Source organism: Muntiacus reevesi, chromosome 11, assembly GCF_963930625.1.
Source record: "Muntiacus reevesi chromosome 11, mMunRee1.1, whole genome shotgun sequence".
In the NCBI taxonomy this organism is placed as follows: Eukaryota; Metazoa; Chordata; class Mammalia; order Artiodactyla; family Cervidae; genus Muntiacus; species Muntiacus reevesi.
The window spans coordinates 17,535,698-17,824,055 of NC_089259.1; the positions used below are offsets into that span (position 1 = coordinate 17,535,698).

The 288,358-nt window shown below is 40.6% G+C and overlaps 5 protein-coding genes, 2 non-coding genes and 1 pseudogene across 27 annotated transcripts; 5 read left to right on the plus strand and 3 right to left on the minus strand.

Moving 5' to 3' along the window:
• The first annotated feature begins 702 nt into the window (after positions 1-702).
• CDADC1 (cytidine and dCMP deaminase domain containing 1) lies at positions 703-32,780 on the plus strand. Of its 4 annotated transcripts, XM_065901717.1 has the most exons (11): positions 886-901; positions 1,655-1,752; positions 2,744-2,823; positions 6,266-6,340; positions 9,403-9,580; positions 12,307-12,876; positions 16,974-17,023; positions 20,721-20,890; positions 22,524-22,713; positions 25,073-25,133; positions 29,113-32,780. In XM_065901717.1, the coding sequence occupies exons 4-11, from the start codon at positions 6,311-6,313 to the stop codon at positions 29,184-29,186; spliced, it is 1,323 nt and encodes a 440-aa protein (XP_065757789.1). In that variant the 5' UTR covers positions 886-901; positions 1,655-1,752; positions 2,744-2,823; positions 6,266-6,310; the 3' UTR covers positions 29,187-32,780. The 4 variants fall into 4 exon arrangements, with proteins under 4 accessions (XP_065757787.1, XP_065757788.1, XP_065757789.1 ...); XM_065901715.1 differs by lacking the exon at positions 2,744-2,823 and having other exon boundaries at positions 703-901; XM_065901719.1 differs by lacking the exon at positions 6,266-6,340.
• Positions 18,737-19,487, plus strand: LOC136144448 (glycine cleavage system H protein, mitochondrial-like). The gene has a single exon (XM_065902306.1). The coding sequence runs from the start codon at positions 18,887-18,889 to the stop codon at positions 19,427-19,429; it is 543 nt and encodes a 180-aa protein (XP_065758378.1). The 5' UTR covers positions 18,737-18,886; the 3' UTR covers positions 19,430-19,487.
• A 19,543-nt stretch (positions 32,781-52,323) lies between the features above and the next one.
• On the minus strand, positions 52,324-142,204 carry CAB39L (calcium binding protein 39 like). 4 transcript variants are annotated; one of them, XM_065901979.1, is made up of 10 exons: positions 142,050-142,093; positions 114,826-114,963; positions 101,321-101,461; positions 98,073-98,237; positions 92,398-92,516; positions 83,126-83,294; positions 78,148-78,207; positions 72,175-72,240; positions 62,407-62,550; positions 52,324-53,719 (listed from the first exon to the last, which is right to left on the minus strand). In XM_065901979.1, the coding sequence occupies exons 3-10, from the start codon at positions 101,420-101,422 to the stop codon at positions 53,540-53,542; spliced, it is 1,005 nt and encodes a 334-aa protein (XP_065758051.1). In that variant the 5' UTR covers positions 101,423-101,461; positions 114,826-114,963; positions 142,050-142,093; the 3' UTR covers positions 52,324-53,539. The 4 variants fall into 4 exon arrangements, with proteins under 4 accessions (XP_065758051.1, XP_065758050.1, XP_065758048.1 ...); XM_065901978.1 differs by having other exon boundaries at positions 114,826-115,019; positions 142,050-142,076; XM_065901976.1 differs by lacking the exon at positions 114,826-114,963 and having other exon boundaries at positions 142,050-142,204.
• On the plus strand, positions 61,343-61,414 carry TRNAC-ACA (transfer RNA cysteine (anticodon ACA)). Its single transcript has one exon. It is a non-coding gene; the product is annotated as a tRNA-Cys (tRNA).
• Positions 128,623-128,694, minus strand: TRNAC-GCA (transfer RNA cysteine (anticodon GCA)). Its single transcript has one exon. It is a non-coding gene; the product is annotated as a tRNA-Cys (tRNA).
• Positions 129,028-129,304, plus strand: LOC136144449 (large ribosomal subunit protein eL37 pseudogene; annotated as a pseudogene).
• Positions 142,205-142,252: 48 nt separating the features above from the next.
• SETDB2 (SET domain bifurcated histone lysine methyltransferase 2) lies at positions 142,253-222,712 on the plus strand. Of its 8 annotated transcripts, XM_065901975.1 has the most exons (21): positions 142,450-142,864; positions 145,471-145,827; positions 152,141-152,266; positions 153,265-153,330; positions 156,383-156,479; positions 161,402-161,965; positions 166,313-166,429; positions 168,563-168,732; positions 170,229-170,442; positions 170,968-171,067; positions 172,445-172,538; positions 195,230-195,351; positions 204,360-204,467; positions 209,964-210,097; positions 214,733-214,767; positions 216,360-216,427; positions 217,148-217,375; positions 217,753-217,801; positions 218,602-218,733; positions 219,943-220,014; positions 221,956-222,712. In XM_065901975.1, the coding sequence occupies exons 2-21, from the start codon at positions 145,812-145,814 to the stop codon at positions 222,093-222,095; spliced, it is 2,652 nt and encodes an 883-aa protein (XP_065758047.1). In that variant the 5' UTR covers positions 142,450-142,864; positions 145,471-145,811; the 3' UTR covers positions 222,096-222,712. The 8 variants fall into 8 exon arrangements, with proteins under 8 accessions (XP_065758039.1, XP_065758041.1, XP_065758042.1 ...); XM_065901967.1 differs by lacking the exons at positions 195,230-195,351; positions 204,360-204,467; positions 209,964-210,097; ... (5 more) ...; positions 219,943-220,014; positions 221,956-222,712 and adding exons at positions 174,679-174,989; positions 178,681-178,769; positions 180,646-182,800 and having other exon boundaries at positions 142,253-142,864; XM_065901968.1 differs by lacking the exons at positions 195,230-195,351; positions 204,360-204,467; positions 209,964-210,097; ... (5 more) ...; positions 219,943-220,014; positions 221,956-222,712 and adding exons at positions 174,679-174,989; positions 178,681-178,769; positions 179,345-182,800 and having other exon boundaries at positions 142,275-142,864.
• A 7,861-nt stretch (positions 222,713-230,573) lies between these two features.
• RCBTB1 (RCC1 and BTB domain containing protein 1) lies at positions 230,574-282,033 on the minus strand. Of its 8 annotated transcripts, none has more exons than XM_065902064.1 (14): positions 281,925-282,033; positions 264,496-264,571; positions 264,215-264,384; positions 263,545-263,695; positions 256,172-256,338; positions 252,766-252,924; positions 249,798-249,905; positions 249,173-249,315; positions 248,005-248,195; positions 244,271-244,397; positions 242,065-242,216; positions 240,091-240,221; positions 232,704-232,867; positions 230,574-231,468 (listed from the first exon to the last, which is right to left on the minus strand). In XM_065902064.1, the coding sequence occupies exons 3-13, from the start codon at positions 264,338-264,340 to the stop codon at positions 232,727-232,729; spliced, it is 1,596 nt and encodes a 531-aa protein (XP_065758136.1). In that variant the 5' UTR covers positions 264,341-264,384; positions 264,496-264,571; positions 281,925-282,033; the 3' UTR covers positions 230,574-231,468; positions 232,704-232,726. The 8 variants fall into 8 exon arrangements, with proteins under 8 accessions (XP_065758136.1, XP_065758135.1, XP_065758131.1 ...); XM_065902063.1 differs by having other exon boundaries at positions 230,574-231,471; XM_065902059.1 differs by having other exon boundaries at positions 230,574-232,867; positions 264,215-264,381.
• Between the last annotated feature and the right edge of the window lie 6,325 nt (positions 282,034-288,358).

A 288,358-nucleotide genomic window follows, 5' to 3' on the forward strand; every position in this document is an offset into this window, starting at 1 on the left:
AATTTCCTGAGGACAGTTCTACCTTCAATGTCTTCATGTGTTTAAGAAGCAGCAGGATGTTCTTGTGGCGGTCCCTGATACTAAGTTGCCCAGCACTGGCCAACCTTAGAGGATAACCACCTGGGACCGCCTAGTTCCCACATCATTCGCCTCTCAAACTCCCTGAGACCCTGACCGCTAACTGTATGGGGGTTAGTTTCCATCTTGGTGGCTCAGGCAGTAAAGAATCTGCCTGTAATGCAGGAGACCTGGGTTTGGTCCCTGGGTCGGGAAAATCTCCTGGAGGAGGAAGTGGCAACCCACTCTAGTATTCCTGCCTGGAGAATCCCACGGACAGAGCAACCAGGGGGGCTACAGTCCATGGGGTCGCAAAGAGTGGGAGAGACTGAGTGATTAACACTGACTTCCATTTCAATTCTCCTTCACTCCCGGGCCAACTCTCACGTATGCGAAGCCTAATCGCCCTCGCCAAGTGTGCGCAACTTGGGACTTCGAGCCAAGACATCGTCAAGCGACCAGACTTCATTCAGCAAACCCTATGAACGCAAACACGAGCGTCAAATGATTCACGGCCCCGTGTCCCCTACTACTCGCCGGGTCGCCATGGGAGGAGTAGCCCCTGTGCCTCCGCGGCCGCCCCTCGCCGTGACGTCACACAGGGCGCCCGGAAATGGCCGCCGAGCTCATGCGTCATCTGACTGCGCCGAGTTGGCCGTCGCAGTACTGTTTCTGGGTGGAGACGAGAGGTGGGGTTGCTGGGGCAAAGATCATGCAGGACAGCGAGAGGTTTCCTGGGCAGCAGAGGCCGCTAGGCTGGGGATGAGAGAAGTGGGGCAGATGCAAAATCTGGAGAGCGCGGGGGCCGGACGGTCAGTCAGCACCCAGACGGGCAGCATGACCGGTGAGTGCCCCGAATCCTGCTCCCGCCGTCAGCTCTGCTCTGCGCGTCTCCCGCCGTTTCACTCCGGGTTTCCTGCTTGCTCTTCTTCGCCTGCTTTTCTGCTCCTGGGTGTCCCATCTCTGCCCCGGGCGCGTCCCCGCCTCCGTCACCGGGATCTCCTGGCCCGGCTGCACTGGCTTCTGAAGTTGCGCTCACACCTCACTCCCCTTTACTTTTTCCTCCCAGGTCCTGGAGCTGGGATCTCTGGGGATCGGCGAGCCTGAAAATTCCCTAAACCGTGTTTTGTGTTGTTTTTTAAACTTCATTCCAAAATTAACCGCACGCGGCGCTTTCCTGTATTTCAGCTGCTTTACCTTCTAAGGTCACCGTATTTTTAGTTTATGTTCTAATCCCTGCCCTTGTTGCAGCGCCTCATTACTTCAGAGTAAAGCTTGCTTCACCGTGATCTCCGATGCAAGGACTTGTCATAACTTTTAAAAAATATAATTCCCATAGCTACATGCGTCACTTGTACTTTTTTTTCCCTGCTGGGTGAAAGAGGGCCCAACTTCGGAAGATGCTGGAAGAGGTTGCCCTTATGGAGGCTGAAACTTTCTGATAAGAAAGTGCTTTGATTCTTTTGCACACGAATCCTTTTTCTATGCCTGTTGCTAAAACAGCGGAGCCAAGGCTGCAGCACCCAAGTGGCAGTGAGCTTAGTTCTGATTTTCATCATCAGTAAAAGTTTTAAGTGTTTGCCCTCTCTTTTTGTAGGTGAAATACCAAGGCTTTCTAAAGTCAACCTTTTCACTCTGCTCAGTCTCTGGATGGAACTCTTCCCAGCGGTGAAAACCCAAAGACAGAAATCTCAGGTATAATTTGTTTCGTAGATAGTTTTTCAATCTTTAGGCAAGCGGTGGTCTAAAATCTGATTTTATTGCTCTAGTTTCGGTCACACTTAAAAACAAACTCAGTAAGCCTTCAAATTTGCAAAACACTCGCGTGGTTTAGTGTGATGCTTGTAGTTCATAGCTGTGATGGTTTCGCTTTCCAGACTAAAAATAGAATATTAGCAGTTACCCTCTCAGACTGCCATCTGTATTTTCTTTGGTCAGCTGGCTGTTAAGGTCTTTGGCCCACGTTTTAATCAGGTTGTCTGTTTTCTTATTGTTGAGTTTTAAGAGTTCTTTGTATATTTTGGAGAGCAGTCTTTTATCAGATGTGTCTATTATAAATATTTTCTCCTAGTCTGTGACTTGTCTTCTCGTTCTCTTGAGACTTTGTCTTTTACAGAGCGGTTTTTAATTTTAATGAAGTCCGACTTACCATTTATTTCCTTCATGCATCATGCCTTTGGTGTTGTATTTTAAAAGTCATTGCCATACTCAAGATCATCTAGGTTTTCTCCTATGCTTATTTTCTAGGAGTGTTATAGTTTTGGCCTGTGACTCATATTGAGTTAACTTTTGTGAAGAGTGTTAGGTCCATGTGTAGATAGGGAATTTACTTCATGATAAAATGATAGTTCTTGGAGTGGTTTTCTCCCAATACCTATGTGAAATGTTTTATAAATAAAACATTATTTAAGATGTTGTGCATTTTTATTTCCTATTTTTCAACCACTTTCTATTATTGGCTTTGAGAAAGTTCTTCATTTTCTTCATGGATTTTGAAGTCCTTTATTCTTCCTAGTTGTTAATAGCTTAGTATTGTTTTATGAAAATAGAAGATTGCCAAGCCGTTGGTTTTTTTGGTTTGGGGTTTTTTTTTTTTGCTGATAGAATTTGTCTTAAAGAGACAGAAGCAAATGTTTAAGATTTAAGCCTTTTAAAGTGTATTTAAAAGTTGGACTTTACATTGCAGTGTTATTCAGCTGTGAGACGGAAGGACATCCTCCTATTTGTGGCATAATAAATGGACCTTGAGCACATTATGCAAAATGAGTAAGTCAGACAGAAAGACAAGTACTGTATGGCCAAACTCGTAGAGAGTAAAATGGTGGTTACTGGGGGCTGAGGGGACAAGATAGATGTTGTTTAAGGGTACAGACTTATGAGTAGTAAATAAGCCCTGGAGATCTAGTGCACAGTCGCAGGGAATGCGGAAAACAATACTGTTTTATAATCATCAAACATGCTAAGAGACTAGGATTTAACTATTCCAACTGCTAGAAAGAAGTGAATAGTTGTGTAACATGATTGAGTTGCTAATTATTGCTATAGTGGCAATCATAATATACAAATGTATCAAATTAATATACACCTTAATATTTTACAATGTTATATGTCAAATGTATTTCAATTAAACATTAATTAAAAGTGGGGCTTTTTACAAATTGACTAATAATTTTGAAGAACCTTTTTTAATATCAAGATTTGGTATCATTTTAATTCATTCATATACACCACACACACACACACACACACACACACACACAAAATATATCTTGTTCTTTTCCATCAGACAGGCACATTAATTTATATAAATAATTCCACTATTAATTGCACATGATGTTCACAAAGTTAAGATCTTTTTCCTATTAAGAAAAATGTTCTCTAAGCTAAAGTAATAAATTCGTTTCACTTAAATTCTTTATCCTGCTTTTGCTATAGAAAGTAAGCCACAGAAACTTAAGATGCCATTTCGCGTGTACTTGTATTGGAAACACTGCTTTTGACACTCTAAAAGTCTTTGTCTTTTTAAAAATAAAATATTTTTATCTGTTAGGAAAATAATACATGTTTATTATTTACAAAATAGAAGAAAAAAAATCCCTCATAATTGCACCACTTGGAGACTACTCATGTTTTGGTGCTGTTTCACAATCTTTTTGCTCTATTTCCTTTATTCATTGGATATCATTTAATTCTGTATCCTGCCCTTTTGACTTAACAACATTGAAAATGTTCATGTTGTAATACTGTTATAAACACTGGAGTGGCAACTTAGTCTAATGCTTTCGGAGTAGCCAGTGGTTCAGCAATTTCTCCCACCCTCACCCCTCTCTTTGTCAGCCATCATTCTGTTCTCTGGGTCTATGAACTTAGGGATTTTTGATTGTTTCTTTTGAGAATCCCATATAAGAGAGATCATATGGTCTTTTTCTCTGTCTGACTTACTTCAGTTAGCATGATGCCCTTTAGACCCCTTTATGTTGTTGTCGATGACAAGATTTCATTCTGTTCATTCACAGTATTCAATTCTGTGAGTATTGAATACTCACACAATGTTTCTTCTCCATTCATCTGTTGGTGGATGCTGAGGTTGTCTTCATATTTGGGCTATTGAAGTAAATAATGCTGCAGTGAACATTGGGAGTGCATATCTCTCTTCAAGTTAGTGTTTTCATCTTCTTTCAATAAATACCCAGAAGTGAAATGGCTGGTTCATGTTATAGTTCTGTTTTTAATTTTTAGAAGAACCGCCATACTGTTTTCCATAGTGCCTGAACCAATTTGCAGTCTCAGCAACTGTGCCTGAGGGTTCCCTTTCCCACACCGTCCCTAACACTGGGCAGTTCTCACTTTTTTGATGACAGCCATTCGAACAGGGGTGAGGTGATATCTCATTGTGGCTTTGATTTGCACTTCCCTGTTAATTCACGATGTACAGTATCTTTTTGTTTACCTGTTGACCATCTGTATATCTTTGGGAAAATGTCTATTCAGATCTTCTGCCCATTTTTTAATTGGATTTGTTGGACTTTTTTTTTTTGCTGCTGAGTTGTGTGAGTTCTTTATATATTGTGAATATTAGCCTTCTGTCAGATATGTGATTTGCAAATATTTTCTCCAGCTCAACAAGCTTTTTAGTTTGTTATATTTCCAGTTGTTTATTTTTGCTTTTGCTCTTTTGCTTTTGGTGTCAGATTCAAAAAATTGCCAAAGCCTATGTCAAGAAGCTTACCACTTGTTTTCTTCTAGGTTTTTATTATTTTATTGTCATCTTAATGATTGCATAACAATCCATCCTGTCAATGTAATATGTCTATTCTCTTATTACTGCACATTTAAATTATAATTTTTGCCAACCTTAGGGAATTATTAACTACAACCATTTCTGAATATAACTGCTATCTGAGTTTTCTGTGTTGTCAAATATTTACACTGTATGAATGTGTCTTGAGGATTGTTCAGCAAAGTATACATAATATAAAGAATAAGAATTTTTAATTATCCAATCTAAAACTAGATAAATGAGTGGGACTTCTGAGGGGGAAAAAAAACACCATAAGTACTTAAAAATTTTGGAATAATACACAATGGAATATTACTCAGCCATTAAAAAGAATACATTTGAATCAGTTCTAATGAGGTGGATGAAACTGGAGCCTATTATACAGAGTGAAGTAAGCCAGAAAGAAAAACACCAATACAGTATACTAACGCATATATATGGAATTTAGAAAGATGGTAACGATAACCCTATATGGGAAACAGAAAAAGAGACACAGATGTATAGAACAGTCTTTTGAACTCTGTGGGAGAAGGCGAGGGTGGGATGATTTGAGAGAATAGCATTGAAACATGTGTATTATCATATGTGAAACAGATCGCCAGTCCAAGTTAGATGCATGAGACAGGGCGCTCAGGGCTGGTGCACTGTGATGACCCTGAGGGATGGGATGGGGAGGGAGGTGGGAAGGGGGTTCAAGATGGGGAACACAGGTACACCCATGGCTGATTCATGTCAATGTATGGCAAAAACCACTACAATATTGTAAAGTAATCAGCCTCCAATTAAAATAAATAAATTTGAAAAAAATATTTTGGACTAGAAATCGATTATTCTTGAACATGGCTGTCATTTAAAAACAGTTATCTCTCCTACTGGTTCATAGTTTTAAATTTCAGTTAAGTAAGACTTATCTAAAATTTCCTGAATATTACTTCAGTAAGACTTTAGAATAACTGCATTGTTCCCTCATATTTCTCTATAGATCATGTACTGTCTTTCTCTCCCAGCTCTTCCCATGGTGTCCTCTGGGACCTTATCTTTATGGTGAAAGACCTCACACACTTTTCCAGGACAGTGAAGACAGTGGATTAGGGGCTCAGATCCCTGCTTACCCATTTATTAGCTCTGTGACCATGGTTGAGATATTTAATCTCTATCCACAGTTTCTTCATCTGGAAAATGAGAATAATTATAGCTACTTTGTAAAGCTGGGATAATTAAAGAAAGTGATTTAGGACCAGATACATGGTAACTGTTAGGTACTATTATTATCGTCATACATATAGTCAGCACTACCAGCATCCACACCCCCATCATTTCATTACCAACATCATTACTTCCTCCACTTCCTATTTTTTACATAGGAAATATTGAATTAATCACATTTTAGGTACTAATCCTTCCCCCCACCAATCTGCTTTTAATTAGGAAAAGGAGGAAGGAAAGCATGGACCCTTAGGAGACAGTGAAGAGATGGCCAGAGTACCTGCTGACAAAAAACAGGTGCATTTTTATGATTTTAAAAAAAGGCATGTTCATAATAACAAAGCAAAAGGGATGATACAAAGTAGAATAAAAGTTTCTTTTATATTCAAGTTCCCCTTTCCCATTTCCAGGAGAGTTTTTGTGTACCTTTCTAAAAATCATACATTTACAAGTCTATGTATGTCTCTCCAAAGGCTGGGGGTGGGGAGGTGAGACCAGATAGGATTATTTAGTCTGTAATCTGTTCCTACATCTTGCTTTTTTTTTTTAAACATTTTCAAATTTCACCCTAGTCACCCTCCCATATGAGTTCATATAGAATGTGTTGAGAAACACTGTTCCATATTCTCTCAAACTCCAGCACATCCTGCTGGTCTTGCCAAGAATGTGCTTTGCCCGGGCCATTTCTCAGGAGTTGAGTTTGCAGCAGGTAACCTTGAGGGTTGAAGTAATGTCTCTGTCTGGGACATAGAACAGGTTTGCTCACTATTCTCAATAAAACACAGCAGAATTCCCGAGCGCAGTGTTCCTCTCCTATAACGAAGCTAGCTCACTTTGTGTCTAGACATCTATATAGGCCCGTCCGCATGACCCCGTGTGGGCCAGGGAACCATCGCAGACATAGGCTCGCACTGCTTGCTGTACTGTGGACCATAGTTGTTTCTGACTTAGGATGCCTTCTGCTAGCATCTATGAAACAGCGCCAGGCCAATTTACTAGCTTATAAGTAGAGTAACATCAAAGCCCAAACCTGACCAGATGAGCCTCATTCTTTTTAATATGCATAGTATTTCCTTGCTATCTTAATCTCTGAGTTTTCCAGAGAGACTCTGATTCATTGGGTGTGCAGTGGAGACAAAACATTCATATTTGGAAAAAAGTTACCTTGTACATTTTTGTTGTACAAAAAAGTTACCTCGATGTACGTTCCTGGAGACTTCTGGTTATTTCTGAGAGTGAGTCTCGAAAATGCCCAACAAGAATATAGAAATAATTGGTTTGAGGATATTTAGATGTTTTTAATTATAAGAAAGGCAAAAGGAAAAAAATAATGAATGTATACAAAACAGACTGTCCTCTTTCACTTCTGTTCTGTTTTACTGTAAAACTGTGATTAGGATTACGTAGGCGACTTGCCAAGATGCTAGTGAAGTGAAGCAAAATCAGGATCCAGAACAGTGACTCACTGCAAAGATTTGGTCTTCTGGGAGTTGAAGTAAGCAGAGGTCCCAGAATGGAATGCAACAGAGGCTTTTATTGGCTTTAAGTTTGGGATGGGAGGATCCTGGTCTCAAACTTGAGGTTTTGGCTCTAGCTAGAAACAAAATGGGAAGGAAAAAAAGATATTTTCGAAAGTAAAAAGTACTCTCAACAACAAAAAAAGTGATAAATGTGGCCTAAAAGATTGTTCCAATAAAAAAAATTAATTGATGAGTAATGCTTCATTTTTTAAGAATGATTTTTAGATATTACCTTGAGTCTCATTTTCCACTGTTACAGAAATTTATACTCAACTGAAACCGAAACTTGGCTCTTTTAGTTTGGCCTCTTCTTGAAAGTGATTTCAAACGTGTCCTCTTGGGAATAACTTTAGAGTAAAATCTTTTTGAAAGGGAATAGGGAATAATGGACACTGTTCTCAGCCCAAGTCCCCCTCGTATTGTAAAATCCCTTATGAACCCAAGGATTAGTTTTATGTCCCTTCCTTCAGAATCTTTTGCTGTGAAAACGGCTATTTTGTGGCACACGCAGAACTGATTTTTAACCCTAATGTGTTTTATCTGACGTAATATTGTTGCAGCTGCCTTTTTGATTAGTATCTGTATAAATTAGGTCACCTTAAGTTTAAAGGAACCACTCTTTAGCCCTTCAGCCCATGCCCAGCTTCTGGGACTGAAAAATAAAAGTCAGCCCAGCCCCTCACTGTGGGTGAGAGACCGCTGAGACGGCTGTGACTTACTGCTCTTGCTTTGAGTTCTCTCTTCCTTTCTAACACCTGAGGTTATGTCTTCCTTTCCTCGAGCTTGACGATATGTTTTAAAACATTTAAAAAATTATAAATAGTCTATATATTTGTGGGAGGTGGATCCTAACCATGTTAGTCTAGACTGCCATAGTTTTAAAAATTAGTAGAATCGTTTGTTAGAAGGAAGTTGAGAATTATCTTTATTTTAGTCAGCATTTAAAATATTTTAGGGACTGCCCTCATGGTCCAGTGGTTAAGACACTGTGCTCCCAATGCAGAGGGCACAGGTTCAATTGCCAGTCAGGGAACTAAAATCCCACATGCCAAAGCCAAATAAGTAAATAAATACGAATAAAAAGCAAAATATGATCAATTAAAAAATTTTTAGTTAGTAGATGTAAACTTTTATCTATATAGAATGGATAAATGGCAAGGTCCTATTATATGGCATAGAAAACTATTTTCAATATCCTATGGTTAACCATAACGGAAAAGCATGTATATAAAAAAAGAACGTATATATGTATAACTGAGTCACTTTGCTTTATATCAGTAACTAATACAGCATTATAAATCAACTATACTTCAATTAAAAAAAATTTTTTTTTTAATTTAAGATGATCTCTGATTTAGTTCTGGCTTTTACCATCTGTGAGTCTTTCAGAAAGTCATGTAAATTTTCTGGGCTTCACTTACCCATGTGTAAAATCACAGGGTTTGCGAAATTTTTCCTTCTTACTATCTAGAGCCTTAGTACTAAGTAGTCTTAGGCTATATGCTATAAGAAACAAGTCAAATCAACTTCATTATTGCCCTTTACTAGGGTAAAAAGTAATTCATTTTTTACTAGGATAAATTTGTGATAATTAAATGCTTGTTTGGTTAAGAAAGCCTAGATTTAGAAAATTTCTGTTATAAAGTCAACACTTTAAACCTTCAGAAAATTTTTTGGACCTAATGAGAAATGTACATTTGTTCAAACTATGTTCAGATGAAGAATTAAACTTTCCAAAAAAAAAAAGAATTAAACTTTCATTTTCTTCATAAATCAAGTATAATCCATGATATGATCATTAGATATTATAAAATAAATTACTTTTATATTTTAATACAGGTGAAGAAAACTGGTCTTGTGGTGGTGAAAAATATGAAAATTGTTGGTCTCCACTGTTCAAGTGAAGATTTACATGCTGGGAAAATTGCTCTGATAAAACATGGGTCAAAGCTGAAAAACTGTGATCTCTATTTTTCCAGAAAGCCATGTTCTGCTTGTTTGAAAATGATTGTAAATGGTAAGTGCAGATAAGGCTTTGTTGGGGATTAATCACATTTATCTGAGAACAAATCAAATTGCCTAATATAATTTAAAAATATACATATGTATCTGAAGACAGTTTAATAAACTGTAAGAAGAATCGGAAAACATGTATTCTGGTCTCGGCTGTGTCACTTACTAGTTAGGTGACCCTCAGTGTATTGGCAGACTAATACTAGCTGCTTTAACAAACACCAACAACATTCCCGTGGCTGAATATATTAGACACTCATCACGCATGTAGTAGTTCAATGCAGGTGTTAGCGAACAGCAGCCAGCTCTTACGTGGTTGATCTGTGGGCCTTGGCATCTTCTCTTGTATTGCCACTGGAATCCCTGCTGGCCTCTCCTGTGTCTGGAGACAGGGTAGAGAAGTCATGTTGTTGTTTAGGCACTAAGTCGTGTCCGACTCTTTGAATGTTCAAAAAATGTTGCTTTGTTATTGTTGTTTAGCCTCTAAGTCTTGTCTGCTTCTTTTGCGACCTCGTGAACTGTAGCCCACCAGGCTCCTCTGTCCATGGGATTTCCCAGGCATGAATACTGTAGTGGGTTGTCATTTACTTCTCCAGGGGATCGTCCAACCTCAGGGATCAAACCCAAGTCTCCTGTGTTGGCAGGCGGATTCTGTACCACTGAGCCACTAGGGAAAGCAAGAGAAAACATACCTGTTTCTTAAAAACCCTGGCCTGGGGAAGTCACAGACACCATTTCTGTTTGTGTCCATTGTGGGAACTGTAATTCCTGGCTGGGTGGCTGCCTCCCAATGACTACTCTACCCTTTGGAAGGAGGAGCATAAAGAATTAATGTATAGCTATCTATACACACTGGGCTAGTCTCTAATCTTTGTGTTTATGATTCTGTTTTGCACCTAGGTATGTATCCAGACCATTTTCCTATTTAAAAAATGGTATGTCTTTTACATGAGCTTCCCAGGTGGCTAGTGGTAAGGAATCTGCCTGCCAATGCAGGAGAGTAAAGATCAGATTGGTGATAAGGGGAGTTCCCTGGAGCTGTAGGCACTTCCCGAAGAAGTGGTTTTGTGGCTGGAGCCTCCTTCAGAGGAGGCCTTCAGAGGAGTTACCTTGCAGCCCCAGCCACAGTAAGTCTATAGTAGCAAGGAGTAGATAGAAATGTGCGTTTGTTCAACTCAGATGTTTATTATTTTGAATATAGAAAACCTGTGGGTCATCTGTCTATTCACCTCTGGGCACAATGATAAAAAAACATAAATGCCTTTTCTAATGGAAATTATATGAGACATGAGCAGAGGGGTTTCTTTGTTGTAAATACTAGTTAATTGATGAACATTTATGTGTTTAATTCTGTATTAGGCGTCTTGTTGTTCAGTTCCAAACACAAATTTAAGACTGTTTTCATGTTTGTTATTCAGTTTTGCTTTCTCTTTTGTAAATTTACTTTCTCTCTTGTCAATTCACATGTGCTCTCAAGAATTTCGATCTCTGTACGTTAAAGTTGGGACTCCTCGGTGGCTCAGCGGTAAAGAATCCACCTGCAGTATTGCTGGGTTTGATCCAGCTTCTGGGTTTGATGCGGGTCAGAAAGATCCCCCTGGAGGAGGGCCTGGCACCCCCCTCCAGTACTCTTGCCTGGAGGGTCCCAGGGACAGAGGAGCCTGGCGGGCTACAGTCCATGGGGTCACAAAGCGTCGGACACGACTGAGCCGCTGAGGACAGCAGCCCATATTAAAATGACTCACTTTTCCTCTGCTACGTTGACTGAAAAATGTTCCGTCCAGTTTGTTGTTTTGTCCTTAATTTTGCATTCTTAAAAGCAGTTCACACTTCTTCCTCTCCCCCTGCTTCCCTGCTCCCATCACGTTATAAATTCTTTGTGGATGTTTTGGATAACTTTATATTTTATTATGAGGAGGACTGTAATGTGTTAAACTGTGCCCCCGTTTTGGCCATTTAGATTTTTTTCTATTTTTACTGTTTTAAACAATGCTGCACGAAACATATATGTACTTGAATTTTTATTTTTTGTCTTTACTTCAAATATTTTCTTAGACGAGCTTCCCAGAGAAAGAGTTTAAAGTACCAGTACATTTTCCACGCGTGGATGAATTGTTTATTTTAGGTTCAAAACTCTAGTCAATATCAGTTATGCTGTACTATTTCTAGAAGCAGCCATTTCATTACTTAGAGGACCTTGGTACATCTTCCTAGCTCACACTTAGCAAAACCATTGATTCCATAGATACTTCTCATGGGCTTTTTTGTCAGCAAACATATCCTATAAAGGGCCTCATAATAAGTATTTTAGTCTTTGCAGGCTGTATCGTATTCATACATCTATTCAGCTCTCAGCTCAGCTAATCCATCATAGTACAGAAACAATGAGACTATGTCAATGATTTGTGTTCCCACAAATCTTTACAGGCACTGAAATTTGAATTTTATGTAATTTTCATTGTGTTACAAGTATTTTCCTTTTGATTTTCTCAACTATTTAAAGCTGTGAAAGCACTCTTGACCCGCAAGCTGTACAAAAGTAGGCAACGGGACAGATTTGGCTTGTGGCCACAGTTTGCCAACACTCGGGCTATGTTACTGGTGATTTGGTAGTAGACATTTATTACATTGGGACCTCAGGATCTACCGCAATGGTATAATGGATTTATCAAGAAAACCCTTAATTTCAGCAGGCATCTGCTAACTACCTTTCATATTTTTGTTTTTCAGCTGGAGTTAATCGAATTTCATATTGGCCTGCTGACCCAGAAATAAGTTTGCTCACTGAGGCTTCTGGTTTCGAAGATGCAAAGTTAGATGCCAAAGCAGTGGAAAGACTGAAGTCCAACAGTCGGGCCCACGTGTGTGTCTTACTTCAGCCTGTGGTGTGTTACATGGTGCAGTTTGTAGAGGAGACCTCTTACAAATGTGACTTTATTCAAAAAATTTCCAAAACACTGCCAGACACTAACTTTGATTTTTATTCTGAATGTAAACAAGAGAGAATAAAAGAGTATGAAATGATATTTTTGGTTTCCAATGAAGAAATGCATAAGCAAATACTGATGACTATAGGTTTGGAGAACTTGTGTGAGAATCCGTACTTTAGCAATCTAAGGCAGAACATGAAAGATCTTGTCCTTCTCCTGGCCGCAGTAGCTTCCAGCGTGCCCAACTTTAAACACTACGGATTTTATTGTGGCAACACCGAACACAGTAATGAAATTCACAACCAAAGTTTGCCACAAGAAATTGCAAGGCACTGCATGATTCAGGCCAGGTTACTGGCATATCGAACTGGTGAGTTACACGCTTAGTTCCTAAATCGGGGTTGATGGGGTTGTATTTGTGTCAGACATAAAGTGGTGTTCATTTCACTTCTGGTAGCCTTTATTGACTCTTAGATACTAAAGTGTTGCTGCTCGTGCCAATATAGAGAAGTCAGTGAGACCCTTGAGTAGACAACTCTTTCTTAGAGCAGTTTTAGGATTTCTTGTGGCCTGTATTGGATGTTGCATTTGTAAATCAGGATCTAATTCAGCCCTTTCTGCTTCTTGCTTTTATCATTTCCGAGTTGAATGAGCCCTCCACTAGAGAAAGGACAAAAAGAGAGAACCAGAATTAGTCCTCTTTTTTAACTGCTCAATATTCTATATGTATTCAGTATTTAGTAAAAACTTTAAAAAAATCTTTAAACTAAAAATATGAATTTCTAATAACCAGTAGGAACAAAGTAAAGAAAATTTGGCAGATTCTTCCAATTTCTGGTATGTTTTCAAACTGCAAGGGGAGAAATCAAACAATTTTTACTTTATTAAATTGTACATGAATATGTATGTGAAGAAGGAAAATATTACTTGGGAATTTTACCTTATCATGATAAAGGGTGGTATCTATATTTCCATTTACAGAATAGTGTTTTTATATCTTACCAGACATAACATTTTTGAAAGTAGAATGATGATCACTTTTTAAAATGCGGCTTTGAAATAGGGAAAAGAAAATGTCGGCAGGAGGAACAGTAGAGGAATATCTGGTGAGTGGGCTATATAGTAGGAATTTTAAAACTTATCCCAAGAAGAGAAGGAGGACAGAGAAAATCTTCAGAGAAAATCCATACAGATGCACTGGGTCTGCAGTACACGCTCAACAAAGACCTCGGGTTGAAGTAATTTCAGTAAAATGGAGTTTTTAAAGGCAGCTTGTCAGGATCACCATAGAAACCTTTATTAAAAAGTGAAAGTTTAGTTACTCAGTCGTGTCCGACTCTTTGCAACCCCGTGGACTGTAGCCCACCAGGTTCCTCTGCCCATGGGATTTTCCAGGCAAGAGTACTGGAGTGGGTTCCCATTTCCTTCTCCAGAGGATCTTCCTGACACAGGAATTGAACCCAGGTCTCCCACATTATAGGCAGATGCTTTACCATCTGAGCCACCAGGGAAGTCCTAAGTACAAATGCTCAAATTCTAACCCAGACCTACTAAGCCTGGTCCCTGTGGGTATGTCCTAGGCCTGTGAATTTTTAAAATTCTGCAAGGGATTCCAACATTCAACAGGGTTAATCATCACACGATTCTTAAAAGAATTTGATTCTACTACAGGCACAAACTGTATGATGCCAAACAACTGTAGGGCATCGCACCTTATCTATCTTGTTTAAGTGTGAGTTTTGATTTCTTTTTATGTCCTGTTTTCCATTAGACTAGGTGTTTTCCAAAGCTGACAATTATGCCTTCCTCCTGAACTACACAATGTTGATGATGAAAGTAGAGTGATATAGCCAAAAAGCTTAATTAACTGTTTCAAATCATAACTCAGCGGTTCTCAAATTTCAGTTGAGGCAATGCTCATGAGAAATCTAGGTTTCCAAGTCTGCCGCCTCCCTTGGAGAGGTTAATTCAGGGAGTTTCCACGGGGGTCAGGAGTCTGCCTTTTGAACAAGCGTCCAGTGATTCTGATGCAGTTGGTCTGTGGACCACACTTGGACAAACCCTGGTGTGACCACAGTATTGGGAGTGAAAATAACCATGCCTGTGTTCCAGAACAATAGCAAAGAGTCCTCTGGCTTTCAGTGAACAAAGGGTCCTAGGAGTTTGGCTTAGTGATTATAAGTTGACCTTTCCTTCCAGGGTATACAGAGAAAACCCTGTGAATGAGCAGATCCTGGGTAGCAATTTATAGACATAAAAGATTTTTTTTTTAAGAAGTTTTACAAAAATTACAGATGTGAAAAGATTTTTGAGAAATTACCTCATCTGTCATCCAACCTTGAGAGCTGAGTGAAACCTACTCCATTGTATATGGATGAAATTTTATTCCGATTTCAAAAGACATGTAGTAAAGAATATTCTTTTGGTGAAACTAACCTTAGCTGAACAGTGGAGCTTAGTTTAAAAATCACGTTTTGTGGGGCTTCCCTGGTGGCTCAGTGGAAAGAACCTGCCTGCCAATGCAGGAGACACGACTTCAATCCCTGATCCTGGAAGATCCACATGCTGTGAGACAGCTAAGCCCAGATGCTATTGAACCTGTGCTGGAGAGCCCCCGGGAGCTGCAGCTGCTGGGCGCATGTGCCCCGGCTCCTGAAGCCTGGGCGACCTAGATAAGTGCCCACGCTCTGCAACGAGAAGCCACCTCAGTGGGAAGCTCTCACGCGGCAACTAGAGAATAACCCCCACTCACCGCAATTAGAGAGAAGCTTGCGCAGCAATGAAGACCCAGCACAGCCATAAACAAAATTCTAAAAAAAAGAAGAAAATTTTTTAAAAATCCACATTTTTTCCCTCTCTTGACAAGATTTAGTCTGTCCTTAGACTGAAACAGAAAAAGTGGCTTCTGGACTGAAAAATAATAATATGAAGAATACTTAGTGTCTTCTAGGAAAGACAGGAAGTGGTAGGAAAAGTAGACTTGATATGAAGAATTTCTCTCCCCCCCCCCCCCAGCAAATAGATATTCTTATTTCATTAAAATCGTATTACTCTGTTTTTTTTTCATTCAGCAAACGGTTTTTGAGCTTTTACCATATGTTAGTCACTGCCCTGAGCTCTCTAGATAAAGTTAATATTTTTAACTTTTAAAATTAAAAACTTGGGATTTGAAGAATTTCTATGAGTTTTTCATTTTTTGTTCCAGATTTATGCATGTATTAAGTACAATTTTACTTAAAGGTTTTGGTTTTTAGCTTCTGCTACTTGCCTTAGAAAAGAGCATAAAGCCATTATTATGTTCTTTTCTCACCATGTTATATTCTGAAGATCTTGGAAGGCACAAGACTTTGTTTATCCCAAAATCCCTTTGCTGACAGTCTCCACCTCTAAAGTACATTCCTGCCACACTGTTCCTCGTATCATGCTCCTTTTCTTTATAGCCCAGCACACTGCCTCTGCTTTTAGACTCTCGTTACCACCTTCCTCCAATGCCAGACCATGAGCTTCATGAGTGTATGGACTCAGGTATCAATAAAGGGAAGTATTGGTTATGAAATTCTTCATGTCAGAGGAAGGCAAGCAGGTTGGGTAAAGAGACCTAAAATCTTAATCACTTAATTTGAATATGTAGTATTTCTATTTTGGTTTTGTATTTTCTGTTTAAGGTTAATAGTTTAAAGAAATAGAGCTTTGCTTGTTGCAAAGTAATTGGTTCTGCAGGGAATTTTAATCTAATATTTATAACTTCTACCACTTGATTTAGAAACGAGCATCATGTCACCAACTTGGCATTCTTCTCCCCACAAGGTAAACTCTGAAAGTCAGGGAAAGGACATCATTCTGTGTAAATTAAACTCCTTTCATGTATATTCCAGCAGTATATATATGTGTGTGTGTGTGTGTGTGTGTGTGTGTGTGTGTGTGTGTATGGATATATGTTTATAAGTTTGAACTTTTTTCATAGCAAGAACACATCCATGAAATGTATTTTCCTTGATGAGAGTGCAAAAATTGCTAGGAAAAGACACATTTGATTGTTGTGAATGGTTATTCTATTACACCAAATCCATTAGTTCAGAAACTTCTGTCTTACTTTCATCATCTATTAGAAACAGATATTTAAAAACTGACTTGGTGGAAATTCAGTAAAGTTACCCTAAAGTCTGGTTACAGCTTTGAAGTCACCAAAGTGTGGACACTGCTACTGCAGTGATCTCTGCACACGCATCATCAATGACTGGGTTGGTAGTGACACTGTCTATAATTATTTCATACCTAGCTCCCATATTCTATGTTTGACAGTATTTATTCTCATACTTTTCCATAATTAGTGAGGTTGTCAAGGATTGCTGCTACATTTATGCAGTATATTTCAATAAATACATTTATTATTTTTGGAAAAACAATCTATTTCTGAAACTAACAGATCATTGGTTTTCACTGAGTCACATGCCATGTATCTTTCAGAGGATCATAAAACAGGAGTCGGGGCAGTCATCTGGGCAGAAGGAAAATCTGTAAGTATGAAATTAATTCTTTATAATCATTTAAATGATTTTATTTAACATATTTTGATCTTAAGTGCATGACATTTTATTGACCCATGGAGATTAGTATTTCTTATTAGGGTATTTATTAAGTTCTAAAAACACTTTGTGCTTTCAGCAGTTTTCTGGATTGATACATTCATTTAGTAAACCTTCATTCAACACCTTCCACAGGACAGGGTAGACTCTGTACCCCCGTGAACAGTGGGAAGTTAAAGGCCACATATTCCACCCTTCATGGCCTTATACAGTCTAGTGATGGAGACAGAGGTGAAAAAGAGACGGGCATATAACTGTAATCATAACATGACATTGTGAGAGCATAGAGGAGGCCTCTTTCTCTGCTCGGAGAAATAAGTAAAGCATTCTTAGAGGAGGTCAGGTGCTATTAGTCTTGAAGAATGAGGAGGAGTTCATCAGCAGAGCAAGTTAGTGGGACTCGGAGGGTAACACCCAAAGGTAGTGCGTAAGAATATGGGGAAATGCAAGCGATTTGGCACATTGGAGTCCAGAGTGCTATGTCTAGTAGAGTAGCAAAAAAATTAGGCTGCACCATGAAGAATTTTGTATACCATGGAGAGTTTAGACTTTATCTTTTCGACAGTGGGGATACCCTAGCATAGCACTAACCAGCAGAAATAAAAAGCAAGCCACATATGTGATTTAAAAGTTCTTAAGAGCCTCATTAAAAAAATAAGAAACAGGTGAATTAATTTTAGGAATATACTTAATCACCTGTTGAGAAATATTACCATTTCAGCATGTAATCAATATAAAAATATTGGTTAATATTTTTAATAAAATATTTTGCATTTGAGGGGAGTATTGAGTCTTCATAATTCTGTGTGTATTCTATACTTATTTGTTGTTGTTTAGTCACTTCATTCATGTCAGACTCTTCTGCAACCCCCTTGCCTGTAGCCCACTAGGCTCCTCTGTCCATGAGACCTTCCAGGCAGGAACCCTGGAGTGGGTTGCCAGTTCCTTCTCCAGGGCATCTCCTGGCACCTCTCGGGTTGCGCTGACCACGTGTGCCTAATGGCTCCTGTACTGGACAGTGCAATCCAAGAATATCTTAAGTGGAAAAATGATCAGATTTGCATTTTAAGAATAAAGTGGGGCTAGACAGGAGGTAGGGAGATTAAGAAAAGAGATGATGAGGACTTGAAATTACAGGGATGTGTTGAGAAGGAATGGAACTAGGAGACAGTAAGTATGATACTGTTGATACTATCACATGAGTAATTATAATATTAATATATTGAAATTTTGTGAGGTTTATAGCATTTTCCAAACTATTATGAACAGGTTTGGTTTATTAAATACTTCACTCTTAGAGTTGATAAAGCATTCATATTAATACCTAATATGCCACTGACAAGGAGAAAGAAAAATGCCACTTATGTAGGAAGTTCTATTTTATATATATATACACACACACATACACATAATAGAGGCTCACTAAACATAAAGATGAAAGGAAAATACATTATTTATTTTCCAACTATATATATAAATAGCACGTTTAACTCCAAACAGAAATTGTTCACAATATTTTTAGAATTTCTGACTTGCTAACCAGTAGCACAGCACAGAGCGTATAATAAATTAACAATAATTTATAATAATATAGAGTACCCGCTCTGTATGGACCACTATAATAGGTGTGCTTTAAGGGCCAGAAAGAAGGTATAAAACATGGTTTCTGTTCTCCAGGATTTTATAACCTATCATCAGGGTGGGATGTCTGAGTCAAGTGAAACAGCTTGTGAATTAAGCGAGTGTTTAACTACCTGCTAAAATGAAGGACTGTCTTGACATTACATACTAGAGATGGGCACCCGTGCGAACGTGGCACTGCAAGCGGCGCGGAGCGTGCGGGCGCGGCCGGCAGCCTGCGCGCCATCTGGGCCCCCAGCGCCCTGCTCGCCGCGGCCCTGGGGACTGCGGGCGGGCGCCGTCCGGGCGCTGCGCGGCGGCCCTGCGCTGCTGTCGGTGCGGAAATTCACAGAAAAACACGAATGGGTAACAACAGAAAACGGTGTTGGAACAGTAACAGTGGGAATCAGCAATTTTGCACAGGAAGCTTTGGGAGATGTTATGTACTGTAGTCTGCCTGAAGTTGGGACAAAGTTGAACAAACAAGAGGAGTTTGATGCTTTGGAAAGTGTGAAAGCTGCTAGTGAACTCTATTCTCCTCAATCAGGAGAAGTAACTGAAATTAATAAAGCTCTAGCAGAAAATCCAGGACTTGTCAACAAGTCTTGTTATGAAGATGGCTGGCTGATCAAGATGACATTCAGTAACCCTTCAGAACTAGATGAACTAATGAGTGAAGAAGCATATGAGAAATACATAAAATCTATTGAGGAATGAAAATGGAACCCCTAAATAAACTACTTTGAAACAACTTAATCTAGCATAGTTGCCTTAAATTAGTGGTGGATAGATACTTAAAAAGAACTTTTAGCAAAAGAAACTACTTGCAACAATGTTTCCTGAAGAAAATACCTCTTAACTTTCTAATGCCTTCAGATAAACACTGTGCATCTTTTCCACAGCATCCTGTGATTTTTATGCTAGGCTCCAGTTATAATATTCAGAATTCCTGAAAATTATCTCTGGTAAAACTAATTACAAAAATTATGTAATTCAAGGATAACATGGTTATCTTATACCTTATATGACATTGTAACTTGCTTACAGCTATCCTTGGATTTGGGTCAAAATGATCTTCCCACTAGAAATGACTGCCAGTGGAGAAAAGTTTGTTAGTTGTATAGTGTCCAGTGAAGAATATTACTGTCTTAATTTTGCAATACACTGTGTTTGCTGGTGCTATTTTTATACAGTGAAGCAACAGCCTTGCAGGAGAATAAACAATTTAATAAAATATTCAACTTCTTAATCATGGGGAAAAAATATATACATATATATTAGAGATGATCAGCCTGCTTGAAATTTAACTTTGACAAGATCACCCTGCTGAAGGAAAATCTAATACTGTATTTTTCTGATGGCTCAGTTTATCACTGTTGTTCATTGTTGAGTCACTAAGTTGTGTCCGACTCTTTGCGACCCCATGGACTATAGCAGTCCAGGCTTCCCTGCCCTTCCCTATCTCCCAGAGCTTGCTCAAACTCATGTTCATCGAGTCGGTGATGCCATCCAGCCATCTCATCCTCTTGTCATCCCCTTCTCCTCCTGCCCTCAGTTCTTGCCAGCATCAGGGTCTTTCCAATGAGGCGGCTCTTTGCATCAGGTGGTCACGGTATTGGCACTTCAGCTTCAGTCCTTGCAATGAATATTCAAGATTGATTTTCTGTGGGATTGACTGGTTTGATCTCCTTGCCGTCCATGGGACTCCTGAGAGTCTTCTCCAGCACCACAATTTGAAAGCATCAGTTCTTCAGCACTCAGCCTTCTTTATGGTCCAACTCTCACATCCATACATGACTACTGGAAAAACCATAGCTTTGACTATACAGACCTTTGTCAGCCAAGTCTCTGCTTTTTAATATGCTGTCTAGGTTTGCCATAGCTTTATAGTGTATTATGGAAAAGTGAATCCGTTATACAAAGTGTGATACTAGGCTTTAAAGATACAATGTAAGATGTCTTTTCAGAATGTTGAACACAGCTTTGTTGGTTCACTCACTTTCCATAGAGAAGTTGTGATGGGACAGGCGCCATGTACTTCATAGGATGCGGTTATAATGCTTTTCCTGTTGGATCCGAGTATGCTGACTTCCCGCACATGGATGACAAGCAGAAAGACAGAGAAATAAGGAAATTCAGATACATCGTGCATGCGGAACAGAATGCCTTAACATTTAGGTATGAAATCTGGTTATGTATATTTTGTATAAAATGTAGTAAGGGTTAGTTGAAATTAGCTTTCATTTTGCTGTAACTTATTGCCTTTTTAAAAATTCCAAGAAATATCCTTTTCAGAAGTATAGCTCCGGTCATACTTGGTTTTTGCTACATGACCAGAGGCTATTGTCAGGGATCCTCCAGGCCTTCAAATTTATCGAGCAAATCTTTTTTTTCCTTTCTTCCTTCTCTCTCCAGAATAAAACTGCTTAAAGTTTGTCCTTAGGGTCTTGCATATTTCTGCATTATAAGATCACCTTTGTTTTCTAAATTCTGAGCATGTATTTATGAATATATAGATATTATTATGAACCAAATTGCTTTAACATAGTTTTTGTTAGAGATTATCACTGGCATTACCTCCTTTCAATGTTAATTTAGATAATTTCCACAAATCTTTCTCAGCATTTACCGTTTAGTGGGTGCTCTTGGGAGATTCAAATCTGTATGAGTCATGGTTTCTGTCCTGAGGAGTTTATAGTCCAGTGTGGGATATAAGACTGTACTCAACCTAACATGATCAGTTGTGTGGAAAGGGCCAAACAAAGTGGGTGGAAATTCAGGGGCTGCAGTAGATGGAGGGGGAGTGTGAGGGAAAACCTTTATGGAGAAACTGGCATTTGAGCTGAGCTTTAAAGGTTTGGTAGGACTATGGCAATTGAAGATGCTTACTTGAAGGGAAACCATTCTTGCCTGAGGCATAGCAGTGGGCTAGAAGTCGGAAAATGCTTGTGTGTTTAGGAACATAGATGTTCCAGTTAGGCTGGACCACGGGCTAGCTTGGGACTGACAAGGGAGGACCTCAAGTTTAGACCTCGTTTGGTAGTAGTGGAAAGACATTGACAGAGCTACAGTAATGATTACTTCGGTTGCAGGTATATGGTTTGAACAGGCTAGATGCATACAATTCTGCTTCCCTGGTCCAGGGGAACAGAATGAGACTCTAAACTGAGGACATGGATGTGGAAGGCTAGTGATGGGGAGCATAAGACCGAGAGCTTTGTAAACCACAAAACCCAGAAGTACAACTCCTCTATCCTCAGTCCTAAACTACCCTGGTGTGCAGAATTTCACTACACAGGCTTTTTTCCTTGAACTCTTCATTAGATTTTCTTGCTTCATTTTGTCAAATCCAGGTGTTTGTTAAATTATCCTATGTGAGGTAAAAGCAGTAAGGGAAGTATAACTCAAAACAGAACTCTAACATTAATCAATTTAGTAAGCATTTATTAAATATCTGTGAAGCACCAGATGAGAGCTAGACCTTCTGGCTACCAGGATGACTTAATGTCTAATCACACATGGTACATTCTCAGGGAAGGCGTTAGTTCTGGCCCATAATTCTGGCTTTATAAAGAGTTTCCTACTTAGAAAGCATTATTCTGTCTGTTTTCTTTTCTTTTGTAGTCTAAATAGTGAAAATCTTGGCATTGACTAATTCAGCAAGAATAAGGTTTGATCATTATTGTGTATAATATTGTAAATCTGTTTCCAACGTGGCTCAGTTTTAATGTTTCAAGATTTTTCTAAAACATAACTTACCCTTTTAGAAGCTACCTTCCTAATTTTTTCATATGTATATATATTTTTGTAGGTGTCAAGAAATAAAACCAGAAGAAAGAAGTATGATTTTTGTGACCAAGTGCCCTTGTGATGAATGTGTACCCTTAATTAAAGGTGCAGGCATAAAACAAATCTATGCAGGGGATGTAGATGTTGGAAAAAAGAAGGCAGACATCTCTTACATGAGATTTGGGGAACTTGAAGGTGTCAGCAAATTTACAGTAAGTAGATGCACATTTTTTTTTTCAAATATACTTCATATCATGTTGATAGCTGTTGTTTAGTCGCTAAGTCATGTCCGACTGTTTTGTGACCCCATGGGCTGTAGCCCGCCAGGCTCCCCTGTCCATGGGATTTTCCAGGCAAGAATACTGGAGTAGGTTGTCATTTCCTCCTTCGGGGAATCTTCTCGACCAAGGGATCGAACCCATGTCTCCTGCATTGGCAGGCAAACTCTTTACCACTGAGCCACCTGGGAAGCCCATGTTGTTAAGTTACTCTGCTGCATATTTTAAACTAGTGATTCTTACCCTTTTAAAGAGTTTCAACAAAATTTTATCATTGAGTTTATTTTTATGTGCAAGCACTTGCCTAGTCACAAATGTTCAGCTTAGGATCTGCCTTCTGAATATATGTCTCTAGAGAGAGAATTTTACCTTGACCTGGTGCTGTGCTGTACCTGGGCTCTCGTGTCGTCCTCTGCGACCCCGTGGACTGTGGCCCGTCAGGCTCCTCTGTCCATGGGGATTCTCCAGGCAAGAATACTGGAGTGGGTTGCCATGCCCTCCTCCAGGAGATCTTCCCAATCCAGGGATCCAACCCAAGTCTCACATTACAGGTGGATTCTTTACCAGCTGAGCTACCAGGGAAGCCCTTGACCTTACAGACCTTGAATTAGTTGGTTCTATAGTGCCATCTTGTGGCTAACAAAAGAAAGTCCCTGACCCACCTCTTCCTGCAGCCTTTTTTTAAAAATTCAGTAGTTCAGTTCAGTTCAGTCATTCAGTTGTGTCCGACTCTTTACAGCCCCATGAACCGCAGCATGCCAGGCCTCCCTGTCCATCACCAACTCCCAGAGTCCACCCAAACCCATGTCCATTGAGTCGGTGATGCCATCCAGCCATCTCATCCTCTGTCGTCCCCTTCTCCTCCTGCCCCCAATCCCTCCCAGCATCAGGGTCTTTTCAAATGAGTCAACTGTTCGCGTCAGGTGGCCAAAGTATTGGAGTTTCAGCTTCAACATCAGTCCTTCCAATGAACACCCAGGACTGATCTCCTTTAGGATGGACTGGTTGGATCTCCTTGCAGTCCAAGGGACTCTCAAGAGTCTTCTCCAACACCACAGTTCAAAAGCATCCATTCTTTGGTGCTCAGCTTTCTTTATAGTCCAACTCTCACATCCGTACATGACTACTGGAACAACCATAGCCTTGACTAGACGGACCCTTGTTGGCAAAGTAATGTCTCTGCTTTTTAATATGCTGTCTAGGTTGATCATAACTTTTCTTCCAAGGAGTAAGCATCTTTTAGTTTCATGGCTGCAGCCACCATCTGCAGTGATTTTGGAGCCCCCCAATATAAAGCCTTCCACTGTTTCCCCATCTATTTGCCATGAAGTGATGGGACCAGCTGCCATGATCTTCGTTTTCTGAATGTTGAACTTTAAGCCAACTTAAATTCAGTAGTAGAGAGTAGTAGATAGAGGTGAACATAGTTTAAAGTTTAAGATTACACAAAAGAAGGGAACACACACACACATGCATTTCTCATGAGAAAAATCAGGAAAAAATTAGAAGCAATTAGTATTTGATATTTCCAAAGAACTGCTGACGTGGTAACTGTTTTGTGGGAAACTCAGAACTTTAATTCCTCATGGTTTTTTTTAACTACTCTGGTTTCTAAAAACCTTTCTCTTTTTAGAAATAATCTCAAGCATGCAGAAAAGTTACAAAAACACTACGAAGAAATTTTTTCCAGAAACACTTGAGAGTTAAGTTGTTGCCATGATGCCAAGTCATTCTTAAATACTTTCTTTTGTATTTCCTCAAACAGTAGATTATCCTACATAACCACAATACAACCACAAAACTCAGGAAATTTTCATTGATACATTGCTACTATTTAATCCACAGAGTTCAGTGGGTTTACCAGTTGTCCCAATAAAGTTCTTTATAGCAAAAGGATCCTGTCCAGAATCATGTGTTGCTTTTTAATGATAATTCTGGCACTTAATGTAACTTTTATATGCTATAGTTTTCTGTTAAGTACAAAAAGCATATAATAGTACTGTTTATAGATTTCAACTTGACTTTTCTGTTTGAGTCCAGGGTGCATGGAACATATAAAGCACCTAAAAATACTTACTAAACCATGCATATAAGATTCTCTAAGAATTTTGATCCTTAATCCATCAGTCGTATCTTCAGGGTCATCCAAAATTGTTATTAGGGCTTGGTTGGTATGACACACTAACTTTTCTTACTGTTTTAAGCTGTTTTGATATTTGAAAGCACAATGCTGAAATGATATTTATTAAAACCTTCTTAAACATATACATAAAATGTTTGTGTCCTTTTATAGTGGCAACTGAATCCATCAAGAACTGGTGTTCTTGAGCAAAATGAGCCTGAAGGCAGAGAGAGTAAGTATCTACGAGTCCTTTATTGAGGTTGATTTTGTTGCTAAGAAAAGAAAAATAGTGACTTATAATGATCAGGTGTTGGAAATTGCTGTGGTTGGAGGTGGAGCATATTCTTTTTGCAGATTAGATTTTTGCCATTCAGTTTGTGCACAGACACTTGTGTATCGACTATATGCTCGATGTCATGGGAAGTGCTGATTAATGACTAGTCCTACGGACTCTGCAGTTTAATACAAATGATCATGCACAAATTGAATTTATAAATTAAATTTATATGAGACTAGGCAACAGTGCTCTTCTATACCAAAACAGAAACCTCTTGGGCAGTTAGAAAGGAAAAATACATATAATTAATACAGATGGGTCTAGAGCCAAATTATGAGGCTATGTAGATTCTTGTTAGAGTAAAGCTACATTAGCTCAGATTGGTCAGAGAACGGAAATGTCCTGGTTATTTTAATACTCTAATTAAGAGTCATCACAGATACCATAAATGAATTTTTAGTCTTCAGAGTTTTACTGTGTATATATTAACACATATTTTTAATGTAATAAAGTCTTTAGGAGACCTTGCAATTCCTCATGCGTATTATTTTGAATATGAATTATTACTGTACAATATTACTTAAAATATTAGTTATGTTATCTTTATGTTTGGATTCAAGGTAAGTAGAAGTTCAATATAATAAGTAAAATTTTCTTGATAATAACAATGATTTGATTACTCTGAAAAATCAGTAACTATGAAAGTCTTTATGAAAATAATGTCTATGTGAACATCCTGATTTTCTGTGTTCTAACTTAGCTTTATTTTATTCAGGTAGTGAAATTTTAATTTGCAGTCTGGAAAAAAATACATATCCACTCGATCTTTCTTTTTAAAAATTTATCAGGGGGGAAAAAAGTAGTTAAAGATGAAAGGAAAAAATATGGATCTGATTAAAGAATATGTATTCAATAATAGTGTTTGAGGGGGGTGAGTTAATATTCCCTGTTGTTAGGGAGAAGACACAAAAAAGCATTAAACATAAAATATGAATTCATTTATCTGTGTTAAAATAAAGACCATCTGTTTGTCAAAAGATAGCATTAAAAGAGTACAAAGCAAGCCATGAAAGGGGAGATTTTTGCCACTTACAATCAAGAGTCTGGTAGCCAGGATTCCCTGTCCCTAGATCACTAAGGTAAGGGTGACGTGCTCTGGGGGGGTGTCCTGAGGTGGGAAGGAGGGGTCGTGAGGCCGAGGGGATGAGTGGATTCCGCTTTCATTTTGCTGGTAATGCTTTATTTCTTGACCTGGGTGATGGTTAAATATGTTTGCTTTATGACTGTCCACTGAACTGCAGGTTTATGTTTTATATGTAGTTTTTAATAAGTGTTTTATATCAGTAAATAATATCCTTATCTCTTTTTCAATTTTATAAGAGCTTGATTGAGGTATAATCCCTATACCATAAATTTGCCCTTTTAAAGTACAGAATTGGGTGGGTTTTGGTAGATTCAGAGTTGTGTAACCATCACCACAGCCTGATTTCACAATTTTCCTTCAGCTCAAAAGGAATCCCCTCACCCATTTACTAGTTATCCCTGTTTCCTCCTGCCTCCAGCCCCAGGCCACCACGAATCTACTTTGGTTTTTGGGTTCATATATTCTGGTCATTGATTTTAGATCGTTCCTCTTTTCTCATATATACAATTCACTTTCTCTCTAGCATTTCTCTAGCGTTTCTTCCACTGAATGGAAGGAATTTGGATAAGTTGCATTTTTATTTAGTTCAAAATATTAAAAAAAATTTTTTCCATTTATTTTTATTAGTTGGAGGCTAATTACTTTACAGTATTGTAGTGGTTTTTGTCATACATTGACATGAATCAGGCATGGATTTACATGTATTCCCCATCCGGATCCCCACTCCCACCTCCCTCTCCACCCGATTCCTCTGGGTCCAAAATATTTTAAAATTTATCTTGAGGGTTTTTTTTGTTGTTTATTTTTTTACTCATTTGTTATTTAGCAATGTATTATTTAACTTCCACATATATTTTGAGATTTCCCAGTTATGTTTCTATTAGTCTTTTCTAGTTTAATTATATTGTGGTCTGAGAGCAGACATTGTATGATTTCTGTCCTTTTAAATTTATTAGGGTGTGTTTTATGGCCCAGAATGTGGTCTCTCTTGGTGAACATTCCATGTGAGGTTAAGAACAATGTGTATTTTGCTATTGTTGGATGAAGTAGTCCATGGTTGTCAATTATATACAGTTGATTAATGGTTGAGTTCATGTGAGAATGGGTAAAAGATAGTTAAAGGTATTTCACAACAGAAGAAACACAGACATCTAATAAACACGTGAAAAAATGCTCAGGCTCATTAGCAGTCATGGAAATGCAAATTAAAATCACTGCAATAGTGTTCACACCATTTGCTGTACCTACTAGAGTTGCAGAATTAAAGTTTGACGACAGCAAGTGCTGGTGAAGAGGTGGGTCGTTAAAACTTTTGTGTATTGCTGGCTGGACTGAAAATGTGCACAGCCACCTTGGGAAAGCAGTTTAATGTTATCTTTGTAAAACTGAAGATGTGTATGCTCCATGACCCAGCAATTTGACCTCTAAGCATATGCCCTAGGAAAACTCTTACATGTTTTGTAGGAAAGGCAGAGATAGATAATACATTGCAACATTGCTCTTAAAAGCAAAAACTGGAAATAGCACAAAAATTTATCTCTGGAAATTAAAATATTACAGTGGAGTATTATAAAGCAGTGAAAGTAAAATGAATTACATCTACATTCTTGAACATTGATGGATCTTAGAAATATAATGCTAAATGAAAAAACCAAGTTTCAGAAGACTAAATACATTATAATGCAACTTCTATATAAAGTTGAACAAGAAGGCAAATAGTGTACTGGTTAGTACATGTGGCAAAATTATTTCTAAGAAGCAATGGAATGATAAATGATTCAGCACAGTGGTTACTTCTGTATAAGGGAGAAAGAGGGATGGGATTAGACTGGGGGGCACATGGGAAGTGGTAACATTCTAGTTTTGCGGGTTGGGTAGTAGGTTCTTGAGCAAACTCTGGGAAAGAGTGGAGGACAGAGGAGCCTGGGGTGAAAGAGTCGAACACAGCTTAGCAAGTGAACAACAACAAAGTAGGTTCTTGAGTGTTAATTTATTATTAGGCTTTAGGACTCCCATCTGTATCACACACAGTCTTTTTTTAATGTTTCCAATATTACATAATAAGAGAGAAGGCTTTCCAGATCTATTCTCCCTGCACCCTGATCCAGGTGTCCTTAAAACTAGGAAGAGTGAGGCGAGCACAGAGGCTTGGAGGGCAGGCAGACCCCTGGAGAGACAGAAAGCAGCAGGATAAAAGGAGACTTTCAGAGGTGATGGGTATACTTACCATCTTAACCATGGTGGTGGATTCTTCGATGTGTGCTTGTGTTGAAACCCATCACATTGTGCACTTTGCACACTCACAGTGTGTGTCCCAGGAAAGCCAGGGAAATCAGGTCATGGGGTGAAGTGGAAGCCAGGCCCATTTCCCACCTGACCAAGCTGATGAGTCTGCTTGCCTTCTGGTGGGGGAGCGTGGGGATGGCGGGGTATCCCCTCACACCTCCCTGCCCCGCAGACGGCTCCCTTCTCTCCCTGGACAACAACATGTTGTCTCCTCCAGCCTAACAGTAATAGCTTTTCCCCCAAAAAAGTTTTGTGAATTGTCTATACACTGTTGATGAATCCAGTTTGGAAAAGGTCAGATACATTGCGAGTGACTTATCTAGAGTCTGTTCTTTAACAGTTGAAAATTTTAAAGATAAAATCAATATGCCCTTTTTCATTTTTATTTTTTAAATAATCCTCTTTAGCTTAAGCATTATTTTGATCTTACAGCCTCTGACTTTAACAAATGCTCATTTCTTTGAAGTGACGTTTTCCTGACGTTAAGTTGTTCTTGACCGCCAGATGGCGTGTTGGGACCCGTACCCCTGGAGGAAGAACCGCACCAGAACAAGAAGCTGCGTCTTTCAAACCACTAAAAAGTCTTGTCTGAACAAGGGCTGAAGGCCTCAAGAATTTTTATTGCACTTTTAAGATCCAGTCTTGTTAACTCAGAAAATAAGAATGGATTTTGTAAATAGTTGAAAAAATTTTTTAAAGGAAGCTAATTTATTATTAGCATACAAATGATACTAATATTTTTATTTAGATTTATTTGTATGTTTTCCAGAGTACAGTGGTGTGTTCTTTTCTTACACTGAAGGAAGTGTCATTTCATGAGACCAGTTCATTTGGCTACAGTCAATCATTTCATGAGACCAGTTCAGTTGGCTACAGGGATTGATTTCTCCTGGTCTTAGCTTTAGGGGATCCAGTCTGAAAGGGGCCGGTTCATTGGAGGTTCTCATCTCAGCCGAGAAGTACACACCTTTTCAGAAATATTAATCCCTTTGGATTATGAAGGTGATAATTAGTAATCTACTCCAGGGAAATGAACAGCAACCTGACCATTTTTAAGTCAATGTGTGACTTATCAAAAGGCCCCATTTATACCCAAAGCTTTCTGGTAATCAGAATTTACTTAATTAGCATGGAGTCATAAAAATGAATTTGGTGGACCTGGGCTCCATCATGAAAATGTGTTCCTAACAAGGTTATTCATTTTTTTCATTCTTTCAGTATGTAAAAATCATCATCACTTGTTGGACTCTGGTATTACATCACTGGTTCGGGGTAGCAATAGGAAGATAGCTTTATTCTCAGACAATATTATTCTCTGATCTCACTGACTCTTGAAACCACTAACAAGAGAAGAAATATTTGAGTCTGGAATTCCATTCATAAATGCTGCCCATTATCCCCTCCATATAATTAGCAGAGAGCGTTTCAGGGCTTTGAATGGAAGTCCTTACAAAAACATTTGCAAACCATAAGAATACTGAAAGTCTTGCTGGTAAACATGATAGTCAGTTCAGTTGTTTTCCAAATTGCTCTTCATGAGTCCTCTCATTTTTTATTTGTTGAGGAAACTTTCAGAAGATTAGCCCAAAGATGAAGGCACAGGCTTTGTACTTCCCTGGAGATAGGGAGGCAGCCGCATGGCCGATGGTTCGCAGGCAGGCCTGGGGTGTGACATGCTTTGTGCGGGGAGTCAGCTCCAGCTCTGCTGTCGCCCACTTTCTTCCCAGGGCGTCTCGGATCCTCACAGGGCCTCCTGCCAGCCTCAGGAGGGTGCCCAGGACAACCCGCACGTGGACCGGTGCCCCTGTTTGGACAGCAGCCCGCTCAGCCTGTGTGTGTGTGTGTGTGTGTGTGTGTGTGTGTGTGTGTAAATTTTTTTTTTTAACTGCTGAATCTAGTGCCTGCAACAGTGTCTAGCACGTAACAGGCATTCAATAAATATTTGTTGACTGAATGACTGCTGGATACTGGCTAGACCCTGGAGATGAGACGTGTAAGAAATGCTCCCTGACCTCAAGAAGCTTGCAGTCTAGTGACAGGTGTAAGCGCAAAGTCACGTATTAATGATAGTGCTTCTCAGACCGGGGTCCCTGGACCAACAGCGTTAGCCTCGTCTGGGGACTTGTTAGAAGTGCACATTGTTAAGCCCTCACCCAGACCTGTTGAATCAAACTCCGGGGCTGGGGCCAGCATTTCCTCAAGGTGACTCTGAGGACCTTCAAGGTTGAGAACTGCCCTGTGGATGTAACTGAAGGAACAGTGGTGGAAGGAACACCCAAGAGGACAGGCAGACACTCGGGTGAGTCACAGAAGAAGGGCCTATAGAAGTGGAGGCCCTGAAGGGGCTGCAGGGAGCAGTCAGGGGAACAGTGAGGGTGAGATGAACATCTGAGAAAGTAACGGAGATGGGTGGTCACCCTGGGAAGCAGGAAAGGGAAGGGAAGTAGGAAAGGGAAGCGACTGGGAACTCACACACATATTGCTAACCTGTGCCAGGAGCCCCCTGGGGCAGCTGCTGCCGCTGCTAAGTCGCTTCAGTCATGTCCGACTCTGTGCGACCCATAGACGGCAGCCCACCAGGCTCCCCCGTCCCCGGGATTCTCCAGGCAAGAACACTGGAGTGGGTTGCCATTTCCTTCTCCAGTGCATGAAAGTGAGAAGTGAAAGTGAAGTTGCTCAGTCCTGCTCCTAGAGACCTCATGGACTGCAGCCTACCAGGCTCCTCCGTCCATGGGATGTTTCAGGCAAGAGTACTGGAGTGGGGTGCCATTGCCTTCTCTGCCTGGGACAGCAGTACTGCCTAAAACCTAGTCACCCACAGTCAAGAGGGCTCACCCCTCAGGCTGAGAAATCAGAACTTGCCCTTAAAAATACATCATCATTAATTTCAAAGACTGGGAAGACGATAGTAAATGCATACTTTGAAAAAGAGCTCTGCATTTGTTTACTGCCAAGGACAACAGCTGTGCCGACTGGAGGTGGGGTGAGTGCGGGCCTGGCTCGGCCCTCGACTGTCCGTGGGGTGTATGAAGGTTTACCTGTATCAGATCACTGCCAACGCTTTTTCTTTTATTCTGCTTTTCCATGGGTTTCTCTTCCTCAGTTACTTAATGAGTTTGAGAATACACCTTCTCGTAAATCTTTCTCGGTTTATGCATGAACAGTTGAGCTTTCAGATCTACCACAGCAGTCTGCTTTTCACCCACTTTAAAGCTATGTTTTGAAGTTCTGGTATTGCCAAGAGTGGCCACTTAGCATTGAGCTGTGACTATTACTTCTGCTTCTTAAGGTCAAGGAGCAGTTTAGAACCTTCATTTCATGTGTCATATTAAAGGGTTTTTCTGCGATCATTTAGAATTATTACATACTTTTTACATATAAGAAGAGTAAAAAGCCCTATTAATCAGTATCAGTTGAAAACAAGGCCTGTTTAAAATGGAATACCCTTTAGAAATGCGTCCATAAAATGTGTTTACCCTATTCAATTACTGCACTTAAAGAGACTCAGATTTCAAAGGAACTTAGATCTCATCTATTTAGAATACTCCTCTGCAGAACTGGAAACACAAGTGTCCAGAAGGCGAATGATTTCTTAAAGTCTAGCTCAGGATGTCACAAGGGCCTAAATCAGTATCGGCTTTGGTTTTTTCTCTCTACATCTTCAGTTTTGTTTTTAATGTCAGTGCTCATTTGTCCTGTACCTGTTGACGTATTAGCTGATTTTAACTTGTGTGTGACAGTAATAAAAGACTTCTGTCATTGTAAATTAAGTCATTTTTTAAGTAAAATTACACCTACACATTCTAAATGAGCAAAATAGATCTATAAACCTTTCTTTGAAACAGTAAAACCCACTCTGTCTTCTGTATCACCCTTCCCCAGAGGCCACCAGGCTCAAGGCTTTTAGCTGATTTACTTTGTATTTGTCTCCAAATCACATGCTCCTTAATAGTGTTTCAGTTTTAGGTATTTTCTTTTGAATTTCCATCATGGAAGGACTTTCTTTCACCTCCCTCTCCTCTGCACACACTACCATCTCTCCATCCTCCCAATATTCTTTCAATTTGGTTGCATCAGTATTCATTGTTTGGTATTATGACTGTAAGTGCTACTCACAGCTTTATCACGTTGTGTACTGTGATGACTTTCTGTATAAAATGTATTTTCATGCATTTCAAATTTGTCTTTTCTGCGCAGGGCTGTGGGGACATTGATTTTGTATATTTTATTGCTAACCTGTAACCAAACCCTTCTCCCAGCTGTGTAACCTCTCGGTATTCAAGCAGATTGCTGCTGCTGCTGCTGCTGCTGCTAAGTCGCTTCAGTCGTATCCAACTGTGCGACCCCATAGACGGCAGCCCACCAGACTCCGTCGTCCCTGGGATTCTCCAGGCAAGAACACTGGAGTGGGTTGCCATTTCCTTCTCCAATGCATGAAAGTGAAAAGTGAAAGTAAAGTCGCTCAGTCGTGTCTGACTCTTAGCGACCCCATGGATTGCAGCCTACCAGGCTCCTCTGTCCATGGGATTTTCCAGGCAAGAACACTGGAGTGGGTTGCCATTTCCTCCAATGCATGAAAGTGAAAAGTGAAAGTGAAGTCGCTCAGTCGTGTCTGACTCTTAGCGACCCCATGGATTGCAGCCTACCAGGCTCCTCTGTCCATGGGATTTTCCAGGCAAGAGTACTGGAGTGGGCTGCCACTGCCTTCTCCGATTCAAGCACATTGGGTGTCCTAAAAAGGTTTTCTTATTGAAGTCCCTCCCGGAGCTTCTGACCACCTCCAGCCTGGACTGATCAGTCACTGGACCTTCTCTGCACTGCTGTCTTCCTGGGTTCGCCCTCCTCAGCGTTCCTGGGATGGGGGAGGGCGGGGACAGAGGCATCCTCCACCTTCTTGAACTGGAACCCCCAGAATCCAGACTTTTTCTCAATTGGGCGGGCATATCTTTGAGAAGGTCCCTGAGAAAAGGTACATGGTGGTGAGATGACTGTCAGAACAGACGGTTGCTGGGAACAGTTTCAATACTGTGAGTACCTGTGAATGTCTTTATTCTGCCCTCAATTTAGATAGTTTGTTGGGTGTAGAATTCTAGGTTGGGAATAACCGCCTCCCCCCACCCCGCTTCAGAATTCTGAAGGCCTTGTTTCATGATCCTGGTTACACTGCTTGAATGAGTTTCAAGGTTTGGGCTGTCAATCAGACTCACCAGATTCAAAGAGGGCTGCCAGGCAACATATTTCAGGACAGTATGGAGCAGAGCACAGCCTCATGCACCACCGCACGTTCCCAGGCAGAGCGTCCGCCTGTCATCACTGAGTCCTCTCTTCTGTCTGTCCTGTGCTTATGTTTAAAACAAAGAAAGCCAAAACTTCACTCTCTTTTTATGATTTCAGGGGCATAAACAGAGGTAAATTAATGTTTGTTCACTTCTCCATTTTCATATTTCCTGTAATGTTTTGGCTTTAAGCACGAAATTCCTTTCCTGCAATCATTTTGTTTATTTTTTAAATTTTTTTCCTGCAGTCATTTTAAAGTAATGTATTTAGTATAAATGGGCTCAGTTGCTTCAGTCGTGTCTAACTCTTTGCAACCCTACGGACTGTAGCCCACGAGGCCCCTCAGTCCATGGGATTCTTCAGGCTCCTCTCTCCATGGGAGTGGGTTGCCATGCCCTCATCCAGGGGACCTTCCCAACCCAGGGATCGAACCCACGTCTCCTGCATTGCAGGCAGATTCTTTACCGCTGAACCACCAGGGAAGTCCATTTAGTACAAATAGCCACCCCCTAATATTATGTATCTTTCCCCTGGGGATAAGCCCCAGAGATATTGTCAGAGGAGTATGTGTTCTTCTGATGAGGGCTATTTTTAGACGATGAAGGTGAGGAAGGAATACCTGAAAAATAACAAATTTTCTAAAATACAATCTTTGGGGATAAAAAATTAAAATCTATTCAACACCACTATAGCATTTGGGTGTCTTATTTGTTATTTCTGATTGTATATTTTTAAAGCCTTGAAAATAGAAACCATTTGACCAGGCTAACCATGTATTTTGGTTCATATTAAACATCTGCTGGAATTGGTCCTCTAGGTGGCTTCAAGCTCAAGTTTACTTGCACAATATATCTGATAGTTAATGCCTCAAATATACAAAGAACTCATAAAAGTCAACATTAATAGAACAAAGCACCCAGTTTAAAAAAATGAGCAGGGGATCTGAAGAGACAAATTTTCCAAAGAAATTATACAGATGACCAACAGGCAAATGAAAAGATGCCCAGCATCACTCACCAGAGAAATGCAAATCAAAATCACAAGAAGATACCATCTCACAGCTGTCAGAATATTCTGTTATCAAAAACACAATAACAGATGACAAGAGAGAAAAGGTAACCATCATTCACTCTTGGTGGGAAGGAAATTGGTATAGTCACTGTGGAAAAAATTGGGAAAAAAAGTATGGCTATTGCTCAAAAAAAATTAAAAATAGATCTACCGTATATTTTAGGAACTCCAATTCTGGTTATTTATCTGAAAAAAATCAAAGCAATTATCAGAAAATATATGCACCACTACAGTCACGGCAGCATTATTTTCAGTAGCCAACCCAAGAGCCCATTCATGGATAAAGAAGATTATACATACATACATATGCACAACAGGATATTACTCAGCCATAGAGAAGAATGAAATCTTGCTAGTTGAGACAACATGGATAGATCTAGAGGGTACTATGCTAAGTGAAAATAAGACTTAGAAAAACAATTATTGTATGACTTCAATTATTGGTGTAATCTAAAAATCAAAGCAAATGAACAGATAACAAAACAGAAACAGATTTGTAAATACTGAGGAAAAAGCAGGTAGTCACCATGGAGGGGAGTGGGAAGAGGGAAGAAACAGCTGAGGGAGATCAAGAGGTACAGACTTCCAGAGGCATGTTTGGGTCTTGGGTATGAGATTTGAGAAATGTAGTTAATAGTTATGTAATACTTAACTATGTATGATTGACACAACAGACTTACTGTATTGATCATTTTGAAATGTCCAGAAATATCTAATCACGATGTTGGGCAACCAGAACTACCAGTGTCGTAGGTCAATTATAGTTCAACAAACGAACTCAGAATAAAAGAGATTTGTGGTTACCAGATGCAGGGTACTCCAGGTTACAGGCAAACTTGGCCTTGGAGTACAGAATGAAGCAGGGAAAAGGCTAACAGAATTTTGACAAGAGAATGCGGTGGTCACAGCAAACACCCTCTTCCAACAACACAAGAGAAGACTGTACGCAAGGACATCACCAGATGGTCAATACCAAAGTCAGACTGATTATATTCTTTGCAGCCAAAGATGGAGAAGTGCTACACAGTCAGCAAAAACAAGACCGGGAGCTGACTGTGGCTCAGATCATGAACTCCTTATCGCCAAATTCAGACTTAAATTGAAGAAAGTAGGGAAACCACTAGACCATTCAGGTATGAGCTAAATCAAATCCCTTATGATTATACATAAATGAGAAATCGATTCAAGGGATTTGATCTGATAGAGTGCCTGATGAACTATGGATGGAGGTTCGTGACATTGTAGAGGAGACAGGAATCAAGACCATCCCCAAGAAAAAGAAATGCAAAAAAACAAAAATGGCTGTCTAAGGAGGCCTTACAAATAGCTGTGAAAAGAAGAGAAGTGAAAAGCAAAGAAGAAAAGGAAAGATATACCCATTTGAATGCAGAGTTCCAAACAATAGCAAGGAGAGATAAAGGCTTCCTCCCTAATCAGTGCAGAGAAATAGAGGAAAACAATAGAATGGGAAAGACTAGAGATCTCTTCAAGAAAATTAGAGATACCAAGGGAACATTTCATGCAAAGATGGGCTCAATAAAGGACTGAAATAATATGGACCTAACAGAAGCAGAAGATATAAAGAAGAGGTGGCAAGAATACACAGAACTGTAGAAAAAAGATCTTCATGACACAAATAATCATGATGGTGTGATCACTCACCTAGAACCAGACATCCTGGAATGTGAAGTCAAGTGGGCCTTAGGAAGCATCACTACAAACAAAGCTAGTGGACATGATGGAATTCCAGTTGAGCTATTTCAAATCCTGAAAGATGATGCTGTGAAAGTGCTGCAGTCAATATGCCAGCAAATTTGGAAAACTCAGCAGTGGCCACAGGACTGGAAAATGTTAGTTTTCATGCCAATCCCAAAGAAAGGCAATGCCAAAGAATGTTCAAACTACTGGAATCAAGATTGCTGGGAGAAATATCAATAACCTCAGATATGCAGATGACACCACCCTTATGGCAGAAAGTGAAGAACTAAAGAGCCTCTTGATGAAAGTGAAAGAGGAGAGTGAAGAAGTTGGCTTAAAACTCAACAGTCAGAAAACTAAGATCATGGCATCTGGTCCCATCACTTCATGGCAATTAGATGAGGAAACAGTAGAAACAGTGTCAGACTTTATTTTGGGGGGCTCCAAAATCACTGCAGATGGTGACTGCAGCCATGATATTAAAAGACGCTTACTCCTTGGAAGAAAAGGAGTATGACCAACCTAGACAGCATATTAAAAAGCAGAGACATTATTTTACCAACAAAGGTCTGTCTAGTCAAAGCTTTGGTTTTTCCAGTAGTTATGTATGGATATTACAGTTGGACTATTAAAGAAAGCTCAGAGCCAAAGAACTGATGCTTTTGAACTGTGGTGTTGGAGAAGACTCTTGAGAGTCCCTTGGACAGCAAGGAGATCCAACCAGTCCATCCTAAAGGAAATCAGTCCTGAATATTCATTGGAAGGGCTGATGCTGAAGCTGATACTTATACCTTGGCCACCTGATGCAAAGAACTGACTCATTGGAAAAGACCCTGAAGTTGGAAAAGACTGAAGGCAGGAGGAGAAGGGGACGACAGAGGATGAGATGGTTGGATGGCATCACTGACTCAATGGACATGAGTTTGAGTAAACTCTGGGAGTTGTTGATGGACAGGGAGGCCTGGCATACTGTGGTCCATGGAGTCACAAAGAGTCAGACACAGCTGAGCAACTGAACTGACTGACTGACTGACTTGACGCAGTGTATGGGTGGAGAAGGAACTGGATGAAGGCAGCCAGAGTTACAAACTTCCAGTTATAAAATTAATAAGTGCTAGGGATTTAAGGTACAACATGACCAATATAATTAACACCACTTTATGTTATATATGAAAGTTGTTAAGAGAGTACATCATAAGAATTACCTCAAAATTTTTTGCTATTGAATTTTATACCTATATGAGGTGTTGAATGTTCACTAAACTGATTGGGATAATCCTGATATATATATGTTCATCAAGTCATTATGCTGTAGACCTTAAACTTACACAATGCTGTATGTTGATTATATCTCAATAAGGCTTGAAGAAAGGAATAATACCTTAATAAAGCTAACTTGGGCTTCCCGGGTGGCTCAAGTGGTAAAGCATCTGCCTGCACTAAAGGAGACCCAGGTTCGATCCCTGGGTCGGGAAGATTACCCAGAGGAGGGCATGGCAACCCACTCCAGTATTCTTGCCTGGAGAATCCCATGGACAGAGGAGCCTGGTGGGCTACAGTCCATGGGGTCACAAAGAGTCGGACACTAGTGAGTGACTTTCACATTCACTTTCAAAGCTAACTTAGGAAAAAACTTTATAGCAAGATTAAGTGAGTCCAACACCAAAGAATCCAATGTTTTGGTTGTTAGGAAATATATTAATATAACTAATTGACTTATAAATTTAGGAAATGCATGTGATCAACTTGATAGACACAAAGTAGTATGGTAGAATATTACAGGGAAAAATTATAAAAATGAAGATATTAATACTTATGTACCCAAAGAAATGTCCAATACCCACAATACTAGTTCACCTACAGAGAAATAATACATTAATTTCCTGTAATTGTCAGAAAGATCACTAGTAGACATGAATGCCTAACAACACTTTAGTGAAAATTTACTACTAGAAAAGAAGGATTAAAGTCATCTCCATTTGTAGAGCATGTGGATCTATATCTAATAAGTCTGAAGAACCGATGGAAATTCATTACAGAAAATAAGACAAAATATTTTAAAGACTGCAAGTATGTAGCACACAGTTCACATAGACACATTAGTTAAAAGGTATATTAAAAGGGAGGCTGCGATTTTAAAAGTAGAAAAGAAAATAAAGTGGAAAGTGCTCATATGAATAAGATTATCATGAACTCCTCATATAGATAATACAGGAGAAAATGACTGAAGAAAAGGAAAAAATGACTTCCTTAAATACAATAAGAAATCTTACATGTAAAGAAAAATATCCCAATATCCAAATGTATAATGGATATTTGTGTATGTCTGTTATATATATGTGTGTGTGTATATATATATATATGTGTGTGTGTGTGTGTGTGTATATGCAAACAAATATACAAGTTATTTTTCAGAGGATAATTTATGGTTTACATGAAATAGTTATTTTATGAAATTAAAGGTTATTAACTTAAATATATTTTACATACAAGATACTTTACCTACATTTCATGGAAACTACAAAGGAAAAATCTACTGTAGTTACACAAAAGATAAAGAATTAATTCATACCATATCAAAAAAAAAAAAAACAAAAAACCTCAAAGGAACTGTTGTAGCCACGTGTTCTGGGAAACAAACTCACTCAGAAGGACAACACAGATAGTGGAGTGCAATTTATTACACCGGCGGGCCCAAGGCAGAGTCTCCTCTTAGCCAAGGACCCCGACCAGTTTTTGTGACAATCTTATATACCCTAAGTGTAGGTGCATAAACTCGCCTCCCCAAATTCCCTGAAACTAGTCAGAACAAAGGAAAAAGAAAGATACAATCAAAGTTAACCTGTGATTCATATGCCTTAAGCCTAGGTAGTTAACAGTGGACAATTATCAATAGGCCTGTGGTCATACCCCAATAAGCATAACAGAATGTATGATTCTATTCGGTTACACAGATAATTAGGGTATTCTTTTAGGCGACAGAGAGCCCTGGGGCGCTTCCTTCCGGGGGCCTGGTTTTCCAGTTGGTATGTAGTTTCCATAGATACTGGGCATATAGCTCAAAGTCCACAGTCCGGCCCAAGATGGAATCCTGCTTTCAAGATAGATAGAGCCTGTTCTGTTTCCTCCTTCAGAACAACAATGATAACAAATAGAAAACAATGAAAATCCTTATCAACAACTTAAACATTAATGGATGAAATTCTCCAACTAAATGACACAAAGTGACTGAATTAATTTAAGAAAGGAACCTACAGGGAATTCCCTGGAGATCTAGAGGTTAGGTTCCTGTCCTTTCACTGCTGGAAACCTGGGTGCAATCCCTGGTTGGGGAACAAGGATCATGCAGGCCAAGCAGCATGTCCAAAATAAAACAATAATTTTAAAAAGAACCTGCCATATGCTATTTACAAGTGACTTAATTCAACATAAAGACATATATAGATTAAAGTGAGAGGATGTGAAAATCTATCCCATGCCAATAGCAACCCAAAAGACAGCAGGAGTAACTACAGTAGTACATGTTTTCCATCCAAGTCAGTCACAAGAGGCAAAGAATGTTACCCTACAGTGATAAAGGGGTCGAATTATCAAGAGACTATTACAAGTATAAATATATGTGCACCCAGCACTGGAACATGTAGATACTTAAAGCAAATATGAACAAAACTACATACAGAAGGAGCAGTAATGAATAGTAAGGTACTTCAATATCCCATCTGTAAACACGGATGGATCTCCAGGCAGAAAATTAATGAAAAACACTGACTTGCATAACGCTTTAGAAAAGTAAAAAGTGTTAGTCACTCAGTCGTGTCCAACTCTTTGTGACCCCTCTGTCCATGGAATTCTCCAGGCAAGAATACTGGAGTGGGTTAGCCATTTCCTTCTTCCATGGATCTTCCCCAACCAGGGATCGAACCGGGGTCCCCCACCTTGCAGGCAGACTCCTTACCAACTGAACCACCAGGGAAGCCTTGGAAAAGTAAACCTAACAGATATATGGGCTTCCCAGGTGGTGTGGTGGTAAAGAATCTGCCTGCCAAATGCAGGAGATGCGAGAGACCCGGGTTCCATCCCAAACGAAAAATTCAGAGCTTTTCCTGTAAAATTAGGAAGAAGATAAGGCTATCCACACTCACCACATTATTACAGAGAGTACTGAAGTCCTAAGCAGAGGAATCTGACAGAAAAATAAGAAATAAAAAGGCATCCAAAATGGTGAGGAAAAAGTAAAGCTTCCTCTGTCTTCACAAAACCTGACCTTATATGTGGTTCCCCACCCCAAATGGTATTAATAGTAGTAGTAAGTACAATAAGGTTGTAGGATACAGAATCAACATACAAGGGTCAGCTGCATTACATATTAATACAATCTGCTGTTCTCTTATCGTTCAGTCGCTAAGTCGTGTCTGACTCTCTGCGACCCCATGGACTGCAGCACGCCAGGCTTCCCTGTCCTTCTCCATCTCCTGGAGTTTGCTCAAACTCCGGTCCATTGGGTGGATGATGCCATCCAACCATCTCATCCTCTGTCGCCCCCTTCTCCTCCTGCCTTCAATTTTGCCCATTATCAGAGTACAATAGTGACCAAATATTAGAAAGAAATAAAATAATTCCATTTACAATTAACTATCATCCTCGACCACCCGGAGGCCGTCTGTGTCCGCGCGGCTCCGACCTGTTTAGTCTGCTGAGCCCAGGGCTTCGGGGGCCCCTCCGTCGCATCCGCTGTCCCCTCCCCGCTGGTACTTGATCTAACAGCGGAAGGAGCGCAGAGGCACTTGGCTAAATCAAGGGACTTGCGAATCTATGGATGAATTTTAAGCCCGAGAACTCGAGAAGCAATTAAGTACTACTGAAAATTCCACTGTAAGGTGGGGGTGGAGGCAGGTTAGGGGGCTGAGAGGCTGAATCCCGCCCCTGGGGGTGCAGACCCAGGACCCCCGCACCCCCCGCATACACTCGCGGCCCACAGGAGGAGGGGCTCTGCGACTCCAGCCCGGACTCGGTCCCTCCCCTCCCCGATTCCACGCGGGTGGCCCCCTCCCGTCCCCCGCAGGGCCGAGCCAGCCGGGCAGAGGGCAAAGGGGCGAAAAGAGGGACCCAAGTTCCCCCGGACTAAGGTGCTGAAGGAGAAGGGGACGACAGAGGATGAGATGGTTGGATGGCATCACAGATTCAATGGACACGAGTTTGAGTAAACTCAGGGAGTTGGTGATGGACAGGGAGGCTTGGCGTGCTGCAGTCCATGGGGTCGCAAGGAGTCGGACACGACTGAGCGACTGGACTGAACGGAAGGTGCTGTGGGGCCGCTCTTCCGAAGGAGCGGCCGCAGCTCGGAGGGAGCCCCCTGTGCCTCAAAAGTCGGCCTTGCGCCCCCCACCCCCACCCCGACCCATGCGGTGGAGGGTCGGTGGTCCAGTGGTTAAGAATCCGCTTTGCAATGCAAGAGATGAAGGTTTGCTCTCTGGTCGGGAATTTAAGATCCTTCATGCCACAGGACTACTGAGCGTGCAAGCCACGATTAGAGAGTTCTGGGCAGTTATGAGAGATTCCCACATTACCCAGTGAAGAGGCCCCGTGCTGCAACCCTATAGAGCCAAATAAATACGTAGTTAAAAATACAAAGTTATAATGTATTTTTTATTTTCTGAGCCAGGACTGTAAAATTAACACTTCAGAAAGTTTGTTCTTTTTGAATGGACCTTTCACTGAAAATAGAATAAAAGATTCCCCTGTAGATCCTTTGAAATGTAAATATATGAAATTTATTTGTGGACTTCGTTGATTCAGCTGTGACATTTGAAAGAGAAAGCTAAAACTGCATGAGCAATTTTTCTTCACAAAATTCGTTGGATCAATCAGCCCCCTTAAATCAAAGTGAAGCTTTTGATTAAATCAGCCATCTTAAATCCCATGACCCCCATTAGCTCAATCAGCAAGATAACAGTTTTCATTTCACAGGAAAGTACCAGGAAGTGTTCCCAAGAACACAGTTCTATTTAGGCAAGTTCACACGTACACAGACACACACAAAGTTTTTGAGTTCTGTGCACATATCCTACTATTTAAGACTTGCAGATAATTTATTCTCTTTTTCCTCAGTTTTAGAATTTTCATTCTAAAAGGGTAGATGTGTACTTTGTACTTTGAAAACTAATATCTAGAATCTGTAGTACATTCATATGGTGCAAAACTAAAATATATACATGCGTTCATATTTTACACATATACATATGTAATATATACATACATATATGTAATAAAATATATTACATATATATATGTAAAGGAACCCAGTGGAAAGTTTCACATGATCCACAGGTAACTGTGGCAGTATTTTCTCATGCAGTCTAGCAGCTGCCTTACAGGCATGTAAACAAGTGTGAATATGCTCTGGTGATTTCCCCTTGTCTTGGTACACAGAAGTGGTTAATACCCACAGGGTATGTCTTGGAATTATTTCTATATCTGTAAATAGTTCACTCATCCTTTTTTTTTTAACGGCTGTGTATTTGAATTTATGAACCTGTCCTAATTTACTGAATCAGTCTCTGTTGCTGGAAATGTGAGTCATTTCCAGTCCTGTACTTTCGCCATCTGCACAAATATCTTGTGCGTCGAAATAATTTCATAGGAATTATGAATAATAACTGTGGAATAATATCCAGAAGTTAAATTGAGGAAATTGAATATTGAGGAAATTTGAATATTATCAAGTACCCTCAAAGAGGTGACCCCGACCCCAGTTTCTCCTCGCATCGTCAATGCATAAGAATGCTGGTCTCATGCTTTAATGTTCACATCTCCCAACCCCAAAAGCCATGGGGCAATTTGTAAAGCGGGGACCTTGCAGCTAAAACACCGGGCAGGCGCTCTTGTTCCCTGTGGGAATGACCTGGAAACCGGGTTGTGTGGAGCAGGTCACAGCAGCGCAGTTCAGACATCCCGGGACGCTGGGGCTGGCTCTGAGTCGCTGTCCCCGAAGAGGGAACGCGGGGTCCCTCGGGGAGGGCCGGGGCGGAGTGCTGGATTGCCCCCGGCTTGTCGCACATCAGAGCGCGGCGTGTGGCACCTGTGCGTGGCTTGGGGGCGTGGGAGAAGAGGTTCTTTCTGGGAGACTGATTCTCCCCTCTGGTTCAGGGCCTCCTCTGTGTCCTGGTTGGAAAGCCAGGCACCGAGTGGTCAGGAAATGGCTCCAGGTCACAGAGCTGATGCAGGCCGGCTGCCCAGCCCTCACTCTCTCCACCTTCCCAGGCGCCATGGTGATCCCACACGTCAGGGTCCCTCGAAGAGGCCCAGGCCTAGTGGCTGGGAGCCTCCTTGCCGAACAAGCCAGGGCGCTGCCGTGAGACGGGGGACGGGGCCTTTCCTGGGCCCCTGATGTCCAGAGGCGGCTCTCAGCGAGAGGCCAGCAAGCACGGTGCACTCTGGGCGGTTTCTCCTTGGAAACACCGGGAGGAAAATACAGTATTTCAGGTTCATTCTAGAAACCCACCTTCTCAGGGTTAAAGCGTATTGACTAAAAGAGCTTCCTTCTCCAAGAGAGCCTAAACCTCCGCAGGACACTAGTGTGCACTTAGAGGGAGAGGAGGAACGGTATCAGGATGGCAGATGCTCAAGGCCCCTCGCGGGCCCGGGGCTGAGGACCGGGGCAGGAGGAAGGGCGGAGAGCTGACCTCACAGCGATGGGTCGCTAGAGGGCGCCAGAGCGCCGGCGGTTTCAGACCTCTAGGTTCAGGGATGGGGTTGGTGGAAACTCTTCCCAAAGCGGTGGAGTTGGTTACCAGACACTTCTGGCCTGGAGAATTCCATGGATTGTGTAAGTCCATGGGGTCGCAAAGAGTCGGACACGATTGAGCGACTTTCACTTCACTTCACTTCTGACTCTCCCGCCCCAACTGCCTCGCCTTACTGTATTAGAAATGAGGACCACTGCACTAAACCAGGCTGCAAATAGTAACATCTTAATCTAAAGAACTTTGACCCCCACGTCTTAGGAGATGGGAGAGGCGAGGCTCTGTGGGGTCCCGGAGCCTGCTGCAGGGGGACTCCACCTCTTAGCCGCCTAACCACCTTCCTCCCTTACAATACTTTCCAATAATATTTAATGTAGACCCATGGGCCCCACCTCCAGGGTTTCTGACCCGGTGAGTCTAGTGTTAAGAGTCAAGTAATTTGTATCTCTGACAATTTCTCAGGTGATACTGATGTTGCTGGTTTAGGAACCACACTTTGAGACCCAATGCTTTATATTTCACTTTATTTAGGCGAACTGTGCATTATGGAGGACAGCCTTGTGGTGAGGAAAGAGATCTGACTTTACTGAGTGCCTATGACACTTGCTTTGTGCCAAGTACCTTGGGGCTTCCCTGGTGGCTCAGACAGTAAAGAATCTGCCTGCAATGCAGGAGACCTGGGTTCGATCCCTGGCTGGAGAAGATTCCCTGGAGGAGGAAATGGCAACCCACTCCAGTAATCTTGCCTGGAGAATCCCATGGACAGAGGAACCTGATGGACTATGGTCCATGGGGTCACAGAGAGTCAGACACAACTTAGCGTGCCTGCATGCGGGTACCTCAGCAGCACTGTGTACATATTGCCCCATGTAATCCTCATATCTGCCCCACCGATCAACCGATCCATTCCTAGTTATTTATTGGGGCCCTGTCCTGTATCATGCAACCTGCTGTGCTAGGTTCTGGGGTTATGGAACCAACCCTACAGACATAATCAGGGAAACATGCTTGAGCAGAGAATTACAAGGGCACTTAGTCTGACCCATAGAAAGTGGAAGGCCACAGAGGTTAAATAACTCGACTAAGGTTACCTAGCCAGTGGGAGATAACATAAACTTAAAAATCATTTTACTCCAAAATGTACCATTTTTCCGCCAGACCAGAGGTTCTCAAATTTTTGGTCTCAAGACCTCTTTACACTCTCAAAAATTATTAAAGACTCGGGCTTCCATGGTGACTCAGTGGTAAAGAATCTGCCTGCCAGTGCAGGAGACATAGGTTCAATCCCTGATCCAGGAAGATCCCACACGCCACAGAGCAACTAAGTCCGTGCGCCTCAGCTATTGAGCCCGTGCTCTGCAACAATGGAAGCCTCCGCAATGAGAAACCTGAGCACTGCAACTAGAGAATAGCGCCCCTCTGTGAAACTAAACAGCCCAGGCAGGAACAAAGACCAGAATGCAGCCAATAAATAAATAAAACCATTTTAAAAATTATTAAAGACCCAAATGATTCATTTATTTGGGTTAAATCTATTAATGTTTGCTGCTTAGTTGCTCAGTCATGTCCGACTCTTTGCGACCCCATGAACTATAGCCCGACAGGCTCCTCTGTCCATGGGATTTTCCAGGCAGGAATACTGGAGTGGGTTGCCACGCCCTCCTCCAAGGAATCTTCCCAACCCAGGAATCAAACCCAGGTCTCCTGCATTGAAGGCGGATTCTTTTACTATCTGAACCACCTATCAACATTTACTGTATTAGAAATAAAAATGCTTACTGTATTAGAAATGAGGACCACTGCACTAAACCAGGCTGCAAATAGTAACATCTTTCTTAGATTCTGAGCCCTGATCTGTTTTAATGACTTCTGTAGTCATCAAAAATGAAGAAACTTCTATTTTTTTTTTTAAATATGAGGGTTTCTTTTAAGCCTTGGTCTGTATTTCTAGTGATGACGGCTTTCTAAAGATAAGCCTGACCTGCTCTGGAATCCCCCTTTTTACATGTGTGTGCATGTGTGTGTGTTTATGATAAGAAAAAGCAACAGGTAAGCAGGACAAACTAAGATGTGGTGGCTTTATTAGTCACCAAAGGGTCTTTATCCCAGCTGAGAGCATTTAAAAGTTACAGTTCATGGGGCTTCCCTGGCGATTCCGTGGTTAAGAATTTGCCTTCCAATGCAGGAGGTGTAGATTTGACCCCGGTCGCCGAGCTAATATCCCACATGCCTGGAAGCCCAAAAACCAAAACACAGAACAGAAGCAATCTTGTAATAAACTGAATAAATGCCCCCCACATCAAAAAGATCTTTTAAAACGATACAGTTCCTGAAAGTTTGTGACTGTGCTTTGCTTTCGGGCTTCCTGGGGGCAAACACCACCCCCAGGTAAACGCAAGGAAGGGCCGAAGGATCCCTTCTGCTGCCCCATTCCAGTAACAGAGTGAAAGAAAGTGGAATTCTCCAGGCCAGAATACTGCAGTCGGTATCCTATCCCTTCTCCAGGGGATCTTCCCGACCCAAGAATCAAACCAGGGTCTCCTGCATTAGGAGGCAGATTCTTTACAGTTGAACTATCAGGCAAACTGAGCTATCAGGGAAAGAGTAACAGAAGCAAATGGATAATTGAACTCAAGTGCTGGCAGCTTTTCTGTAATGTTAGCAGCAGAACCGTGTTTAATGGTGGGCTAATGAATTCTCCCCTTTCCCATCATTTATATTGTCTAATGGGCCTGAGAAGGCCTGGTAGATACATTCCTTTGGTATGAAATGGTCCGCCATTGTTCAGACAGAGGCACTTGCTGACTCTGAATGCTTTATGGCCTTTGTTAAGTTTTACTGAGTCAAGTCATCAAATCAGAGCTGATGTAACTTGATGTGATTCTCAGCAGATGATCAATGAGTCCAGATCGCCTTTTATTTTTACAGAAACCAGTGAACTGGGGCGTGGGGGCACTGCAGCAAGGTAAGTTTGGTTTAGATACAGCAGGTCCTTGGATGAGAAGCAGATGAGATAGTTGGATGGCATCACGGACTCAAAGGACATGAGCTTGAGCAAGCTCCGGGAGTTGGTGATGGACAGGGAGGCCTGGCATGCTGCAGTCCACAGGGTCACAAAGAGTCGGACACGACTGAGAGACTGAACTGAACTGACTGGATGAGAAGCAGGAAGAAAGAGAAGCTGCCAGTCATCTGACCGTGTAGTCTTCTTGACATTGAACACCTGCGTTTCTGGCTCACAGGGAGATTTTTTTTATATGTTTATCCAAGTGTTCTGTGTCACGCGGGCACATCCCAAAGCCCAAATCAACCAACCTAAAGACATATGATGCTAGATGGTCATTTGTCATCTTCCATAAAAGCTGCAGTTTGCCACCGAGCATCTCTGTCGGCTGACCTGGGCATCATGGGGCCTTTCACACGGCATCTCTATGCACAGGGCACATTGTACCAGGTGACTGACTTTTTAGAGGAGATATTTTTCTGGAAAGAAGCACCTGGAGGAAGGTTGACAGTCCAAGGAGTGGTACTAGCAAGTTGAACCTCCTCTTCACTGTCACCTGAAACAGCAGTCTCTTATTTGTCCCCTGAGGGGCCATCTCCCAGGAGTCCTTTTAGCCAAGTTTCGCGTGCTCTTAACGCCCTTATCTTTGAGAAGGGATTTGAAACTAAGCCCAGTCAATGTCAAGACCTAAGTTATCTCACAGGTTCCAAGGCTCCTGCCTCTGGCCCCTGGCTTTGAACCTTGCCCCACCATGTACTTACCGGACAATCCCCAGCCAGTGACCCACGCTCTCTGAGCCTCGGTTCCCACGTTTGTAAAGTCAGGATCATAAGAGCACTTGCCTCACAGGAGGTTCTAAGGTTTGAGTTTAGTATCTGTGAAGCACCTGGAATCAGGTCAACCCAGAGAAGGCTCAGATCGGCCATAGTTGCTCTTAGAGGCTCCTTCTTGTCTTGCAGGCCAGGCCACTGCCCTTCAGACTGACATCACTGTGACAGGCAGGATGCAGGTCACTTCCTGCTGAAAAGCCAGTTGCCTCCACGATGGCCCTAAACCCTTGAGGGGCCACTGAAGGTTCCCCTCTGAGATCCCTCCCCGTGTCCACACACTCAGTACTCAGGGCACACATCTGTCATCTCTGGCCCCTTCCACCCAGACTCCACACTGGAGTGGGATTCCCTCTCCCACTGGCTGTGAACCCCAAGGGGCAGCTGGGGGAGTCAACACAGGAGTGACCCTGGGTTGGCACATCGCAGATTGTATCCCGTTGATTCTCTGTGAAGCAGCTTCTCTTTCCCCGTCGTGTTATGGGTAGGAAAATGAAGGTGAGTGATTCTCAAGACCAAACCCTTGTCGTGCCGCTGGGATGAAGTTCAGGTATGGTTGTCCCCACCGCCTGTGTAGTTCCATCAACTCCACACAACCCTTTTGTGTCGTTTAAGAGGGAAAACCAGCCAGAGGTCTTCAAGGGGGTAAGATGCTAAGAGGATGTGAGAACACAGCCCCCGATACAGCACCTACACGGTGAGTTTGGAACATGTCCATTTAGCTGAGCTGCAGCAGGCTTCCAGGGTCTCCTCTCCTGCCTGGTTGGGCTCAAAAGAACGTTGGCAGCGTTGCAAATGGAAGTGAGGCGGCAGCCACACTTTCACTGGGCAGGTGGAGCCATGACAGCTCAGGCCTCCTGGCTGGGCCTGGCGTCGGGGCCCAGCCCCCCTGCACCCTCTCCTTCAGCTGCTCCAAATCTGGGCTCATCCTGGGGAGCTCTACAGTCAACTGTGCCATCCTGCAGAAAACCACAGGCTTCCCAGGTGGCGCTAGTGGTAAAGAACCCACCTCCCAATGCAGGAGACACAGGACACGCGGATTTGATCCCTGGGTCGGAAGATCCCCTGGAGGAGGGCATGACAACCCACTCCAGTATTCTTGCCTGGAGAATCCCATGGACAGAGGAGCCTGGCGGGCTACAGTCCATGGGGTCGCAAAGAGTTGGACACAACTGAGCAACTGACACTTTCACTTTCTTTTTTCAGAGTCAAGAGATTGCTCGAAAGGATCCAGAAATTCGAGGTGGAATTTCTTGTCCCACACGTAGGTCTAAATAGGTCTAATGTCTTCTTCCAACATCAGACAGCCACATGGAGCAAAGCTATTTCTGAAGTGATGCTAGCTTTTGAAATCTTCCTGCTGAGTTCTCCTTCAGCAGGATTTCCTCTTTTCCCTGGGGGCCCTGATGAAGGATGTGTCTGTCCTGGGGGGGTGGAGCTGTGTGGCTTGGAGGGAGGCGGCCCAGGCGTGCAGCCTGGACTCTGGGGTCAGCCCTGGCCTCAGTCCTGGCTCTGCTGCCAGCTGTTTGATCGGGTGAAGTTACTCACCCTTTCTGTCGGTGCTTTCCTCCGTCAGCCCTGGGACTGATACAAAGGGGTGTCTGAAGAGGCTCAGCGCCGGCTAGGCTGCTCATTTTGCTGCACTTTGCTTTCATTAGGTAGTTGTATAACAGCACTTTCTTTTTAAAATTTTTTTTTTTTGTATTTTCATTTTGTAATTTTTTGGCCACCCCAAATGGCATATGGGATCTTAGTTCCAAAACCAGGGGTCAAACCCACGCCCCCTGCACGGGAAGCACAGTCTTAACCACAACAGCACTTTTTGTACGTCAAAAATAAAATCATGAGCTTCCCTGGTGGCTCAGGGTGGTAAAGAATCAGCCTGCCAATGCAGTTGATCCCTGGTCTGGGAAGATCCCACATGCCATAGGGCACCTAAGCCCGAGTGCCCCAACTATTGAGCCTGTGGTCCACAAGAGAGGCCACCGCAGTGAGAAGCCCATGCACTGCAGCTAGAGTAGCCCCCACTTGCTGCAACTAGAGAAAGCCTGCTTGCAGCGATGAAGACCCAGCACAGCCAAAAATAAATAAATTACTTAAAAAAAACACCCAAATACAAAATCACATCCATGTTCACAGCCATCGTCTGTCTTTTCAATCTTCTTAGGGAGACGAAGTCTAGCTTTTCCAGGTCTCTTTTTGTTTCGGGCTTTATCTAACTATGGGCCCTCATGAAAATATCCAAAACCTTCCTGAAAGAACAGGCAGGAAAAGATGGTGGGGATTCATCCATACGTACAATATTCTTTTGGATAAGACAGAAAAAAAAAAAAAAAAAAAAACTAGTAAAAGATGTAAATCTTAGGTGCCTTTTAAGACTAAACAGACCCGTCAAGTTATTTTAAAACAACTATCATTTCATGTTTAAAAAATCCTTGTGAGTTTTGAATTTCATTTTCCTTCACGTGATTCCAGTCGCTTTCAGGTGGCATGTCGTTTCCAGATCGCGCCGTGGCTCAGAGCAGCTGCGTGTCACGCGGACCAGCAAGCGCGGCTGCTGACAGAGGCACTGGGAAGCTCGCTGCCCACCCCACTCCGGTGGGTACTGCTCCCCAGAGCCCTCCAAAGACAGCCACAGAGGCTGGCAGTCGGAAAGGTTGTTCAAGGACCGCGTGCCTCTTGGCCCTTCCTCCCACGATAATAATCTTAACATTTGGGCAAACGCCTGGCTTGAGCCAGAGCCCCATCCAAAAACAATATGATCTCAATCCATCCTGGCTTCCTTCTAGAAACCTTCATCCCCGGGAGCCTGCCAGGCAGCAGTGGGGGAGGGCACAGCATGAGTCCAGACCCCCGGGACCGCCCCCTGGTTCGCAGCCCTGGGGATGAACAGGAGAGTAAGGGCAGGAGTTAGGCCTCTGGCCACCGAGGCTTTGTTCCCCAGCTCTGGTCCACGCTGTCTGGGATAAACTCCTTAGCGCCCTGGTCTCCTCAAATATAAAAGCGGAATGACTCTGGCTGTAGGGAAGCACCCATGAAATGTCTACTGCCTGACAGGCAGCCCTTGGTCAAGGGCAGTGAGCCTCACGGGGCCGGGGAGCGGGGAGCAGACAGCTGGGGACGTGGGGCCTCCGGGCAGCCCGGGGCTTCCCCTGTTTGGAGCGGTGACGAGAACACAGGGGCGGGACACGCGGAGAGAAACGAAACCGACCAGGGAGTGTGTGGCACCTTTTCATTTAGTCAGTCTTTATTTAAATGTGTGCTTTTGAAATGGCTTATTAAATATGACCTTTTCGAAACTCAAATCACAATATTTACAGTGACTTTTATGCAAACGTGCTTCAGCTGTGAGCTTTTGGCTCCCTCTTTCTCACGCTAATAATTTACAAATTTGTATCACAGCAAAATCCCAGCTACTTCATTTATTACGGGGGTTTGCTAGGAAAGAGCTAATTCAAGCTCAGAGGAAATAAAATATGTTTTACTTATCAGAAAAAGAATTCTAACAAGGTTTTGCTTTCCACTTGAAAGCACGTGTCTCATGATATGTGGGACAGTATTTAAGCAACGAAATAAATTTCCAATAGTCATTGCTGCGCCTTCTTTCTTTCTTTAAAATATTTACACTCATCTCTTTTAAACAAACAAAACCAGAAAAGTCAGATTCGAAGAGACTCTGGACTGTCAGGGAATGTTATAAAAATAATCTGACCTCAGTGATGCAAGACTGAAGGCCACCAGATGGTCCAGCACTGGTCAGTGCCGCTACAAGAAGCTCCCGCGTCTGCCTCAGAATTCAACCCTGGGGCTGGGGGCAGGAGTAAACGTAGCCAAGGAGGATGAAGCCACGCCAGGCGATGCTTCAGATGCTCAATCTACAAGAGCATGGATCCTGGAGAGAGATCTTCCCCTCTCCGGTTGGAGAAATATCTGGTTCAAAAACACAGTACCCTACATTATAAAAAGTGAAGATTCCTCTGGAAGGTACCAATTCATGATCTGGAAACAGAGTCATTAAAGAAAAATACAGAACTAACAATTGTACCTTTAATGTCTTGTAAATATAGCTTTAAAATTCCATTTTGTACACTTGATGTCTGAAAACAAACCGTGACCTTTATTTAAAAGAAACACAAATTAATTCCTAAATCATCCTAGTATGCAAGAGAGTATTTGAGACCAACATTTTTACAGAAACCTTTTCAGTGAAGAATCTGATGTGAAATTACAATGACAGATTAGAAATTAGAGTGAAAATTTTTTCAGTCCTTTGAGGATGTTTCACACATGTAATCATTTGTCCATCCAACTGCAGTGTTGCCTTATGTATAAGTGGTCTAAAGCCCTGTGTGACCCTCTGGACCTGTGGTTTTGTACACACTAGGCATCTCAATGCAATGATTCTTACCCTGAAAAACACTTTCACCACAAAACTTCTTTCCCAAATTAAGAAGTATGAATGAAATATTCCAAATAGTCACTAGCCCTATAGAAGTCTGTGAAACAGCAATTACTTCTGCTAGAGCTGTGTTCTTAACTATCTGTTACAAGTTTTCAAATGAGCAGGTCCTACCCTCAGTGGGTCCTCCATGCCTGTGATCCTTGTTAGACCATCCTGTTTATACCTAGTTGGTTCCATGCTAACCCGGTCAGAGTAGGGTGTGTGTGTGTGTGCGTGCATTTGTGCCATGAGTCAGGTGTACAGAGAAGAGTCATTGAGATGGAATGTGGGGTCATAAGCAGAAAGGAGGGTATCGGTTTCCTAGGAAGTTAAGAATGAATGATTACGGTTAAAAGATGTGGGCAGGGAATAGAATATGTAATGGCTGAAAATATGGATCTTATGTTCTTAGTGTCTTAAGAAATATGTGGGTCCAACTGCAGATGGGAAAAACAGTTTTGTGCATCTTGCCCCAACTCCCAATTCTCCTCTGAGAATTTAACCCTCTTTGAGGACTGGGTGACATCCACCCTTCGAGTTCCCACTACTGGGTGGCTCGTGGTGACTGAGGGCTCATCTGCAAGCCCACAGCCTTGCTGCCTTTCATTAAGAAAGGGTTAAAGTTGCTTTTATCAATTTTCCAATACAATGGCTCTGATTTCATATAAATAATCACAGATTAGAATGAATATATTATTCTAAATTAATTTTTTTTCATTCAAAAGATTATATTTCATCTACCCTGAATGACAGATTGAGAAAAAACAGGCACGTCCACAGCCTTCCCAGGAATAGCTACTTTTTGAAATGACACTTCTCATACGAACTGAATAAATGAAATGGTGATGGTGGCAGGAAACTCGGTGGGACTTCAAGGGGCCAATTTCTTCAAGTCACGAATCTGTTTAATCAGGTAGTTCTTCTCATCGGTGAACTGCTCATCGTCGGTCCTTTCTTTTTGAAAGTTGCTCAGAAACTCGATGAGTTTGGGTTGGTTTTTCAGAAGAATCTCCACAATAGGCTGTGTTTTGTGAGGACTGGCCACAAACACCTGAAACACGAGAAACAAACGCCTAGGACAAGGAATGCACACCTGGAAAACATGGGTCCCGCCTGGGTCTCATCTGTTACTTGAGTTATTAAACACAGAAAGCCCGAGGTTTTACTCCCTTTTGGAAGAAAATCATGGTGTGAGTGACATGAGAGTCCATGAATCAGATTTTCTCTTTCTTCTTTAGTGGATTTAGTGGATTTAGTTCCTTGGAATTTGTCCATTTCATCTAGGTTACCTAATTTATTGATGTACAATTATTTGTAGTATTCTCTTATGATCTTTTATTTCTATAAGGAGGTTGAATCAGGAACCAAAAACCTCTCAACAAAAGCCCAGACAGAACCAGATGATTTCACAGTAAATTCTACACATTTTGAAAGAAAAGTCAACACCAATCTACTTCAAATTCTTCCAGAAAATAAAAGGGAATAATTCCTAACTCGTTATATGAGGTTAGCATTACCCTGTTACCAAAGCCAGACAAGACTATCACAAGAAAACTACAGACCAATATCCTTTATGAATGAAGATACAAAAATCCTCAACAAAAGACAAGCAAATGAAGTCCAGAATAATATTAAAAGGATTACACACTATGACCAAGTGGGATTTATCCCAGAAATACAAGCATGGCTCAACATAATGAAATCAATCAATGTACACCACATGTACTGGACTGAACTGCATCCTCTTAAAAGATGAATGTTCAAGCCCTAACCCTTGGTACCTGTGAATATGACCTTATTTGGAAGCAGAGATGTAATCAAATTAAGAGAGTTCATACTGGGCTAGGCTGGGCCTGAATCCCACTATTAATACCAGTATCCTTAGAGGAAGAGGAAATTTTGGACACAGAAACACACAGACATATGCAGAGGAAAATGCCATGTGAAGATGGAGACAGACAGGAATGCTGCAAAATCAGTTTTACTTCAGACACAATGAATAAACTTCAATTAAAAAGAAAAGCAAAAAAGACGGAGACAGAGACTGGGGTTATGCATCTATAAGGCAAGGAGTGCCAAGGACTGTTGGCAACCACCAGAAACTAGGAGAGAGGCACAGATTTTCCCTGAAAGCTCCAAAAGGAAACAAGCTTGCTGACACCTTGATTTTGGACTTTCAGTTGACAGAATGCAGAGACAATGACTTTCTGTTGTTTTAGAACACTTAGCCTATGGTACTTTGTTAAAGCAGCTCTAGGAAGTCAATATGACACATGAGTACATTGAAAGAAAACCATAAGATCATTTTAACTCATGCAGAAAAAGTATTTGACAAACTCCAATACCTTTTCATAATAATTTTAAAAAAGCAAACACTCAACAGCTGAAAATCCATATGCAAAAAAAAAAAAATTAAACCAAAAAAAAATTAAGTTGGATCCTTATTTCACACCATAAACAGAAATTAACTCAAAATTGATCAAAGACCTAAATATAAGAGCTAATAAAACTTTTAGAGGATAATATATGGGTACATCTTCATGACCTTGGATTTAACAGTGGTTTCATAGCTACATCAAAAGCATGAGCAAGAAAAGAAAAAAATGGGTAAAGCGAACTTCATCAAAATTTAAAACATTTGTGCATCAAAGGATACTATCAAGAGAGTGAAAAGACAACACAAAGAATGTTAGAAAATATTTACAAATCGTATATATGACCAGTGTCTATTATCCAGACTATATAAAGAATTCTTCCAATGCAACAACAAAAATACACACAACCCTTTTTAAAAAGGGGCAAAGGACTTGAGTGGACATTTCCCCAAAGATAATACATAAATTTTCAATATGCATGTGAAAAAAAGTTCGACATCATTAGGTCACTAGGAAACACAAATGAAGACTGCAACCAGACTAGTGCTTGCTGCATGCTCAGTTGCTCAGTCGTGTCCAACTCTTCATGGACTGCAGCCCACCAGGCTCTTCTGTCCATGGGATTCTCCAAGCAAGGATACTGGAGTGGGTTGCCACTTATTCCTCCAGAGTATGCCCCCAACCCAGGGATCGAACCCATGTCCCCTGTACTGACAGGCAGATTCTCTACTGCAGAGCCCCCCGGGAAGCCCATTTTTTTCTGTGCATATGGCTAAATGTAATAATTGAGACAAAACTGGGCTTCCCGGGTGGTGCTAGTGGCAAGGAACCCATCTGCCAAGGCAGGAAAGCAGGAGACAGGGGTTCAATCCCTGGGTCCACAAGATCCCCTGGAGGAGGGCATGGCAACTCACACCTGTATTCTTGCCCAGAGAACCCCATGGACAGAGGAGCCCGGGACTACAGTCCATAGCGTCGCAAAGAGTCGGACACGGCTGAAGCGACTTCTCACTCACACACCACATATGCTCAAGTTCCAGCAGCTCTCAGAGTGGTGAGCTGAAAGGCACTGACCACCCCCATCCTCCACATGGTTTAGTAGAAAGTGGCAGTCTGGTCCTCTGCCATCAAGGAGGCTAACGGGGAAAGGAAGGAGATACCAGCTCATAGTGGATTCCTAAATTCACATTGGGCGCATCTCTGGAAGAGGGAGGCTCATAGAGACAAAGGTCTCCTGAACCTAGTATCCTGGAATTACACTTAAAAAAAAAAATCCTGCATGTTTATTTATTTATTTTTTCTTGGAGTATAATTGCTTTACAATGTTTTGTTATTTCTACTGCACAGTATGATGAATCAGCTCTGTGTATAAATACACCCATCCATCCACACCCTCTTGAGCCTCCCTTCCACCTTGTCCAGATTTTTTTCATTTTAATCTAACTGTAACTTTTAAACATAATTTTTTTTCATTTATTTGGCTGTGCTGGGTCTTTGTGGTATCTTTGATTTTTGCTGTGGCATGCGGGACCTTTAGTTCTTTAGTTGTGGCATGTGAACTCTTAGTTGCTGCATATGGGATCTAGTTCCCCGACTAGGGATCAAACCTGGGCCCAGGGCACTGGGAGCATGCAGTCTTAGCCACTGGACCACCAGGCAAGTCCCTAACTTTAACTTTTTTAATTTAACATTTTGCAAGTGAAGAAACAGATCCGAATGGATTTGCCCAAAGTCACTGATGGCAACTGAGACACAACAGACACCCAGGTCTCCTGAGTTCCGGCCAGTCCTTTCCCATCACACAATCTTGTTTGTCAATAGCAGAGAAAACATGAAACGGCATCTCATTCAAGTCCTTGAACGATTCAAGCAAGCTAATGAAAACTGGCCATTAATAATCTGGTGAAGACATTCTTAGACCACATTTGATGTATCTTATGGAAGGTATTTGGGGAACGAGACTATTAATGAAGAACTGTGAAAAAACTGAAAAAAAATAACCTGTGAAAAATAACTTTATTTTTCTAAATAACAAAATACTATTTTTGGCAAGTAAACAATTCAGTGGGCACTTCAGTGGAAGGAACAAAGTCAGGGCCCAGGGTACATCCAGTTTATACACATGCAAGTAAACAAGCTGCCAGCTGTTTTGAAACGTACCTACTCTGTCCAATACTGAGACGATCCAAATTCTGACCTCAGAGGATGGAAGTAGGTTATTTCTATTTTGCCACCCACTGAATACTTCTGTAATACTACATTTTGGAACAAAATTATATGAACCATGTTTTCATCTAGGATGGCATAGTAAAACTCTGTGGGAGCTGGGATGACAAAACAATGGCAAGCCTTCTGTAATTTCCTCAGTCAAAAAGGAAGGATCTTAAGAGGGTCTGTCATTTTATACTGTGCAGGCACTTTCCTGTCCTACAAGAGCCTATTTTTATTCCACCCACTTTGTGCTTCTTCCTTGTGAAATAAGGAAGACGAGCACAACAGTAACACTGCAGATTTCAAGTTCCCACCATCAGCTCTATCATTTTTGTCACATGTGCCTTCAGAATCTGAATAAAATACAACATTACAGATAAAATTAAAGACCATTAGACACTTGTTGATGTCATTCTCTTTCCTGATGTCATTCTTCCTCCTGTGAGGTGACTGCTATCCTGAATTTGGTATTTATCATTTCCATGCAGGTTTTTAGACCCTAACTACAGACATATGAATCTATACACAGTATAGTTTTTCATGTTTTTAAACTTTAAATAAATAAAATCCTTTTAATATTTGCTTAATCCCACTCAATGTTTCTGAGATTTGCCTATATTGATCCCATATAACTCTATTAATTTTAACCCATTACTATATGCTATTCTATGAATATATCATAATTCATTGTCCTAGATTTCTACAGATACCCTTTTATTTTTTTCATTTTGCAACATGCTAAAAATGTGCAATAAACATTTTGGTACATAATTCCTTATGCCAGTGAGCAAGATGTCCCAGGAAATGAGATTTAGGAATGAAGAGTACAGATACTTTCAGTACTTTATTTTGCTAAACTGCTCTCCCAAGTGCTTGTATTAGTACTAATTGACAGTGTAAAAACCAACTGCCCCCTAACCTTACCACAATTTGATATTGTCAGACCTAAACGTTTTTGGCAATATGAAAAATGTTATGCGACATCTCATTGATATTTTAATGGCCATTTCCATGATTGCCACTGTGATGAGCATCTTTACTTATTTGTTGGCCAATCAGGTTTCCCCTGGAGAAGGAAAGGGAAACCAACTCCAGTATTCTTGCCTGGGAAATCCCACAAACAGAGGAGCCTGGCGGGCTGCAGCCCGTGGGGTCACAGTGTCGAACACAACTAAGTGACTAAACAACAAACAACAACAAAAACAGGTTTCCTCATTTGTAAGTTACCAACTTGCATCCTTTGCCCATTTTTCTATTTAATTGTTTGCCTTTTTCTCAATGATTTGTTAACTCTATGTATCACATTCTGTCCTGTTCTCTCACTTTGTTTATGATGTCTTTTCAAATAGGTGTCAAATTTATATGTCAAACATTATTTCCTTTTATGCTTTGTGATTTCAAATTCTTTTTAAAAATTCTTCCTTCCCCAACATCATAAAAAGTTTATTTTCTCTTTTAAAAGTTAAAAGATGTTATGTTTTTCAAGTGTAGATCTGTACTGGTAATTTATTTCTGAAAATAGTAGATGGGAGTTTTCTATATTAATAATCCCTTATCCTAAAACCATACACAGAAGAACTACACAAAAAAGATTTTCATGACCCAGATAACCACAATAGTGTGATCAGTTGCCTAAAGCCAGACATCCTGGAATATGAAGCCAAGTGGGCCTTAGGAAGCATCACTACGAACAAAGCTAGTGGACATGATGGAATTCCAGTTGAACTGTTTCAAATCCTAAAAGATGATGCTGTTAAAGTGCTGCACTCAATATGCCAGCAAATTTGGAAAACTCAGCAGTGGCCACAGGACTGGAAAAGGTCAGTTTTCATTCCAATCCCAAAGAAAGGCAATGCCAAAGAATGCTCAAACTATAGCACAGTTGTACTCATCTTACACGCTAGTAAAGTAATGCTCAATTCTCCAAGCCAGGCTTCAACAGTATGTGAACTGTGAACTTCCAAATGTTCAAGCCAGATTTAGAAAAGGCAGAGGAACCAGAGACAAAATTGCCAACATCTGTTGGATCATCAAGAAAGCAGGAGAGTTCCAGAAAAACATCTATTTCTGCTTTATTGACTACACCAAAGACTTTGTGTGGATCACAACAAACTGTGGAAGATTCTTAAAGAGATGGGAATATCAGACCACCTGACCTGCCTCCTAAGAAATCTGTATGCAGGTCAGGAAGCAACAGTTAGAACTGGACATGGAACAACAGACTGGTTCCAAATAGGGAAAGGAGTACGTCAAGGCTATATATTGTCAGCCTGCTTATTTAACTTATATGCAGAGTACATCATGCGAAATGCCGGACTGGATGAAGTACAAGTTGCAGATGACACCACCCTTATGGCAGAAAGCAAAGAAGAACTAAAGAGTCTCTTGATGAAAGTTAAAGAGGAAAGTGAAAAAGTTGGCTTAAAACTCAACATTCAGAAAACTAAGACTGTGGCATCTGGTCCCATCACTTCATGGCAAATAGATGGGGAAACAATGGAATCAGTGACAGACTTTATTTTGGGGGGCTCCAAAATCACTGCAGATGGCGGCTGCAGCCATGAAATTAAAAGACACTTTTTCCTTGGAAGAAAAGATATGACCAACCTAGACAGCATACTAAAAAGCAGAGACATTACTTTGCCAACAAAGGTCCATCTAGTCAAAACTATGGCTTTTCCAGTAGTCATGTATGGATGTGAGAGTTGGACCATAAAGAAAGCTAAGCACAGAAGAATTGATGCTTTTGAACTTGGTGTTGGAGAAGACTCTTGAGAGTTCCTTGGACTGAAAAAAATCAACCCAGTCAATCATAAAGGAAATCCGTCCTGAATATTCATTGGAAGGACTGATGCTGAAGCTGAAACTCCAACACTTTGGCCACCTGATGCGAAGAACTGATTTGTCTGAAAAAACCCTGATGCTGGGAAAGATTGAAGGCAGGAAAAGGGGACGACAGAGGATAAGATGGTTTGATTGCGTCACCAACTCAATGGACAAGAGTTTGAGTAAGTTCTAGGAGTTGGTGATGGACAGGGAAGCCTGGCGTGCTGCAGCCCGTGGGGTCACAAGAGTCAGACATGACTGAGGGACTGAACTGAACTTAGAAACATTTATTAACAGTAACCCTTTCTTTACTGATTTATAATTTCTCCACCACCAAACATCAAATTTTCATATTTGCACAGGCTCACTTCTGGGCCTTACTCTGTTTTGTTGCTCTCTTTATCTATCTCCATGCCAATACAGTATTATTTCCATTTATGATAAATCCAGAGGAAATCTTAATATATAGTAGGGTGGATTTCTCTACCTTGTTTTCTTTGAAAATTGTCACAGATAATCCCAGGCCATTGCTCTATCATACAAATTTTAGAATCAGCTAGTCAAGTTCCAGAAAAAGCACTGCTAGGATTCTGAATGCAATTAAGTAGAAGTAGAATTTATAAATTAATATGGGATTTGAATGGCTCTAGTGGTTTTTTGCACAATAAAGATCTGGTGGCCGGAAAGATGGACTAAATTTTTTTTTTACCTTTCAAAGCAACAATTACATACATTAAAAACTGCTGTGTCTCTGACTTATAAATTCAATCACAGAATATACCTTACAAAAATTAAAAAAAAAAAGAGGTTGGAACTCTCTCAACCCTTAATTCTATTCTAGATACTGATCCTAAGAAAATAATCCTAGGAATGGAAACAAATTAGCTTGATACATAAAATGCTCATTGTAGCTACAAATTGAAAACAGCCTAACTATAAACAACATGGGGATATTTAAGTAAACTAGAGTAAATATACTCAGTGAAAAACTATGATACCAATAAAACTATTGACTCTTTTAAAAAACTATATATAACAACAATGAATTAGTGTTCACATATGGTATAGCATTAAGTGATAAAATTAGTGTATCAATACTGTGTACAATGTGAATTCAGCTGCAGAAAAAAACCTTTACATATGTGCACAGGAAAATAAAATTTACTAAAATCTTTACAAGAGTTAAGTCAGAGTTAGTGGATTATAGATTAGATTTCTCTCACCCACCCTACTTTAAAAAAAAAAAAAAAAAAGATTTTACTTCCCTGGTGGCTCAGATGGTAAAGCGTCTGCCTACAATGCAGGAGAGCCAGGTTCGATCCCTGGGTTGGGAAGATCCTCTGGAGAAGGAAATGGCAATCCACTCCAGTACTCTCGCCTGGAAAATCCCATGGATGGAGAAGCTTGGTAGGCTACAGTCCATGGGGTCACAAAGAGTTGGACACGACTGAGGGACGTCACTTTCTTTTCACTCTTTTAAAAAGATTTCTTTCTTTATTTATTTTGGGGTGTGCTGTGTCTTCATTGCTGCGCACAGGCTTCTGCAAGTTGCAGCGAGCTGGGGCTACTCTCTAGTTGCGGTACTCGGACTTCTCAAACACACTGCAGTGGCTTCTCCTCTTGTGGAGCACGAGCTCTAGGGCCTCCTGGCTTCAGCAGTTCTGGCGCACAGGCTTAGCGGCTCCACGGCATGTGAGATCTTCCCGACCTGGGATCAAACCCACGTCCCCTGCATTGGCAGCTGGATTCTGACCCACTGGACCAGCAGGGAAGCCCCTACTCTACTTTTAAACAAATCTACTGCTTAAAGTGTCTAGGAGATGGTTTTATTACTCTTACATCACAGAAAAAATATTCGAACAAGCAGGTATTATATAGACTAGTTTTTTTTTTTTTTTTAGTTTTCTTTTAAAATACATTAAAATATTTCTAAGCAAGGAATAAGAGTTCGTACACTGTGTTTCTTTCAGTTTCATTTAAAGTTCAAAGGAACATTTAAGGCAGAAGTGAAACTTTCAAATTCTGACACTCAGGGTTTGGGTTTTAGCTCAATCACTGATTATCTTAGTAACTTCTGGAAAACAGTATCCACCTATTTTCTTACTGAAAAAGATGCAAATATTTCGAGATATAGATTCATCAGCAAATCTTTTTGAAATAAATGGGCATCCATTCAAATAACTCTAGAATTTCAACGAAGTCATGCAAAACCGAGAGACTGCCTAGTTCATGTTCTCTGGAGTCAAAAGGAAGGTCCAAAATAGGGATTTTGCCATTTGAAACTGGAAAAGGAATGCCCACATTATTTCTGGAGGGTGCTGTTTACCTTAAAGACGTGAAAGGCTTCAAACTGGATGTTGGGGCTTTTATCCCGGAGGAGATTCATCGTCAGTTTGAGGTTCTCTGGCTTGCTGATGTACTTGGTCATGATGGCAAAGTTGTGCCGGTCCAGGATCAGTTCACCTAGCAGCTACAGAAAAACACAAAATCAAAGTAGAATCTGAGAGTCCTCTTATTCAAAATATATCCCACTCCCTTCTCACCAGAAAACAAAATGTAAGTTACGAATGTTGACATGCAAAAAAAAAAAAAAAAATCAGAGCCCTTAAGTGCATCTTAAAGCACAGGCATGGAAGCTGTAGTTATCCTTGTTATTTTTAAACTTTTCATACAGTCTTGCTAAAGTCAGTGCTTAATGCATTTGAGTCTTTTGTTTGCTTTTTTTAATGCCAGTCATTGTTGCAGCTTTAAAAAAAGCTCTTTCAGGCTTCCCTGGTGGTCCAGTGGCTAAGGATCCACCTTGCAAAGCAGGGGACACGGGGTCCATCCTTGGTGCGGGAGGATCCCACGTGTGCCGGGGTAACTATGTCCTCACACCTTAGAGCCTGTGCTCTGCAACGAGAGAAGCCACCACATTGAGAAGGCCGCCTACCGCAACTAGAGAGCCGCCCCCACTCACCACAACTAGAGAAAGCTCACGCAGCAACAAAGACCCAGTGCAGACAAAACAAAGCTCTCTCTGCAGCTCTCATCGAGAGTTAGCCAGAAATTAATTTATAATTTTTATCCCTTGCTTTAATGTGATTCTCACTAATGCATTTATTGCTCCTTAGGCACTGAGATAGGATAAGAATAATAAAACTGACCCAACAATGATACCTCCCTTATCTGAATAAATACACTTTGGTAGTTTACTGGAAAAACAGACTATATTAAGTGACTCTTACCTTCTCCCTAAATTTTATGACAAAACCTGATACAGAGCTAGAAAAAAGAAAAATTCACTGACCCTGAATCCATATGAAATTTAATACGTACAGCAAGTTTTTATCAAAAAGTAAAACAGAACGTTTTCTGGGGACAATAATTCCTAAAATGCAGCATTGCTCCATGTTATGAACTGCAGGCTTTTGTCCCTGTAAATCTATATGTTGAAATCATAATCCCCAGTGCCGTGGTATGAGGAGGTGGGGCCTTTGGCAGGTCAACAGGACGTGAGGGTGGAGCCCCCACACATGGGTTTGGTGCTCCTACACAGGAGACCCCAGGGAGCTTTCCTGCTGCTGGCCCCTTGGTCTCAGACTTCCTAGCATCCACACTGTGAGAAATAAATGTGTGTTCCTTAACCCACCCAGTCTACTGTATTTTTGTTACAGCAGCCCAAACAGACTAAGACACTTCAAAACAAAATAAAAATGCCAAAAGTGAGAATAGTTGAAGACCCTCTGGCAGGAAATAGCTGAACTTTTATTTTCACCAGAGTGGCAGCAAAACCAAGACTCAGTGCAGCCAAATAAAAAAATTAAAAAAGTTTTTTTAAACCCAAAACAAAACCCACTGTGACTGGACTCATTGCTACTGCATCCCTCCCTCCACTACCTCACTTATTTTTTCTTATTCTTCTGCTTCTGTGGCTTCACTCCCCTTGCTCAAATTTCCCCCCAGCTTTAGCGAGGTATAACTGACAAAACTGTATACATTTAAAGTGTACATCATGAAGACTTGATACGAATACATAGTGTGAAATATTTACCACAGTCAATTTAATTAACACATCCATCACTTCATGTAGTTACCCTTTCCTCTTTTTGTGGTGAGGCTAGTTAACATCTACTCTCAGCAACCTTCAAGCATACACTACAATATTACTATTAATTTTTTTTTTTTGGCTGCAGAGTGTAGCATGTGAGATCACAGTTCCTCGCCAGGGATGGAACCTGCACCCCTTGCATTGAAAACTTGGGGTCCTGACCACTGGACCATCAGAGAAGCCCTACAATACAGTATTAATAACTATAGCCATCATGCTGTACATTAGATCTTCAGAATTCATTCATCTTATAACCAGAAGCTTGTGCCCTGTGACCCACAACTCCCATCCCCCTGCCCCTCACCCTATAACCAACATTCTACCTTCTGTTTCTATAGCTCAACCTCAACTTTTCTCCTCAGCTGAGTCTCCTCTCCTGCCTTTGGGCTCTTTCCTTTTTCCTAGTTGTACTTATTCTGCTTTGCAGAACAGAGTTACTGGTAAACCTATTTAGAATACAAGCTTCACAAGGGCATATGTCAAATCCTGCTCACGTCAGTAGCCTTGACAACCTGTGTGAGGTGTGTGGATACTGTGGGGGAAATAAAGTCCAAACAACACAGAGTCCTCTCCACAAAGTGTAGAAAAGAAAGACAGCAGTTTTATTACTGAATACATGTATCCAGAGCATGACGCTATAGGTACTCTACACAGAAGATATTACAAAGACATACAATCCTGCCTCATTAATACAGGCAAACAGTTATAATCCAGCACATACTTATAGTCTCAAGATGAAAGATAACTGGTCACTCCCCTATAAGAGACCTCCCCTGGTGGCTCAGACAGTAAAGAGTCTGCCTGCAATTCAGGAGACCTGAGTTCAATCCCTGGGTCGGGAAGATTCCCCTGGAGAAGGAAACGGCAACCCACTCCAGTATTCTTGCCTGGAAAATCCCATGGACAGAGGAGCCTGGCAGGCTACATAGCGTCCATGGGGTCACAAAGAGTCAGACACGATTGAGTGACTTCACCTTCTTTTCCTTCCCCTATAAGAGGACTTGACAGCACGCTTTCATAGCCCACTCTGAATTCACTCAACCATGGAAGCAGCCATTTGTTTTACCTAGCTGCTTTTATCCAACTAATGAAGAGGATAATAAATCTTTTCTTATCGCTCTGACAAGCAAATGGTTACAGCTTGCAGAGCAGGCCCAAGGTTAAATTCTCCTGTGATGGAGAGGCAGGAGTGCTATCTTCCTAGATGTTCACATTCCAGCGGGACAGCTCCAAGACTCTCAAAAAATTATTCTAGGTTGTTAAACTGACAAGAAGCTTCTAAAGATATATATACAGATATACATACATATATATTTATCTGCATATATGCCCACACATATGGGCTTCCCCAGGGTCTCGGTGATGAAGAATCTGCCTGCAGTGCAGGAGATACAGGTTCCATCCCTGGGTCGGGAAGATCCTCTGCAGAGGGAATGGCAACCCACTCTAGTATTCTTGCTGGAGAATTCCATGGACAGAGGAGCCTGGCGGGCCAGTCTATGGGGTCACAAAGAGTCAGACACAACTGAAGCCATTGAGAACACACATACTCACACACATACACATACATGTATATATAGCTTCTGTGTAACTATAGAGTCTATGTAGATACATATTTATTTAAATATAATATGTATATTATACGTATAATATACATATGTATATATGCATACGTATGTATAATATGTATATTATGTATACATAATATGTATAATATGTATTATGTATAATATATACACATATATCATATACTCCTACACATATCAAAACATCTTTTGACCACAGAGAAATTTCATTTAAAAAATTTAAAATTTGTGCACATACACATTCAATAAATATTTATTGCAGTGACATTTATGAGTTAAGTTCAGATAAAGTCACTTCAATTTTTATTACATGGGGATGCCTACATATAAATTCTATCAATCTATCCTCCTTATATAATTTCACTACTTTTCAGAAGCAAGCAATTGTGTTAAACCACTTGGCCAAAAACACTGAATCTTTTAGTCATTAGATATTAGTCTATTCATTTATACTGACAATAAAAAAGTGTTGCCTTTCATAATAATACAAAGCATTATAAAGAAATACTGTACTAAGTAAGTGACAAAAAATTCATATTTCTGCTTCTTTAAATTTCACGTTACAGGCTTAATAGCACACAGTGAAACCAAGTACCATATGCAGAAATAATGACAGCTTTAAAAAAAATAACTTTATATTTTAATGAAATTGACCAGAACCATCCCCAAATCCAAAATTCCACCAAGCTTCTTCTGAATTATAATCTTTCCTGCTAGTAATTAAATACCAGGCTTCTGAAGAAGAAATAAATTCCTAAGTTGTGTCACATGAGTGAAAGGAATTTCTCTGTTAATTACTTCTTATTGACACCAGGAATCTAAGCACCTCAAGATAGTTCAAAAAATTTAGAATATGATTAACAATAAGCAGCAGGCAGCAAATACTTTGGTATCAGAAAATAGCCTAGTTTTCAGTCTATTACTTACAGAGTACTGTGAATAAACACACTCTTACAATAATTTAACCACTCTTGTTTTCTAAAATTATGAAACATCTATGTGCAAAATATTACAGAATCCAGAGATATAAACATTGTTACATCAAAACAGGACACCTGCTACCACAGATCTAATTTCCCAAAGGAAAACCCACTAGCGCATGGGGGAGTTCCCCAGAAACATGTTCTTTGGTTGAAGAAAAGAGCAAACAATATTTAAGGAGCCCATTCCATGAATGGAGTGATACAAGACCATCTAAGCAATACCTCTGCCTAGTATCTAGCATTCAAAAAGGACATCTTCAATAACGATTTAAACAATTTTTGCATTCTTGATATGCCTTATCTGCATTTTACTAATGCTTTTTAATGTCTAACCAGTGCTCGGTTTTACCACGTTGTAAGTCAAATATTTGTGAGAAAGTCAACTGTAAAGGATTTTAGGCAGGAATAGCGGCTCATGTAGTATGTGTGGGTAGACTAATAATGAACAAGAAAGAGGCCTTATGAGTGGACCAGGGCATCTGTAAATAAGTAGGTAATAGTTTGAAAGGAAAGAGCTTTTTTTTTTTAATGCATTTGTTTGTTGTGCCAGGTCTTTTCATGCAGCATGCAGGATATTTAGTTGCAGCATGTGGGATCTAGTTCTCCGACCCAGGGATCGAAACTGCACCACCTGCATTGCAAGGCAAAGTCTTAACCATTGGACAGCAAGGGAAGTCCCGAAAAGGGGAGAGTTTAAAGGAGACTTTCCATACCAGACACTGTACAAAGTCAGATTCTCTTTGCCAGGGTCACTGGGAACAGTGATACATCTCCAGCAGCAAAACCATGCAAAAATAGGAAGAGAAGCTGGATGGTGGAGAGCTGGGTGGTGAAAAATGTGTCTTTCTCATCTTTGCTACCCACCAAATATGTATTACGGGTTGTACTAAACATACATCTACTGGGTGAAGAGGCTTGGATTTTTAAATGCAATGCATCCTGGTAGGAAAACACGCATGTGTGTATGATCAGTCACTCAGTCGTGTCCAGCTCTTTGCGGCCCCACGGAGTATATCCCACCAGGCTCCTCTGTCCATGGGATTTCCCAGGCAAGAACACTGGAGTGGGTTGCCATTTCCTTCTCCAGGGGATCTTACTGACCCAGGGATCAAACCCAGTTCAGTTCAGTCACTCAGTCACGTCCGGCTCTGCATCCTCATGGACTGCAGTACACCAGGCCTCCCTGTCCCTCACCAACTCCCGAAGATAGCTCAAACTTATGTCCGTTGAGTCGGTGACACTATCCAACCAGCTCATCCTCCATCATCCCCTTCGCCTCCTGCCTTTAATCTTTTCCAGCATCAGAGTCTTTTCCAAGGAGTCAGTTCTTCGCATCAGGTGGCCAAAGTATGGGAGTTTCAGCTTCAGCAACAGTCCTTCCAGTGAATATTCAGGACTGATTTCCTTTAGGATTGACTGGTTTGATCTCCTTGCAGTCCAAAGGGCTCTCAAGAGTCTTCAACACCACAGTTCAAAAGCATCAATTCTTTGGCACTCAGCTTTCTTTATAGTCCAACTCTCACATCCATACACAACTACTGGAAAAACCATAGCTTTGACTCGATGGACCTTTGTTGGCAAAGTAATGTTTCTGCTTTTTAATATGTTGTCTAGGTTGGTCATAGCTTTTCTCCCAAGGAGTATGCTTCTTTCAATTTCATCTGCAATGATTTTGGAGCCCCTCCAAAAATAAAGTCTCTCACTGTTTCCATTGTTTCCCCCATCTATTTGCCATGAAATGATGGGACTGGATGCCATGATCTTAGTTTTCTGAATGCTGAGTTTTAAGCCTACTTTTTCACTCTCCTCTTTCACTTTCATCAAGAGACTCTTTAGTTCTTTGCTTTCTGCCATAAGAGTGGTGTCATCTGTACATCTGAGGTTATTGATATTTCTCCCGGCAATCTTGATCCCAACTTGTGCTTCATCCAGCCCGGCATTTTGCATGATGTACTCTTCATAAGCAGGGTGACAATATACAGCCTTGACACACTCCTTTCCCTATTTGGAACCAGTCTGTTGTGACATTTCCAGTTCTAACTGTTGCTTCTTGACCTGAATACAGATTTCTCAGGAGGGAGGTAAGTGATCTGGTATTCCCATCTCTTTATGAATTTTCCACAGTTTGTTGTAATCCACACAGTCAAAGGCTTTGGCATAGTCAATAAAACAGAAGTAGATGTTTTTCTGGAACTCTCTTGCTTTTTCAATGATCTAACGGATATTGGCAATTTGGTCTCTGGTTCCTCTGCCTTTTCTAAATCTGGCTTGAACACCTGGAAGTTCATGGTTCACATACTGTTGAAGCCTGGCTTGGAGAATTTTGAGCATTACTTTACTAGCTTGTGAGACGAGTGCAATTGTGCGGTAGTTTGAACATTCTTTGGCATTGCCCTTCTTTGGAGTTGGAATGAAAACTGACCTTTTCCAGTCCTGTGGCCAATGCTGAGTTTTCCAAATTAGCTGGCATATGGTCATGTATGGATATGGTTGGACTATAAAGAAAGCTGAGCACCGAAGAATTGATGCTTTTGAGCTGTGGTGTTGGAGAAGACTCTTGAGAGTCCCTTGGACTGTAAGGAGATCCAACCAGTCCATCCCTAAAGCAAATCAGTCCTGAATATTCATTGGAAGGACTAATGCTGAAGCTGAAACTCCAATACTTTGGCCACCTGATGGGAAGTACTGACTCATTTGAAAAGACCCTGATGCTGGGAAAGATTGAGGGCAGGAGGAGAAGGGGACGACAGAGGATGAGATGGTTGGATGGCATCACCGACTCAATGGACATGGGTTTGGGTGGACTCCGGGAGTGGTGATGGACAGGGAGGCCTGGCGTGCTATGGTTCACGGGGTCGCAAAGAGTTGGACAGGACTGAGCGACTGAACTGAACTGAGTGCAGCACTTTCACAGCAACATCTTTTAGGAGTTTGAAACAGCTCAACTGAAATTCCATCACCTCCATTAGCTTTGTTCGTGCATATCCTGCTGTGGCAGGCAGAGTCGTTACCACTGAGCCACTTGGTAAGCCCTCTAACTCATACCCTAGTCCCAATTATTTATTTAGAATAGATCAGTGCCTTCCAGATACTGAACTCTGGGGACAATGATGAAGAATATTTATTAATGAAATTTACTTCAATTTTCTTTAGCAAATATATCCAGTCCTTACCATGTGATGGGTTCTGCTCTAACCGTTTTACAAATCTTAACAAGGGAACAGGACCAGGTGGGGTTGAAAACATCCTGAGAAAAGAATGAGGGCACATGTGTAGGACGGAATGACAAGACAGTGGGAAAGAAAAGCAGGAAGAAGTCCAAGAAGGCAGATATCTGGGTAAAAAAAAATGTCAGCTTTGTAATTTTGCCTAAGGCCCTAGAGACTGTCAATCTCAGAAAAATCTGCCGCAAGTTCTCATCATTGTGGGAAATGGTATGAGGATCAACTCTAAGCCCATGACCCCAGCTTTCTTGATCCAAATTTGTTCAATCATCTTAGTTCACATCAGCCTCTCTACTTTGGTCCAGTATCTGACAGATTCCCACTGAAAAGAGGAAGGACTTGGAAAATTCATGAGCGATTAGCTATACATTGGCCCTTTAGAGCGTTGTCACCTCTGTTTCCTGTTTTCTAAAGTCCTCTACCTCTGTAACACAGAGTTTTCTTTGAGTACACGGCTGTCCCAACAGGAGGTACCCTCATCTTTGACTGCTTCTTTTTTAAAAATATTTTTAATTAATTAATGTATTTGCTGCATAGGCTCTTAGTTATGTCACGCAAGATCGTTCGCTGTGGCACAGTGAGTCTAGGTATGGAGTGTGGGCCCTGTACTTGGGGTGGGTGGGTTCAGTTGCTCCACAGCATGTGGGATCTTAGTTCCCTGACCAGGAATCGAACCCACATCCCCTGAACTGCGAGCTGGATTCTTAACCACTGGACCTGCCAGGGAAGCCCCTTCAACTGCCTTGAAGCCCCTTCAAGCTTTCTGAACACGGGAGAACACAGCATAGATGGCCTTTACCTGGAGTTTCGTCTCATTACTTCACCTCCAGTACAGAGAGCAGCGCACCCATGGTATTTTTTTTCAACGTGGATCACGCTGTATGGGTTTCTCCACAAGGAGAAACTGAATGACTGGCTGGAAATAGTCCACTGACCCCCCCCTCAATGGGCAAAGCTGGAGCAGCAAGGGTACAGGTACAGGGGAGCGCGGTCAAGGCCAACACAGTCACGGGCAGAGCGAACTGACAAATATGTGGTACAAGACAGATTTAATTTATTGCTTTAGCTTAAAACTGCATCCTATATTTAGAAACAAGTGTACTGTTCTATAATGTCACTATGTAAAAATAATATATTCAAAAAATAATATATAGACTATTAATATGTAATAATATATAGATTTATCTGTTGAGCTTAAAACTGTATCCAACATTTGGAAACAAATGCACTGTTCTATAACGTCAACAGGTAAAAATAATATATTTTAGAAATAATAAATAATAACATAAGATAATATTTAGTAAGCTCAAGCATCATATAAATGGCTTGACAAAACACATCAAATTATTATCTGCCAAAAACGTTCTTTTGAAGCTCTGAGTAGGATCTAAAGGGCAGAGATGCAGCTCCAGCCAATGCCCACTCCCCCAGGAGCTGTCCCTCCCCATGTGGGCAAAATGGATGCCTCCAGGCACCTCTTCACTGAGGAAGGGGAGGTCCCTCATGGACGGATGCGGCTCTACTCTGCCGGGTCCCTGTCTGATGAGGGACAGGCATTTCTACAGGCATTTCATCAGAGACAGAATCTCATATCACAAATGCTGTTTGGTCACACAGCACAGACTCCTCATCCTATGCTTACCGTGTACTTAATACTTTTACTGTTACTTCCAAGAAGTATTTGAAGCAGGGCACTTAGCTTGTTTTGCTACAAAATACTGTCATAACATGGGCTTCCCTGGTGGCTCAGATGGTAAAGAATCCACCTGCAATACAGGAGATCTGGGTTCCATCTCTGAGTGAAGATCCCATGGAGAAAGCAATGGCAACCCACTCCAGTATTCTTGCCTGGAGAATTCCATGGACAGAGGAGCCTGGCGGGCTACATGGGGTCACAAACAGTCGGACACGACTGAGTGACTAACACACACGGTCATAACATAGAAAATACTTCTCAAGTTACAAAAAAGGAGAATAATTGTTCTGTATTTACTTGCCCACTACTTTTTGGTTTGTTTTTTGGTGGTGCTGAATGGCTTGAGGGATCTTAGTTCCCTGACCAGAGATCAAACACAGAACTCCTGCAGTGGAAGCTCAGAGTCCTAACCACTGGACCACCAGAGAAGTTCTTACTTGTCCCTATTAAACCAGTCATTTACGAACAAGAATGTCAACTTCTGGAGACTCTAACTTAAAGAAATTTGACATTACCTTCAAAGATTGTCTCTTAGTCACATAATTCTCAGACTGAAGCAGTTTCTCATAGTCTTCAAAAATCTAATGAAAAGCAAAGAAAAGAAATATTAAGAATGTAAACCCAGCAGTGATTTCTCTGTTAATTAAGTGATTAAGTCTGTTTGCTTCAGAAGTAAATCCCCAGTCCTTCAGCCCAGCCCAGCGGTCGTACTGTGTATCTCTGGGCGGACTGCCTTTGTCCATGGGGAGGCTTCCCCGCTTCTCCATCCTCACTCACAGAGATAACTGGGAGACAAGGAGGGCGGTGATACCACAGACATGCTTCCCTCTGTTTTATTTTAGTTCTGCAAATTGGAAATCGAATAGAAAAATGGAGTAATTGAGTCCTCCCAATAAATCACGTTGACTAAAACACCTATTTCATCTATTTTGGCTGTGCTGGGTCTCTGTTGCTGTGCATGGGCTCAGAAGTGTTGGCACACGGGCTTGACTGCCCCTCAGCATGTGGGATCTTCCCGGACCAGAGATGGAACCCACATTGCCTGCATGGGCAGGCGGATTCTTAACTCTAGACCACCAGGCAAGTCCTGAAGAAAGCATCTATTAACTCATCTAATGAGCTGCAGGATAACTCATTTTATGCCATTTTAAAGAAATGTGCTTACACGGGCTTGCTGGCAGCTATTAGTCTTTGGATAATTTGACAAAGTGAAGAAGAACTAAAGAGCCTCTTGATGAAAGTGAAAGAGGAGAGTTAAAAAATTGACTTAAAGCTCAACACTCAGAAAACTAAGATCATGGCATCTGGTCTCATCAATTCCTGGCAAATAGATGGGGGGAAAGTGGAAACAGTGGCTAACTTTATTTTTGGGGGCTCCAAAATCACTGCAGATGGTGATTGCAGCTATGAAATTAAAAGATGCTTACTCCTTGGAAGGAGTGTTACGACCAACCTGGATAGCATATTGAAAAGCAGAGACATTATTTTGTCAACAAAGGTCCATCTAGTCAAGGCTATGGTTTTTTCCAGTGGTCATGTATGGATGTAAGAGTTGGACTATAAAGAAAGCTGAGCGCCGAAGAATTGATGCTTTTGAACTGTGGTGTTGGAGAAGACTCTTGAGAGTCCCTTGAATTGCAAGGAGATCCCACCAGTCCATCCTAAAGGAAATCAGTCCTGAATATTCATTGGAAGGACTGATGCTGAAGCTGAAACTCCAATACTTTGGCCACCTGATGCGAAGAGCTGACTCATTTGAAAAGACCCTGATGCTGGGAAAGATTGAGGGCAGGAGAAGGGGATGACAGAGGTTGAGATGGTTGGATTGCATCACCGACTCAATGGACATGGGTTTGGGTGGACTCTGGGAGTTAGTGATGCACAATGAGGCCTGGCGTGCTGCAGTTCATGGGATTGCAAAGAGTTGGACACGACTGAGCGATTGAACTGAACTGAATTTGAGAAGAGATTGAAGACACTTAGCAACTCATAAAGAATCAAACTGGCAAATTCACAGCATGAACAGGTAGAGGAATAGGGCCACTTCTGCCACATGCTTGCCATGTGAATCCCAACTGTCCTCTCTGGAGCACTTCCACGCTCCCCAGAAGCTGGGAGATGCTGGTGATGGGGGCCCGTTTCCTAGTGTGATTGGTCATCAAACACAGTCTAGACCCTTCACTTGAACAGAGTGCCGGCAGCTGGGAAAGTCCAGTGTCAACCTCTGGTCACACATAGGCACACGCAGAGGCCAGTTAGGTGAGGGGGCAAGCCTGGCAGAGAACTGAAAGCAAGAGAGTTTAGGGGCTGGGGAGGGAAGCAAAGGGTCCTTGGAAGACCAAATGCCAGGTATGAATGATGAGGACAAGCTGTACACACTGATGAGAATGCCCAAGAGAGAATTCAGAAACTGAGAAAACAAAATCATGGAGCTCACGTTAAAGTCACAATAATTTTTTTTCTTTTACTTAAAGGACTTATTATTTATTCTGATTGTCACAGAACACAAGAAGGATTTTGTGGGTCACTAAACATATCAGACAAACATCATGGTAAATTTTACTTGTAACCAAAAACTGTAAATAGATGCATATAAGGTATTATTTACTCCCTAGGCTACCAGTTTCATTATTTTAGGTCATATATCATGTTCTCCAGCTTCAGGTTTACTACTAAAGAAATAAGAAACTCAAAAAGTATGAAATGTTTAAGGAGCATGAGTTCTTGAAGCCAATGTTCAGGTCAGTGCAATAGGCTCAGTATCTGTGAGATACTAAATTACACAAGATGTGACTATAAAGACAAATTTAGGTAAATAAGGGTCAAAGAGAATGAGCTTATGGTCTCTCAAATTGTTGCTTACTATCCTTGAGTGCAAATTGCACAATACATTATTTCACTCATTCTGTAGAAAAGATGAGGAATTGATACACAGGTTTTGTCATAAGCCATCTTTGTCCTCTTATTTTCATTTATTATAAATATTACATCTAGTGAATTTGAGAAAACCAAGCACTATCTCCATAGTGAAGGACAGGGAAGCCTGCCGTGCTGCAGTCTGCTGCTGCTAGGTCACTTCAGTCGTGTCCGACTCTGTGACCCCATAGACGGCAGCCCACCAGGCTGCCCCGTCCCTGGGATTCTCCAGGCAAGAACACTGGAGTGGGTTGCCATTTCCTTCTCCAATCCATGAAAGTGAAAAATGAAAGTAAAGTCTCTCAGTCGTGTTCGACACCTCGAGACCCCACGAACTGTAGCCCACCAGGCTCCTCCGTCCACGGGATTCCCCAGGCAAGAGTCCTGGAGTGGGGTGCCATTGCCTCCTCCAGTGCTGCAGTCTATGAGGTCACAATGAGTTGGACATTACTTAGTGACTGAACAACAATGAGTCTTTAACATTCCATCCAGCATGTACAGTTACTCAACAAACTATAATAACAGTTTGTTCCCTAAATTCAAACATATATGAGTCTCTTTTAGTCTTGAAGCTTTTGGATACATCTGACAGTAATCTTTTTCTCCCTTCATATTTTACACTTTGATCAAAGTTCTCCAATTGATTCCATGGATTTTCTCTGGATAATTTTAGGATATGAAAATCACTTTTGATTTCATGATTACATTGATAATTCTTAATCTCAAAGGAAAAGCAGCAAACAATTTATGAAAAAGAAAGCCATAGTTTAATTTCTATGATTTGGATGTGTGAAAACACAGGATATGGGTAGGGTATTCCATAGCTTCCCAGAGTCATCTGTTTCCTTTTATCTTTTTGTGTGGCTAACTACAAAATTTTAAATTACACAGTGGCTTGCATTATATTTCAACTGGACAGTACTGGTCTAGAGCAGCTAAACTAACACTGCAACAAACCATGTAAAGTTTTGTCTCTAAGGTTGTGCTATGTTTTACTTTAATTCATGGCAAATAGATGGGGAAACAGTGGAAACAGTAGCTGACTTTATTTTTTTGGACTCCAAAATCACTGCAGATGGTGATTGCAGCCATGAAATTAAAAGACGCTTACTCCTTGGAAGCAAAGTTATGACCAACCCAGAGAGCATGTTAAAAACCAGAGACATTACTTTGTCAACAAAGGTCCATCTAATCAAGGCTATGGTTTTTCCAGTAGTCATGTATGAATGTCAGAGTTGAACTATAAAGAAAGCTGAGTACTGAAGAATTGATGCTTTTGAACTGTGGTGTTGGAGAAGACTTTTGAGAGTCCCTTGAACTGTAAGGAGATCCAACCAGTCCATCCTAAAGGAAATCAGTCCTGGGTGTTCATTGGAAGGACTGATGTTGAAGCCGAAACTCCAATACTTTGGCCATCTGATGCGAAGAGCTGACTCATTTGAAAAGACCCTGATGCTGGGAAAGATTGAGGGCAGGAGGAGAAGGGGATGACAGAGGGGTGAGATGGTTGGATGGCATCACCAACTCAATGGACATGGGTTTGGGTAGACTCTGGCAGTTGGTGTTGGACAGGGAGGCCTGATGTACTGCGGTTCATTGGGTCGCAAAGAGTCGGACACAACTGAGCAACTGAACTGAACTGAACTGAACTGAACGCTGTTTCTATTACTGATACGCTTAGCAAAAGCACAGCCACTCTTGGTTGGGTCTGTTACTCAGTGTTCATTTAACACCGCCAAGTATGTGGTACTGGGTTAGGTATTAGGGATGTCAGTAACCATGATAAAAATTAATCCATGGTACTATCCCGAAAACCTTAAATCTTGTCAAATTCCTACAACAACCCTAGGAAGTAGCTATTATTAATATCCTCATTTTTTGGTAGGCCCAGTAACTTGTTCAGAATCATATAATTAGTAACAGATACAGCAGGATTCTAAAGCAAAGCAACTGGACATAAATCTGTGCTGCATTCTGAACCCCTGTGTTTGACAGATAAGATTCCTGCCTCCCGGGGAGCTTATGAACCAGACAGAAAGATATAAAAACACACCATAATAATATTATACAATGTGGAAAACGTGTGAGAAAGAAGGAGAATGGGACGGGGAGAGAGAGAGAGAGAGAGTGTGTGTGTCTGTGTGTCTGTGTGTGTTTGTGTCTGTGTATGTTAGGAAAAGCTTCTTAGAAGAGTCACAAGGATGGAACCAAGCAGGACCCTGAGGGCATTCCCAGGGATGTACCCTCCCGAGTCTCCCACTTCTTACTTCTAAAAAAGGTTTACCCTCCAAGGCCTGGGTTCCAAAGAGCAAATTTAATCAGAGAAGTGAGAAAATGCAGAAACAAAGGACAACAGTCAAGCAAGACAAAACAGTAATGGTTTAGCCAAAAACAAAGTCAGGGATCTTTAGTTCCTCCATAAAGTCTATAGATAATATCCTGAGCCATATCCTTGAGTTGTTTAAGAGAGACTGAAATTCCCACCAGGTGGAAGAAGTTAACTGTATGCTACCACAAGTACGGAGACCTCATACTGGTTGAAACGAAGGGGTTGATGATGTTAACTTTAACCCCTGATATACTACCTTGTCACCTTACTACCAACCAGTCAGAAGACAGTCCACTCACAACCCTCACCAATTCCTGGAAAACTGTTTGGGATTTGAGTCTTTTGAGCATTAGATGCCCCACACTCCTTGGAGTGTGGGGCATTTATTGCCTTGCAGTAAATGCTGGACTTCCTGTCACCACAACCCGGTGTCAGCAGACTGGCTTTGCTGCATGCCGGGTAAGTTTGGTTCAGTCACAATGATAGCTGATTATCAAAAGGATGAGATGGATTCACCCTTAGAGAAGGGAGTTGGAAGATAGATGTGTATTTTGGTATTTCTACTAGTCAGTGAAACTAGTTATCAACCATGTAAAATGATTCATTTTATTAAGGGTGGGGTGCCCTATATGGCTTAGATGGTAAAGCATCTGGTCAATGCAGGAGACCTGGGTTCGATCCTTGGGTCAGGAAGATTCCTCTGGAGAAGTGAATGGCAACCCACTCCAGTATTCTGTGTTTTCCCAGGTGGCACAAGTGGTAAAAAACCCTCCTGCCAATGCAGGAGACGTAAGAGACATGGGTTCGATCCCTGGGTGGGAAGATCCCCTGGAGAAGGAAATGGCAACCCACTACAATATTACTGCCTGGAAACTCCCATGAAGAGAGGAGCCTGGTGGGCTACAGTCCATGGGGTTGCACAGAGTCGGACACAACGTACCTATACACTGCCTCTTAAGGGCAACATGGATGCTCTTAAGTCAAGGTCAAAGTGAGCTGGTGCTAGTTATTTCCTGGAGTTACAGAGCACAACAGGAAGAGATAAGAAAAACAAGGACACCCTGATCTCCTGCTATCCTCTATTTTTCATAGTTTCTTAATGATCTGACTTCTGGGTAATAAACCAAGCAAGTGGATGGTTGTTTTCAACTTCTCTCATAAATAGAAGTAAGTGCTAAGAGATCTAAGAAGGAGGGAGAGAAAGGAAGAATGAGATAAAGACTTAACAATGACTTCTACTTACAGTGTCATAATTTTGTTCTAAGAAGTCTGCTACCAACACTTTATGTCTGGTTAGTAAATCCTAGAAAAAGAACAGTCAATGATCAAAATTATTATAGGTAATAAACTTTACAAATCTATTCTTCTAAGACTTTTTAAGTCAATTAATTTGAAGAATAACAATTTCAGAATATTTTCATTTACATCCCAGAATTACTTCCATTTCTTAGTTTAAGATGTGAAATACAATTTGTTTCACGCTAAAAACAACAGAGTGCTTTAAATTCGTGTCATTTTTAGATTATAGAAATAATTTAACTAGTGAAACAAATGTCACCAAAGAGACAAGCTTACATTATATTTCTTCAAGCCCATAACTCTACATTATAAATATGATACAACAAATATTCAAATAAAGCTTATGATGATCTTTTAAAAATGTCATTAATAACTATTAAAAACAAAAAACTCTGAACAGACTAAAACCATATCTCACAAGGTAACAGATTTTCAATGACTGACCTTTAGTTTTCTGCTTAATCACTTTTGAAATGGAGGTGCCTAGGATTCTCGGAAGCACAAGAATGACATTTAAAAAACTGTATTTACTTTACTTATTTATTTGGCTGCACTGGGTCTTAGTTGCGGCATGCGGGATCTCTAGTTGCAGCATTCAAACTCTTAGTTACAGCATATGGGATCTATTTCCCTGACCGGGGATGGAATCTGGGCCCCTGCACTGGGAGCGTGGAGGCTCAGCCACTGGACCGCCAGGGAAGTCCCACAAGAATGACATTCATCTCAGCATCTTCCTGGCCCTGCCTTGGCTTAGTGGGCTGTGAAGTGTCGTGCGGTTACTAAGTAGCACAATGCACCCTTTCAAAGTTGAGGACAAGTAGCCTGATCTAATTATAGACATAACTCCCAGGAAGCTGAACAAAAGCATAAAAGAACGTTTAATTAAAAATTCACATCTAAATTATAACCTTAAGTCACCTTGATGTCAAAAGAAAACAAGCCCCAGCTAATCCTCTTAATACGCTTAAAGGCTAAATGCCTTGCCTAGTACTATGCAGAATTTAATTAAAAACAACATGAATTTTCAAGTTTTCCAAAATAAATTCTTATGCTTTAATACATATTTAATTAAAACTTCTAATTTAATTAAAAGTATATACAAGATACACAACATAACCTCACAGAGAAAACGAAGGCAGCCACAATGGTAAAACTCACTTTTTTTAAAAAGAATTTTTTTTAATTGGAGGATAAGGGCTTTACAGTATTATGCTGGTTTTGGCCATGTATCATTATGGATCAGTCACAGGTATACATATGTCCCCTCTCTCCTGAACCTCCCTCCTGTTTTCCCACCCCATCCCACCCCTCCAGGCTGCCACTGAGTTCTGGGTTGTACAACTCACTTATTTTTATTTCAATAAAAGTTTAAATATTTAAAGTACTTGGCACTACAGTTTTCTGTTTTCTTTTTTAAAATTTTTATTGGCATATAATTGATTTACAGTGTTGTGTTTCTGCTCTATAGCAAAGTGAATCAGTTATACATGTACACATATATCACTCTCTGATTCTTTTCCCACATAGGTCACTACAGAGTATTGAGTAGAGTTCCCTGTGATATACGGTAGGTCCTCATCAGTTTGCACTACAATTTTCAAGCCCCCAAATAATGAAACTGGCTATTAACTTCATTTTCTATTACTTATCACCACAACCTGTTTGACCAATGGACCTATCAATGGAGACAGGAGAACGTAACAGTACAGTTCTGGAACTGGGATTTAAAAATGGGAAAACCCTCTAAGGAATTCATCCCAGTCAAAATGCAAACTAGTTGCTACATGAGGGGCACCCTCGTTCCATAGCATCCTTTTGGGGTCCCTGGTCTTTTTCTAAGTGGATATTTGGAATGCCCAGTTTTCTTCACATCCCCAATCTCCTGAGCATTACTAGTGGTTTTCTGAGCTGACTCAGGTTAGAAAGGTCTCTGCATGGGCTGCAGCAGGCACTCTGGATGGCTGCACCCATAGCTCTGCATTTATGATGCCAGGCATCAGCCTTGAGTACAAGGATCACAATCTGCCATGGCCTCAGGCCCTAAACCTGCAATGATGGTGACACCAGAAAGGTACCTGGCAGATAAGTGCTGCCTGCGAAGATCCTCCCTTCACCCCACATCAGTGTTACACCAAAGAAAGAGGAATAAGGAGGGGTTCTGTAAGTAGCAGCTCCTTCAAATTCTAAGGGAAAAAATAACTTTAAAATCCAACAATAGAATATATAATAGGGTAGGGAAAAATTCCTCCAGCACATGTGTGTGTGGATAGAGACAATAAGTGAGTGTTGTGTACACATCATATATACATAGATATACCCTCAAATTTATACACATAATAATGCAAGCACAAAACTGGAGGGACTGTGCCATATCCCGGGGATCTTCCCCCCCAGGGATTGAACCCGGTCTCCTGCCTAGCAGGCAGATTCTTTACCGTCTGAGTCACCAGGGAAGCCCCATATACATATATGCGTGCTAAGTCACTTTGGTTGTGTCCAACTCCTTGTGACTCCATGGACTGGGACCTGCAGCCTGCCTGGCTCCTCTGTCCATGGGATTCTCCAGGCAAGAATACTGGAGTGGGTTGCCATGCCCTCCTCCAGGGTATCTTCCCGACCCAGGGATCAAACCTGTGTCTCTTACCTCTCCTGCATTGGCAGGTGGGTACTTTACCACTAGCACCACCTGGGAAGCCCCCATATACATATATAGGGTGGCCAAAACATTCACTTGGATTTTTCTATAATATCTTATATATGTGTGTCTGTGTATATATATACACATATGTATATATACACAATATAAAGTTGTGTATGTATATACAATAGACAAATACAGTTGTTGCAGTATTAAAGACCAAAGAACTGAGTGGGGAAAAAAATTGCTAGGATCCCCCCAAAAAAGGAAAGAGCCAGGAAATTGCCAAGAAAACTAAAATTCAAATTTTTAAAAATTTAAAAAGTATTCAAAATAGTGTACTCTTTCATCCCACCTCCTAACAATTCTGTTTTGACAGGACTAGCTTCTGCACGGTCTAAGTCTTATGCTAAAAATTATTGATATCGGTATTTTAGTGAATTCTGCACAGCCTGGAAGAATTTGGGGTGAAATGACAGAGACACACATTCCATGGCAGGGACCCAAGACCACAGCAGCTAGCAGCAGCTGCACTGACAGAGGGTTTACTATGTGCTGGAGAGTGTGCTTCACACTTTACATAGGTTATTTCAAATCTGCACAACTCTGCAAAAATGGGGATTATGTTCCTCATCTCACAGATGAAGAAAATGAGGCCCAAGAGTTAACTAACTTGCTCAAGGATGTACAGCAAATCAGGTGCAGACAGAGATGGAATTCAAACCACTTTTCAGCATGTCAATTCTTGGCGGGGGGGGGGGCGGTGGCATGGAAGAGACTGTGGTTGTAAGGAATCTTCTTGGGGAATGGAAAATTTGCAGACAATACCATGAAAAAATATAATCCAATAATGTTAAAACATCAATAATTAAACTGACCAACAGTCATCCTACAGGTCAAAAAAAAAGGCTAAACCTAAGAAGTTAAAAACAAAAGCCCAAACCAGCCAACCAATCAAGTCCCTTTGAAAGCAGTTACTTAAAAAAAAAAAGTGGGACTTCCCTAGTGGCCTAGTGGATAAGAATCTGCCTGCCAATGCAGGGGATATGGGTTCGATCCCTGGTCCAGGAAGATCCCACATGCCTCGGAGTAACTAAGTCTGTGTGCCACAGCTACTGAGCCTGTGCTCCAGAAACTGTGCTCCTCAACAAGAGAAGCCACTCCAGCGAGAAGCCCTCACACCACAAGGAAGAGTAGCCCCCACTAGCTGCAACTACAGAAAGCCTGCACAAACAGCAGTGAAGACACAGCACAGCCAAAAATAAATAAATTGATTTTTAAAAAGCGACTTGCATTCATCACATTCTATTGACCACAGAATTTTGGTAAAATGTAGAAAATTAGCATTTTTAATATCAGTAGCATACTAGGAAAGTTTTTTTAAGGTTATTTAGATTCTTGGGGACTTAAGTTCAACAAAAAATATGCTCAAGTACAAACTGTCCTAATATATCTTTGTGCTTCAAAATTGTGCTGAAAATTAAATTTTATTTAATGTCAAAACATTATTATCACATTTGTTTATTCTATTAAATGTTGAAAAATCTTTGGGGAAATTTTCAGAAATAAATGCTAAATTGAATATGCTCTTTTCCCCTTCATTAGAGCTGCTGTAGGTATACCGCTATTTGTGAAGTCTTATCTATGGTTTTTCAAAAAAGGAACTAACTTGTTTCCATGATGGCGGAGGGTCATCAAAGAGAAAAGGGGGGAAAAATGGCACTACAGTATTTACTAATAGAGAACACCTTCTTAATTGTTTCGGCACACATATTTGCTAGAAAGAAATGGAATGGTCCTTTGTGTTAAATGTCCTTCTTCATATTTGACGCACCAAGGCCCCTCCTACCACGTGTTCTAGGATATACTCTTGGGGGCTTCACCTGTAGCCACTGTACAACTGTTGTTTGGCCAGGTGAGACTTTTTATGTGCCCAGTTGCCTCATGTCATGTGGGATCGTCCCCAGCCAGAGGTTGAACCAGAGTCCCAGCATTGCAAGGTGGGTTGTTAATCACTAGCCCACGAGGGAAGCCCCATGACAAGCTTGTTGAGTTGCCCTTTCTACAATGTGACAGACGGGTCTAGTAGATTGCGTTCTGTTTACTGAATTCTCTTATGATCCACATCATACATGGTTGGCTATGCTCTGGTCTAAGAAATACAATTTTCTGCTTTGTAAAATTAAACTGCCTCTTAGAGCCAAGTGACTTAAGTACTGAAACTAAATAACCCTGCTGATTCTGGCTGGGGGTGGGGTGGGGTGGGGGAGGGGCAGGGAATTACCTTAAAGGTAGCAAAGGCATCTGAAGCGATATCAAATGTTGACAGTTCGACATACTTAAAGAAATCTTGGAATTGATTAGAAAAGAGGATGATTTTGGCAAGTGGTTCATGTCGAATACATTCTCTCAGCATAATACCGCAACGTAAGGCGATCTGTGGGACTTCATAGCTAAAGCACAAATAAGAGAGAAAGAGAGAACTATGTATCAAAAGAACCATTTCAATACTGCTGTTAATGGAAGCACAGGTACCATTTGTCACAGTTCATTCAAACACCACTCACTGAATACCCACTAAATACCTACAGTGGGCCTGGCACTGTTTCAGATGCTGCTGCTGCTGCTAAGTCACTTCAGTCGTGTCCGACTCTGTGTGACCCCATAGACGGCAGCCCACCAGGCTCCTCTGTTCCTGGGATTCTCTGGCCAAGAACACTGGAGTGGGTTGCCATTTCCTCCTCCAGTGCATGAAAGTGAAAAGTGAAAGTGAAGTCGCTCAGTCATGTCCGACTCTTAGCAACCCCATGGACCGCAGCCTATCAGGCTCCTCCATCCATGGGATTTTCCAGGCAAGAGTACTGGAGTGGGATTTCAGATGCTGGGGATACCTTAAAAATAGCAAAGGCATCTGAAGTGATATCAAATGTTGACAGTTCGACACACTTAAAGAAATCTTGGGGGGGAAAAAAGAAATCTTGGAAAGGATTAGAAAAGATACAACAGTATCTTTTGTTGGGGATACAACAGTCAGTAGACAAGGTCACTGCTTCCTAGCGTTCACAATTTAGTGAAAATGCGTCTGGTGGGAGAGGAAGTGGACTATAAACAATGACCAGATAATTTCATATACTTCAGGGCTATGAAACTGAAGAAAATAAAATAGGTACGCTAGAGGGTGTGACTTCTTAATTTGTTTTACTTTAGACTAAGTGGTCCTGGAAGGAGAAAAGCATTCCAGGAAAAGAACTAAAAGTGCAAAGGGTCCAAAGAAAGAACCAGCAGCTTTGAAAGCCAAGGTAAGTATGGTAGGAAGCCTTTGGAGAGTTTAATGTAAGCAATTAACATGGCTGATCAGAAACTTTAAAAATGATCACTCTGGGTCCCTGTGGAGGCTTCTGTAAAACAGCAAAGAATGGGCTGCAGGGCTAAAGGGCAATCAGGGAGGCTGCTAGTGAGGAGGGACAGCAGCCCAGTTAGAGACGATGGCGGCTTCAGTTGGGCGATGGTAGTAGAACAGAGGACTGTGGGCGGGTCTTGGATGTTGTTCAGAGGAAGAGTCAACAGAGCTTTAGAGGTTGGGGTAGGTTGAGGAATAAATTTGGGCTGAGGGAAATTGAGGATTCAAGAATAACAAAAGAGTATTTACATGAACTTCAGATTCGAGAATAAAATCTCTTTCCCACAATTTAGGAAACAGGCTACTTGGCAACTCCACATTTATAATTATAGTAGGGAAAACAGCAAGAGAGGTATCTGGGAGAAGTCATTAAACCAGGGTGGCATTTATTCATTTTGTTCCATTTTTATGTGGAATAATATTCACAAATATCATCTGAATATTCCCTGAAAAACTCATGTTAACATAAAATGCTAATATATTCAGATAGGTACAATTCTTTGTAGAAAATTAAAAAATGCCAGTTTATAGTATTAGCAATTTCTCTTATCAGAAGAATTTGAAAATCAGCCTATTGGCATGCATGGAAGAGTTACAAGTTAGGTTTTATTAAAGATGTCATAAAGAGGGGTACATTTTCTGAAATGTGAAGGAGAAGAACAGTCATTTACTAAAAGAGCACTGAAGAAATGATTAAAAAAAAAGAAGAAGAAGACTGTTGACCTAGAGAAAAAACATTAAGGGGCACACAATTAAAATCCAGACTTATTAGTAAGATATTTATGGATGTTCATAATTTTGCTTTAAACTTAACCTTTCAATTTCATCTCCCATCACCTTCTTTAATTCTTTGATGTAAGGCCTTCTCTTAACCTAGAATGCCCTGCTCCATAAGTTTTCACCTCTAAGATTCTCTCTCATTTTTCAAAACTTAGTTCAAATGCCACCTCCTCCTTGAAGTGTTTCCAATCACCTACCATTCAGAGTCACCCTCCCCTCCTTCAGACTCCTCCAATAGCTTGTCTGTAATTCCACTTTAACACATTTCTCATTCTTCAGTGCAATGGCCCATTGCAATAAATTGTTATTCATTTGTTTTCTTTACCTCCTCACAAACAGCTTAACTGCTAAGGATACGCTTTACTCATCCTATTACTCTCCCTCCTCCTCTATGTGAATCTCCATGTGGTATCTGTGTCTTATTTACTGGTACCTGACTCTACCCTTAGCCTAGTCTCCAAAGAGTGCTTAGTATAATGTCTTTCACAAAGGTGTATAAAGAATTTAGTAAACTTCAAACTCTGATTAAACTTCTTAATACTAGGGTTCTCTAATGAGACACAAACTTTGGCTTATAGAAAAAACTGTATGATCTCTAGCCATTCTCATTTCTTAATTCGTCAAACAGAAACTATAAAAAAAGAGTTTCTACTCACAACTTTCATGTATAGTTCCTTTTTTTTGTTTGTTTCATTAGGTGAAGTTTATTGGAACCACCTGTGATGCACAGACTATTCTTGAAAACCAAGAGAGTATTTTTAAAAATGCTACTCTAGGTCAGAACATTGGTCATTCCATTCTAGTAGTTTATGCCCAAGAGTGGAACGGTCATTCCTCTGAGCTGACAACTTCTTAAACTTAGGAGTATATTGGGATATATAAAGAAATTCCTAATTTTCCTCAGTACCCTTTAAGGAACTTGTAATTCACATGTTTCAACCTGACTATCCTCCAGGATACTGACTTTTGATAGTTTATTGCTTGCTATATAAAGAAGTGCTCCATGAGTTAAGTACCTTAAGTTTCAAATCCCAAGAACATTAACATCCTTAGGTTTGGTAAAGAATCAATATTTACCTCATCTATTTTATTCTACTTGTGGATAAGGGTCTCAAGGACAAGGACCATGACAAACCACTATGTTCTCCACAACAACTAACTTAGTGGCAAGTTGCTGATAAAAGTTATTCCAATGAATGTAAATCATTATTTTATAGAACTGAACCATATCTTCCTTCTGATTTGCAGTTTAGATCATATGCACACATGCACGCTCAGTCGCTCAGACATATCCGATTCTTTGCAACCCCATGGACGGTAGCCCACGAGGCTCCTCTCTCCATGGAATTTTCCAGGCAAGAATACTGGAATGGGGTGCCATTTCCTACTCTAGGGGATCTTCCTGACCCCAGGAATTGAACTTGAGTCTCCTGCATCTCCTGCATTGGTAGGCAGGTTCTTTACCACTGAGTTATCTGGGAAACCACATGGGAAGTCTGGACTGTATAGTTAACTGTGTCAGTGTGGAGAAGGCACACTATTTTATATGCAAGCTTATTCAAATAAAAGCACAGAAGATCTGTTTCAAATTTAATAAAAGCCAAAGTATAAGAGCACTTATCTCATCTGGTGGTGAGCTACAATAAATATTACACATAAAATGATTTGAAGAAAGATCCTGTGCAAGAATATCTCAGTTTAAGAATGCAGATTATATTATGTAAGGAGAAAAATTACTTTTGTCACTCCTGATAGAAGAAACAAGGGCAGCCAGCACTAGGAAAAGCATCAAAAACAAAAGTAGCCTTTTCAAGATGACCCATGTCCTTTTGATATCACTCCCATTAGTTTGTGAACATTTCCTTGCTTTCTGGCCATCCGATACATTTCCTAACACAGACCTGGAATTAGCCATTTCTACAAAGGACTCTGGCTCCTTTTAGTTAGAAACGGTTATTAGAAATACAAAAAACGGTTATACAATCTGAATGCTAGGGATACTCATTAACATTGGGTCATTACTGCTTCTAGGCCTTTTCAATGGACAGTGTTAGCTTGCTATTTTTAAAGTAAGCATGTTTCTAGATTAGAAGCAAAACTTCTTGATTATATTGAGGAGGCCAAGTGTTTGCTGAAAGATAATTTATAAAACTTTTCCTAGTGTTTTTCTATACATCTTATATAGATGTACTTTAAAAAGTTGATGCTTGATTAAAACTACAATTACATAAAATGTATGAAAACACACTAAGTCCAGTAGTTCATAATGAAACTACAAAAAAAAAAAAAAAAAAAAGGGAGGGGTGTTGGGAAGATAAAATAAACACAGCAAAATATCAATGGTTATGAAGGTTGGGACATGGGATTTCTCTGTTCTGTCTTTTGTATATGGTTGAAAAAGGTTTTGCAATAAAATTTTTAAAAATAAGACTATTAGGAGAAAGTTATTATTTTAATATTGGACTTGGAAGATCTTCTACTGGCAGTGGTTCTTTATGGATCACTGTGAGCAGTTTAGCAACCTCATTCTCAAATTCTCTCAGTATCCTGGAATGTCATTTACATGGGCCAGGAGAAAGTTCGTCTAAAGTGAGAAAGTCCTTTTAAATAATCTTTTCATAAACTTTGGGATCCAAATCCTTTTGCCAAGTTTTGTATCCTATATCCAAATGATTCTTTGATAGACAAGAATCAACTTCTTTCTGTCTTACATTCTTTATGGTTAAACTTAGGTCCAATATAGCATGTTACTACCATATCCCTATATAACATCATTGTTGGTTTTATGAGTGCACCAGTCAGGTTATGTTCTAAGTTTTTGAGCAACTTTACAAGAGATAATTCAGTAAAAATGCTGACCTTTACCAAATGGCTAGCTAAACTTCCGGCATTTCAAGCTAACCTAGAAAATAGTCATGGGGAAAGTTGATTCAGACACAGTGGTTCCATTTAAGGCTACTTTTTGCCTACTGTGTCCCCAGGATCTTCTATAATTACCTCTCCCTTCCTATCTGAAGGGCTTCAAGTCTTTTTAAGGATGTATTATTGGTTAAGACGGAATTTAGAATCAGATCTGGACTGAAAAATTGGCTGTCACTCAGCTGCATATATAACCTTGAGCAATTGCCTAAGTTTCAATTTCCTCATCTGTAAAATGGTGAGGATAATACCTAGTCCTCAGAGTATTGATAGAAGGATTAAATGAAACAGCATAAGTAAAGACACTGAATGTAATACCTGGTACATAGCAAACACTCTATAAATGGTATCTATAAAGCAGGATGTGAAGGAATGAGTTTAAAGTTTGGGTTACAAAATAAAGGAAGAATCATTATAATAAAGACAAAAACTTGAGAATTCAATACCAAATTGTTGATAATCATTTTTTTGGGAGGGAATAGGGTATACACTCCCTTTCTATGTTATAGATTGCTAAAATGTTTGAAGTTTTAAAAATAATAAATTTTTTAGTTATTTGGCTGTGCTGGGTCTTAGTTGTGGCATGTGGGATCCTTAATCTTTGTTGCAACATGCAGGATCAGGAGAATCCCATGGACAGAGGAGCCTGGAGGGCATACAGTCCATGGGGTCGCAAAAAGTCAGGACACGACTGAAGGACTTGGCATGCACACACACGCATGGACTCCTTAGTTGCAGCATGTGGGATCTAATTCCCTGACCAGGGATCAAACCCGGGCATCAAACCTGGTGCATCGGGAGTGTGGAGACTTTGCCAGTAGACCACCAAGTCCATGAAGTCCCCTCCTCTTCATTAATCTGAATTCTTAAAGCTTAACAATAATAACTTTCATGTGTTTATAACTTCCTTGGTAAGAAGACACAAACCCATGTCTCTAGCAGAGCCACTTGTATCTGGTGCAGCTCTTTCACAAAATAAATACAAGGCAGTCACCATCATCTGACTGCTACTCAGTGACAGCAACTACAGAAAGGAGCTCCTCCAAACAAATAATTCCCACTCCGAGAATGCAGTTCGTGGAGTTGCATGTCTCCTTTCACATAATGACCTCACTGCGGAAGATACCAATGTGTTTTTTTTGGAAGATACCATTTTAAACCATCCACATCACTTCTCTTCCACATCAGCTGACATGCTTTCCAACACATTTTTAGGAGGACAACACATTTCAGCATTGTCAAAGGGTCACTTATTTACAAGCTAACCCCATTTTATTTTTTTTAAAGGAGATGAACTTCATTTATTTATTTTTGGCTGCACTGGGTCTTCATTGCTGTGCCTGGGCGTTCTCTAGTTGCGGCAGGCACGGGCTGCTCTCTGTCCGCAGTGCTCAGGCTTCTCACTGCAGTGGCTTCTCTGGCTGTGCAGCACGGGCTCCAGGGCGTGCAGGCTCAGCAGCTGTGCCGCACGGACTTAGTTGCTTCATGGCTGTGGAATCTTTACGAACCAGGGACCGAACATGGAGGGATCCCTGCACTGGCAGTTAATTTACTCTCTGGATTTAATTTAATCCAGAGATTAATTTAACCACTCAACCACCAGGGACGTCCTGCAAGCCAACTTCAAATGACTATTAATTTGTCTTCACTTGCTGAAACACAAATCTGATCTGTTTCTCCCAAAACAATCCAATGGTTTCCCATTTCCTACAGGATAATGTCAAATGCTTTAGCTGAACATTTTAGAATCTCCAGATGGGGGTACAAATTGATCATTTCGGTCTTTCCCACCAATGACCAGGTGTGCGGATCATATCCCATTAAATCTTGTAGATCTGCCTGAAGTGGAAATGAACACTTCCCTTTACAGTATTATTCTGACACTTGTGTATGGTCTTAATTATATTTCTTCAAAATTTTACTCAGTGTGAACTGCAGCTCTTAAGAGGGATAGTAATAATTTTTTAGACTAGAAGTTACCAAGTAGAGTACCATGTGCTCAGTGCTAAACTCTGCAGAAACTACCTCACTAAAGACTCATAATGATCTAGTGAAGTAGGTGTTATTATTGTCTTCAGATTGCAATGAGGAAATCAAGATTTAAGGAAGTTAGGTAACTTGCCCAAAGTCTTAGCAAGTAAATAGCAGAACCCTGACTGACTGGACACGGAAATCTGTCTGACAATGCATATAGTGTAACATTATTTCGTGCAAAGGTAATATTACAAATTTTACTCTTACTTTACAGATAAGGCAACTGAGACTTGATGGAAAGCTGCAGAGGCTTGCCCAAGGTCACAGAGATAAGTGCAAGAGACCAGGAAAAGGAATAATCAGAGAACAAAAAAGAGTTCTTATAAATTAAAAATAGGGTAGTTGAAAGGAAAATTCAGTTGAGTTTATCTTCAATGGAAGATACAGTTAAGAACATCTTCTGACTAGTGAGACAAAAAGACAAACAGAAGAGTTAATAAATCAATCTCAGAGATTTTGCTTTGACTTACAGGAGGTCTAGAAAGTAAGGACAGAGAACATGGAGGGGAATAAATTTTCAAAGAAACACTAAGGCAGAGAATGTTAGCTGTCTGCAGAAATCCTTTCTCCTCTTCTTCCTGGGTGCTAACTACATTTCTCAGGTTCCCTTAAGAATTAAGAGGCCAAGTGACTAAGTGCTCTCAAATGGAATGTGAATGGGAGTAACACAAGCCATTTCCAGGCCTGGCTCATAAATTCTCCCAAGTACTTTTGCCTTCCTGTGGGCTGAACTGGCAATCAACAAAGTGATCTTAGGAAGCACACTTTGAAGGAACCCCTGCTGACCTAGAACATCTGTTCTTCTCTATTATGTGAGAAATACATTTATCTTGTAGTGGGGCCAGTACATTGTGGGGTCTATTTGTTATAAAGCCTAAGGTTTCTTATAATTTTAAACTACTCTAATACATGATACTTTCCAGAATTTAAAGACTTAATTCTCCAGTAAAAACAATATTTTCTACGGAAAAACAAAGTAATAGTACACTACATAGCTATAATAATATAAATGTGACTTTTTAATGAAGTAAAAAATTGTGATAAAGGATATTGGGAGGGTGAGGAGAAGGGAAATGGAGTAGTAGTGGTAGTGGAAAAACTGAATTGTCACCCAGTCCATGAGAAATTTCCCAGATATGTTTTACAATGTGCAAATCAAAACTTAGTAAAAGCTCCTAATTCATAATATAGAGGTAAATAGCAGATGAACAAATAAAAAAGCTCAAAGTGGGTGTCTTTGGTCAAAGGGACTGAGGAATGGAGAAGGAAGAAGCAAAGAGCTGCTGTTTGTTGTTATGTCTGGCTTATTTATTTGGCTGCACCGGGTCTTGACTGCGGCATGTGGGATCTAGTTCCCTGACCAGGGATTGAATATGGGCCCACTGCATTGGGAGGGCGGAGTCTTAGCCACCAGATCACCAAGGAAGTCCTATATCTGGTTTTTAAACTATGTGGCACGTATTATTTTGATACAATTAAATATTTTTAAATGCACAAGGACTTGGGAATTGAAAACGGATGAGATGGACTAGGTATGGAATAGCATGTGAAGTTCAAAATGGTAAAGTAGAAAGACAGAGAAGCGGAGACAAAAGACAGAAGGCTGCTGTCCCCAAGCCTTGCTACATCCATATTTCTGATCGTAGCAGTTACAGTAGCCTCACAATGCCCAAGAAACCTTTGTAAACGAGCAAACATAAAAAAGTCATAATCAGGGATTATATTATCTGACTCGACTTTAGGTTTTTAACTGCCCTGTGGTCCCATATATGTACAGTGATGTTTATTCTATCCCCACATGAAAACATGTCACCTGAGTAGAAGCTAACCATTGAAGGGATACTGTATGTGTGCGTCCGTGTCTGTGTATATTTGTGTGATTAGGGGATTCAATCTTGTGTAAAGAGGGTAAAGTGTGAATGTGAAAGTGTTCATTGCTCAATCGTGTTTGACTCTTAGCAACCCCAGGAATTGTATCTCACCAGGCTTTTCCGTTCACGGAATTCTCCAGACAAGAATACTGCAGTGGGTAGCCATTCCCTTCTCCAGGGGATCGTCCCAACCTGGGGATTGAAGCTGGGTCTCTAGTAGGAAGATTCTTTACCATCTGAGCCACTAGTGAAGCAAAGAGGGTAAGTGGGCATCCAGAAAGAGGGTGGATTGGTAAGTGTAAGCTATAATGTAATAGGTAGAGAAGACAGGAAAGTGGAGGAAAGAGGGGCAGTAGGTGGAAGGAATTTTACCTAGAAAGCATTTTGTTGCAGCCTGAACAATCACAGTGACATAGATTTGGAGGACTGACTTCAAGAATAGCAAATACTAATCCAAAAGGGAACTGATCATATCTCAAATGACACTAACGCTATCTACTTTTAACAACTTTTCCAAACTCAAACCTACTTTAAAGGGAAGCATGCACCTACCCTTTGAGGAGCATAAACAGGATGTGAGGATGAGCACTAATGTACTCCACGGTAGGAATCCGAGTGCCTATCTGTCTTCTCAGGATGTTGTTAAATATCTGGGTCACATCCTTTTTTCCCTGTTAAAGAAACAAACAACCATTAAGTTGTATATCTTAAATGGGTGAATTGCATGGCATGTACATTATTTCAAAAGCTGTTTATATACAAACACACACTCAGTCCATTTAATATGATATTTTGCCACCTGTGCATTCTTTGACTTCATTTGTCTAAAGATGGGTACAAAAATAGACAAACAACCAGAGTCAAGGCCAAATAAAATCAATGCCCTACACACAGAGTAAGCATTTCAAATCATTAAATGCATGAAGTACAGTCAAAGCTTGTGTCTAAAGGCTTTATGATAAAACCGAAGGTTAAGGACCACTTTTTAGTTAGGACTGGGGAACAGAAAAAGTTCTTAAGGGGATAGAAAGTTTCAAAAACTTAGGACCATAAACTGGCTTATTGAGAAGCTGATTCTACAGTACTTGTTTTGCCTTTATTTTTTTAACGTAGCAAGAAATAATCATCAGTGATTAAATTTATCACAGTAGGAAGTTTTCTGCATTTTGGAGCTGCCTTCTAATTCAACCTGAACAATTGACTGTATCCACCCTATTTTTGCAAGGCACACCTGCCTTTAAAATGAATGCATGGACTCTTACATACAATACGTTTTCATTCTTTGATCTCTTATCACACTGTGTTTCAAAACATCACAGAGTCTAAGACTGTGTCTTGTATACTGGTCAAACCTCAGAAACCATAGCTCTGAGTTTGATCCTGAGCCCATAAAACAGAAAGCTGGCAATCTCAGCCATAACTCTTTTTTTTTTTCGGAACTCATAAGAATATGCTGAAGTAATTTTTTTTTTCTGTCAGCATCTTTTAGGCTTAAAGGATTAGACAAAATTTATGGTTATAAAGTAATGAGATTTTCTTTTTAAACAATTTTAACCCAAAGGTCTGTCTTCTAATGAACCCCTATTCACATCACAGCAGGGTCTTCCAGTACTTTCTTCACCCCATTGGACTACTTTCCTCCTGATTTCTGAAGAAGGCAGTGGGCCTGTCACACAGATTGCTGAGGTAGTCTCTGCTACTCAATCTAAACCATCACCTTGGACCACCATCACTGTTGTCATCTCTGGATTTTAAATCCCTGCTCCTAGCTCCTCTCAACCCTTGTTCATTGTCTTGCCTTCTACAACCAGTTATTTCCTCAACTAGTTATTTTATATACGGTTTATCTCAAGTGTAGAAAACTGCCTCTTCTCCTTCATTCAACATATTATTAGTACATAGTCCTTTTATCAAGGGTTTAAGGGTAACAAAGGGCAATTACAGCACACTGCAGAAACAACTTCCAATTGAATCCTACACATCACTATAATTAAAGATTCCTCAGTATTTCTGATTATCTTTTTCCTTAAGCCCCCTCCTCTGTCATGGTTCTGGAGTCTTCAGTCTCCCTTACTCCATACCATTTTCCTATCTCCTATTTCCTTCTACGATCAAAGTTAGCCAATGAGAGGACATTTTTCAAACTTCTGTTATTTTGCTCTGCAAAAGGAATCTAAGCTCTTTTCTTTCAGTCTTTTCCTTCCAAACACTGCCTGGAGACCTTACTTTTCACAGTGAATAAAAAAGCCCATGTAGGTGTCTTCTAAACAAAAGGTCTGTTTTTCTCTGTAAGAAACACTTCATCTTTTTAGGCCATCTGGCAAAAGCTGCAGCCCACCCCTGAAGAAATAATAATTTTCCTTTCCTGTTATAAAAATACACCAAAGATTTTACAATCAAAGAGATGCGGGTTTGATTCCTGGGTGGGAAGATTCCCCAGAGAAGGGCATGGCAACCCACCCCCATATTCTTGCCTGGAGAATCCCGTGGACAGAGGAGCCTGGAGGGCAACAGTCCATGGGGTTGCACAGAGTCAGACATGATTGAAGTGACTTAACATCCAAAATGCACTTTTTAATGCGGATACTTTAAGTGTGAGAAGAAAAGTTGCTGCCTGTGAGCTGATCTTTAACACCTCCAGTTCATAGAAATGGATAGTACATTTCTGCAAGTAATCTAATAATGCTCGTAATGGTGCGTTCTTTCTGAAAATACTGTATGTAATTGGTGGAATGCTTAAAACTAAACTGTTTTCAACTTTAATTGCTTTTCATTCATTCATTCAACCAAAAGCACTTATAAGTATTTATTTTCTGTGGGCTTGATTGAGGAGGACGGCTTCACCTACTGAATATCACATTCATCTATAACTATGTTCTAGGTGACAACTGAATGAACAAAGTAAAGAGCTGTCTGGTCAACTATACCGCAATAAAGCTGGAAAAAAAAAAAAACTGCCTGCAATTATCATGATAGTAGGCCTTTGTAGTGATAGTATTGAGTCACCAGGGAAAATTATTACATCTAGTACATCATTTTGGAGGACAGGCACGTCTACAATGCATTTTATAAAGAAAATGTAAAGTAAGCCACAAAAGTACTTATCTACTTATCTCTCTACATTTGAAGAGTTAACTTAATCTTCAGCTACATTAAAAATTCAAATATTTAGAAAGATAAATATTTTTCCCCAAGGATTTTAGAGAGTAAAATTTTACTCTACTTGATAATGTAGAAGTCCATTTTTAGGCAATTTAATGACTTAATTCCCAAATAATTTTAAAGTAAACTTTCTTACTATTCCTCTTTTGTTATCTAAGTCAATGCAGCACAAAGATGTGAAACATACAAAGTTTTTCTTTGGTCTACTCCCATCTCCTCAATTCTTGGCGAGCTCTTTGAACCTATGCTAGTCTGTGGTTGCTCAAGGCTTCACAAGGTCACCAGAACCGACAATATTTCATCCTTGACTCAGTCTTCAAAACATAACCAACCTTGGTCATAGTCCTTCCAGCATCCCACTGCAAATAAGGCTAATCTTATAAATTAACTCAAGCTAAATTAATGATGATAATAGCTTAATACACTGCTGCTTTCAGGGAAACACTCAAAACAATAGGAGATTTATAGAAATCTAACACCATATTCTAAGAGCAGGGAAGTTTTACAGTCACTCACCAACCAAATTTAAAACTAAAATAATAAAGAAACAAACATCAAGGATTATAACAAAAATAAACCAGATTATATTTAACTTAAGTTTGAGAAGGAGAGAAGATGAAAATATACTATTTGGCATCTATATATTTGCATATGTATTTAGTGTTCTTCTATAACACATATATGTATATATATTTTACTTAGCTTAATATTTAAAAACAATGCTGTAAGTTCATATTATTCCTATTTTATAGATGGTAAAGATGAGTCTCAAATAGGTTATATTGCTAACTACCAAATGGCAGAACAGGGACTCCATAAACAATTCTAAATCTAAGTCAAGGGTTTTTCCACTATGCACAGCTCCTACAAACGTCCATAATACCTCATTTTAAACTAAATTAAGGAAACATGAAAGTGTTTAAACACAATGATAAAACTACATTTTAATTCCACTAAGAAAGAAAGTGAAGTCGCTCAGTTGTGTCCAACTCTTTGCGACCCCATGGACTGTAGCCCGCTAGGCTACTCTGACCATGGCATTTTCCAGACAAGAATACTGGAGTGGATTGCCATTTCCTTCTCCAGGGGATCTTCCCAACCCAGGGATAGAACCCCGGTCTCCTGCATTGCAGGCAGACGCTTTATCCTCTGAGCCACCAGGGAAGCCCTTCCACTAAGTCTGGTTCAAAAAAGGAAATGGGGAGGGGCTTCCTAGGCGGTCTAGTGGCTAAAACTCCACACCCCCAATGCACAGGGCCCTTGTTTGATCCCTGGTCAGGGAACTAGATCCCACATGCTGCAACTAAGAGCTGGTGCAGCCAAAATAAATAATTAAATATAAATATTTTTTAAAAGGGAAATAGGGAGTAAGATGGGGAGGGAGAATGACAAGCCAAGCAAGAGGAAAAAGTAAGAAAGGAGATAATTGAGCAGAAAATGTCAAAGTTAGAGAAACAGATAGGGGAGGGAAGGAAGAAAAAGACACATGTTTCTCCCATCCAAGTATTAACCAGGCCCAATCCTGCTTGGCTTCGGAGATCAGGCAAGACTGGGTGCGTTCAGAGTGGTATGGCCATAGACAAGATGGGGGTTTCTAAAAGGAAGGCTGAGTTGAAATCTGGGCCCTGTGGGGCCCTCAGTCATGTTACTTCTAGTCAAACACACAGAGCAGCCTTGCCCTGCGTTCCTCCTCCTCAGCTCTAGTTGGCCAAAATCTTCTTCCATCTAAGCCATCCAGAGAACTGTGAGCTAGTATTTCCACACATCCCCAGAGCCCCGACCTTATCTTGGTCTATCATTGTAATGAGTTTCCTTTTACTTCCTCAGTGACAAAACTAAAGCAATTTACTTCAGAAATCTCCATTCTCTTCTATCGCTGAGAATTAATGGAGATCCAAGCGCTTAACTGACAGTATCTAAAGCCTGATAGTAGTAACAAAACAACAATCAAATCAAAACCAAGATTTCCATCGTGAAATGTGTCTTACAACCACACATTTCATTGAGAAACCACTGTTCTAAGTTAGGTATACCATAGATAATAAAATGCATACACATATTCACCCCCTATGTTTCTAGATTATTGTTTTACATATTATTTAGGTAATTAGGTATAACTGCTTTCAAAAATGAGAGAAATATCCTATATTAGTAGCATTTAACAAAATTCTTAAATCATTGGTATAAATATATTAATTAAAGAAACAGGCCTGGGAAGTACTACATTTGAATCTCAGCTTAGGCTCTTCGTGACCAAGTGACTTTGGGGAAATTACTTAATATCTTTAAACTTTAGGGTCTTTGTCTACAAATCAAGGCTAATAATATAGTACTGATCATATACAGGTTGCTTTAAGAATAAAATGAGGGACTTCCCTGGTGGTCAGTGGCTAACACTCCATGTTCCCAATGCAGGGGGTCTGGGTTAAATTCCTGGTCAAGGTTTGATCCTTGGTCATGGAACTAGATCCCACATGCCCAATTAAACCTGGTAAGCCAAATAAATAAATATTTTTCAAAAACTTAAAAAGAAAAGAATTAAACAAGAAGAGTGCTTAAAAACCGTACAATGTTCAGTAAGCACTCAACAAGTTATCTTTGATTATTATTGACCATTAACTACTTAGCTGCATAAAACTTAACTATGGTATACCTTTTGCTTTAAAAAAAAAAAAAAAGATTAAGGTGATTTTAGAAGTTTTAGTGGGGAAAATGGGATTTTAAATAATATATAAATAGTAATAATTTGGCCATGTGATGCAAACAGCTGACTCATTGGAAAAGACCCTGATGCTGGGAAAGACTGAAGGCAAAAGGAAAAGAGGGCAATAGGATGGGATGGTTGGTTAGCATCAGCAACGCCATGGACATGAACTTGGGCAAACTCCAGCAGAAAGTGAGGGCCAGGGAGGCCTGGCGTGCTGCAGTCCATGGGGTTGTAAAGAGTCGGACGCAGCTTACTGACTGAACAACAACAACAGTAACACAAAATGACAGTCAAATATTGGTAGTCATGTGTGTAAAAATTGAAAAGCACAACTGTCACCGTTTGGCAGATGGTGTACCTCAAAGTCTATCAGCTGTAGGTCGGCTATGAGTGTCACCAGCAGCCCGGTGTTGTAGAGCTCCTGTGAGAGCTGGGCCACGGCTTCCATTGGGGGCTCCTTGTCACTTGTCCCGCACAGAATTTCTTTCATTGCTTGCAGTGATTTCGACACTTCTTCTGAAGCCTAGGGACCAAAATATACGCTATTAGTTAAGAGTGAAAAAAAATTTCAAGCTACAAACAAACAGAAACCACTTCTTGAGCACTGCTTATTTATTTACTTTTAAAATTCTGTATAGTTATTATTTTTTATTAATTGAATGATAACTGTTTTACAGTGTTGCGTGAGCTTCTTCTGTACAACACCATGAATCAGCTATATGTCCCCTCCCTCCTGAACCTCCCTTCCACCTACCAACATCCCACCGACCCCACACCCCCACCCCCCTCCAGGTCATCACAGAGCACTCAGCTGGGCCCCTGTGCTAGATAGCAGCTTCCCACTAGTTACCTATTTTCTGCTTATTTATGAAACAAACTCAATACAGTTACAAACAAAAGTCATGTAGTAGGCACTGTTTTTGTTTTTTTTTTTAATATTACTGAAATTAATTTATAAAAGAGAGATCTTTAGTATTTCTACTTGGTTAATATAATTGAAATGATCTTTCCTTAAGTCATATTCATAGTAAACTTTGCTAGCAATTAATTATAAATTTAACTCTTGGAAATTCAATCCATGTCGAAGACTTATCAGTAGCAAATAGTCTTATTTAAAGCATTTGTTAATGATTTTCAACAAATCCCTATGATTCTGATTTTTTAAATGGAATAGGTACAAAATCACATATTGCCAAAACCCATAACTTTTGTCAATCCACTGATCCCTCACACATAAACACTATCTTTTTGTTATCTATGAAACTTTTAAAAAAAAGCAAAAATTCTCACTACATTCTAAAGAAAAATAGGAGAGGGGCTTCCCTGGCGGTCCAGTGACTAGTACTCCACCCTCCCAGTGCAGGGGGCCCAGGCTAGATCCCTGGTCAGGGGATTAGATCCCACATGCTGAAACTAAAAGTTCACATGCTACAACTAAGAACTCCATGTGCTACAACTAAGATGCAGTGCAGCCAAACTAATTAATTAAAAGAATAATAGGAGAACCTATAGAGGAAGAAAGTGTATCAGTGAGTAGGGCCTGGGGAGGGAGAATAAGGTGCTGAAAATATTCTGAAATTAGATAGTGGTGATGGGTACACAACCTTCTGAACTAATAACCACTGAATTGCACACTTTAAAATGGTAGATTGTATAGTAGCTTAATTATACTAAAAAATTATAGCAAAAATTTTTTAAAAACAGGTCAGGAAAATGAATAGGCAAATTAGTTAACACTTTGCTGAATATTTTAAAGTAGGTATAGTTTTAGTATTTTCAAGTATTGTAGTCTAATCATAATTAAAGAAGGGAATAGAGAGAATAAGGCAAAATAATAAAAAACTAACTCATAGTAGTTGTTATTTAAAAAATTAATTTCCAGATACATTTTATGATATGACTGAAGAAATTCTTAATTTATTAAATGTAAGAAGTTTTCTTAAATTGTCATATATAGCTATAGAAGATTACTCTAAACATTTACAGAGTTTAGAACAATTATAAAGCAAACACTTGTGTGGCCAAAACAGAGGTCAAAAAAGAGAACATTTTTAGCATCCCAGAAGCCACCTGAATGCCCTCTTTTCAGTCTAGAGGTTTCCCCACCCAGAGATCAAACCGCATCTCCTGTGTCTCCTACATTGCAGGCGGATTCTTTACCGATGAGGAGACCCCAGGGAAGCCCCAGTCACTTTAGAGACAAACTGAATATGTAGGATTCAATGTCCCTTTGAGGGAATAACTAAGGTACTAAAAAGGCCTTCCTCTGAGGAAGTGCTGCTCAGTAGGACTTTAAAACAATGTTAAAAGGAGGCTGCCCTGGGTATCCCTGGCGGTCCAGTGGTTGCCACCCCATGCTTCCAGTGCAAGGTTCAATCCCTGGTTGGGAGCTAAGATCCCACATGGCACTGTGGTGTGGCCAAAAAGAGAAAAAAGGCAGCATCGTGGTAGAAACTGTCAGATGGTCTTTAAACACAAACTTTTTACCCTTCATGTATAACATTATACACAGTATAAGTATTAAAAGTATAACCCGTCAGACGTTTAACTGTAAAACCCCTTAGATGTTTTTTTCATTCTGAACTTTTTCCTTCTAGTTTTATTGAAATATAATTGACTTATAGTCCTGTATAAGTTTCAGATGTACTGCATGATTTGACTTACATACATCATGAAATGATCCATCACTGCATACAGATACAAAATTAAAGAAACAGAGGAGAAAAAAATTTTTTCCTTGTGATGAGAACTCAGGATTCTCCTAACAACTTCCATATGTAACATACAGCTGTGTTAACCACATTTATCATGCTGCACCTTATATTCCTAGTACTTTCTTATCTTTCAACCGGAAGATTGCCTACATCCAATTCCTTCTTCCCAACACCCCTGCCTCTGGTAACCACAAATCTGATCTCTCTCTCTGAGTTTGTTTGTTCATATGTTTTTGAAGTATAATTGAGCTATAACACTATGTCAGTTTCTGTTACACAACATAGTGATTCTACATTTCTATACACTTCTAAAATGTATAAGTCTAGTTACTATCTGTGGCCATACAAAGACACTACTTAGTTATTAACTATATTCTCCACACCGTCTCTTTCATACCCATGCAACTGGAAGTCTGTACTTCTTAATCTCCCTCACCAATTCCTTCCCCCAACCCCAACCCCAACCCCACCTCCCCTCGGACAATAACTGTTTCTCCTGAATATTGTTTTGTTTTTTAGATTCCACATATAAGTGAAATTGCACAGTGTTTGTCTTTTCTGACTTATTTCACTTAGCATAGTAAACCTCTAGGTCTATCCAAGTTGTTGCGAATGGCAAGATGTCCTTTCCTTTTTATGCTGAGTAATATTCTGTTACTCCTTAAGTCTAGAGGATCCAAGGTTGGTCTGAGGCTCTAGAAAATGAATGAAGAGTTCAAGACAACAGATTCAATAATTATCAATGGCATAAGACCTGAAACCAATTTAAATGTATTCACAAAGACCCTGAGAATGCATCACAGAACATGTTTAGGATTCTTCTTTAAGCTTTTACATTGGCTTTTGGTCTATTCATGTATTTTAATAATAACATTATTGTTTTAGTTCATACCTTATCTGTCTTTTTGTCTTGCTTTTCCAAAATGGCCAAGTTGTCTCTCAGAATTTTCACAATTTCTGCTGGATTTTTGTGTGATTTACTAAACAGAGGCATTTTTTCATCTACAGAAATCTCTTCATGTAATATAGAATGCTAAAAACAAGTAAACAAATAAAAATTATGATTCTAATTCTTAGCATGATTAAATTGTTATACCAAAATGTCATGTTTTCAACAACCAATTCAGGAATATGGAACATTAAAATCAATCAAACTAAAACAAGTTTTAAGTTTCATGCCAAATTTAAGTTAATGTAAAATATTTCAAGAAAGATATTTTTAAAGGTTTACCTAAAAGTTTTTACTCAGAGTTTAATATCTTTCTTATAAGAGAAATTAAAGATTTATGCAAGAATAGGAAAAGGAGTATTTTTAGAGAATAAGCCGATACTTAAAACTAGATATTTTGACTAAAGAGAGTGAGGAAGATGGTGATATTAATGATGATAAATAAAATAGAACATGTAATACAAAAGTTAAACGAGGATCCACAAGATCTGGTAAAGCAATATTTTAAAACATCCCACTCCATAGCAATCACAAAATTACAATGTAAAATTATTTAGAATCTGGTTTTTTTTTTACTCTCCAAATATTCAGCTGACCATACTCACTGATAAAATGAGGATTATTGTGATGGGTGGAAGTGGGGAGGTGAGGAGGAGGAAGAAAGAAAAATCAGTTCTTTTTGAGAACATCTATTTGCATAGAGCAGAAAAAGCCAAATATAGCTATTATCACCTTATTTATATTAAAAATGTGCTAGGGAAAAAGATCTTAATTAAAGGCTCCAGTTAGGAGAAACATTCATTTGCTTTACATTTATTAACAAAAATATGTCAAACATTACAGAAATATGATGTAATTAATCAAAAGCTCCCATTAACCAGTGACCCAGAGGTAACAAGTGTTGTCAGCTTTTACACATATTCCTCCTTAATTTTTCTCTCTATATATAAAAATATTTTTTTAAAACCAAAATATAATAATACTAAAAATAGTGTTTTTAGGGCTGTAGTATTTTTTTAGGCTTTCCCTATGGAAAAAAGCAAAGAGAAACTAAAGAACCTCTTGGTGAAAGAGGAGAGTGAAAACATTGGCTTAGAACTCAACATTCAAAAAACTAAAATCATGGCACCTGGGCCTATCACCTCATGGCAAATAGATGGGAAGCAATGGAAACAGTGACAGACATTATTTTCTTGGGCTCCAAAATCACTGCAGGCAGTGACTGCAGCCATAAAATTAAAAGATGCTTGCTTCTTGGAGGAAAAGCTATGACAAATCTAGACAGTATATTAAAAAGCAGAGATACCATGTTGCTGACAAAGGTTTGTCTAGTCAAAGCTATGGTTTTTCCAGTAGTCATGTATGGATGTGAGTGCTGGACCATAAAGAAGGCTGAGCACTGAAGAATTGATGTTTTTGAACTCTGGTGTTGGAGAAGACTCTTGAGAGTCCCTTGGACTGCAAGGAAATCAAACCAGTCAATCCTAAAGGAAATCAGCCTTGAATTTTCATTGGAAAGACAGATGCTGAAACTGAAGCTCAAATATTTTGGCCCCCTGATGTGAAGAGCCAACTCACTGGAAAAGACCCTGATGCTGGGCAAGATTGAGGGAAGGAGGAGAAGGGGATGACAGAGGATGAGATGGTTGCATGGCATCACCAACTCAGAGGACATGAATTTGAGCAAACTCAGGAGATAGTGAAGGACAGGAAAGCCTGGCGTGCTGCAGTCCACGGGTCACAAAGAGTCGGACACAACTGAGAAACTGAACAACAACAGCAACATCTATTACACAGACATATAATCACTAGGAGTATTTAGTAATTTCTTATTCAATTTTATTTTACCAATACCTCTACAGAAAGACTTCTGGGTTAACTCCATTTTTCCTCATATTTTTATTATTAACAATAATGCAATTAATCAGTGAAGAATATTACACACAAATGTATAACAGCAACTGATAGCAATACTCTAACCAGTTATGCATCCAGCATAATCTTGGTTACGGTTCTAAACACTACATCCCCTAGATTCCTACTTCCTAAATCTGCTTCCCTAGGATTTCTGTCAAATCTCTGAGCTACCTGATATCCTTCCAAAAATTTTCTTCAGTATTTGTTGTTTGTGATCAAGAATTATAACGCTGGCATTCAACATATCTGCTAAACAAACATGAGGTATTTAAATCCTAATCTAGTTCTGACTTGGTAACTGATCCACTATGATTCAGAACTTATCATGCTTGTCTACATATCATTTAAGTTTTTAATAAGTGTTTTTTTAACCTAACTGTAAATTCATCTTGTCATAACATTTTTTTTCCATTTATTTTTATTAGTTGGAGGCTAATTACTTTACAATATTGTAGTGGTTTTTGCCATACATTGACATGAATCAGCCATGGATTTACATGTGTTCCCCATCCCGATCCCCCCTCCCACCTCCCTCCCCATCCCATCCCTCTGGGTCTTCCCAGTGCACCAGCCCTGAGCACTTGTCTCATGCATCCAACCTGGGCTGGTGATCTGTTTCACCCTCAATAGTATACTTGTTTCAATGCTGTTCTCTCAGAACATCCCACCCTCGCCTTCTCCCACAGAGTCTAAAAGTCTGTTCTGTACTTCTGTGTCTCTTTTTCTGTTTTGCATATAGGGTTATCGTTACTATCTTTTTAAATTCCATATATATGTGTTAGTATACTGTATTGGTCTTTATCTTTCTGGCTTACTTCACTCTGTATAATGGGCTCCAGTTTCATCCATCTCATTAGAACTGATTCAAACGAATTCTTTTTAATGGCTGAGTAACATTCCATAATGTATATGTACCACCTTGTCATAACATTTAACTTATATTTTTTTCTATCTCACTCACGAAGATATCAGGACAAATGTTGCCAAAGGCTCCGAGAAAGCCCACATACATTCTGTTAGTACCAAGTAAGTTACCTTATTTTATTTTTTAATACATCCCCATGACTTACTTAGTTTATGACTGAAAGTTTCTACCTTTTGACCCCCTTCACCCATTTCATCCACACCCCACCCTCTGCCTCTGGCAACCACCAATCCATTCTGTGTATCTATAAGCTTGGCTTCTGCTTCTTAGTTTTTTAGATTCCACATATAAGTGAGATCATATGGTACTTGTCTTTTTCTGATTTACTTCACTTAGCATAATCCCCTCAAAGTTCCATCCTTGTTGTCACGAATGACAAGATTTCTTTCTCTTATGGCTGAATAATGTTGTTTTATACACACACACACCCCTCACACACACAGAACGTTTCTTTATCCATTCATCCATAGATGGACACTTGGGTTGTTTCCATTATCTTGGTTATTGTACATAATGTTGCAGTAAAATAATGTTGCATAGTTCTTTATGAATTGGTGTTTTCATTTTCTTCAGATAAGTACCCAGAAGTTGAATTGCTATACCATATGGTCATTCTAGTTTTAATTTTTTGAGGCACATTTATATTGTAAGGTTGATCCATAAAGAAAGATAGAGCATCATATTTTCAAATTAAATAGGCCAAATACAGTGAGCTCTCGCTTATTCATCACTGGCCCACACCCATTCTGAGTCTAATTCTTAGTATTTATCAAGGCCAAAGATAAAGGGTGTAAGGGGCAGTTCTGAAAATGGTGCCTTCTTGGAATAATATGGTACTAGTAATTTTTCCATAAATTCTACCCCAGAGTTTTTAGAACATGCATTATAGTTCAGCAACACAAGAAGCGGGAACAAGAGAAGATGCCGTGTTAGGTCCAACAGACCGACACTGCCGGACGAATGCCCCCGGGGCACTGAAAATCAACTTGGCCTCCAGCTTAGTGGTGACAGTGGGCCACACAGCAACACAAACATCCGATGACCGACGAGGGCCCTGCTGCACTTTTCCCATTTACAAAGTACGTAAACAGAATGAACAACAAATAACACAGGTTCTTCTTTTTTTTTTTTTAAGCAGTACAAGAAAAGGGGATAAGTGTCCCACGGACTTCAACAGGAAAGGTTACTTCCAGAATTAACTCTCTGTAGGAGACAGGACAGAGATAACTGGGGGTGGGGAGGGAGGAAAGGAAAGGACTTAGACAAAAAGAGAGAACTGGTCAAGGTAAAAGATCAACACATAATACACACACACACACACACACACATACAGAAACACCCCCGGACGTAGCACGGCAATCCAGATCTGTGCAGGGCAGAAGTGACCCCATAGAACATTGACTGAGGACAACTAAAAGGTACACAATTAGTCCATATTCATTCAGTCAAAAAATATTTACTGAGTTCCTATAAGGTTCGAGGCCTTGCACTACTAGATACAAAAGTTAATAAGCCTCAGAGAGTTCTCGATGTAGTGGGAGACACAGCCACACAGAAGGGTTTTGCCAGAACACCAGAAAAGCACAAGCTAAAATGATGGAGAAAAAAATAAATAAAATGATGGAGATAAGATACTCTGTGTGTGTGTGTGTGTGTGTGTGTGTGTGTGTGTGTGTGTGTGTGTGGTATATCCTGCACTAGAAAAACCTGAATGAATGTTTTGGCCAGCCCAGTATTATAGAAATATGGAGAAGATACAGTGTTATATCCGGTAAAAACATGTGTTACAACAAGGAAAAGAGGTGGAGGAAGCCAACAAGTGCAAAAGGAACTAAAGCATGGAGTAGAAGCAACAAAGATAAAACAGCTTAAGGAGAAAAGAGATCTAAATGTGATCATTTAAAGGATTTTACTAGCTGAGATTAATAATGAGCCCCAAACTCAAGTGTGCTGCAGCATGCTGCAGACCATGGGGTCGCAGAGTCGGACCTGACTGAGCGGCTGAACAACAAAACTCAGGGTGGCTTTCAGAAGAAACCAGCGTTTTTCTCTTAAAGCTCGTTCCTACAAAAATGACTGTACCAACAAAAAGCATCAAAATTAAGTTGTCTTTGGACTTCCATAAAACTACATGTCATGAAGCCATGGAGAGAATCTAGAGTTCTGAAAGGAAAGTCTATAACCTCATAATTAAATCTCTGGCCAACACAGTTATGTGCAAAGAGACTGTGTATACTTTGTAAAGTTTTTACCAAAAGTTGAGATGGAGTCAAACCCACAAAAGCTCAACAAAACCAGAAATAGTTCTTGAAAGGGAGCCTTGATGTGGGAGGGTGAGAATCTACAATTGTTCACGTGGGCATAAAAAGAAGGAAGGATTGAACTGAATAAGTCAAAAAGGAAATTGCCTCAAAAATCTCAAAGAAAAAGAAGAATGGAAATAACAATAAAATTAGAAATAATAGAATCAGAAAAGGAAAAGAAAATCTCTGGTACTTTGGGTGCCTGTTTTTTTCTGGTGATAGACCTTTCTGCTCTCCTTCCCACCCCACCTCACACACACCCACCCCGCCTACTCTAGCAAGAGGGTGAGAACACGACCTAGGCAGGGCCCAGTATTTCTTCCACTGCCCTGGCTGTAGCAATTGGCTCACAGATGGATTGTGACACCACCTAGCTAATCAAAATGTGCTTCAACTCGGCTTTTCCCCCTAGGTGTTTTAATTTAGTTTAAATAAAATATTTGGGGCATCTATAAGAAAAAATAGAGAACAATGTAACAAGTTCCTGTGTATTTACCACCCAGCTCAAAAATTAAAGCAACCCATGCTAGCACCTTGGTAGCTTCAGTTCTCTGATCCCGTTCACCTCTGGCTCATACTGTACCTATTTATCATGTACCCTCGCTATACATACTTTCACACTTTTACTAATATTACAGATAATGTGTGACATTGTTGTGTGTGCTTGGAAGCATTACAGAAATGGTACTACAAGTCAGTTTCTTCCTCCCCCAACATTATGTTTATGAGATTTGTGTCAATACACAAATCTCATATTTATCTTACTTGCATAGAGCATCCCATTGGCTTCCCAGGTGGGGCTAGTGGTTAAAAAAAAAAAAAAAAAACCACTTGTCTCCCAATGCAGGAGAGGCAAGAGATGCAGGTTTGATCCCTGGGTCAGGAAGATCCCCTAGAGAAGGGCATGCAACCCACTCTAGTATTCTTGCTTGGAGAATCCCATGGACAGAGGAGCCTGGCAGTCCATAGGGTCACAAAGAGCTGGACACAACTGAAGCGACTTAGCATGCACTTATGACTATACCACAATTTGGGCTTCCCTGGCGACTCAGTTGGTAAAGAATCTGTCTGCAATGCAGGAGACCTGGGTCCATCCCTTGGTTGGGAAGATCCCCTGGAGAAGGGAACAGTTACCCACTCCAGTATTCTGGCCTAGAGAATTCCCTGGACTGTGTGGTCGCAAAGAGTTGGACACAACTAAGTGAATTTCACTCACTCTCTGAATTCTAATTGTTTTTCAATTGTTTATTTTTAAAAAATATTTATTTATTTACTTGACTGCTCCAGGTCTTAGATGCGGCCTGGGGGATGTTTAGTTGCAGTATGTGGGATCTAGTTTACTGACCAGGGATTGAACCCGGGCCCCTGTCTTGGGAGCAAGGAATCTTGGCCACTGGACCACCAGGAAACTCCCTCACCTTTTAAAATAGTGACATATAGTAAGAAATGCACTTTATATTGTGACCCAGAGCAAAGGAGTGTACAAATGATTGTATAATTGTCTCATGAAACAATACCTGAACTCTGGATAGATTCCATTCTATCTGTTCTATCCTACATCATTAAAAAATGAGTCCTGATCATTATCCATTAAATTAATTCACTACCTGCGAGTTGGGCTTCCCTGGGGGCTCAGGCAGTAAAGAATCTGCCTGCAATGTGGGAGACCTGGGTTTGATCCCTGGGTTGGGAAGATCTCCTGGAGAAGGGGACGGCAACCCACTCCAGTATTCTGGCCTGGAGAATTCCATGGACAGAGGAGCCTGGTGGGCTACAGTCCATGCAGTGGCAAAGAGTTGGACATGACCGAGCAACTTTTACTTCACTTTCACTAACTGCTAATTAGTATGCAAGATTTCATTATGGGTGAAACTAGATGAAAGGTATACAGGATCTCTTGGTATTGTTTCTTATCTATAGTTATCTCAAAATAAAAAGTTAAAAATAAAGAATCTATCACTATGGAAAATTGACAGCAATAATCCAACATAAGGATAGTTACTGTTCCTGAGGCAGAAAACTAACAAATGAAAGATGTACTTAAAGATGTATAAGATGTGTCTATTTATCTATTCAATCCTTCAGCAAGCCACCTTTTTCACTGTACACAACCACAGAATCATTTCCAGAATGTGGCTCAATTAACGTTAATTCATATTATCTGAATAAGATTTGTCATCGTGATGTTTTTCTGTATTACCTATAATGAGCATATATCTTCTTTCCTGAAACAATAAACAGATTTGTGAGGGAAAAAATCCGTATAACTAAGCAAGGAACTGAATAGAAAAACTCATTTTGTTTTTGAATTAAAAAATCAAATATTAAATATTTACATATCATTAAAATGTCAATTACTCCTAAAGTCCATAATTTGATACAATTCCAGTCACAAATCCAAGAAAGATTTTAGTAAATAAATTCAGTCAAGAATATAAAAAAACAAGGATAACAAATTTTAAAATGGAAGATTTCTTACGGGGGAATGAAATTAAAAGTGTTATAAAGTGCTACAAGTAAAACAGTAAGACAAGAAAAACAGACCAATGGAACAAAACAGGCCAGATACAGAAGTGACTGTCAGTAACTTTCAAACTTCTGGATATAAAATAATTTCTCTAATTTTACAAGTGATGAAGTAAATCTCAAAAAAAAAAAAAAAGACTGACAAATCAGTTAATATAAATATGCTACAAATTTAATTAAGACTTTTTGAATTTTTATGGATAAAATAACAACAACATTACAGGCAAACAACAAATAAGAGAATTCTGTGACATGAATATGAAAGACAGAGGGTTAAAATCATTATAAAAGGAGATCTAAAACAAATAAGAAAATCATGAAGAAATAATGTGTACATATTAGAAAACCACAAAGGAGGAAATATAGTTAAACACACAGTAAAGGTTTATTTTCTATAATGGGAACACGCAAAGTTAAAAATGAAGGACTATTTTGCTCATGATGTAACATAGTTTCTTTGTTGTTTTGAGAAAATTCTACCTATTAATGGTGGGATGCAACAGGCTCTCTCTTTTCTTATTGGTGGGATTGGGCAACATGGATCTAGAGTCTGTAAATACCATAACCTCTGATTCAGTAATTCTATCAGTTTGTCCTAAGAAAATAAACTAATAATGGTTATCTTTACAACTTTTTTTTTTCACATTTCAACATCTCTAAAATGTGCACGTGTCTTAATAATTAATGGAACCTTATACTAACTGGCAGGGTTTTTTTGTTCATTTATTTGCTTTCTTTCTTAGTGGTACATAAGGTGTATGCATTACAACCAACGACTTCTTAGATTTGATGGAAGACAGTACATGGCTATGAAAATGTTTACAAAGAATGTGAAATAAAATGTACAGGCTGCTAAAAGCACCATCCCGTAATATAGAGTATAACGACAACTACATAAAAGCAAGCAAAACCACAAATACACAAAACTTACTCAGAAAGAAGTAATTTTAAAAAGTTAACAGTGATTGCCTCTGGGTAGCTGGATTATGAATACTTGATTTTCTTCTTCCTTCAAATGTTCTCTTTTTTTCTTCAAACTTTAATAGATCATGCAAATGCTTTTACAATGGAAACACCTTCTCATAAATGAAAGTTTTAATGACTAAATAACTGCTTTTTAAAGTTCAAACTGTGGAATATCTGATCATCATGTCTTTTCAAAGCATTAGTCAAACAAATGATTTCTGTTACTCTGGCTATGAAATTTCACTAAAGAGTTGTACTTGGCTTAGATCCTGGAGAGAAAGCCAAAAAAATTTATTCAGCTCTGCTCCCAGGCAACTCAGGCCCTGTAGACTTTTAGTAGATTTTGGCAGCATTCCTTTTCCTAAGACACAGTGAAATATTTCATATTCCTAATTTACGTGTGTGCGCCTCTACAGATGACCCAATGTCAGTCACTCCAATGACTCATCTAAACATGTTTATGACGTAAGTGGAGAGGAGTGCATTTGAAGGGGGAAGGAGAAGCTAGGAGAAGAGGTCATTTGGGGCCTTAAATGCCCTCATGGTATCTTTTAAAGTATTTTAAAGGGGAATAAGTGGCTAATATCTGTCTAGTCAACGCTATAGTTTTTCCAGTAGTCATGTATGTATGTGAGAGTTGGACCATAAAGAAAGTTGAGTGCCGAAGAATTAATGCTTTTGAACTGTGGTGTTGGAGAAGACTCTTGAGAGTCCCTTGGACTGCCAAGGAGATCAAACCAGTTAATCCTAAAGGAAATCAGTCCTGAATATTCATTGGAAGGACTGATGATGAAACTAAAGCTCTAATACTTTGGCCACCTGATGCGAGGAACTGATTCACTGGAAAAGACCCTGATGCCGGGAAAGATTGAAGGCAGGAAGAGAAGGGGCCGGCAGAGGATGAGATGGTTGGATGGCACCACTGACTCAATGGACATGAGTTTGAGCAAGCTTTGAGAGTTGGTGATGGACAGGGAAGCCTGGTGTGCTAACAGTCCATGGGGTTGCAAAGAGTCAGACACAACTGAACTGAACTGAAATAGCTGATGAGTATTTCTAGGCCTTTATGTCTAACCTCCAACTGTACTTACTGTTCAATAACAGTTCTAACTTCAAAGGTTTTCCACGAAATCTTAAGGGAGTGGGAAATTTATCTCTGAAGACAAGAAAAGTCTCAGGATTTCCATGGGTAAAACCATATCTTCTGTCCATCAACTGATGACTGAAAAAAGAAGCTATGGTAACTATACACAATGGAATACCACTCAGACATAAAAAGGAACGAAACTGATTCAATTGCAGTGAGGTGGATGAACCCAGAGTCTGTCATACAGAGTGAAATAAGTCAGAAAAATGAATATCACATATCAATGCCTATATATGGACTCAAGAAAAACGGTACTGATGAACCTGTTTGCAGGGCAGGAACAGAGACACAGACATAGAGAACGGACTGTGGACACAGCAGGGGAGGGGGAGGGTGGGAGAGAGAGCAGCACTGACGTATACATACTACCATGTGTGAACTAGATGGCTAGGGGCAGGCGGATGTACAGCCCAGGAGTTCAGCCTGGTGCTCTGTGATGACCTCCATGGGTGGGATGGGGGTGTGTGGGAGGGAAGCTCAAGAGGGAGCGGATATACATATGTATACAATGATCCTCCAATTAAAATAATTTTTTTAAAAATGAGTTTTTTTCCTTCATATAGGTTTCTTTTATAATCAGCGGTAAGTAAGAAGGAAACATTTCCAAAAGTCTTCCATAGAACTTGCTAATTTAAACTTAAGTCACAGTTACCTTCTCTCAACTAAAAGAAACTTAAACCACCACATTAAAGATTTCAGGAAAGTTCAGAAATCCCCATTCTTTCATCTTTTATTCCAAATACGACTCACAGATAGAAATAATACAATGAAACAGTACATCTATGGGGGAAAATAATTGGGCCAATAAGTTTCATTTTTAAAAATCAATGGGATGGGTACTTTCCTGGCAGTCCAGTGGTTTAGAATATGCCTTCAAAGGCAGTGGACATGGGTTTGATCCTTGGTCAGGAAACTAAGATCTCACATGTCTCGGGGCAACTAAACCTGCACATCGAATTGAAAGATCCCGCTTGCCATAGAGAAGATCCCATGCGTAGCAAGACCCAGATGCAGCCAAAAATAAACAAACACATAAATAAATAAATTTTTTTTTAAATCAATGGGATGGAGATTACAGGGGTATATATATTTCTCAACATTCAGTGAAACATTCTCTTAAAATGGGTACATTTGAATAAATGTAAATTTTAAAATAAAAAAGTACACATAAAAGTTCTACTGTATTTGTTATATCCCAAATAGGCCTCTCTGCACTGCAAAATCATAACTTAGAATTGCCTTCCCAGATATAATAAATTACAAAGCATATCATTATTGTTATTATGCCATTATTTGTTGAGTTGAAGTAAGAGTGATATGTAATATTTATGTAATAATATGTCTGAAGTTGATACCTTACTTCAGAATGTCCCATGTACTCAAGATCCCAAGCTTGTGAATTACCCGCCTCATCACCATCCCTACTCATTCAGCGTTGTCACTAAGTTACACCACAGTCTTTTCTTCTTCTTTTAACAGTTAGGCCTATCCTGTACTATTATTGCTTTGTTTGCTCCTTAAAATTCAATTCTTGACAGGCCATCTCTTTCTCTTAATGAAAACTGTGTGCCCCTAAACCCCTTTCCCTTCTGGGGTACATTGGAAAAACTACTCAGTTCCATTTTTGTAAACCAAAGAAAGAGTTCAGTCCCCATGTGGTAAATATTTATTAGCTACCTACTTACGTGCCAGATACTGGGCTAGATCTTAGGAATGGCTGATAGGTATAAAAGCAATGACTAGAAATATTTCTTAACAAGGAAAAGGAAAATCACTGATTTTACTGTAAGATTAGGTCTCATAAATAGTGCAGTTGCTCTTAAAAGTACATAGAAATGCTACTTATAAACATATTGCTTTTCTTCAAGTATCAATATTTAGGACAAATAAAAATGTCTTATTCAACCCTGAAATGTTTTTAGATTTAGTTTCACCACTTTTTGTTGTTGTTGTTCAGTTGCTAAGTCGAGTCCGAATCTTTGCAATAACCGATTTTCTAATATTTTTCAGGGTGGCAATGGTTTTTCTATAGTGTGAATAAAATATAATCTTAGACATAATAAAATCAAGCAATCATTTGTTAAATCGTTTCCCAGGGAAGATGGTGCCTAAATTCCCAACAACCCACTCACAAATAAATTTCTAAGGTACAAAACACTTGGAATATGAGGATGACTTATTCCCTATTTCTATATATTTACAATCCTATAGGCTTAAGAAATGGTGCCACTACTAAGATAATATCAATGAGATACTAGTTTAAAATAAAAGCTTACTCTGAAGATTGTGAAGCTATGTGCAATTCTTCCATCAGTCTAAGAACTGAGTGTGGGGAATTCTGTAAAGAAGTAAAACTTGGTTTGTGATATAAATATAATTGCTTTGGATTTACTTTTGACTTCAAGAACAAGATATAAGTTCAGAAAAAGTCTCCACAGACCAGCCAGGTTTCTTCTTATACACAGGTCAACAGGTTTAAAAAAAAACAAAACACACGCACACACAAACCCATGAAACAAAACCTGTTCTACAGGCTTCTGAACACATACAGGAAATATTAGAGAAAGTACAGCCAGTTTATATTATACCTAGAGTACAAAGCCTTTTAATTGTTCACTAACACTCTTCCTAAGTTTTCACTTCTGCTAAGTTGTTCTGCCTTAGAGGACTCACTTGAATCAATAACTAAGGACATCTTTTTTGAGGCTGGCAGAATAGATTAGAAACTTTGCTTAGAAAGATGCATCTTTAAGCAATGACTCACTTTAGCAGCTAACAATATATACTTCCTTCTTCCCACAGAAGAATGATTACATGCCTTCCATCGATGCCTTTAAAAAGACGTGTAAAATTAGCATACAATTTCCCCTGCTAAGATTGTAAAACGAAGTTTATTGGAATGTGAATACATATTTCAAGAGTTTACTCTTTTTTACTCTGCTCTACTGCTTACATATATAAATGCAACTGGTTAAAATAGTTCTTCACCAGAACAACAATATTATAAGAGAGTTTGGTACCATCTAGAGAACAAAATAACTGTTCTTATTCCTTATTCCTTAATTTGAAAGGTGCATTCATTTTGTATCAAATGTAAGTTTGAGATGTAAATTATCTAATTTTAATTTTCACTATAGAACTTTGAGTCTAACTGAAGCATTCAACATTCAAATTTCATATCCCTTTAATTAATGGCATCATTAACATTCCTAATTGAATTATGAGGGAATGCTGCAATTTATAATAATTGACACCATCAAACATCACAATGATCATATTAAATTTACTGACATAAACAGAAAGAGGTAACTTTGGAATTTTCATTCAGTTGAAAGAGAAACATGAAAAATGGTATCCTGCCCCTGTTTTATTTTTGGAAACACTCTGTAAATAAAAACCCATTTCCAAAATAAGATATTCCATGGACACAGAATAGTTGGTAATGATTCAAGTGCCTTAGGCAACAGAGAAGTATTGTTTTGTAGTTGTTGTTTTTTTAAACCTCTCCTAGTAACAGCAGTTCATCATGCACAAAGAAACGAGGTAGCAGCTTGGTTTATAAAACAAATTTATAAGCAGTAACTGTAAAAGCTCAACTAAATGAAAGTTTATCATATTAATTCCATTTCTGTGAACCAGGATAGGTAACCTGGTTGATACTCACCCAATGTTATAGAAAAGTCCAGGCTTGTCTAAGCAGCAAAAAGTAGACCCATGGTGAGGTGCTGAAGACAGCTCTCTCTGGGGCTCCAAGCACTTTAGATGAAGTAGCCTTTATCTTCCATTTAACAGAGGGTGCCTCCTATTACCAAAGCATGGCAGAGAAAAGACTTTCCACGATCTGTCTTGACTTTCTGTCTTTGAAGAGTAACAGTTACCACCGGAAAATGTTAGCAGAAAATGCTCACTGAACACTCACACGGGGCAGCTGTAAATTTCCACTCTCTTTACTTGCTCTCAGATTCCCAGCCTTGCTTGTCTCTTAATCTGTCACAGGCAGTTCTGTTTCTGGTCAAACCAGCTTGCTGGTGCTTTCTCCTCTGCTCTAATGCACGCTTTTAGACACATACCACACAGTCACAGCTCGTCTTTCTCTCCCTCCCTCAAAATCATGCAATGTCACAAGAATGTGTGTAAAGCAATTAAGTTGAGGCAAATTTAATTCTTGGCCAAAAAAAAAAAAAAAAGCCTAAAGATAAACAAAATTTTTTTCTCATCACATTTTTTTTCCCTCTAAGTCCTATACTTGCATGGGGTTTTGTCAACAGATTAAATTGCCCTGACCATCTTGTTTCAAAATGTAAATAACAAAGGCATGTTGATAGTGATAACAGATTTATCTGCCAATATGCTAGTTCCTCTGGGCAGATGCTATTTTCAATCATAATAAGAAAGTGTAGGAAGTAAATACACCAATATTAGTAATTTAATCTGGAGATTTAAAAGGCAAGGGAGATGGGGGGTCAGTGATGCAATGGATAATGCATCTGACTATAGATCAGAAGATTCTTAAAAAAGCAAGGGAGGTGTTACAATGAGTATTCATAATTTCAATGTAATATTGTGAAAAAAAATTTTAAAAACATGGCAGATTTTGAAATTTAGCATCAATATTAGTTATGCAAAGGAAATTACATAGAACATAGAGAAACAACACCAAATACAAAATGGCTTATACCATTCATGTGCAAGCCAAATGTAATTATTTGGTGTAGACTGTCTCCCCATGCCTCCCCAGCTCATCACGCACAAGCACGATTGGTCAGGATATGTAACACTCCTTCAGTGAGGACTTTAAAAGCTAAAGGCTACAAAAAACGTTTTTTCATTATTATACATGTATAATTACAGAGCAAACTGTCTTTTTTTTTTTTTTTTTTGGACTATGCTGTGTGGCATGTGGGATCCTAGTTCCTTGACCATGGATCAAACCCACGCTCCCTGGAGTGGAAGCATGGAGTCTTAAACACTGGACCACCAGGAAAGTCCTAATTACCAATTTTGAGAGAAGGAGGCTCATAATATTCACGTTCAATGGTGGCAAATGAGAGACTGGGCTTTTTTGGTAGGGGAATTCTTCCTCTTCTTTTGACTATCACTGTTAGGTTCACAAATTTTCATATACTTAATATGCTTCAGTCAATTACAGGCACTATTCTTTTTGCTGCTGTCCTTGTAGCCTATGTTTTTGCCCCTACCAAAAGCATGGTCTGAAGCAAAAAGCTCATATAGTATTATTTTAATAAGAAATCCAACTACAGTGAGCAGGAATGAGGGAATATGGAAATAAAGCAAAGGAGCACAGCCAATATGACAATGCCTCATCAAGCTGGCCACCTGTTAAATCTATCAGACTGAGACTCTCAGAAGCCATATAAAGTGCATTTCAGGATCACCCCTAGGGCTTAGGGGTGAGAGGGTGGAAAAGGAAGGGGAAGAATTTACCTATGGCTCTTATCTTTTCTTGATCAAAGGCTTTCCCCAAAGGGCATTAAGTTCCCTACCCTTGAGTTTAACTCCTCTGTTCTTCTGGGTCGCTCAAGTGTGGGTCTGGACATTGAGTAGACCTCGTAGCAGTGGCCACAGGGAAGCCTTGGGGCAGGTAGCAAAGGGCTTGCAGAATGACGAGGGATGAAGTTAAGAGATTGTGCCTGCGTGAGGGTTCACACAGAGCTGAAATGAGACAAGCAAGTCCCAGAGGATCTGCAATGGTATACGTTGTTGTTTAGTTGCTCAGTTGTGTCACACTCTCTTGTGACCCTATTGACTGTAGCCTGCCAGGCTCTTCTGTCTGGGGGATTTCCCCCAGGCAAGAATACTGGAGAGGGTTGACATTTCCTTCTCCAGGGGATCTTCCCAATCCAGAGACCATGTTTCCTGCCTTGGCAGGCAGAATTTTTTTTAACCACTGAGCCACGTGGGAAGCCCTGTAACAATAGATAAGACAAATCTAAAACAATTGTTCAGGGACTTCTTTAGAAGTTCAGTGATTAAGACTCCTCACTTCTACCGCACAGGGCACAGTTTCGATCCCTGGTCAGGGAACTAAAAACCTGTATGTCACTCCATGTAGCCAAAAATTTAAACACACACACACACACATATAAAACAATTGCTCAAATTTCCCATATGAGTTCATTATCTTTTACTCAAAATCCTTTGACTCAAATTCTACCCAGGTAGAACTCTGTGAAATCACATATTACTCCACTTCAGTGATTATGATCATTTCATTTACCCACAACTTTTCTTATTTACAGTATCATGAGGAGGGTGGCTTAAAATCTGGCAATTGGAAGTGATATCTGGAAGGTCCTAAATAAGACTTTCTTTCTCTTTTTTTCTCCTTATTTATATCATTGGGTCAGCCAACAAGTTTTACTGCAAGAAGGCAGAAATTTTACAGCCTCTTTTCACCTTATCTTGCATGCATTTTTCTAAAAGACCTCTTATTACTTAACTAAATTCCTATTTATTAGTTCTGTACATCACTCCATTTCCCATGGTCCATATCTTTCTGTATTTAACTCTCTATAGAGAGGGGTCAGCCTCTATTTTCCTCACAGTCTTCCCTCCTGATCAATAACACTGTAGTTACCTAAACAGATAAGAAAGTTTATTTTGTGTTTGCTTTAATTATACTTCTAAGGTTGGTGATGGTAAAATAAAACAAGAACTCTAGTACTTTAACACAGAGTGTAAATTGACATAACTTTTCCCTGTAGGGATATTAACAATAAGTTGCAAAAGGCTTAAAATATTCATATTCCTTTTCATTTAGTAATTCAGTGTCTACAAATTCATTCGAAGAATAACAAATATGCAAGTAAGCGTATGCAGAGATATTTATTATACTGTGTGTGCTCAGTCACTTCAGTCGTGTCCAACTCTTTGTGACCCCAAGGACACATAGCCTGCCAGACTCTTCTGTAAACTGGATTTCTCAGGCAAGAATACTGGACTGGGGTGCCACCCCCTCCTCCAGGGGATCTTCCTGACCCAGGGCTCAAACCCGCACCTCCTGCATTGCAGGTGGATTCTTTACCACTGAGCCACTACTACTATGTATAGCAAACACCCCTCCCCAGAAAGTCCAAAGCTACGTGATTGACTATATTTAATCATTGGATTCCATGTAGCATGGGCATTGACCAACCGAAGCAAGTATACAAACAACTGGCATAGTCGCAGGCCATTCAGCATACCTGCTGAATACTGAGTGGAGTGCATTCATTCATATAGAATATCATAGTCAAACTGCTTAAGAATATTTAAAGAAATGGGGACATATTTATTGCATAATATAAAGTTAAAAAATCCAAGATCCTAAGCTTAATAAAGAATATGAGCTCCCAATTTTTGTTCTATTTTTTCCATAAACATTTCTTTTTATATGGATATGGAAACAATACCAAGTGTTAAAAGTTTTTTTTAATATTTCTTTTTTATTTACTTATTTGTTTTTTAACTTGGCTGTGCCACGCAGGTCTTAGCTGCCACATGTGTGATCTTTAGTGGAGGCATGTGGGAATTTTGTTTTTTTAGTTGCAGCAGGTGGAATCTAGTTCCCTGACCAGGGATGGAACTTGGGCCCCCTGTGTTTGGAGCGCGGAGTCTTAATCACTGGACCATCAGGGAAGCCCTGGAACACTGGTGATTACATTCATATATTCCAGTGTTTTCCAAATATTCTATAATTAACATGTACAATCAGTTTCACTACAAAACAAGGTAAGTGTTCCTAAAAATCACCACGTCACACAGCTCTGTATCATGTAGTAAGAACCACAGGAATTGTGGGGGAAACTGGGTTGGAGCTCAATACTCAAAAATGTCATCAGAAACATAACACTTTTTTTTTTTTTTTTACAGCAAGTGGTTTAAGAAATACATAAAATAAATATCACAATAAATACGGCATTTTTCCTTGAAAAAGACCTGATATTTGCTTGTGGAGGTAGATGTTAGAAGATTTACAGCTTGTGAATTATTTCAAAAGTGGAAATAGAATTTATCTTGTTGATAGCCATACCACCCTGAATGCACCTGATCTCATCTCATCTTGGAAGCTAAGCAGGGTTGGGCCTGGTTAGTACCTGGATGGGAGGATTGATAACAATCAGCTGAAAAGTTGTAACATCAAAGGTGGATGAACGTGACTCACATAACATGAGGTATACAAGAGACGGCTGGTATGTGTTTGAGATGTGTGCATGTCTATGTTTTGTATATTTCTCCATGCCTTGGCTCAGTTGGGTGGCTTTCTGCATTCATGAAACTGTACAAAAGCAAATGAGAAATCTATATTATGTTCATGTGTTTCCTAATACATCAATCATATTGGAACAAATGTGTGTTTTTAAAACGTGTTAAAGCAGAAATGACTGTTACTTTCACCACCATAATATATATATATGTGTGTATATATATATATATATATATATATTTGAATATGCTAACAAGTATTGTGAACTTATTGCTATTATTTTGCTAATTTGGGCAACTAAACATTTTTTAAAGTGGTATTTACCTCTTTGTTTTTTCCCCCTCACTTCTCATTCATGCTTTTGTTTCTCTATTTTTCTCTCTTCTTAAAGACTACAGTGTAGATACAAAATATTAATACCACAGCTACACATCCAGGTAGCCTAGGAATAACATTTGACTTATTCTTTAACAGTCTTAAGACAAAAAAAAAGCCCCAAAGCAAAGAATCTATTTACTACCTTAGGAGTTTGCCATCCTATCCACATACCACAGATACTTCAAGTTCTTTTCATAATTCCTGTTTCAGGCAGAATTGTTACCCTGGAACTTGCTTAAAGAGATTCAAATTGTTTTCATAAAAGCAGAATATAGAAGAAATGCTAGATGAGAAATGCTTTACAGGTGTCCAAGCTGCAGTGAAATGGGGGTTAATTGATAGAATGAAAACACATTTCCAATTATCCATTAATTGCTAATCCTTGGCTAAATTTGGAAAGCTTTACAAGATCTTCAGCAAGATAACAAAGCTTCATTAGTCTGCTTTCCTTCTCATACTAACTCTGCTTCCATCTGTTCCTGCTTTTTTTAGGAAGGAGGAAGCTTGGATTACAGAATTTAGGTGACAATCCTGCCCATTGGCTGTATTTCCAAAATACTGGAGCAATTTTTCAAAGTTGAGAACATCAGACCTTTTCTCAATTTGGAGCACTACTCTGGCCCCCTGCTGGTACTGCGCTGCAGTGGCAGCTATAATACTTAGGTCTCAGCAGTGAGCTCTACCACGCCAGTCTAAGGAATGACCACCTTGTTTCCCTAATGCCAAGATAAAATCTGTCTCTACGTACATCTATTCACTAGTAAATGAATATATATATATCACCTCTGAAGGCCTTTATGTGATAAACTATTCTGAACATTCTTCTCATATCAAGTGGCTAGTTTCATAGGCCATAGAATCTTTGGAATTAGGCTGACCCAGACTTGAATGAAAACAGATTGTATGTAAGCAATATTATCTTTAAATTGGATACAACCATATACACTCCAGCGCTAGTTATGAGATTCAAGTGAAATATAATATACACACATGCCTGGCATCTAGTTAACTGTTAAATGTTAGTTAGACACTGATCCACTCACAAAATTAAAAAAAAAAAAAAACAACTCATATTCTAAAAGTACATCATCCAACTTGAAGTTTCTCTGTGACTACTCTCAAATGAGGCAGATCCGCTGGAGGGGGTCACAGGCAGTTCGTAGTCAACCTCATTCAGGAAACACTTAGTAGATGCAAAGTGCTACAGTAACAGACCCGGAGATGCTCATCACCCACACACCAACCAGTCATTAACTCTGTGTTTAAGGACTTTTACATTTGTCTTCAGACCTCCCTGGTGGTCCAGTGGTTAAGACTCTGTGCTTCCACCGCAGGAAGGGTGGGTTTGACCCCGGGTTGCGGTTCTAAGATCCTGTATGACACTTCTGTTATTCAGTCACTCAGGTGGGTCCGACTCTTTGCAACCTGATGAACTGCAGCACCCTAAGGCTTCCCTGTGTTTCACTATCTCCCGAAGTTTTCTCAGACTCATGTTCACTGAGTTTGCCATAGCACAGTCCAAAAAAGAAAAAAAAAAAAAAGTCTGATACACCAATGAGGCCAAAATAATGCAATTAAAAGAATTCTGAAATAGATCGCCAGTCCAGGTTCAATGCATGAGACAGGGTGCTCAGGGCTGGTGCACTGGGATGACCCTGAGGGATGGCATGGGGGGGGAGGGGGAGGGGGGTTCAAGATGGGGAACACATGGACACCCATGGCTGATTCATGTCAATATATGGCAAAAACAACTACAATATTGTAAAGTAATTAGCCTCCAATTAAAATAAATAAATTAAAAAAAAAAAGAACTCTGCATGCAGTTGTTTGTTTTTTTTTTGCCACACCACATGGCCTGTGGGATCTTAGTTCCCCTATCAGGAACTGAACCTGCCCTTGGCAGTAAAACCATGGATTCCTAATCACTGGACTGCCAAGGAATTCCCTGGATGCAGCATTTTAAAAAGGCACAGGAGTATAGAAACTCTGGAATCTAGTCTAATTTACTCTAACCAAAAGATGGAGTTGAGGTGGGGGAAAGGGAAATGGGACTATTAGCCATTTGACCTAAGTAAAATATTACAAGAAATCTCAAAGGTTCTAGAAGTATCACAGGGGTTCCAGAATATTTATGAATTTGAGATTAATTGCAAATTATCAAGGACACTGTCTATAACAATGCTTTATTTTACACTTGATTAATCCACATCTTTCAACAAGCAAATCTGGGGTACTTTCTATGTGACACAAAGTAGGGTTTTTTTTTTTAAATTTATTTGTTTATTTGGCTGCACCAGGTCTTAGTTGCCACACGTGGGATCTTTCATCTGTTTCCACATGTGGGATCTAGTTCCTGAACCAGGGATTGAACCTGGGCCCCCAGCATTGGGCGCAGAGAGTCTTAGCCACTGGACCACCAGGTAAGTCCCCAAAGTAGCTTCCATAATGAACTTCAATCAATCCTTTCGGTACTTTCAGGGTTGCTACTAGCTTACTTGGTAAGAGTCAGAAAAAGGGACAGGTGCAGTCAAGCAGGTGCACAGATCAACCGGCACATAGCATCGTCATGCAAAGAACAAGTATTCTCTTCTTCAGGCAGACGCAACCCTGCACCAGCCTGGCACGTAGTTTGATTAGAGGGAAGGGGTAATTGTGAGCTGGATTTCAGGCCCTACTCACTTCCCTAGCCAGGAGTTTTGAGCAGTGGACAAACCATACAACTAATATGCAATGGCCCTGAACACAATGGCAAGGCCCTGTTACAACTTTCTTATCATGTCCATATATAGGATTCATTCATCCAACCATCTGAGGAAAATACGCTCTTTGGGGATACAAAGTGAAATAAGGAATTCATATTCTCTTAGGGGGTATAGCACATGTGCCAAAAATCACTACAGTGTAAGTCAAAAAGTTACAAATCACAAATGAAAAGACTAATGAAATGCCAAAAAATTCAGGAGAGCCAAACCGTACTTATATCTTGAGGAATCACAGAAGATTTCAGAGAAAAGGTGCACTGAACCCAGTTCTGAGTGATGGGTAGCATTTGGTCACATGGAGATAGGAACAGAGGATTTAGGAAGTGCAAGATGTAAATAACAAACAATAATTTAGTTTGTCTGAAGCAAATGCTATGTGAATGACAGTAAAATGAAAAACAGATTGGGATCAGATTATGAAGAGTTTGTCATACTAGGCTAATGAGTTTAACTGTTAACTTGTGGGCAAAGGGGAGCCATGAGGTAATCAAACTCTTTCATGAATATAAATTTAGCAGAGGAAAGGAATAAAAAAGGTAGAGAAATAGGAGGAGATGAAATGAAAGGCAATTGCACTAGTCTAGGATGACAATGAAACTAACTACGCAGTGGGAAGGAGAGGACTACGTGAGTGTCAGAGACAATAAATTTGGCAACTGAACAAATGTTGGTGGGAATGGAAAGAACAAACAAGATGACAAGTTTCCACGCCTGTGTGAGAGTAGATAGGGAATATCTTCAAAGTAAATAAGGGCCAAAGAAGAAAAAACAATTTTTACACAATAACAAGTTGCTTATATGTAACAAGTTTGAGATGCCAGCAAGACTTCTGGATATAGATGCTTACAGAGGCATTTGAACACACAGAACTAGGAGAGAAAACAGGGTCAGAGACACACATCCGGGGTCACTCATTCCGCCTATGCAATATGTGCTCGGTCAGCTGCTCACTCTTGTCCAATTCTTTGTGACATCAGGGACTGCTGGCAGCCAGGGTCCTCTGTCCATGGAATTTTCCAGGAAAGAATACTGGAATGGGTTGCCATTTCCTACTCCAAGGGATCTTTCTGACCCAGGGATTGAACCCACATCTCCTATGTCTCCTCCATTGGCAGGTGGATTCCTTACCGCTGTGCCACCTGGGAAGTCAATGCAATAGGAGAGACCAACAAGAAAGACAAGAACAAACAAACCTTTAAAGAACACCTACAGGTGGTGGTAGAAAAAAACAGTGACTAAAGAAATCATAGAGAAGGAAAGGAGAACCAGAAGAGTATACTATCACTATGACCAAAAATCAGAGCATCAGGAACATGAAGTGTGCGATAACAGTACTGAACACTGTAGAGCAGTGATGAGCACGCTGCGTAAACCTGTAATCTAATTTCCAAGGCTCGCTTTCAATTCTTACAAACCAAAAGCATTACAGGAAATAGTGATATCCAAAGAAGTAGGACAAGGAAGCAGACCTTTAAGTATTCATATTCCCCTAAAATCCTGAAATATAGGCTGATCAGTTCAGTTCAGTTCAGTCGATCAGTCGTGTCTGACTCTTTGTGATCCCATGGACTGCAGCACGCCAGGCCTCCCTGTCCAACACCAACACCCAGAGCTTGCTCAAACTCATGTCCACTGAGTCAGTGATGCCATCCAATCATCTCATCCTCTGTTGTCCCCTTCTCCTCCTGCTTTCAGTCTTTCTGAGCATCAGGGTCTTTTCAAATGAGTCAGTACTTCCCATCAGGTGGCCAAACTATTGGAGTTTCAGCTTTAGCATCAGTCCGTCCAATGAATATTCAGGACTGATTTCTTTTATGATTGACTGGTTGGATCTCCTTGCAGTCCTAGGGACTCTCAAGAGTCTTCTCCAATATCACAGTTCAAAAGCATCAATTCTTCGGCCCTCAGCTTTCTTTATAGTCCAACTCTCACATCCATACATGACTACTGGAAAAACCATAGCTTTGACTAGATAGACCTTTGTTGACAAAGTAATGTCTTAGCTTTTTAATATGCTGTCTAGGTTGGTCATAACTTTTCCAAGGAGAAAGTGTCTTTTAATTTCATGGCTGCAGACACCATCTGCAGTGATTTTGGAGCCCAAAACAATAAAGTCTCTCACTGTTTCCATTGTTTCCCCATTTATTTGCCATGAAGTGATGGGACCAGATGCCATGATCTTCGTTTTCTGAATGTTGAGTTTTAAGCCAACTTTTTCACTCTCCTCTTTCACTTTCATCAAGAGGTTCTTTAGTTCTTCTTTGCTTTCTGCCATAAGGGTGGTGTCATCTGTGTATCTGAGGTTATTGATATTTCTCCTGGAAATCTTGATTCCAACTTGTGCTTCATCCAGCCCCGTATTTTGCATGATGTACTCTGCATATAAGTTAAATAACTAGGGTGACAATATACAGCCTTGACGTGCTCCTTTTCCTATTTGGAACTAGCCTGTTGTTCCATGTCCAATTCTAACTGTTGCTTCCTGACCTGCATACAGATTTCTCAGGAGGCAGGTCAGGTGGTCTGGTATTCCCATCTGTTTAAGAATCTTCCACAGTTTATTGTGATCCACACAGTCAAAGGCTTTGGCATAGTCAATAAAGCAGAAATAGATGTTTTTCTGGAATTCCCTTGCTTTTTCGATGAGCCAACAGGTGTTGGCAATTTGATCTCTGGTTCCTCTGCCTTTTCTAAATCCAGCCTGAACACCTGGAAGTTCATGGTTCACGTACAGTTGAAACCTCGCTTGGAGAATTTCAAGCATTACTTTACGAGTGTGTGAGATGAGTGCAATTGTGCGGTAGTTTGAGCATTCTTTGGCATTGCCTTTCTTAGGGATTGGAATGAAAACTGTCCTTTTCCAGTCCTGTCACCACTGCTGAGTTTTCCAAATTTGTGGGCAAATTGAGTGCAGCACTTTAATAGCATCATCTTTCAGGATTTGAAATAACTCAACTGGAATTCCATCATGTCCACTAGCTTTGTTCGTAGTGATGCTTCCTAAGACCCACTTGACTTCACATTCCAGGATGTCTGGCTCTAGGTGACTGATCACACCATCATAGTTATCTGGGTCATGAAGATCTTTTTTGAATAGTTCTTCTGTGTATTCTTGCCACGTCTTTAATATCTTCTGCTAGGTCCATACCATTTCTATCCTTTATTGTGCCCATCTTTGCATGAAATGTTCCCTTGGTATCTCTAATTTTCTTGAGGATATCTCTAGTCTTTCCCATTCTATTGTTTTCCTCTATTTCTTTGCACTGATCACTGAGGAAGGCTTTCGTATCTCTCCTTGCTATTCTTGGGAACTCTGCATTCAAATGGGTATATCTTTCCTTTTCTATTTTGCCTTCAGCTTTTCTTCTTTTCTCAGCTATTTTTAAGGCCTCCTCAGACCACCATTTTGCCTTTTTGTGTTTCTTTTTCTTGATAGAGAGGTCAAAGCCAGGTTGCGATCATCAGATCATATGGCATGATGCGTGCATGCGTGCTAAGTCACTTCAGTCGTGTCCAACTCTTTGAGGGTCCATGGACAGTAGTCTACCAGGCTCCTCAGTCCATTGGATTCTCCAGGCAAGAATACTGGAGTGGTTGCCATGTCCTCCTCCAGGGGATCCTTCCCACCTAGTGCTTGAACCTGCATCTCTTAGGTCTCCTGCATTGGCAGGCAGGTTCTTTACCAGTAGCATCCCCTGAGAAGCCCCTTATGGGCACTATAGCAAAGCATAAAGCAGGAAGAGGACGCCAAGGCGGCAGTCCTTCTGGGAAACTGGTAATGCTGGTTCAGATCTAGGGAGCATGGCTCAGCTGCCTCACCTAGAACACTGTATGAAAGGTCAGAGTCTTCACAGTACCTGACACACAACAAGAAGTCCCGGGCAAAAGTAAGACTGTAAGAGGTTAAGGATGAGGTGATGAAGGCACTAGCATATAACACTGTTTCCAAGCATTTGATAAGGAAGAGAAGGAGAGCTTGAAGGATTTTTGTTGCTTTTTTGTTAACTTTGAACTCTCAGTAGACTGAGTGGGTGGAACAGATAGGAGGAAGATGCAAGATAAGAAGAGAACAGTTAATGAGGCAAGAGTCTTAAGCCCACAACAGAAGATGGAATCAAGACCATAGTGGAAAGTTTAACCCCCACGAGGAATTATATATATTTTTCTAAAATGAAAAAGGAAGAGAAAGAGTGAGTAAAGAAACTGTCCAGGTAAAGAGGAATGAAGTTACAAAGTACATGATTGCTCCCATTTTCTCAGAAGAGAAGGACTCAAAATCATCTCAAGAGAGTAAGAGTAAACTAACAGAATGCGCACTGGAGCAGAGTGAAAAATGAGGTTACAAAAACACACAAATGTATTAAGAAGAAAAGCTAAAGGCTATAATTCATGTTCATCAAATTCTACGTCCAGTGGTTACAATTTCACTTAAAATTGCGCCACAAAAACTAACTAGGCGAGAAACATGCTATGGTATTCCTACAACTTCCCAATTTAAGGACTAACAGAGAATGACATAAAAAAGAAGTCATGGAATCCTCAGGTATAATATACAATAGCATTATAACCAACAAAGATGGGCTTAGAGTCAGATGGTGATGAATCTCATATTTCTCTGCCCTTCTTTGCTGGAGCTGTTTTCTGCTTTTTCCACAGGCGATACTTCTATGAAAAGTTCTTTCTTGAATCAGTTACAAACACAACATAGCTTTTAAACAACTCTCATCCCATGTTTGCTCTCTTTTTATAAAGTATGTCACCTTCTAATTTTCCAAGTTTTTACAAATTTTCACTTTGCTACAAATTATTGAAATCAGAGCTACATGAAAAATTTTATGTTGGAAAATCATATTATTTCTATTATAAATCTTTAAAAGTACAATTTGTAAGCTGGTGCCCTAGAGCCAAGGAGAAAACAGGATTTAAAAAGAACACAAAAAGGACAAACAAAGATAAGGCTGAGTGAAGAGAGAGAAAACCTTGAGTTATAAATTACTCAGTTTAAAATGTCAAAGGAAACTTGTCTCAAAGTTTCCCTTTCTATGTTTTGAAGCTTGTTAATAATGGAAAGTCCTTTTAAACAAGATATTTAATTTTCAGATTCCAACAAATCCACTGACAGCAAATAAATACATAGAACTTATAATAAGACATATACACTGAATGGAAAAATCTCTATGGAATTAGTTCAGTAACTATAGTTGGATTCCATTTTCTTTATAAAACACATTTTACCATAACTCTAAAGACTTATAAAACATGATCTAGAATAGGAGAAATAATTACAATCTATTAATCACTACTGACCACAGGGAAAAAAATCTGTAATAAATATAAACACACAATAGTATCTTGTTTTACAAAGAAAATGTGAACTAATTCTTGTGCCAACTACTAAAAGATGGAAAATTTCTCCATTTCAATACAGAATTCAAAATGTAGATAAAGTTTTCACCTTAGTAAAAGAAGCGTAACTGTTATAAGAAACAGAATCTTCCTAAGAAATAGAAGAAAGATATTTTAAAACATAAACTACCACCATGAGATGAGACAAAATCTCATATGCTGCTGTGCAGAATAAAATCACTAAGAATATTTCTAGGAAGCAATTTTTCGAAAGTTTATGCTCTTCAATGCACCATTTCTACTAACAGAAAGCTAGTCTGAGAAAGTAATCAGAAATATGACCAGATATTCAATGATGCTATACAATGTTATTTATAATAGGAAAGCCCGGAATATCTACAAAAAAGAAATGGTTGAATAAATTATGCTATGCTACCACTTTATTATAGAATTTAATAGAATATCAAAATAACATTTGAAAGGGTCATAGATTCATATAAGAAAAATATGCTAAATAAAAATTAAAAAATAAAATATATGAGTATTTCAAATTCATTTTTTATTGGAATACAACTGTTTTACAATACGGCAGTGGTTCTGCTGTACGGTGAAGTGAATCAGCTGTTATATGTGTATGGTGGTGCTGGTGGTTCAGTCACTCAGTCATGTCCAACTCTTGCATGGGCTAGAGCCCACCAGACTCCTCTGTGCATGGGTTTCTCCAGGCAAGAATACTGGAGTGGGTTGCCATTTCCTTCTCTAGGGGATCTTCCCCACCCAGGAATTGAACCTGGGACTCCTGCTCTGCAGGCAGTTTCTTTACCGACTGAGCTACCAGGGAAGCCCATATACATGTATCAAATTCACTTTTAATCACATATATACATACATACAACCTGGAGAAGGAAATGGCAACTGACTGCAATAGTCTTGCTTGGAGAACTCCACGGACAGAGGAGCCCGGTGGGCTGCAGTCCATGGGGTCGCAAAGAACTGGACACAACTTAGTGACTGAACAGTAACAACCACAATACACACAGCCATTTGCATGTCCATATACACATATAATTTTTATGCAGATAACATTAAAAGGAAATACCGTGAAATTTTTAAAGTGATTTTTAGAATTACTTTTTTTTCCCCTCTATTCTTTCCTGAAATAATCAGAAGTGAGATGAGGAAGGGAATATCGTTGTTTGGAAAATGTCACAATAAGACATATGTTGTGCCGCTGTCGTAGCTCTAAGTCCTATCACTGACATAAATTGACCTGTGGCAGATGTGACTACCCTGCCAAGTGCAAGAGAAAATATAACTGGAGTGCCAAGGAAAGAAATGCCATGGCACCAGTTGAATAAGGCACCTAAAAGTTGTACACAGCAGGTTCAGGCTTGAATTCCTGAATAACATCACCTAATCCGAAAAGAGCAGCTGTGGCAGCATCCAGCTGATATTAAGGGTTTCGATAATTAGTTGCTCAATAAATGTTCCAGTTTAAAAAGAAAAACACTGAGCTTTCTACCATAGCATTTGTAAGTAGAAAGTTTCATTTTTAAAAAAGTAGCAGCTATGTTTCTCTTTAAATAGGCATTTTTTTAAAAAAATGTAAGTTCTGATACATATAATGTACACACTCTACACTGAATATGATAAAGTCTGCAGACTCCTGGATTTCCATTATAACTCCATGCTGAGGAAAGCTATGAATGAAAAGGAGAGGGAAAAGCATGCTGTTGTCTTTATGTTTACTTCCTAACTGACAACTTTAAGGACACTAGAACATAAGCTAATGTGAAGGGAGGGAATTTGTGTGTTTTGTTCACTGCTTTATCCTGCTTTATTCTCAGCAAATATTTGTGAATAAATCTACAACTGATTTTTTAAAATTATGAAGCACTTTCCTGTTATACAATGTTCTTTGTCTTGAATCAAAAAGTAAGACAAGGAGGAAGTGCTGACTTTTATGTGATGAGTTGGGGAACTCACTGAATAAAATTAGTTCTGCTTTTTTTTTTTCTTCCTGCCCTTCACAAGGGGGATGATGCTTTCTCTCTAGAGAAGTTCATCTCTTCTACTTCAATATTAACTTTCTTGCACAAATTGTATCCTGCTATTCTGATTAACTCATTTCACAATTTCTTTTATTTTTTCTGTTATCTTTTTTCTTTGTGTATGGCCTTCTAAGCACAGTTGACCCTGGAACAAATGGAGGGTTAGGGGTACTAACCACCATGCAGTCAAAAATCTATGTTTAACTTTACAATTAACTTTCCGTAATTGCAGTAACCACATTTGTGGGTTCAGTCAACCACAGATCATGTAGTACTGTAGTAGGTACTTTTTGAAAAAAATTCACAAGGTCAACTATAGTTTCTTTCTCTTTTTAACTGTGCCTTATATGCTGGGTTTAACATCTTTATTTCTTAGTTTTATTATGGGGTTTATCATTTCTTATATCCTAATTTGTTCTTATTTTAGTGTGCCTGGCCATTTTTATACTGTGTTACTTTTTATATTTTAGAATCCCTCTTTTATTTATTAAATATATTTATCTTATATATTGGATACTTCTAATAGCTGAAATATCTGTAGATAAGTTTTAGTTCTAGTTTCTGCTGACTCTAGCTCAACATATTTTTTTTGTCCCTTGTGTTTTGTGATTTAAAAAAAATGTGTATGAGCTTAGTTTTTAGAATTTTAACTATGACTGTTTGATAACTAGGTTGATAATCCTCTCTATGGAGGAGTTGTGATGGTTTCTGAAAACTGTTTCAGACCCGTCTATTATAAATTAAAACCCTACTTGTAGAGTTTTGAGACCATGAAAATTGTACAAAATAAGGCCTCAAATCCAAGCAAATGTGAGTTGGTAACCAGGAATTGCTCAGGGAGATTTTAACTCCACCTAGAGCTGTATGCCTCTCCGGATGGTCTCTGACAGGCCCCCCTACAATTTGCAGAATGCAAGGGATTTTCCCCAAGTCTCCATTTTTCCCCAAGTACAAGTTTCTATGCCAACAGAAACTGACGGATGCCGCCAAAGTATTCAGTGATTTCAGCACCTGTTTACCTCACAGAATAGACTTGCTTGGTTTCTAGCCCCAGAAAGTTTCCTTTGTTTTCTTATAGGTTCATCCATTTATTTTAAAGGATTTTTTAATATGGAACCTACTATTTTACATTTTTTATGGACGTCTTCTCTATCATGATCTTCTCTGGTGGCTCAGACAGTAAAGAGTCTGCCTGCAATGGGCCAAAGAACTAAACAGACATTTCTCCAAAGAAGACATACAGATGGCTAACAAACACATGAAAAGATGCTCAACATCACTCATCATCAGAGAAATGCAAATCAAAACCACAATGAGGTACCATTACACGCCAGTCAGGATGGCTGCTATCCAAAAGTCTACAAGCAATAAATGCTGGAGAGGGTGTGGAGAAAAGGGAACCCTCTTATATTGTTGGTGGGAAAGCAAACTAGTACAGCCGCTATGGAAAACAGTGTGGAGATTCCTTAAAAAACTGGAAATAGAACTGCCATATGACCCAGCAATACCACTCCTGGGCATACACACCGAGGAAACTAGATCTGAAAGAGACACATGCACTGCAATGTTCATCGCAGCACTGTTTATAATAGCCAGGACATGGAAGCAACCTAGATGCCCATCTAGCAGACGAATGGATAAGGAAGCTATGGTACATATACACAATGGATATTACTCAGCCATTAAAAAGAATTCATTTGAATCAGTTCTAATGAGATGGATGAAACTGGAGCCCATTATACAGAGTGAAGTAAGCTAGAAAGATAAAGACCAATACAGTATACTAACACATATATATGGAATTTAGAAAGATGGTAACAATAACCCTATATGCAAAACAGAAAAAGAGACACAGATGTACAGAACAGACTTTTAGACTCTGTGGGAGAAGGCGAGGGTGGGATGTTCAGAGAGAACAGCATTGAAACAAATATACTATCAAGGGTGAAACAGATCACCAGCCCAGGCTGGATGCATGAGACAAGTGCTCAGGGCTGGTGGACTGGGAAGACCCAGAGGGATGGGATGGGGAGGGAGGCGGGAGGGGGGATCAGGATGCGGAACACATGTAAATCCATGGCTGATTCATGTCAATGTATGGCAAAAAACCACTACAATATTGTAAAGTAATTAGCCTTCAACTAATAAAAATAAATGAAAAAAAAACAAAAAAAAAGAGTCTGCCTGCAATTCAGGAGACCTGGGTTCGATCCCTGGGTCAGAAAGATTCCCCTGGAGAAGGAAATGGCAACCCACTCCAGTATTCTTGCCTGGAAAATCCCATGGGCAGAGGAGCCTGGCAGGCTACATACAATCCACGGGGTCACAAAGAGTCGGAGACAACTAAGCAACTTCACTTTCTTTTCTCTATCATATTCTCAGAAATGGAAATCTATTTAATACTTCTGCAATTGTTTTGTACAATTTAAATTGGGATATTATAATTAATCCTAATAAATCTTGTTTTAGTGTGTTAGGGTAGTCTACAAGTCTGTCAAGGGCACCTATAATCTTGACTGAGTTATTATTGGGTTGGCCAAAGAGTTCATTTAGGTTTTTCTGTTAGATGATATGGAGAAACCCAAATGAACTTTTTGGCCAATCCAGTATGTTAGCTTACCTTTTTGTATCACCTGCAAATTTGCTTCAGCTTTCTCAGCCTTCACCACAGTCACTGATCAACAGAGCTTCTGACAAAAAGAAAAGCTAAAAACTTAATTTAAAAAATCTTTATAGAAATTTTAATATTTGTTTCTTATTGTTATCAGGTATATAGAATTATAAATTGAATTTTCATCATCACCATATATCAATACTAATAAATCAAATTAAATAGCCTACCCTGATTACTTTAACATTTTAAAAAGTAGTATTGAACCAAATAAAAATATTTCAACATTGGGGGAAGTAAGTAGAAATGTGAAAGGGTGGTATGGATAAGAAGAACTCTAACACGGCTGAAATCCCTATCAACCCTCACCTTATACAGGAGGAAACCACCTTATCTAAACTAGTATTTTCTAAACTACACATCTTCAATATGTACAAAAAGGTTGTGCAAAGCTTAGAAGAGCTCTGAAATATCACAAAGGGAAGCTTTGAGAGGTTTTTTGCTGATAAAAAAAACCATGAAAACCCATGACTACTAGATTCTTTTTTCTTTTCTGCTTTGCCATAGCTTTAGTTCATATCTTTCACTAATTTCAGTCATCAATGGAAACTTTTATAAAATTTTTCTCTCTCAATATCCATATGGTGGTGTACATGTGTACATGTGTGTATGTTTACATTTTCCCATTAGAAATAAGAGAAAACTTACACTCTCTCCTTTAGTAAAATGCTCTTGCATGAAGAATGTATAAACCACTGACTCTGGGTCTGCATCTTTATTTTCTGAGCAGCAACTAGCGGTTTAAATAGAACATTTAGCTCTTGATATTCTTTCTTCACACTACTTGATGTATATATCCTGCAACAATGTAGTAGAAAAAACACAGGCTTTGGAATCACATAGATCTGGGTTTAAATCTCAACATCTCTGACCCTCTTATGAAAATAGTATCACAAATCTCAAAGGACACCTGTTAAGAGTCAAATTATATTTATATATATATATATATATATATATATATATATATATATATATATATATACATATAGTGTCTAGCACAAAGCCTGCCATGTGACCTGTGCTCTGATATGTTAGCTGTCTTTCTGTGTAATTTTGTACTTCATTTCCACTTTGCTCAATCTAGCAAAGGACTTTCCAAGCTAAATTTTCTAAGTCATAGCCCTGATAAACTACTGTGGCTCTGCTCAAGAATTAACATTTTGCAACACTTATTTTACCCAACAATAGACTTAAAATACTTTAAAAATAGCAATGCAACAACAATTATACTACTGAATATATCCCACTAAGGTACAGTCATCTCTTGTTATCCATGGGGGACTGGTTCCAGCCCAACCCCCTCATGGACAACAAAATCCATGGATGCTTAAATCCCTTATATAAAATGGTATAGTGTTTGCATATATCATATGCACATTACACATATACTTTAAATCATCTCTATATTATTTAACAATGTACATGCTCTATAAATTGGGGGCAAATTCAAGTTTTGCTTTTTGGAACTTTCTCGAATTTCTTTTTCCCGGAACATGCTCGATCTGTGGTTGGTTGACACTGCAGATGCAGAGGGCCAAGGTACAGCCCAGAATTTATGTTCTAAAGTCACTAAAATTAGGGCTTCCCTGGTGGTCCAGTGGTTAAGCATCTGCCTGCTAATGCAGGGGATATCGGTTCGATCCCTGATCTGGGAAGATCCCACATGTTGTGGGACAACTAAGCCCAAGAGCTGCAACTATTCAGCTTGCACATACTAGATCCCATCTCTGCAACAAGAGAAGCCACCGCAGTGAGAAGCTTGAGCACTGCAACTAGAGAAAGACTTTGAGTAGCAACGAAGACCCAATGCAGCCATAAATAAATTAAAAAGATAAAAGTTACCAAAATTGTTCCTTTTCTTGAGTGGATATGTCATCAAAATTCTTTACAGTTACATAAATTCATTCCTTTTTAGATTTCTCTTTCTACCTCTTTATTTTTGAATATGTAAACATACATGATTCTAAGATCAAAACTATATAAACAAGTTACAGAGAAATCTCTCCATCATTGGCACCATCCCTTCTACTTATAGATTAATCTATAGACTCTTCTGGGCTTTTGTTTTTTCCATTTCAAAATATACTCTGCAGATCACCCTATACTGGTGCATGGAGACTTTCTACAGTCTCTTTATGCCTTCTGAGGAAAAGGGTGGCTTGGAAGGGATACCATCAACCTGGAGATTATTTCATTGTTGCCAATCTTTTGGTAGTACAAGTAATTCTGTTTGACTAAATTTATACAAATGCCAGTTTATATTTTATGCCAATGTGTCCTTAGAACAGATTCCTAAAAGTGAGATGTCTGGGTCAAAAGATACATGCATATGTGATTCTATGAGATACTGTCAAATTCCCTTCTGGGCTTTGCACTTTTGTATTCTTACCAGAAAGGCATCAAAGTGCTGGTCTCCCACAGTCCATAGACTATATTATTTAACTTTGGATTTGGGTGAGAAGGGCTTTTTTAAGATAATTAATCATTTGTGGCTGTTTTATAATTTTATTTTTAATTGAACAGAAATTGCTTTACAATATTGTGTTGGTGCTGCCATATGTCAACATGAATTGTTTTTGGTTGTTTTTGCAATATGCATGTATGCTCAGTTGTGTCTGACTCTTTGCAACTCCATATAGCCGACCAGGCTCCTCTGTCCACCGAATTTTCCAGGCAAGAATACTGGAATGGGTTGCCATTTCCTTTTCCAGGGGATCTTCCTGACCTAAGGGTTGAATTCATGTCTCTTGCGTCTCTCGCACTGGCAGGTGAATTCTTTATCACTAGTGCCACTTGGGAAGCCCAGGTGAATTCTTTACCAACTGAGCCACCAAGGATTTTCCTCTTTAGGGTAGGCTTTTCTTTTCTACTTGCATTCTACTGACCCCAGGTCCTGCTTCCCTTTCCTCTGTTCTGAAGTCTCAACTTCACTTGTCATCTGAGCACAGGTTCTAGAGCTGACACTGTTTTATTTCAGTGTTAACTTGCCTACATAACCATAATTTGAAATTATGTTAGGCAAGGGTGGTGGTAGTTAACTTTGCTCTCCTTATAGATCTGTGTGGTTTTCAAAAAGGATATATGGAGAGATTTGGATTTAGACAGGTACCATCATCCTACAGAAACCTTGAGCCAGGTTTTTTTTTTTTTTTTTTTTTGAATTATTTTCTTGACTTACTTACTATGTGTGATCAAAATTTTTACTTTTTGTATTCTGGAACCAAGATATTCTTTGTGGTCTAATATAAAATAGATTTTTATAACTGTCCTATGTGCACTTGAGAACATATATTCTCTATTAATGGATTCAGACTTTGATACAAATCTGTAAGAGCTACTTTACTGATTTTTTTGGTCCATTTAACCTGACTTACGCCGAGACATGTGTTAAAGTCTTCTATAATTAGAGGTTTCTGTTCCTTCTTACCTCCCTAGCAGTTTCTACTTTATGATGTCTATTGATGTGTCATTTGATAAATAGATATTTTTTAAAATCTTTACTGTAAATATAGCCCTTAGCTTTATAAGGGTTATTTTATAATATCCTTCATCTTAATTTTTCAATTAACTCTTTTCAATTAAATTCTGCCTTGTCTAATACTAAGATGATGAATCCTGCTTTCTAAAAACTTTGCATTTATTTGATATGTCTTACACTCTTACTATTTTTATTCATCTATTAACTCCCTTTATACTTTTTACAACTGTATCTTTCATATACAACAATCATTAAGTTGAGCCATACACATGTATTAATACATCTGATATATTTTGCAATGAGATAATGCTTCACCTTCTATTCATTTTGTGTGTGTACAGATAAAAATATACAGAATATGTGTTCACATCATTATATGGTCTGCTCTCTTTGCTCTTTCTAGGGTAGATATTTCTTTTAACATTTAGGGGAGTGTTGTATATTTTGTTATCAGGGGTTAACTCTATAATAATAGCTTTATACAATACTCTTCATTTTCCCCTGCCCTTTTTAAGATACAGTTAGTTCCCTGCTATTAACAGTAATAAAATTACTAACTTCCTCTTCTCCCCCACCTGGTATTGTAACACTTTAATGAGTGCTTTACATATAAGTATGTATACTTATTTATAATATGTTTCTGTCCATCAGTCAGCTTCAAGCATTATCCTTTTCCTTATAGCTAATTCCTCTGAAGCAAGTGACCACTATTCTACTTTGCACTTCCACTCATCCCCTCCTCCCTTTTTCTGTAGGTTGTATTATTTCAACATCAGATTATATAACATTTACATACCATTCTATCACTATATTATCATTCCTATCACTATTATGTCTGATTTTCTCCAGTATATTCTTCAAGAAGGGTTCCTAGGAACAACATTCCTTGAGTTGTTTCATGTTTATAAACACTTGTTGATGTCCTGAATTCTTAATAGTTTGGCGAGAAATGGAATATTTATTTCCTTGAATTTTTAAAACATGTTGGGCTATTGTTGTTTAGTAGCTAAGTTGTGTCCAACTCTTTTGCAACCCCATGAACTGCAGCCCGCCAGGCTCCTTTGTCAATGGGACTTCCCAGGCAAGAAAACTGGAGTGGGTTGCCATTTCCTTTTCCAGGAGATCTTCCCAACCCAGGGATCGAACCTACATCTCCTGCATTGGCAGGAGGATTCTTTACCACTGAGCTACCAGCATGCTTTGTTAACATCTGGCATAAAATGTCACTGCTAAAAAAATCTAATCCTATCTAATTTTCTTTCCAAGTTTACTTGGTCTTTTCTCCATGGGTGCAGTCATGGAACTCAAACTTGTGTCTTAACTAATACAAATTTAAAATCAAGGAGTATGAGCTTTGTCAATACTACCATGGCATATGAAATGTTAAGGAAAAAAAAAGGAAGACCTAAAATAATTCAGGACAGTGGCAGTGATAGTAGAAAATGAAGAAAGCCATTTAGAGGCTGAAGTTACAGATTATAAAATTGGGCAAAAGGGAGACATAAGAATTTTGTTCTACATCTGAGCCACTGAAAAGCCATTAATCAAGATAGGAAACATGAAAGAGGGTGAGTAGTACATAAATTGAGTAGATCTAATTATCAAAAGGCTGTGAGACATGTGTTAAGTGTTTAAGAGAGCAGAACTTTAGAATTAGGGCTCATTTACACAAAAATGAACAGCAGGAACAAGTGAGATTTCAAAGGAAGAAGTAGTGTTTCAATTCCCCTATGCTTTTCAAAAAACCTAAATATATAATAATTTAAACATTTCCTTGCTTAAGTGAAATATAAGTGTACCATGTGTTTACCTCAGAAGCATTTTCAGTAGTTAATGAACATTCTCATAATTCAAACATCCAATCAATTCCATTGATTAGCTGAAAAGCACAAACTGCAGCAGTCATTTTGATTTTTATAGTTTTTATTTTTTTTTAATTGAAATAGTTAATTTACAATGATGTGTCTTTTTCTGTCACACAGAAAATTGATTCAGCTATACATGAATACATTTTTTATTTTCTTTTCCAAAACAGTTTACATCAGGATATTGAATATAGCTCTCTGAGCTATAAAATAGAATGATCTTTATAAGTTTTAAATAATTTTTTATTTTTAGTCACATTGTTTTATTCCCATAATGGACCTTATTGAATATTAGAAAAATAATGGTAAAACACATCAAATTAATGAAGACTATAGAAATATTTCTGAAAATCTCAAAATGTTCCCACTAAAGTGATATCTACATGGTCAAAACTAATTACAAAGCCCAGCAAAGTATTTCTGGTACTTCAAAATAAATTTTAAAAGGATGATTATATGCAATATAATTACAGAGAGGAAAACCTATCACATTTTAATGTTTTTAATAAAGAAGTGCTTGTATTTTCACTTATATATGGAATCTAAAAAATAAAACAAATGTAACAAGGCAGAAACAGACTCACAGATACTATACAAAGAAAAAAACTAGTGGTTACCAAAGAGGAGAGGTATGAGTACAAGGCAAAACAGGTGAAGGGGATTAAGAGGTACAAACTGCTAGGCATAAAACTAAAAAGTTACAAGAACGTAATGTACAGCACAGGGAATATGAAACTGAGCCCCCCTAAAACTGAGCTCCTCTGCTGAGTTTATGATTAACCTCTCCAACCAAAACTTTATTCCCTTTCTTGTCCCCACCTGTTCCCCTCAAGATTAAGCAGTATCAAAGAAAAAGGAGGCACTGAAACAAAGCATGTTCCTGGGGGCCCCACTTGGTACAAAAGCCCTCTCTGTGTTCCCCATTTCTTTGTTTGTAGAAAAAGGCTTTGGTCTTCCAGGCTTTCCCTGAGTTCTAAAGAGCAGACATGCAGTTACTAATTATGGAAATGAGGGAATGCAGAAACAAAGGAAAAGCAGTTAAACAAGAAAAGTAATGACAATAATTCAGTGATAAAGCAAGAGTCTTGGTTCCTCCTCAAGGGATAGACATAACAATCTGACAGATATCTTTATCAGGAACTAAGCCCCCCACCCAACTCTCCACCCAGGTGGAGGATGGTGACTACATCCTCAAGCACTAGACCCCAGATGAGCTAGGGCCAGAAGGTTGACGATTGAGACTTCTGAAGTATCACTGTTACCTCACTACCAACCAATCAGAAGAAAATCATGAATTCTACAGCCCTCACCCTGAAATGTTGTCTTTAAAACCGATCCCCAAACTCACCCAGGAGTTTGGCTCTTTTTAACATGAGCTGCCCATACTTCTTACTAGGGCTTGCAATAATCGCTGTACTTTCCTTTACCATAGGCAATGTCAATAAATTGGCTTTGCTGTATGGCAGGTGAGCAGACTCACGTTTGGTTCAGTAAAAAATATAGTCAATATTTTATATTAACTTTGTATGAAGTATTATATATAAAGATATTGAATTGCAATGAACACCTGAAACTATATAATATTTAAGTCAACTCTACTTTAATAATAATATAAAAGAAATGCTTATCATCACTCTAAAACCTTCACTCATAAAACCTTTTGGTATTTTAAAGTACCAAATGCAAGAATTCCAAACAGGTTATGGGAACAATTTTTATTGACTTTTTAAAATGCTGTGTTAGCATGTATATCCATGGCTGATTCATGTCAATGTATGGCAAAAACCACTACAATGTTGTAAAGTAATTAGCCTCCCCTAATAAAAATAAATGAAAAAAAATAAAACTTAAAAAATAAAATGCTGTGTTAAATAGATTCTAATCTATATTCAGTCACAAAAATATTTAAAAGGTGTCATCAAATTTTTTCTTTTATAAACTATGTATCACTTGATAATGGGAAAAAAATCTAAATTTGTATATATGAGATTGCATTAAAAAAAAACTCTAACATCAAAGTTAAATCACTTTTACTTAACATCACTTAACATTGTTCACGTAAAAGTGTTACAAGAAACATTTCTATGGATCTTCAGATTAAATATTATGAAATCTAGAGAATTATATTCTTCAAACAAAAGTCTGTGGATACTCACCTAATTTGTTATGTTAAAATTACTTATATATAGAACATATTTACGCAATATAGTAAATGTAAAAACAGTATTTTGAAAAGAATAATAAATTTTCTTCAGCAGAAGAGACTGAAAGCAACAAGTTTGGCATCATTTACTGAGACTGGATACTTTCAAGAAAAAAATGGCAAATAGAGCATTATTACTTAAGGGTTCATTTTCATTATCTCTACTGAAGGATCTCATAAACAGACCTCAGAAAAAAAGGATTATGAACCTGTACTTAGTATTATTCTAAATGTATAAACTGGAAAAGAAAAACTTAAGTTCAAGTTTTCTGGAATGCAGATTAAAAAATTATTTTCCAGTTAGGCTAAAGAAAAAAAAATGGACACAAGTTTGAGTAAACTCAATGGACATGAGTTTGAGTAAACTCTGGGAGTTGATGATGGACAGGGAGATCTGGTGTGCTGCAATCCATGGGGTCGCAGAGTCAGACACGACTGAGCGGCTGAACTCAACTGAAAAAAAAAAAAGTGTATCCATACCTCCCAATTGCTGTCTTTTTTAAATTTATTCATTCAACTATTTTTGAATATATGCCAAGAACTATTACCATGTTACCCTTACCCAAAGGCTTTCACAAACATTTACTGAGCAGCTACTTTGTGATATTGGTGTTAGCCACCAAACCCTTTGATAGCCTATACAGCTCTCCAGAGCCAAGGACTGGTTCCAAAACTCCCCATAGACATCAAAATTCCTTAGGCACCTAGTACCTAAGCCATCAACTCCATAATAAATTACTGATATTTGAACTCTTATAACTTAAGTTTTTAAGATTCATGGATAAAAAAGTAAAATTTTTAAAGAATATTAATTTTCAATTGTTTATTTTACTGCTGTTTTCCTTGATACTCCTGCCACAAAATAAAAAGCACTGTTGACTTGATTGGGTTACCAGTTTACCTTGAAAAGTGATTGCTAAACTCAAGGCAGTATCTTCGATTCTTCTCATGAGTATCAAAACGGCTAGCGTTAATCATAAAGTATTAGCCTTTTAGCTAGGTTTTCGGATCTGAGATAATTTCTCCCTCAAATGAATAACCAAGCAAGCTTTCTACTTTGGTTTTTAAAAATAATAAAGGGGAGAAGGAGATAATTCCTGCCTCCGTCCTCCCATCTCAAAGAGCTTGGGAGTTAAAAATGCTTTCTTTTACACAAACCTCTGCCTACCCAGGACGAAGCCGCCAAGCATGCCAAGGCAAACCCTGAGATTCCCAAATCTTCAGCAGATCGTACTCAGGAAAACCAAGATTTGACAAAATTCTTTCTTGGCTTCCACTATTTCTGTAAAGGCCATCCACGTTCTAGCTTTTAAACAAATAAACAAAAAACCCCACTGGAGTGCCGACTGTACACTAATGAATAAAACTGCCCTAACGCAGAACCTGGGGCCCTCGGCTTCCAAAAGATGGTCTTAGAGGTTAAGCAAATCACATGAGTAGTCACTCCCTCGCAAACGACAGAAAACGAAGACGTCTCTTTCGACTCGTAAAGATAGTCGTATCTCCCTCTCTCCTCTTCCATTACCAGTCTTGTTCCTTTCTCCATCAGACAACCCTCCTTGTCAGTATAGAGGATTGGTGGTCAGAATCTTTCGCAGACAACGATTACTAGACCAGTTCCCTGGAACCCAAGGGATCACCGTTAAAGCATCAGAGTCCACGCCTAGCCCTGACAATAACAAACCAAAGCCTGTGTGTGATCCTAATCACCTCCATCATTTATCTCTCTTTCCAGCCAGGGCTGAGATTCAGACCAGGAAAACTTTTCCCTTTCAGGGAGGTAAGAAGCTTCCAGGTCTGTTTCCTCAGGCCCCTTCTTTCCTCCACTGCTTCTTCAGGACATCTCTATAGCGTGAGTCGCTAAGGAAGGTTCCAAATGCCCAGCGGCCCAGGCCCAGCCACACACAAGATGGCAGCCAAGCACCTACCAGAGGAAACAGACGAACCATCCCTCCAGCGATGCCGGCCTCTCTACTGTGGATAGCCGCATTGGTCCAGTCGGAGAGCGCGAGACAACCCGAGAGCTCTGACAGCCAATCGGAAGACGGCGCGCTGAAGCGCCGCCGCGTTGCAGGCTGTACGCGCTCGGATCCTCTGAGGCGTGAACCCGGTGGGGGTGTGCAGTCAGTGAGCTAGGGCCTGGGTAGTGGGAGCGGTCGGTGTCCTACTCCTCCCATTTCGGGTTGGAAATATGGGCGGACCTACTTACCCAGCTGAGGCGAGGAGGGACTGTTGGCTAAGGTGAGGTCTAGTAAATGGGAAGTACTTCCCGGCCAGGGGGCACCTGAGGCCGCGGCTTCTCGGCGGCGTTGAGTGGGAGAGGAGTCAGACCCGCGGGGAACTCAGCCTCGCCAGCGGGGCGGGCGGAGCGCAGCTCTCGGCTGTGGCGGGGTGCGTGGAAAGCGTCAGCTGAGCTAGTGTAACGGCCCTGGGTGGCCCTCCCGAAGCCTCGCTCCAGGACCAGGGAACGCGGCGGAACCCTTGCCGCCTGGATCCCAGCCTTTGCGACCTCCCTTGTCCCTTTCACCCGCGTACAGTCCCGGGCTGAAGGGGGGGGATCGCGGGCGCCCTGAGTTCTCACCCCCCGCATTTCAGTCTCCTGTCATTCCGTTGCACACGTTCTTGAGAGGTGATTCCTAAAGCAGCTGGGAACCTGAAGCTGTAAAAGGGGCTGCGGAAAATGAGCTGCAGTCCAAAATCCAGAAGCAGAACTTGACGATTTAACCACTGACCCATTTCACAGGTAAGACTACAGAAACCCTGAATAAGTAAAATCATTTCCCCAAGATCACGGAGTTGAGAGCAGATGCTCAGAGCGCCTGACTCTAATTAACCACAACCCAATAAGTAGTTATTCCCAATAGGTAGGAAGTAAAATAAGAAACAATACGTAATTGTGCTCATCAGCAAGTGGAATCCTGCAGTGAGTTCTGTGTGTGTTAAGAATGAGGCGGTAGATTAGAAGGATCAAAAAACGGGCTCAGAAACCAGGCTGCTTGGTTCCTTAGTTTGTCTTTGCTATTTACAGTGTAACATGCTTTAGCTTCTTTGTGAGAAAAACCAGGCATGCTACATTTGTCCCTCGTGATTGTTATGCAGGTTAATAAGAACACGGGAAGTGTTTAGAAGCCTGCCTGACACATGGTTTATACTCAATAAATATTCATTACTGTCATCACTGTTAAAACATAACGGAAGAAAGAGTCAAAGTTTCACAAAAGCCTATTGGTGAAAACGAACCATAAATCGAAGCGAATCAGTATTTTTCTGCCAAAATGAAAAAGTGAGAAGGGGGGAAAATATGAACAAATTTTTAAGTACTGTTACAATCTAAAGTTAAATTGGTAGTCTCTGGATGATGAGATTATGAATGATTTAAATTTTCTTCTCTATGCTTTACAATACTATGCAAATTTACTGAAGAAAACCTTTTTTGTGATTACTAACATAATTGGCCTCTTTCATGTCCTCTTTATTTACCATGTTTCTGTTCGTATCTTTTGTATTTTGTATTTTTCCATTTTTCTTTGAGTTTAGCCCCAAGTTTTCTTTATTCTGTTTTCTTTTTCATACTGTACTTTTTACATTTTTTAAAATTAATTTTTATTGGAGGATAGTTGCTTTCCAAAGTGTCACCTTTATATTTTTAATGCAATTCGTACGTTTAATTCGTATTGATATCCTCTCTACAAGGAACTTAGTATGATTTACTTTACTTTCTGTAATCTTACAACAATCCCCTTCCGTCCCTCCTCCAAAAAGAACATTAATTTCCTGTGGTTTTATCTTCTAGCATTATTTCATTTGTCATTAAAACCCACTTTTAATATGTTTTTGTGTAGCATTAATGTGTTTTATTTATGTATTTGCTCACTTTTGTTTCTTTTACCTCAGTACTTCCTTCTAGGTTAGTTTGTTTTTTTTTTTAGGTTAGTTTTTATTAATGAAGTACTTCTTCATTTCTTTCAGAGTCTCCGAATGGCTCTTTGAGTGTCTGTAAGAGTCTTTGTCTTTTTATTTTTTTTAAACTCTTACTATTGAAACATAACGTGGCTGAAATAGTATTCTGGATTCAGACTTATTTTCCCTTAACATTTTGTATCGACATTTCTGATGAGAAGTCTGATTACCAGTTTGATAAATGTTCATTTTAGATCATCTAGATTTTCTGAAAGTTTCTGAGACTTTGTCTTTATTGCTATTCTGAAGTTTACCCATGGTTTGTCTAGTGGTATGTATTAATAAGTTTATTTTGTAACTCAGTGTACCCTTAGTGGCCTATGTGTTTTCTAGTTATAAGAATTTTTTGGTCATTATTGCCTTGTCTTCTGTCTACTTACCCCTCTTTTTGTCAGTTTTTTGCTCTATATTCTGAGTGGATTACTCAACTTCGTCTCCTAGCTTACTAACTGGCTCTTCATCTGAATTTATGTTACTATGACTGTTAATTATTGAGTTTATTTAACAACTACTTTTATATCCAAGATATCCAGTTAATTATTTTTCAGAATTGTATGTTATTTCATAGATGAGGCTTCCTTCATTAGCTCTTTGATATTAAATACAATACTATTTGTTTTAAAACTATTTTCTGGACGCTCTGTTAATCCTCTTGAATTCAATTCAATTCGTCAGTTTGGTGGGCTTGTTAAGTGTCTTCCATGGTGTAACTCTTTTTAGATGTTTGATGACTCTTGGTTGTATATACTCATCTCCTCTGAGAGGATCTTCTTCTTTATTTTGCCATGATACATTTGTGGTTGGCATTATCTTTGCAACTTCCCATCTGTTGCCCTTCCACAGAGAGGTCCCACACACTCAGTCTGTAGATAATTTCCTTTTTATTTTCAGCATGATTCTATATTTTTAATTTAAAAAATTAAGATTTCTGTGAATTTGGTGTGGGAGTAGGAGAAGAATTTATCACATGTTGACTAACATCCTGAGACTAAAATTGCTGACCTCTTTTTGACCCTGAGTTCCACCTCTAGGTGTATATCTTGAGTCCTTTGTAATGTGCCGGGTATTATTCTGAGAGATTAAGTCAGCCTCACAACACTCTTTTGAAGTAGTTAACATGATTAACCCCATTTAAAAGTTTTTAAAGGTTTATGAAATGGAGATAGTTTATATTAATTAACATATATTTTAAATAAGTAATTTTGAATTTTTCTATAGTATCCGTAATATTGATATTTTACATGTTTTTCCAGTTAATATGTATTCCTTTTTCATAATAGTTCATGCTATTTTAAAAGATAGAGCTATTGTTACAACAACCCTTTTTTTCTGATATATTTTATTATTTTCAAATATGCCATTTACCATTCCTTATTGTTTTCCTTACAGAATGTTTCATGTATTCATGGACCAAACGATGGAGTTGATTTTTGTTTTTAAAAAGATATTGTTGATGATCTGATACAACTGTACGTGTTCACTTGATAAAGATTCATGGAGTGATCATTAAGTTGGACTAGTAATCATTTCTGAAAGTTTCTTCAAGAACAGTTTAAAATTCAAGTGTCAACGAATATTCGGCTTAAAACAGTATAATGATATATTTTCTCTGAGTACTGCAAATTTCAGAGACCACAGTTGGATTCCAGTTATATTCTACAATCAAAGTGATTCAATTCTTTGTTAAAGTTAATTTCGAAGAATTTTATGTTTGTAAACAGCACCAAAAGATGGGAGAAAAAAATGGTAGGTTGAAAAACCATTGTTAAACTTTATGTTTAAAAGTATATAGACTACTTAATGAAGTTGAATTGTCGAATTTTCAACTTCTTTCATTGCACGTGACTTTCCTGAATTACAATTAAGGATTTATTCTCATGGAACAACAGTTTTGACTCTTTATAATTAATTGTATATCTGTAATGCTTAGTCAGTACTTCAGTGTATTTTTTTAAAATATACTTTATTTTTTTAGAAAACTTTCAGCTTTACAGAAAAATTGAAAGGCTGGTACAGAGTTCATTGCACCCAGTTCTGCCTATGTTTAAAATCTAACATTTGGCTGATACATTTGTTACAATTATTGTTACTGACACATTATTGTTAACTAAAGTTCATAGTTTATTCTTATTTCCTTACATGATGTCTTTTTCTATTCTAGGGTCCCATTCAGGATACAACATTACATTTACTTGTCATGTCTCCTTAGGGTCCTCATGGATATAACAGTTTCTCAGACATTTCTTGTTTTTGTAAGATTTTGTATCCAAGTGTCTTATAAGATGCCCCTCTATCAGAATTATTGAGTGGTATTTTTTTTTCTCATGATTAGACCTGGGGTTGTTTTTTGGGGAGAGGAAGACCATAGAGATAAAGTGTCATTTTTTACCAAATGATGTCAAGGGTACATGATATCAACATGATTTCTCGCCTGTTGATATTGAACTTGATCACCTGGCTGACATCATGTTCAGTGATTTCTCCACTGTAAATTAATGCTCTCTTTTCCCCTCCATTTCCCTACCTACTCTTTGACAGGAAATCACTATGTGCAGCCTATACTTATGGAGTGGAAAGTCATACTCCTCCTCTTTGAGAGCAGGATGCTCACACTATTATTCAAAATTCTTCTGCAAGGGAGATTGGTCTCCTCTCCCCAATATATATATTTATTCAGTCATGTATTTATATCAGTATAGATTCATGGATACATATTTTATATTTTGGGTTATAATCCAGTACTTTTTAATTTTGTTACTCAAATTATCCCAGGATTGGGCATTTGGAGCTCTTTCAGTGAGTCTCCTCCCCCTTTGACTTACCCCATCAGTGCAGGTGGTTTTTGTTTTGTTCTTCGTTTTTTATTTTTAGCACTTTCTTATTTTCTGGTACTAAAAGATGCTCCAAGTTCATCTCATGTATTTCCTGCCATCCTCCTAGAATGAGCCATTTCTTGAATAGCCTACCTGGTTCCTTTTTTTTGGAGAATGGTATTACAAACCAAGATCTGGGCAATAGGTGTGTTTGTTGCTCTTGGGGTGTCTTGATTATAGGCCCTCTCAACTGACAGAGCAAGGTATATATAAATTGTATTTACACATATCTATAAATATTTCTGTATGTAACCATCTCTAACTATATTAAGTTAAACATGAGTTTATACTGATGTTTCTGGCTCTAATCCATTACCATATGGATATGCTAAGCTAGTCTCCTTGCTTATCTGTAAATTCCCATTATCTGTTATGCACTTATTTATTTGCTTAATTCCAATATATATGTACAGCAGTATCAGAAGTATAAACTCATTCCGAGGTGAGACGCCTCTGCTTGTGCAAGTTCCTTTTGCCTGTAGTTTTACAGAGTCCACTTATTTCCAAAGTTGTTTCAATCAGCATCTTTTTCCACCCAGCCCTTCAGCAAAGTTGAATATACATGCTTTCATGGGATCCCTGATCTCTTAAATGATATTGCGTACATTAAGCTTCCCTCTTTGTGCTTTCAAGTACTGTGGGTTTTGATGAATGCGTAATGTCATATATACACCATTACAGTATCATACAGAACAGTTTCACCACCCTTTAACATATGTGTAGTAGATGAATTGTTATACAGATTACAGTACCTATTTCACTGGACAGTTACCTAGGCCAGTGGTTTCAAGCCTTCTTTTGATTTCAGGACTACTTTATACTCTTAAAAGTATTTAAAACCCTCAATAGCTTTTGTTTATGTGGTTCATATCTATTCATATTTACTATATTAAGAAATTGAGAAGCTTCAAAAATGGTAATTGACCTATATTTTTAAAATAATAAACCCAACATGTTAATATAAATTACGTGAGAGAGAACTATTTTCTAAAACAAAAAAATTAGTGAGAAAACCACTGCTTTTTATTTTTACAAATCTCTGATAGTTGGCTTAATAGAAGAGAGATTCTCATATCTGCTTCTGCCTTCAGTCTGTTGTGATATGAGGCTTCGGTGTAAATGTATAAAGAAAATGAAGCTTCATATAGACAAGAAGTTGGAAAAAGGAAGAATATTTTAATAGCCTCTCAGATAATCGTGGAAATTTTTCTTTGATACAACTACAACACTCAACAAGTAATCATTCCTTCAAGGTTAGTTATAGTGTGGAATCTGAATTCATATCAGTGAGCTTTCTTTACATTGTTACATTAAAATCCATTGATTTGTCTTGCACTTTGAATGGGTCTCGGAGGAGGCAATGGCACCCCACTCCAGTAATCTTGCCTGGAAAATCCCATGGACGGAGGAGCCTGGTAGGCTGCAGTCCGTGGGGTCATGAAGAGTCAGACACGACTGAGCGACTTCACTTTCACTTTTCACTTTTATGCATTGGAGAAGGAAATGGCAACCCACTCCAGTGTTCTTGCCTGGAGAATCCCAGGGATGGGGTCGCACAGAGTCGGACACAACTGAAGTGACTTAGCAGTAGCAGTTGAATGGGTCTCTTACACAGGTATGATTTTTTTTTTTTCTCCCACAGGTATGATTTTATAACATGCATTGGCCACTTGGAAAACATTGATGCAATGAATTATGCAGATTTTTCCAAATGTTGACACATTTAATCACGATATTTTAAAATTACATTTGTTAATATTGCTATCAATCATCAAAAAATGATGAATTAGTGAGAACCTTTCAAATTTACCATGGCAGATGCAAGTTTTCTAAATTTTCAATTTTAATTTGGTAGCTTGAATTTTATCATTAGCCATGACTGCCGTTAGTTTTGTCCTTCAAGTTTGAGAAAATGTGTACCAAACACCCAGTCAGAAAACCACTATTTTTATTAGTGTTTCTTTCAAGTAAAAATGGTTTTCCATGGGAGAATAAGAAAGCTAGTTTATCTTACAGCTCAAAACAATCTCACTAATGTTTTTCCTTGAAAGAGCCCTTGTACTGTGGTAATTATTTATGTTGCTTTATCAAGGACCTTAAGTGAAGTTGGTGGTAAACAGTACAATACAGTGGTAGTTTGGTGCAACTGCCTTGATTCACACTAAGGCTCCAGCATTTTTATTCACCAGAGCTTTTGAACTATCAGCTAATGTCAATACAGGGAAGAAAAAGGCAAATAATATCTTGTATTACTGTTAAAATAGTTTGACCTAGTGTATTGTCTGAAAGGATTTGTGCTGTGCTGTGCTTAGCTGCTCAGTCGTGTCCGACTCTTTGCGACCCATGGACTATAGCCCGCCAGGCTCCTCTATCCATGGGGATTCTCTAGGCAAGAATACTGGAGTGGGTTGCCATTCCCTTCTCCAGGGTATCGTCCCCACCCAGGGATCAAACCCAGGTGTCCTGTATCGCAGGTGGATTTTTTACCATCTGAGCCACCAGAGAAGCCCCACCAGCCGAGAATTCGTAGACTATACTTTACTGATAACAGGCTCGAAGGTGTCTCAGGGATTCTCTGGACCACTGCCCTGAAGCTCTTCAGGGAATGGATGAAGAAATATAAATACATACATATACATGTACCTAGGTCATTATCAATGTATATTCATCTACTAAATGACCTCAGGTCAACGTGATTCATGAGCATTGCTTATTTACAGACTTTCTGTCTCATGTGAGATTGGAAGACACATAGTATAACTATGTAGTTTACTTGTCTTCCTTCTTTGCAAAGGTGCCCTACCTCTTGCTTCATGATTATGTTCTTGCAATAAATCTTAGTATCTAGCTGAATAATGGAGCAAACTTGGACAGACAGTGGAGCTGTAAGATGATCTTCATTTCTAGAGGCAAGTAGCAGTAGTATTAGTTTACTGATTTGAGTTTCAGCTCAAGTATCTGCTGCTATATTCCTTCTCAGTCTCCATGTTTCCTTTTTCTTATTCTCATCACTTACATGTTGATGTTTTACAGAAAACCCTTCTCGTCCTACACATTCTCTCTAATCACATCTCCTCTGTGGCTTCAATCAAGAATTTTTGTATTATTGACTCCAAAATTAACTTGTATATCTGGACCAGATCTTACTCTGGAACCTACATATCCTCTTTACCTAACGCTGCTTGAATTTCTCACTTGTTGCTCTACCTTTATTCCCTATTGCAAATAATACCAGTATTATACATATGGTTGACCAAGTCAGAAACATAGAAATCAGTCTTGACTCCCTTTTCCCACTGCCCTGTGAGTGATATTCTTAAAAACAGACATAATGATAAGATGCTTAAACCTCTTAAGTGGCTCCCCATTGCCTTCCATATAAAAATAAGATTGCTTAGCATGGTACGCAAGGCCCTCCATGTCACAGCCTGTCTCTAAGACATCATTTCTCATCCCTTTTGCCTTTTCACATTGTGGTGTTTTGTTGTTGGTTTTTTTTCAAGTGTTGAAACCTTTGTCTGAACTGTGCTTTGGGGAGTTAAAAGTAGGCTTAGTCTTGTGTAGTACACAACAGGCCAGAGAGTCTACAGGGAAGCAGTGCTCCTCCTGAGGCTGCTGGAGAGTGGCGGCCCTCATTAGCCAGAGGTCCCCTTTGGGTAAGATGGCTCCCAGGGAGAGTTGGGACTTTGAAGTCTAAGCCTCCTTTGAAGAATTCCCCACCGTTACTCTCTTGGAGGTTCTGGGTATCATTTTTATGAAGGAAAATGTATTTTTGGGTGAACTTACTGTGCAGTCTGCTCATTAATCCTCCCAGTGACTTCTCAAGTGACCTGTCTGCAGTGCAGTTATTATTATGTGCCTCCTTTGCTTAAGGCCCTATTCATTTTAAGCATTTTATACATTAATGTTATCTATTTTAGAAATAATTTGTGTTTAACATTTTAGGTATTTTTGTAACTTTTAAACATGGTGTGAGATTTGACTTTTGTCAGTTTATTTTCATGGCATTTCTCATATTTCTGTTTTCAACTGTGAAAGGATGGAAATTTTTGATTATAGTGTTAGTTTGCTGAGCATCTGAAATTTTTGATTACAGTGTTAGTTTGCTGAGCATCTGAAATAACTTTATAAAAGCTTTAAACATTATTTTGCCTCACGTCACTGTGAACAAAAAAAATGTTGCCTGCCATTTCAGAAAATAGTGAGTGCTGCCTGCCATCAAGCTAACATCTACATCTGCCCCAAGTGGCACTCCCTGAGGAGAATTCAGAATGTAGAAAAACTAGATACTTACGGTAGATAGTTAAGATGCATATCTGAAGAATAATTTCAGTGAGCCCAGACTCTTGTATCGCCCTAGGCATAAAAAAGCACTAACATCATTAAATTGAGACGTCTATTCTTTGTGATCGGCAGTAATCATTCGATCTTTAAGTACATGTTTTATTTTTTTCCTCTCAGCAAAAACTGTTTATCCTGACTCCTCCCTTACCTCTTGGGAGGTGTTTCTCAGAGCTATCTCAGAGGCTCTCTCCCAGACTGTAGTCCTCAGTAGGTCCCAAATAAAACATAATTCGCAGCTTTTAGATTGTTCGCTTTTCTTCAGTCAACATAACTATTAAAAAGTTGATAGCAAAGATATCTTTAAAAGCATTAGTGTTAGACGTTTCATTATTTCAACAGTCGTTGGGATGTTTCATTCTGAAACCATCCACTTGCCTATTCATTGGAGGTTATGTCCTTGAAAAATTTTAAAGGTATAGTTGTCTATAAGTACGCCTGCTTCCACCCCAGAATGAAATCATTCCTTCTGTTTTCCAGTCAAGAAATAGTTTCACTAGTTTTCAACACTTTTTTTTTTAATTAGCAGAAATAAGGGAGATGGCTAGGTTATCTTTGTTTTTCATTCTTTCTAAAGAGACAGTGACCAAGTACTCCAGTGGTTAGGCCTCCACACATCCACTGCCAAGGACCCAGGTTCAGTCCCTGGTTAGGGAACTAAGATCATGTGGCCAAAAGAGAAAAGAAGAAACAGTGACGAAAATGTTTTTCCTGAAAGAAAGTAATAACCCAATTAAATCTTGATTTTATTTAGAAACCAAGTGGATTTTTCATAGCATGTGCTTTAGGAAAGTTACAGTCTATGTCTGTTGAGCTCTTAGGCTATGCACTTATTTTTTCTCTAGGTGATGCAGAAACTTTCTGGATGGAGCTGGAAGATGATGGGAAAGTGGATTTCATATTTGAACAAGTGCAAAATGTGCTGCAGTCCCTGAAACAAAAGATCAAAGATGGGTCTGCCACAAATAAAGGTATGAAGCAGTAAGAACTTTCAACACATTTAATGCTAAATATTACCCACTGGCAATACAGTTTAGTTCTATTTCCAGTATTGCTGTTTGTTTTAAAAGTCAAAATATTTTCTTTTGTTTTCTAAGAACTTGACATCAGTTCTGTTTGCTTTTTTTGTGTATATGCTCTGCTTCTATAAAAACTCATTTTTATCATACTATGAACATTTGTAAAAGTGGATGAAGATGATTATTTTGAATAATAATAAATAAATCTCTCTTTATCTCAGGCTACTTTTCTCTCCCTCATTTTATCTTTATGCGGGGGTGGAGGGGGTATATTGCAAAACTAGTATGTGCTCCTTGTAGAACATTTGGTACATACAGAAAAATATAGCAGATTATCCATCATCCAATCTTTCAGAGACAGCTTAGACATAATGGATATGTTTTGCCTGCTTTAAACAGGATTTGCCTTAGTAGTCTTCAGAAGGCAAACCTTGGGTTTTACATCGGCAGGCAATTCAGTCATCCAGGTTTTTATTTTTTCTGTTTATTTGTCTTCAGCCCAGGTAGCTGTAGAATATAGACTTTTATATGGAAACTTCCTTCATTCCATCAGAATATATGATTTTCAAGCAAAACTTCCCCCCTCCTATTCTTTGTTTTCCCCAGGATATTCTTAATTCTTTTTGGATATTTTACTCAGTTGTGTGTTTGTCTACAAAATTAATACTGTCTTTCATTTTAATATTCTCATTCCTTCATGACTCTGATATATCTAGGTTTGAATTCAGTTCTACCTCTTCTATCTGATTGACCTGAAGTGAACAGCTTAACCTCTAAGCTTCAATTTCTTTGTCTTTAAAGTAGATACTCATAAAAACCTCTCAGAGAAGTTAGGAAGATTGAATGAGATAATGTGTGTATCAGTGAATTGCGTAGCACAGTAACTGACATCTTGAGTAAAGGTGCTGCTGCTGATGATTGTTTTCATTCTTTTTTCCCTTCCTTAACAGAATACATCCAAGCAATGATTCTAGTAAAAGATGCAACTATAAACCACAATTCAACATTGATAAAGGGTATGTACATTTCTAATCCTAATCTAGAATATTCTCTGCTGTTTTCTTGCTTTGAAGCAAGCCAGCCTTAATTATTGTTGCCTTAACCAAAGACAGTTTAAAATAAAACTGCAAGATCCATATAGGTAAGTTATGGAAATCAGTGTTCCTAGTCAATGAAAAGTCCTGCCCATCCATAGATAGGACATGCACACCCTATTAAACCTCTCAGGAAGAACAAATGTATCTCTTCTTCAAAACTGCTTCTCCTATAAGAAGCCCAAACAGAATTCCAAGACTCCAAACCACTCTAAACCTGCTTTGTGTAAAGAACAATGCTAGAAAGATATATTTTGGTATAGATAAATTGATGGAAACTTTTTTCATTTCTAGATTATTATTAAGAACATCAATGTATCAACTTTAAAGGAATTGAACAAAGATAATGTACTAGGATTAGAAAAAGAAAAATTGAAAAGTTGTTTTAGGTAAACAACAAGGTCCTACTGTATAGTACAGGGAACTATATTCAATATGCTATAATAGTCCCTAATGGAAAAGAATATGAAGAAGAACATATATATGTGTGTGTGTGTATATATATATATATATATATATATATAACTGAATCACATTTCTATATAACAAACACAACACTGTTGATCAATTATCCTTCAGTTAAAAAACTTTTTTTAATTAAAAAGTTATCAGAATCACTATCCTATAAATCTTAGACTATCACCAATTTGCTAAAGTGTTGAGGAAGTATATTTTCTAAATTTTAATTAATACTGCTAAATATTTTCAACAGATTGTAATCATTTTAACTGTCATGATTTGGAGCCTTAGAGTTTTAAATCTCTGAAAATATGGCTTAACATCATCAGTTTATTTTAAAGAAAGGTTTTGTTATTCAGAAATGTTTTCACTTTCAGTCGCTAATGTAAAGTTTTAGAAGAGAGTACATTCTTTCAAGAAAACAGTAGCCTACAGTAGCTTTCTCCCAGTAGCCTACAGTAGCACTTAGAATCAACATACCCTTAAGGGGTTACATTAGTTTCCTAAGAGAGAAGCCTGTAAGTGCAAGAGGTGGTAAGAAGAAATAACTCTAAACAGCTTTTTTCTTTCTAAATAATCTTTCCCAGTAAAAGAAAATAAGTTGGGTTTTTGTCTTGGTTCTTTTAAAGTTATTTCATTGGTAGAAATGCGGAGTATTCTAGTTTCATATTTTTATATAGGTCTTCTGAAATATAATAAATTTATCAAAATAGAAGTATATGTTTGCTAGTGGTAGAGCTAGCAAATGTTTTTAAAGTATCAGGGAATTATGTAGTGACATTGCTAGCAAGTGTAGGGATTAAACACTTCATAGTAATAAAGTTTCATATTAGTATTTATTTTAAAAGGAATACTGAGACTGGGAGAAACAAAAGGAATTGGTGTTGGGGTCTAAACAAGCCATCCCAGATCCAGCCTGAATTCCCCAAACCACTAATTTACGTTTGATTTTTTTTTGCTTGTGTATAGTTCTGTAAATATTTGCTGTATCCCCATACAAAGAATTGGATACTGTTTTCTTGAAAGAAACTATTATTTCTCCTTTCTTCTCTTATCTAATGGTTAATAAAAATCTCCATTTTTTTAGTAAATCTTGTTTATAACTATGCTTACATACCTTTGTTACATTTGTATTTCTTAGTATGGCGTTATATGGCTCATTCAAAGAAATTTGCTGGGAAAAATCAGAAATTCTTAATTTGAAAAACTTACTTACTTTTTTTTTAAAGGCTGTGCCATGTGGCATTGGGTTATTACTTCCCCTACCAGGGATTGAATTTTTGCCCCCTACTGCATTGGGAGCACCGAGTCTTAACCACTGACCGAAACTTATTTATTAATCAGTTATTGTAGCTCTCTTCATCTATCAGATTTTAAATCTTCTTTCTTTACCTCAGTAACTAAAGAGGGATATTTACTTTCCAATTAGCCAAGGATGACGTTGGGTCAGGGCTTCCCATGTGGCACTAGTGGTAAAGAACCTGCTTCCCAGTGCAGGAAACATGAGACACAGGTTCGATCCCTGGGTCAGGAAGGTCCCCTGGAGTAGGGCATGGCAAGCATTCTTGTATTCATCTCCAGTATTCTTGCCTGGAGAATCCCATGGACAGAGGAGCCTGGTGGCCTAAGGTCACAAAAAGCTGACACGACTGAAGCGACGCATGCATCCACACATATGACCCTGGGTTATAACTTAAACTACTCTTTTATTTTCTTAAACTTTTTTTTTTTCTGTTTAATAAGACTGGTCTACACTAAAGGACCAATGCAAGTTAATAATAAGGCAGGAAGAGAATCACTTTTTTATTAAGGTCCACTACTGCATAGGAAAAAGCATGATTAAAAAAAAAACAATTTTTTAAAAAACAAACAGATTATTTTGCATATTCACTTTTTTTTTCAAAATAAGAGCAGGAAATATATAACTTTTTTTTCATTAACTGCATAGTTTATTTGTATAGTGAAGTCATGTTAGTAAGAATAGGTGAAGTTGAAAAATACAGAGACAAGAATGAACCAGGGACATCCTGGCTCAAGATGAAATTAAGTGCAGAAAGATATAGGGGAAACTAAGAGAATTATGAATGAACAAATGAAAAGACAAAAAGAGCAACCCAAATACTTTTCCCTCCTCTGCAAAAATATAAAGTAATAGAATAAGAAACGTAAAGGCTTCCCATTTTACAACCTTAATAGAGTCTCCGAGAGTTACACTATTTTTTCTGTAAAATACAAGCAGAAATAGGGATACTTGATGTTTGCTTTAAAGGATGATTAAAATACAGATAAAGTTTGGGCCAAATTAGAATTTCTGCAGTAGAAATTTCTTCTATGTCTTGTTTTATCCTGTCTTATTTTCTTAATATCCTTGAAAATGTTGATACCTAATTTTTGCCTCAATTTTGAAACCTTAATGTTTTCAGATTTAAGGGCTCCTTATATCTTTAGTCAATAAAGTTATTATTTAGATATTACAGTGACTCATTTTTAACTTGTTTGTAATTTTTTCATGTAGATCATACATCTGTGACCCAGAATGCAGAAGAAAACAAATCAAGTTCATTGCCCTCGACATCATATGAAGACTTCTTTCCAGAAGACTGCCCCTCTCTGTATGTATAGAAGTTAAATTTATTTATGTTGTTAGTGCTTTTGTTCCCAGAAAGCAATTTGCTGTTGCTAATCATTTGACATAAGAGTAGATAAAATATATAATAAAAGGATTCTTTCCCATGAAAACTTTTTTTTTTTAATCTTCTTTATTTTGTATTGGAGTATAGCCAATTAACAATGCTGTGATAGTTTCAGGTGGACAGCAGAGGCTCTCAGCCACACACACACAAGTATCCATTCTCCCCAAACTCCCTCCCATCCAGACTTCCACATAACTTTGAGCAGAGTTCCCTGTGCTCTGCAATAGGTCCTTGTTGGTTATCCATTTTATTTTATTTTTTATCAAATAAATAGGTCAAGTGACATAATTCTTTATTCCCACTAAGATGAAATCAGACAAATAAGACATTATGTTCCATTTTGACCAAGAATTTTAAAAGTTAAGAATAAGTGACGAGAGACACAAGTGAAAAAGATACAAACACATTCTACTAGTAAGATTTAAATATGGTACTATACAAAGATTTAAATATTTTCTACCTCATGCTATTTGTTACTGGAGTGTAAAGAATCAGAACACTAGGAATTTATACATTTATAGGAATTTATGTTATCAGACATTATTTTACTTTGAAATTAGGCTTCTTAATATAAGACAATATAACTAACGTCTCTCTATTGCTTGTCCCTTGGAATAGTGATTCTTTAACATGAATTTGATTTCTCTCTAAAAGGGAATTAATTCTAACTCGTAAAGTATTTTTAGATACTCCAAGTTATTGATGAATTCATGAGTGAAATAACTGCCTGCACCGGTCAGATGTGGAGAAACTTCACCTTATGTTTAAGATAATTAATTTTTAGGCCAAGAGTCCTCCCACAAATTTTAATGCTGTTGTTGCTGCTAAGTCGCTTCAGTTGTGTCCGACTCTGTGCGACCCCATAGTTGGCAGCCCACCAGGCTCCTCTGTCCCTGGGATTCTCCAGGCAACAGCACTGGAGTGGGTTGCCATTTCCTTCTCCAATGCATGAAAGTGAAAAGTGGAAGGGAAGTCGCTCACTCGTGTCCGACTCTTAGCAACCCCGTGGATTGCAGCCTACCAGGCTCCTCCGTCCATAGGATTTTCCAGGCAAGAGTACTGGAGTGGGGTGCCATTGCCTTCTCCGTGGTTATCCATTTTAAATATAGCAGTGTATACATGTCCATCCCAAACTAACTATCCATTTCCCCTACCCTTTCTGAAAAGTTTTAGAAGATGTGTATTTTATGTAGGTTCATAATTCTCTATATAGGTTATTAGTTAAATCTGTAAATAATAAAATCTTTTAATAAACTTTAGAACTAAGGATGCCCCAGATACAATTTTTTCTCTTGAATATATGCTGAATTAATCCCTTCATAGCAAAGAACTTCTTGAATCATCAATATTTCATATTCCCCTTCCAGAAAAATAGGGGAAATAAATTGATGACATTTTGTAGAAAAGAATGCTACAGAACCCAGCTTGAAACATAATTTGTTTTAAAGTTCAAAATCAAGTTGAAAAGGGAAATGAAACATTCAACTTACTGGTTATATAACACTAGTGGAATTGCTCAGTTGTGTCCCACTCTTTGCAATCTCATGGACTGTAGCCTACCAGGCTCCTCCATCCATGGAATTTTCCAGGCAAGAGTACTGGAGTGGGTTGCCATTTCCTTCTCTAGGGGATCTTCCTGACCCAGGAATCGAACCAAGCTCTCCTGCATTGCAGACAGACGCTTTACCCTCTGAGCCACACTGTAGCTATGTAAATCACTCAAGAGTAAATTAGTCTAGAACAGAACAAAGAACAAAGCTATGAGAGCTTAAGAGAATTTATTTCAGTAAGTACAGAATGAAGCCAAAGGTATATATATATCCCAGGTAGACAAATAGTAGTGCTCATAGCTCAGAATATACTATAATGCTTTATAAGAAAAAGTGGTAGAAAGGCACTTAATAATAAGGAAAGAGCAATTCCAGGCACAGTCTTTAAAAAAAAGAAGGAAATACTGAATACCTAAATAAATAAATAACTTATTAAAGTGGACTAGGCTAAGAAGATTGAAGTTAAATGGAAAAACAAAGCAAAATGGAAGAACACAGCAAAAAATGCATTATAGACTATATTTTTACTATGGAATGTACCCCCAGTATTATTCAAAAACTACTAAAATAGATTGAAGTTATATAAGGGAAAACATAACCTTACCTCTTTTTGTTGTTGTTTCTGCCCTCGTTTTTAATGTTTTAGGTGCTATTGCATTGTAGTCCATGGAAGTGATAGATTTGCATTGATCTTTTAGCTGCTTTCTCTTTTTGTTACAATGGTGAATGGTATTGTTTCCTTAATTTCTCTTTCTGTTTTCTCATTGTTAGTGTATAGGAATGCAAGGGATTTCTTTGTGTTAATTTTATATCCTGCAACATTACTGTATTCATTGATTAGCTCTAGTAATTTTCTGGTAGAGTCTTTAGGGTTTTCTATGTAGAGGATCATGTTGTCTGCAAACAGAATTTTACTTCTTTTCCTATCTGGATTCCTTTTATTTCTTTTTCTGCTCTGATTGCTGTGGCCAACACTTCCAAAACTATATGTTGAGTAGTAGTGGTGAGAGTGGGCATTTTAGCTGCATTCTCATTCAATATTTTTTACTATCTTTTTGAGAATTTCAAAGATTGAAAACATATAAAAGAATATAGCAAAAACTATACTACCACCAGCCAGAACTAATAGCTATTAACATTTCATTGTATGTGCTTCCAATGTCTTTTTTTTAAAAGAAAACAAAACACTGTAGTCTCTTTGAGCCATACCTAACTTCTCACCCTGACAACGTTCTATTCTCTTCTCTGCCTTTCGAAGAGCAGTCACTGTCATCAGTTATTTCTCTAGTTCATTTTTTTAATATTACATAGCCTTAAATAATATATACTGCTATTATTTATAGTTTTTAAATTTTAGATAAATATTCATATATGTACCTTCTTACTTCACTCAGCATTAGTTTTGAGATCTAATCATGCTGCTTGCTGTGTTATAGATCTGTTTCATTCCCTTTAACTGTTGTTTGGATTTCCATAATGTGAAAATACATTTTATTTACCCATCCCTTTAAGGATGGGTAGATAGTTCCAAATATTACCTAATGTAAATAGTAATACAGTAATCAGTTTTACCCCAAACTTTCTTTTAAGGAAGTATTCATTGTGAAAGTTGCCTATTAAAGGAACTCAAAGGTATAGTCTGGAATCTATAAGATTACCCAAAATGTAGAATAAAAGGGCAAATGGATGAGAAAAAGAAGAGAATGATGAATAGTGTTCTTAAAAAAGAAACCATTACCAGAAAACTAATGATTTTAATTAACACTTCAGAAATATTTTCTGGATTATCCATATGTTATAATGTTTTCTTAGGAAACGTTAAGAGTTTCAAGCTAAGATGATAGAGTTAGGGCCACTGTGCTGCTGTTCATAGCTCCAGTGCAAGAAATCACAATATCTAAACTAGGCTTCAGAATGGTTCCAGCAACTAGAAAATTAAAATGCATGTTTTTCATTCAAAAATTTGCTATTTAGGGAATTCCCTGATCATCCAGTGATTAAGACTCCATGCTTCCAGTGCAGGGGACTTAGGCTCTTTCCCTGATCAGGGAACTGAGATCCTACATGCCATACAGCATGGCCAAAAGAAAAAAAAAGATTTCAATCTAAAGGCAGAATGAGTCTAGAAAATAAGAAAGCATTTTTGTGATAAGAAGTTGAGATATTAAGCTAGTAAGTCAAAGTCAGGTGAAAGGACTCTCTACAGTATTCAGTAAAAGACTCTAGAACAATTGGATATCATTTGGAGATTTTAAGTTAGATATTCATGTTACATCAATATAAACTCCAGATGAAATTGAACTGTCGAACCTAGAAAGATTAATTATAAAATTAGAACCCTTAAAATCAGAAAAAAGATCAGATGTCTTTCCATAACATTATATAACATGGCATTATTCATAATATCATTTATACTTTATTATAAATACTTCATTCTCTGCCTTGAATGTAAGTTCCTTGAGAGTACTGAGCTCTCATCTTTGTTTTCTTAGCACCTGGCACATAGCAGGCATTCAAGAAATCTTTGATGCCCTTGCAGCCCTACCTCCAAGCCTCCAGGGAGGGGAGAAGGGCTGCAGGTGGAGATAATCACCAGTCACCAGTGATTTAATCTTTCATGCTTAAGCAGTTAAACCACTACAAAAAGCAGCAGGGCTCCTGGAGCTTCCTGGTTGGCAGACACTTTGAGATGCTGGGGGGGGGGGGGTGGGGGGGGGTACATTTGGAGAGAGCATATGGAAACTCCATGCCCCTTCTTAGCTACCTTGCCCCATGCCTCTCTCCCGTTTGGCTGTTCTGAGTGCATCTTTTATTATAAACTGGTAATAGTAGTTAAAGTGCTTTCCTGAATTCTGTGAGTCTTTCCAGCCCATTAACAAAGAGGAGGAGGTTGTGGGAACTCATGGATTGGTCAGAAGTGTGGGTGACCTGAAAATTGCATTTCACGTCTGGATTGGGGGCAGTTTTATGGGACTGAACTAATTTGTGGAATCTGATGCTGACTCCAGGTAGATAATGCCAGAATTGAACTGAATTATTGGACACTCATTGAAGAAGTCATGCTGGAAAAAAACACCACATATTTGGTGCTCAGAACGAGATTAAAAAAAACACTTACATAACTTTATATAACCACAGAACATAGATGTTTTATTTCAGAGTCTGGCTTATTTTCATGTTGTCTGAGAAGAAACTAATACAGGAATTAAATATCATCTTAGTGTTTTTTTTTTTAATATGGGGAATTGTGCTGTAAATTTGAGGTTCTAATAAATAATTAATTTTAAACAGATCTACAGAAAACCAGGAAGTTCCCCCTATGGAAAATAAAGTTGCAGACTTTAGAAAAAAAGAATCTTCTTTAAATTTATCTTACCAAAAGCATGAGTGCTCTGGCGCCTGTCTGATGAAAATGCCGCTTACCTTCAAGGGGGAAAACCCTCTGCAGCTACCAGTCAAATGCCATTTCCAAAGACGACACGCGAAGACAAACTCTCATTCTTCAGCACTCCACGTGAGTTATAAAACCCCTTGTGGAAGGAGTCTACGAAACATGAAGGAAGTTTTTCGTTACCTGCTTGAGACAGAGTGTAACTTTCTATTTACAGATAACTTTTCTTTCAATACCTATGTTCAGTTGACTCGGAATTACCCAAAGAAAGAAGAAATTGTTTCTGATGTGGATATTAGCAATGGAGTGGAATCGGTGCCCATTTCTTTCTGTAATGAAATTGACAATAGAAAACTTCCACAGTTTAAGTACAGAAAGACTATGTGGCCACGAGCATATTATCTAAACAGCTTTTCCAACATGTTTACTGATTCATGTGACTGTTCTGAGGGCTGCGTAGACATGTGAGTAGAAGAACATGGCATTTCAAAAAAATCTTCTGAATGTAGGGGTACTTGTCAAGAAATCCTGCTGTGTATCAGTTTGTCTGTCTGTCTTATCTAAAACCAGTTCATCAAGAATTGAAAATAGAAAGATGCACTCTCTCTTTAGCAATAGGAAGGAAACTCTTCACCAATTATTTTATTAATTTGGGAATTATTTCTTGCAATGATAAGTTTTCCCCTTAATCTGTTACTGTAACTCTTCATAGCAACAGTTAGAGCTAATGCCATGTAACTGTGCCAAACATTGTGACAAGTGCTTTCCCTCTGTTTTCTTGTCTAGTTCTCACAAAGTCTTTATGGGGTAGTTAATATTATTTCCATGTTACAAATGAGGAAGTTGAGAAACCAGGGGTAAGGTCAACAAATTTAAGCACCAGGATTTGAACCTATGCTGCTGCTAAGTCGCTTTAGTCGTGTCCGTTTCTGTGCGACTCCATAAACCGCAGCCCACCAGGCTCCTCCATCCCTGGGATTCTCCAGGCAAGAATCCTGGAGTGGGTTGCCACTTTCTTCTCCTGTGCTCTTAACTGTTATATGTCATGTTTTACTTTCACATATCTTTACCTTGCTCCTTTTTTCGAAAGTTAATGGTGCCTCTCCTGATCCCAAAATTGGCATTCCATAAAAAAATGAAAACATGTTCTAATATATTAAGACTTTGAAAACCATTTTGTTTTAAACGTGTATAATTTACTGGTATTTGTAGGTTTGCATCGGTAGAGCAGAGTTGCATTATATGTACATTTAACTTAATGCAAACTTAGCTGCCTATACTAGGAAAAAGAAAATGCATGAGAGAGATAAAGAGAATTAATTTAAAATGTATAGATAGTAGTTTTTAACCATCCTGTCAGTTAGGAGTGTGAGATGAGATACATAAATCTAGTTTGGCCCAGTTCCTTTAGGTTTTGTCATAGAGGAAACCTTTCACTGTGCCAGGTTTTATTCTGTTTAAATATAAATTGTTATTTTTAAGCATTGCCTCTAACCTGTCTACATCTGGCCAAGCTCAATCTCCTTCAGTGCTAGAGGAAAAAACTAACTGTTGGGTTAGACGGTGTTTACTGTACTTTATGGTTAGTTTAACAAGGTTTCTTTAAAAACTAATTTTGATGGTGTGTGATTTTTGCCTTAGACCATAGAAACGAATCCCCATGTAACGTGCACCACCAGCATACATGTGTTCGTTTCTTGGTCACAGATTACAAGAGAAGTCACAAGATAAGCAAAAGCTGAGGCTCACGGGGATCTGGAATCGGACACGAGCACTATGGCCAGGGATTCTAATCCTGACGGGAATGTGAATTAAACATGTCCCATGCGTGGTGGAGAGTGGGCACCGAGCTCTCAGGGAAGGGAGACAGAGACAGGGACCTACCCAAGGCTGGGAGGTTGGCTAATAACTCACAGGGCCTGCAATTGTATAATTGGATTGATAACAACCAGGCTTAGAGCTGTGAAACCCGCAGGTCGGAGCCAGAACAGCCAGTGTAGAGGAGCACCCAGGAATAACCTCTACAGAAGTATAATCCTGCACACTCAGAGCACACAAAGGCTTTTAGGACCATGAAGGCAGCGTAAGTTCCAACAAATGGCATAATTCACACCCGAGGAATCAGAGATAAATGTAGAATATGACTGAAGGAGGCTTTAAAATAGGTATGTTTAAAATGTCCAAAGAGATAAAATATTAATATCCATGAAATGAGAAGGAGATTATTTTTAACTATACTATATAAGTAAAAGAGCCATTTGGAAATATGGGAAATAAAGCATATGGTTATGGAAATAAAAAACTAAATAGAGGGACTTCCCTGGTGGTCCAGTGGTTAGGACTCCACACTCCCAATGCAGGGGGCCTAGGTTCAGTCCCTGGTCAGGGAACTAGATCCCACATGCCTCAACTAAGAGTTCACATGCATGCAACTAAAGACCACAACTAAAGATCCCAAGTGCTACAACTAAGACTCAGCGCAGACAAATAAATAAATAAATGCGTTTAAAAAAAAAACAACTAAATAGATGGACTAAATGGTAGCATTGGTATAGCTGGAGAAACAGTCCGTGAATAGCAAAGCAAAACTAAAGGGTTCTCCCAGAATGCAAAGAGATAAAAGATACGAGGAAAAAAAATTTACAGGTTGAAAAATATGAAAGGTCAATGAGAAATTCTAACATACCTCTGAGAAGAGAGCATCATTCAAAGAGATAATAGCTGAGAATTTCCCAGAACTGAAGAAAGACAGGAGTCCTCAGAGTGAAAAAGCCTACTGTGTACTAGAAAGGGAAAATAAGATAACTACATCTAAATATATCATAATGCAACTTCACAAGTATCTAGGGCAAAGAATAAATATGCTAGCAGATGGAAAAGAGAAAAAATATATTGACAAGGCAGTTTCCATCAAAAATAAGAGAAGACAAAAAGACATATTAGCTTAAAATGCTGAAGAAAAATAAATAGAAAACTGGAATTCTGTACCAAGCCAGATAGTTATTTGGTGGGGGGTGGGGGTGTTAAGAGGGTGTTCAAACAGTTACACAGCAGTTGAAGATATGCATTCCTACTTTTCAGCAATAGTATTTTTATACCTAGAGCATTGTTTTCCAAGCTCTAAGTCTAGTAGGATGTAAAATCACTTAACGGGTTGTAACTAGAATCTTTTAAATTGGACAGAAAGTACCATGTGTACCGAAAGTACAATGATAAGGTACTTATGTGCGACTGCTATTTCTTGCTTTACATATACACACGCATATAAATATGCATGCCTCTGTAGGATCTTTTCTTAGAAATGTAAGACATTTCTTGCTGTGAGTCATAGTCAAAATATGAAAGCTGCTACCCAAGAGATGCTTAGACAGGGATATAAGGATATTGCAGCATTGTTGTATTGAAAACTAGAAGCAGTTTAATTGTGATTCTAAATGCTGTGGAAAAGTTAAAAAGATGGATCTGAAAAGCATTATATTGAATGAAAAGACAAGTTGTAGGATAATAACTAATTTTTAAAAACAATACATTGTACTGTTTGTAGGTAAATATATATGTAAAAGTATAAAGGATGCCTCACCAAACCTCTTGAGAGCTTAGTTTTTGTTTTTGTTTTTTTTTTTAAGGATGATCATATATACAGTATATATGTTGTAAATTATAGTTGGACTTTGAACAATGCAGGGGTTAGGGGTGCCAGCCCTCAAAAATATAACATGTAACATAATTGGCCCTCCACATAAGTGGTTCCGCATCCATAATTCCCAAAGTTTTCATCCAACTGTAGATTATGTAGTACTGTGTTATTTACTATTGAAAAATAGCCACATATAAGTGGACCTGCGTAGTTCAAACCCATGCTGATCAAGGGTCAAGAGAAAGGACTAGACAAAACGATGACAGCTGATTCTGTGTGGTCAAAATGAGTGTGTGTTATTGTTTGTGTTGCCTGTACTTTGTAAACTTTGCAAACAAACTCATATTGAAAAAGCAACAATAGATTTCTACATTTGTAAATAGAATCCAAATCAATCAATTTATTGCTTATTTTTTCTGTTGCAAACGGTAGTTACCACTCTGACTTGTATTATATATGTACAGAAAAATACTGAGGTGAATCATAGAGGAAACGATCTTAAAGTCACTTGCCATTTAACACAGGAGATGAGATTCAAGAGAATTTTAACCAGTAGTCACATATCTGGTTTATACCTGAGACACCCAGGTTCCTTACTTCTATCAAGTGTTAAGTCCCTGTCATGTTAGATAGTCATCTCAGTAGTTAGAGAGGAAATTTGTTTTTAGCTTTTCATGTTTACTGCTTAGCAGTGCTATGAAAAACAGATTGTAGTAGCCAGATACATGGCATCAGTCTCCTCAATCTATTTTTTTTTTTCCCAATCTATTTTTATGTCATTGGAGAGAGAGATAATATAAAACGTACACAAAATTATGTAAGTTCTTTTGAGCTAGACACGTTTAAGTTTATCCATTGTAGGAGAGCAAACCTGGGAGAATTCTCACAATGAAGCTTCTGCTGAATCAGAAATGAAAGGAGTTCATTTTGAAATGTTAAAACTTATATAGTTAACTATTTCATGAGCAAGCGAGGTACAGGGCAGTTTATAATTATTTATAAACTTTTTGTAAATGTTGTCTTTCAAAGAGGCCTGTTTTATTTAGGGAAGAAGTCTTAACAGTCCATGAGCCAAACAACTGTTTTAAAAACAATTATGTTCTTTATACTTTTGTCAAGAGAATCTCTTGATGCTTTTTTATTCTGACTTCTCCATCCATTGTCTTCCTTTTAGAACAAAATGTGCATGTCTTCAACTGACAGCAAGGAATTCCAAGACTTGCCCCTTGTCAAGTAATAAAATAACCACTGGATATAAATATAAAAGACTAGAGAGACAGATACCTACTGGGTAAGATACACTGTGGATTGTTGCAGGGTGTTTATACCTTTGAAGGAGGGTACTTTATCATTGTGGCCTATTTAGTCTTATAAGTGTTGTTAATGCTTAAAGGCAATGCCAAAGAATGCTCAAACTACTGCACAATTGCACTCATCTCACACGCTAGTAAAGTAATGCTCAAAATTCTCCAAGCCAGGCTTCAGCAATACATGAACCATGAACTTACAGATGTTCAAGCTGGTTTTAGAAAAGGCAGAGGAACCAGAGGCCAAATTGCCAACATCTGTTGGATCATCAAAAAAGCAAGAGAGTTCCAGAAAAACATCTTTTTCTGCTTTATTGACTACACCAAAGCCTTCGACTGTGTGAATCACAATAAATTGGAAAATTCTGAAAGAGATGGGAATACCAGACCACCTGACCTGCCTCTTGAGAAATCTCTATGCAGGTCAGGAAGCAACAGTTAGAACTGGACATGGAACAACAAACTGGTTCCAAATAGGAAAAAGAGTATGTCAAGGGTGTATATTGTCACCCTGCTTATTTAACTTCTATGCAGAGTACATCATGAGAAACGCTGGGCTGGGGAAAGCACAAGCTGGAATCAAGATTGCCGGGAGAAATATCAATAACCTCAGATATGCAGATGACACCACATTATGGCAGAAAGTGAAGAGGAACTAAAGAGCCTCTTGATGAAAGTGAAAGAGAAGAGTGAAAAAGTTGACTTAAAACTCAACTTTCAGAAAACTAAGATCATGGCATCTGGTCCCATCACTTCATGGCAAATAGATGGGGAAACAGTGGAAACAGTGGCTGACTATTTTTCTGGGCTCCAAAATCACTGCAGATGGTGTTTGCAGCCAGGAAATTAAAAGATGCCTACTCCTTGGAAGGAAAGTTAGACCAACCTAGACAGCATGTTAAAAAGCAGAGACATAACTTTGCCAACAAAGGTCCATCTAGTCGAGGCTATGATTTTTCCAGTGGTCATGTATGGATGTGAGAGTTGGACTATAAAGAAAACTGAGCGCCGGAGAATTGATGTTTTTGAACTGTGGTGTTGAAGAAGACTCTTGAGAGTCCCATGGACTGCAAGGAGATCCAACCAGTCCATCCTAAATATCAGTCCTGGGTGTTCATTGGAAGGACTCATGCTGAAGCTGAAACTCCAGTACTTGGCCACCTGATGTGAAGAGCTGACTCATTTGAAAAGACCCTGATGCTGGAAAAGATTGAGGGCAGGAGGAGAAGGGGACGACAGAGGGGTGAGATGGTTGGATGGCATCACCAACTCAGTGGACATGGGTTTGGGTAGACTCCGGGGGTTGGTGATGGACAAGGGAGGCCTGGCATGTTGCCGTTCATGGGGTCGCAAAGAGTTGGACACGACTGAGCGACTGAACGGAACTGAACTGAACCCTTATTCTGTGCCAGGCATTGTCTCAAACACCTTGTAAATACTGACATTTAATCTTTTTTTAAAATTAAGTTTTATTGAAACGTAGTTGATTTCCATGTTGTGTTAGTTGTGGCTATGCAGCAGTGTGATTCAGTTATGCATCTATCCACTTGTTTTTAGACTATTCCCATATAGGTCATTATAGAGTATTGAGTAGAGTTCCTGTGCTGTACAGTACGTCCTTACTAGTTGTCTATTTTATGTATAGTAGTGAGTATGTGTCAGCCCCCATCTCCTGAGTTATCCCCCCCACAACTTTCCTCTTTGGTAACCTGAAACTTGTTTTCTACATCTCTGACTCTATTTCTACTTTGTGAACAAGTTCATTAATACCATTTGCTTAGATTCCACATATAAACAATATATGATAATTGTCTTTCTGACTTACCCAATTCATTTAATCTTCACAAAACCACCCTATGCCATATAATCCATATTATATGGTGGTACCATATACTCCCCATTTTAAAAATGGAAAATTGAAGCACAAAGAGATTAAATCCGTGGTCACGCAGCTAGTGAGCGCTGGAGCCGTGATGGGGACTAGGCAGTCTACCCTGGGAGCCTTCACACGTAGTCTCTTCCCCTCAGTAATTGTTAGTGAGGTAGCAATAGGAAGTGCTTTTGCTTCTAATTTAAGATGTCTAATTGATTTTTCTCTTGTATATTTTATTGACAAGCATTTATGAATGCAGCCTATTATGCAAGTGTGATCGACGAATATGTCAAAACCGAGTTGTCCAGCATGGACCTCAAGTAAGGCTACAAGTGTTCAAAACTGAGAAGAAGGGATGGGGAGTGCGCTGTCTAGATGACATTGACAGAGGGACGTTTGTTTGCATTTATTCAGGTAAAGCAAAGGTTTACTTTCACATTACGCTGTGGTAAGATCTGTATTTCTGAATCTCCATTTTACTAGTCAGGGCCACTGAGATCTTCTAGCAAGGGCAAGAGCGACAGTATAGGAGGGTTATCAGAGGATGACAAGTGACTGGGAAATTGAGCACTGAAGGGATGACATGCGTTAGGAGGTACCAGGTGTTCCAGAAAAGAAAGGCTAAAGGATAAAACTTGGGTTACTGCATGAGATTTTTTTTTTGGTCTCTGTGGCTGCAGATGCTTCAGGATAAAGTAAGAAAACTTTTAAACAGAAAAATGACTGATTTACTAAGATAAAGATTATTGGTCAAAGACTGTCTTCATCAACATCTTGAGCTATTAGAACTTAACAAGTTAATGTTATAATGAATACCTTTAGGTGATGATTCAGTCAAGGCAGTTCACTCCATTTCAGGGATTCTATAGAGAGTTGCCCATGTTCTGAGCAAAGCCTCCCTCCGGTGTGTTACGGTCATGCAATTACTGATTCTTTCAGGTCATAGCCCACAGGCCAGACACGTCCATCTCTAGTAGTCTCTTCCTTTTACCCCAGAGTGTCAGGCAAAAGTCCTCACTTTCTGTGTGTACCATGAAGTGAGAAAGGTTGGTGAAATGTGGCTCTCAAGGCAGTCTGAAGGAAATGTGGGACCCCAGGCAGCAGGGACCAGAGCAGTCCTCCTCATCTGGAATTCCAGGTTCACTTCAGTGAGGGCACGAATCCTGAGTTCAGAACAGTCACAGCTGGATCCCTGGCACATCCCACTTACAGACACACATACTGCACAACTTGCCTGAACATTTGTCTCTCATATTTCTCAGAGTAACTCTTTGATAAAAGTTAGCTTACCATGAAATGCCAGATGGTGTCCAGGAAGTATTACTGACTTTACCTACTTTGCTAGAAAATGCACCTAAGGGTATCTCTCTAATCTAGCTGTTAATTTTGACTTGTTAACTGTAATTTTAAGTTCCTTGAAAGAAAATGCATAAACTTCAGACTAACCTTTTGATTACATTAAGGCTTAAGGTGAGAACAGGCACATATCACCACAGATTTAAATACATCACTTTATAAATAAAGTTTTTAAATGATAAAGTATTCATAGCTAGATACAAAGGCTATAATTGTAAGACTAGAGTTCACCTCTCTAATTTCCTGGAGTGCTTTCTGATCTGTATTTTTGTTTTATATTATTGTAGCTCAATCTCTTGTCTTCTGTGTTATTTCACAACAGACAAATACTTGTTCCTATGTTTTTTCATGTACTGGAAGATATGAAATCTCTTCTTGGTCTTTTATTTTTATTATTTCTCACAATAGTATTCTGGGATGAATTAATGTTTATCTTCATTATAGAAATGAGGTACACCATACACAGTTCTAATAGAGCAGAAGAGATGCCCTTTAGTTGCCTAGTAATTATATTACTTTTTGTCATATTTAGCTCTTTTACTTTTTTCTTTTAGGAAGATTACTAAGCAGATCTAACACTGAGAAACCTGATGCTATTGATGAAAATGGAAAAGAAGAGAATATTATGAAAAATATGTTTTCCAAAAAGAGAAAAATAGAAGTTGCAGATTGTGAGATTGAAGTTATCCCAATAGAACTGGAAGCGTGTCCTGGAAGTATGGAGACTCAGGAGTATCCACCTAAGCTCCATAGTAAAGAGCCTGTTATGTGAGTGAGATCGTAGGAACCCAGTCAAGATTGAGCTATACTGTTTACTACCAATTAAGAGTAGTTCTTTCTTTTTCTTCTTTCTTACTTTCTACTCCAACTTCTGTATCTCCTATATATCAATTTACTTCATAGTTGTAAGTTTAACACTGAGAAATCTAGGGCACTTAAATTTAAAAATCTAACCAACATGCTGTATTTCCTCAGTTTCCATCTGTGAAACTTCATCTTTAAAAACTTTGACTTTAATCAGATTGTTTATGGATGTCATGACTTTGGCAGTTCTTTTTATTTTCTATCACCATTTTATTTGCAAAGGTTTTCTTAGATTTTCTTCATTTTTTAAATATACTTCCAGAATGATTAACTTTAAAATATGGTTATTCTAGTGAAGAGTAGGCATAGGTGTTATAACTTAGATTAATTTCTAATGAATATTTACATAACAGTAATGCTGTCTATATTTCAGGGCACAGTAGAGAGCATTTTTAGTGATTTACAGAATAACTTTGTTTTCCTTTTCAGAGGGATGAAATATAACAGCATTTCAAGAATTCGGTATCATTCAGTCATTAGAAGTCCTAAAACCAAGACGGTCATTATTCAACACAATGGGAAAAATATGGTAAAAAGTGCAAAACATATATGGTGCCCTTCTGAGAACGTTAACTACTACTTAATTCAAATTGTTTGTGTTACTTAATGTGTAGGATTTCTTTTATTATTTTGTAATGTGGTGCTGTTGAAGTGTTAGGACTATGATTTTTACTGACTTTGTATCCTAAGTAACGGTTGGCATGTTCCCAGCTTAGATATAGAAGGAGAATATTGATCATGATCTGACAGTGAGACTGTCAGCTCTACTGAGACTGAGAGCTATAGAGTGTAAGAATTCATGGAAGAAGCTAAAGTGATAGTATTACATAAGAAAGAAGGATGGAGTAATTTCGGTTGAGGAGATATGGTTGTGAGATGTAGGAGAAAGAACAGAAGCAGTCTAATGAGAGAATCATCCAGAAAGCAGCACTTTACATGATAGCCTCTGAAGATACACTTTTCAGTCTGTCCTAAGAAGAATAACTAGTCAGAGACTGTAACTTAAGAGAATGATGCAAGAAATAGAACAGGCAGACAAAATGGTAGCTTCATGGCTTGTTGGTGAAAAATAAAAATTCTAATGTAGGTGGTACACAAATATTTGCCCTCTGCCTAGTAACGTACAGAAGATAACTCCTTAATTCCACATCATTATGCGAAGATTGGGCCAGATCACATAGAGCTGGTTTGCCCTCCAACACTGCACCTTAACTAGCTGGTTAACATCTTCTGTCTGCATTTCTTTTTCTGTAAAAGTAGAATAATGGTATCTGCCTCAGAATTAAAAGGGTTAAATGAGATAACGTTAGGAACTTAGTGTAGCACAATGCTTGACACCCAGCTGAGTGCTCAACACATGCTGACCGTTGAAGTACATGGGTGAGAATAGTAATGGTCATATGTGTTGCGTGCCACGCATTGTGCTAAACCTAATACCACTTTTTGAAAGTTATCATTACCATATAAAGTGATTGCAGTGTCCTCAACTCATGGAGACTAGGCCGCTCCTTTAACCTTTTCTTTCAAGTAGCTAGCCAAAGAGTGTTTTTAATCTTTGCACATCTTATAGTGGTAGCCAAATTTATCATCTGGTATCAGAATTGAGGGATACCGACATACCTGTCGATATTTGTGTTTTATTTTGAATTTATAGTGCCTCAAGAATGTCTAGACAGTCCTTATAATTTTCATAGCTGTGCCCCACTAAAGTGCCTGGGAGTAGAACACAGTTAAAAGGGCTCCATCGTGTCAGAGATTGCTCAGGCTATCAGCGTTGACTCTTTGAAAACTAATCTAATTGCTGCAGTCTATGGAGATTGATACTTGATGAAAGAGGCCTTACAGCTAACTTAAATTCTTTTTCCTAACCTAGAAAGTAAAGACATCTTCCTTGTTTTCTTTTAAGGGATTTACTTCCTCAGAGTCTGTCGCCTCAGAAGATAATGGGGAACTTAATCCGGCTCAAGTACATCTGAACTCTAAAGCCAAGGAAACGAGAAGTAGGCTTTGTTTCATTCTGTGGTTGCCTGCCTCTTCTACCTTTTTGTCTCTCTTGCTCAATACTTGTAGCTCATTTTTTCAGACACTGTTACAAAAATGCTGCATTCATCACAAGGCTTTCTATATGTCTAGATCAGAGGTCGGTAAACCGTGATCTGTGGGCCACATCCAGCCCACCACCGGTTTATGTATGCCCTGTAAGCTGAGATAATTTTTACCTTTTAAAGTAACTAAGAAGAGATGAGAAGATAAATAATACTTTGTGACACTCAAAACTTATAGGAAATTATAATTTCAGTGTTGCTGAATAAATTGTATTGGAAGATAGCCACACTCTTTCATTTACATATTGTCTCTATTTTCACATTATAGTAGCAGAGCTGAATACTCTGAGATGGTGTAACCCACAGTGTTTACTGTTTGGCCCCATACAGAAGAAGTTTGCTGACCCCTGGTCTAGATGCCAGCTGTGACCTGATGCTGGGCAGGAGAATAGTGTGGACAACTCACAGTCCATCTCTGGCTTTGGAAGCCCTGCCCAGGACAGCCATCTCCTAACTCTTTGTTTAGGCTCCTTTAAAAACAGACAGGACATTCTCCTGCAGTATTCCAGCCAGTGCTGCCCCAGAGGATGCTTAGTAAAAAAGTGAAAATATTGCTACCCTGAGTGCTCATCTTTCAGTGTTACCAGTCTTGCCATGGTATAGACTATACAGTCTATGGAATTCTTCAGGCAAGAATACTGGAGTGGGTAGCCTTTCCCTTCTCCAGGCATCTTCCCAACCCAGGGATCGAACTCAGGTCTCCCGCACGGCAGGCGGATTCTTTACCAGCTAAGCCACAAGGGAAGCCCAATTTAATATTAAAACCTAACAAAACTGGACTTTGGTTTATTTGCATTTCAGTATATCCCTCAGTGAAGAGATGTTGCTGAGACATGACCCTTTGTGAAGAACTGACTGACCGTGGCCTTTTCTCTCTTTGGGCTTCCTTGGCATATGCACCCCCAACTCCCCACCTTCCTAGTATTAATAGAAAGAAGGACACCTTTGTAAATTTATATCCTGTTTTTAGACAGAGAGGGGAGAGGACTGAGAGATTTTCCTGTATTACTGCTTAGCTCAAATTGCCCTTAGCTCAAAATAGTTCTTAGGTCAAAGATGTGTATTTGAGGACAACATTCTGATATATCACCATTTAATGCATGAAAGTCATCTGAATACTATTGCTCTTGGTTCTTTTGTTGTTTTCATTGACCAGTACATATAGCAGGCAATACAAAATGTACTGTTAATATTATTGATTAATATTAATAATAATTAATATTATTAATTAACATGTACTATTAATATTACTGCAAGTAACCCATGATAGGAAAAAGCAGCCAGAAACAGTGATTATTACATCAAAAACATTAATTTTAGAAAAGTATAATTTCTTTCTGCCACTGAATTAGGTGGCACAAATGACTTTTTAACAATAATTTTAGGTATTCCATTTGACATGCATTCATACTTTTGAATATTTTGGAAAATTATTTTCATTATTGGATAAGAAAAATAAGCAGTTCATCTTCTAAAGTAGTGTTGTTTGTAAAAGTGTAATAACTGAATGATCATCTAGCAAAAACATATACAAAATCCGTAGCTGTAGTTATTGCTACTGGGCCTTAGAGTGGGTGACTCTTATCAGGGTCTCCCCAGCCTTTCATTGGTATCATAAAGGCCTAAAATGCTCCCTAAACCCTCTCTGTTACAGCTGTTTAGAATATATTTAAATGCAGAGTCCAAAGTTGAAGAGAAGTCAATTTGTAAGTAGAGCTTAAGCATAGTTACAGCAACATGTATACAGCATGTATTCATAAAAAGGCATTGTTAGGTAATAGAAAGAAGGTAGACTTCAGAATCAGATATTTCTGTGTTTCTTACCCCACTTTTCATTATTATTGCTAGTTAGTTGAGTGAATCCCTTAAGCCTTCAGAAGCTCAGAGTTTTCATTTGTAAAACTGAAGTACTGTGTACCTTAATACATTGTATGGATTAGCAATAATTAACTTGCAGTTAACTAGTATTGTTACTCTCAGCAGTGTTGCTCAGCCAATTATATTCCCTGACAATTCCTTCCAAAATGTTTATTAGAGGACTCAAGCTCAAACCAAGTTGAAGATTCTGAAGACAACAATGTGATAGATATAACCAAGTGTGGAGAAGAAACTCCGCCAGGGGGCACATGTCACCAAGCAGTTACACTGGATGACAAGAATGAGGTTCAAATACAAAAGCCCCAAGAGGAAAAATCTCCAGCATGTCAAAACCAGCAGGTCTTTTGTGGTAAAGAGTTACCAAATGAAACCAAGGATGCTTCATCTGATTCTCTAGAGAAGTTCAATAAAGGGAATGTGTTTTTATTGGATGCCACAAAAGAAGGAAATGTGGGCCGCTTCCTTAATGTGAGTATATGGGCTGAGATTCCTATATCTAAACACATTTTTTTCCTAGGCTTCTTCACAAAATCATGAGGAAAATATGACTGACAGATTCTAAAGCCACACTACCTGGATTAGAATGCCAGTCCTCTACTTATATGACCTTGGACATCTCACTTGACCCCTCCAAGCTGTATTTCCCACTTCAATAATATGGAGTTAATAACTGTCTAGAATGCTGTGAAGATTAAATGTATTGTATATAAAGTGCTTAAACGGTATCTAGCACACAGTACACATTTGCTTAAAGAAACTATAAGAAATGATAAGTAAGAAAATCATATATATTTACTGAAAGGCTTTTAAGATGCATTCCTTTGAAAAAACAATGGGGCACATAGAATAAGTTTTTCTTTTGTGTCGCATATAATAGAAGGTCTTATTCAGAAATACCTCTATTAAAAAAATTAGTTGGGAGCACTTACGTTTTACTTACTCTCACTAAATTTTTAGTGATTTAGTGACTTCGTACTGGAGAAGGCAATGGCACCCCACTCTGGTACTCTTGCCTGGAAAATCCCATGGATGGAGGAGCCTGGTGGGCTGCAGTCCATGAGGTTGCTAAGAGTTGAACACAACTGAGCGACTTCACTTTCACTTTTCACTTTCATGCATTGGAGAAGGAAATGGCAACCCACTCCAGTGTTCTTGCCTGGAGAATCCCAGGGGTAGGGGAGCCTGGAGGGCTGCCGTCTATGGGGTCACACAGGGTCGGACACGACTGAAGTGACTTAGCAGCAGCAGCAGCAGTGGCTTAGTACAGAAAACCAGTGCGTTTATCAGAATATTGCATTTTACTATCTTACTCTTTTTTTATTCCTAAGCCATAGTCATTTGCTGTTTCTGTGTATGTTTGGGATATATGTAATGAGACTTATTTTCATTTATATAGAGGAATATTTATGATTTCTCTGATTTAAAGTTCATTGGGCTTCCCTGATAGCTCAGTTGGAAAAGAATCTGCCTGCAGTGCAGGAAACCCGGTTCTCTTCCTGGGTCAAGAAGATCTGCTGGAGAAGGGATAGGCTACCCACTTCAGCATTCTTGGGCTTCCGTTGTGGCTCAGCTGGTAAAAGAATCCACCTGCAATGCCGGAGACCTGGGTTCGATCCCTGGGTGAGGAAGATCCCCTGGAGAAGGGAAAGGCTACCCACTCCAGTATTCTGGCCTGGAGAATTCCATGAACTGTATAGTCCATGGGGTCGCAAAGAGTCAGACACAACTGAGCAACTTTCACTTCACAAGGTTTATTGACACTTAAGACTCCTGGCATCTTCATGATGAGAGGGATACTTTGTATTATTGCCCATAACTACTGTGTAGGGTGGAATTAGAGCTAGCTTTTCCCATCAGACTGCCAGTCTCGTCTCTCCTGCCTCCTGCCATCATACATGCTTTTTAAAGAATGTATAGTCCCAGAAATTTTCCAGGGGAAAAAAGAAAAATACCTTTACCACTAGTCCCAGTGTATATAGACTGTCCTGTCTTTGGCCAGCCGGACCGTGCAGAAGCCACCTGCATTCCTCCTACTCTCTGGGCTCTACTTTGTTCTGACTTATCCTACCCAGGAGGGTGATGAGGAGTCGTGGAAGCAGGACGGGAACTTTATGATAGCCTCCACACATCCTTTGGAAAGGTCCATTCAGGTTCACTGATCTCTGGATATGGCCTTAATTTTCCTCTTTGCTCTGTATCAGAGCTCTTCTTCCTCTCCGGGGGTTCAGTTAGTGGGATGGGCAGCTTTGACTTTTCCCTTATGGAAAGCATGCATAGCCCAAGATTCTTTTATGTATTTCCTTTGCTAAACTGAAGACCTATTTATTTATTTATTTGTGGCTGTACTACTTGGCTCACAGGATCTTAGTTCACTGACCAAGGATCAAACCTGTGCCCTCTGCAGTGAAAGTAGAGTCCTAAGAACTGAACCACCAGAGAATTCCCTCAATACCTCTTCAAAATGTGACATTTGAATGGTTTGAAATTGATGTTTACTGATCATTTTACATGTAATTCATGTGCCATCAGAGGAAAAAGTACTCTCAAGTCAGAAAATCTTTGAAACCAAAGAGCTTTTTTTTCTTTCTAGAGAAATCTGTTTGGCCTTTTTCTTTTTCTCTCTCCTAGTTAGAAGGATACTTGGTTAACAAGAGAATCCTCTCTGAATATTGGAGTGGGTTGCCATTCCTGTCTCCATGGGATCTTCTTGACCCAGGGGTCGAATCTGGGTCTCCTGCACTTTCACTACTTCTACACTATTGCCAAACATGCTGGAAGCTACTTAAACATGCCAGGAGAGCCAGGAGATCAGTAAAGAATGATCCCTAGCAAAGGACTGTCGTGGCTTTCTTTCCAGTCAGTTACGTTGAATAGTGGCTGCACTGGAATGTTATGATTGGTCTCACTATCTGGATCCCCTTGTTTGTAGGAGGAGAAAAACAAGGCTTTTCCAATTTAATTTTCTACATAGATAATCCCGTCTCATGATTTAAAAACTTAAGTAAAATAGAACACCTTAGAGAATACATACAAACAGAATTGTTTCACGGCAGCTCTGACCCTGCCAAGTAGGTACCCTGAGTAAAGCTCACCAGGCTCAAACTGAAAAAAAATGTATGGATGATAGGAAGTTATCATTGAAATCTAACAGTGGTAAATGTGTCTGAGGAATATTGCTGGGATTCAATTCCTTTATGAATCTGGTGATAGATGACTGTGTAGCAATAACAGCTCATGTGCAGCAAAATAACACTGGATTGGTGGTGATAGGAAATAGTTATCACCATGTTAGAAGCCTTGGAAAAACAATAAATAATGGTGTGTTCAGCAGAGAAATCAATTACCTACATAGATACCCTTTCCAAAGGATCTGTTTGACTATGGTGTAAAATTCAGGTCATAACATATTCTTCATATTAAACTTTTTGTTTTGTTTTAAAAATAATGTACTCTGCCCCTGTTCACCCTGCCCCCAATCCACCCTCTATAGTAAAATCATTTTTTATTACTTTTTGGTATATTCTTATAGTGTTTCTTTATGCAAATACAAGTAAGTGTAAGGATGTGTTCTTATTCCTACCCCTTACCTAAAAGATAGCATGTTACATTCAGTGCCCTACACCTTGTGTTTTAAGTTAACAGTATACTCTGGAGATCTTTCTGTATGAGTACACAGAGCTCCTCATATTTTTTTTTTGTTTATAGGTGCATATGGTTTCAATGTGTGGCTGTCCCGAAGTTTAAATAATCCTCTTTAGGTAGACATTTGGATTGTTCCAATCCTCTACTGTTGAAAACAATGTTCAGTAAATAATCTTACGTGGATACATATGCAGATATATCTGTGGAATACACTCCCAGATACTGGATTGTTGAATCAAAAGATAAATGCATTTATAATAATGATAAATAGGAGTTTTTACTATTTTTCATTTCTACTGGCAAGATGTAAGAATGTCAAAACAGGGCTTTCTGAATGAATTCCTACCATCAACAAAATTGTAATGAGCTGTGATATTTTGCATACTAGTCAGGAAAAAAAAGAAATAAAAATAAGTAAGATGTGTTGGAAACAGAATGGTATTCTAATGCTTCAAAGAACAATGTATCAGACTTTATGTTATGTCTAACTTATGTGTTTGTCTATTTTTGTTAACAGCATAGTTGTTGCCCAAATCTTTTGGTACAGAATGTTTTTGTAGAAACACATGACAGAAATTTTCCCTTGGTGGCGTTCTTCACCAACAGGTTTGAAACATTTTTTAATATGATTAATTTTGAAATTGTGACTTTAAAAATAACAGTACAAAAATATTAAAAAAAGATATATGCTATAGCCCCAACATTCTGGTACCCTAGAATACTCAGTCATCCCAAAATGTTTAGAGGCGATAAAATTTTAAATAGTTGAAATTTTAATTCTTATTTCCTCTTAGAATTAATGTCCAAAAAAGGCTAAGAATTGCAGGTCTCAGCCAGTTCAGTTCAGAGAATAAATGATGCAGAATGCTACATCTTTTAAGTCAAAACTACCCGCGATTACCTCCCCAGGCCTCAGCACATTGCTGGGGCCCACTCTTTTTAAAAACACACTTCCTCCCTTGTGGATATTGACAAGTTTCTTCTTATTTGGGATTTTAATAGATGTGAAATAAAACTCAAATGATTATCCTTAATAAAAGAGCATTCCTAAGTAGTGGATGTTGGAGAGAGAAAACCATATTGTTGAGGAGGGTTAATGATGTTAATATGAAAATTGATTATAGTAAAATTTGGTTCATTCAGGATAATTTATGATTATTTTTAAAATTTCTACTTTCTAGGTATGTGAAAGCAAGAACAGAACTAACATGGGATTATGGTTATGAAGCTGGGACTATGCCTGAGAAAGAAATCCTCTGCCAATGTGGGGTTAATAAGTGTAGAAAAAAAATATTATAAATCTAGTTAATGCCTGCTCATGAAATCAGCTGATCAAGCTGAAACTAGGGCCATGCAAAAGAAACCCCACTGGTCAGTGGAATTAATTTACATTACGACCTGTCAAGAGAATTCCTCCCAGTTTACCCTTATTGGGAGAGTTTATTTGCATTACTTAGAAATGCTTGGAACAAAATAAGGACATTTTCATATGCATAGTCTATCTCTTTATTCTTACTGCTGTTCAACTATACATGAGTAGAATGGATGTGTATATTTTATATGAAATACCACTATATAATTTGTAACTTATTTGTAAATTATATATTCAGAAGAACAAGTGTCACAATTGATTTCAGCACTTCTTACTGTTTTTGTAATTATTATCTTTGACTTTCAGGGCCCACAGGGCCAAATTTCACCTCTTTACCTACAAAATTTATTTATGTTTAATTCCTGGCAAATAATTTACCATTGTTAGCCATAAGATGGGCATCAGAGCCTGAAGAATATTAATATTGTGCATATTACTTCCAAGTATTTTAAGTTAATTGTAGAAGCTCCATGCAAATAGTGTCCTGTAAGTCCACTTGAATGAGAAAGAAGAGAAACTCTCCTAGGGGAAAGTTTTGGCACATTTTTTGAAATGAAACTTCTTTTCCACAGATTCTCTTCACTCCTTCTATACAAACACAGGAAAAGAGGGAATAGAAACTTGGAGGAGCTGAAATATTTTTGTTCTAGACAGAGTAGAACCGTAAGAAAAGGAAACTTAAGAGAATAGTCAGACAGGGCTTATTTATTGCCAGAAGAGATGGTGTTGGGTAAGAATTTCACTTACAACAATTCTGTTGAAAAAGTCTGAAACAAACAAAAAAAAAGTCTGAAACAGACCGTTGGACTTTCCTGGGCATGATGTGCAAATTATTTTCCTAGAGAAAAAGGGAAAGATTTACTCTGCTGTAGGTTTCCTGACCATGATCATCTAGTGGAAAGGGGGTGAAAGTCTCCCAGAGTTAAAACTAACTTCATCTGTAACTAAGATGTACATTTGGCTGTCAGGAAATTCTCCCGGCCCTTGGAGCCAGCATGGGAATACTAGCTCAAAAAGGAGTAATTGAAGTAGTTCTGTTTTTTTTAGGGTTTGTTTTTTTCTTTTTTCTCAGCTTGCTTGTGGGTTTAATTACCTTTGGTTACCTTTCAGACAGTGGAGAAGGAAATGGCAACCCACTCCAGTATTCTTGCCTGGAGAATCCCGTGGACAGGGGAGCCTGGTGGACTGCTATCCATGGGGTCTCACAGAGTTGGACACGACTGAAGCAACTTAGCATGCATGTATTGGAGAAGGAAAGGGCAACCCACTCCAGTGTTCTTGCCTGGAGAATCCCAGGGACACAGGAGCCTGGGTGGGCTGCCATTTGTGGGGTCGCACAGAGTCAGACACGACTGATGTGACTTAGCAGCAGCAGCAGCACCTTTCAAACAAGAATTTAAATTTGTACTGAATTTAATTTCTTAAAAATATTGAACTAAATAAAAATTTAACTTGAAGGTGGTTTAGAGAGTGGGAAACCAAAGAGCTAGGAAAGGGAGCAAGAAATTGTAACCCGACAGCCACAGACAAATGGGGAAAGCTGAGAAGTTTATTTATTCACAGTAAACATGCAGGAATTTTAGGCAATGCACTGAAATAAAATGAAGACACTTGAAAAGTGTGGGAAATTTGTACAGAGATCTGACATCTTGATCTTCTTCATCTGTACTGGTTCCCAGTTGTCATTTCCCATCAGCATATTAGAGATTCCCTTTGTCTTTCCAGTGTCAGGTTTATTTCTAGTTAAATCCCCTTATTTCTCCTTTCATTGATTTACTGCCACATATGGGCATGGGGTCACAAAGAGTTGGACACAACTGAGTGACTTTCACTTTATGAGTGAAGCACCATCCTTCAGTACCTTTTGAAAGGGAAAAAATGAGAGGTAAATGAGACTGTACGTTTGAACATGTTCTTTTGCCCTTACACTTGATTGCTGTTTTGGCAGGGCAGAGAGTTTGTGAGTAGTTTTCATACCCAATTTTGAATATACCTGCTACATTCCATTGTTGCTGCTTTGAAATCTGAAAGTGTTCTCACCTCTGGCCTTCAGAGTGACTATTGGAAGTCAGAGGCCAATCTTTATCTTTTATATTCATGACCAGTCTTTCTCTCTCTTGAACCTTATAGCGATCTCTTTGACCCAGTGTTCTATTCCCAGTAAAGGTCTATTATTATACCTCATACTAGGTGCTTGGTGGGATCTTTCAGTCTGAAAACTTCGTTCTTCAGTTCAGGGAACTGTTCTTGAAGTGTTTCTTTAATGATAGCTTATCTGTTCTCTCTTTCTAGAATTCCTGTTACCCAGACATAAGACCTCCAGGATTGGTTCTCTGATTTTCTTCTGTGTTAATTTCCAGCTTTGTCTTCTTGCTCTACTTTCTGGGAGATTTCCTCAGTTTAATCTTCCAATTTGTTTGTTGTGGTGGGTTTTTTGGTTTCTTTATTTTTTTTGGGGGGGGGTCTCATTTTTTTTATTTCTAGAGCTCTCTTTGAACGTTTTGTTTTTCTTCAATAGTATCCTATTTTTGGTTCATGGTTGCAGTATCTTCATGGTTCGTGGTTGGAAAATACTATTTATATAGTACATCACCACACAGGCATTCGTGTCTATATTTTCTTCCTGAATATTCTATGACCTACAAGGTTTCTGTTTTCTTTGTATGTTTCCTTTGGTCTTTGTCTTTCAGGATTTAGGCTTTCCTCAGTTAGCGGCCTTGGCAGTCTGCTCCTCCTTGAGAGTGAAACACTGAAAAGCTGAAATTATGACCTGACAGTGGGAGAAGGGGCCCTTCACCTGCTTCACTTGGCCCAGCTGAGCTGTTCAATCTTTTATTTGGTCTCTTTAGGCCTTTCCTTTTGGCCTGGCAAGGAGTCAGTCTTACTGCTGGAAGGCAAAAATCTGCTGCCGCGCCTGCCCTTTTCTCTCGTCTTGCTGCTCCACACACCTGCTTCTGTAATTCATGTGTGTTGGTCAAGACTAAGTTACCCTTTTTAACCCTGTTTCTCTTCTGACCCGAATTTGCCTCCTTTCCTCTCTTCAAAACCTGCTCAAAAAGCAAGACTTCCAGAAGTTTTTTCTTTGATTGCCTCAGCAAACCACCAGCTATTACATGTTTCTTTTTTACAGAGCAACTTATTTTGTAACTGCGACTTAATTACCCGCGTCTGTGTTCCTTTGTGTATTTGTTCCCTGCGCCAGAAACCTCATCTTGTATGGTGCTGTGTACCCTATGGGTGCCAAATAAAGGCTTACCACTGGAAACTGGCATTGCACTCAGTTAATACTTGGGGGGGGGGGCGAGTGTGGAGTGTTATTAATTTTGATTGTGCCGCATGGCATGTGGGGTTTCAGTTCCCCAAGTGAAGGAGGAAACAGAACAGAATCTATCTTGAATACCGGACTCCATCTTGGGCCGGACTGTGGACTTTGAGCTATATGCACAGTATCTATGGAAACGACATACCAACTGGAAAACCAGGTCCCCTGGATGGAAGCGCCCCAGGGCTCTCCATTCCTAAAAGAATACCCTATAGTCTGTGTAACCGAATAGAATCATACATTCTATTATGCTTATTGGGGTATGACCACAAGCCAATTGATAATTGTCCACTGTTAGCTACCTAGACTTAAGGCTTATGAACCACGGGTTAACTTTGATTGTATCTTTCTTTTTTCCTTTGTTCAGACTAGTTTCACGGGATTTTCAGGAAATGGGTTTGGACACGTACGCCTACGGTATATAAGTTTTTCACAAAAACTGGTCGAGGTACTTGACTAAGAGGAGACTGTGCCTTGGGCCCGCCAGTATAATAAACTACACTCCGCTATCTGCATTGTCCTTCTGAGTGAGTTTGTTTCCCGAAAGGTGTGGCTACAACATTTGGTGCATTGGCCAAAGTGAGGGAAACTCCTCACTTTGAGGAGACAAAGTCCCACTTGGGACTACTCCGAGGACTTGTGACTTGAATCTTCTAGAGGGGGAAGGCACCTCGCCTTCTGGAAGGATTCTGCTTCTCAACGCCCAGACCTTTCACGTTAGCAGGTAGTGGACGGCAGCAGGGGAACTGAGGGCTCAGGTGAGGAAGAACCCACCCAACAGGGTGAAAGAGGGGGCCTGATCACCCCCCTGGGAGGGACTAGAAGGGGCACGGACCCACAGGAGCCTGGAATAGGCAGGCAGTGATTGCTTGGTACACACGTTGATGAGCGTGCTAGCACTTAGGAAGGGAATTTGTGAAGGTCGTTTAGGAGGTGTGTCCACGCCGTCTCAGGGTAAATTATTACCAGCGATTGCCAGGGGATTTTTAGGATAGAAAACATCCTTGTATGTTCGTATTATGCCCTCCCCCAGGAGGTGTCCCGTCTGCTGTGAAACTCTTGACCCCCTTGAAATCGTTAGACTAGAAGGAGGGGGATATATATAAGTGAGTATGAATTGGCTTTTCCAGAGACGGCCTGGGACATGGGATATTTAACCCATCTGTGTTTTCATCCGCACCTGATCAAGCCCACCAAGACAGAATGGACTTTAAGGAAAAAACAGTCTTGGACCACGTGGTGTTCTGGTTCGGTTGTGCAGTGCCGACCAGCAGGTGAAGACACGACAATCCCCCTTCTCCCTCTGGGATGAGGCAGGAATTGGACGAGGATGACCTGCCCCTCCCCCATACTGGATGACGATGCGCCCGCCGGCCCAGTGCTCCACCAGGACCTGAGGCCGCCGTAATGCCCGATTCAGGGCCAGATGAAGTTCCTGCAGCAGCTGCTGCTGCTCCACCAGCTCTCCCGGAGGTCGTAGAGCCGCCACCTCGGCGGGCTCTGATCCCAATGGCAGAAGCCTCTGGCCAACACTTCCAGGATCTTACTCCAGCCAAACTGCCCAATCTATACCCGCCTCTCCCGGTGAGTACTGACAAGAGGGGGAGGGAGACGTTGGAATTAAGCAGAGACTGCGCTCTGCCAGAGAGCTGGAGGGAACGAAAGAGAACAGACAAGAGACTTACAGGGCAAGCTGCTGCTCTGGGAAAATCTATCTCGGGCCCTCCGGAAAACCTCCTCTGCCCCAGGGACAGGACAGTCCTTCAAGCGGTCCCAACGGAGGCCCCAGGCACCGTTACAGCCAAACCAGTGTGCCTGGTGCCGAGCTTTTGGCCACTGGAAGAAAGAATGCCCTAAGGCAAGGAAGGAAGAGGAGGCTCCCGCAGTTGTGGGGCTTGCTGACTTGGAAATTAAATAGGGCTGCTGGGGCTCAGAGATATCAGGTCCCTGAGAGCCCATGGTAACCGTAAAAGTGGGGGACCAAAACATTGACTTCATGGTGGATACAGGAGCAGAAATGTCGGTAGTAACAAAACCTGTGGCACCACTGTCCAAAAAGACTACCCTGTATCGGGAGAAGAGATGATTAAATCATTTTGCCAGCCCAGAAAATGTCAGATGGGGGGGCACCAAGTGATTCATGAATTCCTATACATTCCTGAGTGCCCGGTACCCCTGTTGGGAAGAGACTTGCTCTCCAAACTAGGAGCACAAGTGACTTTCTCCCCTGAGGAGAGGCCCACCTTCCGGATGGGCTCTATGATTTATTTGCTGTCTCTCTCAATACCACCCCAAGATGAGTTGAAGTTGCATGAGCCTCCAAAAGAAGAACTGGGTGGGCCAGAAGAGCATGAGAGAGAGCTAACTCATTCCCTGAGGTCTGGGCGGAAGACAACCCCCCTTCCTCCAGGCTGACTAAACATCAAGCCCCAGTGATAATAGAACTCAAACCAGGCACCATCCCGGTTAGAAAGCGCCAGTACCCGCTACCGATAGAGGCCCCGGGCCGCATACTACCCTACATCAATAGATTAAAACAAGCGGACATTCTGGTAGAGTGCCAGTCAGCTTGGAATACGCCAATCCTGCCAGTCAAAAAGGAAGGACAGTACTTTAGGACTGTACAAGATCTCAGGCTAGTCAACCAGGCTACTGTGACTTTACACCCCACTGTTCCAAACCCCTATACCTTACTTAGCCTCCTCCCACCGAGGACTAAAGTTGATACTTGCCTAGATCTCAAGGATGCCGCCTTCTGCATACGCCTCGCCCCAGCGTCACAGCCCATCTTTGCCTTTGAATGGGAAGATCCAGTCGGGAGCACCAAACAACAGCTCACCTGGACCCCCCCACAAGGGTTTAAGAACTCCCCAGCCAAAAAAAAAAATTAAAAAAAAAAAAAAGAAGAAGAACTCCCCAGCCATCTTTGGGGAAGCCTTGACTTCTGACCTGGACTCATTCCATCCGGAAGAGTATGGATGCTGGCTCCTACAATACGGGGATGACCTGCTGCTGGCTGCCAAGACCAAGCAAAAATGCTGGAAAGACACAAAAGCACTGCTCCAGCTGCTGATGGAAGCAGGTTACCAGGTGTTGAAGAAGAAGACACAGATCTACAAAGAGGAGGTAAGATATCTGGGGTTTGTTTTAAGAAGGACACAAGGTTCCAGACCCTAACTGGGTCCTATATACTGATGGCACTAGCCTGATAAAACAAGGACAACGGCTGTCAGGTTAGCCAGAGCAGAAGGGGCCATTAAGACTAAAAAAAAGAAAAATGGTAAAAATTTCCAAGTGGCAAATTGTTGGTACCGGAGGAGCTGGCACACACTCTGGTAAGCCAAACACACCAAGCGACCCGCCTAGGCCATGCTGCCTGCTCACAGGTTAGTGCTGCCTCTCGGCACAGACAAAAACCTCCGGGTATTCAGCTGAAAGGCACGCTGCCCTTTGAACACTTAGGAGTGGACTTCACTGAAATGAAACCTCAGGGACACTACCGTTACCTGCTGGTCATGGTATGTACGTTCTCAGGATGTGTAGAAGCTTTTCCTACCTGGGCTGAAAGAGCATCAAAAACAGCCTGGTGCCTGCTTAGAAAAATAGTTCCCAGATTTGGATTTCCTACCAGCGTTAGATCAGACAGTGGCGCAACTTTTGTAGCTGATTTAGTAAACTGCACACTGCATATAGGCCCAGAGTTCAGAAATGGTGGAATGAACCAACCGGACACTTAAAGAGACTCTCCGAGTAGATCATAGAGACTGACTGCTCCTGTGTGGACTTGCTTCCAACGGCTCTGCTCAGACTCAGGATGACCCCACAGTCCCAAGGCTATTCTCCATACGAACTTGTGTATGGGAGGCCCCCTCCCATAATAACACAGGTGTCAACAAATTTACCTCAGGTAAAGGGGGATAGGATTTAGCAACAGATGGAACTGGGTAAGGTAATAAATCGGGTGACTAAGTTTGTACAAGAAAGGGTGCCATTCCCCCTTGGGAAACAGATTCATGAGTTTATGCTTGGTGACCAAGTATGGGTCAAAGATTAGAAACATGATTTACTAGCCCCTCGGTGGAAGGGCCCTTATACTGTTATTCTAACTACCCCTACTGCAGTTAAAGTTGCAGGTATTGCCCCTTGGATCCATCATACGAGGGTGAAGATAACATACCACGCAGACCCAGAAAACGCTGAGTATACTGCACAGAGGGACCCTGCTGACCCTCGAGAGACTAAGACCATCCTTAAAAAGAAAAAAAAAATAAGATCCTGGACGAGCCCCTTGAAGATGAAGCCGCATAATCAACTCCTGCTGCTTGGTCTTATCAACGTACACAGTCCTATGCCAATTTCATAATACCTCCAACTGTTGGGTGTGTGGGGCTATGCCTCTGTCTGTGATGGATGGACTTCCCTTGTAGCTGTCACCGCTCTGCCAAGATTTTAAACCACTCTGTTCTTTTCTGGGACACAATCACAATCTCTCCCTGCTCTCTTGGTGTAAGCCAGACCTACAGTCAATAGACTCAGGTCATGGGGTTACATATTGTGTAAACACCAGTTTCATAAAAGTAACAAAAGTGGTAATTCTAATTAAAATGGTTTTGGACATGCTCACAGCTGTTCAAAGAGGGACCTATGCTATAATTAAGGTTAAATGTTGTGTATATATTCCTGATTTATCTGACAATGTATCAGCTGCTTTAGATGTCATAAAAAACCAGGTAAAAACAATGGCAAATGCTAGACTTCGGTACTATCTTGGGTGAAGGGTGATTGGTGGAAAAATTAATTTACCATTGTTACAGTTGCCTTGATAGTTCTGTTCTGAGACCTTGCATTTTACAATATTATAAGCTATGTAACCCAAAGGTTGGTGTCGTTCTGCCAAATTGGCGGTCAGAGAGCCAGGATGCAATATGAATGATGCTCATACTATGAGTTAAGAGCATCAAGAGCAGGGAGTGAAGGAGGAAACAGAACAGGCTCTATCTTGAAAGCAGGACTCCATCTTGGGCCAGACTGTTGACTTTGAGGTATGTGCCCACTATCTATGGAAACGACATACCAACTGGAAAACCAGGCCCCCAGAAGGAAGAGCCCCAGGGCTCTTCATCGCCTATGGTTAACTGTGATTGTATTTTTCTTTTATCTTTGTTCAGACTAGTTTCAGGGAATTTGGGGGAAATGGAAGTTTGGACACATACGCTTAGGGTATATAAGGTTTTCACAAAAACTGGTCGGGATCCTTGGCTAAGAGGAGACTCTGCCTTGGGCCCACCGGTATAATAAACTGCACTCCACTATCTGCATTGTCCTTCTGAGTGAGTTTGTTTCCTGGAGCGCGTGGCTACAACACAACCAGGACTGAATCCGGGCCCCCTGCAATGGTAGTGTGGAGTCTCAATCACTGGACCAGCAGGGAAGCCCACGTGATATCGGCTTTTGAAAACAACGGGTAATCCCTCAGGGAGACCCATTACTTATCCAGCTGAGTCCAGGGGCTTCGGCCACCTTTCCTCTGACCCTGGATAAGTGGGCACAGGGTGGGGAGGGCCTGGCGTGATTATTATTATTATTTTTTTTTTTTAACGCAGTTCGAATTCAGAAGCCCCGAGCTCCCGTTTGAGAAGCCATCTGCAAAGCATCGGTAGGCTTCCCGGCAGGGGAAATCCATCATCTAGATTTCGCCAAAGCGGACTTCCGGCGGCGGGGACGCAGCGCGCAGACATGGACCCGGCGGGGCCTTCCGCGCCCGAGTGGACCCGCGGCGCCAGCTGGTCCGAGGCCCAGGCCGGGCGGGACGTAGTCCCGCTCCCGACCGGTGAGTACCGCGCCGGGGGCGGTCGGTGGGGGCCCAGGGCCGCCCTCCGGTCGCCGCCTCACGGGGGTCGCTGGCCCCGCCTCCGAGACCGCGCTGAAGTCTTTGCTCCGCGGCCGCGGGGCGTCCAGCGCCAGCGGCCCCGCGCCCAGACCACTACCCGGGCCTCGGAGGGGCGAGTTTGCCTCCGTTTACCGTGTGCCTTGCCTCCCCCACTGCAGATGGGACAGCCCATTGCTGCGGTCCTATAGCGCTAGGATTGCAGCCAGCTGGGGAAAGCGAAAGAAACGCCTGTCGGTTTCCTTTCCCAGCGCGGCTCCACCCGCTTCTAAAACAATGCGGTCGGAGAAGTGCCCCGGGAGTGGGGAGCTAGGCTGGAGGTGGACCCCTTTTGAAGACAACTGGTCAGTTGGGTCTCAGGATCAGTTGTTCAGTCGCTAAATCGCGTCCGACTCTTTGTGTACCCTTGGACTGTAGCCCGCCAGGCTCCTCTGTCTAAGGGAGTCCTCAGCAGGAATACTGGAGTGGATAGCCATGCCCTCCTCCAGGGGAGCTTCTGGACTCGGATCGAACCCCGGTCTCCTGCACTGGCAGGCGGATTTGTTTTTTCTTTAACCGCTGAGCCACTGGAGAAGCCGGGCGGGGAGGGGGGTGGGGGCGGGCTGGCCCGGTTTAAGGAAGCAGTTTGGAAACTTTCCACAGAGAATGAAACGTTTTGGAACCACGCCCTCCCTGTCTTTAAGCGAGACAGCAGCCTCTTGAGGGGGCACCTTTCTTGCCGTTCAGCAGGTGTGGATGTTCTAACCCGTGTAGGCCTTCTTTCCGGTGCAGGCTCAGGATCAGGTGCCAGAATACACAGATGAGCTGGGCAGACCCTGCCCTAGAGAATCAAATAGGCAACTCGTGTGTGAGCTGCTGAGAACCAGAGAGGCGCAAATGAAGGGCTCCTTCAGCTCAGCCTGGTGTTCAGGGACACCCTGTCTTCATTTTAAAAGGCAGGAGTCAGTCACCCAGGTTGAAAGGGCAGTCCAGAGATGAAGTCTCGAATAAAGGTGCCCGCCACAAAACATCAAATGGCAGCCACAAGGGAAGCAACATGCTGACTTTCACTTTAGCCAGCGAACATTTAGCTAGGGGGCTTCCCTCGTGGCTCAAATGATAAAGACTCTTTCAGCAATGCAGGAGACCTGGGTTTGATCCCTGGTTGAGAAGATCCCCTGGAAAAGGGAATGGCTGCCCACTCCAGTATTCTTGCCTGGAGAATCCCATAGGCAGAGGAGCTTGGTGGGCTACATACAGTCCATGAGGTCGCAGAGTTGGACACAGCCGAGCGACTTAACATGAGCACTAGTGATCATACAGAATGCGAGATAAGTTACTGGAGATGAGGTTGCTTCCCGACCCTTTCCCCAAACTCCAGACTCCTATAACCAATTTAATCAATGCCTGGAACGATCTCAAACTCCTGTTTGCCTGCGCACACCCACATTCTCCAAAGCTGCTTAACCACTAGGAGCCTTCCCCATTCCATTCACCCAGGTGCTCAGACCAAAACCCTAGTGTCATATCCGGTGCCGCTCTTTCCTCCTTACCTCCCATCTCACGTGTTAGTCAGACCAGTCAGTTCTGTCTCCAAAATTTATCTCAAGCCTGACCTCTTCTTGCCACTTCTATCACTACCATCCAAGCCACTATCATCTCAGGCCTAGACTGTGGGTTTCCTGACTTCCACTCTAGCCTCTCATACAGACAAGACTGTACAGTAGCCAAAAGGGCCTTATAAAACAAAAAGCAAATGTGATTCCCCTGCTCAAAGCCCTCTAGTAGTCTCACTGCTTTCAGAATAATCTCACTGTGGCTACTGTGTACCCCATGTCCTGACCTGATCCAGTTCCTACCCATCTTGATGACTGCCACCCCTCACTGCCTTGTGAGTCCTCTAAACCCCCACCATATTCAAATCTCTGCTCAGAGGTAACCTCCACAGACAGCCTTGCCTGCCCACCCTGTGTGGAAGAGCCCTCCCCCGACCCACATCAGTCTCACCCTCTTTCCCTTGCTCGGTTTTTCTTCATAGCACTTACTACTACCTGAAAATAATGTATATTTGAGGGTCTGTCTCTACTACTAGGATGTAAGTTTCATGAGTGTTGAAATTCACTTCTTATTCCCTGCTTTATTTCTAGTGCCTAAAAGGATACATAATAGATGCTCATCACGTATTGAAGAAACCAGTCAGGCTGCATGTAAAGAGCTTGGCTTCTATTCTTTAGGTGATAGAGAAGGGGTTTTAGCAGGAGAGAGACACGGACAGTGGACATTTTAGATAGCTCACTCTGGCAGCAATGTGAAGAAGGAAGTGGAGGCATGACAAGGGAAAGCAGGAGGAGGGAGATGAGATTATCAGAATGGACAAGATAAAAGACAGTGAGGGCAAGGCAGTCCATTTTTCCATACCGCTGCCAGAACTCACTCTCCAGTGCACATGTGCCTGCACACAGAGATCAGGTCATGGTAGTACCATTCAGTTCAGTTCAGTCGCTCAGTCGTGTCTGACTCTTTGCGACCCCATGAACTGCAACACGCCAGGCCTCCCTGTCCATCACCAACTCCCGGTTTACTTAAACTCATATCCATCGAGTCGGTGATGCCATCCAGCCATCTCATCCTTTGTCGTCCCCTTCTCCTCCTGCCCCTAATCCCTCCCAGCATCAGTTCCATTAGGACCTGTTAATTAGGACCTGTTGGCTACCAAGAGTGCAAAATCAACCTGATACCATTTAAGCAAAGGGGATGCTTATTAAGTGGAAAGCAGGGAGACCAGACTCATCCCAGGAGCATGGATGCTGTTGCGTTTTCCAGAAAGAACCAGGAACCAGGGCCTGAAAAGTCTTCGTATAGCTCGACCGCACTCAGCATGTCTGCTTTGTTCTTCTCTTTCTTTGGTCCAGTTTTCCTGCTAATGGGATAGAAGATGGCCACCCTCACAGCTTCTCAGGTTTTTACATCTCCTTCTTCAAGAAGCCAGCCCAGTCTGAACTAAAATCTTCTATTCTGAATTCTGTGTATCTGGGACGGGCAGGTAGGTCCTCTAGGACTGTCAGCTGTGCGTAGGGAAAGAGTCACATAGTACAGACATGTCTGCTGGGGGTCATTCCTGTGTGCGATGGTGAGCCTGGATAAATCAGGAAATCGGAAGGAAATAGTGAATTAACCCAGTAGAAAAATGGGCTAAGGATATCAGTGCCAGAGAAGAAATGCAAATGCCACCTTGTGATATCCTATATTCATAATTAGAGATGATGATTCATTTCCTCTGCACTTTGTATTCTTTTTTGACTCAGTCATCTAACTTTCTGTCCCAGCTGTACCTTTATAAAATGTTTTAAAATTAGATACTCTCATTTTTTCCTAAGTTTTGTTCACTACCCATAATCATTTATTCTTCCAAATAATATATTTTTCAACTTCTTTAAAATAACCTTCTTGAGATTTAATTTGAAATGGCATTAAATCTAAAACTTATGCCAACCAAAGAAAAACACAACCTAAAAATTGCAAGTTTTGTTTCATGTTGGGACCTCACTCAGGACTATAGCCTTGGAGCCAAACTCTGAGGAACTGCTTTGAAGAGGTGAGGGAGGAATCAGGATATATAGTTTTTGCTGAAAAAAAACATGTGGTTGAACATCAGAAGACTACTGCTAATAACAAAATCTCAAGTTAATGACTTTAGAGCTTTTCTAAGTATGGGAAGATGCAAGAATCTGGGCTCATGGAAATTATTTCTTAGAAATGCATCGTAAGTATTTAGAGCAAGTATTCTGTTTTCACCATCCTGAATTCCCCTGAGGGCACACCGTTATTGGGGGGTGGGGGTTGCTGCAGTGGCTGACGGCTTGATGGCAGGCAGCATGTTTTTGTCTGCCCTCATTTGAGATAGAACAGACAGCATTATGACATCCAGCCTTCTGTCCAGGTGCACCGTATTTCTCTTGTACTGAAATGGAACCTAAAACAACTCTTTCATCATGTTATTCCCCTCCTCAAAAATCCTTCCTGGCAGCCTTTCACCATCTGTTCCTCAGATTCTTTTCCAGCTTCCTTTGCACGAACTCTCCTCTTCAGTCCCGCTGATCGGCTGTCTCCCAGTCAGACCTCTTGGCCTCTTCCTCCATCTGTGCTTCTGTCTGCCATGTCCCTCCCGCCTTGACTCCCCTTTCCATCTCCAGGTTGTACCGGCTCAAATCCCTGTCCTTGACAGTACCCCATCCCACAGGGAGCACTTCCTTGTCTGACCATAGCACGTATTTTATTTCCTACTCAACAGTTAGATTACTCTGTGCCATGTATTCTGTTATTTTACTTTCCTAGTTGCTACTTCGTCTCCTTGTTTACCTTGTAAACTTCTTGCAGGGAACAGTTCTGCCTCATGTTTCTTTTATATTCTCTGTTGTACCTTCTTCCATCTGTACCATATCTTCCATATGGTAGCCACCGTCTACCTATGCCTCTTGAGCACCGAAAATGTGGATTGTCCAGTTGAGACGTGCAGTAAGCCCTAAACACACTGGACTTCAAAACTCAGTACAAAGGGTGAATTAATTGTTTTATTGATTAAATGTTGAAAGGGTAGTATTTTGGATATATTTGGTGGAATAAGCCTATTAAAATTAATTTCACCAACTTCCTTTTGAGGGGGGCCTGCCGTGCAGCATGTGGAATCTTAGATCCCCGATGGGATCAAACCCATGCCCCCTGCATGGAGAGCACAGAGTCTTAACCACTGGACCCTCAGGGAAGTCCCTCCTTTGCTTTTTTTAAATGAGGCTTCTAGAAATTCTTCATCTGCACCTGTGGCTCACATGGTGTTTCTACAGACAGCGCTGGTCTAGAGCCCTCAACACAGTGACTCTTGTATAAAGAGGCGCTCCCAACTCGGTGGTAGTTTGGGAGGAATGAAAGGCAGCAGTTCACCTGTTCCATTTCATATGAGGCATTTTCTCTCAGTCTCCCCCACTCCCGTTTTCTTGGTTGATAGGAGCAGGAGGATCACTCATTTGTAGCCCCACAAAGCAGGACTCCAATCCAGGAAACAAATGATAATTAAAGAAGAAACTCATCTGAACGTGAAACAAATACTAGCTCCAAAGTGAGGTTTTTGGACAGTGTGAGATGCAAAATCTAATTTAAGAGAGGTGCTAAGAGATCTTACACTTTGGAGTAACCAAAAAGACTTTTAAGAAGAGCTTAAGCAGTTTGTGAAAGTGAAGTCACTCAGTCATGTCCAACTCTTTGTGACCCCATGGAGCCCACCAGGCTCCTCCATCCATGGGATTTTCCAGGCAAGAACACTGGAGTGGGTTGCCATTTTCTTCTCCATTAAGCAGTTTAACCTCATCTAAGTCAAACCCTTTCACCTTTAAATGAAGTTTTGTTTCAGAACTAAAATTTGAAGGTAAAATTGAAAATGCTTTCTGCTATGGAAAACCAGATGAATAAAGAGGATGAGCATTGGAAAGGGCAAGGAAATATTACACTGATGCTTGTGGCCAAATTAACAGCAAACTAATAGATTAGAGAGTAAAGGTTGTCTCCCACTGGTGCATCCAAGTGGGATGTTGGGAACAGCTGGCTTTTTTCTGTCTCTGACTCTTCCCTGTTCTTCCTGGCTGTCCTCTGTTCTTTCCTTTCTTCATTCTTCTCTTTAAAAAAAAAAAATCTGCTTCCTACCATCGTGTGTCTTTCTTTCCTAATTTATTATAATGCTAGATTACATGACATTTAAGTACATTGTTCATTTACTTCTTTAATTCACCCCAAATTTATTTTTGAATATAGTATAGTATAAGGATCTAAATTCTTTTTTATAGATAGTTAATCAGACCATTATTTGTGGAATACAGTTGATTTATAATGTCAGTGACTGTAACTGAGAGCTTACTATGGGCAGGGCAGTGTTGTGAGAACCTTGTATTTAAATTCCTACTTAGGTTTGTTAGGCAAAGGTTTTCCTCATGTCTGTGTGTGCTCAATCTCTTCAGTCATGTCTGACTCTTTGTGACCCTGTGGACTGTTAGCTCACCAGGCTCCTCTGTCTACGGGATTTTGCAGGCAGGAAGACTGGAGTGGGTTGTCATTCCCTCCTCCATGGGAATCTTTCCGATCCAGGGGTTAAACCGTGTCTCTTACGTCTCCTGCATTGGCAGGCGGGTTCTTTACCACTAGCGCCATCTGGGAAGCCCATTGTTCCTCATGTTTAATTTTATTTATTTATTTACCTTATTTTTTTTTTTTAGAAAGTCCCTCGACATTTTAAATAAAATATTTTCTTTTTTTTTTTCATTAAGCCATTAAAAAATGTAAATGTAAAATTTCAAAAATTGCAAAGGTGCATTTCTACTTGGATCCTGAATTTTTTCTCCCTGGGAGCTGAGACTCTCTTCTAAAAACAAGTGCCCAGCCCTCTCCTTTAAGATGGGTGGAGGAGTTACAGACCAAGAAATTCCACTTTTCCATTTCTCATGAGAGATGTTACTTTGTAGGTGTCTTCCAGGTTGCAGAAAGGTTGCAAAAAAGGATATGCGCGCTCTGCCCCAAAGACCTCGAGTGTAGTGTCCTGTACTTTGCACAGTCAGAGAATATAGCTGCTCATGAAAACTGTTTGGTAAGTTTGAACACACATGAGTCCTTTCAGGGAAGGACATCCCAAAATAGATAAATGTACTTCAAATACAACAAAGAACAACACATTGACTGCCCATGGTTTGGACTTTTAAGTGGGGATTTGGGGAACATATTTTTCTCTTTCTAAAGTTTCAGGTAGTAATACTTTTTGATTACTTTTGGTTTTATTTATAACTGATCAAACAAGAAATTATGGTGAAGAAGCTTCTTTAAAGATATTTTAATTAAATATTTCAAATATAACAGATACCCATAGACATTTATAAAATGTCTACCCCAGATTTATAAAATGATGTATGATACTCACTTCAGCTTTTTTTTTTTTTTTAAGGGAAAACAGCATAGATAGTTAAGGACTCTCTCTTCTCTGTCCCATTTGCGGCATTCCTTCACCAACACAAATTTGGTACTTATTATTATCTTGTGTTTTTAATTTTATGCTTCCACCACGTATTTAAGTATTTCTAAACAATAATATGTATTGTTTTACATGTTCTTGGACTTTACAGAATTTCTATCAAATTCTGTGGATTATTGAGACTTATCCTTGTTGATAGTAGCTCTACTCTTTAATTTTAAATGTTACAGTATTCCATTTTATGAATATAATTACTATCTTTTTTAAATGACTTTGTTTTTCTTTCTTTAGTATTTATTTATCTTTTGACTGTGCTGATTCCTCGTTGCTGCGCCTGGGCTTTCTCTACTTGCAGCAAGCAGGGGCTACTGTCTAGTTGGTGGTGCGTGGGTTTCTCAGTCCTGGGGCTTCTCTTGTTGCAGAGCAGAGGCTCTGGAGGGCGCAGGCTCAGCAGTTGTGCCCGGGCTTAGTTGTAAGACATGTGGGATCTTCCCGGATCAGGGATCGAGCCCGAGTCCCCTGCATTGGCAGGCAGATTCTTAGTCACTGGACCCCCAGGGAAGTCCCTATAATCACTGTTAAAGTGAATGATCATTTGGGGTTTTCCAGTTTTTTGTGTGACTGACCAGCTGCTGTGAATATCCTTGGATAGGTCTTCTAATTCATAGGAACTTTCCTCTGATCCGGGGCACTTAGCAAAAAGCAGAACTGCTGGGCACGGGAAGGGAGGATTCTGCTCCTCACGAAATGTGCCAAACTGCTCTCCAGAGGGATTGCGCCAAGTCTGACTTACCTTACTTCTTTGTCAGCACTTAATTCTGTGTGATTTATTTATTTATTTTGGTCTGGTAAAAGTGTGCGTAACTATGTAGAAAATTGCCAAACTGTCCTCCACGGTGGCTGTACCATTTTACATTCCCACCCGAAATGAGTGAGAGTTCATGTTGTTTGTATTTTAATCAGTAATGGCTGATGACATGAGATTTTGAACATCTTTTCATGTATTTATTTGCCATCTGTATATCTTCTTTGGTGTTGTCTGTTCAGACCTTTTGTCCAGTTTTTCATTAGCTTATTATTGTTGTTAAGTTTTAAGTACTCTTTTTATCTTGGATAGAAGTCCTTTGACAGATATATTTTATGTATTTTCCCCCAACCTGTAGCTTTTCTTTTCTTTCTCTTCACAGTTCCTCCTTGGGTCTATGGTTTGTCTGTCATGATACTATGAAATTTAATGTTTTCCTTTCAGATAGTGTGAGATAGTCTCTTGTTTGTATTTGTAGTTCCTGGATGACTTAGTGGGTTTGCACCTCCCTTGCTGTTCTTCTGTGTGGCTCTGTTTTGCTTTCTTTTTGCAGTTCTGTTTCTCGATTCTTTGACTTCTGTTCAGAGACTACATTTTATTTTTGAGATCTTTTTTTTTTTGAGATCTTAATGTCACTTATATGTGTTTATTTACATAAAAATACATTCAATGCTTTATCGTATATTTGGCTTTTGAGTTTATGTATGGTGCTTTCTGTTGCATGGAAGCTTGTAATGTAATTAATATTCATCATTTTTCTTTATAGTTTGTAGGATTTTCACCCTAAGAATTTCTTTTCCATATTAAGGTTCTGTTTCCCAAAAAGTTTAAAAATTGTGTTGTTTTCATTTAGCTTCTTTTTAAAATTATGCTAATCAATTTATTGTTGATAATAAGAATGCCTTTGGATTTAGGAACAGCTCATTTAGGACTGAGGTAAATTAGAAAGCTATGGGCTTCCCAGGTGGCTCAGTGGTTAAGAATCCATCTGACAATGCAGGAGATGTGGATTTGATCCCTAGTTGAGAAGATCCCCTGGAGAAGGAAATGGCAACCCCCTCTAGTATTCTTGCCTGGGAAACCCCATGAACTGAGGAGCCTGTTGGGCTACAGTCTGTGGGGTCACAAATGAGTTGGATACAACTTAGCTACTAAACAACAACATATTAGAAAGCTAAAGGAAAGATTGAAATAATTAAGGGAAGTGATATTTTTGATGCAACTGAATTTATCTGGATTACCATATAAAGCAGGGATCTACTTTTGACAGCTTATGGTGAATGTTGTCGGATCCGTGATATCTAAAGATGATAATTTAGCTTTGGGACCAGGAGCCAGGCTTGATCACTCAAGAACTTCTGTGTAACAGAGTTTTATTAAAGAGAAGAAGGGACAGAGAAAGCTGACACAGACATCAGAAGCGGGGTGGAGAGTCCCCCACTCACTGGTCTTTGCAAGGGCGCTATATACCTTATTACAGTAAATAATATATACCTTCTTACCAGACCCACTCCCACAACACATCTTAAGATAACAAGGTTAGTCAGAAGGTTCTTGTTAAGGAGAAACGTATCTTTGAGCAAGGTTCATTGTTATATTGATTAAGACAAAGCAATGTAGAAAAAAGCGTCTGTCCTTTTCTCCTCTTTGAGAACTCCAGACCCCTTTCTCCTCCTAGAGTACCCTGGACTTCTTATCAACCTACCTAGGAATTGACTCTCTCACTTTTTTTTTTTTTTAATGTGATTAACTACTTCTCCCAGCTCTATCTTGCCTGCAGTGCAGGAGACCTAGGTTTGATCCCTGGGTTGGGAAGATTCCCTGGAGAAGGGAATGGCTACCCCTTCCGGTATTCTGGCCTGGAGAATTCCATGGATAGAGGAGCCTGGCGGGCTACAGTCCATGGGATTGCAGAGTCAGACACAATTGGGCAACTAACACTTTCACTTTCCTGCACTGTTTTTAAAAAAACAAACTATCCTTTCCTTACTGATTTGTAGTGATAATAATGGTAACTATTGTCATTATTACTTGGTGTCCACTGTGTGTAAGGTAATACTCTGGGAGCTTAACCTGTATTTAACTATTCATCCTCATAATTACCCTAAGACAAAGCTTTTGTAATTAGGCCCAAACTAAGGAAATGGCTGCCCACTCCAGTACTCTTGCCTGGAAAATCCCATGGACAGAGGAGCGTGGTAGGTTACAGTCCATGGGGTCGCAAAGAGTTGGCCACGACTGAGCGACTTCACTTTCAAAGGTGGAGCAACTGAGGCACAGAGAAATTAAGTGACTTGCCCAAGGTCACAGGGCTGTCAGTGACTGAGCCAGGACTCTCACCTAGATGTCTGGTTCTTGAACCTTCATCCTTACCTGTTGCTCTTAACAGGATTGTCATACAGGCACAGATATCTTTCTGACTCTCTGTTCTGTTCCATTGGTCACCTGTGTATCCCTGAGTTGGTACAGTGCTCTTAACTACTGTGATTTTACCATAAGCCTTGGCTGTTTTTTTTGCACTTTGAATTTTGAGATCAGCTCATCAGGTTTCACAGAAATTTCTATTGGAATTTTAACTGGAATTCCACGAAATTTATAGATAAATTTGGGAAAAACTAGACACCCTTACAATATGTCTTTCCATTAACAGGGGTGTCTCTCCAATTAGCCCGGTCTTTTATGAATTTCAAAAATGTCCAACAATTTTTGTCTATAGCAGTCTAGAACTTTGGGTTTGGTCTGTTCCTGCGTTGGTTTTTGTTTTGTTTTTGTTAATACATGTTTAAAATGGACTATTATTGGTATACAGGCTTCCCAGGTGGCTCAGGGGTAAAGAACCCACATGCCAACACAGGAGACGAAGGTTCAATCTGGGGATCAGAAAGCTCTCCTGGAGAGGAGATGACAGCCCACTCCAGTATATTCTTGCTTGAAGAATCCCATGAACAGAGGAGGCTATAGTCCACAGGGTTACAAAAGAGTCAGATATGACTTAGCAACTAGACAACAACATAATTGATGTACACAAACACTGTTGATTTTTTTTTAAACTCATCCAAAAATTTTGCCAAATTCTCACATCTAAAAGTCAGATTTACTTGGATATTTTATTTGGACAGTTCTCATCTATAAATGAAGACTTTTTGTTTCCTTTAAATTTTTTTGCCTCTTAATTTCTTTCTCTTATTTTGCCACATTTTTCTAGAACATTGTGTTATACTGGTGATTAGAAGCATTTTAGTGAGCTTTGATTGTTCTTATATTACTGGGATGCTTCTGGATTTTATCATTAAATTTGTATTTAGGTTTTTAATACTTTCAATTTATGAAAATTAGATAGCTCCCTTTTATTTCTAGTTTTCTACAAGTTAAAGTATTGAATATTATGAAGTGCTTTTTTCTGCATCTATTGTAATGATCTTCTGGGTTCTTTCCCTCTCTTTCTCTGGCCATGCACAATGCTAGATGCTTTCTTTTTTTATATACACACTTTGACTTTCTTAAATCTCAAACTTATAGAAGAGTTGCACACACAGTACAAAGAATCTTTTTTATTGGAACTGATCAAAGAAATATTCACATATTGAGACACAGGAAGGTCATTCTGGCTTATACATGAGTTAACTTGAATTTTATGCTAACTAAAATAATCTTTCTGTGGCCTGTCAAATATACATTGTACATCTGCTTTATTTGTTAGAGAAAAGGGCACATTGACCAGAAGTAAAGAATGTCCATGTTTAAAAATAAAGATTAAATACCTCTCTTCCTGGCCTGCCAGTGCTGGTCCTCCTTTGATGATAAACCTTCCTTCCCAGTACCAAGATCATACTTGACTCACTGTGTACATGCTGGTCTGTTCTTTTTCTTCTTCTTCTTCTTTTTTTTTAATAATTTTGAAGAAATGTAACGCTGACTTGTTTAATGTTCTTTGTTCTGACAAGGGATAAAACTGTACTAGAAACAGTGCTTCTGCAGAGCAGTTTCTTAGAGTAATCTGGGAAATGGACTTCCGGGCTAGGCCTTCATTTGGCTCAAATCCATTCTTATTATAGATTGTTTATTGATTATTTTCATTGACAGAACCATTGGAAATTAAATTGAGGCACGATGTGCTATCTTTCCTGGACACTTAGTGCGTCTTTTCTACAAACAAGGATATTTACATAGTCACAATGTAACCATCAAAATCAGGGATTTAGCGTTAATATATTACTATCACCTGATCCTCAGACCACTCAGGTTAAAGTGTCCTTCTTTATAGCACAAGATTCTGATATGTTTGGTTTTCATGTCTCAAGTTTTCTCCTTTTAATTTGTTACTATAAGATATGTGCTTGTTTATTTTCTGCTGTTAACCCATTCTGAGAATAACACTATTTGATTGTGATGTTTATCCTAATATACTCTTGATGTTAATTTTCTATTTTTAGTTAACTTTGTTGGTATTATTTACATTAAAAAGCACTCATTTTAAGTGTACAGTTCAGAGTATTAATTCACGTATTTGCCAGTGTAACCGCTGCCACCATCAAGACGTAGAACATTTCTGTTAGCCCAGAAGGTTCTCTCATGCCTCCTTGTAACCACTTCCCCCCCAACCCCAGTGCCTCTAGGTTGAGCCTGTCTTTCTCATCTCGTATGAAGGGAAGCAATATGTGTGCTTTGTGTCTGGCATCTTTTGCTCATTAACAGTCTTTGGAGATTCTTCCATGGTGTTTCTCATATCTGTATTTTGTTCCTTTTTGTTTCTGCGTAGTATTCCATTGTATGGGTCTATCATAATTTGTTTATTCATTTCTCTGTTGATAGACATATGCATTATTTTCATTGTGGGGCTATGCTATGTGCTGTGCTAAGTCACTTCAATTGTGTCCATCTCTTTGCAACCCTGTGGACAGTAGCCCACCAGGCTCCTCTGTCCATGGGATTCTCCAGGCAAGAATCCTGGAGTGGGTTGCCATGCCCTCCTCAGGGGATCTTCCCGACCCAGGGATGAAACCTGCTTCTCTTGTGACTCCTTCGTTAGCAGCTGGGTCCTTTACCACTAGCGCCACCTGGGAATTGTAAGACAACTGCTGTGAGCATCTGAATGTGTAGACATGCTTTTTGTGTATTATATCACTAGTTTATTTTTTTTTAGATTCCACATATAAGTGATGACATGTACTGTCTGTCTTTGACTTATTTCACTAAGCATAATATCCTCTACATCCATCCATGTTGTTGCAAATGGCAAAATTTCATTCTTTTTTATGACTGATTAGTATTCCATGGTGTGTTTGTGTGTGTGTGTGTGTGTATACACAATAATTATACAACATTCATACATATATGTGTGTGTGTGTGTGTAGATATAGATGTAGATATGAGCTTCCCTGGTGGCTCAGATGGTAAAGAATCTGGCTGCAGTGTGAGAGACTCGAGCTTGATCCCTGGATCTGGAAGATCCCCTGGAGAAGGGATCTTCTGAAGTGGCTGCCCACTCCAGTATTCTTGCTTGGAGAATTCCACGGACAGAGAAGGCTGGCGGGCTACAGTCCATGGGGTCACAAGGAATCACACACCGCACATCTTTATTATCCATTCATCTGTTGATGGACACTTAGTCTGCTTCCATACTTTGGCTATTGTAAATAATACTGCTATGAACATTACGGTACAAGTATCTTTTTGAATTAGTGTTTTCATTTTCTTTGGATGCAAACCCAGGAGTGGAATTGCTGGATCATATGATAGTTCTATTTTTAGTTTGTTTGTTTTTTTTTGAGGAACCTCCATATTGTTTTCCATAGTAGCTGCACCAACTTACATTCCCACTATCTGTGTATAGGGTTCCCTTTTCTCAACATCCTCACCAACATTTGTGTGCAGTCTTCTTGATGACAGCCATTCTGACAGGTGTGAGGTGATATCTCTTCCAGGTTTTCATTTGCCCTTCTCTGATGATCAGTGATACTGAGCATCTTTTCATGTGCCTTTGGCCATCTGCATGTCTTCTTTGGAAAAAAGTCCATTCAGATCTGCCCATCTTTTAATCAGGTTGTTTTTTGATCTTCAGTTTTATGAGCTGTTTGTATATTAACCCCTTACTGGTCATATCGTATGCAAATATTTTCTCCCACTCAATAGGTTAATAGGTTGTCTTTCTGTCTTATTGATGGTTTGTTGATGCAAAAACTTTTAGGTTTAATTAGGTCCCGTTTGTTTATTTTTCCTTATATTTTCCTTGCATTTGGAGATAGAAAAGAATATTGCTTTTTGTCAAAAGAGTGTCCTGCCTGTGTTTTCTTCTAGGAGTTTATGGTGCCCCATCTTACACTTAGGTCTTTAATCCATTTTGAATTTATTTTTGTGTATGATGAGAAGATGTTCAAATTTCATTTTTTAACACGTTGCTGTCCAATTTTCCCATCACTCCTTATTGAAGAGACTCTCTTTTCTCCATTGTATATTCTTGCCTTCTTTAAATGTGGACATATGCTTTTATTTCTTGGGTGAATACCTAGAAGAGGAATGGTGGGTCATAAAGTAAGTGTATGTTTAACTTTAAAGGTGACTGCATTATTTTACACTTCTACCAACAATGTGTAAGCATTTCTTTTGCTCCGTACCTGTATTGGCACTTGGTTATTTTTCAGTTTAATTCTAACCAATCTGGTGAGTGTGTATTGGTATCTCATTGTGGCTGTGTCTGTGGGTTACCGATTTTGAGTATCTCTCCATTTGTAACTCTTCTCTGAAGTGTCTATCCAGATTTTTTTGCCCATTTTTAATTGTATTGTCTTATTGAGCGGCAACAGTTTTTCCTCTATTCTCGATATAAGTTTTTTGTCAGGTATATGAATTGCAAATATTTTCTCCCAACTTCTGGCTTCCCTTTCTGTTTTCTTAGCGATATCTTTCAAAGAACAAAAACTTTTAATTTTGATGAATTCCAACTTGATAACTTTTTAAAATATTTATCTATTTATTTGACTGTGTTGAGTCTTGGTTACAACATGTGGAGTCTTTTTTGCAGCGCACGGGCTTAGTTGCTCCATGGCATGTGGTATCTTAGTTCTCTGACATGGATTGAACTCATGTCCTCTGCACTGGACAGCAGATTCTTAACCACTGGACCACCAGGGAAGTCCCAACCAACTTGAGAACTTTTTTTATAGTTTTTGCTTTTATTAGAAATCTTTGCCTATGTCAGGGTCAGAATTTTTTTCTCATGTTTTTCATGCCCTGTATAATTATAGTATACTGTAATGTTGGTCTTTCATTAGGAAGTAGTTTGGATTCTTTTGGTCTCAAGAATCTCTTAGAAACTCAAGCCAGCCTGAATATACAAGAGGCTTTGTAATGAGTTGCAGGGCCATTCTGTGGCTCCTGATGGCAGGTCCAGAGGCAGGGCCAAGAAATAGGAGCTGAGAAGCCCTTAGGAACCTGGGATGTCCTGTGTAGCCCTCATTTTTTGTTTTCCCTCTCTCTGTAGACTGACTTTCTCTTCTCTGACCGTGTGCCTCAGAGCCTATTTAACTTTCCTAGAATAGGAACTTTGGTTGGCCCAGCTTGGGATCTGGGCCTTGACCAAGCCACTGGAACAGTCAGGTTGGTGATCCAGAGCAGACACTGTTTTAGGGTTAGGCAGTGTGAAACATGCCCGGGGATCAGGACTATTCCCGAAGAAAAGCTGGGTGGCTTGAGGTCTGCTCACACACCTCAAAAGGGTGTCATCTTCCATTCCTGATGAACACTTTTTTGTTACCATTTTCTGACTTGTAGCTCTCAACGTTTCTTTGTATATAATCTGGATTGTTTTTCTTTTCCCAATCTGCAGCTGTATTCCTCGGCACTTGTGGAATGTGAGGACCCTGATTCATGTAATAATGATAGAAATTTTGATGTGGAATCAGTAAAGAAAGAAATCAAGAGAGGGAGGAAGTTGGTAAGTATGAATGATTTTCTTACAAAGTTGAACAGACCCTTGGGGATGCCTTCAAAAGAAAGTCTATTTGATTAATAAACCAGGAATAGAGATGTATCTTGGAGAGCTGAAAGAAGTAGGACCTGTACTGGAAACTTAGATTCAATTGAATATATTAATATTTTTAAATAAGGTACGATGTGTTCATCATTAAAGTATCAATAGATAATGAATCAGAATGCTTTGGCTAAAAGTAGAAGGAACTCCAGTTGAGACTGGCTTTAAAAAAAAAAAAAGAATGCTCATTTTCTCACTTAGCCAGAGGAAAAACTGACTTCAGAGTTGGTTGATTCAGGGGCTCAATGATGTCATCAAGGGCCCGTCATCCTTTCCACCCTGCTGTCCACAGCGTCAACTGGTTCCTTTGTGATCCTAGGGTGGCCACAGGCAGCTGCTGAAGCATCAGGCTTTCGTCTTCCTGTCTGTAAAAAGTTCTTCCTCCTGAAAGCTGAGTTAGGCCGCACTTCTTTTTATGCACCAGTTCCTAGAGACGACCGTACGTAACCAGGAGCTACCCTTGGAACTGGGCCAGCTCCCTGGGAAGGAAGCACCCTGGGTAGTTACCCTCCAGGGCTGCTGCAGGAGACTCCCCCACTGACAGCACCCTCCACAGCTTAGTCAGCAGGAAGGCAGCGTGAGCGCTGACACGCTCAGCACCACCACCGCCCACAGTCAGGTTGGTGATCCAGAGCAGACACTGTTTTAGTCCTTGCGCAGTGTCAGCATAGACGGGGACAGTGTCCGCAGCACCCGCTGCACTCTGAGATGTGCCTGCCCTGGGCGCTCAGTGAGCAGGCAGCTCAGCACAGCTGGGGCTCAGGAAGCCTTCGGCGCTGGGGGTGGGGGTGAAAATGAAGACGGGGAACTCCAGAGAGAGGGGACAGGGTGTGCAAAAGCTTATGGAAGGCCGGAAAGAAGATGCAGTGTATTCATAGAACCACAAGTATAGGACTCCCTGGCATTCTCTTTACTGACCTCACGGAATTATATAGGATGTAATAGAAGGTGTGAGGCCATTCCCTTGCCCTTAGATAGTGAGTTGACTCTGGTTTTCACTGGAACAGCAAAGCCGCAGTAAACGTCTTTGTGCGTTACCCTTACGTGCTGGTGTGCGGGGTACTGTACGGCACAGTCCTAGAAATTCCTTTAAAATCTTTGACACGTGCTGACAAAATGACCCCCAGGAAGACTGTACCACTTTATACGTCTGTTCTCAGTGGATGAAAGAGCGCTTCGCACAGCCCTAGACACAAATGAGAATCACAGACCTTGTTGAGTTTTGCCAGTCTCACCAAGTTCTCCACTGCATTTCCCTGACCCCTGGAGAGGCTGCCCACCTCCCCTCCCTAGTCACCGTCCTGGCCTCCCGGCGCGCCCAGCTGCAGTGGCTCTTCAGAGGTCTCTGGCCGTGGTCCAGCGCAGCCGTCACCCCCCTGTAGCCCTCCCAGCACCCCGGCACCCTCTGTGCTCACAGAGCAGACCCCCTCCCTGGGCAAGCACGTCTGTATGGTGTCTGCAGGAGCTCGGTAGCGCTGGCAGCTGAGCCGTTAACCCGAGAAAACCCTCAGACGTTCTTGCTGATCTCAGATGCACAGCCGTAAATCTCAAACAGACCGTCAGCACTTCACTCTCCACACGAACTGGTTCATATCCTCTCAGCTGTCTTTGAAGTCTTGCCCCACCCCAACTTCTCATTCCCAAGATGATGACTCTGCCTGTTGGTTTTGGTGTGTGTTGTGTTTTTTGTTTTTTTTTAAATATTTATTACTTATTTATTTATTTGGCTGCACCGGGTCTTAGTTGCACCATGCGAACTGTTAGAGCATGTGGGATCTAGTTTCCCGGCCAGAGGTCAAACTAGGGCCCCCTGCACTGGGAGCTTGGAGTCTTAGCCACCAGACCACCAGGGAAGTCCCGGTTCTGTTTTTCTTTTTGATGAGACTTTATTTTTTAGAGCAGTTTTAGGTTCACAAAAAAACCTGAGGGGACAGTACAGAGGGTCCCCATATCCCCCCCACCCTTTATCAACACCGCCCCCCTTGAGAGGGGACATTTGTTACGACTGACGAACAACACTGACACGTCAGAAACACCCAGAGGCCGTCTCTGAAGTTAGGGTTCCCTCCTGGTGGTGTATGTTGCTTTGCCTGATTCTTAGCAAGAAGGTGGAAGCGATTAGACAGGAACTCCTCCTGAATACTCCACCCGCCTGTCCCCAGACCTCCAGCCTGTCACAGCTAACCTTGCACCTGGGCTTTGGAGCCGCTGCTCCCCGCCCCCTCCCCAAGGACCAGGCTCTTGCATTTTCCTCCCCCACCCCTTCATATCAGTATCCCCTCTTTCTACTTGATAATTCCCATCAGCATATAAACATGATCAACTGATCATGTCATCTTTTAAAAAAATATCCTCCCTCATACACCAAAAGCTGGTCAGTTGCAGGGTCACTTGTCTGACTCAGGTGACCTTCCAGCAGGACCCTCACACAGTGGTCCCTGCCCTGCACCTTGCAGCACTTCCTTCTCACGTCCCAGACACACTCTGCTGGGATGTCTCTTACCTTTCGGGCTGGTTCTTCCCAAGGGCCTGGGCTGTTTCTCCTCTGCTCATCCTCTGTGGTTGGGAGTGCCTGAGGCCCTGTCCTGGGCTCCTTCGTCAATCTGAACATCCTTCCTCCATGACCTCATCCGGTTCCCGTGGCTTCAGGACTACTCTTATCCCTGGACTCTTTTATCTCCAGCCCTGAAGACCAGCCTGACATACTTACCTGGATTTCTGATCGCATCTCCTGTTAAAACTGGCCCAGAAAAAAATAGTTCCATCCCCTGCACATACCTGCACAAGGTCCATCCACACCTGTCCGCTTCTCCTCTGCAAACAGCACATCACCTGTCCGCCATCATCTGCTCCACAGCCCCAGCCCACCATCAAGCCCATCAGCGTCACGCTATAGACCTTGCACCCTCCTCTTCTCTCTCACCACCACCATCAGGGTGGGGTCTGACCCCACTCTCTTGGACGGTTGCTGAACACTGGATACCTGTCCCGCTTTTCTCTCCCGCCCACCCTTCGCAGCCCATTCTCCACACAGCTGCCAGAACAGCGTCTTTACACGTCAGTTTATGCTCCCCTTGCACAAAGATAAAACCCCAGCTTATCACTGTGGTTCATAAGGCCCGTATGTCCAAGCCTCCTGGATCTTAGCTCAGACTCTTCCCCTTGCCTCCCCTCTCTTCCAGTAAAACTACCTGTCCCTCTTGTCCTTCTTGTAAGCTGGCCAGTACAGAAGCTCATTCCTGTCTCAAGAACACAAAGCCTTCTGCTGACGATGTCCTTACCTCTGCTTTGATGTAGACTGGGCGCCCTTATTAAAATCTAAGCTTCTCTATCACCCCCTTAGGGAGGCCTTGTGTATCACTGACCACCCAGTCTGAAGTAGGGAACCAGAGACACTCTGTCACTTGGCCTTAATTCTCTGCAAAGCATATGTCATTGTTTTAAAGTTGGCTTTATTTGATCATTGTCTGTCTCCACCACAGAGTTTACCTCATAATGGCAGGTACCTTGTCCACTTGCAGGTCCCCTCGTCCTAGAAGAGAGCCTGCCAGGTCAGCAGCTACTCTGAGGTCCTTCAGTGAGTCGGTGTTTGCTGTTGTTCAGTTGCTAATAAATGTCTGACTCTGTGACCCCATGAATTGCACACCAGCCTCCTCTGTCCTCCACTGTCTCCTGGAGTTTGCTCAAATTCATGTCCATTAAGTTGATGATGCCATCCAACCATCTCATCCTCTGTCGCCCCCTTCTCCTCCTGCCCTCAATCTTTCCCAGCATCAGGGTCTTTTCCAGTGAGTCGACTCTTTGCATCAGGTGGCCAAAGTATTGGAGCTTCAGCATTATTAGTCCTTCCAATGAATATTCAGGGTTGATTTCCTTTAGGATGGACTGGTTGGATCTCCTTGCAGTTCAAGGAACTCTCAAGACTCTTCTCCAACACCACAGTTCAGGATCATCAGTTCTTCAGCACTCAGCCTTCCTTATGGTCCAACTGTCACATCCATACATGACAACTGGAAAAACCATGGTTTGACTATATGGACCTTTGTCAGCAAAGTGATGTCTCTGCTTTTTAATATGCTGTCTAGGTTTGTCATAGCTTTCCTTACAAGGAGCAAGCATCTTCTAATTTGGTGTTTATTAGCTGTTTGTATTTCTGGTGCGATTTGCCTCTTTCCATTTTTCTGTGGGTTAGTAGAGTCTTAACCTTTTATCAACTATGCAGCAAACAAGTCTTCCTTTTTTCTTTTTATGGTATCTTATCACCTTAAAGGTGGAGCTTACATTTTCTTATGTAGTCAGATCAGTCTTTTTCTTTGTGGCTTCTGAGTTTCCTGCCTTGCTTAGACAGCCTTCCTCACCTCAGTACTATACTTTTTTCTTCTTTCTCATATTTTCCAGATTTCTGTAGGCTTTTAAAAATAACCTATTTTTTATATAAAGCCTTATTCCACGTGAAATTTATTGGGAAATACATTGTGAGGTAGGGATCTTACTGTTACTTCTTTTCTATGCATCTAGTTAGATGCCCCCCCAACATTAACTGATCATTCTTTGTGCTCTGACTTCACATCCTGCCTTCCGCACAATCGAACCGCTCTCCCATATTTGCATTTTGTTTATTTAGAGAGTTGTTTGTGCTGCTCTTGGGATACTGTGTGAGCTTTCTCCTGTTTTGCTAGGTGGTTACCTTGAGCCTGCACTTCATGCAGCCGGAGTGTGATATAAACCAACCTTGGTCATGGCTCGGATTCCCCTGAACGGTTAGATTTCTGTCCTCCCAGCCATCTCTACCCCACCTTCCTATCAGGCCAATAGACTAATACAGAGAAGCAAGATATCAAATGAATTGAAGTAAGGGAAAAACTTACTCTTCAGAAGCCTTTTTATATTTGTTTTTTTTACATTTTTGGCCTTTCTGCATAGATGCCAAAGAGGTTTCCCTTCCTTTCTTCACGTCTCCTCAGTCAGGCATCTGTAAGACATGTGCTGTTATCCCCAGGGGAGAATGCAGGTCTAGGAGAGGGGAAGGGGCCTGCTTGAGATCATGCAGCTGTCAGGGCACCCCCGGCCCTTGGCCACATGCTCAGTGTCACCCCCAGAACCTCTGCCTAGAGCCAGGCAGTGTTGCCAGCCCTGCTTTTTAGAAATCTCTTAAAGAGAGGGGACAGGAGTTGGAAACAAGAGTTTTCTGCTTTTAATCGGATCATTAAAAAACATTCCAGTCAGTTGAGATTGTGCTGAAATTCCAAAACGAGCAGCAGATGTCAGGACCCAGTGTTTGTAACTGAGGACATGAGGGAAGCCAGCTTAAAAATAGCACTTGATGACCTCTTGCCTTTTAATTTTTAACAAAAACTCTGTAAAAGCGGGTGCTTACTCAGTAAATCTCCTCTTCTATAGAAATGCACGTATTGTGGGAAAAAAGGAGCCACCGTGGGATGTGACTTAAAATCCTGTTCCAAGAATTACCACTTTTTCTGTGCCAAGAATGACCACGCAGTTCTGCAAGCTGATGGACATAAAGGAATTTATAAGTATTTAATGAAACTGTTTTAAAGCCACATTTGCAGGAGGGGTGGATTGGAATATGGAATGGTTAGATTAAGAGAAGATTTTTTTAAAGCTAGTTTTATACAAGTTGTTTCCAAGTAGGAATGTGGTTTGGGAGATGCCGAGTCAGGAACCTGACTTCAAAGACCATCCCTGGTTTCCCAGGTGGCTCAGTGGTAAAGAACCCGCCTGCCAGTGCATGAACATGGGCTCAGTCTCTGGGTCAGGAAGATCCCCTGAAGGAGGGCATGGTGACCACTCCAGTATTCTTGCCTGGAGAAAGAGTCCCATGGACAAGAGGGCCTGGTGGGCTACAGACCGTGAAATCACAAAGAGCTGGACACAACTTAGCGACTGCACAGCAACAACAATTGTCATAGGAAGAAAAGAAGCAGGGTTGGTTTTGTCTGGAGCTTTACTCTCCCTGCGTCGTTTCTTTCCTGGTAGAAAATGCTGCTTGTCATAGGGGCGCTAGTGACCTAACAGGTGGGAACCAGTTCACACTCGCTTTTTTCTGCAAACAGGAAAGGAGCCTGACTTCTTAGTCAGGTCCCCGCTATACCCATCTTGTCTCCAAATGAATGCATTTTTCCACTAATGTCACCACCCTCTTCACTATAAATAGCCTCTGAAAATTATAAACTAGGCAGCAAGTACAGTTATCAGTCATCAGGTCGTTGAAGAAAAACTTGTCTCGACTTTGAAATCCTGCTCCTTGTCTTTCAATAATTCTATCATGTTAATTTTTACGCAGTGAGGCATATTTCAAGTCTACTACAAGTGTGTTTGTTTTACCCGGAGAAATTTGATCTTCCTTCTGATGAAAGATGTCAGTTAAGTCATTATACAATTTAGTCAGAGGAAATCAGTAAGCCAGGTGTTAATTGATTCGGGTCACTTTAAGTGAACTCTTTCATACATAGATGCAGTCTAGAATATGTTATATAAAGGTGAAGAAAGTTATACAATGGTCTTAACAATTTTGGCCTTTTTAATGTTATGAGATGGAGTAAAACAGAGACTGATGGTCTAGCGTGGACAAGCCAGGCAGACACTTGCCACTTCTGTGGGGCATGTGAGTAGATTCTGATCGAACCGGACATTTTATTTATGTATTTTCGCTGTGCCGGGTCTCCGTTGCTGCGCACGGGCTTTCTCTGGTTGTGACGATGGGGGGCCACTCTCGAGTTGCTGAGAGGTCTTCTCCTTGCGGTGGCCTCTTGTTGCAGAGCTCGGGCAGGCTCTGGAGCACAGGCTCAGTGGCTGTGGCGCACAGGTTTGGTTGCCCCTCAGCATGGGGACTCTTCCCAGAGCAGGGGTCGAGCCTGTGTCCCCCGCATTGGCAGGTGAACTCCTTATCACTGGACCACCACGGAAGTCCTGGACATTTGAAAGTTCAGTGAAATATATACATTTTCTTCAGTCATAGTATCTGAATAATAGGATTAGTGTTGAGAGGATTATTATTGTATAATTGGAGTATAGTTGATTTACAGTGTTGTATTAGTTTCAAGTATACAGCAAAGTGGTTCAGCTCTGACTTTCTCAAATTCTTTTCCCTTACAGTTTGTTACATAATACTGAGCAGAGTTCCCTGTGCTATACATAGGTCCTTGCTGGTTATCTGTTTCATATATACTAGTATATATATGCTAATCCCAAACTCCTAATTTATCCCTCCCAGAGGGTTACTTTTAATACGATTTTTATAAGATCTGTTACATTCCTAAATGATATTTTAAAATTCCATACGGAGGGTAGACTTTCCCCCCAATTTTATCAGAGTCTTCCAACACTATTTTATTACTTTATTAAAACCACTTACTCTATGCCAGGAATACTTCAAAGTACTTTGCAAAGGTTAATTCATTTAAAACTCATATAATAGCCCAGTAAGGTAGATACTGTTATTCCCATACTATTTTGAGGAAACTGAGGCCCTGAGGGACAGTAATTTGTACCCAGGCCACACTTTTGTTAAGTGGCAGAGCTGGGCTAAAGGCCTCAGAGTCTTTGCTCTTTGCCACTACATCCTCTTTAAGCTTAGGGGCCATATATGCTAAAATGTGGGCAAAACTAACATTCCAAGAAGTTTAAAATAATTTATAAAATAATTTAACATCTGATTTTACAAGTTCCATAGGTATTTTCTTGCTTGAAACTAGACAGGAAATGTATGAATATGTTAATTTTATATTCTTTTTATATTTGATTTACGGAGAAACCCATGGTTGTAATATTCTATTTCACTTTTTTTACTTATCTTCCCAAAGAGCTTGTTTTATTATGACTTCTCCAAAGACCTGAAACACCCACTGGGAAAGACTATTATTAGCAGAGCTACAAAGTCAAACAGAAAGAAGTTCCTGCTATAGCTTAAAGTCTGAAAAAATACTGATCATATGTTAGAACCACTGAAGAGAGACTCCATAAAATAATCCTTTTTTGTCATAGTTTTTTATCAAGTATTGGGCTTCCCTGGTGGCTCAGACGGTAAAGAATCACCTGCAGTGCAGGAGACCCAGGTTCGATCTCTGGGTTGGGAAGATCCCCTGGAGAATGGAATGGCTACCTGCTCCAGTATTCTTGCCTGGAGAATTCCATGGACAGAGGGGCCTGGCGGGCTATGGTCCATGGGGTCGCAAAGAGTCGGACACGACTGAGCGACTAACATCATCAAGTATCAGGTGAACTTTCATTGATTTTTTTTTTCATTGAATTGAAACATTCAGAGTGCCCGTCACACACAAGACCCCTTGTTAGATGTTGTGATATAAAGAAGAACAAGACATGGACTAAACCCATCACGTCATGGGAGGACCAGAAGGTCAGAACTATCAGCCTGTGGCAGGATGGGAGCAGGAGGGGACTTACATGAAGCTGGCTTGGCCTTCAGTTGATAATTGTTGAAAATGGGTGGGGGCATGGGAGTTCATCACATCTCCTCCACTTATCTATGTTTGAAATTTTCCATAAAAAATTAAGTATACCTGGCAAACAAAAGTGCTCAGAGATACCAGAATCCGAAGGATGAGGAGATTAATACTGATTGGGGATGGGGGGTGGTTTGCTCAGAGAACTGTATGGAGGAGGCGGGCACTGGTATAAGACGGGAAGAATCCATACATTCTAAGCACGGGGGACCCTGCATCCAGGGGTCAGCACCTCAAGGACAAAGATCTGGGGGCTGAGGAGGAACAGAGACTACAGAGAAAAACGGGGCCAGGGCCACTCCTTCACTCAGAGCACTCCTCTGCTGCAGCTACACCACTTCTTCCTTCTCTTCTGTGGCTGATCAGTTCCAGGCTTGTGCAGCTCAAATGGAAGATCTGGGGGCGATGCCTGTGGAGTTAGGAAACTGCTCGCCCCGCAGATTAATGCATGCAATTTGCGGTTGCAGTTTCTTGTTTCTTTTTGGCTATGCCTGGTCTTTGCTGCTGCATAGGCTTTCCTCTGCTTGTGGAGAGCAGGGGCCGCTCTTCACTGCGGTGCATGGGCTTCTCCTCCCAGTGACTCCTCTTGTTGCAGAGCGCAGGCTCTGGGCCCGTGGGCTGGGGGAGCACAGGGTCAGTAGTTGTGAGCACTGGCTTAGATGTCCCGCGGCACGTGGGACTTCCTGGACCAGGAATTAAACCCGTGTCCCCTGCAATGGCAGGTGGGATCTTAAACACTGGACCACCAGGGAAGTCCAATTTTGTGCTTATTGTGGAAAAGTAGCAGAACTTTGTATAGTCAGATGAAACTTTGTGTCTTAGCCATTGGATTGCTAGGGATCTTTATACAGTAAAATCCCACTGACCCCTGTGTAATAAACATATTGTTTAAAACATGTCACCAGCACTCAGCCCTGCAGAGAACATGCTGACCGTCCACATGGCTCAAAGGCACCAGGGACACTGGTCCAACGGGAGACCTCCAGCTAGAAGCGCTGGGGGATGCTGGTATGGGCTCCATCTGCACTTGATGTGCGTCAGTAACGTACACAGGCTTGAGCGGCAATTTTTTGTTTGTTTGGGGGTTTTTTCCTTGGCCGTGCTGTGTAGCAAGCAGAATCTAAATTTCCTGACCAGGGATCAAACCCTCACCTCCTGCGTTGGGAGCACAGAGTCCTAACCACTCGACACCCAGGGAAATCCCAGCAGTTTTGTTTTTAATAATTTTACTTGTTTATTTTTGGCCGTGCTGCGTCGTCGTTGCTGCAAGGGCTTTTCTCCAGTTGTGGCGAGCGGGGGCTCCTCACTGTGCTGGCTTCTCTTGTTGCCGAGCACAGGCTGTAGGGCAAGCAGGCTTCCGCAGTTGGGGCACATGGGCTCAGGAACTGCGGCTCCCAGGCTCTACAGCACAGGCTTGATAGTTGTGGCACACACAGGCTTAGTTGTTCCAAGGCCATGTGGGATCTTCTCGGATCAGGAATCGAACCTGTGTCTCCTGGATTGGCAGGCAGATTCTTTACCACCGAGTCACCAGGGAAGCCCAGCAATTTTGTTTTTAAAATAAATATTTAGGGTTAAGCCCTCATGAAAAACAGGTTAGCTCCCTTTTAAGTTACAAAGCAATAGGCATAATACTTGAAAAGTGTAAATCAAAATATCTGACTCTCTAAAATTCCATGTTTTCAGAGTGTTTTGCCAACAACATGCTGACCCTCAAAATGGTAAGTATCTAAAATTCAGTGTTGGTGGGTTTAAAAAAGGTAAACATTTAGGTAAGACATGGAATAATCTGATTTACTGGCCTCAGTAAGTTAAAATACAAGTTTTTGAGTTAAAATGTTAAATACTTTTAAAATTAAGTTGTTGGTCCCTGTGCGGTGTGCAGACATAATGGACCGAATTTCTCTTTGTGACTAGATCTGCCATCGGTGAAGCCTTTGTCTGGGGTCTTCCATTCTCACTACAGTGAGCAGACCAAACTAAGACATGATAAAAAGCTGTGACTTTTGCGACTATTCTTCTAAAATGAGTTATCAATTTTCAGTAGATAAAACTGACAAAGTGCTATATATTCCCTGAATGCAATTTTCCTAAGAATGCATGATTAGCATTTCTTTTCTGAGGACAGTTGGGTTCTGGCTGCCCAGAGTTATGTAGCCTTTGTGTACTGTTGGGATGGCCGTCTTGCCAACACTTGATCTGGAATGCTCTCTGTGCATGGGAGTCAGCCCTCTCGGGTAAAGGCTTAGTTCCCTGTCCTGCCAGCTGCATTGTGCAATGTTAAACAGTGCTTTTTAAACCAAAGTTACCCTCATTTTTCAGCCATTATCAGCCTTTCAACTTATCAGATTTACCATAAAAAATATTGCTGTCAATCAATGTTTATTGACAGGAAAAGATGACCATAATATGTTTCAAAAAGCAAATTGTAAAACCGTTTGTAATGAACCCTTTCCCCGGATGAAGCCATCTTTTTTTTTTTTCAATTCTTCCAAAAGTGTTCTGTGTATACAAACATATCTACTACTGTACTTCACTTTTTTCACTTAGCGTATCTTAGAGATTCTTCCCTGTCAGTGGCTGTAAGTAGATCTTACCTCATTTTTTAAAAAAGGCTTCATACTCTGGTTTCTCTTCAGATCGTATAAATCTTTCGCCTTTTACTAAAAAAGGCTTCAGTCTTCCACCGTATCTTCCTCAGCTGTATAGCTGAACCAGTTGTTTCAGCTTTTTCTGTCACATTAAATACTGTAGTTAACACTGTTCTACACTCAGCCTTGTGCCTGTATGTAACAGTACTATTCGACTTCCTCTAAGTAGATAGCTGAGTCAAAGCGTATGGACAGTGAAACTCTGGGTTAAATGTTGGCTAGTTATCTCCTAGAGGCCACACCAGCAGTACACACAATGACCCAAATCCTTGCAAACTTTATATATTAAACATCTTCATCTTAATCTGACCAGTGAAAAATTCTGTTTTCCTCTGCATATCTTTACTTTGGGTGAAATTGAGTATATTTATTTCCTTATCTTTTGATCAATTACATCTGTTGTCCTGTGACCTAATTTGTTTTTCTGTTTAATGAACCCTCCTCCAGAGCTCCCTATTTGCCCATTTTTCTACCTAAGCTGCCTTTTTCATATTGATTTATACAGTCTTTTTATATTTTAAAATTTGGCCTTTTGTCATTTGTTTCGGAAACATTTAGTCTTAAGTCTGACACATCTAAGTTTGACTTTATGCACTTTATGCAGTCAAGCATTAGTCTTTTCCTTTACGAATTCCAGTGTCTACATAATTTGTATTTTTCAGCCCACTTTTCAGGAGTGAAAAGAAAAAGAGGAAGGAGTAAATGTCTCTCAACAGGCAATCATGTACAGGTAATTTGACTTCATTTTATTACAACTTTAATTTTCTCCAGTCTTTTTTTTAAACCATTCTGAATTTTGGGTGACACAATGATAGATGATAAGATGAATATGAAAGAGAAGTTGGATGTGTCTTGGGTGTCCAAGCACATAACCTCCAGGAGGTGACCATCCTGTGGCTCCTATAGTACGTGCCCTGGTACCAAATGAGTGAGAGGATCTGAGCCCACGTGGTATTTATGGTCTAAAAACAGGCTCAGGTACAGTGGAACATCCTTACCTAGCCAAGTATTTCCCATCTACAGGATCCATATTTGCCCTAATATGTGACTCATAATTTTCTGGATTCCTGTTATGTGTAAAGCATATGAAAATGTTTTGGGGATTTGCAGTAGTTCATATAAGCTAAATTAATATGAGCCAGTAGCCTTCGCCTCTCACCCTTTATACAAGAGGGGCTTGTTCCATCTCTTAAGGTTTTGTTAGACGACACAAAAATACATTTAATGTTTATGCCTACAGACATGACTTTCAGCATAGGCATATCACTGAATTTGACAAAATTTTTCATCTTATGCAATACAGTAAGTCCCCTACATATGAACCTTCAAGTTGCAACCTTTCAGAGATGCGAACGTGTTGGCACGTCCAGGCACATAGGTTGGTTTGCTTGCCTGGCGCAGTCGCCTGTGTGCGCCCTCTACAGGCGGTGGTTCGTTGTGCACCTTACAGCCCTGCAGAGACGACCGTAGTGCAGTATCTTTATTTCAAGCACAGGACCCGAACACAGAACGGCTCACGAAGGCTGCCGCAGCCGTTCAGAACGCAGTCCCGTGCTGCCCCGTCACCTGTGATGAGAGAAAGAGAGCTCCTATCCAGACAACACTGGATCGCTTCTTCAAGAGGGTAGATAGAATTGAATCCGGCAAGGAACCAGAACCTGTGCCATCAGCCTCAGGCGTGAGTGAAGCTGCAGCTTGCCCTGCGTCTCCTGCTGCCGACCCTTCAGCTCTAGACCATCTCCCACCTCCTCTCCCTCCTCCCGTCACTAGCTCTTCCTGTCTTTCACTCAGAGCCGACTGTTACACTGTATCACTGTACTTTCCAAGGTCCAGTACTGTAGCACTAAAGGTGTTTTCTGGTGTGTTATGTATTATTTTTGTGAAAAGCACTATACACCCATTACAGTACTGCATAGCCGGCTGTGTTAGTTGGGCAACAAACTGGACTTAGGAACGCGCTCTCAGACTGGAACTTGTTCATATGTAGAGGACTTACTGTATTGAATGTCAATAGTAAAAAATCGGTGTAAGGTAATCTTGATTCTTCTCTCCTAGCCACCTCAGAGAATGGCACTGAAGGAGGAAAAGGGCGGCAGACACACAGGTTCGCTCTAAGTTTTGTCGGTAACAAATATGACTCACCGTACTTACTACCATGGATTTTAGAGTTGGTATCCCACTTTATTCTTCTGGACTTGTGGTAGTGAACTGTGAGAGTAGAAATCTTCTGTCATGACTATCCACTCCATCAAAATCTCAACAGATCAAGGTAACAGGGTGGGATGGTCCACTGCTCTTCAGTATTAGGAAAGGTTACAGTTCTTGATCTCCTGGAGAAGGGAAAGGCTGCCCACTCCAGTGTCCAGTTAAGGAAATAGATGTTCCATAATGGTAAACAGTCAATTGTGACAGAAAAAAAAATGAGGGAGACTATTATCTCAAAGATTTGAAGCTAAATTTTAGAAAATTCTATTTACATCGTTATTCTAAGCAGAGAAGTTATTTTCCCTTTTTATAACATTTCATTGTTTCAGCTTGAAAAAAAAAGAGGTATGGTGAAATTAATAGAAAAGATAAAGGCGCTGTGCTTAGGCACTCAGTCGTGTCTGTCTCTTTGTGACCCCATGGACTGTAGCCCGCCAGGCTCCTCCGTCCATGGGGATTCTCCAGGCGAGAATACTGGAGTGAGTTGCCATGCCCTTTTGCAGGGGATTTCCCCAACCCAGGGATCGAACCCAGGTCTCTCACATTGCAGGCGGATTCTTTACCAGTTGAGCTACCAGGGAAGCCCAAAAGTGCTGTGTATGTATTATCTAATAATGCTCATCCACCATTAGGGAGTGTATGTAGGATGGCTGCCCTGAGACGTACCATGTCCTTCTAAAATTCTTTTCTTATTCTTAGATGCAATTGTGAAAGCTGCTTTTCTCAAGAAATGTAAAGAAGCAGGGCTTCTTGACGCTTTATTTGAAGAAATATTAGACAAACTTCATTTGATTCAGGAAAGACTCATGGATGAAACCACTGCAGAATCAGGTACTGAAATAACAAAATTTCTACATGTAGAGATGTCTCACAGACCTACATCGTGAACAAAACAACCACCACCCTAAAGTACACATTGTCTTTATATGCTGTTTCTTTTTTCTTTTCCTTATCTCATTCTTTAATAAAGTTTATTGATCCAGATCTCTCTCTATAAGTCAACAGGATGTAAGTAATTCACAAACTCATTAATGTAGTAAAAGAAAAAAAATAGCCTGATGCCCTGGAAGTTTTAACGTTTTTCCCCAGAGGTTCATAACTGAGTGACCAGCAAGAGCTCAGAAGTAGATTCACTCACACACCTGCCCCGGCCCCCCAAACTGAGCATGTTTACTACCAAGATCTGAGAATGGCATTCATTAACTTAGTTTTGATTTGACTCAGATTCTGTTCATTGAAAAGCTAGTTGCCTTTTTTTTAACTATAAAACACAGAAGAAAGAAAGTTTAACGTTTTTGTTTGAAGACGCCTTTCAGAAACACCTCTTCGGGCAGCTTAAGTTCCATCTGTATACGCAGGTATATAGTCACGTACCCTTCTTATAAGCTGTGTTAGGAGTTTAAAAACATTATAAATAAAGCTGAAACTTAAATAACAGGTTTGTACTTTACAGGCCCACTTATACCTGGATTTTTTTCAGTAAATACTACATAATAAAATACTACCCAGTCTGTGGATGCAAAACCACAGATCGAGGAACCGCATATTTGGGGGACTGGCTATAAAGTTTAGCCTGGATTTTTGAGGGCACAGGAGGTCAGCAGCATAGCTGTCTTAAAAGGAAAAGCCTGACAGTCTGTATTTTATGAAACAATGTAAAATATATGCTTATTTGAAAGGGATTTTCTTTCTATTGGACAAAACCAAAAAGTGAAGTTCTAAACAAACACTTGCCAAAGATCACTCATTACATTCTTTTGTTTGTTTATTCTTGTCTCTGGATGAAGCACATGTAAACTTGAGCATGCCCCTCAGGACCACCTGGGAGGCTTGTTAACACAGTGGCCCCTTTGCGGGAGGGGCCAGGGACCTTTTTGATCCAGTAAAGCTGCTAGGAAGCTGCATTTCCAGCAAGTTCCCTGGGGAGGCTGCTGCTGCTGCAGGCTACAGGGGGTGCCCGCTGTGTGCTGCTCCTTGTTAGGGGTTACTTTGTGAGGTGTTTCTGCCTATATAAAACTGAAAATGTTTTTCTCCCTCCAGACTATGAAGAAATCGGGACTTCACTTTTTGACTGTAGACTGTTTGAAGACACGTTTGTAAACTTTCAAGCAGGTATGTGAGTTATAACTGAGCAGCAAAGTCCATAAATACGTCCACATTGAAATTATAAACACTAGTCAGGTGGTGAAAGTCCTATTTTAGAAGAATGTTCAATTCAGTTTCATTCAATTAAAAAGCCCACTACAAACATAAGCCCTCACACCCAGAAGAACGAACACATATATACATAGAGACACACGTGCACACAGAAATACTGCACATGATGGAAACAGTAGTTATCTGTAAGTGGCTGGATTATAGTAACTTCTTTTGTCTTAGTGCTCATTGTATTTTCCACATTTAATACAGACATAATTTTCTAATCAGAAAAAAACTCATTTAAAAAAGTAGAAACAACAAAAAAATTGACTGCAAAATTGAAGTATTTGGGCACCATGTTTGAACATCAGCAGGAATGGGTGAGGCTGTGAAAAATCACGATGCCACTGTCTCCCTCTTACTTGGTGTGATGTGCATAAATTTCAATTCTGCCGACATTAATCTTCAGATTTAATGGGGGAGAGGGAAAGTTGTCATTGATTCTACAGTTCATCATCAAAAAAGAACTGCCAAGAAATTTTTGAAAAAGAAAACCTGCTGGAAACAGAGACATAATTTTTCTATAAAACATTGAGCAGTGGTCCTTTCACCACTGTTTCAGATGCCTTTGAAAGAGGCTAAGTTTCCACACTGATGGGTCTTACCGACTTCTCCACCAAGGCTGCCACACACAGCTGGCCAGGCTCTGCCCTGCACATCCCAGGCAGGAGCGGAGGGCACGGGGTTTGGGGCAAAGGGCTCCCCCTGAAGTTGAAAACAAACCGTGGCCTACACTCTGTTCTTTTCCGGAGATGTATTTGTCTTTCTGGCAAATGTATTAAGAAAATACTTTCCCTGTAAAGAAAATATTAGTTCATATTCTTCTCTCAGTATGCACAAGCCTTTCTCATTTTTGTTTTCATAATACACATTTCTGCTTGAATTTTGTGTTACATTTATAATCGGCAGGAAAATGTTGTTTTTAATTTACCAACAATAGTTTGTGGTGTTTTTTTTTACCAGTCTCTTGAGTGTGTCTGCATACTTCTAATGGGAGTACCTTTTTTTTTAAAGCACCCACTTTATTTTGTATTTTGTCTTTCGTGTGTGTGTAGTTTTCTTTCATATAAAAGTGACATGTTTGGAACATGTCAGTACCTAGGTGAGTCAGTTGGGAATACATTACAGTGTATTGTTTGTGGGGTGTGAGCACCAGGAAGAGACACTGTTAGAAGGAGACACTATTTGGAGTTGCATGAGAACCAACTTAGAAGATTTAACTTCTGATACTCCCAAGTGATAACTCTCGTGCTTAATTCGGCCTTTCCAATGTTCCAGAAAGTTAACTACAGATATACAGATACTCTAAGAAAAGATTATGTATGTATATATTTTAATATTCTTCCATTTTCAGGTTTTTAGAAAATGACATTGCCGTTGAGTAATATTATAAATTCATAAAGCCTAACTAAAGTAGCTTCTAAGTTGCCACAATAAAAGCACTCCTATTTCTAAATAAAGCCAGAAGCTTTTATGTAACATTAAAACTAGGATGCGTTTGTCTGAAAGATTTGCCTTACCCTTGGTAGTCTAACCACATCCTCTCCCAATAAATGGATAATGTGCAGCATGAAGGTTATACAGTCGCTGCTTTCAAATCCTCAAAGATATACAGAAGCTACCTTTTCTAATTGTATACACAATTTTAAAGATTTATGGACCCACCTTAAGTGTGATACATACTAGAATTCGATCCTGAACTAGAAGAGGAAGCAAAGGCATGAAAGCTCACAAGACCCTGGATCCTTTTCATTTGGGGCACAGTGCTGTGTACTAACCACTTTCTAAAGAAGCTAGAAATAGTACATTATGTATAGAACTACTGAATAACCTGAAATAACTTCCTTCTAACAGCAATAGAGAATCAAATTCATGAATCTGAAGAGAGGCGACGGCAGCTGAAGGAAGAGATTGAGCTACTTCAGGATTTAAAACAAACCTTGTGCTCTGGGCTTCAGTCAAGTTCCACTTCAGATTCTTCTCTGTCTTCCTAAGAAGGACCATTTCCTGAGCCAGGAATCGAGCGCAGTTGCAAGCAGGGTGAAAGCTGGAGACCGGCCTGTGAAAGCCACACACCTTCAGCACCAGGCCCCTGGGGTGTCTCTGCTCCTTGCCCGCTCTTACCTGTTCTTGCTGATGGGCATCTGATGCCTGGTTACTGCCTCCCCTCCTTACGGTCATCTCACTTCTACCTCTCTCCCACTAGTAAAGTATTCCTCAGAGTCTACTTGAGTAAATTAGACCATGCTTCCCATGGCTCTTAAAAATCCTTTAGTGGCCTCTTCCCCTCCCCCACTCCAGTGAGCTAAGTGGATGCCAGGTGCTCCCGCCCCAGGGCCTTTGCACGTTCTGCTCTGTGGTCTTCACCGAGATCGTCCTTTCTCCTCACGTCTCTTCTCGGCATAAGCCACTGTACTGCACACCAAACCACTGGAGTATAAGCAGCCTATGGGCAGAAACTCCCATTCCTATGTTTTTCTCCCTGTCACGTTTCTAGCAGCTAGCATGCTCAGTAAACGTTAAATGCATAAACTGTTTTTATCTTTTGAGACTAGTTCCAGCCCATAATGCCTCTTTGATATAATAAATTTTAGTATTATACATTACCAAACCTCTCTGCTTTTGAAATTTCTATTCATCCAGTCACCACATGGGTACAGTATCGTCAAAATAAACATTTTAAACTGGCCTCTTTGGAGGTTTTTCTCAGCCTAACAATATACAGTTCAGATGTTAGGTCCTATTCATGTCTGACCTCTGAAAACTTCACTTTCATGTTTCTACCTTTTTACCACACTATCTGATCCACAATAGTGGTACATTTCAGCATGAGTTTGATCTGAGTCCCCAACACAGTATCTGGCACATAATACACTCAAAAAAATATCTGTTGAAGAATATGGTGTAAATGAAGAACATGTCCATCCCTGCTGTAATGGCAGCCCCAGCCCAAGTCACTAATAACTGGGGGCAAAATCTCTGGTTTTCAAATTTGGCCACACATCAGAATCATCTGAGGACAAACTACAGAAGCCAAAAAATCACCTCATCTCACAGGCATACCAAAGTTACAACTTGCTTCCCAGGTGGTACAGTGGTAAAGAATCTGCCTGCCAGTGCTGGAGAAACAAGAGATGTGGGTTCAATCCCTGGATTGGGAAGAACCCCTGGAGAAGGAAATGGCAATCTACTCCACTATTCTTGCCTGGGAAATTCCATGGACAGAGGGATCCTGGAGGGTACAGTCCATGGGGTCACAAAGAGTGGGACATGACTGAGCATGTGTGCCCATGCACACAACACACACAGAAGTACTATGGATCAAAGAGACTGAACACATGCACACACACACACACACACACACAACCCTGCTATCGATCAAAGAAACTGAACACATGCACACACACACACACACACACAACCCTGCTATCAATCAGAGATTGAGCACATGCACGCACGCACACACACACACAACCCTGCTGTGGATCAGAGAGACTGAACACATGCACACACACACACACACAACCCTGCTATGGGTCAAAGAGACTGAACACATGCACGCACGCACGCACACACACACACACACAACCCTGCTGTGGATCAAATAGACTGAACACATGCACACACACACACAACCCTACTGTGGATCAAAGAGACCGAAGGTACCTCACAGTCTTTTCTACAACTAAAGATAAAAAGAAAGAAGCATAACCAGATGTGTGGTGGTGCAAAAACACAATATAGTCAAGTCCCATACTTGGGGGTGAGTGATCCACAGATAGGATTAAAACTGCAGAGAGGTTCTCCCCAAGGAATAATGGGTCTGAGCCTCACATCAGCGTCCCCACACCGAAGGGTCTTGTGCCAGGAAGACGAGCCTGCAGAACATTTGGCTTTGAAGGTCAGTGGGGCTTACCTTTGGGAGTCCCAGAGGGCAGGAGGAAATAGAGACTTCACTCTTAAAGGGTGCACACACTCATGCTCCAGGGCGCAAGCATGAATTTGAAAAGAGCCTGGGACAGACCTACCTGCTGACCATGGAGCATCTCCCCGAGAGCTGGGAGGCAACTGGAGCTCACCTGGGAACATAGAGACCGCCCGTTTCTGGGAGCTCACTCTACCGCGTGGACACCGGTGGTAGACCAGTGGCAAAGACCATTCTGGAATCCTCCCTCTAGCTTTAGCCTCAGGATGAACTGTGCCTCTGCTCATTAGCTTATAGGTACCAGTACTGGGAGAGCTTGGGCTTCCCAGGTGTCGTAGTGAAGAATCCACCTGCCAATGCAGGAGATGTGGGTTCAATCCCTGGGTTGAGAGGATCCCCTGGAGGAGGCCATGGCAACCCACACCAGTATTCTTGCCTGGAGAATCCCATGGACAGAAGAGCCTGGCAGGCTACAAGTCCATGGAACTGCAAGAGTTGGACACGACTTAGTGACTAAACAGCAGCAGCAGCTGGTATACCTCAGGCAGAACAACTGGGGTGGGGACAGAACCCCACACACCAGCAGACCTGCCACCCTAAGACCCCCGAGCCCAGAGCCACCCCTGGACACAGCCCTGGCCGCCAGAGGGCCAGGCCCCAGTGCAGACAGTAGACCTGACCGTCCTGGGACCCGGCTCTGTCCACCAGTGGGCAGACATCAGTCCCAGACTCTCCGGAGCCCCAGTCCACTCACCAGTGAGCCTGCTCCAGCCTGGGGACCAGCCTCGCCCGCCTCAGGACAACCACAGCCCGCCCCCCGGCAGGCCAGTACCAGTCCCGGGACCAGCTGGGCCCAAGCCCCGCCCACCATGAGATAAACCCAATTTCAAGACACCCCTGACCCAGGACTTCCAAGGTGGTCCAGTGGCTAAGACTCCGCACTCCCAATACAGGGGGCCTGGATTCAATCCCTGGTCAGAGAAGTAGAGTCTGCATGGTGCAATTAAGAGTTTGCATGCCACAACTAAGATCCTTAATGCTGCAACTAAGATCCAGCACAGCTTAAAAAAAAAACTACCCCAGACCCTGTAGCCAGCTGTATCAGGAACTGACCATACCCACCAGGGGTATGACACCAGTTCTGGGACCCCAGGGCCCTGAAGCGAGACCCCAGGACCTGGATTCAGCCACCAGGGGGCAGGAACAAGCTCCAGAATCTCCTGGACCCAATTCCTGGTTCCAGTGAGCCAGCACCAGCCCCTGGGCAAGCTTCGCAGGGTTTCACAGCCTCGTGATCCACCTGCCAACCAGTGGTCAGCTGCCTCTGTACAAGGCAGGGCCTGGCAACCCATCAGACCAAGAGGCCAGCCACACCTTCCAAACTGCCCACAGCGGTCAGCCTGCCACAGCAGAAAGACCCACACAGATGGGCACCCCTAGAACATGCAGCTCTGGTGAAGAGGGAGGGGTGCACTGCTGGGACACAGAAGACACCTCCTACTAAAGGCCACTTCTCCAAAGTCAGGAAACATTACCAACCTCCCCAATACACAGAAATAAACACAGTAAGTTAAATAAAATGAGGTGACAGAGAAACACTTCATCCCAGATGAAAGATACAAACCTAAAGCTAAGCAGAGGCAGAGTTCCAAGTCATGATCATAAAGATGACTTACACTTGAAGTTGCTCAGTCAGGTTCGACTGTTTGCGACCCCATAGACTGTAGCCTACCGTGCTACTCCGTCCATGGGATTTTCCAGGTGAGAGTACTGGAGTGGGTTGCCATTTCCTTCTCCAGAGGATCTTCCCGACTCAGGGATCGAACCTGGGTCTCCCACACTGAAGGCAGACGCTTTACCATCTGAGCCACCAGGGAAGTCATAAAGATGACTAAACAACTGAGAATAAGAATGAATGAACAGAGTGAGAAATTAGAAGTTCTAAAAAAAGAGAAAACATAAAGAACCACCAAACAGGTGAAGAATACAATAACTGAAATGAAAAACACACTAGAAGGAATCAAGGGCAGACTAAAATGATACAGATGGACAGGTCCATGAGCTGGAAGACGGAGTGTTGGCGATCACTGACGCTGAATGGAAAAGAAAAGAAAGAGGGCAGTTGAAGAGATCACTGAGACAGTAACAATCACGCCAACATTCATTTTATAGAGAATCCAGAAGGAGGAGACAGAGAGGGCCTGAGGATACATCTGAAGACACAGAAGCTAAAGACTTGCCTAACCTGGGAAAGAAAACAGTCGCCCAAGTCCAGGAAGCAGAGTCCCAAATAGGATCAACCCAAAGAGGACCACACCAAGACATATTGTAATTACAATGGCAAAAACAAAATAAAGAGAGAATATAAAAAAGCAACAAGTTACTTAGAAGGAAACTCCCATAAGGATATCAGCTGACTTTTCAGCAGAAACTCCGCAGACCAGAAGGGAGGAGCATGACAGTATTTAAAGTGATAAAAGGGAAAAAGCTACAACCAAGACTACTCCACCAGACATGGCTCTCGTTCAGATCTGATGAAAATCAAAAGTTTCACAGACTAGCAAAAGCTAAAAATGTTCAGTGCCACCAAACCAACTTTACGACAAATGTTAGAGGAAACTTTTCACTGGAAAGAAAAAGACCACACAACTAGAAATATGAAAATTATAAAAGGAAAAAACTCGCTGGTAAAGGCAAACATACAGCAAAGACAGTAAATCACTCATGAACAAAGTTAGTAGGAAGGATAAAAGACAAAAAGTGAAAGCGTTAGTGCTTAGTTGCTCAGTCCTGTCTGACTCTTTGTGATCACATGGACTGTAGCCCGCCAGGCTCCTCTGTCCGTGGGATTCTCCAGGCAAGAATACTGGAGTGGGTTGCCATTCCCTTCTCCAGAAAAGACAGAACTAAGAGTAAAATATTTATGCCTACAAAAAGAAGTTAAGGGATAGACAAGACAAACAGATTTAAAATGTCACAAATAGTCATCATGAGGGAAGGAGCATATGATTATAGTGCTATTAAAATGCATTTGAAATTAAGAGATCAACAATTTAAAATAATCACATATACATATACACAGACTGCTATACAAAAACCTCATGGTAACCAAAAACCAAAAAAACTGTAACAGAGAAAGGAATGCAAACATAAACTAAAAATAGTCATCAAATCACAAGGGAAAGAGAACAAAAGAAGGGGAAAAAACCAAAAAGAAATACAAAAACAGTCTACAAACAGAACTACAGAACAATTATTGAATGGCAATAACTACAGACATATCAATAATTACAAATGTAAATGGATTAAATGCTCTCATCAAAAGACAAAGACTGGCTGAATGGATACAAAAACATGCTTCCTGCAAGAGAGTCACTTCAGATCTAAAGACACATGCAGACAAAGTTAAAAGAAGGAGAGGCATTCCATGCAAGTGGAAATCAAAAGAAAACAATACTGCACCAGACAAAATAGATTTTAAAACAAAGACTGTTAAAGAGGTAAAGAAGGACATTACATAACAATCAAGGGATCAAACAAGATATAACAATTGAAATATATAGATATCCAACATGGGACCACCTAAATTTATAAAGTAAATATTAACAGACATAAAAGGAAAAATTGACAGCAACGCAATAATAGTGGAGAACTTTAACAGCCCAATTACATCAATGGACAGATTATCCAGACAGAAAATCTGTAAGGAAACACTGATCTTAAATGACACATTAACCATCTACAGAACAAAAAGACAACCTACTGAATGGAAGAAAATATTTGCAAATGATATGAGAATAAAGGGTTAATATCCAAAACATGTAAATGGCTCATATAATCCAACATAAAAAAAAAAAACCCCAGCATGATTAAAAAATAGAAGACCAAAAGGGACATTTCCTTACAAAGGACATGGAGATAGATGGCCAACAGGCACATGGAAAGATGCTCAACACTGCTAAATCCTCAGGGAAATGCAAAAGTATCATGAGGTATCACCTCACACCTGTCGGGATGGCTATCCTCAAAAAGACCATAAATAGGGGAGTTCCCTGGTGATCCAGTGGTGAGGATTTGGCACTTTCACTGCCGTGGCCTGGGTTCGATCCCCTGATATTCACAGCAGCATTATTTACAATAGCCACGATATGGAAGAAACCTAAGTGTCCATCAAAAGATGAATGGATGAAGAAGATGTGGGTGTGGGGGGGGGGGCTGTGTGTGTGTGAACTAGTCAGCCATCAAAAAGAATGAAATTCTGACGTTTGCAACAACATGGATGGACTTGGAGGGTATTATGCTATGTGAAATGAGAGAAAAAGACAGATACTGCATGTTTTCACTTACATGTGGAACCTAAAAATTAAAACAAACTAGTGAATATAACAGAAAAGAAACAGACTTACAAGTACAGAGAACAAACTAGAGGTGACCAGTGGGGCGAGGGAAGGGGCTGGAGGCAACACAGGGTTAGGGGATTACGAGCTACAAACTATTATGTTTATAATGAATAAGCTACTAGGATACACTACCACAATACAGCCAAGATTTTATAATAACTATAAATGGAGTATAAGCTATAAGAATGTTGAATCAATATGTTGTATACCTAAAACTAATATTATAAATCAACTGTACCTCAATAAAAAAGCCAAGACTCCATCTGAGACCTGCTGAAGAAAGAGTTCCCCTGGTCTAGATGATGCTGTAACTTCAGCTTGCCTCCCTGATGTTACATCCTATAGCAAAGCTTATCTGAGTTAACAGTTCTCAAGTCATGACGTTTATTTCTAAAAAACCCTCTGGCCTCCACTTTCCTTTCAGATTTCACTGGTCATTCACAGTGGTAACTCAGCACAACAGAGCCACAAGAATTAGGCAGCCATAGGTGGCAAATGTTGGACAAGTGAAAACAGAACCTGGGTTTGCACTTTCGCAGAGTCACTTACTGCTGAAAAAATTATTTAATCTGAGCCTAATTCTGCCTACTTTATGGTACAAAAATGTGGGCATTAAAAAACAAAACACAGGGGCCTTCTCTGGTAACACAGTGGATAAGAATCTGCCTGCCTGCCAGTTCAGGGGACACAGGTTCGATCCCTGGCCAGGAAGGTTCCACAAACCAGACTAAGCCAGCGTGTTGCAACTACTGAGCCCGCACGCCTGGAGTCCATGCTCTGTAACGAGACACCACCGCGATGAGAAGTCCATGCAACTGCAGCCAAGAATAACAGCTCCCACTCGCCGCAACTAGAGAAAGCCCACGAACAGCAACGAAGACTCGGCACAGCCAGAAAACAAAAACAAAATATTTGTGAAGCACAGGGCACAGTGCCTGGCATCGTGGGAGATAACTGTTTTCATCCACATCACACACACACACACACACCACACATGTTCACACGCCCTCCCCTTGCCAACACTGCTGCCTGAGGAGCCCTGGGTTATTTTCTCCACTCTGACCAAACAAGCTTGCTTACAGTAAAGTTATGGGAGGCCTGTTAGCCCCCACCTCTGAGCCGTTGCTTGGGCCACTCACCTGTTTTGGAAATGAGCTAAAAGGACACTTTGTGTGTCCCCCCCCCCGCCCCCTGCTGCAGAAACAGGGCCTTCAGAACAGCTACTTCTCATACTAACCCGACTGGGTTTCTTCTCAATGACTTACGAAAAGCTGTTTACAAATGTTGTTATGGTGTTTACTCCTAAACCTCGCTCCTCTCTCCTAACAATTTTTACATTCTTTTGAGGACAGGGACTATGTCTCACCCCTCATTTATTAGTCCCCCAAAGGATCCGGATATATTAACATTCTTCTGCTGTGATGGCTCAACTGTAGTGTCTTTCAGCAGGAATAAAACTAGAGCCTATTTTCTGGGGTTGGGGGATAGCTGAGAAACAGCATGCTCACTGTGAAGTGAATGTGAAAGTCGCTCAGCTGTGTCTGACTCTTTGTGACCCCATGGACTGTAGCCCGACCAGGTTCCTCTGTCCATGGGGATTTTCCAGACAAGAATACTGGAGTGGGTTGCCATTTCCTTCTCCAAGGGATCTTCTGACCCAGGGATTGAACCTGGGTCTCCTGCACTGCAGGCAGACACTTTACCTTTGAGCCACCAGGGAAATGTTCGTGGTGGTACCTTTTAGCCTAATATCCAAGAATCAGAGTGCTGCTTTTTTTTTTAATTGCAAAATACACATTACCGTATTAACCATGGTTAAGTTCAGTAGCATTAAGTCCATTCACACTGTTGTGTACCATCTGTGCACAGGACGTTTTTTATCTTACAAAATGGAAACTCTGAACCTATTACATAATAACCCCTCGGACCCTTTCCCCCAGCCCCTGGCAACAACCATCTACCTTGACTGCTCGAGGGATCTCATGTAAGTGGGATCATACAGGGCTTGTCATTTTCTGACTGGCTTATTTCACTGAGCGTAACACCCTCAAAGTTCATCCAAGTGGGAACATGTGTCAGGATTTCTTTCCTTTTTAAGGCTGCATGTTACTGATTTTTGAGAGGGAAAAGATAACTCTAGATGCCCATTTTAACAGATTGCTTTATTTATTAACATGTCACTCTAAACACTGCATAAATACAACTTGTATAACTAGAGTATCAAATGTTGTTCCAGTAAGAAGTTCAAGAGTACATTTTAGGGCTATTTTAAGAAATACGAATACTTCGGCTTTCATTATTATGTCAGATGAAGAAAACAACTCAGAATAGTTTTCGTCTCCTGCTGTGATTAACAAAACCAGGTAGAAAAATAAGAGAGCATATTTAAAAAAAAAAACACATATAGACAAGTACTTTCTGAAGGACTTTTTCCTGTTCTCTTCACTGAATACATACTCATACAAATAACTCAGTAATCTGAGAAGTGGTTCTTCACCTATTAGGAACTCAGCAAATATTTGTTGAATGAATGAACTATCTACGGAAATGGATATACTACATAAATTTGTGCTTTTGTTAAAGTGTTGTTTTTTTCAAGTAAGAGCAATAGTAAACACACTGAAGTTCTTGTTTTGCCCGGATCATAAGCCTATGACAGTGATTGTTACAAATACTACCCATCATAGCTAATAAATTAACGTACATTTCTCAACCTAGTAAGAAAATTCTATCATACCGCAGTAATAATCCTAATGTAGTAACTCACTGGGCTCCAATCGCTTGCAACACGGTCAAGAAAAGGGAGCTGGGATTTCTGGGCTTGTGTTCATTGCCCCCATCACACACAAAGGTAGATGTTTGTGTGTGATGGGCCCTTCCCGGCCAACACACACAAAGAAACTTTGCTAAAAACAGTAGCTGCAGCATCTCTCCACCCTCTTGTTCCTTTGAGTCTGAAAATGTTTCTAGTCTCAATTCAGATGGGAGACCTTCCAAACAGGAAACAGTTCACCAAGGGAGCTTCCACAGAGAGAAGTGAGTCTGCTGGCCAGAGAGAAGAACAAAGCCTTGTTCTCAAAGCAAGCTCAACAGACACACATGAAGCAAGCTTAAAAGACACACATTGAACACTCTTACTCCCAAAGCCCCATTTCATAACCAGACCACCCACCCTATAATTTAGATCCTTCTTCAAAGTTAAGTTGTGCTAAATATTATACCTAACACAACCAAAAGGAAAGTCAAATGTGAAAGCTGGTGAAATTTCAAATAAGCGAAATGTATGATGGTATTTGGCACAGATAAAACCAATAAAAACAAACTCTGTTAAGTCCTGTAAGAAACTTGGGTTTAAGAATTACTTATTTGAGTCAGACATAGCAAATCTGATGATTCAGCAACCATGATTTAGGAAGCAAGAGAATGCTGAACATATCATTATTATCCTCTTACATGATTAGCATTTATAGGGAAAAGGTGGGAGCATTGAAATTTGGGTTCTCAATTTAACCTTAATAAAACACTGTTAGATAGAAGTGGAGACTCTGACTTATAAAAAATTCACCTTCACCCAAGTGGTTTCTTCCATTATTAATTTTTCATAGATAGTTCTACATTACTACTCTTTAATGTACTTAAGTCTTAAGAGAAGCCCTGACTAACCGAGAAATTCATCTTTGCGTAATTATCATTTCAATAGGTTTATATTAAATTGAATATCATTTTGAAGTTAAAAAGTCATCAATGATGCAAAAACACAAACAAAACCTCAAACAATCTTAACTATCCCTTCAAAGTGAAGCTACAGATCTAGCAACTAATGCAGCTCTTCAGCCAAGTCCCAAGTCAGCACCTTTCATTCTGGGGGGACGTGGGGTCCCTCTCTATGCCTCTCACAATTCGTGCACTATCCTAACTCCTGGGATCAAAGGGCTGCTGATACATGAGTCAGGAGAGTTGCCACAAATGTCCGCTTTTCAACTTTAGAAGTTCCTCTAATCAAAAACAAACAAAAACAAAAAAAACAACCAACTAGCAAAACTTTCACCCCTTTACAATGTCCCAGTCAAATGTTACGGTCACATTTAAAATACACACATCTGGAAATAGTTTAAAATGGGTTCAGGAAGAGCCGTGCACTCTTCACATATCCCTACACAGAGAACTGTATCCCCATGTGAGCAAGATATGTGATGGGTTTTGTTTTTTTTTACCTGCAGAATTACATCCCCCATAGAGCACAAACGACACGCCTTCACCAGCCCCAGAGCACTCACACAAAACCCAGCAGTCTTGGGCTTCAGTTCTTAAAGGCTCCACATTTACTGGCTTTAGCAATGAATTCCTTTAGCAGAGGGCCATCCATTTGCCAAAATGCTGCAGTCTGTGTGACTTCTGTCAAATGATTGATGCAAAACTTAAAGCAGAATTCTTCTAAATCCTGGACACACACAACAAAAATAAAAACAAGAAGAGGCCTTTTTTTAATTAACTTTGATTGAATTACTTCTTTCCAGATCCCTCACCCCAAAGCTCTCACCCTCCCCTAGAAGAGATCTGAGGCCAGAAACCTCAAACTAGGCAAACACGTGACCACAGGTACAAGGCAGAAAAAATACAAACTATTTTTTCATCACACAGTAAAAGCAATGGTTCCCTTACTCAGGTCTGACTCTTCAAAACACTCACACAGAGCTGTGGGATGTGGAGGGGGGGGGCAGTTTCTTCACAATTATCACATAATCCAGTCACTCAAAGACATGGTTTCAAAAAGCTGAAAGCAACCTAAGTCCATATCATATGTTTTACTACATTCAGACATCAGAAAAAAGCATTAAGATGTGGGTCATTTGATTCAAGGGAAGAAAAGACTTTAAGAAACAGAAAAGTGATGAAGAGAAATGGTCCACCTAAACTGACACATTAAAAATAAAAATTCTAGAAAACAATTTTTAAAAATTTTAAATAAACATTCCAAAGACCTTAAAATCACTTTCATGCTCTCCTATATAAAAATGTCTTCATTTCTAAACCACAAGGAGTAATCCAGTATAATTTCCACCACATTAATCTCTCAGATAGTCAATCAGAGAATAGTCACCAGCTAGCAACATTCACAGGCGAAGTCTCATACACAAGTGGCAAACCAACAGTTTAAGAACCTATTTTTGCCTGTGCTAAGACATGCTTTCATCCCCAGCAAAATGCTACTGTGACCTCTGTTCCTTCAAATGTTGGAACAAACATTTATTAAATCAGTTAGGTAACCTGGAATGTACACAAAGGTGAAGTCTAACAGCTCGGTTTCTATAACCTGGCCAGCAATGCTAAAGGTCAATATTCAGAGTTCTACCAGACCAGGATCCCGACAACGGTTAAACTGTAGGGTCTTGGCTTCATGCATCCCAGCTCCCACCAAATGAGAATATCAGGCGGCGGGGGAAGGGCCGCTTCGCACACAGAAATGCCCCTTTCAGACCCCTGCAAACAAATGCTTCCTTGTTCTAGGAGTCTCTCTGTCCCTTGCTGAAAGAAGCACCCCCTCCAGTCATATAACCAGGAAGAGAGAAACCACATCTGAAGTCTCTCAGCCAGCTGCTGCCAGATAATTGAAAATGCATTTAGATTGTTAGCACAGTCTCTGGAACCATGGCTTTGTTTCGTTTTGTTTTGTTTTGTTTTAAAGTAAGAGATTCCTGATGAGCTAAATGGACAGCTGAATGCCCTACAACATAAAACATTCTCTCTCACATTGTTATTCAGGAAAAAGCACTACTCCTGGTATTATAACTCAATGGTTAATAAACAGCTCTAGGGACTAAATTATAGTCCATAGAAAGATGAAAGTCACATTTTAATTTATCAAAAACACGTAACTAGTTTATCTACATATAACTGAGGAAGAAGGACCCAGTCACAGCATAAAAAGTTCTTCAAACCATGTCACGTATCAGATACAGATCTTTAGTCTACGGCCATACCACCCTGAACGCGCCCGATCTCGTCAGATACAGATCTTTAGGTATTTAAATGTTAATTATGTAATTTCAAATTCAAAGGCAAAATTAAATTCTGACACTGCAAAACCATACCACTTCTCAGCCTGGATGGGAGGGGAGTTTGGGGGAGAATGGATACATGTATATGTATGACGGCTGAGTCCCTTCACTGTTCCCCTGAAACTATCACATTGCTTGTTAATCAGCTGTTTGTTGTTGCTGTTCAGTCACTAAGTTGTGTCCAACTCTCTGCAACCCTATGGACTGCAGCACGCCAGCTATTCTGTTCTTCATATCTCCTGGAGTTTGCTCAAATTCACATCCACTGAGTCGATGATGCTATCTAACCATCTCATCCTATGCCACCCACTTCTGCTATAACCCCATACAAAATAAAAGTGCAAAAAAAAAAAAAACCACCTTGCCACTTCTGTATCTGCTAATTTGGAATTAAAGATCTTTGTAGTATAATGAAAAAGTGAGTTTATTCAGTTTATTAATTGTATAGATTACCTGGGGTATAAACTTTTAAGAACTTTTTTATATAGTACAGGTATACAAAGTGAAAAGTGTTAGTTGCTCAGTCATGTCTAACTCTTTGCAACCCCATGGACTGTAGCCCCACCAAGCTCCTCTGTCCATGGAATTCTCCAGGCCAGAATACTGGAGTGGGTAGCCAATCCCTTCTCCAGGGGATCTTCCCGACCCAGGGATCAAACCTGGGTCTCCCACATTGCAGGCATTCTTTACCGTCTGAGCCACCAGGGAAGCCCCGAGTATACAAATGGGGCTTCTAAATTGTCAGTTCACAACTCTACGAAAATAGTTTTATCAAATTGCTTTGTCTTCCCCTCCATTTAGTTTAGTGAGATTTCTCAGTGCAGTTGATCCTTGAACGACATGGGGAATCAACCCAAGTATAATTAACCCAAGTATAATTTATAGTTGGCCCTCCATATTTGCAGATTCAGCCAACCATGGATCTAACAGTACTGTAGTATTTACTATTGAAAAATATCCATGGATAAGTGGACCCGTGCAGTTCAAATCCATGTTGATCAAGGGTCAACCGTATTCAACAGATGTTTAATAGTTTCAAACACTGAAAGGCCAACTAAAGAATACTGAAAGTAATCTAAATCTGAGTTGTCTAAATAACTAATTAAACTGTGGTTAAGGCAGGTCTTCGGAAAAGGAAGCACTGAACGAATGCACTTGAAGAGAGGAATTAAAATCTGCACGTTCACTTCCATGAACCAGAGAGCTGCACAGTCAAGCAGATTCAATCAGCAACCTGAGCCCGTGTGCTGCTGATGTTGGTATGTGAATTAGAAAAATGCCCTTCTGAGTATTCTTAAATAGCATAAGAACCTACATGATTTGTTCAGCTCAATATGCAAATGATCAGATCTTCAATTACCTAGGAAAAAAGTGCAACTCTTACCCAGCTAATAAGTCAACTATAATAGGACTGCTGTACTTAAAAAAAAAAAATTCTAAGAAGGACGAGGGGTATTTGGCCAGGAGGTAAAAAAAGTTTCTAAGCGCCTTTTCAAGGCTATGAAATATGAAAGTGGGCATGGGTGTAAATTCAAGGGATCTCATAATATGGTATTCTTGGTGTTTCAGAAAGCAAAGTCCATGTTTATGACATTCTGTGGTGGAATTATTATAAAGTGATTCTGAAGCAGATCAAACAGCAGATTTGTTGTAATAGGAAGGAAGATCAAAATACAATATTGCTATTCTACATTTATAAATTCATTCTCAATCTTTAAACATCTCATTATTCCAATCACTGTACACACTTTGAAAATAACTTGGTTTTTCTTTCCACAGGTTTTCTTTAGTAAAAAAAACAAAGATTGACAGTCTTAAAACCCAAATTTTAAAATGATGTTGCAGCTTTCAGTGGAGTTCTTATCCAGTCTTAAAAGCCCAAGGCTAAAATACTTGAGTGCTAAGACATTTTGCAGAAGAACTACTCGGCCGGGGTGATATTTTTCAACAGCACATACTAACTGTACTACAGGATCCGAGGCTGACTGACTCCAGGGATTTGGACAAACCACAGATATGGAGGGCTGACTATAAATTATACACCTTTAACCCCTGCACTGTTCAAGGATCAACTGTACATCAAGTACAAAAACATTCCCTATCGAAGTGGGTTTTGATTTTCTTTTTTAGAAAGTATTTCAGTGTCTCACCATATTGGAAAAAATTTTTAAAAAGCAAAGACATCACTTTGCTGACAAAGGTCCATAGAGTCAAAGCTATGGTTTTCCAGTAGTCATGTATGAATGTGAGAGTTGGACCATAAGGAAGGCTGATGGCTGAAGAATTAATGCTTTTGAACTGTGATGTTGGAGAAGACTCTTGAGAGTCTCTTGGACAGCAAGGAGATCAAACCAGTCAATCCTAAAGGAAATCAACTCTGAATATTCACTGGAAGGACTGATGCTGAAGTTGAAGCTCTAATACTGTGGGCCCCTGATGCGAAGAGCCAACTCATTGGAGAAGACCCTGATGCTGGGAAAGACTGAAGGCAGGAGGAGAAGGGGGTGACAGAGGATGAGAGGGTTGGATGGCATCACCGACTCAATGTACACAAGTCTGAGCAAACTCTTGAGAGATAGTGAAGGACAGGGAAGGCTGGCAAGCTGCAGTCCATAAGGTCACAAAGAGTCGGACATGACTGAGTGACTGAACATACACTCAAAAAATATTCTGTAGTCTACTGATCACAAAAAATGTTTAATTAACCCCCTAAGAAAAAAAGTAAATGCTGACCATCTGGCATTAGCACTAAGTTTTCAAAATTTCATATCCCAAAATCAATTCTGTAATTAGATTCTTGGCTCATATTTATTTCTACCCACCAAAAGCAAAATTTTAAGACATAGCTGCTCAGAAAGTAGCATTTTCTGGAAAGTCCTCTACTCTAATTAAACAAACAAAAAAAAAACCCTCCCCAACTGTTTCTTCTAATGTTCAACCAGACACAGAAAACAAAAATTTCCTGAAAAGAAACTATAAATAGAAGCATTTCAAAACGCTTATACCTATAACATGATCAAGACTATCATAAAACAATGTTTTATTCACATTTTCTCCCTTGATATCAACACTTATTCAGGTCTGTACTATAGAAATATTTAAGTGTTCTTTCTCTAAATCCTTCTTTACTTTTTAAAAACTTGCAGAAAGTTTGACAATACATCTATAATACAAGGGTTCCACAACAATTAGCTTACTTTCAAAAATCTTCACAACTATTGAGTCAATACATTTTTGTTCTTTTAATGTATGTACATTTGCTTCAAAATTCTCTTATCAAAAGGAAGCATGGAGGAACGACAGTAATTTTTATAGAAAAAAGAAGAAATATGAGAGGCAGGGAGTCTCCACCCTCCTAGCATTTTCACAGAATGAAAGAGAAGTCATGCAGGGTCCCTGAGCTGAATGGCTGAAAATAACAGAGTTTGCAGCTGATTTCCAATCTGCCTTAGCAGCAGCTTCCCATCAACTAACAGATACAGTAAGTGGGCTTTATTTTTATATTCCAAAGCTTTAATTTATTTACTTTCTACATTCTACAGTATTAAGGAAATAAAATGTAAAGGTACATTTAATCAATTATATAACTCCCAACAGAATCAAAAATAATACAACCTAAAAAGAATGCTTTTTGCCTTCTATTTTCTAATTTCTCTACATTGAATACATAAAATTTACAGGATTATTAGTTACTGTTTAACAATTTTTTTTAAAGTAGAACTTTATGGTGACATGTTTCAAATACGTTCACTTGTTCATTTAACTCAGCATGTATTTCTGAATGCCAACTACATGCCTGCACTGGGACAGACTCTGGTAAAGCATTTGTGGTCTCAAACAAGGGACAGCTTTTGATGTACTTGAGATCAGAAAAGTGAAAACTAGTGGAGGAAATGACCTGGCCTGGGTAGGAATAAGGCATCTTCCGTAAACTTTCTGGGGTAGAGTTTAGCTGAAGGTGAGAAAACTTTCCAGCAACTAGAGTCGAGTTGCTGCCCCAGTTGTCACGGCTCCCAGGTGGCGCTAGTGGTAAAGAACTGCCTGCCAATGCAGCTTAGACAAAGGATACGTGGGTTTGATCCTTGGGTGGGGAAGACCCCCTGGAGGAGGGCACGGCAACCCACTCCAGAATTCTTGCCGGGACAATCCCATGGACAGAGGAGCCTGGGGCTACAGCCCATGGGGTCACACACAGTCGGACACGACTGAAGTGACTCAGCACACACAGGTGGTCCTGACTGGTTTTGGTCAGCAAGATTCTTATCCCAAGAACACAGACGTCATCAGCACTGAGGAGGAGTATGGAGAGACACAGAAGGTTCAAAGTTAATCGCCAGATGAAAAGTCATGGACCAATTTAAAATTATATCACTGGGAGGAAATAAAATCTGAAGAAACAGCATTGCGAATAGAGATGTTCACCATGACAAAGAAAGGGTAGGAAAAAACTAGACATCCATTTCCTATTAGAAATGATTTACTTTGATCATCATCCCATCTGTTGAAAAGACCGCAGAGAAAATCAGCTATATCTGACCTTATCAAATATTTATAATCATAATATACTCTGAAATAAAAACAGGATGCATTTTGAAAATGCAAGACATAATGGTCCATTTTGATCCCCAGATGTGGCAAAGATGCAGTCTGTCCTCCAACACATCTCCAAGGCCGCGGCTGCAGATCTTTGCAGGCGTCTGGTAAATTCTCTGACACCAGGTGATCTCCCTGTTCACATGATGATAAAATGAAAGACTAATCGTGTCGTTTTGGGTGCAAACCTTAGTTAGACACCTCAAACGTCAAAGCTATTGCTCTTTGACTTTTATTCTCCATGAAGACGTAAGACCAACCACACCAGCCTTTAGTTCCCTAATTATCCTTAATGCATCCTTCCCGTGGTACCACCTTCACTCAACTCAACAGACTCTGGTCACCCGTGTGCTGTGCACAGGCACACAGTTCCTGCCCAGAGGGAGCTCACATCCTGATGGTACCGCGGCTCTTCACTTCCAGAAAGTGCACATAAACACAGAACTTCAGGCCCCCAACAGCCCATTCACTCAGGGACTCTCGAGAGATGCACGAATCAATCCAGTATAAAAAACAACCGAACAAAAAGGAGTCCAGAGCAGGCTCTTCATCCATGAATACCCGTGCGTGACAATTACATGATGACAGAACTTCAGAGCAAACACAGGTATAAATCACAGGGCAGCCCTGGCTTATGACAGGGCAAAGATGGAGCTAAAGCACAGTGGGTCCTGAGAAAAAATATATTAAGTCGCCTGGAGAAATACTTGAAAGTATCATATGCCGTCTGCTAGTCCCATTAGATGTGGCTCTTTATATTCCAACCTGCAGTGAAGCTGCTGGGACTCGAGTTTCCTATCTTAGGTAGAAACAGGAGAAACAACCATTTTTGAAAACATGAACAGAGACTAAAGCAAGCCAGATTTAATTTTTTTAGGGGTCAGTCCATTCAGTGATTCCCTAAACAGAAGAGAAGTCACTCATCAAGCTCCTTGTCCCATGAGAAAAAAGGGAAAAGGTGCCCACGGGGAGTTATGGGCGGTGTGTGTTTCTGCGTGCTGGTTCACATTACCTCTGCGTCGTATCTGACCGCAGCGGAGAACAGTGAGAAGGCATTCTCCACGGTGATTCCTCGCTTGATGATATGCTGACAAAGTTTCTTCAGTCTATTTTCACAGTAAGATGTCGCCAAGTCCAGAAGACCTAAAAGTAAAGTATGGGATGCTTAATGGATATGAAAATAGTTTCCAATCATCTATAAACATATATATTTCATTTTGGTGAAGAGAGTTGTACAGATAAGTCAGCAGGAGCTTCTTAGGGAACAGGACTCTGAATCTTATTAAATAAATTCTATTTTTCAGTTTGTCCTTTCCCCACCTCCCAAGCACACCTTTCCTATACCCCCTTAAATAAGGTTTCTTCTATAGTATAAAGGAAGAAGAAAAAATCGATTTTTCCCCTAACTGTGTTTCCAAGATGATATGCTCAATTCATCAGCAACTTATACTTCAGGATTAAAAGAGTAAAATAAGATCACAGTCATAAATTGTGTCCATAATTATTAACCCTGATATCTATATAATACTTTCTAAATTTTTTAATTGAAGTATACTTGATTTACAGTGTTGTGTTAATTTTTGCTGTACAGCAAAGTGACTCAGTTATACACTTATATATTCTATCATGTTGTTGTTCAGTTGCTCAGTTGTGTCTGACTCTTCATGACCTCATGGACTGCAGCATGCCAGGCTTCCCTGTCCTTTACCATCTCCCGGAGCATATCATGAGACAAATATATATTCTCTGTGAGGGTCAGGGAAGCTTGGCATGCTGCAGTCCATGGGGTTGTGAACAGTCTGACACGACTTGGCAACCGAACAACATATCCTCTTTTACATTCTTTTCCATTATGGTTATCCCAGGACATCGAATATGGTTCCCTGTGCTATACAGTAGGACCTTGTTGCTTATCCAATCTGTATGTACCAATTTGCATCTACTAACCCCAAATTGGAAGTTTATCTCTCACCCAAATACAATACTATTTCTAAAGGCATTTAAATTGTTCCTAAAAACCATGTAAAAAACCAATAAACCTGAAACCTTTTATCCTTCAATACTATCAGAAAACTAAGATCAGGGCCTCTGGTCCCATCACTTCATGACAAATAGATGGGGAAACAATGGAAACAGTGACTGACTTTATTTTTGGGGGCTCCAAAATCATGGCAGATGGTGACTGCAGCCATGAAATTAAAAGACATTTACTCCTTGGAAGTTATGACCAACTTAGACAGCATATTAAAAAAAAGAGACATTACTTTGTCAACAAAGGTCCGTCTAGTCAAAGCTATGGTTTTTCCAGTGGTCATGTATGGATGTGCGAGTTGGACTATAAAGAAAGCTGAGCACCGAAGAACTGATGCTTTTGAACTGTGGTGTTGGAGAAGACTCTTGAGAGTCCTTGGACTGTAAGGAGTTCCAACCGGTCCATCCTAAAGGAAATCAGTCCTGAATATTCACTGGAAAGACTGATGCTTAATCTGAAGCTCCAGTACTTTGGCCACCTAACGTGAAGAACTGACTCAATGGAAAAGATCTTGATGCTGGGAAAGATTGAAGGTGGGAGAAGAAGGGGATGACAGAGGATGAGACGGTTGGATGGCATCACCGACTCCATGGACCTGAGTTTGAGTAAACTCTGGGAGTTGGTGATGGACAGGGAGGCCTGGTGTGCTGCAGTCCATGGGATCACAAAGAGTCGGACATGACTAAGCAACTAACTGAACTGAACTATAAGAGTATGGGAAAGTCGCTCAGTTGTGTCCAACTCTTTGCGACCCCATGAAATTCTCCAGGCCAGAATACCCAAGAGGGTAGCCTTTCCCTTCTCCAGAGGATCTTCCCAACTCAGAGATTGAACCCAGGTCTCCCGCATTGCTGGCCGACTCTTTACCAGCTGACTCACAAGGTGAGCTCAATAAGAGTGTGAGTAGACATATTTTTGACCCTGTGTCTTGGCCAGTCCCAACATGGCTGGTACCTATAGCATCCTCAGGTGGCAGATCCACTGTGTCTGTGTAGAGGTACTGGAGAAAGGCACGGTACACGGGGTAGGAGAACTGGTCTATTTCTATCACCTCCTTCATGTCCTCATTCCAGTAAGACTGGAACATGGATCGAAAGTGCTCACACCTGAAACAGAACAGCAAAACTTACCTACTTAAGTTGATGGAAGCAGGGATAAACAAGTATTACAGGTATGTTTACTCTATTTGAGTAGGACATTCATTCCACATACAAGAACCAAAATATATTCCACATGCAAGGGTTTTTATATTCACCTTTTACATATACTTCTTTCATTTTTTTAAGGTATTGCCTATTAAACAATAAGAATTATACATATAATATATAATAAGAATTATACATAGCCTCAAAGTAACCAGTGCTTCAACAAGTACCACTGTTTGCATCTGACAGACCTCATTCAGATTAAGGTTTTTGCTCACCTGTTTTATTTAAAAGATGTTATACAGAAGGGCATTCCAAACAATGAAATTGAAAAGAAACTCAAAAGCGACTGTTCAAACTTCTGATATATATTAATATCACTCAAATGATTCAATTTTTGTATGTCATCAGCACATTTTTGTAATCAGCACATTCTTAAAAATGGTTTTAAAAGTTAACTGGATTACGTTCAAAAGGACTTTTATTCCATTACCGTACATGACAACTTTCCTTCTTTTCTGACTCATCCTCAAAACAGCCACCATCCCAACTTTGTTCCTTTTCTTTCATCCGCTCCCCTTCTTCTCCTCCCAAGCCTGTTACCAATTTATTTGTAAAGCACACTCACTAGGATAGTCACATATTTGAAGAAAAACTAAATAGGTCTTTTTGTATTATATTTACACATACAGATACACTAAATGAGGACCTGATTTCTGAATATTTGATTTTCTTAAAGTATAACATACTTCATAATTTTTTTAAATCATCTTTTCAAATCCTTTTTAAAATGAGTTACAGTAGAAAAACACAAAAATATTATCAATATCCATTCAGAATACTGAAAGAATGGCTCCACTTACAAAGGAAATTACCTCATCTGAGAGGGAAAAAGTTACAGTTGCCTAGGCAAGGGTTAATAGACGAACTCGGTCAGAACATTACACAGGAAAGGGACTGATGGGCTGACCACAGGTCTTCGGACAGAAACAATTCCCATTCACCTTTTCAATGACTACTTTGATGTAGACACTTACTCCCTTAAAGTAATGAATGACATAGCATTTTAATTCCCTAAAAACATGTTATTTTGTAAATAAATGTTAAACTAAATTTTGAAAAAAGACTTGTAAATGGGCAGTTTAACTCTTAATGGTCAGATTTTATGTGCCTCTCTCTCGAATGGCAGCCTCAGTGACCAATCATCCAGTTATTAATAAATACAAAGTTACCTCACATTTATACAAAGAACTCCTGCCATGCACCATATTTAGAGAACATTTCTTCAGCTGGGAATTAGATGTCTCTCAGGACCAGAAAGTCCAGTATTCCTAAGTTTTCTGCTTGTGGAAAATGAAGTTTTAATTGCTGCTGCTGCTGCTGCTAAGTCACTTCAGTCGTGTCTGACTCTGTGTGACCCCATAGACGGCAGCCCACCAGGCTCCCCCATCCCTGGGATTCTCCAGGCAAGAACACTGGAGTGGGTTGCCGTTTCCTTCTCCAGTGCGTGAAAGTGAAAAGTGAAAGTGAAGCCGCTTAGTCATGTCCGACTCTTAGCGACCCCATGGACTGCAGCCTACCAGGCTCCTCCGTCCATGGGATTTTCCAGGCAAGAGTACTGGAGTGGGGTGCCATTGCCTTCTCCGGAAGTTTTAATTAAAAGAAGACATATACACTTTTCACTGATGGGCCTTTGTATTTTCTTAAACTGTATACAATTTTTTTGATGGAAATAATTATGTACGAGCTAATTCATTTAACAAACAATACAGAAAAATACTCCCACATTATGTTTTTTCTAAAAGGCACATGAGTGTGCATGCACACACATACACACACACAAACATACACTTTTCAATAATGAGTGGACTGACACTACGTGCAAAATTATTAAGTGTGCTGTTTCACTCTACTCCCAAGATTAGTCCTTATTAGTCTCCATTGTGTGGAATAACAAAGAAATGGAGACTGCAAAGAGTAAGGTTACTGATGACTCTAAACTCATGAGAAAATACCTGATTTTCAAAACAGCTTTATGGACATGGATGTATTTCCCATCAATTCGAAACTTCAGATCGGCAGTTTCTGGACTGTCAAATTCTTTCTTCAGTGACTCTGCAACTGTTAGAAAGTCTTCATGCTCTGAAGGAAGCAAGCACATTAACACAGGTGCTCAAGCTTTGAAAGACTTCAGAAAGACAGTGACTAGCATGATGGATAATTCCACTAGATTTTTCTTAGAAGAGTTCACACCTTACTCGACAAATCAACTTTCCAGTATTAAAATAAACGTCACAGAAATTAAATTAAATTTAACGGGCTAACAGGGAGACAAAAAAACTCCAGGGACCCTCGTTAGCACTGAATGAAAGTAATACAGACACTTGAGGTGGTTTTTGATTCCTCGAGATGAGAAGGTGATTCTCAAAAGCTGGTGATACCTAAATGTCGTCAAGTGTATAAACTATAAGGAAAAAATGCATATTTGGATTCTGTAAAGCAATTATACTTCAATAAAAAATAAATTTAAAAAAATGTATATTTGGAAAGGCCAAAAACCAGTCTTCCATGCTAAGCTAAACATTAAAAATGTATATTCTGGGAACTTCCCTGATAGTCCAGTAGTTAGGACTTCACCTTCTAACTCAGAGGGTGTGTAGTTAGGGCTTCACCTTCTAGCTCAGAGGGTGTGGGTCTGATCCCTAGGCGGGAAGCTAAATTCCAAAAAAAACAAAACATAAAACTGAAACACTGTTGTAACAAATTCAATCAAGACTTTAAAAACATGCTCCACATCAAAAAAAATCTTTTTGAAAAGAAAAAGTTATAGATTGTCATTTTACACAAACTCTTCTCTCAAAAGTTTGAGCAGTGTTCATCTAAGGCTGAGAATTGATCAGTTTTCCTCTACTGAAGCACTTTGGACACCTTTGCTCTGCTTTTAGGGTAGTTTCAAGGAGTTGGTAAATTCAATTCAACGAGTCCTAAGAAACACACTCCTCACTTGAGTGGTCATGCTAGAGTGGTGTTCTTTCCCAGGGTGACCCTTTCCCCTCCGTATCTGGCATCTAAACATCCTTCTTAACCTTAAAAATTAATGCAGCACAAATATTAATCCTTACACACTATCTAAAACACAGCAAATTTACTTAGTAGGAATGTGTACTTAACAGGAGTAGCTTCACAAAACCGTGGTCACACTGCCTGATAAAAAGGTGCAAGGACATATAATTCTTACCTATAAGTAGAACTGTGTTATCATGAAGAAAAGCAAAGACGTGTAAGGAAAAGCATAGTGTGTAAGGATTATTATTTGTGCTGCATTAATTTTTAAACTCATGCAACACTTTCTTGTGCTTTACATGTGTGAATAAAGGAAAAGAGGAAGAAGGTGGCTAATGGGGAAACTTAAAAATTCCAGAGACCCTCACTGGCACTGAATGAAGGTACTACTGACACAGGAGACCCATTTCCAAGTCCCCCAACATGAGGACTTCCCTCAAGACTCGCAGCAGCTGCTGTTATCAGGGCAACTCTTACAGAGGGACAACTGCTAAAAGCTAGGCTGAAACCTAACAACGAGCTTTCCGTGAGCTTTACTATCAGACTCTCCTAAGGAAATACCATTTGCCTAAGCCCTGTTACTCTAACCTACAGCCTCCCCTCCGACCCTGACGATGCAGAGCTCTCTTGTCTGTGGAGGAAAGGTGGATATTCTCTCAAAAACCTGACCCTGTAATCTGAATCCCCAGTGAATGAAAAGACGAGAAATAACTAAGATGGGCAAAGAGTGCAAGAGTCTAGATTGTTACCCACCCTCCCCACCCAAAACACAGCTTCTTCTCAGGGCCTCAACTCCTGCATCTCGTCCTTGGTTCCTGGCAACAAGTATAGTACCACCCTCCAGAGAAGAAATTGTTCTTCAGAGGCACCCATTCATCCTCTGACTTTCTTCCCAGCACTCTGCTGAGATCAGAAACTGCGAGGCAACAAACACTTCTGACGTTTAGAGGGTGGACAGGAAAAGAGGTCACCTGGGAGATATACTTAGTGACTGTACTTTTTCCAAACTTAGTAGAAAATGGTAGGACATTTGGTCTGAAAAGAATGTCTTTTCAAGATGAGGATTTTAAGATGCAAGAACCCAAGGGAAGCCTTTCAGGGACCAAACAGGTCCAGGTTAGGCAGGTATATGACTCTGAAGATGTGTACAGATCTATACACATGTGTGAGTGCAGCCAAGAAGACCCGTCCTATGAACTAAATTTTCTCTAATCATAACAGTCACTGCAAACAATCACTGAACTACAGTTAAAGAACCTGGGAAGGCTCCTTTTTCTTTAAGTTGAGCAGCAGCTTTACTTTTCCTAAACATACTCTTGCCCCCATGACCACAGAGACTGGTCACCTGTTGATGGGACAGCCCCAGCCTGAGCTGGCTATGTATTACAAGACCTTCAGTATCAACAACTGAGCAAGCCAAACCCCATGTTGTCACACCTGTATTAATTTTCAAGCACAGGGTATTGTGACTCACTTTATCCCCTCTGCATTATAAACAAAAGAACAATTTAGAAGAAATACACTGGCTAAAAGGTACAAACAAGAAATAAAAAGAGACTAAGATTATCTTGCTAATGGCTACCCAGCTTGATGACAGCTTCACATTTTCATCAACAACGGGCCCGTGAAGGAAGACAGTATGCAGAAAAGGGACAGATGATGTAACCAAAGATCACCCTGAATTCCACTATCCTTTTATTCTTTTTTAGGCCACACTGTGTGGCAGGTGGGATCTTAGTTCCCTGACTAGGGATCGAACCTGGGCCCCTGCAGTGGGAGCAGTTGTCTTAACTACCAGGGAAGTCCCCCTATCCTTCATAATACCTCTCCTTAGCTCTCCTCCAAGGAAAAAAAAAAACTTTGAGATTGGTTGAAAGGAAAAAAGGAGAAAAAAAGGGGAATTAACTCCACAGAGTTAACAAGTTCTTCATTTTTTTAGTTCACTTTTGGTTCATAGTAAATTATATAATAAATTTAGTATAACAAAAGCACTTAACAATATTTGTACACACTCAAATATCTGTACATGAATGTTCATAACAACAGTATTCACAATAGCCAAAAAGTGGAAACCATCCAAATGTCCACCAACAGATAGATGACAAACAAACTGTGGTCTATATATACAATACAACACTACTCAGTCATGAAAAGAAGTACTGAGATGTATTATGTTACGACCTGGATGGGTCTCAAAAGCACTGGGTAAAAGAAGTCAGACAGAAAAGGTTGTACATGGTAAGATTCCACTTAAGGGAAACATCTAGAACCGGTAAATCCATAGAAACAAAACAAAACAAATTGGTAGTTGCCAGTGGTTGGGGGAAAGAAAGAATGGGGAGTGACTGTGTAACGGGTATTGGGTTTTCTTCTAAGGTGATGAAATGCTTTAGAGCTTGATGGAAATGCTGGCTGCGCAACATGGTGAAGGCAGTAAATGCCTCTGAACTGTAATACTTTAAAAATGGTTCATTTTTGTATGTGAATTTCACCTCAAACCGAAAACACCGAAGGGGAGGAAATAATAAACTCATATAATATTCCATAGCATTTTAATAAACAGTATCAGCAAATCTAATTTGGGGAAGCGTGTTAAAGCTAGAGGAGGATAAAGCTGTCTGAGCCGGCCGCAGCCCACCGCTCGGCTGCCGGGACCCTCGGGCGGGCGGGCGGCAGGCGCGCTCACCCGCGGACAGCAGGCGCCACGTGACGGCGGGCGTGGCGAAGCAGGCGAAGACGTCGTCGGTGGAGGAGAAGTGCGTGAGGTGCGGCAGGGTCACCGACTGCCCGCGGCACTGGCCCCACATGTACACGTGGCCGCCCTGCGTCTTGGCGGCCGACGTGTGCGCCGAGTGGCAGGCCGCGATCTCTATCACCCTGGAGGGTTTTAAGAAAAACGCACGTTACGTTTTCTTCACAGAGGCCCAAGCGCACCACACACGGCAAATAAAATTCTGCGCTCCGAACACCTCAAAGAGCCCAAGATCCAGGAACGTTAGCTGCCAAGTCACATGGATAAAACCCGAAGACTGGAGCAACAGCTCCGGGTTACGCTCATCCTGGGTGGCCCCCTGCTCACCCGAAGCTCATTCTGGGTTAAGACGGGTAATACATATTGTTGAGGAAAACCTGGGAAAACGGACTAGCAACCAACGTAAATGAGTAAAGCAGCCACTGAAAAAAATGTCCTGGCAGTTCTGGGGGCTTAACCAGTAGCAAAAATTACTGTATTCAATAAACCATTTCCCTACAAATACAACTTTCTCTCTTACCCGCAATCGGGGCTCAGAAGGCTCATTAGACTGATTAAGCAGTGGTCCAAGGGTCATGGACTCTGAATATCCCAATCCAAACGGACATCAAGCCAAACTTACTACATTTCTCTGCATGCTTCCTACGTGGCATCCCAGAATTAGAAGTCAACATCCTAAAGCTTAGTGTGCAAGACCTCACAATATGGCTCAGCAAACATTAAGCATCTATTCTAGTAACACACATTAAATCAAATCAATATTTAAACAGATAATGGCCTTTCAAGGGCAGATTTTATTTATTTAAAAGTTTAGTTGGCTCAAAGGGAAAATAATATGCTTTACATTTCAATACTAGGAAGTCTGCAAGCAATACACCAAAATGCATGAATGCTTATCAGTGGGATTTCGGGTGGTCATCTGAGAAAGCTGTATGAGAATCATGTCAACTTCACGTTCACTCTGACTGGTAAAACAGCACTTTGTTCACAATGAGAATGTTAATGAACGAAAGAGCTACAAAGCCAAACACCAGCGCTCCAGCGAACACAGGCCCAAGTCCCCACGCACACACAATCCCAAGACATGGTACCGCCAAGTTACCTTTCTTTCTCCACCATGATGAGTGCTGGGCTTAGCAGGTTATTTTTATTGCCAGTTCCCAGCTGCCCATACGTGTTAGCTCCCCAGGCATAGAGCAAGCCCTCATCGGTTAGTGCTAGAGTATGTGCATAGCCGCAGACAATCTGCAAGTAAATTTACATGGTTACCATCAACAGGAGAACAGGAAGGGCAGGGGAAACATCTACTTAAAGATTACAGCCAGCTCCTGCAGAATGCCAATTCATCATCAGGTGTGGACTGACATTCTCTGGAACATTAAAAAAGCATTAGAAAAGCCTATACCTGAGACTACTGGATTTTTCCCAGTAGCTTTTCGAATTATCAAGACCAATGTGCCAGCACCATGGTCTTGCTTCTCATCATGGGAATTTAGGGAGGATATAATATTAAATGTGGCAGATGAAGGCACGGGGTACTGTTCAAAAAGTCTTATTAAAGAGTAAATCTCTGGGACTTCCTTATCAGTCCAATGATTAGAACTCTGTGCTTCTATTCAGGAGGAACAAGTTCAATCCCTGGTCCGGGAACTAAATTCCCACAGATATTCCAAGTCAGAGCAGGGAAGATAGACGGGGAGCAGCGGCTAGGAGCCCACCACACTTACCTGGTTCACACACACACTGTGCAGAGCTGCCACTCTCACAGGGGTCAGCTGATTGCCATTGTTTCCCAAGCCGAGCTGACCATTGCCGTTGTAGCCCCAACCATACACCTTAGAGAAAGGGGGAGACGAGAGTTTTAAGACTGCTGGTAAGAGGAAAGAGATAAAAATGAAATCCGTCTAAACAAATGAGAGATTTCTTTCATTTCCAACACTCATATTCTACTGAATGAGGTCCCACAACTGATCTCCAAACAGAAGATGTTTCAGGCTTGGGGATGACAGAATCCGCAGCTTCTACTCCAGAGCTTACTAGCTGGATAGCCTTGGGTGAGTCATTAATTCTTGCTTGCTACAAGAGGAACCTGAGGCTCATTAACTATTAATCACCTACTGTATTTCAGGATTTTTTTTTTTTTTTTTAATTTTATTTTATTAGTTGGAGGCCAATTACTTCACAGCATTTCAGTGGGTTTTGTCATACATTGACTTTCAGGATTTTTTTAAAAGTACTAGGAATTAAGTCTTTGGAAGCAGTTGAACAGGGGTTGGACATACGCAATTTTTCTGCAGCCAGACGGCAAGTGCTGGGGTAGAGATATAATCAAGGCACTACAGGCAGAGAGGAGAAAGGACTTAGCCATAGGAAGAAAGTTAAGGAAAGATATTTTCAGAGAGCAGAAATCTGAGCAGGGTAGATGCTCAGATCTGGCTGAAGGGTAGATGGGGATGAAGGTATCCCAGGGAGAGGCAGGTTCAGGAGACAAGCAGGTGGGCTGGCTGGACCCACCTTGGGTGGTGGTAGGGAAAAGACCAGAAGGAAAAGTAAGGGCCAAGGGATGAAGTGCCCAAACACAGACCAAGGAACGTGAAATGCATCCATGGATCTGCCACTGAAATATTCCAAAGCAGAGATTAACATGATTAAAGTTGTATTCTTGAGCGATCTTGCAGGCAGCAACATGAAGGGTGACTGTGGTGAGCAAGAAAAGACCAGAGGCAGGAAGACCTCAAATACATAAACTCATCTCCCATTGGCAGATAGGGGGGCTCTGATGGGGGTCCAGCGAAGGCAGTGACAGCAGGACCACGAGAGAGGGGACAGAGGAAAGAGGTGAGAGGAGGAGACACAGGAGAATGTGGGGACCCCTCAGACACCTGCAGCAAGATGGGTCATCGCTCAAAGCAGCAGAGCTGGGCACAGGTCTGACAGCGAGTGTTGAAGGCTGAGAACAGCCAGCGTGGGACAGGGTGAAGTACTGGCCAGGAACAGACAGAAGGCCTGGCTCAGATCAGAAACACCAGGTGTGGGCGGCAACACACCCCAGGGCAACGCAGGGCAAACGGGCGTGGGTGAGGGCCTTCCACGTCTGTGTGTCAGGGGGTAAAGGGGACAAGGAGTTCAGGGTGCTGGCGAGAGATGGTTAAAAGACTTCAGTGTCGGAAGTCTAACAGGTTTGAACCTTCTGGGGAGAAATTTGGCAAGAGCTATCAAAAAATTTAATGGTATATTCCCTGACCCAGAAACCCTATTTCTGGAAAATTATTCTATAGAAGTACTTGTATGTGTATACAAAGATATACACACAAACAGTAACAGAGAAAATCAGCGCAACAGTGTTTTTAATAGCCAAAAAAAAAAAAAAAAAAAAAAAGGTGAAATACCCATCAGAAGAGTTCTGGATATGAGTATTGGAAAACGCACATCCATACAAAGAAAATTAAGCAACTGTTATATTGGAAGCAACTATAAATGGTCTGCCACCAGATTCAGGTAAAACATCTATGTTGTTAAGCAGAAAAGGTACAGACTGGCAGAGAAAAGCAGTAGGTAATCATACTCCCCTGTATATAACTATTTATACAGAAAGGTTCAAAAGGATATACATAAAACCATTAAAAAACTGAGGGAAAGGTATTCACTTTTTATTTCACGTGTCTTATTTGTTTTCCTTTGTTGAAATAATCACGTAATAATAATTTTTAAATTAAATTTACTTTTAAAAATAAAAAAAGTGTTTCAAAAAAGAAAAAAAATAAGATAAAGATGTGGAAAATACTGGGATGAAGGATGTTAGATGACTATCCCAAGGAATTCAGAAGTCATCCAGCATAGTATCAGACTTGATTCAGAAAGTCAGTTAATAAGGCTGAGTATTCATTAAACTCTACAGCACCTTCACACCCCGATGCAAGATGCTATGCATTCACATTCAAAGAAGTATCTTGAAGTAATGTTTGTGCATTGGGACATGTACAAGTGGTAACAGGTCCATTTAAGTAGAAGCTGCAACCAGAATAATTGTACAGAAATAACCATCAACTCAAAGGTGACCATGGTCGAGGATCACTGAAAGGTGGGTTTTTTTTAAGAGTAGCTAATAACCATCAGGATGAAAAATTCTGCATTTGCAAGTTGCTTCTTCCTGGGGGCAAGCATTGCAGATATAGGCAGACACAGAGCCTTCATGCCCATTAGCATCAGTGCTTATAAACACCATCAGCTAACTTTAAAGAGTATACAGGGCCTCTCACCTTCTGAGATGGCCCACACTCTGTCTTCGGAGTGTTTCTCTAAGGGCTGGTCTCATCTTCTGAGACAGGCTGTATTCTGTCTATAGAATGTGTATCTCTCTAAATAAACCAGCTTTCACTTAAAAAAAAAAAAAAAGAATCCTCTTTCATAAGAAGAAAGAGGTAACATCAAATTCTTTCATCTACTACATTAAATCACAAACAAATGCCTGTAAGCATCGGGGTATGTGGATCTGGCAAAAACACATTCGAACTTCTACTTGCAGATAAACCTTGGAACTTAAAAATTCATAATGAGGAGCAAACAGCCTGTGATTACACCTCTATCAGTTAACTATCCATGGAGCTATCAAATCAGAGCACTCTTCCTTCCATGATCTAAGCCCAAACCTCATAAAGAAAAGGACAGGAGAAAGGTGGTACAGAGACCACTCACCTCACCATTGTCCAGAACAGCCATGGATGAGGTCTGACCACAGGCGATGCCAACTACCCTCTTAATATGCAAACAGTTTGTCACTTTCCGAGGAGTTGGCTGATTTGCGGTGGACCCTGACCCCACCTGGCCACAGTTGTTATAGCCCCAAGCAAATACCTACACAACAGAAGGAGAAAAAGAGAAAGAAAGAAGAGTAAGGGTCAAAATTCTCACACATAATAATCATCATTAAACAAAAATAAACCCACTGAATGAGTCCTTACAGTGTGCTAATGGTCCTAAGTGCTTCACACACGAACCCATCTAATCCTCACAGTAAGCCTGTAAGATGACCCTGGGGTAGGTATTAATACTATTATCATCCCCATTTTATACATGTAAATGGGAACACAGAGGGGTTAAGTGACTTGCTTGAGATTCCACAGCTAGTAAATGTGATTTACTGCTAATATGAACCCAAGCAGTCTAGCGGTGCTCTCCACACTGTTATACTGCCACTATAATTTTAGTAGTTCTTTATGGTTTTTTAAATCTGGCATCCAAAGGAAATGAGGATGTGCCACATAAGTATCAGTGATATGAAAAAAATCAGCCTAACGCTTTGGGTATAGTCTTTTTTTTTCCCCATGGAAGTCCTTCAAAACAATACTTACTTTCCTCTATCTCATTAATCACCAGTGGGAGATACTATATACCCTTCCTGATGACACAAGCCCACCACCAATATAATTATTAATCACAGTTCCACTTCCTAACACAGTCAGGCTCATAAGTATTAAGGAGATGCTTGTCCCTACAGGAATGACATGGGGTTGTTAAGAAATTTTTTTTTTTTTTTTTTAATTATTTTTAACTGTAGGACTACTGCTTTAGAATGTTGCGTTGTTCTTGATAATGTTTTCTGAGTCCTCATTTGCTGTCATCTCCAAGCAGCTCCCCTCCTCAACTGCATCCTGTTTACTTCTGGCCTGTGATCAGCCATAGACTGAAAACCATATTTCCAATGGAGAGAGAGACAAATGGATCTCTAAGCTAAAGATGAAAAACAAAATGAAAATCTCTTCAAGTTAATTATTCACTGAGCTTCTCAAACAAGAGTGTGTGGCCAGAGAGAAGAGTCAGCCAAGGGCAGATGCTGGCAGCAGAAGAGATAATTTCCTCCATCACTAGGAAGATCTGTGAGGACCCCTCTCACTCCTCTCACTGGCCTGTGGCAGGTGGTCCTCACATATCCTGAGTTCTGGCTTCCACGAGTCTCTGTTCTCTTTCCTCTGTCAGCATTTTCTACCTAAGATCACATGTCTGAGGCTGCCCATGTACTGTCTTGACACTCACGGCTGATGTCTTAAAAAGTATATATGGTATAGGTTCATTTCACAGGCACAAAAAGAAATAACTCTTAAAGTAATTACTTCCTGTTAAGTGGATTCACAGGAACAGCTAGTGTAAATATTTATATTTACCAATTACCCGGAATAGCATATGCTTAAGGTTACAATAAACCAGGAATGCAGGCTGCACAATTAGCAAGTTCTAATTTCAACCGTCATTCTTCTGCACTTCTTTTCAAATAGCCCAAGTTCTCTGCCAATGCAGTTGCCTTTTGTTTTTAAAAAATGGGGACTGGGGTTCCACTGACCAAGAAACAGACTGGGAACAGTGGATTCCGTGCACCAGGGCTGTGTGTGAGGCCTGGCTCCAGCACATTCCAGCCATGAAACCTCTATCTCACCGCTGCTCTGGCTTCCTCAGCTGTAACCTGCCCACTGAGTGAAATCACTCTAACGCCTCTGAAGGACTAAACAGGGACCAACAGGATCGGACTTTTATTTCGGAAGACACAGTGGGCAGAGAAGTTATACTGCACAGTTTAGACCAACGTAAAAGCTATGGGATAGGGACTGCCCTGGTGGGCCAGTGGTGAAGACTGCGCTCCCAGTGCAGAGGGCCTGAGTTTGACCCCTGGTCAGGGAACCAGATCGCACATCCCACAGCTAAAGTTCTCGCATGCTGCAACCAAGATCTGGCACAGCCAAATAACTAAATAAATACTTTAAAAAAGGATAAAAGCTATGAAACAGAAGAGACCATGGCAACGGTCCAGGAGATGGCAAAGTCAGACCTAAGGTGATGGAAGGGGAACGAAATGGCACAAAAGACTAGAAGATAGAACCAACGGGATGAGTAACATTTAAGATATGCATGGAACTTGGTGGGGGGGGGGGGGGGAGGAAATTAGGCTGTACAGAACCTACTGGAATGTTGGTAGTGATGCTATGACATCGCTACATTTACTGAAAAACAAAATAGACCTGGGGGGGTGGGGGTAGAGGTCATTAAAAAAAATGACAGTACAGAACACTGTCATACACATCTAATTTGTAATCCAAGCAAAAGCAAGAGACTCAACTGCCTTAAGAATTCAGTCTACTGTCTTCAAAAGAGTGCTCCAGATCACACAACGCAGGCTGTGTTAGAGAAGGAGCTTGTTCTCACAGTGGTTTTAGCTATGCACCCAGGGCAGCTATGTTCACACCATATTCAAGTCAAGTACAAATATGGTCTTTAAAAAAAAAAAAAAAAGGAAGGCACTTTCACATGGCCAAAGGTAGAAATGATCCAAATGTTCATCAATAGACAAATGGATAAACAAAACAGGTAAACAATGAAACACTGTTAGCCTTAAAAAGGGATGAAAATCCACCACGTGCTGCCACATGGATGAACCTTGAGGACATTAAGTGAAATAAGGTGGTCACAGTGGACAAGTACTCTGTGATTTCACTCATAGGAAGTACCTAGAGGGGTCAAATTCTTAGAAAGCAGAATGGGGGTTGCCAGGGGCTGGGACTAAAAGAAAGAAGAGTTAATGTTTAATGGGCACAGAGGTCAGTTCTCCAAGATGAACAGTGCTGTGGATGGATGGTGGTGATGGTTGCAAAACAACGTGAATGTACTTAATGTCACTGAACTGAGCACTTAAAAATGGTTAAGACGGTAACTTTTATGTGTCTTTTGTGTGTATTAGTTGCTCAGTCGTGTCCAACTTTCTGCAACCTCATGGACTGTAGCTCATCAGGCTCCTCTGTCTATGGATTCTCCAGGCAAGGATACTGGAATGGCTTGCCATTTCCTTCTCCAGAGGATCTTCCCAATCCAGGGATTGAACCCAGGTCTCCTGCATGGCAGGCAGATTCTTTACCGTTTGAGCTACAGGGAAGTAAGCGAGGGACTTCCCTGCCACTCCAGTGGTTGAGACTTCCCACCTCCATTATAGGGAGCATGAGTTTGATCCCCAGTCAGGGAACTAAGATCTCCCATACCTTGAGGAATGGCACCCCCCCAAAAAAATAAAAAATAGATAAATAAAAGTAAAAACAAAGCATAAGAGCAGGGCACTTACCTCTCCATCAGCTGCCAGAGCCATTGAATGATGCGAGCCACAAGCTACTTCAACCACTTGCTTGATCAAGAGGTTGGTGCAGACCTGGATGGGTGCCAGGCCTTGGTTGGTCGTCCCATTCCCAAGCTGGCTGTAGCCATTGTGGCCCCAGGCATACACGACTCCATCTACACAAGGGGGGCCACACACACACAATCAGCTCAGAGAAGAGACAGCCGACCCGGAACTTTCCTCCCAGGCTCTGTACAACTCGTGTTCCAACCTTTACTTCTTTTAGTGACGTTGTGATTTGTAAGAAATATATATTTGGTCATCCAGATTACAAAAATACATTGCTCTTGTAAATATGGTCATCATCCACAGTCCCTGGCTCACAGCTCCCAAAACCGGAGGAATCTCCTTAAAGTTGACAATGATGAGGGCATCTTTTAATAATAAGAACATTATCTCCTGGCATCTCTATTGCCAGGAGAACCAACCACAAGGTAAGTGGGTTGGAGGGGAGAAGGCTGGAGGTTGAATCAACTGCCAATGCCAAGGGCTAAGCCGTCATGACTACATAAGGAAGCCTCCATAAGAACCTCAGAGGACAGTTTTCTGGCCTTTTCAGAGTGTTTTCATATCAGAGAACCAGAACACTTACACATGCCACTGTGTAGGGCACCAAGCCTTACAAGGATGAAGGCTCCTTTATTCAGGCTGTTGATTCATATCCTTTTATAATAATCAGTCATCTAATGAGCAAATCAATTTTCTGGAGTTCCTTGAGTCATTCCAGCAAATTAATCCAATCCAAAGCACAAGTTCCCTGGTGGTCCAGTGGTTAGGAATCTGCAGTGGTTAGGATTCCACTGCAGGGGGTCTGAGTTTGATCCCTGGGTCGGGGACTAAGATCCCACATGCCGCATGGAACGGTGAAGAAAAACAAAAACCCACAAAGCCCAAGGAGAGGTGGAGGGAACCTGGGATTTGTAGCCGGTTAATCAGAAGCACAGGTAACAGCCTGGGCTGGAGACCAGCATCTCCAGTGGAGGGTGGTGTCATGGGACTGAGCCTCTTACCTGTGCGATCTGATTCTGTCTCTGAGTAGATAGCATCAGAATTGTGTGCAATTCCTGGACACTCTGATAATATCCAAGCATTGCTTCTTGGTGTGGGAGTGCCTATACACACACACACGCACACACAGATTGGGTCTAGGAATTACCTAACACTTTCTGTCTGTCTGTCTGTCTGTCTCTCTCTCTCTGTCTCACACACATACACACACACACACACACACACACTGCAACCAAGAACTCTCTATTTAGTTGATGTCAGGAATGGGATTTGCAAAACAATCTGCAAATGGCTCACAGACATTTGTTTTTTGAAGACAAAGAGATTAAAGAACAAAGAATGAGGAAACTTTGACTCCCGGATAGCTACCTAGTCACCCTGGTACGAAACTGCAGCCGTGCTTGTGATCAGATACCAAAGGTCAAAGTTACCAATGCAATTTAGAAATGGGAGTAGAGCCAACTCCTAAGGAACTGGCTCAACAGATACATAAGGAAATGCAAAATAAGCATGCTAAATGAACAATTTCCTGCTTATTTCATATATAACAGCTGAAATGAAAATAAAAGTAAGTGCTGGGTGGGGCCCTTGATGTTGATTCAAGCTCAGATTTGCATCAATCTGTACTTCAGCCATTTGCCTCAAAGCTGCCGAGAAAATTATGCAGGAGCAACGGAAAGTACCTCTAACACCTCTGAGTCTACTGAGAAAATAGTTAACGTGGGGAAGGGGAAACCAAGAAACAACCAAAAGCAGAGGGTATGGTGTGCAGGAACTGGCTCTTTCTGAGGGCTGATGTCACCGGCTTCCTGAGGAACCTCTACTGACACCGGCTGTGCGTGTAACTGACATAAGGGGTGTGTCTGTGGTTTTCAAGGCTGCAGGCTGGAAGAGCATGTGTGGGTTGAGGCAGGACCCACCACTCTCTACTGAACCATCACACATGGCTGTGCATGACCCAGGAGGTTATTCCTAAGGAGACTGCTAGGGTGGTGGACAGGATAAAAGTCACGGTAGTGTGTTTATCCTGAGAAGACGGAATTCCCAACTCCCCCTATAAATGGCAAATGGAACATCCCAGATGAAGCAGCTAAGATGCAAACCATATGGGACTGGCTTTATGATACCTGGGGTATTCACCTCTGAATACAAAATCAAATAGTTTGAGAAGCCTTATCCAATATGCTATCTCAACTTCATCATATGGATCTTACCGAGAACATGAAAGGAATTATGAAAATGGAGAAAGACAAAGGGGGAGCAAGGGACCCAACCCGGCAGAATAAAAGTCTTCAATTACCGAGGGGGATCAATAAAAGGGATGTTGATGGAACTGAAGCCAAGGGATGACTATGGCACTGTCACAGTCTGCTGGACCAAAGGGACCCCGTGTTGGTCTCTAACTCTGAAGGGCCCCAAACAAGTCGGCTCTATTTATCCCAGCTTTAAAGGCATTTAAAAAGCTAGAAGGGCTTCCCTGGTGGCTCAGATGGTAAAGAATCTGCCTTTAATACAGGAGAAACCTGTATTCAATTCCAATGGGTTCAATCCCTGGGTCGGGAAGATCCCCTGGAGAAGGAAATGGCAACCCACTCCAGTATTCTTGCTGGAGAATCCCATGGACGGAGGAGCCTGGCGGGCTACAGTTCATGGGGTCACAAAAAGTCAGACACAACTTTTGAGCAACTTTTCACTTTTCAAAAAGCTAGAAGGTAATGATTAAGATAAGAAAATTGACCAGGAATGCCCTGGGGGCAAGGATAAGGAAGATGAATCAAGATAAAGCCTGACCTAAAGGCCAGGATCTTCTGGCCCCACTGTTGGCCAGGCACCCAAAGGCATAAGTGAGTGAAACAGCCAGGGGGAGAGAGGACCAGCACACTGTGATTCCACAGCCTGCAGGTGAAGTCTTAACAGCCAAGCTTAAAATGGGAGCATGTGGACAGGCAACAGAGGACGGGAGTCAAGTGCCAGTCTGAATGGAAACTGGGGTTTTGGAACAGACTCTGTGTGAGGTGGTCCCGTCTCTCTCACCTGAAGGTACTATTGGATGGATATTAGTTCTGACTGGGCACTGCTTCCCCTACCTAAAACATAAGGCGTGGAAATCCACCCTCAGGCCAGTTTTAACTGGGCACTGGATTGGAACCCCTAGAATGCCTGAGCCCAAACAGGTGTTTAAAGAGAGAACATCCTGTGGATAAGAAGAGTTCATCACTGTAATTCAAGCTGGGGCGCTGGGACCAATGCACTCGCTGAACGATTGAATCTTGCCCAGTGGCCTGCGGGAAAGGCAGATGGTTTCTGGGGACTAACAGCAGGCTTTTTTAAATCACTTCGGTCGTGTACGATGCTTTGCAACCGCATGGACTGCAGCCCATCAGGCTCCTCTGTCCATGAGATTTCCAAGGCAAGAACATTGGAGGGGGTTGCCGTTCCCTCCTCCACGGGATCTTCCTGACCCAGGGACTGAGCCTGCATCTCCTGCTTGGTAGGTGGATTCTTCACCACTAAGCCACCAGGGGAGCCCCATCTGTAAGATTACCCGAAAGACAGCTGGATCTGAGTGGGGCCTTGCATGAGAGCAGGTATGTCTGAGTTAGCAGAGGGTGGCAGCTCTCCCACTGCTGAAGGGTGGGAAGGCACTGACTCAGACATGACCTTGAGAGTATCCGCCACCTGCACTCTGCACCGGGAGCTTACAGCCGACCTGGAGCACCTCCCAGCAGTGGCCACTGGGATTTCAGAGCAGAAATCTCCCAGATGTGCTTCCTGGTGCTCACCATTTGAGAGGAAATCAGTAGCCTGGGCGGTAACTGAGATTCCCTCAATGACTGAAAGACATAAAATAATCATGAAACCTGAGACACCCACAACATCTTGGGTGGTGTTGGAGAAGCACTCTAGTAAGGAAGGCAGTGCCCAGAGGGTTTCATAATAAAACAGAAATGTTTTACCCAGGGGCCGTGCTGCTGGGGTAAGGTGGGGAGGTGCCTGCTATATCATGAAGCAGGCAGCCTCTGCTCATCGAGGACCAACTCTGGAGCCGGCTGAGAAGCTGCTAGAACCCACTGCCTTATGGACGTGCCCTGTGAAGCTCTAACCGAGCAACCAAGAACTGCTGGCCTTACAGACGCAGTTCCATGGCAAATGGACACTCTCCCGTTTGGAAAGTGGCCACATTAAAACCAGTGGATGGCAAGACTGGCTGCAGGAGGCAAGAACAATCAGCTCAGTGGCTGAACTGCAGGCTGTTTTCCCAGCAGTGACGCAAGAACTGAGCGATCGGAAAAGCCCCTGTGGTCAGGTCTTTACCAACTCACCGGCTACAGCCAACGGCCTGGCTGCGTGGTCAGGTGGACAGGCAACGGAAACTGGACTGGAAACGGGACGCCCACATGGGCACGGCCCTATGTGATCACTCTGAGAATTAAAGAGGAGCATCAAAGTAGGACGTGTCGATGCCCATCACGAGGTGATGGGAACCACCAAGTGACCGTCTGGTGCACTCTCTTGGGGTGGCCTCCCGGGGCCATGAAATGAGTGGGTGTGGGGGGCTGCAGAGATGCATTGAATCTAGACATCTTCCTCTTGCACCTGAGAGGCACAAAATGCAGGCACAGGAACCATTCTGTCAACAAGAAAGACTGCAGGGCTATGGGGGAAATGCCCCCAAACAGAGCTGGCAAGGGGATTAGATCACGCTGGAACAACGCCAGTGGCCTCGGGGGCTATAAATGGGTCCGACCAGGAAGAGAGGCCCTTTACTCTGGACTGAGCTCTGCCTACCAGGTAGTAGAGGCGAATGCTGAAAATACTATTAAAGGATTGGAACGGAAACGCTGTTTGGTTGTTGTTTTGTCTTTTTTGTGCAGACAAGTCACGGATCAATTGCCTGGGGAAGATTAAGGCATTTTAAGATGGTGTCTCAAAGACTTCTCTCATATCCCTTTCTTGGGAAGCTACTAGAAAATGTGTCTCACCCACATGAGGCTATAATCCAAGGAGGAAGACACGGGACACAAAACGTAGGCGATTCAGAAAGGACAAAGGTGAAGTGACTTCGGAGGATGATGGTGAAATGAAGATCTAGGACAACAGGTGTGCAACAGCTTAGAGTGACCAGTTCAGGCTGGAGGACAGCCTGGGGGACAGGGTGACCTGGAGCGGCCTGATGGGCTCAGAGGTGCCCAGAAGCAACACTGCGATACAGCGGAGTTCAGGCTCTTGTTAATGACAGATGGCGAGAAAAGTAAGCCCAGGAAAGCAAACAGCTGTGTAAGAAAGGAGAATGGCTCAGCTATGAATAACACTTTTCGAGTCCTAGGAATGTGAAAACTGAGCATGGTGACGTGGTGACATCACAGTACTGACAGGAGAAGCAGAGGGAAGGCTGCTGCTGCTGCTAAGTCGCTTCAGTCGTGTCCAACTCTGTGCGACCCCATAGACGGCAGCCCACCAGGGTCCGCCATCGCTGGGTTTCTCCAGGCAAGAACATGGGAGTGGGCTGCCATTTCCTTCTCCAATGCATGAAAGTGAAAAGGGAAAAGTTAAAGTGAAGTCACTCAGTCGTGTCTGACTCTTTGCGACCCCATGGACTGCAGCCTACTGGATCCTCCGTCCATGGTATTTTCCAGGCAAGAGTACTGGAGTGGGTTGCCATTGCCTTCTCCGAGAAGGAAGGCCAATCAGGCTAATTAGAGAGAGTGCTAATTCTATCTGCTGTTACATAAAGTCAATGGATAAGGTCTAAAATTAAAATTCAAAACCAACAGCATAAGCATATTAATTTAAAAACATGAGATTAAAAGTCAGAAAATAAATAAATAAGTAAAAGTCAGGAAAAAACACCTGAAGGAGTTAAAAAGGAGTGGTTTTTAAGAGTAAGGATGGATGAAACTGAGTGCTGGTTTTTACTAAAAGTCATACACTGATGGTTTAAAGTGTTAAATTGTTTTTGAACTATACGACTACTTGAAATAGATACAAAATACACACAAATGTATATATTATACATACATTAAACATGCTATATATCACGTATCATATATATGTTATGTAAAATGTATTAGAACAATCAAAACTGAATTAAAAACAAAAAGAAGACTATTCCCACAAGAAAATCAGTTACTTATTTTTGTGCTTTCTGCTTAATTTATATCTTAATTATAACATTCAAGATATTTAAAACTGCAGGATCTGAACTCCAAAAATAATTCCAAAAGTTAACAGTCTCCCAAGGATGCACATGTTTTAATATGTTTGCTCTTGAAAAAAAAAACTGCTTCAGTATTTTATGGTAGGAAGTCAATTGCTGTGTTAAAAAATTAATGCGTTAGGAAAACATTAAACTATTAGGTCACAATAGATGACAAGCTGAGCCAGCCAGCAAAGAAGCAGCTGCTTGAAAGGGTCCATGTGATGCCAGAAGGCAGGATCACACAACTCAGAGGCGGAATAATCACCTCATTATGCTCCATGCCAGTCACACTCTCACTAGACAGTCATGCTCACATCTGGACCTCACAGCCTGAGGAAGATGCCGAGAACCCAGCTGGATTCCAGTGGGGGTCAAAGGCAACTAAAAAGCTCAATACTAAGACCGGTGGTTACATCCAAGGAAGCCATGATTCCCCAGGCTAGAGTCAGAAAGGCAGAGATGCAAACGCTCCCACGCACACCCTACAGTTTACCCAACAAAAAGCTAGAGAGCAAGAACTCATGTGCCTAAAGCGTGAAGGGAAGAAGCCGGGTTGTGTATAACAGACTCGGGGAGTTCCGGGCGCCCATGGTGCAGATCTGCAGCCTGGGAAGAATGCAGAGGCCTCTCTGGGGGTCTCAGGGAGGCAGGAAGAATCCACCCCATCTTTTTTCTATAAGACGGCCACATGAATGCCAGGCGATGAACTGAGACTTCTTGAATTCAAGATTCAGAAATGACACTGGCAAAGCAAAACCAGTATCACCTGTGTTTTTAAAAACGTACCAAGTAAAACCTGGACGTTGCCATGCTACAACAAAGCTCACTGCAAACTGGGCTGAAGGGCCACTTCGTCTGCTGCGGTTCATCTTCCACAACCTGACAGAAGCCGTCTACAACCTCAGAAGTTTGGTTAAAATGAAAGTCATCTGACAGCTGTTCCAAGCGGAGCCTGAGTGTTTAGTAACTTTCACCGGCTTTATGTACTTCCGCTCAGAAATAAGAAACAAAACATTTGAAACTCAGTATGTGGCACAGCTCTACCTCCTTTTAGCTTAGAATTAATCGCTCGATTTCTCGAAAACAGAAGAAGCTGAACTTGTTGCCACTTTACCTTCGGTGCTGAGAAGAACATGGGGTCCACTCCCATAACTAAGACTCTTAATCTTCTTTCCACATAAGGCTTCCAGCTTTTTGGGTACAAGTGTACTCTGGTTATCTCCAGTTCCTAAACAGTTACTGTAGTTCAGTCCAAATACAAAGACCTGGGAGACAAACAGTTCTGTCTGAGTCACTTGGCCTACAGCTACACAAAGGGTCCCTTCTCCACCCTGAACACAAGATGCGTTCAGCTCAGCTTGACCGCTCAGCAGATAGGTAGGGGCTGGTACAGCTTTTAAAATTCAGCCTCTGCTGCCTACTTAAGTTTTATATCTGGCTGTACCGTGAAATTCGGTGGTTGGTTGGCATCACTGACTCAACAGAGATGAGTGTGAGCAAACTCCGGGAGATGGTGAAGGACAGGGAAGCCTGGCGTGCGGCAGTCCAGGGGGTCACCCAGACATGACCAAGCTCCTGAGCAACAAGCAATGAGACTCCAAGGGCAGCAGGGATGAGGGGTATTAAATCAAGAAACTGAAGGAAAAGACAAATTACATCAAAGACACACCGTCTTTTTGCATTTCAGGTTCTCTTTCTGCCCTCCTTTTTTCTCAGTCTGCGCATGCAGACCCCACCTCCTGGAAAGCCCTGGAAGGAAGCTCTGGGGTTTGGGAGAGGCCCACCTCATCGCTGTCAGTGACGTAGAGCGCTTCGTTGGCTGAGGTGCCGAAGACACAAGCTTTCCGGATGGACGCGATCTCCTGAGGCGACAGCAGGGTGAAGATGGGCCACTTGCCCACGTCCACCATGACTCTGGCTTCAAGTAATTCCTACAAAGGAGCCGACATCTCTGCTGTAACAAACCAGAGGGTTCCAGAAGAGATTAAACAGCCACTCGCTGAACCAGAAAAAGACCACGTTGATAAAGAGGAAACAGAAGCTGATTCCAGAATAAACCACCTACTTTCGGTTCAATGGATGGCCCACGTTCCCCAGCACCGTGTCCAATCCTTCCTCCACCTTCGAAGCTGTGCCTTTTCCTGTAATGAGAAGAACCACCGGCTAGAACTGGCTGTCTGTCTTGCCTGCTTACAAGTCAGGGCTCATCGGTCACGAACATGTTTTATGTGCAATCTGACAGCGCATAAATGGAGGGAAGACATGCCAGCTAGTGAAATCAAGGTCTTATCAGGTATTTCTGCCTCCAGGGTAATGAGATAAAGTTAAAGGTTACAATATTCATTTGTCTAAGAGAGTTAATTCTCATCTACTACGAGATGTGTGTGTGTGTTATAAAAATCAGAATCATTTATCTCTACCTTCCCACTCTCCACTACTACCCCCAGGATACCCTAAAAGACCCCTGGGTCCCTTGTAGAAAAATAACTGCCCCAATGAGCCACTGTTTACTGATAGAAATGGAACATCCCTCAACAGCCTGGAGTGGCAAAAATATTAAGAAGCAATAGCCTAAGATTTACTGGATGAAACCATAAAAGAAAGTACCATATTCAATGCATAATTTATATGACTACCTTTTCTACATATATACAGACCACATTGCATTTCACACTGAGAAATGATACACACACAAGGATAAGCCAATTCACCCTCATCATGGTGTCAGAGTTGATAACTACAGCTTTCAGGCAAGTAGCAATCAGCTTAAAGAGCATCCTATACAAGGTAGAGATATGTACCAATTTCCGTAAAACTCTACATTTGATCTGTTCAAGAAGTTTCACACAAAGAATCTTGGTCATAGCTCCAATTCTCTGAGGGTTCAAAAGTATTTCTAGAAATTCCAGGGGGTTGCACAAAGCACAAAAATCTATCAAGCCACGTGAGTTTCCAGTCTGGCTCTCACCTCTGGAAACTGAAACAGAATCAAAGAGTTGATAGACACATCCAGGGATTCCTAACAAGGCACAGAACTCTTGGTGGTCCTTTCAACTCACTCTTCTCAGATCTGTAAAAGCAGGCACACAAGTCAAGGTCTTTTTGGCCCCAGCACCTCTTCCAGCAACTATAGGAGAGCCCTGGGTCTTGGGCTTACTTAGCCAGGGCCTCAGTTTCCACCACCCAGGGAGGTTTTTCTCATCAGCACCTGCTTGGATGAGAAGGGTAAGATGCTTGCAACGCCCCAAGGATCACAGTGCATATTCAGTAAGTATTAACCACCACCAGCACAGGCTGGTTCTTATCACCGCACAGTCGGACACCTGGACTAACATTTGTTCTGAAAAGTGTGCATGACGGTATATGTACATGCACACACACATCTGTGTGTGTGTGTGTGCTGGCGAGAGCACATAAAGAACTTCAGGGAGGGGAAAAACTAACACTTAGGCGTGTTAACATTTTTCTGTTTCAGATGATACAAAAGAACACAGGAAAGTCAGTCTCCATACCACCCCTCCCTGACCCTCTCTTCAAAGGCAACCGCTACCACAGTTGATTCTAATTCCTTCCAGAGACAGTGCAGACTTACCTGGCAGGTGTGGGGGTGTGGGTGTGAAAGCTTCCCCTTCCCCGTAATAGTACATCTTTGGAATCATTCACACACGGACATCATCTCTCTTTGGTGGCTCCACAGCACATTTCATTATGCGCATTTAACAATTTAAATGTCTCCCGCCAGAAACAGATCAGTCACTACCAGTCTGCTGCTAACATGAACAACACTGAAACTACTGCTCGCATACATACGTGTCTTTTTAATATATGTTTCTAAGATGAATCCCTAAAAGTGGAACAGCAGGGTCAAAATCTAATAGCTCTTTTACCTTTAGCAGCTATTTTAAATTCTCCTCTGCTAAAGCAGTACCTAGACAGCATATTAAAAAGCCAAGACAATTACTTTGCCAACAAAGGTCCGTCTAGTCAAGGCTATGGTTTTTCCAGTGGTCATGTATGGATGTGAGAGTTGGATCATAAAGAAAGCTGAGTGCCAAAGAATTGATGCTTTTGAACTATGGTGTTGGAGAACTCTTGAGAGTCCCTTGGACTGCAAGGAGATCCAACCAGTCCATCCTAAAGGAGATCAGTCCTGGGTGTTCATTGGAAGGACTGAGGTTGAAGCTGAAACTCCAGGACTTTGGCAACCTCATGTGAAAAGCTCACTTATTGGAAAAGACCCTGATGCTGGGAAAGATTGAGGGTAGGAGGAGAAGGGGCTGATAGAGGATGATATGGTTGGATGGCATCATTGACTTGATGGACATGGGCTTGGGTGGACTCCAGGAGTTGGTGATGGACAGGGAGGCCTGGCGTGCTGCGGTTCATGGGTCGCAAAGAGTCGGACACGACTGAGCAACAAACTGAGCTGACTGAAAGCAGTGCCAATATTTTAATATAAAAGAATCACCCACGTGCGGCACTGCCGTCCACCTGCACCCTTGCTCACAGAGTATTTTCACGTGTCTCAGCTTTGTTTAAACTTGAATTTCTTTTAGGATGAGTGAGGTTGGGATAATTTTTTTTTTAAATAGTCACAATCATAGCAAGAGCTAACACTTCTTGAGTACTGTGTGCCAAATACTGTCCCAAGTTATTTTACATTTACTAATTCATTTCATCCTCACTGGACAGACAAGGAAACGGAGACAAAGGGATTTTAAGAGTCTGCTCAAACTAGTAAGTGGAAGATTCGGGACCTGAAGTCATGCCACCTGGGGCCAGCGTGTGCACCCTTCACCTCTCGGACTCATGTGATTAAGAGACCGGGTGTCGTCCTATTACATAAAGTCACTATTTTTTCTAGTGGACTGTCATTCTTTTCTTAGTCCCTGATTTAGAAGTGTTCTTTGCATGCTAAGAAGACAGTCTTAGAGGCTTCTAGAAGTAACAGAAAAGATGCCCCTGAATGGTCTGTCTTGTGCCTCTTACAAAACAAGGGGAGAAAAACACAGGAAATGAAACAGCGTGGATATCGACACGCAGGTGCATAAATTCCAAGAAAGTCCAGACACCATTCTTCTAGAATATGAACTAAATCAAAGCCTATGTCAAACTGCGTCAAAATTTAATACTTTATGGTAATCACATTTTAAATGGGGGGGGGGGATAATTGTATCAGCCAAAAATATGATTCACCACCTTTAAAATTATAACACAAAAGGATATTACCATTCAAAGTCATACAATTTCCTGACAGCAGTGCAATTATTCTGAAGTCATTAATCAGTTTACAGGCAGCTCTGCCCTAAGGGTTTGGTAATCTGCTAAAAAAAAAAAATCAAGCTAACGTGCATAATGATAGCTCATTATACGAACTGAGTTTATGCATGCTAAATTACTTGAAGCTTTACGAGATACTGCTCCAAATGCTGGTAACTTGAGAACCAATAAAAAAGTCAAAGCATGTATCTTCCATGCCCACACTCCTCAGAAAAGCAGAAAGCACGACCAACAACCCTGGCCTGGTGGAAAGGACTGGAGTCCTGAGGCCTGGGTTTTAGTCCCAGGTTTACTTTTAATCAATCCATGGGATGTGATAACCTTCCTGAGCCTGGGTTTTCCAAAAATCTGCTCTGCAAAAATCTACAGTTCAAGATGCAAAGAAGAAGCTCCAGGGATTTCTGAACACACGAGAAAACAAAGGCAGTGACACTAGCCAAGCAAGCAATTTACTCCTGGTAATGAAACCAGCAAGAGCAGGAAGCCAGAAACTAATAAGGATCGAGAACCTGCTCTGTGCTAGGTAGCTTCACAGAGATTATTTCATTTAATCTTCACAATATCCTCACAAGGAAGAGACCATAATCCACGCTTACACCAGGTAATGAAAGAGGTTCCAAGGTGAAATGACTTCCCAAGGTCACAGGGCAGTCAGGGGCAGTCAGGATTCAACCCCCACTCCTGAGATTCTTCTTACAGAGAACATCAGTCCTTCAGAGGCTGAACTGCTCCCAACACGGGAGTTCCTTCTGACTTTACCCTGTCTCAGACATGTACACCAGCATGTTTTCAAAATGCCTCAAATATAAAAGAAATTTACCTCCACAAGAAAAAAAAAAAAAAATCCATCCCCCAATTCCCCAAAACACCTCTGTCTGGGTTTACCTGGTTAAACCTTGGGAATGTCATTGGTGACTTCATTCTCCCAAAATCCACTGAGAAGGCAGGTCCTGAAGACTACATGTGCCCTTCATCCTCAGAGCGGTCACAAGAGCACGTGACACACGGTGTACCCTTGGGTTGTGGACGAAGGCCCGGAGGGGTCTTCATTAGACTGGACTCAAGCTGGCCCACTGATAACATGAATATGGCATCTTCAGAACCGAAACAAGGTTCTCCAAGAGCTCCGTGGAGCTGTCAAAACCCGGGATTGTCCTGTGCTGCCCATGACACAAACCAGTCCTGAGCCTGGGCTCCTGGTGTGTCTTTACTGAGGCAGCACAACGCAAATGTAAATACCACAAGAATGTTCTGATTAACGACCACCGTCATCATTATTTAGGTTACTGTGGTGAGGCTTTTAATTACTCTTCTTCCTGGGGGCAGTGGTATCTTTGCTGGTTATCAAGAAAATCATACTAAGAATCGTAATTCTATCAACTTCAAAGACTTAACATTCCACCCTCTATCACGAAATTATAAAGTGCTAATCCAAACCAAAGCAGGCAGAATCACTAAAAAATTAACCACTTCACCTTTTATGAGATCTGTATCAGACAGACCAAGTGCTGCTAGCGGTAAAGAACCTGCCTGCCAATGCGGGAGACTAAGAGACACGGGTTCGATCCCTGGGTCAGAAGATCCCCTGGAGGAGGGCAAGACAACCCACTCCAGTATTCTTGCCTAGAGAATCCCATGGACAGAGGAACCTGTCCATAGGGTCACAAAGAGTCAGACACGAATAAAGCAACTTAGCACACATGCACGTATCAGACTGAAGAACCCTGTGACTTTCAATGACTGGGAAATACAAGGATCCATCACAGGAAGAGTGGAATTAGTTAGGACAATGCTGATGTCCCATGACATCTACTAACTGTGCCTAAATGTGAAGTAGAGGTATAAACGGTTTTCATCTAACTGTATGGATTTCACTGTAGAGGAACATAAACATAGTTTAACCATGTTTTATTTAAATCATCACTCTGGAGTTTTCGAAAACAAATTAAATGCTTCAAATAGCAACTTGTGAAGTTATTCTACCAATGAATGTACTGAAGATGTGTAACTAATAGGGAAGAATCTTCACACCTATTAGGTTCACTAGGTCCACTCAACCTAAGCCACCCTGGATAGGTATGTACCTTCAGCATTGATTTGCCTTTTCATACTGTCCAAGGGATTCTCCAGGCAAGAATATTGGAGTAGGTTGCCATTACCTCCTCCTTGTCTATAACAAACCTAGACAGCATATTAAAAAACAGAAATATCACTTTGCTGACAAAGGTCCATCTAGTCAAAGCCATCATTTTTCCAGAAATCATGTACAGATGTGAGAGTTAGACCATCAAGAAGGCTGAGCACTGAAGAATTGATGCTTTCTAACTGTGGTGCTGGAGAAGACTCTTGAGTCCCTTGGACTGCAAGGAGAGCAAACCAGTCAATCCTAAAGGAAATCAACCCTGAATATTCATTAGAAGGACTGATGCTGAAGTGCCAATAATTTGGCCACCTGGTGCACGAAGAACTGACTCATTGGAAAAGACCGGGATGCTGGAAAAGATTGAAGACAAAAGGAGAAGGGGATGACAGGATGAGATGGTTAGATAGTACCACTGACTCAATGGACATGAATCTGAGCAAACTCTGGGGCAGTGTAAGAGCCTGGCGTGCTGCAGTCCATGAGGTCTCAAAAGAGCTGGACACAGCTTAGCGACTGAACAACAACCATGACAACCAGGTACCTTAAGGCTGATAGTCTAATGCTCTTTCATCCTACGTTAGTGTGCATAGCAAGGGAAGATGCTAACAAAAAGCTAAACTATGTGCTTACTTCCCAGAAAAACAAAAACAAACCAAGAAACCCACAAAAACCAAAAGGACTCAGGAAGATTTAGGTATGTAATAAAACAATATGTACTATGTGAATACAATTTTAAGTATAATGTATACAGAAAAAGAATACAATTTTTTTAAGTATCAATATAATGTACTTCTCTGGAAAGATAGAGGGGATTTTTTTTTTTTTTGCTTAACTATATTCCAAATTTCTGTAATACATATTTTGTGATAAAAAATAAACAAGTATTTTACCACCTGAGCTACCAGGGAAGCCGAAAAATAAACAAGTATTTTAAACAAAAATAAAAGTTTAGTTATCTTAACTATGTTTATCCTCCTAATCTGTTACAAGTTTTAAGAGGTATTTGTACCTTCAGTTCACTACCTAGGGGGACAGAATGTTTCTGGCAAATCTGTAAAATGAACCTTTAATATAAACTTAAGTGTAGAAGGTATGAATGTGAAATGGTACAGCCAACGTGAGTTTGTGCAGGCTCCAGGAGTTGGTGATGAACAGGGAGGCCTGGCGTGCTGCTGTCCATGGGGTCACAAAGAGTCGGACACAAATGAGCGACTGAACTGAACAGCCAACATGGAAAACATTATGGAAGTTCCTCAAAATATCAAACACAGAATTATCATATGATCCAGCAACCCCACTTCTAGTGTATACCCCAAAGATTTGAAAGCAGGGTCTCAGGCAGCTGTACACTAATGTTCAAAGCAACATTATTCACAACAGCCCAAAGATTCAAATGTCTATCAACAGATGAACAGACAGACATATACTCATTCCATATCCACTGGAATGAGTAAACGTGGATACAATGGAATGTTATGCAGCCTTGAAATGAAATACTAACACACAGTAAGGATGAACCCTTAAGACATCATGCTAAGTAAAATATGCTAGACACAAAAGAATAAACACTGTATGTGTCCACTTAGATGAGATACCTAGAGTACTCAAATCCACAGAGACAGAAAGTAGAAAGAGGTTGCCAGGGCCGGGGGAGGTAGGTACGGGGCATTAGTAAATAGGATACAGAATTTCAGTAGAGATGATGAGAAAATTCTGGGGATTGAGAGTGGTGACACTGGCATAACCGTGTGCATGGACTTAATGTCATTAAACTGTGTACTCAGAAATGGTTTTAAAATGGTAAACTTAATGTTATGCATATTTTAAACACAATTTTTAAAAATCAAAGAAAGGTCCCATGGGCTTCTATCAAGCCTGTATTAATAAACTCAAGCATGTATTTTTAAAAGTTAAATGTAGAAGAGTTTCAGAACTAAAAAATAATTTAGGAAAAGTATAATCATACTTCTGTCTTGGGAAGGCAAGCTCAGATTAGGGAAATTCTGAATGGAACATTTCTACTCATAAAAGAAATATAACCTTCTTAGAACTTTCCAGTACATACAGCAATTCAAACTAGACCAAACTAATTGCTATGATGAACAGGTCCTTCCAGGACTTGATTGATAATCATAAAAACTGAGTTGTAATTAGCATGCCCATTATGCTAAACAGTTACTTGTGAAGTTCAACAAGACAGTGATTTTTTCTACAACATTATTTTTAGCAATTATTTTATTTAGGAAATACTTTCTCATAAATAGCACTGATATGTTCAGAATGAAGTATCATTCATTGAACATTAATAGGTGAATCAATTTTTTTGGCTATATGGATATAAAATAAGCATGAAAGAACATAAAAGACAAATGGAAGCAGAGATTAGAAAGAGTTTAACCCTCTCAAGGGCTTCCTTTATGGTTCAGCTGGTAAAGAATCTGCCTGCAATGCGGAAGACCTGGGTTTGATCCCTGGGTTGGGAAGATCCCCTGGAGAAGGGGAAGGCTGCCCACTCCAGTATTCTGGCCTGGAGAATTTCAAGGACTATATAGTCCCTGGAGTTGCAAAGAATCGGACATGACTGAGCGACTTTCACTTTCACACTTTCAAAGGATAATATGCCAACCCACTCAGATCTCTGTATTATCTCTGCCACTAGAAAATACATCCTAAAAAAAGCATATACACCCCGTGTTGCCACAGACTGACTCTGTATGCACTAGGACCACAGATCTGTATCATTCCCTGGGCTGGCTTTTCCTAGCGACCGGCACTCTCTCAGAGTTGGTGGCATGGGCAAGAGAAGGTGGTTTCATTGTATGCTCTGAAAGCAAATTCAATCAGGAGGACAGACACAGACCTTCCAATTATAGAAACCTGCATTAGACCTGGAGACTGAGGGGTACGCAGCAGTCAATCTTCTGATCCCTCTAAGAACGTCTGCTTTCCGTTCCCCTAAGAACCGAGTGTTAAGGGAGGGTGTGGGGAAGGCACTGTTTTACTGATCTAGCAAAAATAAATTTGAAAATGTTCAGAATTTTTTTAAAAAACAGGAAATGGAGGAAAATAATACAGGAAAACTTTCATACTGAAAGTTTCTGATGAAATAATGGTCTCAATACTAAACGATACCAGAAATCTAGGGTTGCCTTGTTAAGTCAGCCCTTGGCGTCCACAAAGACCTCAACCCCAGAACTCGACCCAGAAGAGACTAATGTCGCTGATGGGACTTCACCACCCGCCTGCCCTCAACCCGTCTTCTGCTCATCCGAAAGCTTGCTAAGGAAAAGAGATTATAACAGAGTGAGACACCCAGCAGAACCGGTTAGCCCCAAGACTCTGACTCCTCTGGCTGGTGTCATCCTCGGGGCATGGAGTGAGATTGTATCACTCTTTATCACGGAAGCTGATATCCTCACAGGAAACAGGAAGGACTCTGAGTGTTGGAACAATCCATCTAAAATGGCCTATGTTCCTCAGCATACCAGCCATAGCCAGGTTTAGACGACATCCAGAAACAGTCATGGCAAATATGAAAAATGATTTTTTTAACTGAAAAAACTTTAGAGCACTTATATAAACTGAAGATCCCTAGTAAAGGTTTCTCTATTTTCATAAACTGGATTGGGTGATGATTTTAATTATCGGTTTAGTTGCTAGGCCATCTTAAAATAGGGTTTTATTTATAGTTAATGAGCTATTGATAAAGTTGACGATGTCTTACAAGAAAGCACTACCATTTGATAATGTCAACAAAATGATAATATATATTCATTCTTCTGACCCCACATACCAATAATGCTGGGGAAAATCATAAAGCAATACAATCATGACCCCTGCCTCTGAGAAACTTTAGGACTAACGGAAAGTCAACCCTAGTAAGTGGAAAACTAAAACGCAAATACAAGTGGAATAACTAAGTAAGCAATGAGACAAACATGCCAACACACAGGCCAGGTGATACCTGTAAATGGAAAAAAATTATGTGCGCAACAGTTACAACTATATAAAAAACTTGTGTTTTTTTATATCCCAGAAACCGGTTATATGAAGTTCCAGAAGTCAAATTCTCTCCAGCATCTGACAAAATGAAAGCATTTCCTCAGTGAAGCTCATCCAGGTTTCCTGCAGGAACAAGTGCTTTTTTATAGCCTCCTTTTGTCACTAGTGTAAGTTCCCATTTGAACACAAAAGATTTAGGGCGTGGCCATCTTTCCCCATTTTTGAGTACATTATATTTTAATTCTAGGAAGACTTTCAAACAGAGCAATTCTAGGGCTTGGGATAAACTTTTCTGAAGCACAATTTTATAACTTGTTGTGTCTTCTATCTATGCTACAACACAAGCAATTCAAAAAACTCTGAAGTTACAGAAGAGCCACATGTTACTCTTCCTATTTTCTTCCACACTTATTCTGATGAGCTTTTTGAGACCCAGCAGATGCTACAACACTGATCTTGACACCAAATGTATTTCCCAGGTCCAGACTAGCCTCCAGAGAATGAGCCTGAAAATCTTTAAAAAAAAAAAAACACTTTTGTTATGTAATTATTTTATACTGTTAGGTTAATCATGTTTCCATCATGGCTTGCAACTGTAATTACCTTTTATTTTTTTGTCTGGCTATTAATTGATGAAAACTGGTAAATATCTTTTACTACTGTGAAAAAAAAAAGTTACTTAAAATCATTTAACCCAGATTTTCACAAATTTACTTGCACACAGAACCCTTATACAATAAGATAAAACACATAAGAAACATTAATAATTACCTTTCCCAGGTGCCTTGATCCTGGGAAAGAAAGGGCACTGGCTAAAAAATTCAAGTCAAATTAATAAGAAATTAAAAACAATTATAAAATAATAAATTGGTATTCTTTTTACTACTTCACCCTTTAAAAAATACACTTGAAAACTATTTCATCTATTCTCTGATTTAAGTCTTGCAAAGAAGCAAAGTTTCAGAGACTGGCTGAGACACTGATACTCATGACAGCTGAACAACTGTCATTCACTTCTTTTTTCTGCAGCATTACTGGATGGCAAGAATGAAAACTGGAGACAGAAATGGCAACCTACTCCAGTATCCTTGGCTGGGAAAGCCCATGGACAGAGGAGCCTGGTGGGTTACAGTCCATGGGGTCTCAAAGAGTCGGACACAACTGAGTGACTCTCACTCACTCAAGAATGAAAGAGTGAGAAAGAATGCCCCGAATACTTGACAAATTCCACAAACACTATGGGACCCTAAGAATGAAGTGCTCTCCAAAGGAGTTTCTGCCATCCCTCATCAAGACGCCTCTGTGCAGGTGACAAGGTCCTCCTCCCTTCATTGAAAGGCCACATGATTGCTCTCTTTCTTACTGCCATTCCCTCTGGCCTCATCAGCTTCATTCAAGCCCATTACTCATTGAAGAAGACAACTGTTACTTCTCACCCACCAACAGGTTACCTGATTTAAAGTTCAATGTGCAATAACGGCCTCAGGAAGTGATTCTTAAGCCTCATCCTCCAAGAGGCTGCATTCATGTCATTGCACAGAAGCTTGAGGCAATTCTAGGACACCTGGGAATCTGACAGCCCATTCATTGTTAAGTGAAGAAATCATTTTACAGAAGCCACATGCTCAGGTTAGCAAAGCAAACCAGCCAAGTGGACACAGCACCAGCAACAAAAGAAGAGGATAACGTTCAGGGTTGTGAAGCTATGCTGCTTTTATGACATCCTTTTATTTTCAAAGAGAAAGTGAACATGAAGTCGCTCAGTTGTGTCTGACTTTTTGCAACCCCATGGACTGCAGCCTACCAGGCTCCTCTGTCCATGGGATTTTCCAGGCGAGAGTACTGGAGTGAGTTGCCATTTCCTTCTCAGGAGATCTTCCCAACCCAGGGGTCGAACCCAGGTCTCCTGCATTGCAAGCAGATGCTTTTACCGTCTGAGCCACCAGGGAAGTCTCTTTTATTTTCAAAAGGAAACCAGAAAAGAAATCTCCATGACTACAAATAATTTTTTTCTACGCTTCTATTCTTTGTTGCATCAAGCATGCAGATTTAGCAAAATAGGCCGCATAAAAATAGACAAGTGAATAGTTAAAGAAATGGATGGGCCCAAGTTCAAATCTATTTCTGGTATCATGAACCTCTCCTCTGGGGACATCTCTAAAATGATTTCACCTACTACCCTCCACTGCATGAAGAGTATCCCTGTGCCCTGTGATGGCCTAAAGCCAAACTACAATTCCAGCAATGGACGGGCAGAAGCATGCTATATTCACTCTGTAAGTGTTTACTGGATGTCCTCTAGGTAAACAAGACACAGAGCCAACACTCTCACCCCCAGCAGAACTTCATGGAATCGGGGCGGGGAGGGGTGGGTTTCCAGGCACAGAAATAGATGCTAACCACAGCGTGGCCACACTTGCTGCAAAAAACCTGTTGCTATTCAGTCACTCAGGCGTGTCCGACTCTTTGAGACCCCATGGACTGCAGCAAGCCAGGCTTCCCTGTCCTTCACCATCTCCCAGAGCTTGCTTGAACTCATATCCATGGAGTCAGTGATGCCATCCAACCATCTCAACCTGTCATCCCCTTCTCCTCCTGCTCTCAGTCTTTCCAGGCATCAGTGTCTTTTCACATGGCCAAAAAGCTGAGTCTATCCAAACAGCAACAAGTAACCACCAAAGGAACTTAAGCACAGAAGTGGCATGATCAGATGTGTGTTTGTGAAGGAAACTTCGACAGAATGCAGAGACTAGATGGGGATGATGGAGGAGACACACCCAGGGCCTAAGGTGGCTGCAGTAACCAGGGAAGAAAGAATGGAAGTCTATGCCAGGGAAACGGAAGTGGAGAAAACCACCCAGAGACAGATTCAAAAGCATTCTGTAACTGACTGAATGGGAGGAGGAAGCCACATAAGGGAAAGGCAGAGCCAAGGCTCACACTCAGATGCTCGGCTCAGGCAACGAGGGATCCTTAACAACCACTCACGATGGGAGAGAACACGGCAAGTTTCAGGGGGAGATGAGGAATTCTACTCTGGGCATTTCAGCTACCTGTGGGATACCAAAGTGGGTGTGCAGAATAGAGAGATTTATAAATCTGAAGATCAAGAAAGAGATCTGTATAGATATGTACGCATATGTATAACCAAATCACTTTGCTGTATGCCTGAAACTAATACTGCACATCAACTCTACTTAAAAAATAATAATTTTTAAAAGAAAGAGATCTGGATTGGAGACTTGGAAATCTGGCACAAGGATCACTCAGGAAAAAGCGTGTGGAGTAAGAAGAGAAGAGGGTCTTGGACAGAACTCAAAGGAACTCCAACAGCAAAGGGACAAGCTGTTCACGACAGAGGCGGGAGGAAGAGGACGAGCAGGACGAAAACCAGGAGGAGAGTGTCGCAGGAGCCTAGGGACACAAAGGAGCCAGCGTCTGGGTCGAATGCTGCTGAGGCCAGACAAGGTGAGGACTGGGAAAGGTCTGTTGGATTCACCAAAAATTACCGGCAACTGTAAGAAGCAGCCTCAGGGAGGCCATGGGTGAATAAGGCCAGGTTCCAACGGTTTGAGAGCACGTGAACTTTTGAGAGCACGGGAATGGAGGACAGATCTCACGAAAAGGGGTTTAAAAGGTTGGAGGTAATTCCCTTCTTTATTGTTCTCTCTCACCTACTGAGAGTCTGCATTTTTTCAGTTCCACCAGCAATGTAGGCTGTTCCAGTTTCTCCATCTTATTGTCTGTCTTTGTCATTATAATCACCCTAGTGGGTCTGAGCTGGTATCTCACTGTGGGTTTGATTTGCATCTGAGCGCATTTTCTTTCATCACTTCTCCCTATGAATGAAGAGGGAAGGCTTTCTGTTGAGAGTAAGAGGGGAGGTAGCAACAAAAGATGGAGCGAACCAATAAAAAATAAGGGTAGGACTTCCCTGGAGCTCCGGTGCTTAAGACCTCACCTTCCAATGCAGGGGATGCAGGTTTGATCCCTCGTTGGGGACCTAAGATCCCACATGCCTCATGGCCAAAAAACCAAAACATAAAACAGAATCAATATTGTAACAAATTCAATAAAGACTTATAAAAAAAAAAGGTCTATATCAAAAAATCTTAAAAAAAAAAAAGGGTGGGGGTGGAAAAGTCTGAAGTAGCCACCACGGAGGATGGGAAAGAACACTGATAAGGGAAACCTAAAAAGATGTTTAAAAAAAAAAAAAAGAAACTTAAAAAGAGTCCAGCAGGAGGTGGAGACTATAAGTCTCTAAAAGCACTCATCTGATCTCCAGTGAGATTTTCTTCTCCAGAAAAGAGGGTTTTTTGGATTTTTGTGTTTTTAACTGAGCCAGAATTGGAATGAAAAGCTGCTCAGATGATTTTTTTTTATTTAAAGACAATAAGGGACTTCCCTGGTGGTCCAGTGGCTAAGACTTCCCAATCCCAGTGCAGAGGGCTAAGGTTCCATCCCTGGTCAGGGGACTATTAACAGATTCCACGTGCCACAACTAAGATCCTGTATGCCAAGACTAAGAACCTGCAGAGCCAAATAAGTAAATAATCTTTTTTAAAGGCAGTAAGAACTGCCCCTGAAAAATCCATCAGTGGTTTTTTGAAGTCCTATATCATATTCATTAGAAATGACAGCTTGCATACAATTCACTCTCCTTGACCCTTGAAAGCAAAGCACTTCCCAGACTTGCGTTCACTGCAGATCTTACACCTGTACTCAGGACCACAATCATGATGACGCTACCTTCATCAAGTGGCAAGCTTCAAGGAACACCACACATCCAACAACTCAACAATGGGCAGTTCCTCTAAAACATGTCAGACACTGCCATCACCAAGTGTTAACTTAAGACTGATAACAACAATCACATATACAAATAATAACCAATTATGTAAAAGAAACTGTCTTTTGACTTAACCATTCATCCAGCAGAGTACAAGATATAGCAGCCATGCTGGGCTTAGTGGCTCAGTCGTATCCGACTCTTTTCGACCCCATGGACTGCAGACCACCAGGCTCCTCTGTCCATAGGAATTCTCCAGGCAAGAATCCTGGAGTGGGCAGCCTATTCCTTCACCAGGGGGTCTTCCCAACCCAGGAATTGAACTGGGTCTCCTGCACTGCAGGCAGATTCTTTACCAGCTGAGCAACCAGGGGAGCACAGACATAGCCATAGTCTTCATTAAACTGTACTTAATTCAATTAGTGCATCCCTATGTAGTATGAAATAAAGATGTAATTAATTGAGAGACTTATCTTTAAAGCATGTCACTGCATATGTTGACCACAATCTTGTGCTCATGGATCCCATCTTGGGACGGCCTTACACGTGAACCAGATTCATACCCAGGGTATGGTACAAGGTGCTATGCTGCTTCAGTTATCTGTTGCTGAGTAACGTGCCATCCCAAAACTCGGTGGCTTAAAACAACAGCAATTTGTTATTTCACTCAATTCTGTGTTTTAAGTGGGCTCAGCTGGGATCGCAGGCACTGGGCGCTTAACCAGGGTTGAAACAGGCCAGGCCTTGATCACATAAACTCTCTCAGTGGTCTTTCTCCACCTAGTCTAGCTCAAGCCTCGATACCAGCTGTTGGCCCCCAAGAGAGTAAATGCTCTAGCTGCCAAGCTCTTAAGGATTATGTCCAGAATTGACACACAGCTCTTCCACCACATTTACAGGTCAAAGCAAGTGACATGGAAAGCCTAGGTTCAGAGGGAGCAAAAACAGACTCCATCTCTTGAGGGAAGGAGGGGCGGGATGTGGAGAGGGGAGGAGTGGAGGGATGGGAGAAATTGCTGGCAGTCACCTCTAGAACTCTCTTCCACAGCTGTAGCAGCATTACTGAATGTTTTCAAGATACCACTTGATTTCAGGATTGAAGCACTAGAAAGGGTATGGACTTTGTCTATTTCCAAAACTCAACTTTTTCTTAAGCATCAAAAAGAATATTTGGGCAAAAATATTCTTTTTCCCCCCTTGTGACGCTAAGCTCACAAAAGCCATGGAATCTTCTCTTCTGGGACTGTGGGATGGAGACGGACCATCAGACTTCAGGAATGGTCTGAGTAGAATCTTCCCTAGGTGGGATTCATCATTTTCTGAAGTCATTTCACAACTTACAATATATCATGTATGCATGGGTATGATCTTAAAAACATTTCTATACTAAATATATATATAAAGAGAGGTCTCCCCAGCTATTTTAACTCTTTCCATCCAAACTCAAGAATCAAATAGATTTGGCTAAGTACTTCAATGAATGGACTAAATTTGAGTATCACAGTACCTTTTACAATACGAAATCTCACTATCTGAACAGAGCAATCCAGTATACCTGTTTTGTAAAAAGAACTTATAAGGGGATATATGTAGACATATAGCTGATTCACTGCTGTATGGTAGGAACTAACACCACATTGTAAAGCAACTATACTTCAAAAAAAGTTTGTTTTTTTTTAAAAGGACTTACACCCCAAATATTAACTTGTTCTCTTTAGATAATACAAATTACAGGTGATGTACATTCTTCTTTAATGTCTGCCTGCACTTGACATTCCTTGAGGGTCCAAACCTTGTTTTCCGTGCCTTACTGTTTAATGCAGTACACACAGAAGGAACAGTGTAATAACGATAAAAAAGGTGTTTCAGTTCCCTTCTGTTTCATTTCCCCCACTCCGACTTTCAGATAAAGAAGAACACTGTCTTGGACTTCCCAGCTTGAGCTGTTGATTATTAAGATGAAGTCAAGCTTTTGTTGGACAAAGAACACAGAGGCAACTCTTTAAACAACTTTAAGGAATTTTTTTTAAGCCACAAACTTGATAGCACTGATTTTTAGAGCTACCTGCTCTCTGAAGTTCTCAGAACTTGATCGTTTGGGTCACATAAAAATCACTGCAGAAATCTCTGTAAAGATGAATACCCTTCCTCTTCAACAGAAACGCCGGAAGGCAGGAAAAAAGGACTAGTCTAGAAGTATTAATAAGTGGACTGGTATTTGCACAATGGATTAAAAGATATCCATTCCACAGATTAACTGCCATATTAATAGACTCTAAATATACCTATTCAACCCTGAAGGCAGTCCAAAGAGGTGAAATTCACGAGTGCTCACTACAAATAGATACTTGCTAAAATTTAAAGCACACCACACACTGTTGTCAGGTTCAAATCATTTTCCCCATTCCTTTCGGCATTATATACCTCGATACTTTCATGTTCTAGCCCACAACACACACCAGCTTCAGAAACTCAATTTTTGCCCCCACAAGCTATAATCCTCCCTCCAAAAACAATAAGCCAAAACCAAATAGGACTATGAATCTGGGTTTTCTTAAGTGTTATGAAACTGCTTTATAAAACTGTAATCCCCAGATGCAGAGTTCTGCAGCAGATGATTTCGGAGTGTCTCACGTGCAAATAAACATAAAAAGTCACTTAGAAGAGCAGAATAGAGCGTGCCTAGACGGTCATCTTAAATAGAGCAGACAGCTTAACCGAGGCAGGACTAGAGAAATGTCTTTTCACTCGGTTCATCGCATTCCTGGACCAAAGTCCCTATTAAATAAAACCAACCCCTTTGCTGGACTCCGTGTTGCGGGGGAAAGGGAGACGGTGCAGAGTATGGCGACCTACTGAGGCTTAGGAGCAGATGTGAAGATCTTGGCAAGGGCCGAGGGAGGACCGGGAGAGTCGGCGGGGAGGTCTCCTCTCGCCCAGACAAGCGCCCAGAGCAGTGCCAGACTTCAGCTCCGAGCAAAACCTCGTCTCCGCAGCTCCCGAAAGAGAGGGAGCCGGGAAAACTTTCCAGAGCTTCTCCCCGACCCCGTCCCTCCTCCTCGGATGAAACGCCAGCAGAGGCGCTAACGGTGCGGAGCCGGCCGCCCATCACCCGCCTGGCTGCAGCGCCGGTGGACCGGGGGCCTGGGGACCCGGGCCCGGGGAGCGCGCAGGAGGAACGGGGCGCGCCGGCCGGGCCCACGGGGAAGGCGGAGCGAGGGGAAGGGGCCTCCGTGCGCTCCGGCCCGCGCCCAGCCGCCCCGCCCCGCCGGGGTACCTGGGAGGCCAGCCGCGGCCGCGCGCCGTCCCACCAGGCCGAGCCGCCGGGACCTCGGAGGCGTCGGGGCCCGAGAACCTCCGGCGAGTGGCGGGCGAAGGGGCGGAGCTGGAGGGGGCGCCGGGGGCCGGGCCGCCGGGTCACGCGGCCCGGGCCGCCTCACGTGACGCCGCGGCCCGCCGCCCGTCGGCCCCGGGCAAATCCGCGCTCCGGGCGGGCTGGGAGCCCCGAGGCTCTCGGCCCCGGGCCAGCGGGCGCGGGGCTCCCCGAGAAGCCGAGTGGCCGTCCGAGGCCAGCCCCCAGGCTCTGCGGAGAGGCCCGGTCGCGCTCGGTGACTGCCGGCACTCGCAGCGGCTTTGTCCTACCTTTCTGCTCCCGCCGCCTTCGCTCTGGATGACTGGCCGTGGGGAGGGGGTCGTCCAGCCACCCGAAACGGGCCTAGGAAGGACTCATTCGGCTGGAAACCCTTCTCCCGGCCCCAAAGCGCGCCTGCCCACGGCGGCATTACTTAGGGGCTGCTGCCAGGGGCAAAAGGCCTTACAGGAAGGACTCGTACTCCAGAGGTGTCTCAGCCCCGAACCCCCCAGCATCTCTCATTTAATCTACCGGTGGACAAGCAGCTAAGGCCCAGGAATAAAGTGGCCCCTGCACCAAGATCAGAAGGAAGCAGGGAGGGAGGTACAGGGCCCCGGTAATGGAAGGAAGGCAGTGGTACCTCGGATGCAGGCTGTCAGGATAGGAAGGGACTAAGACGGCAAATGACCTTTTATTTATTTGTTATAAATGAAAAAAAAATAAAATAAACAGCCCGGGAGTGGGTATGCGACCTACTGCTCCATCCAGCCTGTCATCCGTCGCGACCACGTGTGTGGTGTGTGCGTGCGCGTGCATGCTCAGTAGTCCAGACTGTCCGACTCTTTGTGACCCCATGGACTGTAGCCCCCACACCCACACCCACCACCGCCACGTCCGTGGGATTCTCCAGGCAAGAATACTGGAGTGGGTTGCCATTTGCTTCTCCAGGGGATCTTCCCCACCCAGGTATCCGAAACTCGCATCTCCTACATTGGCAGGCGGATTCTTGACCACTGAGCCACCTGGGAAAGCATGGAGACTGCAGTCACCTTTATAAAGTACTGAGCAGCTCTCGGGAAACTGGCTCCACAATATAAAGTCCCAGCTTCTTGGCGTAACGTAACTTTCCAAGCAATTTTGTTCAAACTTACTTTTCGTGTTTAAATAGGAAAACACACCATTTTTTAAGCATCACCAAACAGTTCAGCTAATCTACTAAAAGACGCCTACTTTTCCTTATCTTCCAGGGCTAGCTCAACACTACTCCATGCTCTGGCTGCAGAGAATTCCTGCTTCCCTTGACTGCTCAATTTTCTTTGGATTACTTACTTTTTTCCCCAAGTTGCTTTACTCCTCTTTATGTTTGTTCATTCTTTGGCCTCAGTCTGAGATATCCTGAATGCCCTCGCCTCCCATAAAGAAAACCAGAGCCCAACAGTAGTTAAAGAAGTAAAAACAGATTTTGATCACAAGCTATTGCCACAAGGGAAACTGAGTCCAGTTCTATAGTGAGGTTTGTTTTCCCCTATTGCAATAGTTGCTGAATAAACTTTTGTTTTTACTGCCCTAACCACTGTGGAGTTCTTGTTATCTTTAACACCCCATATCAGTATATATCAGTCTCCCACTCATCTTTCAAAATCCAGGTCAAAACCCACTCTTGTCTTCCTACCCTGCATTCTCCACCTGATGAAACAGCAACTGAAGTTCATGCAGAGGTGTCAGCTGTAGTTTCCAGGACAGTGTACCTATTCTGTTACATAAATCTCACATTGCTCAAAAAGGGTTCATTCAATTCTGGTAAGAAGTAACTTATCTATCCCTATCTTCTTTCCTAGATTATCAACTCTTTTAAAACAAGACTTCTGGGCTTATTGTGATGCCCTCAGTATCCACGGCGTGATGATCAGTGTGGTAGATCCTCAGTACTCCTGAGTGAAGGTTTATATAAAGACCCTCAATCTGCAATGAATGAAGTGACTTGACCCCAAGGTAGCAGCCACTCAGTGAATGTTCTAAAAGAGGTCTAATTTTCTCAAAGACACTGAAATCAGTTTCTCCTGTAAAACGTGTTTGAGAAAAAAATGGGAGTTTGGGGTTTGAGTCATCAATATTTCCTGAGCACTCACTGTTTATCATGGGCCAGATGCTGTGCTTGCAGAATCTTGGAGAATGAAAAGTTTAGTAAGACATGGCTTGTGGATTTCAAGGAAGGTGTAGTTTGATTATTCCAGCCCAAGATGAAAGTGTGATACCGAATGCGAAATGAACACAAATGAGGGACCAAGAATTAGACAGTGGGGGTTAAGAAAAAAGTTCGACCAAATTCAGGTGGACAAGAAGTAGTTAGATGAAGAAGGGAAGGAAAGCCCTTCCAGAAGAGAGAGCAATGTGTTCAAAGACAGAGAGGCCTGAAACAGTGTTATTTATTTAGGAAAGCGAGTCACCCTGAATAGCTGACTCAATGATCTTGTTTACACCTGGAACAAAGGACACCTAATTAGGTTAACGTTAAAGTACTTGAAAGAATCAGATATTTATTAGGACTATTTATTGGATTGAGTAAGTTTCTATCAGACAAATTACAGTCTTTTCACCTAAAATCAGCCTATGCACTGTTGCTGGGTGGTTTCTTTTTTTCCAACTCCAAAAGCTCTCTGTAACTGTTACCTAAAAACAGCAAAATTACTTGTTCCAAAGGAGATTATCTTAGGGCCCTCTAAATTTGCCTGCAGGGCAAAAGAACTCCATTTACTAGTAGTTTTTTAAGGAAGAAACTGGGCTTTTATCTCCAGAGGTGGGGGCAGGGGGAATACTCCATCCTGGTGTTCATGCTAATATAGGACTATGCTGATAAGAAGTGTCTGTCAATAAACTAATGAAATATAGTTAATGTAAGGTTTAAGGTGGGATGGGACATAGGAGAGCCATTCTAAGCACTCTCGGAGGCTTCAGAATTTTGTTTCAGAAGTCAATCTTTCAGTAAATGGAAACTCCGACTCATCTTTTCTTTACTCCCTTCCCCTCCACTATGCTCTTCTACTCCGAGTATCATTTGGGTCAGGTATGGGTCAGCCAAACCAGCCCCACTTCCTTCAGCTGGGCTGTCTAATGCTTGACTGAATGCACCTCTTACACAATTTTCTTGGCCAGGGAAGTCTTCTAAAGGTTCCCTAGGCGGACACATGTCTTTCACAGGTCACTGGGAAGGTCTTGATATTCAGCAAGCAAAATTAAAAGGGATTTCACTTACTTTCTTAAACACTTGAATATTATTTCTCCCGAGAGAATGAAAACAGCTGGGAGCATTCAGATTATCTCCGCCTTTTCTTCTCTGCCCCTCTCTTCTCATGGTTAGTCAAGATTCAGAGAAATAAACCAGAGAACCACCAACTCTTATAATGGTTAACTAGGAAACATTTAGGTCACTATATAAGATTGCTTACCTGTTTATGTAATACACAGTCAGGAAATCTGTCTGGCATTCTCAAAAACAATATCATTGTTTTTGAGACTTGAGATGATATAATTTCTAGGATTATGCAAATGTAATAAAATATAGAATTTATCTAGAGGGAGATTCTTCAATGAGCTTAACCAAGCAGGTGAATGTGATCAGTGACAACAAGCTCTACAACCTCAGTCCTTATTGATCAAACTATCTTGCGGATAATTTCTGCTCTTACAGTTGGGATGAAAAAACATGGCATAAGATGGGAAGAAGAGCTTGAGAGAAGTGGTAATGGAGACCTAGAAAAGAATTTTGATTCTCATTCCCTTTTGCCCTCACCACAGGAACCAGATGAATTCCCTGTGCTCCTCATGCAAACATGTTAAATAAACAAACGAGCACCTTAGCCCTGGCAGAAGGAGATGGCTCCGCCGATTCATATCTTCCCTTGCCCTGAAGCAGATGCTTTGCTGAACAGGTGGCATAAAAAGATAAAACCTGCTTTGCTCCCGGACCAGCCATGAGACTGCTGCTCTCGTGGTGTCAACACCACTGCCAAACAAGATCACCTTTGCGTGTACAAGTGATCCAACACACTCTGTTTAGAATTGCTTCCTTGTCCCTGGTGAGATGAAAGAGCTTCTTAAATATGAAATCCAATCCAGGAACCACTTTATAGCCAAGGAGGCGGACCAGTGGGCACGTGGGCATGGAATCCATTGGACCTATCCCATTGTATAGCACCCAGAAACAACTGGCCTGGTAAACAATAGAACACGCGGTCAAAAGCTTGCCTGAATCGCCATCTTGGAGACAATACCCTATGAGGACAGGGTGGTACACCCTCCAGGATGCAAAATGCTCTAAATCAATCACCATTATATGGTGCTGTTATCCTCAGTAGGAAACCTGGAAATGAGATCCAACGTGTGGAGGCGGGAGTGTCCCTATTTACCATCGATTCTGGTGACCCATGTGGGGAATTTCTGCTTTCAACTGTAACCACAGGCTTGAAGGTCTTGGTTCCCAGAGGGGGAACATTTCTACCATGGAACACAGCAAGAGCCTTCATTGGTCTTTAAGCTACACCGCTGCTCAGGCGCTTTGGGCCCTGTGTCAGGGACCAGCAGGCAACAGTAAGGTCCTGGCGAGGGTAACTGACTTATCCCCAAGAGGAAACGGAGCTAGTGTTCTGCTCTACACAATGTTCATTGCAGTGCTTAGTCACTCAGTCGTGTCCGACTCTTCGCCACTCATGGACTGTAGCCCACCAGGCTCCTCTGCCCATGGGATTCTCCAGGCAAGAATCCTGGAGTGGGTTGCCATTCCCTTCTCCAGGGGATCTTCCCAACCCAGAGATCGAACCCAGGTGTCCCACGTTGCAGGCGGAGTCTTAACCGTCTGAGCCACCAGAAAAACCCAGCGGAGTTAGGGCACCCAGATAATCAACTTGAACTTCTCTTAGTGCGGTCCTGGGCAATTTTGATGACAAATGAACAAGAGCAGTAGGTACAGCCTGAGAAGGCTGTGATAAACACTAACTGGAACTCATGAGTTTTGAGAATCAGTCCCTCCATTGGGTAAGTCACCTAAACATTCAGAGGTGATAATTGACAGGGAGATAATAAAGATAAAAAACTATAGACATTTTCAAATTAAGACTAAGCAAATTTTCTACTCACAGACCCTTGCAAAAAGAAGAAAAAATAAACTGAGGAGGAAGGATTTGAATACAAGAATCAATAATGAGCAAAGAAATTAGTAGATTACATTGGTAAATCTAAGTAAACAATACTTGTAAAAAATTACTAATTTTTAGGGGATAAAACACAGGGTGAAACTAGGATATTACATAGCAATCAAATTGAAGGTGAAAGGCAAATTCAGAGTTAAATATTCTAAGTTCCTTATGATGCATATACAATGTTAAATTCACCTATAACTTTTAAAATTTTTAAGGAAAACATCTTAAGCAAATATGAAAAAAAGAAAAAATGACCAAACTCCCTCACACAAAAAAAACAAAATAAGTTTAACTGGTAGTATATATAAAATCATCCTTGTTTCAAAATGGAAAATCAGGCACCAATGTATTCTTTATAAATTTCCTCTAACCAAAACCACTGACCATAAAATACCCACATCTGCCACTACTGTCCCCCAACGATGAGTGAGTGCTCAGCTGTTGGTCTCCATTATTATAAAACTCCATGAAAGATATATACTAAAATGTTGGGGAGGGGTACTTCCCTAGTGGTCCAGTGGTTAAGACTCCGTGCTCCCAATGCAGGGGGCACAGGTTCCATCCCTGGTCCAGGAACTAAGATCCCACATGCTGCACAGTGGCCAAAAGGAAAAAAAAAATGCTGGAGGGAATCTCATATACTATTTGGGGCTTTTTTTTTTAACCAAAGAGTCAAGTATCAATAACTATTTGCACAATACTCTACTCTTTTCTGGTGGCAATAGAAAATAAAAAAAAAAAAAGAAAAAGAAAAACACAGTCTCTCTTACCAGGTAGTTTACAGTCTAATTAGGGAGAAGCAAGCTATATAAACCCACCTGAAAATAAACTCTACTGTGGTGGTGGAGGTTCAGTCAGTAAACCGTGTCTGACTTTGTCTGACCCCGTGGACTGTAGCCCACCAGGCTTCTCTGTCCATAGGATTTCCCAGGCAAGAACACTGGAGTGGGTTGCCATTTCCTTCCCCAGGGATCTTCCTGATCCAAGGATCAAACCCATATTTCCAGCATTGGCAGGTGGATTCTTTACCGACTGGGCCGCCAGGGATGCCAAACCTACTGTTCAGTCCAGTTCAGTTGCTCAGTCGTATCTGACTCTTTGCGACCTCATGGACTGCAGCATGCCAGGCCTCCCTGTCCATGGCCAACTCCCAGAATTTACTCA

Coding starts and splice junctions, on each gene's coding strand:
- SETDB2 (XM_065901975.1), top strand. Junction 217,376..217,752: donor CTGTGCCATCAGCCTCAGGC/GTGAGTGAAGCT, acceptor CTTCTCTCCTAG/CCACCTCAGAGAATGGCACT. Junction 218,734..219,942: donor TGAAACCACTGCAGAATCAG/GTACTGAAATAA, acceptor TTCTCCCTCCAG/ACTATGAAGAAATCGGGACT.
- CDADC1 (XM_065901715.1), top strand. CDS start 820: ATGAGAGAAGTGGGGCAGATGCAAAATCTGGAGAGCGCGGGGGCCGGA. Junction 6,341..9,402: donor TACCTGCTGACAAAAAACAG/GTGCATTTTTAT, acceptor ATTTTAATACAG/GTGAAGAAAACTGGTCTTGT. Junction 17,024..20,720: donor TCTGGGCAGAAGGAAAATCT/GTAAGTATGAAA, acceptor CACTTTCCATAG/AGAAGTTGTGATGGGACAGG.
- LOC136144448 (XM_065902306.1), top strand. CDS start 18,887: ATGGGCACCCGTGCGAACGTGGCACTGCAAGCGGCGCGGAGCGTGCGG.
- RCBTB1 (XM_065902059.1), bottom strand. CDS start 264,340: ATGGTGGACGTGGGCAAGTGGCCCATCTTCACCCTGCTGTCGCCTCAG. Junction 249,906..252,765: donor CTGTTCTGGACAATGGTGAG/GTGAGTGGTCTC, acceptor CCTTTCTCTAAG/GTGTATGGTTGGGGCTACAA. Junction 249,316..249,797: donor ACAGTGTGTGTGTGAACCAG/GTAAGTGTGGTG, acceptor ATTTACTTGCAG/ATTGTCTGCGGCTATGCACA.
- CAB39L (XM_065901976.1), bottom strand. CDS start 142,070: ATGGTTCGTCTGTTTCCTCTG. Junction 101,462..142,049: donor TGGTTCGTCTGTTTCCTCTG/GTAGGTGCTTGG, acceptor ACTTGTTTTTAG/CATTCTATATTACATGAAGA. Junction 53,720..62,406: donor AAGCCTTTCACGTCTTTAAG/GTAAACAGCACC, acceptor CTCGTGTTTCAG/GTGTTTGTGGCCAGTCCTCA.